At 42.9% G+C, this 288,358-nt stretch overlaps 6 protein-coding genes and 2 long non-coding RNA genes across 19 annotated transcripts in view; 3 read left to right on the forward strand and 5 right to left on the reverse strand.

Annotated features, from left to right (window-relative positions):
• Positions 1–5,907: 5,907 nt before the first annotated feature.
• On the reverse strand, positions 5,908–8,513 carry GPR135 (G protein-coupled receptor 135). The gene has a single exon (XM_055811989.1). The coding sequence runs from the start codon at positions 8,511–8,513 to the stop codon at positions 7,245–7,247; it is 1,269 nt and encodes a 422-aa protein (XP_055667964.1). The 3' UTR covers positions 5,908–7,244.
• A 2,098-nt stretch (positions 8,514–10,611) lies between these two features.
• L3HYPDH (trans-L-3-hydroxyproline dehydratase) lies at positions 10,612–14,351 on the reverse strand. Of its 3 annotated transcripts, none has more exons than XM_005229423.4 (5): positions 13,772–14,351; positions 13,314–13,483; positions 12,863–12,985; positions 11,854–11,991; positions 10,612–11,108 (listed from the first exon to the last, which is right to left on the reverse strand). In XM_005229423.4, exons 1-5 carry the CDS (start codon positions 14,319–14,321, stop codon positions 10,983–10,985), a joined length of 1,107 nt encoding a protein of 368 aa, XP_005229480.3. In that variant the 5' UTR covers positions 14,322–14,351; the 3' UTR covers positions 10,612–10,982. The 3 variants fall into 3 exon arrangements, with proteins under 3 accessions (XP_005229480.3, XP_055649737.1, XP_027640795.2); XM_055793762.1 differs by having other exon boundaries at positions 10,612–11,104; positions 11,850–11,991; XM_027784994.2 differs by lacking the exon at positions 11,854–11,991.
• A 202-nt stretch (positions 14,352–14,553) lies between these two features.
• JKAMP (JNK1/MAPK8 associated membrane protein) lies at positions 14,554–19,116 on the forward strand. Its single transcript, XM_005229418.4, has 7 exons — positions 14,554–14,638; positions 14,848–14,939; positions 15,557–15,711; positions 16,764–16,970; positions 17,415–17,596; positions 18,253–18,329; positions 18,638–19,116. The coding sequence occupies exons 1-7, from the start codon at positions 14,626–14,628 to the stop codon at positions 18,854–18,856; spliced, it is 945 nt and encodes a 314-aa protein (XP_005229475.1). The 5' UTR covers positions 14,554–14,625; the 3' UTR covers positions 18,857–19,116.
• Positions 19,117–26,825: 7,709 nt separating this feature from the next.
• LOC114011835 (uncharacterized) lies at positions 26,826–28,679 on the forward strand. The gene is made up of 3 exons (XR_003553935.2): positions 26,826–27,231; positions 27,363–27,446; positions 27,592–28,679. It is a non-coding gene; the product is annotated as an uncharacterized LOC114011835 (long non-coding RNA).
• A 21,622-nt stretch (positions 28,680–50,301) lies between these two features.
• Positions 50,302–170,805, reverse strand: RTN1 (reticulon 1). Of its 2 annotated transcripts, XM_005229417.2 has the most exons (9): positions 170,255–170,805; positions 103,776–104,513; positions 98,609–99,391; positions 55,344–55,551; positions 54,142–54,280; positions 53,206–53,275; positions 52,774–52,820; positions 52,625–52,683; positions 50,302–51,101 (listed from the first exon to the last, which is right to left on the reverse strand). In XM_005229417.2, the coding sequence occupies exons 1-9, from the start codon at positions 170,442–170,444 to the stop codon at positions 51,059–51,061; spliced, it is 2,277 nt and encodes a 758-aa protein (XP_005229474.2). In that variant the 5' UTR covers positions 170,445–170,805; the 3' UTR covers positions 50,302–51,058. The 2 variants fall into 2 exon arrangements, with proteins under 2 accessions (XP_005229474.2, XP_055647407.1); XM_055791432.1 differs by lacking the exons at positions 98,609–99,391; positions 103,776–104,513; positions 170,255–170,805 and adding an exon at positions 67,123–67,485.
• A 68,685-nt stretch (positions 170,806–239,490) lies between these two features.
• On the reverse strand, positions 239,491–258,027 carry LOC114011825 (uncharacterized). Of its 5 annotated transcripts, none has more exons than XR_008746742.1 (4): positions 250,161–258,027; positions 248,341–250,047; positions 246,745–247,854; positions 239,493–245,615 (listed from the first exon to the last, which is right to left on the reverse strand). It is a non-coding gene; the product is annotated as an uncharacterized LOC114011825 (long non-coding RNA). The 5 variants fall into 5 exon arrangements; XR_008746741.1 differs by having other exon boundaries at positions 239,494–244,997; positions 245,574–247,854; XR_008746740.1 differs by having other exon boundaries at positions 239,491–247,854; positions 248,341–248,493.
• Positions 258,028–260,513: 2,486 nt separating this feature from the next.
• Positions 260,514–276,373, forward strand: PCNX4 (pecanex 4). Of its 5 annotated transcripts, none has more exons than XM_055801173.1 (13): positions 260,514–260,654; positions 263,704–263,754; positions 264,445–265,171; positions 265,886–265,957; positions 266,816–266,995; positions 267,087–267,601; positions 268,440–268,540; positions 268,689–268,811; positions 269,080–269,443; positions 272,094–272,197; positions 272,654–273,690; positions 274,259–274,445; positions 274,812–276,373. In XM_055801173.1, exons 3-13 carry the CDS (start codon positions 264,483–264,485, stop codon positions 275,061–275,063), a joined length of 3,624 nt encoding a protein of 1,207 aa, XP_055657148.1. In that variant the 5' UTR covers positions 260,514–260,654; positions 263,704–263,754; positions 264,445–264,482; the 3' UTR covers positions 275,064–276,373. The 5 variants fall into 5 exon arrangements, with proteins under 5 accessions (XP_055657148.1, XP_055657127.1, XP_055657164.1 ...); XM_055801152.1 differs by lacking the exon at positions 260,514–260,654 and adding an exon at positions 260,724–261,042; XM_027784925.2 differs by lacking the exon at positions 260,514–260,654 and adding an exon at positions 261,114–261,770.
• A 2,211-nt stretch (positions 276,374–278,584) lies between these two features.
• Positions 278,585–288,358, reverse strand: part of DHRS7 (dehydrogenase/reductase 7) — a 20,725-nt gene continuing 10,951 nt past the window's right edge. The window contains exons 3-7 of the mRNA XM_055801197.1: positions 287,988–288,094; positions 286,818–287,057; positions 281,251–281,373; positions 279,551–279,766; positions 278,585–278,797 (exon numbers count right to left, since the gene is read on the reverse strand). Coding sequence (XP_055657172.1) covers positions 278,762–278,797; positions 279,551–279,766; positions 281,251–281,373; positions 286,818–287,057; positions 287,988–288,094 — 722 coding nt within the window. The 3' untranslated portion in view covers positions 278,585–278,761. The remainder of the gene's footprint in view (positions 278,798–279,550; positions 279,767–281,250; positions 281,374–286,817; positions 287,058–287,987; positions 288,095–288,358) is intronic.

Genomic DNA, 288,358 nt, shown 5'->3' on the forward strand with positions numbered 1-288,358 from the left:
CAGCCCCAGCCTAGGGACAATTTCCACCTGCTCTGAGTGTGCACATTTCAGTGAAGCCCTCTGGTCAAGCCTCTGAGTATAAACCCAAGTGTTCAAGCCTGTGCATCAGTACTGCTGGCAGAAGCGGATGGAGAGATTCCTGCTCCCTTCAGCCAGACTTGCTCTGACCCCTGGAAGAAACAAGGATGTTCCTCCAGATGTGGAAGAGCAGGCAGCACTGAGTATTTCCACTCCTGATCTCCCCCACAGGAGCTGAAGAGTGTAATTTTCCCAAGTGACCTCCCCAAAGTCACCCCTGCTGCAACCTTCTGCTTTTCTTTATAGTAGCAAGGAGGAGAGGGTGTCCCCAGGTCTGAAGGGAAGCAGACAAGGTGTGAAGCATTGAGCTTTGCAGACACCTTTAACTCTTCAGTGCACACAACCTCTGAGAAAAGGTGCAATCACATTTTCAGAGCAAAGCTTTAAAAAAAAAGCCCTTTTTTTTCAGTTTAGGAATCCTTTTAGTTGCTCCCTTGTGTATTAGTTTCTGAGCTGACTATTTATGGAAGACATAAGGTTGAAAATAGTTTATAAAGGCAAGAACAATGGATGCATAAAATTAAGGATCCCAAGTATTTGGAAATTGTTCCCCATTTTTGTGGGCTTCTGTCAGTGCTTGCTTTTCTGAAACCAGCTGAACCTGGATGAGCTCAGTGCCAGCAAGCCAGGGAATAGCACAAATAATAAACAGCTCCCCTCCGAGTGAATTTACTTCCTCTGCTGAATCATAGCTGGATCCAGCTCATCTTTCATGATCAACCCAGAAGCCTGCGGGCACACTGCTGTGCTGTTTCACCCAGTACAAACAGCCTGAGCAAGGCTTCAGGGCTTGACCGCTGCCTAAGCAGCAAGCACCAGCACAGCCCCTCCAGTTGGAGTGGCAAGATGAGCACAACGATCCCTGCAGAAAACACACAGATTGTTCTTCAGTTGTTTTACACTATTGCAGATTGAGCTAGAAGAGCCTGGGTTTAAGGCTCAGCCAAAAACACACCCCTGAGGTGTGTGGAGCTGAGCACAGAGCGGCGATGCCCACAGTGATGGGGACAGGAACAGACACACCAGCCTTGTCTGGGAGCCGCTTGGCACAGTGCTGCCAGCTCCCCAGGACAGAGATGCTGGAGGGTGTCACCATCTGCCTTCCTTCTGGCACAGCTGCCTGGCAAGGAGGGGGTTCTTTGGAAGTGAATCCAGTGCAGGATCTGGCCATCAGTGCACATCATGCTGTGTCAGCATTCCCTTGGTCTTTGAGCCCTACTTGCTAAATCTCCTCTAGCTTCAGTCACAAGCCTTCTGGGGTCTTCTTGTCTGAGCAGGTCATCCTTCACTCCCCAGCTAGACTAGTGTAGACCTTGGTGCTGTGCCCTGGGGTTTCTGCTACTTTCACTTTGATTTCCCCAGTGACGCATCCATTTTATGCCACTGAGAGGGATTTCCAGTCTGTGTCTCCATGCCACTTTTCCTCCTGCTTCTTGCAGTGGTGACTTCCTAGGAAAAAATATCTAGAAATGCAGACCCATTCCCCAAGCACTTCATCTGAGGTTACTGTAGATCACCCCAGACTTTCAAGAGTCAAGCAGTACGCTGCCAGCAACATGGCATTAGAAACCCATTGCTCTTTTGCAAATGGGAAAGAGGAAGGGGGCTGGCGATGGTATGGATAGTGCCTCACCCCACTGGTCCTGGTAAACTCATGGCTTGCAGCAGCAAAGCAGTGCAGTAAAACTGGGCATGGAGTCACCCAAGCCTGGATCCCATTGCAGGTTACTCCTCCTGCAGGATTTGGGGCCATTTTATTCTTCCGGAGCTTAGTCACTACCTTGTGGCTGTGCAGTGCTTTGCTAGCAGGTCTATTTATTATTAATAACCAGAGTCACCATGTAAAAATACAAATGCAGCTGGAGTGAAAAGGTAGATCTGCCACTGAACTAACCACCCTGCCAGCATCAGAACTGATCTCATCAGGCATCTGGGCTGCAGTTTTTGCAGTTTTGGAGAGCGTGCAGCACAAACATCAGCCAGCATTGCACAAAATGCCACTTTTCTGATGTGCTTTCCAAATTACTCATTTCAGCCTCTACAACAAATCTTCCAAAGAGCAACGTGTGTTGAGTTTAATGGTGACTACTGAATCCATCTTTGAAACTAGGTTTCAGAGATGTACACTTAGGGCTTGCAGTGCGTCGGTCACAACCCTTACTCTGAATGCTTTTATTTGGGATGCAGCAGTCCTGAAGGCAGAGTGGTTGATCTCATTAACAGAAGGAGGCTTTTCTTAGGATCATTAGTCGAAAAGCTGGGCTGGCTGCTCAGATATCTGCTGACATTTACTGGATACGCAAACCAACACCAGTGCTGAAATAAGGGGGAATGGGGGGTCTGATCCACATGAGCTATTCCAGTTCTGGGCAATTATTGCCAGCTATTACAGCACATCAGGCTGTCACTTATAAATTGCTAATTGTTTGCAGTTCATAAGTTGTGCACAGAGCATTTGCTTTGAACCAAGACTTCATCCAGAGATTAGGAAGGGAGTGGAAAATAACGACAAATTAATCTGATGATTAAATCAACAGCAAAACTACCAGTGACTCCAATTGGAACAGTACCTTCTAAAATGCTTGTCATTCATTGAGACTTAACATTTTCCTTCTAAGATATAATGCATTAGTTGTATCAGCGGCATGCATAGCATTGCCAGATAGTATAGTACTCTTGAACAGAGGAGGTTAAGTATACTGGAAAGTCAACTAGGGACTAAAGAGCCCAAGGACTAATTTTTACTTTGGCCTTAACTAACATTGTCACTGGTATCCAGGGTTGAACTGGTCTTCAAATCACGTGAACTGTTCTCTCTCATGTCAAATATCCTGTACTGAATAACCCATGTGATTTTTGAATTAGGGTGCTAAAAAGTGTCCCAACATCCTTTGCAGAGCCCTTGGGCAAATGAGATTCTGGTTTGCCTGGTGTCCAAGCTCATCTCAAGGATGGAGAAAGAAAAGAAATATTGAACAGCTACAGCTGGAGGGTTGGAGCCTTAAAGCTAGTTTTGCAGTGTCTAAAAGCTCAATGTCTTGCTGCCTTCTGAGCTCACTTTCAGCCCAAAGAAAGGGGATGTCTAAGTGGAGTGACACCCGCATGGTCGTTTAAGAGATGTAGAGTCCTGTCCTTATAGTGGCTTGGCCAGGAGCCACCTCCGGCCATGCCTTCTTACCCAGGAACAAGGAGCTGTGACCATGGCCAGGGTTTTCAGAGCTATAGTAAAACAGTGAGGTAAGCCTCAGGTCTCCTTCTCCTGGATGAACACACGGAGCTATTGTCAGGTACAAGGACAGACTGACATGCTGGCTTGTGTGCTAGCACGGCCAAGACCTTCTCGCCCACTCTGCGCTGTTGGTGAGAGGCAGCAACCTTCAGCACAGCTGGGACACAGCAGCATTTCACGGACCATTTTGGCAGGCAGCCTGCAGCCTTTGGTGTGGTGTGTTTTGTGTGTGTGTGTCTTTCTCTCTCTGCTGTTTGTCATTTATTTAAGACACTTCACCCTTTGGTTATATTTTTTTAAACATGCTTTTAAAAATGTGGCTGTAGAGACCTGTGTACCTGACTGGCTCAACAGTGCTGTGATATGAGGAGCAGCTGAGGGAACTGGGGTGTTGAGCCTGGAGAAAAGGAGGCTGAGGGGAGACCTTAGCGTGCTCTGCAGCTGCCTGAAAGGAGGCCACAGGCAGGGGGGGTCAGTTCTTGTCCCAAGTAACAAGTTATAGGACAAGAGGAAACAGTCTCAGGCTGTGCCAGGGGAGGTTTAGATTGGATATTAGAAAAGATTTCTTCACCAAAAGGGTTGTCAAGCACTGGAAGAGGCTGTCCAGGAGAGAGGTGGAGGCACCATCCCTGGAGGTACTTAAAAGACATGTAGACGTGGTGCTTAGGGACATGGCTTAGTGGTGGGCTTGGCAGTGCTGGGTTTACAGTTGGATTCGATGAAGGTCCAGCCAAAGGTCTTTTCCAACCTAAATGATTCTATGATTATGAGGAGCACAGGACAGGCACAGCTTTAAAACACAGGCTGGCTCTCTATTGGAGCTGCAGCAGGTCCGTGTCAAAAAGGATGTTGTCAAGAGTCAAGCCTTGCTACAGCCCAAGTATGTATGTATGTATGTAACAGAAATGTGCTCATTTGTGACAGGTTGAAGACCACAGCCAGCTGCCCTCCTTCAGCTCTTCTCATACAAGACTAACATATGGGCACCAGCCAGTGCTAGTTAAAGATACGTTGAAATCTGTGTTGTTCCAGCTTCACTACCACCTTCCTAGGAAGCCATGCTAGTTCACTCCTAGTGCAGCTACCGTGATGCTTCGTGGTCTACCCCAGTCCCAGTGTCCCCAACCCTGCCCTTACCAGAAGCAACTGCCACAAAGATGCTTACCAGGCCTGCGGTTACACTGGTCAAGGCATTAAATTAGTAGAGAACTAAACAGCATGCAAAACAGGGAATCAGTGGTTTCCTGTTGTTTAGTGCCTGAGCAGGTTAGCGAGAGTCAGCTAGGGTGGTGGGGACAGAAGGGACTGGAAAGGTGGCCAGAGCCAAACATTGAGGGGAGCAGGACTTCCCAGGGGCTTTTAGCTGTACGATCAATGCAGCCATAGCACTGAACGGCATGCCAAGAGTCAGGCACAGCAGCATTGCACCTTCACCTTCCTCGTTTTCTTAACCCAGTAACCATCCCTTAGTTCATCTACTCTGACCAAGTTTGTTCCAATTGGCAGAGAAACCTCTTCTTGCATGCGAAAAGTGCAAAAAGACCCTGCAAATCTGTGTGGTGCTAAAGACAGGAAGGCTGTAAATGATCACTTCTGGTCAAAGTACAGGCTCTGCTTCAGAGCTGCAGAGGGGCCAGACTAAAAACAGAGACATCCTTTCTCCTACAACATGGACTTCATACCGCAATAAGGATACATGCCAAACATACTAGCTGTGCCGTGGCCAGAGGATCAGAGTTAGGGTGCTGCTCTGCAGGTGATATGTGAACTACAAAGTGATTTGCCTGCTGTCTATACTACACAAGTCTGATGAGCATTGAGCTTGAACAGTTTTCCTCATTTCTGTCCTCCCGGCTTTACAAAGCACTGGAACTTACTCTGAGAACTGTTGCTCCAGCTCATGGAGAAACATCCCTTCTAGGAAGGCAGAACCTCATGGGTTTTCTTTGCTATCTCCTGGATCATAGTTAAAGTTTTCTATAGAAAATACATGAGTCAATGACCAGTGGAACTCAGGCAAAAGCTCTTGAAGCTGTTCAAACACCAGAGTGCTCTGTATGCCGAATTAGCCCACACCAACCTCCTTTTTACCACCTGGCCAGCTACGTAGGTAAGAGTTAAATCTAATCTCATCATTCACAACCACCTCCTTTCCTTTACACTAGCCATACCTTGTTTCAGAAGGGCAGATATGCAAGAAATTCCTGTCCTACCCTTCTAACAAGCTACTAGTGTTCACTTGCTGTCAAACAGCTTCTGTGAAGTTCTTGTGGGTTCTGCACAGCTTCCCTCTGAAACAGTATGAATACACTGCTCAACTTACCAAATCCATGATCTGCAAGGCAAAGTATCAGTGCTGAGAAGTAGTCAAGGGTCACATCTTTTCCTCATGGACTTCAGGACCGTCACAGAAGAAAATTACAATAATGCTCACAGCATGAAAAAGAGCTGCATCAAAATTTCACAGACAATTAGGTCTCTACTACCATTCATCTGGCAATTTTTTACAGAAGTTCCCTCCTCAAGGCTGGGCTGAGAATGATGCCAGGCTGAGACACTTTCATCTTCTGCATAAAAGACAATTTATTTATTGTCTCACTTACAAAATATGTATGTTCACTTTGGTCACAAACAGTTGAAAAATCCAGTAAAACAGCAACATTGTATTTTTAAAGCCTGTACAAGGGAAAACATGGCCTGTCTTTCACATTTAACTCTGACAAAGATGAAGGAAGGCTCAGTCTTAGTTTCTGATTCAAAATACTAATTTAAGGCTTTAAAGCCTTTGGACAAAATAATTATACTGATAAATTCATATGAATTCATATGAATTTATGCCATGCAATTGCATCTCCATTGTGTTGTTTCCTTTTCTTCAGTGGCAAACAGATCTAGTTTTTAAATATTATACTCCAGATGGATTGCTGCCATCAATACAATAATTCTGTTCACTGCATATACACATTTTCACATGCTTAAGAGCATACGCAGAGCGCATGGTGTTGCTTTACCTCTCCTTTCGGATACTCATCTCTCTTGGACAGCTCCTCTAAACACAGTTAAGCTTTTAGAGATAAGACTTGACACTTCTAATGTGCTCAAAAAGAAAACATACACCTTGTGCACAAACTCAGTGATACAATAGTCTACACTCACACCCTTTTCCTCAGTCTGTCTGAAGAACTCCCATTTCTCACATTCATAGTCTTTTAAGATAACTGTACCTGCAAAAAAAAAAAAAAAAAAAGCCTGCTGAAATTCTTACAGCTGAGGTTTCGTCTTCCTTTCCTTGCCTCCTGGTATGATACATCTCCCCTTTCACAACAATTACTGTTCTGTTATATTCGGGAGTATGAAAAAAAAATTAAAATGCATCTTAATAGATTGCTCGTTTAGCCTGTCCTACAGTTTATGATTTTCTAGCTATCAGCACTTCCACACATAATGGGTTAAAGCAACATTTTCCTGCCATGATGTGTTCACAGTGTGGTGTTTTCAGAGTGTCTTCCAGCTGCCAGTGCTCAGCTTTCAGTTGCTTTTTTGGCACTTAACGAACAGCTCACACAGTCAGAAAGTTTGGGCTGTATTTGTGTGTCTGTCTCTTCGCTTCACTGTAGCAATTTCTGCAGGCCTGGAGCAAACACTGTTTCATTCTTGCAGTCAAGCTCTTGTGCTGGCTGGACTCACTGGCTATCACCAGTGTGTCCGGCCTGCTGAAAGGGAAGAGGGACTTCCTTTCCCTGTGGAGCTGTTTGCAGGCTGGTCACCAAACCAGAGCTCATACAATGGAGAAGAAACCACACTGTGGCTCACGCAGTCCCATCGCTCCAATTTCCTGGTAGTCTGGCTGCAAAGGGCTCCAGCTGCCAGGGCTCCCCACATTTTCTCAGGGAGATGGCCCCAGGGCCCAATGCCTCCATCCTGGACCCCTATCCCTTCAGAGGCTGGTGTCAACGGTGTCTGCCTTGGCCTGCAAGGCAGCCTCAGAGATAGTGTCCGGTTGCCCATCCCGACAGAAGAGTACAGCGGGGTTCTTGCAGGCCCACATGGCCACCTCTCCCCCGCTCGCTGGGCTGGAGGAGGATGGGGCACTGCCTGGAGGGCCGCTCTGCCGATTGACATAGCGCTCCCGGACACGATCAGCCTGGCTCCAGGGCTCCGGCTGGCGGCCTGGGACCGAGAGGTAGGCAGCCACGTTGTTCCTAGTCCTGTAGCCACCCTCACGGCTGCGCCGCAGCAGCACGGAAATGTTGGGGTTGCGGGCAGCGTAGATGAGGGGGTTGATGGCACCATTGGCCCAGGCCATCCCGCTGGCTACAGCATCCATGGTGGGCGAGAAAGGCAGGCGGCCAGCAGCAGCAGCCAGCCCCAGGATGCAGTAGGGCCCCCAGCAGCAGATGATGGAGACGATCATGATGAGGACAGTGGTGGCTGTGCGCATCTCCCCATAGGCCCGCAGCAGGTGTCCGTAGGTGGTGAGGGGCCGCACACGGCTCTCGGCCAGCCGCACCGCCCGGCAGATGTTGTAGTGGCAGAAGCACATGAGGGCGAAGGGCAGGAGGTAGCAGAGCACGATGAGGGCCGCACCGTAGGGCGGCCCCAGCCGGGACGAGCCCCAGGGCAGGACGTAGACGCAGCGGTAGGCCCCGGGCCGGGCCTCCCGCCACCCCTCACCCGCCAGCCCGTACCAGGGTCCGGCCAGGCCCAGGGCGGCCAGCCAGACGGCGGCCAGGAGCTGGGCGGCGCGGCGGCGGCCCATCTTGTGTCGGGGCTGGCGGACGATGGCACAGTAGCGGTCGAAGGAAAGGAGGGCCATGGTGAGGGTGGCGGCGATGCCCAGCCCAGCGTGGAGCGCAGCGCTGGCCAGGCAGAGGCGCTGCCCGAAGAGCCAGGCGCCGGGCGGGCGGCTGAGCAGGCTGAGGAAGGCCAGGGGCAGGCAGAGCAGGGCGCCCAACAGCTCCGACAGCGACAGCGACAGCACGAAGGCGTTGGTGACCGTGCGGAGCTGCCGGTGCCGGGCGATCACCAGCACAACCGCCCCGTTGCCCAGCGCCGAGAAGGCGAAGATGAGCAGCAGCGCCAACGCCTGGGAGGCCAGCGCCGCCGCAGACCACCCCGCCGCCGCTCCCGCCGCCGCCCCGCCGCTCTCGTTGCCGCCGCCGCCGCCGCGGGAGAGGTTGCCCGGCCCGACCGCCGCCGCCTCCATGCGCAGCCTCATGCCCCGACCAGCGCCGCGGCTGCAGAGGCGCTGCCCGCCCGCCCGCCGCGTTCCCCGCCCGCGCCGGGCCGCCCCGCCAGCCGCTGACGTCGCCCGGCAGCCGTTGCCCGGAGAAACGGCCCGGGCCGCCCCGGCTCTCCCCGCCGCCCGGGGGCGGGGAACCGGCGTCCTCACAGCCCAACAGCGGGGCCGGGAGACGCCGGCCATTACAGCTGGGATGGGGATGGGGACCCCCTCACCCCACAGAGCCATCATCCCCATCACAGAGTCGGAGGCGGGTCCCCACAGCCCCTCTCCCAACAGGGCCCCTCTCCCCTCAAATTCTGTTCCCCTCATGGCTCCTCTCCCCTCCTAGCCCTCTCTCTTCACCGCTCCTCTCCCCTCAGAGCCCCTCTCCCCTCCCAGCCTCTCTTCTCACCGCTCCTCTCCCCTCATGGCCCCCTTTCCCTCACGGCCCCTCTTCCCTCCCAGCCCCTCTTCCCTCCCAGCCCTCTCTCTTTACCGTCCCTCTCCTCTCAGAGACCTTCTCCTCTCATGGCCCCTCTCCCCTCCCAGCCCTCTCTCTCACTGCTCCTTTCCCACAGGGCCCCTCTCCCCTCCTTTCCCCTCACGGCTCCTCTCCCCCCAAATCCCTCTCCCCTCATGGCCCCTCTCCCCTCCCAGCCCTCTCTCTTCACTGCTCCTCTCCCCTCAGAGCCGCTCTCCCCTCACGGCCCACTTCCCCTCATGGCTCCTTTCCCCCTCCCAGCCCTGCAAAGGGACGGGGCTCGCCTACCCCGGGCACTCTGGCGGAGGCCAGGACCTCCACCACCACCCCTCCACTCTCCAGGCTGGGGTCTCACGAGCTGAGGGGTCGCAGGGTCAGGCTGGGGACCACCACATGGGCAGCAAGACCCTGTCCCCCTGCTCTGAGCCATGCTGGAGCTGCCTATACCTACATAAAAAATGTATTGGGGATGGGGATAGTGAATAGGTAATGAAGACTGCGACCCAATTAATGGCTGAAGAGTTTCCAGCCTTTCTGTGCCCAGCAGCGTTGTGACTTGCTGCCCCAGCTCCTTCCCAGGAGCCAGGCCTGGGGGCCGACTCAAGGGAGATGCCCAGAAGCTAGAAGCACACGGAGGAGTTTGCTCCTGCAAGACGGAGGATGTGTGTGTGTCTTCTTGCTCCCCTGGACCAAGGCTGTATGGGTTTATCTGGGGGTTAAGGAAAGCTGGGAGCAAGAGCTCCAGATGCTAGCCTAAAAAGCCCTGTTGGCAGCACAGCCATTCTCTGAATGAGGGGTTTTTCGTTTCTTCCCATGCCAAAGTTACAATTTTCAAGTTGACAGAAGAAATTCCTCCCAGGCTTTTCTATGCCAACCTTTTCCAATCTCTCCAATATGACTTGTTCCCTTCTGCTGCATGAGCTACTGGGAGATTATCATTCTCATTTTCATGTCTCACTTTAACAAGGCACAATCCCATGAGTGTCTTCAATAAACAAACACCATTTTGTCCAGAGACACAGTGGAAATTCCAGGCCATGAGTGGTCTGGAGCTCTGCTTCTGCCCCTGCAAGTGCTTGGCTTCATTTGGTTTTTCCACAGGCAATCCTCCTCTGAGGGACTCTGGCAAAGCCAGCATTGGCTGCACTCTGCTGCACAAACTGCCCCTCAGGCTGTGGCAAAATCATCATGAAAAAATTAGCAGTCAAAGGTCGTAACGGCTCAGGCATTTGAATACAGCTGCTCCTGTTGAAAGTTAACCATGGGGTCCTTTGCAGCCAATGGTCCAACATACGCAAGAGAGGAAGGTTTAGGGAAGCAGTGTGGCGTGGACACGCAGTGGGGATAGTACAAAGTTCTGAGCAAAACCTGCATCCAGCCCTGGGACGCAGGAGGGCTGTGGCAGGGGTGAAGCAAGTGCAGTGAGGAAGGGGGTGTCTGGACACACCTGAGCAGGGGAGGCCAGGGAAGCTGGGGCATGAGACAGAGCAGCATGGCTGCCTGAGCAGGAGGCATCAAGGAAGAGCAGGCAATTCAAACTAACAGCCATGACAAATCCTGGAAATGAGCTCCGGGACCGAAAACAAGAGAAAGGCAGTGTTCTCAGCTGGCATTTAATAGGAATCTGGCTTTGAAATTAGTAATTTGCTGATGTAGAGAAGGCACATAAATTTGAAGACAGGTCTCCAAGATCATCTCCATTTTCTATGAATAATGATTGAGAAAAAAAAATAATTATGGCTTCTTAGAGCAGCCCATATATGCTAATCACATTGCGCCCAATAAGCTAATCACAACAGGGGAACAGGGCCTGTTATCTTGAAACACAGAAGATGCCGTCATACCACCAAAGGCCATTCCTGTTTCTTAAGCATATTGCTATGAGCTGTGTGAAGAAGCAGAATAGAAGTGTGTGGGCAGGAGAAGCGCAGCACCATCAGTGAGATTTTGCCACCACCCTGTGGCTTGGGTCACTTGAAGAAGAAGCCGTATTTCAGCGGGTCCTCCTCTTCAATGGTGAAGGTGGCTGTACCAGTGTAAAAAGCTTCGCCTGAGACTTCCACAACGACAGCGTTGTAGTCCCCAAACTTGGCTTCCTGCAGAGAGATCAGGATCAGAACAGAGATGGCAAGAGGCTCTTCACCCTCCCAACCCCACCAAATGCCAGTGCTACCTGACACTTACGCAGAGACACTGCTCACGGAGCACTCTGCGCTGCCCAGGTACAGCCCACAGTGTGCAGCAGCCCTTTTACTACCTCACCTTGCCTGCACAAGCTCCACACCTGCACAACTGCTGCTCCGCCTGCTCTGAGCTCACGAGCCCCTGCACTGCCACATCATGGGTGTGCCACAAAGAAGGCCAAAGAGTGGGTGGCTGCTTGCACCCAGAGACCGAGAACTCCCTGGGGCATGTCCAAACTTTCACAGCCATGTGCTGCCAGCTGTCACAGGGCCAGGGCTGGGCGTGGAAACCCAGATGTACAGATCCAGCTTCTAAATCTCTGAACAATGCACTCAGCCTTTGAGCAGGGAAGAGGGGCCTAAACCAGGAATCCACCCTTACAGACCAGACTGATTTATCAACATCAGTATCGGAGATTACTTCCCACCCCAGTCCTTTCCTGATGGCCAAGAGAGGATTTGCAGGGAAGCTACGCAACAGAGCAAGTTCTTACTGATACTTGCTTCTCCAATTAAAAATCTTGAAGCGTGAGGCTTGTAGGAAAGCAAGACACCCTTCCCCAGGCACACAAAGGCTTTTCTGCTTCTCCACTGAGCCAAGATAACAGCACTTTATACCACTCAAGACAGAAGGCAAAGTCCAGCAGAAGCCACTTGCCTTCACTGCCTTGCCAGTGAACAAGGACCCCGTGGTGCTGCTCCGAAAGGTTCTGGTCTGATTCAGCTGAATGAGTCCCTTATGGTACTGCAAGGCGATGCGAGCTGTCACACCCGAACCTGTTGGACTTCGGTCAACCTATATTTAAAATAGTAGATCAGCCAGCTCTAGTATTTTGGGTTTAGAAAACAATATTGCTTCCCTCAGTTACCTTTGCCACCTTTATACTGTGCTTGGGGGAAACCCTTCCAGCTCAGGTTTTGTACAAAATCTGGATACATCACAAATAAGAAGGCAAAATAAGCAGGTCTGGGGTACTTTTGGATTGCGATCAGCTTTGGCAAACTTGTAAGCATGAATGATCTAAAAAATACTGAGGCCATTTAAGTCGCACTTGAAAGCTTCCCAGCATCACAACAGAAGGACTCAGAGAGGCAGAGGCCACCTTTCCCATTCTCATGCGGCAAGGCAGGATCAGCTCTCCTTATGCTGAGCTGCTGGCCGGCTTGGTTTTTAAAATCTCCAAAACCACAGCGCTGGCCAGCTTCCAGGGTAATCTGTCCCAGTGGTCCACACTCCTCACTGCCGGGAAGTCCATCCAAAACTTTCCCTGCTATTTGATATCTTATCCACTGCAGACCCGGACAGAAGTTTATACCCCCTCTTTTTTACTCTGTTCATCCCTAGCAAATGTTCCCTGGGTAAGGATTTTAAGGACAATGCACTATGTTGGGATCCAACCTCAGCCCTTGAACTCCTGGGAAACTCCTACTTATGGGACATGGGCATTAACCTCTAAAACGCCACCAAGACATGCAGAAGTATTTCTGTCATTAGGAACTAAACCAACATGTGTTCAGTGACACTCAGCTCTTCAGACATCACTGTAGCACAAGCAAACATTGCTGCCCAAACCGAGAAGCAGCAGAACCATCTCTCATCTCTACAGTAGATATAAGAAGGGAAAAAGGTGGTGCCTTGTGTGTCTGAGAAGAGCCCATTGCTGTACCTGTTCATCTGCAAACACACAGATGTTGGTGGTGGGCTCCTCACTGAAGGCATCTTTCCCATCCGTCAATATGGTGCCATAGAGGAAAGCCAGGTCTTCACTTTCAGGGTGATGAAGCTTGAACTGGGAACAGTGCAGAGAGGTTCACCAACACGCACAGCAGCTGGGCAGTCAGCAGTGCATGCAGTACAGCTTACTCGAGAGACCAAAGGGGATGAGGCTACACTGCTGCATTTCCATCTCTCCTTCTCCAGTAACAGAGATGGACACAGCAGCAGGAAAGTGAGCTCCTCACGACCTTGTGAGGCTGGAGCAGGGCTCTGAAATTCAACACAGAGCTGGAAGGATGGGACTCCCTCCCACACTGAGCATCTCGGGGGAATAAAAGGCTTCAGTCTGGTGCAGTCACCCCAAAGGGAACATGCTGGGGTACCACAGTGCTCCACCATACCTGTTTCTTCACTGCTTCCGTCACTGCACTTGCTGCATTGACAAGGTCTCTGGTCTTCGAAGAGCACACATCAAGGCCCAGCTGCTCAGCACTGAGGAAGGCATAGAAAGTGCCACCGTAGCTGATGTCAACCACCACCTTCCCATGACCAGGGACATCAATGGCCAAGTCTGGGCAGAGAAAGGGAGGGCAATAAGGAGGGGAAACTGTGCTGAGCTCATATGCTGTGTGAAAGAACCCAGCAGCATGCAAGGAAGGGGATGGGGACAATGACTCAAGTGCTCTCAAGCCAGAGAGCAGCATGTGACACATTATGCCATCCCTGACAGCCTCTGAGGAACATTGGGACTGGGAAGGGAGATCTTCCAGATGCCCCTCAGCCAGCCTGCTGGCCACCAACCCCAGGACAGCCACCACCAACCCCCCGCAAAACCCAGCCCGGTGGGCCCGGTTCCCACCAGTGGCTGCAGCGAAGGCGGGCACGCTGTGGAAGCGGACAGGGTTGCCGCTGCGCCAGCCGTCCCAGGGCACGAAGGCAGTGACAGGCCCGCAGGGGCAGTGCAGGCGGACGGCGGTCTCGGGGCAGCTGGGCGCTGCCACCAGCCCGTAGTCGAGGGCGAAGCGGCCGAGGGCCAGGACGGCGTGGCCGCACATGGCGCTGTAGCCGGCGCCGTGCAGGAAGAGGGCTGCCAGGTGGGCGCCGCCAGCGGCCGCCCCGCCGCGCACCACCACGGCTCCGTACATGCCAGCGTGGCCCCGCGGCTCGTGCACCAGGGCCCGCCGCACGTGGTCCTGCGTGGACGCCACCTCCCGCCGCAGCGACAGGAGCGACAGCCCCCCCGCCGCCGCCGCCTCCGCCGCCTCCAGCCGCGGGATGATGCGCAGCGGCTCGCCGCCCGTGTGCATCTCCACCGTCTGCAGCACCAGGCCCGAGGGCGAGTGCGGCGGCAGCCGCCGCCCCGCACGACCGCCGTCACCTCCGTCGCCGCCGCCGCCCTCCGCCGCCATCGCCCTCGGCCCGGCGGGGCGGGCGCAGGCGGGGCCGGGCGCAGGCGGGGCCGGGCGCAGGCGGGGCCGGGCGCAGGCGGGGCCGGGCGCAGGCGGGGCCGGGCGCAGGCGGGGCCGGGCGCAGGCGGGACACGCCCCCGGGGCGGAGCACCCCGGCCCCGCCTATGGCCGCGCTCACGGGCACTGCGAGCCCGCCCTCGCGCCTGCCCACGCCCGCGCCGCTGGGCGAGTCGCGCCGGAAGCGGAGGTGACGCGTCCGGATGTAGTTCGGGGGAGCCGGAGGGGCTGCGGCTGGGTTAGCGGGATGTTCCGCTCCGGTAGGACGGGGCGGGCCGGGGGCACCGAGCCTGGCGGTACCGGGCTGGGAGTAGGGATGGGGACGGAGATGCGGGGGTTACCAGCGGCTGGAGCGGGCCGGGGGTGGCGACCGGGGCCTCTCGGCTGCGGGGGAGCCGCGGTTGGCGGGGCGGGCCGGCCCGGGGCGTCTCGGAGCGCCACGGTAATGTGGGCTGCGCTCTCTCCGCAGCTGTGGACATCCAGCCCGCCTGCCTCGGGCTGTACTGCGGCAGGACCGTCCTGTCGGTCAACGGCTCCGTGGAGACCTACGGGGACTGCGGGGTAAGTGCGGCGCGGGCAAGGCTCGGCCTGGGGAGGGGGCATGGCCCCGGTCCCTCCCGGTAAGCAGCGCCGCAGCCCAGCTCCGAGATGCCTTGGGGATCACGTGAGGATGAGGGCTCCAAAGGGTGGCCGGAGCTCCCTTACCAAAAGCAGGAGCTGCTCAGTGAAATGAGCTGAGCGGAGGGGCAGTGAAGGCTAGAAGAGAACAGGATGGTGTGGAGAGCTGTGCTGGAATCACTCTGCCCACTGACTTTTTTTGAGTATTAAGGGAGAGCAAGATCCAGGGAGGCTGGGATGTATGGGGAGCAAGATACTCTTGGGGGCAGTGGCAGTGAGCTGCCTGATGGGTGAGGTTAGCGATGAAAGGGAGGAGGTGTGACAGCAGGTGAGGAAAACAAAGTCTTGACTGAAGCCTTTTAAACATATTTTACATTTGTTTATATTAAAAAGCAAGAGCCAGAGGGAGCAAGCTGTACGCTCAGAAGTTGCTGAGGTCAATGTTTCATATCTTAAAAAATCTGATGCGTTTCTTGCCCCAGCACTACTTAAAGCTGTTTTTCCAGGAACTGCAGTGACTTGTTATTGGTACTCAGATGCTTTGTCTCTCCTTTTTGTAGGTATGCCCTAGAGGTCAAAGAACTGATGACAACAAAATTTGCAGGGAATGTATGGGATCTCCGGACCGCTATGACTGGCTGTACCTTGGCTTCATGGCCATGCTTCCCCTGGTTTTACACTGGTTCTTTATTGAATGGTACTCAGGAAAAAAGAGGTGTGTATACCCCTTCTTCAGATAAGTTATTTAAAAATGGAAATCTTGTATCCAGATCTCGTGAGTGATCAATCTGAGATGCTGAATTGAACTGTCCACTTTATGCAGTTGGTTGAGCTGATACAGTAGCACATAAGCTTTGGGCAGCTGGGGTTGGGGGGTGGGGGGGCGTGGTTTAGTTACAAATCTAAGAGTCTTGCAGGTTCTTCTTGCCAGTCACTACTCTCAGGGCATGGTCTGTATCTCTTTAACATGGTGGTGCCCAGCCCATCAGGCAAGTTGGGCTGGATTCAGTTCCCCAGTAGCAGGCAGGAGCAGTGCCTTGTGTCATCCCCTCTCTCCCAGGCCAGACTTAACACCTGCAGAGAGGCCCCAGCCACTAGTGCTACGCACCTGCAATGAGAGAATGGGTTTGAGTTTTCTCTTCAGGAATATGTATATGGGGTTTGGGTCCTGACAGCATAGCTGATGTAACCTTTATGTCAGCATGGTGCATCAAGGAAGTTCTGTAAAAAGGGGTTTGAAACCACAGCTGCATGTAGCCATTAGGTGTTAGACTGGAACTGTTAAGAAGCACTGACTCTGGAGTGTACTAAACACTGAAAACATAGAGGACAGAGAGAGTTTAATATATTAATGTATACTGTCTTTAACAAGGACTTGCAGCTTTGAAAATTTTGTTTATATCATACGTAATATTATCCCTTCTGAGATGTGTGGTGTCTTATCATCACTGCTGCTTTCTTTGAAACTGCAACAGCCTGAGTGGTGTTGTCCCTCACCTGACAGGATGTTTATGCTACAGCAGGCTTTCATTTAAGAAGCTGGGATGTTGTTCAATCAAATTTTACACACTACATCATCTGAGATAGTAAATGAGTTTTCACATTCAGCTTCAAATACTTTTTATTCAAGCAGAGTTGTCATAACCTTGGTCACAGTGATTATTAACTCTGTAAAGGTTCTGTACTGCATGGCTCTCCACTTTTCAGTGGACATTTGGATTTCCTATAGTGTCAGCAAAATAGTAGTAAATCTCTCTCCTTCCACAGTTCCAGCGCGTTGTTGCAGCATGTCACCGCCTTGTTTGAGTGCAGCATTGCAGCAATTGTTACCCTGCTTGTCAGCGACCCTGTCGGCTCTCTGCGTATCCGCTCCTGCAAGGTGAAGAAGCTTTCGGATTGGTACACGATGCTTTACAACCCAAGTCCTGACTACATCACCACAGTGCACTGCACCCATGAAGCGGTCTACCCCCTGTGAGTGTAAAGGCTTTCGTACTCCTGTCTGCCCCTTCCTTTTGCACAAGTGTGTTTCTGGCTGTGCCTCTTCTCAAAGCTGCAAAAACAGTTCAGGTATAACTTGGACCAATGAGTATCAATCCCCTGAAGTCTTTCAGGCATTGAGTTGTTTTATGCATGAAACACTTAGCAACACCTAATCACTTTCTGAGTCGCCAAAGAAGGTGGCATAGTCCAGGCTATTTAGCTGTGAAGCATAAGACCTTTTTTTTTTTTTTTCCTCCCATTGCTTCATCTTGACCATTTCCTCTAGGAAAATTGAGCCCATCATTCTGTGTTTACATCCTTTGTAAATTCTTTAGACTTGATGACTATAACCCCAAATTCCCTGGTTCTGAATTGAGTCTGCAGGGCAAAACTGCAAATTTTAAGGATTTTTTGGTTTTCCTTTTTTTTTTTCAGGTACACCATTGTGTTCATATATTACGCCTTCTGTCTTGTGTTAATGATGCTACTTCGGCCTCTTCTGGTTAAGAAAATTGCCTGTGGTTTAGGAAAGTCTGATCGATTTAAAAGCATTTATGCAGCACTCTACTTCTTCCCTATCCTCACCGTGCTTCAGGCTGTTGGCGGAGGCCTGCTCTGTGAGTTCTAACAATGTTAATAAACATACCTATAAGCACACACTAATATGTGACTTACGGGAGGGAAGGGACATGTTACTCGCTTTGAGAATAAGGACATTGTTTAAGGTTATTGCGAGGGGTCTCATCTGAAAAGGTTGCTCATTCGCAGCCCTGTCCTAACCAGGCTCCTGACTAACACTGCTTTGCCTCTGCCAGTGCTGCTAGAGACTGTCCCTTTCCCAGAAAGGGAACAGAGGCGGGATGAGAGGAAATTACTTCAGAGGGAGTCTGTTCTACTTTCTGCTAAGGTAGAGTTTGCCTGATTTCAGAGATGGATTAAAGTACAGGTTTGGGGAGATCTGCTGGTTTTTGTTTAGTTCCAGCATATTTGTCACATGAAGGGGACAAGTGCCACAAATTCCCACTCAGCCTGACTACTTTCCTCAAGTGATTTAAGTGTACAGTAACTCCACCTAGAAAAAGTTTGAAAACCTAAGACAGAAGTGTTAAATAGCTGTGCGTGGGTGACCCTTACTGCTGTGCATGTTTGGGATGATAAGAGCTGGGCTATAGTAGCTTAGTTTACCTCACACACATGGTTATATGTGGAAAAACTGCTGAAATGTGTATCATGCATTCTTTTTCCTGCTAATGTGTTCGATGTTTGCCTTTAGATTATGCCTTTCCATACATCATACTGGTGTTGTCTTTGGTTACACTGGCTGTGTACATGTCTGCTTCTGAAGTGGAGGTAGGTAAACATGTTCCCTGTGTTCAAACTTGTAATATAAAATACTTGAATGAGCAGAGACCGCTTTGTCTCTTGCCTTTTCTTAGCAGTGTATTCTGTATTTAAGCCCCTTCCTTTACAATTTCTCCTAGCTGGAGGAAGCTCCTGCGAGACTTCTCTCTTGTAGTGCACTGAGAAACTGTTACATGCTGGAAAGGCTTAAACCCAGGAGGCTTCATAGTCTTTGTGTGCTACCTCTAGCATCTCTTAAACATCGGGCACTAGGTAACAGGCTGAATGCTAACAGGGTACTGTGTTTATTTTGCAAGTCTTTCAAGGATCTTCTTGTCAGGAAGAAAAGGCTTGTCGTCCTCTTCAGTCACTGGTTACTTCATGCCTATGGAATCATCTCCATTTCCAAACTGGATAAGCTTGAGCAGGACCTGCCACTGCTTGCCTTGGTACCTGCACCTGCCCTTTTCTACTTACTGACAGCGAAGTACACTGAGCCATCACGCATACTCTCAGAAGGTGGAAATGGACATTAAAAGGAGCCTGTGCCAACAATGCTGTCCTAACGGTCTGGATTAAGCAATTTTAGTGCTTGTTATGCTTTGGAAACTTCTGTTTTAAAAGAAGTTATTTATGTACAAGACTTCTAAGGTGAAACACCTCTAAGTGAGACTGTATAATATTAAAAAGCTGCACTTTGTATTCTTCATAAGTATCTGGAATAGATCAAAGGGAATGTCTTTGTATCTATTTATCACTGTGAATCTGTATAAAAAGCTTGTGCTACATTCTAGTACAGCGGTTTGCTTGTATGTATTTATTTCCTAATACAATATTTTAGGTGTTTGAATAAAACAATAGAGCCTGGTTTTTGATAGACTTTCAAAAAAACAATTAGAGCAGAAATATACCACAGAGGCTGTTTTTTTCATCACATACCCTGTTCTAGCTGCCACAAGTGGAAAAAGACATTTGTCTTCCTTCCATCAAAAAATAAAACATGTTGAGCATGATTTCTCATGATGCTTTAGTCTGAGTGCTAGGTAGAAGGAAAGGAAATGCATTGTAGAGTTCTCTATAAAGTATAGTTTATGCTCTGCTGGCTTCATGTATGGAGACATCTTCCTGGAGATGATTAAACAGTAGTATCTTTCCTACTAAATCAATTTTCTATATATTTCCATCTAAGATCAGACTAAAGATTTTCTTTTCCTGGTAGTTGCCAGCAAACCACTTGCTGTGGGGGTAAGGCTGCGATGAATCGCTTAACTACAGTGGGTGAAGCCATCTCTGCACCTTTCAGCACGTCCTGTGAGGATGCTTTATGCCTGTTTCATTCGTTTATCAGCAGGACCAACAGCTCACGCCTCTCCCTGTGTGGCCATGGCAATACCCATACTACAGCAACAGCAGCAGAGCTGAGAGGAACAGCCCTTTGCAAGGTATCATTGATAGGAACTAGTGGAATGACTGAAGTGCAAAACCATCACAGACTTAATAAAAGAGAACTGGAGATTCTTTATCTCCTTAAAGAGATAGATACTGTTATCTCTGCTCTACATTCATCAACATCTCTATGTGAACACCTTGATAAAAATTGCTAAAAATTCTGAGGCTGTTCACAAGTGAGGTTTTGGCCTTCTTGAAGCCAAATATCCACCGGCGGACTCTAGTCTCTGTATTGTATAGGAAGATACCCAAAGCATGTATCCTGTGTATGCATCACCAGTAACTTAGTGTTACGGAGGGTCTAGAAGAAGCTGCATGCAGAGCAGTGCTGAAGGTCTGGCCACTGAGGGAAGAGTAATAGAAAGATCTCAGCTCAAACTCTTCCTGCGGTATGGATCATTGGCTGTAGCAGTGCAAATAACGGCGTGTATTTCTCCATTTAAGCGGGACAGTAATGCCTTTGTTATTCTGTTACTGCTAAACATTGCCCCTGCCAGCAGCTCGGGGGCTTTGAGGGGTGTCACCTGAATCAGGCTGCCTCGAGATGTCGCTCTCCCCTTTCTCCACAGAAGGTTTGATTTGGTCACATGTGATACGCCTTTCCTGATAACTTTTTTTTTTTTTTTTTTTAACTGTGAAATGCCAGTTGACAGGTTCACTGCTTCTCAAAATCATCTGCTAGGTCTTACATGCAGAATTAAGGTTTTATTTAGGGATTAAGGAAATAATTGATCTTCCTAAGGAAATCAAGTGCTGTCTATACTGCTATGTACAATATGTTATTTGCAGACACAATCTAGAGGGCAGCTCCAAAACTATGGTTTTAAAACTCATGATAAAATACCATTTCCATAACTGACTGTATCATAGGCGTATTTTTTCTTTAAGATGCCCTAAACACAGTTTTGTGTCTACATGTGCCCAGCTGTCACATCAGTACAGGCATGGTGGGCGTGTGAGAAAAAAAAAAAAAAAAGGATTTTCAAAGGCGCAGTACTAAGGGCTGTGCATTTTATGTGCATTTCCATGTATGGAGTATAAGTATTAGGTTTAAATGTTGGGCTATTATCTTGTTTTTAAAACAAAAGTAACAACCACCACCAGGTAACATTAGCTGTAGTAAAGAGTACACCTTTTGCTAAGTCTAGCAAATCCCGTGTTAATTTTGAAGGCTGCAGAATGAGGGACTACTACAAGCAGAGCTTATAGGAAGGCAGTGCACCCCATGGACCTTGCATGGCATACCCAAACACTGACCTTCCTGCTGGGCTCCAGTGCTTTAGCCTTCAGCAAAACCTGGAATGTAAAATACAAATTAATAAAGTATTTTTATCATCCTCTCATTAGCATTAAAAAAAAAAAAAGTAACAGCAGCCGAAGAGTTAGGTAGGTGCAGCTAGATAAAGACATGTGGTTTGGAATGACAAAGCAATGTTTTCATGTGATACCCTTGTGAAGAAACCCACCCTGCATGTCACACAGAAAATAATGACGGGCGCTGGCTTTCCGATGAAGCAGAATTCGCTTCTGCTGTATGTTCACCACCCTTACCCTCTCTGCCTGACTTCTTTCCAGGGACATTCCCTTCCTCTGTAAATTCATTATTCCTCTTCCTGGTTTCTTGTCATGTCACCCAAACCCAATGATTTCCACGTAGCCGTATGCCATAGCTTTTCAGCTTTAATATGTATAAACCCAACATTTTATAACAAGACAATTGTCAAACAGTGAGCAGACCTGTGACTACAAATGAGATCTCTGCAAACCAACAAGTAAAGCAGATACCTATAGGGTTTGAGTTAAAAGGAAGCTTTGAAACAAGTAATCTGTATGTGCCTAGGGCCCCTGTGTAATATCACCCCTCCCCAAGACAAGAGTATAGAATGTTGTTCGTTTGAATGGAAACAGCAGTACAAATTGCCTACATGTAAAATTCTAATTTTACATAAACATTAACTAACCATATCATCCCCACAGCAATAACCATGCAACCACAAGCTGCAGGAGTTGGGGGTCTGTTAGTTTTATTTATCCTTTGTGGAAAAGCACATATTTCTGGAAAGATCAGCAATGCTCAGGCTATTTTACATCTTCCTCGCTGTTATCACAACACTTTAGAAAGTGGAAGTTAAAGATGGTAATATCCTGGCTGTGTTATAAAGCATTCCTAGTTCTTCTAATAAATGTACCACTAGGTCTCGATCTTCAGCAGGGTGATCAGGTACAGCACAGCTGTACTACTTCTGTTTTATCACAAACTGCTAAAGCATTAGCATATTCTGGGATTTAAAAAAAAGAAAATGTTTAGTGTATCTTATCCATTCTAGATTTTTTCGCAAACAGAGAATCCAAACCTTCCAGATTATGTTGTAGCCTGCTATTAATATCCCCAATCTTTTCCTCTCGTTGTCGAATTTTTGTTGTTAGAGCTATCACTGCATTCAGTATTTCCTGCTCATTCTCCAGAAATTCCTGTAAAGACAGAGTAGAATTTTTTTTTCTTAAAAGGAAAACAAAAAACCCTCACGAAATCTTAAGAAACTTGTTTTATCTTGTTTTCCCACAGCTTGACTGGCTGCCAGAGCTGTAGCTCTGCAGGAAGTTTTTCATTAATTGCACAATCATTGCATAAAAAAGGCAAAGTTTGCCTTTCTACTGAAATAACTGGTGTAAAAATTTCTTACACGATAGTTTGGTTTAATTCCTGTTCAAAGTGAAGGCCATCTTCCACTGGAAAAATATTACAAGGCTGATAAGCTCAATTTAGAACAGCAAGAATATTATTAGGTAGAGGTTTAAGAAAGGCTTGAATATAAGACCAGCAAAAGGAACAAGAAAAATTATTTATATAGCCATGACTTTACACAATGCTGGAAAATACATGATTATTACCTTACCCCGTGTGACTTCAAGGATTGTAGTGCCTTATTTGCAAAATGCAATTTTAGTTTTTACATGGTAAGTGAACTATATTTATGCAAACAAGCACAATAGAAAACTAAAATTCACCTTTTGAGGAAAGCTCTCCTCTGACCATCCTTTCAGAAGATCTACAACAGAGTTAACAGTTAAAATGTGGTGGATTGCTGTGCCAAAAAATCATAAGGACTGAAAGATGTTTTTTTAAAAAAGTAACTTTTTTTTGTTTTGGAGTAGTTATTAACATGTTACTATGGAGCTTTGTTAGGTCATTCAGGATTTTGCCTGTTGCTTCTTGTCGTTTTCTGCTTCAGAATTCATTGCAAAAATATCTTCTTTTATCTGCACATTGCACTGTGAAAAAGAATTACAAATTAATACTTGCCACAGTTTTCAAAATGATTTCCAAACAGTTTCACTGTTTCTAAAAGAATAAACTGAGTTTTAGCTTATGGAAATACAAAGGTTAATGAATTTCTCTGGACATGCTGTCTTTCAACAACAGCATCCATTTCATCTTGTTGAACAAATTTTAACAGTTGCCAAAACCAACACAAGCCAGCTATGTCTGTGCTACCAAATGAAATGGATGAGGATGCTGAGAACAGCCAGAGCAGCACACGTCACGCGCAAACAAGGAAACCCTTCCTCACTCGCTCCCCAGAACAGGATGGGCTCATTCCATGGGATCAGCTGTATGAGTACCCAGCTTGTACTGTCCCATGTTTGGCTGAAATGCATGAAGACAGCCCAGGTCAGGCGCCATAAAAAGCATTTGTGCAATACAGGCATCAGCAAAATCAGAGCTTCTTGGCTTCTGCTAGTGCATTGAACATAAGGGGAAGTATCTTTGTAGCCTAATCAAGAGCTTTCTTCCCGAAACAAGCCTTTGTTTCCATAAGGTATAATCGGATAACGCTGCAGAGTAGCTGGTACCTAGCACCTGCGGCGCTAGCGTGGGCAGATTCAGGCAGCTGCCCTTGCAGCAGTAGAGCTCGGTGCTTGCAGGCAGCAAACCGTGCAAAACACTTTTACTTCATGTGTTCTACAGGGAAGGATATTCTACTATGCTGATAGCCTAGGGACCAAAAGGTGTACAAAATATTTTCAAAAGCCTATATTCCAAACTGCACAGGCCTATTCTGCATCGCACGTTCATCTCAGCCCCCTTCACGTGGCAGGAAGGCCTTTTTCTACAACCCCCGACAGAATGGAGCAGATACATGATATCGATTATTCCTCAGGGAGGTGTCTTGCCCTCGGGTATTCCTCTTTGTTTCCTTCCAAATTAAACACAGCCCCGCACATTCATTTAAAAGGCCAGGTTTGCCTTGTGCTGTTTATGTTACATCATGTTCCACAACTAGTTCTCTGTGAGACAAAGAAACGAACAGGGAGAACATCATACTGAAAAGGAACACTGTCAAGCTCCAATATACTCGCTAACTTGAATCTGCAGTTCACTGTGTTCCACAATGGTGGAAACTGCAGAAGGAAGTTCTAAGTTACTTCCATGTCCTCCTTGAGCTTCTCAGTAGTTCTGACTGAGTGCTGAATGGCTCTTTTGACTTTTACCTCTTGATCTTTCTTTTCTACAAAGCAGAGAAAGGGTTTTTAGGTAGCGTAATGACTGAACATTAGAGTTAAGCTGTTATAAATAAAACTAGGTTGTACCAGTAAGTGACCTGTTTAACTGGTTAGGCATTTTTTACAAAATGCTTTATATATGTGTTATGGCCGTGTCTATAGATTACAGTTGTTGCAAAGAGCTTGATTTATACGTGTTTCATAGTTCACCTAAGCCATAGGCAGACAACGGGGTATGGCACGCCATTTTTGGAAACAACAAGAGAAAGCCCCACTATACAGTGGAGCTACTTAATACTTACCCAACAATAATTTCCTCAGTTCTTCATATTTTTTATATTTCTCTTCTGTTTCTCTCTGGGTTTCTTCCAAGGTTAGCCTGCTTATGTTTAATTCTTGTTCTTTTTAAAGTAGATCTTCAGTTGCAGTTTTGATGTTATTCTTGAATGAAACAAAATATTAATCAATAATCTATATGAGAAGCATTTAATGCATTAATAATTCAACATATCCAGAGGGAAGAAAAAAAAAAACCAAAGAGAGAAAAGAATGCTGCAAGTGATCCCAAGAGATCATCTTAGTCCATCTCTCTGCTCTACAGCAGAATCAATTAGACCTAAGTACATGCCAGATGTTTGATTTGTCCTTAAAAACCCTAGTGGTAGAAATACCGTGTCTCAGACAACCGATTCCAGGGTTTTACTCTCTGTGCTGTCAATGCTTTCTTAGGGCCTATTTTTTTCTTAAATCTGTTCTGTTCCCTGTTATTTGTCTCAACAGGTGGGCAAAGAGAAAAACTTATCAGGTTGCTATGAATTCTTATTTATTTGGTAGTTACTGCCTTGTCTTCTCTTAGATTGACCTGTTTTAAATGGAAAAGATGCATATTTCTTTAACCTTTTTTTGGTAATCTTTACTGAACTCCTCTTGGATCTCTAAATAATCTACAGCCTCCTTTAAATGAAGTGATCACAAACTCCAGCTGTGTCCTATCAAAACCAGCTAGAATAAAGAACATGCACCGTAAGCCTTGCCAGACTATCTCCCCAGACTGGTTGAAAAGTTGTCTTCTTCATTACTACTAATCTTTATTGACTTATGTTCACCTTTTCTGCTATAGATCTATTTATCACTGCCTAAATATCTTCCTCATGATGTACAGACAACTGTTTCTACCTAAACACAAAAATGTGGATTTTTTTATTATTATTATGACCTTTCCCCTGCCCCCAAATTACTTCTCCGACTTGCCAAAATAATTCTGAACTCCAGTTCTGCCCCGCACAGGGTGCTCCCATTCTTACCGTGTTGGTCATCTGCAGCTATGATAGGCATTCACTCTATCCTATTACCTGAGTCATTCAGGAAAAAATAGATTAATTCCAGTATGCAGAAGCAGACTTCCTGCAAACTAACAGGGACCATTATTCTATTTTGTCAGTAAAGCACGGGTAACTATTACCTAGGATGATTTTTTCCAACTGTGTTTTTGTACCTGGGATTCTTCAGCCTGGCAAAGAGACAATTGAAGGGACATACAATAAAGGTGTGTAAAAATCACACACCTTTGCTGGAGAAGATGAGAAGACAACAATTATTCACTGTTTCTCATAATGCAAGAGCTGCAGGATGCCAATAAACTTTTGAGACCACGGGTTTAAAACAAAAGAAGATTATTTTCCTTATTAAATAAATAATGTTATAGGTTGTTATGGAGGATAAATGTATATATGTGAGCTAAAAGAATCAATCGGTGATAGAAGAATATTGCACTGAAGATCCAGCATAGCATAAAATTCCATAAAGCTATTAAATGCATATAGCATCTCCATCCAAAGAAGTTCCTGAGATTTCATTTGTCATGGACATTGACTGTTGTCCCATTACTTCTCCAAGCAGGACTATTGATCACTGCAGAAGACAAGATCCTGGTAGGACCACCATTGTGTCTTGCCCTGTACGGCTATTTTGGGAACTGAAGTCGATTTGAGTTTCACTCACCTATTCTTGATGTGCACTTAAATATAATCATGAATAGCTCTGAAATGTCTCCAGGCACTTAAATACCTGAAGGAATTCATTAGACTCAGATGGTCTGAAGGCTTTGAGTTTTCTAGGTATGTTTGCTAACTGGTTCCTTCCCTGTCCTTGCCCAAGGTGTTACTTCTCTGATGGCATTAGTACATTAGGCATTTGATTCTACTGACCCATCAGTGAGGCAAAACAAACATTTCTTTGTCTTACCACAAATATGGAGTGCTTTCACATTATTCCACATGTCCTTTCCTATCAGCATGTCATTCTGTGGCTTGACCCATCTCATATTGTTGCTCCTAAGCATATTTTTTCAACCATACTAGTATTTGTTTAACACAAATGTAACTACAATGCTCCTGGATCCGAGCTGTGCATCCCTCTCTAAAAGGGCTGCACAGACTTACCAGTCTGGGAATCTTTGCACTCTGTAACATCAACACGGGGAAGAGCAACTATTAGCTCTTAAAGACTAAGCAGATCATCACCTAAATACCTTTACTAATCTTTCTCTGTCTCATTCCTTAGCTTTATGAAATCTGACCTTTGGTTTTAGAGCTCAAAAAAAGTCTAATTCTACATGTGTGCATCTCTCAGCATAGTGGAATCTCATCTCGGTTAGCGTCAAAGAAACACAAGGCACGAGTTAAATGACTTTTCAGTGGACAAATACATCTCTGCTCTTTTGCTGCAACAGGTAAAAAACACAGAAAGGGAGAACAGGAACAACCCATGTGGGCTGGGAGACTTGAAGAACAATATTAAGAGAAAGACAAGACGATGCCCAGGAAATAAAGCCAAATAAATGATACTGAGCCCAAGATATGAAGTAACACCAGGACTCTGAACTCACTTATTTACAGGAGATTAACATCAAATGTTGCATTACATGTTTTTGTTCGCTCTGGGACTCTGAAGTCAGGTAAGTCGTATCCACTTCTGTGATTAATGACTAGAAATATCAGAAAACCTCAAAGTATAGATATTTGGGTATGCTCATGAGCTGTAGTCTTTTTTTTTTTTCTTTTTTTTCTTTTTTTTTTTTTTCTTTAGGACTGTAGCAGAAGCTTGAGCAAAAAGAATGAGAAAACTGGAAAATATGGAGAACAGATGAAATGGCTCCCTCGGCAGAAACAGGTACGTGAAGAAGGCAGAGAAAGAAAGGTGATCTGAGTCTCCTTTCTACAGACTCCTTTGATATCATCCATCAACATGATGCTCCAAACAGGGCAGAATGAACCTGATCTGACATGACTCTTAGGAATCTATTCCCCTTACACAGATCACCTCCATGAGACAGCATTCAGACAGAATCATTTTGTAGATGAACGTAGGTGAGAGCAAGTATGAGAAAATGCTGAAAGCTCCAACAGAAAAATGGGAAAGAAAACAAAGCAACTTCAATTGTTTCATCAAAAAGGTAGGAAATGAAAGCAAAGTAGGAAAAAAATTAAAAAAGGAGAAATAGTTAAAGTGTGTCACTGAATGAAAATAAACAGAATAACTTTTTCAACCTGGCTCTGTCCAGGTCAGGCCACAAAGGGCAACCTCTGATAACAGTTTCGTCAGCATTATATCAGATGAGGGAAAAACTCTTCTAGTATGGATCATATTAAAGAAAAAACAGAGAGAGTATAAAGGTATATTTAGCATCTCTTTTGTATATACTGCATAGTTTAGCTGCCAGAAAGAATATGAGAATGAATCCAGCACAACTGGTTACTTAGCAGTCACAGTCTCAGCCCTGATTTTTAGGGAAGCTTGGGCAGTTACATGGCTATAACTCTCTTGCATGATACTGGAGCATAACCTGTCCACCAGCAAAATGAGAAAGATCCTCAATGCCTTCTGTAAATCTGCCTTTCTAAGGTCAGACATACAAAGAGGGTATTTTCTACACTCCTGGCATCTGATTTATCCTACCTCAAATCAGACTGTTGACCAAGGGTCAGACAGTTTCCCTGGGGACAGAGCACATGCTATATACCAAACACTGGAGAAGCACTCAAAATCTTTGAAAGCTCTGCATAGTTCATATTCAGCATTTCATTGTCCTACTTTCTTTGGGAAAGAAAGCTCATCAGTGTTTTAAAGAACACTGACACTATGTAGCCTTGGGTTATGTCTTGCACACCATAAGTCACTTCAATAGATTTAGAACACAGTAATACAGAGGAGACTGACCAGTGTCTAAAATCAAGCTGTCATATCTCCATGAACGTTGGCCTGTTTACCCAAAAATGATGAAACATTCTACATTAACAGGTTAGACACTGGGAGGCTCACTGCAAGGCTAAACAGAACATATCTCAGGACTGAATCTGGTCCTGCACATATTTTTACTTTAAAATGGGAAGCATCCTTTCTGAGAAGCACCTTCGCTGCATTCTTATCACATAGACACTCGTATATACATGGATATGTATATACATGGATATGTATGTACATGTACATATATGGTTGTGTACTGATTCCAGTGTCTCAAACTGAGGGTCTTAAGTCTTTTTGAGCATTAAAAAAACCCCACCCACCAAACCCCCAAAACCCACCAACCTGAAAAGCAGAGAATTTTCTTGAAACGATTACTGACAGATAGATCACATTTAAGCATAGCTCCAATGAGCATAGCCATAATGAGGTACAACAAATATCGCTAATTCAACCGTTAGAAATCTTCCCAAGGTTAATAAAAGAACAACAAAACTTACCTCCAGACATTTTATTTTCTTAGTAAAATACTCATTATATTTCTTGTAATCATTTTCCCCATTACTTGCTTCTTGACTCAGGACTTTTACTTGGTTTTCAGACTGAAAAAGCTCTTTCTCAAGGTTTTCCATCCCTTAATGGAAAGCAAAATGAAAGTCAGTGAGTAATTTCTGAAATATATACTATATGGACCACTCAGAAATAAGCATTTAGAGCAAAATGAGAGCAATCAGCATTCAAAACACATCTTCCAAGATAAATAATTGCTTTAAAATTGTTATTAATAGGAGTTAAGGTCAAATCACAGAATCATAGAATGGTTGAGGTTGGAAGGGGCCTCTAGAGGTCCAGCCCTCCTGCTCAAGTAGGGTCACTTAAAGCCAGTTGCCCAGGACCATGTCTGAATAATTTTTTAATATCTCCAAGAATGGAGATTCAGCTATTTATGAACTTTAGACCTGATAACATGTTTAATAACTTACAAAGAACTGGCCCTTGGAGGTAGGTTACTTAGGTACCAATTTACTCTGGTTATGTACAGCATGAACATATTGTAGCACTGGATATAACGGGTTATAATAATTGCTGTTTAACATACCTCCACAAGTAGTTCAGCATGCCTTTTTTTACCAGCCTCTATTCTTTCATCCACTTTTCTGTTTACATTCTCCTCCGCTGAGAAAAAGAGTTTTCTCTGCTTTGCTAAGTACAGTAATTTCTACTGAAGTATTACTCTGGTGACAGATACAGAAGCAGAAATAAGTTGAAACAGGGAGAAAAACAGATAAGGGAGACACAGCATTCCCAGAGGCACTGGAAGCCTAAGTTAAGAGATTGGAAGACTCAGACCTATCTCCTGTAACTTCAGGATTACAATCAAAGTGGTTCAGGTAGGAGTCTGGGATGCTGACAAAATCTAGGAAATGCAAAAAAAGACATTAAAACCTTTTGAAGTGCTGCTTTGTTTTTACTGAACATGGAGGAGGAGTCTTAAGATGATAGTCTCGTTTAAGTGCCTAAAATTAGTTAGTTTAAGTCTGGACCAAATAGTTAGTTTAATTTAGCTTAGCAAACTGGAAGGCTAAGAGGGACAAGATTTCACATTCATAAAACCCTAGTGTTTGTCAACTATGAAAAGGATAAAAGACAACACGGTTACAAAAGCAAGAAGGCATGCTTGTCTATTAGAAAATGGAGACTGGAACTCAGAAAAAATAATCTTAGTCATCAAAAGAATAAGATTTTAGAATGACATCTTAATGAGTGTAAGAGGGGAAAACAACAGTGGGGTTTTGGACTGGGCAGGGTTGAACTGGAAGCCAGTATCAGATAGGTGGCAGACAGGGAAAGCCTGGTTGTCTTTTACCTTTGACTTTCCAGATTCTGAGCCTCCTTAAAACTGTCACGTTCACCAGCGTGGAGTTACTTAGACTGCTGAATGCATTCCCAGGCAGTGGAGCATAATACAGTCTCCTTTCTGTTTTTAGTTTCTACAACACTTTTCCAGTACAAACACTTTCATAATATCTGAACGGTCTTCTATGTTTCTTCCCTTTATATCACGGTTTGGATATACTAAATATCTATTGATCATCTTTTCTCTTTTTCAACTAGCCCTCCAACTGGTTCCACCAGAAGCATGTGCAGGACTGGGATCCAAGCCCGGTCTCGCTGACCTTTTTTAACATTCCCTACAACAAAGTCCTGATAAATAGATTGACTAGCACAGAGTAGCCAGCTGTTCCATTAAGCTAGTAAAAACAGTCTATATGGGCCTTCTATTTTTTAAAGCGACTTTATAACTGAGGAACTAACAGTTAGTAATGTCAGTCAATTAGACATCATGCAAGCTTATTTTTCTTCTTCAAAGGTAGGGACTGCATTTCTCTGTAAATTGCCCTTACTTTGATCAATTACGAAATTGAATTTTGATCTTTGCACTAATGACCCAAAACAATTTTGTATATAACTTACCATTGAATTCAGACTTATCAAATGCTGTAGGTCCAAAATTTTTGTATGTAAGTTCCCAAATTCATGCTTTTTCTTGGAAGTTTTTGCCTCCTGAGTATCAAGGATTTTTTCCATCTCTGTCTTCTACATTAAAAGTAATACAATTAATTGGGCAATGTACTGTGCATTGTTTAAAAAATAATACTAAAACATCTGAAGCCTTCCAAAATAAAATAAGCACAAAATTTGCACTGGAAGAAAATAAATTTCTGCAAAAGCCTTAGTGATGTACCAAACAACAAAATTCTATAAGAAAAAGAAACAATAATTAATTAATATAACATGCAAATTAGGAACTGATCTGTCAAAATTTCATGTGATTTTATACCAGTGTAGGAACTTGATTAAACCATATTTTCTACTCTAAAGTTTTCTTTTATTCTGATCATCTGTTTTTATGTTATTGCTCAGAAGGGATATCAAATATACACAATGGCTATAAATATAATAGGGCAGAATATAAAAAACAGTAAAACCTTATCCCAGAGCCTGCTGGAAAACATAGGTACCTTTATTTTAAGCAGTTTGCCTGGAGGGGTTGAATTCCCAGTGCATAACTATTTGTCCCACAGTCAGTAAGAAGCACAAATACAGACATGACGTTCTGAGATGTGCTGCCAGAAAACAAATTTCATACACTATGCAATTTTGATGCGTGCATGTTTGTATGTGTGGACATATATGCATACATACCACACACACATAAGCGCAGAAGTCAAAACAGCATGTGTGCATCTATGTCAAGACAGTCACTTTTCTGTTTCTGCTGCCGTGGAGACATATGTTAGCTGCTTATAAGAAAGCAAGATATATCTGGAATAATTTCTAAGGTAATTTCATTTTTGGCACTATATAACTATCTGTAAAACCGTGAAGTACATTTCAAAACCTTTACCTTTTTATCGTATTCTTCTTTCTCTCTCTCGAGTTTACTCATTTTTTCAGCTGTTTTTTCTTCCAATTCTGCTAATGCTGCTTTCGCCCTGATTATGTCTCTTTCTGTATCTTTGTTTTATTACAAGTTTCAATTAAGAGAGCATTTGTGTTAACTTTTGTTGCCATCCTTTCATTCAGCAAGTCTACTCTTTCATGATAGCATCTCTGCAAGTATTCTTGTTCTTCACTGAAAAAAAAAAAGATGGTATTTCCTACTATTCATTCAGATCAAAGACTTGGTTCTGGTGGTCATTGAAATGAATACTTGCCTACCCATACGTTAGCAACTCAGTCTACTACAGCACTATACATACTATAAAGCATGACATGCGCCAGCACCTGTGATGAAGACCATCTAAGGCCTTGCATTCCAATGAAAGGGCTTTCAGTTATTTGTGTTATAACTTTTTCACAAGTTTTACTTTTTCTGATGTGATTATTTTCCACAAGTTTCATTAAAAATGGAAGGGCTGCTTGCAAGCACTGAAAGAACAAAGACAGCAGGCTTTCCCTAAGAAAATGCGTTGTGGTTTATTTTCGAACAACTCTAGCAGCATGGCAGAAGGTGGCAGTAACATGAAATCTGGCAGGGAAAAAACAAATATCTCCCAAGATCCTGTATCCTCTTAGGGTAACTCTTGAAGAGAAAGATGGATCTCTAGCACAGTTACTGAATCAGAGTTCCTTCCACAGTTCTTTTTTTAACTGAAAATTGTGATTTTTGTCTGTAGTAGTTCCTTAACGTGAATTGTTGAAAGAGAAAACTCTCCCTGCCAGTGTGAGAAGCAAAGCTGCAGACAGTTTTCTGTAAGCAATTTTATCAGGACGGCAGAGGGCAGGCAGCAGCAGGCAGGCTCTGGTGTTCAAGAAACAAGATCTTAAAAATCACACTTGCTCCTGCAGAAAAGAGTTGCCTAGGAACATTTGCAGCTAGCTGCAGGGGTGAGGGCCAAGCACTACTCTCCACGTTTTGATAAAATTTCAGTTCTTCTTAAGCATCTTGCCGGTATGGTTTTCCATGTTCAAATGAACACATACCACAGCACAGTGTTCTGTCTTTCACAAAGGGTTTGCTTCTCAGCCAGTAATTCAACTTCATAAGCAATGCTTTTCAATGCAGACAGCAGCTGATTTATCTTTGCACTAGATTCACATGCAGCAGTAATAAGAGCTAAAAAATAAATGCAAAACATACAGAAACCTCTTAGCTACAAAAAGGTATATATGAGATAATGCATAAAGGGATTGATCCATAATCTTTAGTTGACTGCTATTGATACTGTCACCTGGTAAGGGATAGCTGTGTTTCTAAGATACTAACTTCTCAGAAATCACATACTTTATTTCAGTAGCTTAGTCTTAACACATTTCCCCTGATTTACCACCATTTACCAACGAGAAGCAGCCTGCTGTGTACTCACAGAATGCTCTTTTTTGTACTATCTGTCTAAGAAATTCTCTAGACATATAGTGAACCGATAAAAATCACCCCTTTCCCCAGAAAAAGTCTTCTGCGCAACCAGCTCTGGCTGCCAGGGACAAGGAGCAGGATCACCTGGCTTGCAATTCAGTATCATTTCTTCCAGAAGAGCCACCACTGCGTGAAAGCGAAGAGCCTACACGAAGAGGCACTGTGGATAAAGCTCCTCTGTGCAGGGGCGTTGTACTACAGCATCTTTTCAGCTTCTGAGGTAAGTCACATTAGTGCACATCCACCCATGCAAAAACACTTAGTGCAGAATGGGAACAGCTAGTATAAACAACTGGCTGCACAGCAACCACGTGCTATAGGCAGAGAGAAGGTAAAGGCAGAAACTGGCTATAAGAAAGTAATCCACAAACATAGAATGTAGCTGGGGGTGTGTGTGTGGAAACACTATAAAAGCTCTGGTTGCTGTTTCATGATAAACCTAAGCTCACCTAACTCCACAGTACTCCAAAAGGCCACCCTGCCCTATTGCCGTGCTCCCTCCTGTGCCACCACTAACAATCATGCAGCCTCGTAGTTAGCCAGATGAAGAATTCCAACGCCCTTGCTTCTCACAAAAAGAAGAAATCCTAACATTCAGCTAGATAACTGCCTGACCGCTCTGCTTTGCAACTGCAGTGCAAATAGAAGGGCGGTAGCAGAATGCACCTCGGGTATCTTAAAAGTCAAGCCATACCTGAGGAAAAAAGAGAAATAGAGCTCAAACTTTATTTTCATCTAGGTCTACATTTGGGCTAAGGCTTTAGTCTCCCTTCATAGCCAGTGGAGAGAGAGAGGCACTTCCAGCTCATAATGTTTCTGACTTGCTTTAAACATCTGTTCTAGGATGAGACAGATCGTGCCTAGAAGTGCCTCTTCCTCTTCACCATCTAAAAGAGACAGTTGACAAACTTTTGGGTGGGGTTCCTCTGACCAAATGCAATGTCACATCACATAAGCGTTGTTAACACTACTTCACAACAAGGGGACTCGCAGCACAGAGCACTCCAGTGCTCCTTGAAGTATCAGCGAAAGGCTGTGGCATGGCTGGGACCAGAACTAAAAGCTGTAGTTCTCCTGTCATTCCTGTAATGCTTGTGTATGGTCTTCAGTGAAGATATCGCTCATTTACACTCTTACATGAGAGAATAATCCTTCACAGTATCATACATCAGCAAACACATCTTTCATTAATGAGTTGTTACTGAAACTAGTTTACCTTTAGCAGCAAGATTTCTTTTATAGAATACTTCAAATTATTTAAATGCATAGAAAATTCAATTCTCTTGTTTTTTCAGAGCTGATTAAGTCAGTACTACCTGTCATCTCTGCAATAATCTCTCCTGAAAAATTCTGCGTTCTGAAGTAAAGCTTGCTGGTTTTTATAGTCTCCTCTTCTGGGCATCCATGGGTATGCCTTCGAATTTCTTCCTGACAATTAAATACACAAGTGAGAACAAAGTAATAGAACAGATGAAAAAACACTTCTTCCTTGAGAGAACATTCTTTTTTTTTTTTTTTTTAGTTAGTTGATAATGGATATTTCGCATGCCTAGATAGATCATTCCCCTTGCTCATACTTGCTCTCTTTCTTTTACTCTTCAAAATAACAAGTAACTTGTTTTACACAAACCTAGATATCTCCAGGAACTGCTGGTTTCTGACTGTTAAGAATCTTCAGGAAGCTGTTGCCTAAATCTCTGCTGCAAGAGCTGTGCTGGCAGGGAAGATCTTAGCTGTCAGCTTCTGCAGTTGTGTGTGAAGGTGTTACTTAAGCAACATAAGAGCCTCACTTCCTGGTGGCCTGTAGCGATACTGAAGAAGGAAGGGCTCTAGCTGGCCTTGAGGCACAATAGAAAATCACCTGGTTCATGGTTAATGGTATGAGAAGGGTCACTTTTAGAGTGGCGGGGGAGCAAGAGAAAACAGATAGAGAAGCTCTCAAACAACTGAGCCCTCAAATTTGTATGAGAATTGTAGGTGGGTTGATAAAGCTCTGAATATCTGTCAGTTATTAAATGGATGTTGACTTTGGTGTCACAGCTTATGCAGAAAACCAGTCCTATCTTTCTCCTTCAGTTTTGCTAGCAGTTACAATCACCAGCTGAGACACTGTGAGAATAGATACTGTTGAATTTTACTGTCTACAGAGCGAATTCTATATGCACATATATAAATAACTCTCATTTCCTTGTGAAGATGAAATACTTCGAAATGCAAAATAAATGTGTAAAAGGTTTTAATTTCATATGAGTTACATCCTCAATTAGCTGAAGCAGTGAAAAAGAAAACAGCTTTTTACATAAAACACTCATAGACTAATGCAGAGCTGGTCTGAAATCGATGATTTAGAGGCCTGCTGAAGGAGAAATGAAAGTTTTACAGGATTTACACCTACCTAGACAAATGCATTATAGAGATACCTTTAAAATACCTTCTGCTTGAAGCCATTCTGGCTTTAATGGCTTCAGAGGTCTTACAGCAAAAGTTAGCTATATAGCTACATCCTCAGCTCCCAACTGCTGTAAGATCTCTTGCACATGCAATGCAACTGTTTCAAGGAAAGACAGGCTGTTTAAAAAAACCCCTTTGCACCTAGTCGTAGGGCAAACCACCTACCTGCTGAACTCTGTACCACCTGCAGAATGCGCTAATGTTAGTGGCTGTATCCTCACAGCAGCCCTGAGAGGGAAGCGTTATTTTTCTCTCTTGCACCAACAGCATTAAGGCTCTTAGAACATAAAAAGCTCTACATGAGCAGACCTTTGCCTTCAAGTGATTTTTGTGATGCTCCTACTAAATTGCTGTAGGTTCAGAGCTTACACCTCTTGCACAAAAGCAAACCATGACGACACCATAGAGTTATGGTTGAACAAAACTTCAACCCTGAGTCCCAATTTTTTTCTGCTGAGCATAAGACCCTTCCTCTTTTTACTTTAAGACCCTTCCCCTTTTTACTTTGACAGAAGTCTGGGCATGCCTCAAATATCACTAGCCTCTAGTACAAATGGCATCTACTGTTCCCCCATTAAAACACCAGCAGGTGAGCTAGCGCTTGGATCAGCTGTGTGATCTGGATTAGTCAGGTTGGTTTGCTTTATTATAGCCAGACTTCTGCAGGCAGCAAAGTGCCTGCCAGCACCCACCAGCTTCACTCCAAACTGCCTCTCTCTCAAGACAGAATATAACTCACACAAGAGAACAGTTCTAATAGTACAACCATAAAATTATTTCATGGTTACCAAATCTTTTCCAAGTATTTGAAACTAAATATTGGATTTTTCTTACCAATTTCTTAATAGCAGCAATAGTATCTTCAAGACACTGCACAATTTCTCCACTGAATGCAGTCTTCATTTTTAAAGTTTTTCTAAATGAAAAATACAGTGAAATTAGAACATACAGTTTTTAAGCTTCAAATATTGTTCTATTGTTCTGCAAGAATTATTCTGAAGGGAAGGTTCTATTTTTAATTATTTGCTAAATATGTTTTCCATTATTCTAAAGTAGGTTAGCATCTTTCACGCTCCTCCTCCTCTTGGTGCACAGAAAAGGCAGATGCACCAGTGGCAGAGGAAGTCCACAGAACCTGGTAAAATTTACAGTCATAAAATTCTTCCAACTTCAATTCTGTAGAATCAATCTTTTAAAAGAATCATTGAGAGAAATTTACAGAGGTTATTAAACTGAAGTAAAAGCTGTGGATCAAAATAATTTCCCTTTAAGCAGGGTGTAGCTAATCTTTAGAGTTTTTCCAAGCAGTCACAGCTTCATTATGTCTCTTTCCAACCAAAAATACTAATCCGGATTCATCAAAGCCTGAAGTGAGATTTACGCTACTCCAGAAGTTACTCTTTGTATTGTAAAAATTAATTTAGCTTGAGCTGGAATAATAATTGCAAGGATTTGAATTCATCCAAAAGATTATTGTACCTGTTAACAGTGGCATGAAAATTTTTTATACCCTGATTTTGTAACAGAGACTAAATCCTTATAGGAGGGGGAAAAAGAAAATTCGTAATCCAAGCATAAGTAAATTTGTAGTGAAGACAAGGCACTCAGCCAGCTGAGAGCTCTGTTTTTAATTTGACCTGCTAACTTCTTTGAAAACTAGCAGCTGTCCCATTTAACTAGGATCTTTATCCAGAGTTGGTGGGAGCAAAGGCCAGGAGCAGCTACTACTTCTGCCCTACCTGTTCATCTTCAGGCCTGATGATGATGCTCACCTGCCAGTATGGCATTTGCTGTGAACCATCATCAGGAGAGACGTCAGAAAACAAGCCTATGTATGCAGCAACCAGCACAGTGGGTGGCATAAGAGCAGAACTTGCCCCAGCTTCACCAATTAGTAGTAATTTCAGACAGTTCTTTCTAATCATAGCAGTTTGGAATCACAGTCTTTTTACCACCTTAAAATCAACAGAACTATGAGCAATTTTTCTCAGGAACAACAATTTAAGGCATATTGTGCATAAATTAAACCCATGTTAAAATCCAAGTTCTGCTTGTGAAGCCTTTTTTCCAGTCCTTTAGGTCTTCCCTTTTCCAGACCCCCTCTTGATTTCTTTATATTGGTTTGATTTTCTCTCCTCTTTCCTATTTACATTTCCTCTCTCAAAATCTATATTTCTTAGATGAAACATCTCCTTCAGGAAAAAGTTGAGGTAAAACATTCAGATATATTCAATATCCTTCTATGCCTGTTATTAAATGAAAATTAAATGCCAAGTGTAAACTAACATTAGTGAAGTATAGGTTCCCCAAATACAGAGTTTTTATTTAAAAAATGAAAGAAAATCCCTCTGAGAAGTCTTGCCATTTTTTCATACATGCTGCTCTGAAATTCACCTGCTTCACTGCTAAAACTCTTCCAATTAAACCTTTAAGCCTTTTAAAAGTGGCATAAAAATCAAGGTGATACGCAGAGAATGTCAGCTATCCATTTGCCACCCCTCCTACCTCTGTCATTCAGTGCCACGGGCACAAACTTCTGGCTTCAGAACAGCATCAGCTCATCCTCCCTGCACAGCAGAGCATTACTTGCATACGACATTCTCAAAAACTATAGTCACTGCTTTGTCCCACCTGATAGCCCTTCTCAATGCCCCTGGCTCCTTTGGCAGAGGATGAACTGCATCCTGACAGTGGCTGGGAGGGCAGAGTACTGAGACCACAGACATTTACTTGTGAAGTATTTCCACATCATCTTAGATCTCATAATACAGCCTATGTCACCCCAAGCCATTTGTCTCCTCTGTGTATGCCTTTTTCTGATCTCTAGGTTACAAGCTGTTTGAGGGACATTATAATTGTACAGCCTTTGAAACCAAGCTGTTGAGATAATGCCCTGCAACCAACCCGAAAGGCAGCAGGGAAGCTCAGGCTCTCGTCACATACAGTCCTTAGCCTGACAGCTGAGGCCTCCAGAAGCAAATATTTTGTGATATACATCCATAACCACCAGCTGTGCCCAATCCTCACTATTTATAGGAAACCAGTTTTGTTAGACAAGAATAACTTTCCATTACCATTAAACAGATTTGACAGCGATGGAAAGGTTTGAATGTTCTGAAATTGGAAAGTTTGAAATGATAACCAGAGGCAGTGTACCCCAGTGTGGAGTCCATCCCTTGAGACTGGTCAGCTATAATGCATGTCTGCCCCTACCTCTCACAGAGGACTCTTTTAGAGCCAGGTAAAACTTGTTTGAAATATATTTCCTGGTACTTATTTGGTGCTTTTTCTCTGGCTAACTTGATTACTCATAGTGCAATTTCCTTGCTTATGCTTGAACCAATCCTTCCCTTGTATGATGATTAATCTTTCCTTCTAAAGCAAATTTATTCTGTTTTTAGTCATTGCCTCATCTCCTTCACGAAGGCCTTTGCACCAAGCTGCTGATTACTGAATTATTCTAGTTTTGCATCTCTGTAATCCATCCAGGTACCCTGAAAGCAGGCTGTATTTCTTACAAGAGACACCATGATAAATGTGATTCTATAGGTCACATTTATCTTCCAAGAAGGCCCAACAGCTTCATAAGCAGGTTCTTGTCTGATATGGCACAAGACAAAAAATTAACATTCAAGACAATTCAAGGGCTCTTAACCTCTCAAGACTGCAAGGAATGAATTTGTGCTTTGGGCATGCTTGAAATTTCCTTCTGCCTTCAGATGCCATGCCACATGCTCACTTCAGAGGCTGAGGGGGACCATGAGCATCTGTCTCGCACCACCTGCCACAGCACCTGAACCACCATGCAAAGTGCATTTGCTTTCTTAATGTGCCATCAGACTTGTAGCTGAAGAAGGATTTTTCTCAACGTTGCCCTACAATGTCAGCACTGGTGATAGCGAGGAGGTTTGTGTTCCAGGTAGAGACTGCAGGTGTCCATGAAAACTCTTCTTTAAGCAGTGTTTCCAGAAATAAGATGTAGTAGAAAGGGTTGAAGAGGAAAAACCCCAGACATCTTCACATACGTGCTTGCCAAAAAGTCTTGGGAGTCCCACAGAGGAACCAGATGGCCCCATATGTAATAGCAAAACCAAAAAGACACAGAGGAAATACATTAATAACCATGGCAGCCATCTCATTTAGAAACACATGGCCTACAAATGGTCCTTCCCCACCAAATACTTGCAGTGACTCTTCCCTTTGGATTTTATGTCTTCTACATTAACCCCAGGTTAACAGGAAAGGCCAGTCCATGGCCACTGCAGCCACAGGGATAACGTTAGCCATATTTTCTCAGGCAGATATTTAAAAGGGCAAAAAAAGGTAAAACAAAATAATAGCCATTTTCCCTATTAAGCCCTGGCTCTGCACATTCCCACAGCAGAAAATATATGTACAATACAAGGTTTGGATCTTCTCCTGCTTCTGCCTGCCCCGGGCTGAAGGACACTGTCCCTTGGGAGCCCAGCCCTTGCCCCCATGCCCCAGCAGGAGACCCCCCCGCCGCCCCCAGGCAGGTGGCTGAGGGCAGCCAGCACCACCGCAGAGGACAGAAGTGCCATGGCGGATGGACCAGGCCTCAACATGGTGGCCAGACCAGGCTTTGTTGTTTCTGAGCAACGAGGCCCTGAGGGCCCAGGGCTGTGCTCACCCCAGGAGCAGAGGGACAGACCTCCTGGGGGCTCAGGCAGGGTCTGTCCCCAACATACCTCCCAGGGTTATGGGGGTGCAGCCCCCCCCCCCCCGCCCCAAACCAGCCTCCCAGAGGTGCCGATGAGGAGGTTGTGATGTGGACAGGCATCCAGGGGAGGCCTTGGGCAGGAGATGACCTCACCGCCTCCATCACATCCATGGGGACAATGGCCAGGTGGTGGTTCCTTGTGGAAGTTATTTTTGGGGAATGGATTACTGATCAGGAACTTTCCTCGTTGTTGCAAGCTCTGTGCTGCTGGTTTGAGGCTTTCCTCTGTCACGGACTGCGCATCACATCAAGATTAGATCAAAATATCACAATAAACCTAGAAGAGTCTTGGCCAACATGAAATGGTCTTCTCACAAAACACAGTGCATACAGTACTTTTAGGTCCTAGTAGTTAAACTGGGTAATTTCTGGCCTTGGAGACTGTGCTGGCATCCCAACCTTTTGAAACATGCAAGATTTAAAAATATTAATAATGAAGCTTAGATTCTTTTTTTTTTGCTTTTCCAAGCCTGCAGGCGAGTTGTATTTTGAAGCTTTCCCATGGACCTTTTTAAATGCAGCCATCTGTTTACAGTTATCACCGTTAAAACAGGGGCTCTAAGAACAAATATCCTTTATTCAAAATTGAGTATGGTGATCGTATGAGGGAATATCAGGTGGCACTGCTGATTTCTTCCATGTGAACTAAGCTCACAGAGACCAATAGTCAGCAAGATAGTATCACCTCTTTTAATTATCTAAAAAAGTCTAATAAAAAGTGCTGCAACTTTCCTCTGGAGATAACCAGCTTGTTGGGAGATGGCCCCTTTCTTTCCTACATATTTACGGCTGCTGCCACCTTGCCAAGCTATTACTGGAGACCTCCTCCATTCACAATCAACATCAATTTATGGCTCAGCAAGGGACAATCAGCAAAGGTGGTGCCATCCTTCACCTCCAGCACTCCAAGAAATTGCTTTGGAAATTGAACTGCGCCAAGAACAGTCACGTGTTAGATTATCTGCTGTTAATCCTGTATGTTGGGTACTCACACAGGGCCCGATCCCAAGTGAGATGAGCATCCTCCCCTCATCCTGATGCTTGCAGGAGATGGGAGCAATCAGTGACCCTTGCCTTTCAGAGTGTGGTAATGCTCTTCTGCAGTTTGGATACAAAAAGTATCTCCAGTTAATCCCCAAAACAGGTGGATCCATGTCTTCATTTCACTGCAGACAGTATACCATTATCTGGGTGAACATAGTAATCCCTGGACTAGTAGAAGACCTGCTCATAGACCCGGACAAGTAGCAGACCTATCCTATATGGCTTTAAAAAATAAAAAATACTCATCTGTTCTTTGCATGACAGCCTATTTGGTAACCACAAGATAAAGCTTTGCTAGCAAGAACAGAAGGGCCCTTTTTTTTTTCTGAAAATCTTTTAAAGTCTTAAGCAGGAGTCAGACCTCAACGAACTCAGCAGTTGCAGAGCACAGGCAGTTTTGTGCCTGACTGAAATCCAGCCACGTGTGGCCCAAGTAAACAAATTGATTTCTATAATACCAAAGTACTGGGGGCAACTTCTCAATTCTCTTGGTGAGCTTAGCCCCTCAACTGGAAATTATACTTGAGGAAAAACTATAGGTTGTCTCCTTTACAAGCAATTAAGCATTTCTAGGTAGAAAATCTACCCATTCTTCCTGGTTTTTTTTGAAATATTGTGGTCCCACTGTTGTAGTGGAACAGATAGCTTTGTAGAAATGGATCAGTGGAATTACAGATTTTAATGTAAAAATAATAATAATTTTCCTTTTTCCTTAAGAAATATAACCATTTTCCCCCCTGCAAAAACACCCTCAAAATCAGGACTTCTGATGTGAAATTGTAACTTTTTCAATCAGGTATGTCAAGACAGGGCTTCAGTAGGACTTAAAATACTTCTGCAGAGTTGCAAAGGACTTCAAGCTCTTTAACACTTAACAGGAAATTTTTAGTGGCTCTTACACAAAAGGTCCTCTGCAGAGCAACGTCCTCTCCTAGAAATCACCTTTCCAATTGCCATCATGCTGCGTGCGCAAGTCCTGTAAGACCTTATCTCCAGATGTTGCTTTCAAACTCCTGCCAAAGTTGAGGGTGGTAAATATGGTACAGACATCTAGACCATAAAATGGGATGGTTTTATAACTGCTGCAGGATATTTAAGCGAAGAAGTACTTTGATTTCTAGCTCCAGACTTCCAGAAATTTCTTGCTGCCCTGTATCTGAAAAATTTAGCTACTGCATTGATCACCAAACGGGGAAAGTCAAATACCTGCCCAGCTTTCTGTGAGAGTATCTGGGCAATGCAGCACCAGCTTACAAGAGCTACCAGGGTATTAGGTCCGAGTAAGCAGGGGTAATTTTGTGTAGGAGGATCTGCTCCCTCCTTCCTTTTACTACAACTCACAGTCTGAACATGGATAAAGCAAATGCACGTTCAATGTGAATGAAAATTTACATCTCTCATAAATCATCTGCTTCTTGGTATTAGAGTAAAAACTAAGAAGGTGATTCCAGTAGATTTTTTTCTCCTCTATTTACTTATGCCAGAAAAAAACCCAACTTCTTGTTTGTTTGCACTCTTTTTTATTAACTTATCCATCACAGCCTGAATCTAATCTGGTTACCCTTTTCCCTGCCTACAAAACTATGTCACAGCAAACAGGATTCACAGAGGGAGACATGGACCAGTCTTTATAACATCATCCTAACTCCCATGAAACAAGAGGAGGGATGAAGGTCCACCTGCATTCACAAGAATTGACAAGACTTTAAAATTCTGTCACAAGCCTAATGATGGCCTCACTGGTGCCTAGATGTCTTTGCTGAGCCTGGAATACCTTTCTTGGGATCACAAAGATTAATAGCTAATAATCGATGACAAGGGCAATCTTTCCTTCCCAAAGAGAATGAGCCAAATTTTAGTTCATATGATCTGGAGAGCTACTCTGACTTTACTGGCCAGGGGTGGGGGCAGCAGGGAGTGGAATGTATGTGATTACCTTCAACCACCTCTTGTAAACTCACTATCAGCACACAAAAAGAGCCACACGGGGAATTGCCATCTATGTAATTTTATCAACAAGGCAATTAGCATTGTATGTAATCTATTTCCTACCTTGAATGACTCCGAGATTCACAGTGCTTGTTTCCAACTCCTATCTGCAAGCTAGTGCTAATTTCCCTGACCAATAATAAATTTTAATTTCCAAACCAAAACCACGGAATGGATTTTTTTTTCCCCTGTGTCATCATTAAGCAGCTTAATTAAGCACGAGCTTAAACAGCTTTTACCCTTCCTGGTGTTTACCCCCAGCGTACATGTAAGGAGCAACTATATCCCCACTTCCCAGCCTTCATTTAGCCAGAGTAACAAAGCCAAACTCTTCTGGCCAGTCTCCCTTCCTGTAATGGCCCCTACATTCCCTCAGATACTCCTAATAGCACTTCTCTGCCCCACTAAGCACTTTCATATTGTTTGACCAGGGTTTTCTCGTCAAAATTTGTTTCTAACCAGCAACCTTCTAGCCAACAAGAGAATTCTCAGTTATCAGTCGAGAACAGAACTTGCATTTGTAATACAAAATATCATCCAATTTTTATTGCTCATGGGCTTCGAGATTATCCAGTTCCTTCCATATGGCATCCCAATAGTCTCCTCCCAATATTTCACCACTTTGCATCTTTAGCAAAGCTCATTAGCATCCTCTGCATCTGGGGTATTTTATTTATTTTCGGTTTATGTATGAAAAGTTGAAATATGGCTGATATTTAGGAAACTTCAGTATTGACCTCTCCTTAATGCTACCAATTACCATCTGCTCCCGAAGACCTCCTTAGAATCTTCTGCTAATCAAAATTTTATCAGCCTCACTCATAATTTCTCTCATGGCACCGTATCAGAGACTCCAGGTATACAACTCCATAGCAGCAACTTGGTCTGATTTTTTTGCAAAGCTTAAGTTAATAGCTCACCCTGCATAACAGAGAGCCCAGCAGTTCACTGTAGAAGGCAGACTTACTCAAGTCTCTTGTGACTGGAGAGCTGTAGGAGTACCTTTGGCTAAATGGCAGTCGGAAAAATGTTTTCTTTTCATTTGCGCTATTGGTATAGTATGTGAGTCATAGACTTGTGATTGCTGTTGGGAAAGTAGGCGAGATAAAACACTTGAGACTAAGAGAGATTTTTGGTTACATCTCAATGTCAGAATTAAAATTTACACTTATTTCTGAAAGTCTGGTGTCCAAAAGTGACACTAGTAGTATCAGAAGTTTATACTCCCTATGGCTTTTTTAAGCTGATGTGAAAACTTCGAGTATACTTTTTGATAGTTTTGCTCTCTGTAGTTTGTCACATCTCTGTATTTCAGCTGAAAAAGTTGTAAACTCTCTACTTTTTGAGGGGAGAGACAGGTGAGGAAGGTATCCAGGACTTCAAACTTTCCAAGTAGAAGGAATAGAAGAAGTGCTTCCTTAAATGGGTTCTTCTAAGGTTACAGCCCCACCTCTTCCTAATTAAGTGCTGCAGATTTGCTGATAACTGACAAGTTAAGCTGCAGTTCTGCTGGTAGCAGTTCAGTAATTATGTTCAGCCTGTGTGAAAGGCAATACTTTCTCGCGCAGTTAACAAGCTAATAATTGTGTGGATGGTGGTTTCTCCAAGCAAGCATCTGTGGAATCAGGAGAAATGAAATTAGGCCTCATGCCTAACTTGGCAAATGAAGAATATTTTGTGTAAAGACATCTGCTATTCAAGTCACTCCGCTGCCTGGGTGTTACTTCCCCTCCCCTCCCCCACCCCCCCATCTATAAAATGTTACAAGACATTTTTTTGACTGGTCTGGGCTACTTCACATCACTTTAGCTAAATTAGAGGACTGTTCAAAAGAAGTAAAAAGGTAACTAATACCCTCTTTAGAGCTCCCTCAGAAAGGGAAATATATGCAGAGGGGCCCTACTGTGAATGACTATTAGCTTCACTGGACTGAATTGTTTTTTCAACTTAAACAAAAAGAGCCCTGAAGAGGCATAAAATGCAGCGTTATCATTTCAATATTCAATGAACATGAGAAATGAGCCCGACTTTCTAGCTAAGGGGCAGACAGCAAGGAAAAGCAATGAAAGCATGTCACTACAGGACTACTTTGTCTTTTGGTTTTCTTAGACGACTCCTGGAGCTTTATCCCATCCTCTTATTTCGATCCTGGCCTCTTCAGCATTTCCCAGCATCTTGGCTGAGGCAGAGCAGGAGCAAAGGGAAGATGGGAACACTGGCAACACAGAGATGGGTACAGCCCAGTCAACAGGGGCTCGCCAGACAGACAGAGCAGCCTACCTGTATACCTGCCTGCCCATGGAAATTTACTTTGCCTTGCACACACACAGTGGCGTGCCCCAGATTATAAATCTGGCGTACTTGTAGATTTAGCACTTTCTAGGGGAGCTACAGAGGTGGTGAAGATAACTAGGCTTGCCCCAGGTTCAGGAGCGGTCAGGTGCCCTTTCTGGTTCTACAGAGCTCATCCTCCCCCGTTAACAGCTACCCACCCAAAGAAGTAAGTAGATTTGCAGAAGTGGCAAGTCACAGGCATCTGACTTGCTAGCCTGTAGTTACTTAGATTAGATGCTGACCAGAGGTGAGCACCAACAGATGGTGAGCTGACTGTTCACTTATGAGCAAACACCAAAGGAAATAAACAGTTCAGGTAAGAGAGAAGCAGGCCAAGCCCCTGTACCTACTTACAGTCAACTCCCATTTGTGGAGAAGGATTTTCCGCTCTCAGTACCTTTCCCTTACTGTGACAGAAAGCAAGGGTTTGCCACTCTTTCCTTTAAAGGCACCGAGCAGCAAGAAAGCCTGGCAGGAATGAATAGAGACCATTTCTCCTTCCATTTTCAGGCACTGCAGCTATCGACTTTTATCAGTGGACATGTCTCACCCTTATCCAAATACCATATGTCCCACAGCGGCTGCATGTGCCAGCCAGTCTTACCAGGCTCCTTCATGCCAGCAGCCTCACTCCACCGATTCCTGGCATCCCAGGAAGCTTGCGTGCAGGTTCACTGATGGAGCAGCATTAAATTCTGTGCCTGAGAAAAAGAATCTATCAAGAGCCAGGAAGAAATACATCACACTCTGTGTTTCCAAAGCTGCACTGGGCAAACGCGTGGGCTTGCCACGTATTTCCCTGGGCCCATATGGAGAAGGAAAAGCTGCTCTAAGCTTACAGCTGACTGACTTGTAACCCACCAGGACAGGGACGGGAGCCAGCTGCCGTGTGAAAAACGTGCAGGGAGATAACAAAGAGCTATGGGGAAGCAGACAGACCTTCTTTAACTGGATTAGCTGCTCACAGAATATTATATCATTCTTATCTCTTCCCAGTTCCAGGGCTTTCCTAACACTGATGATTTTTATGATTCTGCTCTCACTAGATTAATATTAAAGAGCAGAGGAAGCATAAAAGAGATCAAAAACAGCTCAGAGGCAAATACAGAGGCTAGAAGAAGAATGGAATACTGCTGAGGCACCAAGAAGCAGGGAATCAAAACCAACATTACAGAGTATTCACATCAAACTACCAATGGAGTATTCATTTCAAGGTACATTGACAGACATTCAAGTGACAAAGTACTGACAGAGCTCTTCAGTAACTATTGAACCTGTCCTTAACAGGTAGTAGCTTAGAAGAAGGCTTACAAAGTTTCTGGAAGGTACAGGTGAAACCATGGAGAAGGTATTTTAAAGTCATAAAGCCTAAAAAAAAAAAAAGACACATTTGTAGATGTTCTAACGTTTTTTTTTTTCTCCCATCAGCACACCACTCCTGATTTCATATCCTCAAGTCAGAGTTAAACTGGCTTCAGTTCAAATTAGCACAGTCATCTGGGCTGGCTTTCCAAGGTAAGCTCAGCAAGTAGACCTGTTATCTTCCTCAAAAGCACTATATTGAGCAGATCAAAACACAGCTATCTTCTTTACATCAGCCAGCCAGTTCCCAGCCACGGAAAGGCCTGGTCCAGACCTGTTCTGAGATATCCTCCCAGCTGAGATATCCACCTTAGAAACCTCTCAGCTTCCTCTCCAGAAAGGGAGTACCAGCATCTCAGACTACCTGGAGACTGAGGGTAAGAGATGCTGCTTGGGCAAGGTATTTAGCACACACCTAACTCCAAACACCTGAACAACCTCACTTGGTTAGGTGGGTCTTTAAAACACCCATACATTTGCATATCTTGTTAAATCAGCGTTTGAACCAGAAGGACAAGTTGACTCCTGAAGCACTAGTGATGGGATGGCCAGGTTCCTTTAGCAAGGAACATTTTAAAAAGGAAAGAATGGTTTAATGCCTTGCCCTGCATTTTACCCAGGCAGTGTGAGCTGCTTCCCAGGTTTCACCTGGCTAGAAACACTCACACATTTGCTGTTTTACTATTCAAGCTTGTCTATGGCTGCTTTTCACTTTGAACACAAACATCAGAAACAAAAGCGCTTTACAGCCTGCGTACCTCAGAGCACAGCTCAGCTCGCAAATGTGTGTTATTGGGGTGTCTTCAGCCACCTACTGTGATCACACTAAAATATTCTGAAAAGAATATTGTGGGGGTTTTTTCCATCACTTGTTTGAAAACCAAAAAAGATGAAGTCCCTCCCACAGTGTTGTTTTAGGAATGGGACATCTGGGAGCACTAAAGGTGTCACAAGCTTCTGCAAGCTGTATAGTAGGACCATGAGTTAGCAGAGGTTTGCAAACAAGCCTTATGGGAGCTTTGGGCACAATGGCTTTCTCCAAGCTTCCATCTTCAAAATTATCACGAAAAGCACTGCTGTGATCCCAGTAATAGTGGCCATGGACAGCAGAAGCAATCCAAGCCCGGGCTGAAATCCTCTGTTTCTGGCAAAATTGGTTCCATCCACCACATTAACCCACTCCAGCTGCTCAGCAGCACTTGCCCACTTGCAGGCTGTTACTGCCAAATACATGGAAAGTCAGGGTGGCTGCAAGGAAGTTTTGGAGCTGGGTTATTGGAAAGGTGGGACATGAGAAAAGATAGAAGTAAAAGGTATAGGTTTGGGAGGTGCATGTGCAGGAGGAGTACAGTCAGGGTGATGAGGGCCTGCAGTGGAGGGCTGTGGGTTTTGAGAGAGGGAGTCAAGAATGAGGTTCTTGGTCTCTTACTGATTTAGGCTCTTAATATTTGGAACTCTGCCAGAAGGTTTTGTTTGATTTCCAAACACACAGGCGACGTAGCCTTCAAATTGTGCTCAGATTTTGGCACTGCATGAGGCTAGTCTTGGATCTAACTGCATTGGTGGTGCTAGGAAAGAACACATTTATGGGGCCAGTGGGATGGGCCATTAATTGTGCTCATTTTCAAAATTAGCACGTTGGACCCACGTACTCACCTTACAAGTAATAAGAATTCTGAAGATCAGTCTTCACCCTCAAGGATACTTGTACAGGCTGTACTGTTTTCCTCAGAGATACAGGGCATACACTGGCTATCTGAATGCACTGGTAGGAAGGTCTAAGAGGCAGTTAAAGCTGGGGGCCGAGGTTGAATTTTAACTTCTGGCTGCAAACTACACATGCTAAACCAAACATACTGCATTTGATCAAAAGTAACATTCATCACTTTGAGCCATTCAGTTTTTCATTGGGAAAAAATGTTTGTATCTACCTATAGGACAGTCAGTATTTTTAAATAAGAGCAAAGAATAATATTTAAATATAAACCTTAAATGAAAATAGGGGTGTTTGAGACTCATCACAAGAGTTAACCAGCCCACAGCCATACCAATATTTCTACCAACTCCCCATGTACATTTGAGTTCTACATTTATACACAAACAGAACTGCAGCCTGACCTAGCACAGATGTCACCACATCCATGTGCAACTGAGACAAAGGTAAATTAAATGAATGCATACAAAGGAAGATTTCAATTAAAAAAGTTGGCATAAGTTTTTAAAGTAGAAAAAAATAGTTTCCGCATAAAAACTTTTGTGATAGAAAAGGAGAAAAACCTGCAATTTGGCTGAAAATGTTTCGATGTTCACATTTTTATACCAAAAAAAAAAAAAAGGTATCCCACAGGTATGTCCCACAAATGGGCAAATCATTCAGCACTTAACCAATTGTTAGTTTTGAAGCACTTCAGATAACGTTCAACAGCTGTTTCTCTTGTCAGTTGGTTCTCAAACACCAAATGCCAATTTTTAATAACCTTCACCTTTGAACAAGAGCAAATGTTTATTTCAGTTCCCAGCCTCCGGATTCAGTATTGATCCCACAGTTTAAAGCAAATGGATGAGAGAGTAACATGTTGATAAGGAAACTGATAAGTCCTTTGTGTTGTGCTGACCCCTCACATAGTGTGTTGCTTATGATTTGCACAACATGCAACAAATGGCGGAAGAGACAATTATTCATGTTCCTGTAATTTGCTAACACCCCCACCAAAGAACATCAATCGATGTGCTAAGATCCTTCTTTTACTGCCATACTCACCCAAGATGTGAAACTGATAGATAGGCTACAGATGATCTTGTTGGACTGCACCACTTTGTAAGGGCAAAGTGTGTGAGGATCTCAAGGGGAGAGAGAGAGAGAGAGAAGATGCTTCTTTTTGCATAGTATGTGTCCGGTGTGCAAATGTCAAGATAATCCCAGTGGCAACAAGAGGAAGAACTTTTTACATTTAGTAACATTTATTTCTGCATTCGGTATCAAGTACATAAGTGCAAATATTCAGAGTCTATAATTAAGTCCATTAGGAACTACAGAGAATGTAATACAAATTGTAATAAATTTAACATGCTGGAACTTTCCAGTTACCATACATGTAAGTCAGCCTGTCAATCCTTTACGACAAAAGCACTGGGTTTTGTTTTCATTTTTTTGAGTTATACAAAACTGATTACCATAAGTACCGATTACTGTTCATTTTATTTGTGCTGGAAAACACTAAAACATCAGTCTACAATTCTATATAGTTAATAAAGATGAATCCAACCAGCAACCCAGTGACGTAGAAGCAATTTTAACTATTGCATCAGTGCGCTAAGCAGGAAAGCCCCTAGCCACATGTAACATTAAAAGTTATAGAAGCAATGCCAATAGAAGAAGGAAAAACACTAAAAAAATAAAATAAAAAGGTCAATATTATTTAGGCTCTCACCATCATGCACTTTATAAGCAACACAAAAAAACACATCTAGTACACTTTTCTCTTTACTATACTTTAGTGCTTGACACAAGTGATTGCAAATATTCTAAGTGCAGAAGCAGCAGGGGAAGAGCACTGCTTCCGAGTTTTATGTTTCTAAGATTATGGTGTCGCGAAAAAAAAGAACGATAAATTTGCAGTAAAGTGTAAGAACAGAGCTGTTTCACTCCAGATTCCCCCATTATTCACTACTGTAGTCGTTGAATTCTTGATGTCTGCTTTACTCTGCCTTTCTCTTAGCACCTGGGATTTTAGCTTGAATCCTAGAAATAAAGAAGTGAAAAAATAAGAAAGAAGGATTACATGGTGAGGCAACTATTCCATTCCACTGGATCCCCACTTGAGTCTTACCCAGGGGTAATCTCTAGCTTGCATCCAGTGTGTTGTTGCAACAGATGGACTAAAGTCTAATAAGAAAAAGAGGTGATGCCCATCTATGTGTTCTTAGGGGCCCCCAGGTGTAAATGGCCCTGTTTTCAGTGGTTCATGTAACCGTGGGATACGCTCAGTGATAGTCTCCCCCGCTTCATTATTCCACCATGGTCTGCTGTCTACTGGAAGCCCAGAATGAGGTTTAAACAAAGAATTTTGAGTGTGAACTTTTAGTCCTGCCCAAGGCTAAGGGTTTTGAAGAATCACAGAAACATTGGCTGGAAAGGACCCCTGGAAGTCTTTGAATCAGCTTCCTACGTAAGGCAGGACTATCACCAATGCTAAATCAGGTTGGTCATGACTTTATCTTGCTGCATCTTGAAAACCTGCAAGGAAAAAGGTTCTGGTACCTCCCTGTGTAGCCTGCTCCAGTGCTGTTCTAATCTCCTAGTGAAAGTTTCTCCTCATGTCCAGCATCAGCCTCCTAAACTGGATTTATGTTGTGCTCCTTGTTATAACCCCCACTACTGAGAAGAGTTTGGATCTATCATCTTGTAACTTCCCATCAAGTACTTACAGGCTGCTATGAAATCGCTCCTTAGCTCCCTCCTTGCCAGGCTAAACAAGCCCGGTTTCCTCAGTATCTCTTCGTGGGTCACTTGCTCTCTGTACCTCACCGTTTTGTAACCTTCCATTGGACACCTGATATTCAGCCAACTTTAGCAAAGCCACAGATACAAACTGCTGAGATGTATGGATCTACCTTCCAGACCAGCCATCCTGCTTCAGTAATTCTCAAGTTTCAAGAACTATGCTTAGACCCTCACTGCGTCCTTAGGGATCCCACAGAAGCTTTTGATACAGGCAACACATTAGGAACTAGGGCAGACTGCACCAAAAATTTCATCCAGGTCTTCCGTCCATTTCATGGTGGTTTGAAATACTCAAGATCATGGTGCTTCCAGGTATTTTCTTTCTGTAACAGGGTGGTGTTCTAATTCCCACTTTGTTCATTAATGGTATTATTAACTCTAAAGGACAGAGTCCCTGAATGCAAAAACCCAGGCTTGGAGTGGTCGGTGGGGAAGGGATTTAACACATTCCTTCCTGTCTGTAAACAGATAAAAGTATGGGCATCAGTCCCTGCTCCGGCTGCTCCGTCCACAGCTTCCCCAAACAGCAGGAGAGAGGTGAGAAGGACACAGGGTCACAACTCTGCCTTAGCCTACACTCAGCTGAGAAGGCCTGTCTGTCTCCAGGGATCTGCCCCCTCCCGCAGCCTGTTGCATGCCAGGAGCTGGGAGGGACATCATTCACAGGGCACATTGTCCCCAGGACCATCCAGATCTTAGCCACCCCCAGTGCACCGCAACCTCACGGCAAGACTTCTGGTCAAGCCTGCTGCTGAACTCACTTTGCCACAACAGTGTTTATGTGGGTCCGCACAAGTCCCAAGTATTGATCAATCTGTGCCTGCAAAGAGCAAAAGGAGATCAAGTCAATCAGGCATCAACAAGGCAGAACCACCCAGGCACCTGAACTACACCGTGCAGACAGGCTTACCTGGTACTTGTCATATACAACGGGGAGAGTAAACATAGACACCACAGCTGAGGAGAAAAAGAGCACACTGTTAGATTCCTGCAGATCAGATTCCTCCAGAGAAGAGACCTACTTCAGTGACAAACACATATCATGCCACTTGGTCAGCTGATCCACCAGGGATCTTTGTATTAAAAATGAACTTTGCTCAGACTTCCCAAATATGGAATTTCCCATTGTTCTGGGCCTAGTAGCTGCAAAACCAAAAAACAGAAATTAGCTCTAGCAGGAGGGACAACATAGTAAGAATAATGAATATTCACTGGAAAGGCAAATAAAAGTCGATGGTTTAACTGTGGGGAAGGCACACTAAGGATAGGCTGTTTTCTCCATGTAGAAATCACGAGAGAGTTAAAGTTAAAAGTAGATTTTAAAAGAAATGTTGATTTTTACCCATTATCAGAAGAGTCAGGCCATTGAAGAGGGCTCCCACATAAGTCAGCAGCCACATTAGTACTGCAAACTAAATTAAAGATGGATCATTACATCACTCCCAGTGTCAGCATAAGAAATCAGTTCACTTAACTAGCTAACATAATAGCACATTAGCCTTTTGTAATGTGTAAGGGCAGTTGTTAAGTAAGGCATACCAAAAACTAGGTACTTTTTCTGGGTGTCTAAACCCCATTCTCCACTTCTGCTTCTCACCCTCTTAGCTAAGCTTTCACATATATTTAGGGCTTAATTGCATACATTTAGGATTCTGCATTGAGCATGGCATAGCAGATTTCTGCATCCAGTTTTGCTGATCGTAAGGGTCATCCCACAGTGATAATCCCTGCGACTGAAAACTCTTGAGGCTGGCAGATGGATACATTTTCCTAAATATCTTTAGTAATTTAGGAGCCTAACCCATGCCTGCTCTCTTAATGATCTTCCCTCTGCTCTGAAGAACACCTGCTTGGGTGTAAGGCTGAAAAAAAATAACTGTCTCAGCAGGGAGGGAAAGAAGACCTTCCTCCATAGCAGGAAATGCCACCATTAGAGGAAATCCAGGTTAACAGAGGTATTAGAGGGGAGAGGAGAACAAACCATCTCGTGGCAAAGCAATAGCGTAGCACAGAGATGCTTCTAGAACTGCAGTGGAGCTAAACTGGTCCTGCAACTTTTATAACTGCTGTATTACGTGTCAATAAATTCAAATGCAGATTGCCAAATCTCTAAACTGCTAGAAGGAATTAAGTTTGGAAATCAAAAATGAGAGCAACTTTTGTATTTGGAGCTACGCAAAGCTAGGTTTTATGACAACAGTGTCAACATGGGAAACAGCACTTTGAAATGTAGATTGATCCTCTAGAGAGGGGTTAAAAATATTTAAAGGAATCCTACTTTTAAAGAATCCACAAGGTCCTGAACGAGAAAGAGTCTCCTCAGCTCTTTGACTGTGCTGTTGACGTATAGCTGGAGACAGTCTGTGTATTTCTGAATCTGGTCCTGTGAGAGATTCATTTCCATCTCCAAGTAGGCTCTGCCAGAAACACAGGTCCAGTTACAAACCCAGGCAGGTTCACCTGCTGTTCATACTCCTGCCTGTCTACCCCATCACTCCCTCCTCCCCACACCTCATCCCTTTGCACTGGAGCAAAGTGTCCCCCTTCCTGCAGGCACAGAGCCACCAGCACCAGCACACTGTCTTCATCTTTCATGACCAGTCCCCCTGGACAATTGTGAGCTGCACTGAGGCTGTTTGCCTCCAGCCTTGCTCCCTCCCCACGCAGAACCTGATCTTGATGGGATCTCTCTCTTTACTCCACCCAAGGGGGATGCAAATCCTAGCTGGGAGGGTTTCCTCACAAACTTCTGTGCAATGCTGCTGCCAGAGAAGAGGACATCTCTTCCAGCTGACAGCCTCTGGAGGAAAAAAAGCTGCTGTCTGGCCATGCGTCACCTTTGGCAGCAGTGCCCACTTCTCACTCCCCCATCCTTCTGCCTGTCCTGCACCTTCCTCTGAGCTACACCCACGGCATAAGTTGCATCTCAGAACTGACCCAAGTGAAACAGAAGCAGCACCCCAAAGAGACACAAAGAGAGTGTGTGTGCTCTCCTGGAACAAACCACCCAGACCCTGCGGAGGGTGGGGGAGGGCACCGGCACTGGCACCATCACCTAATGGATTGACACACCACAGCCAAGCAGTGCTGGAGAAAAGATACAGTTTCCCTCTATGCCAAATAGAGTGTGTCCAGAAACAATATTCTTCCTGCTTGCAGAGATACGGTATTATCATTAGCTCTAATTAAACTCTTTTTCTCTGCTTAAATTTTTCTACATCTTTTGAATTTCAGGAAAAAAATTCCCGTGTCTCAGAGGATGATGCATTTTGTCCTGTTTTTTTTCCTACCAGGACCTGAGCCAATACAGCCTTGCAGCTCCTGAGAGACTGGACAACAGAAAAAATTATTTCCCCAGCTATGAGCAAGACAAGAATCTTATTCAGTATCAAGAGCGACAGCTAAAGAAACATCAATTGCCACTGGGATTGCATCCTTTGCAAGATAAGTAGCCCCTGGCCATGACTGCAAAGTACTCACTTGAAGGGGTGGCCCTCGTCCGTCTTCTGCACAGCCTGTAGGACTGATTTGTAGATTCTGAAGCTAATGGTGGCCGAGAGGCCGGCGAGGGCCAGATAGGCCACAACACTGACGACACTGAACTGGGTCAGGGAGAAGAGCAGCAAGAGGAGGCTGCCAAACACAATCCCTGTCTGCTTGATGTCACGCCAGTACAACAGGTCGATAGCTGGGGAGAGAAGACCAACATGTTAAGGGCAGGAGTTGGAAGGGCATTGAGGATGGCCACCATGGCCACTGTGATGCTCAAGAGTCCTTGCAGGAGGGTAAAAGGAGTGAGCTCACGTTAGCATCAACAGGATCAGTGAGGAGGCTGCAGCGATGCGCTGAGGAAGTTACAACTGATGACCTACTTGAAATCCTTGTATTTCAACGAGTCTGTGTCTGGCTTAGATGAGATGGACAAGTATCTCCGACCACAGCACAGTGGGTCTCTTGCAGCAGCAAGGCAAATGCAAGCTGGGGTTTGTGTTGTTGCTAGGGTCATATGGAAGGTTTCAACCTAGCTTGCATTTACTTACTCTGGAAACTGGATCTGTTTTTTGTCACATATCCAAATGCCAAATGCTTGATCAAAGCATTTTCGTTTTGGTTGTTGACAAATGAATGTGAAAGTTTGGAGTTAGCCACAATAAAACCACTTTCTCATTCAAACTTTTGACAATATGACTTTGTTATTTCCTAAGTTTTGAGAAGAGAAAAAACCTCCTGGTTTTATCACTGCTTAATAGTTACATGGGTAGGAAACCATTTTTCACATGGGGCCTTGAAATACAGAATAAATCCCTTCTGCTATTCAAATCCAACTGTCTCAGAAATATTAAAAAAACCAAAAAAACCTTTCTGCTTGTTAGATAGCTCCTTGTCTAGATCCATGGGAGGTTTAGTTAGAACAACACAAGTGCAGAAAACCATTTTCAACCAATATATTTTTACATTTGTAAAGCAGTTAATTTTGACAGTGTTTTTCATTCAGTTTGTATAGTTCGTTCCAACACCTCCACCAAACAATCTTACCATCAGGAACAGCCACCACAAAAGCAAAATCTTATGAAATATCACTGAATATCCAGTCCACAAAGGTGAATTTAATTCCTCTACACCAATAACCTGTTTCTGAGATGACTCTTCATCCACTCAAAGAACGTGCTCATGACAATCTAAACAAAACAGCTTTAATTTCATCCACTGCACAAGGCCACATGAACAGCTTGAACGCACCATCAGCCAAACAGATTTCATAGATGCCACTTGTCAAATCATTCTGAACAAAGAGTAAATTCAGGAAAAGTGCAATCTGTCAAAAAAAAATTTCACAAATACTAAAAGGAACAAAATCAATCCAGCCTAGTAGTTCTTATCATCTAACCTCCAAAAATTGTTTGCCTTGAGTCTATGAGCTATATTACTCATTACTATTACACGTATTAGCATTGCTCCTCGAAGTGATGGGCTTGAACGCAAAAATTGCTATTGTATTACTGAGCTCTTTTCTCTTCATGGAACATTCACACCCTACTGTATTCTCCATCCTATATACAATATAATAACTCTCTCATACTTTTAAGTGCCAGCATTCAGCACTGGACCTGTGATCACGAGCACGCATTAACAGATCTACGGGCTGCACAGAAGCCAAAGGACAGGGGACCTTAGTGGCATGTGCTGGGGTCCTGGGTGCTGATTTTACAAACCAAGGACCAGGCCAGAGTCTTTCAAGATACATGCCCAAGTCTCTTCCTGCAGAAACCAGAGGCATGGACTAAGGAATGCTCCAAAATGCAGTTACAGCACAGTCACAGCATGCACCTATACTGGGGATTTTAGCAGCCGACGCAGTGGTATTGATGCAGGCAGCTGAAGCTCCACAAATTGCTTACAGTGTTAGGTGCTGGAGTATGTGACTTGCAAAACATCCTTACAAGATAGCATTTGGAACACAAGTGTGCAGTTTTTACCATTTTTCATACTCTTTTTCAGTCAAGGCACTGCAAAATTCTGCAGCACAGTACAGCAACTGGGGTCCTTTCAACAGTGAACATTTGGGCAGGAGGTATTCACAGCCCAATCATTTTTGTGCCTAAAAATTCCTCTCTTAGAGGACAGTGTTGGAAATGTATGCAAATCTCACTTTTGAGACACTCAAATTTTATATTGTACAATACCTTCACACTACATGAAATAAGCACAGGTGAGCTTGCTCGGGATGCTGTAAGTGGTACATCATCTGCTGATGAAAGAAAAAGGCCATGTACCAGGGGAAAACACTACTTGAGACACAGGCAGTAGACAGTCAAACAAATGAGATGTGAGCAAAAAAAAAAATACAGAAGCTCACTTCAATAGAGTTTCCTGAGTCAATCCAAATTGATGATAAGACCCAAAATGAGCAATTAAGTCCCCTCTCTTTCGACGATCTGCCACACCTCATATTCCTGCAGACTGGAAGTGGGCTGTATTCTCATGCAGAGAGATGCCAATCTGCATTTTCTCATTCCCCTCAACAAGGAAGATGTTGAATGAATCAAGACAGGCTTGACCAGGTCTGCATATATCCTGAAACTTGCCCCTTTCTGCCATGAAATGACTGGGATATTTACTAAGCTCTATCAAGTAAGGAAAGGCTTGCTACAACTCAAAGCAAGATGGACAGAGGCCAAATGACACAGTTTGGGGGATATGTGCATGCATGAGAGAGGAGATGAAAAGGCATCTGGCCTCTTTCGCCAGCCAAATGAGACCTGGGAGAGAGGGATCCTGTGTCTTTTAGACCTGAAGCAAATATTCCCGTGTGCATGGAAAAAAATATGTGCCAACTGCTCGATGGAAAATCTCAGCACAGAGGCAGGAGATATCAGTTGAATGATTTTTACATGGCTGTCCCGGTGCCCAGGTCCAGCCTAGGAACACAAGCCCCAGCCCACAGCCTGCACTAGGTCAGTTTGGATTTTCAAGGGCAGAAACCAAACCTGTCTTCTCCTCATTTCCCCCACAGGGACAGGGAGCTGCAGCACTGCTGCCATGTCCAGCCGTTCAGGTGGGATTTGGGGCTCCCCTGCCATTCCTACTCCTCTCCCTGCAAAAGGCGGTGCAGGAGGGAGGTGAACCTCACGGCTCCTTGGGCAGGGAAGGGGGAGAATGAGAGTTCAGAGCCAGAAATCAGTGGAGACTTGTGGGGTCCAGCCATGGTCCATGCGCTTCCCTGGAGAAAGCACTGTTTTTGCTGACAGGCCTCAGGGATTTGAGCTGTATCAGTTCTCCTGAAATTTAGAAGCTGCTGAAAACACCTGAGCTACATGTCAGAGCCTTGTTTGCTTCTTCAGTCACTTCAAAGGTTTTTTACGTTATCAGAATAGAATAGAATAGGAATAGACTATTTCAGTTGGAAGGGACCTACAACGATCCCCTAGTCCAGCTCCCTGACCAACTCAGGGCTGACCATAAGTTAAAACACATTATTAAAGACGTTATCCAAATGCCTCTTAAACACCGACAGGCTTGCGGCATCAACCACATCTCTAGGAAGCCTGTTCCAGTGTTTGACCACCCTCTTGGTAAAGAAATGCTTCCTTAGAGAGACAGTGGTCAAACATATTTCTGTCAAACATTTCCCTACCTAAACAAATCTCCCTTAAAAGCAGGCAAAGGTGTGCTGGGTGCAGAATCCCCTAGCTGGGATCCTTTGCCTGGCTTCCTCAGGGCGCCATTTTCTCCTGTAACCATTTAACCAGAGCAAAAATACCTGTTACATCAGTGTCTGGTGGTGTTAATAGATACCAAGGGGCAAAGAAATGAGAAATGTGCTCCTTCACCATCAGGTGAACCCAGAACTGGGTGTATCAACCCCCTCCACGCCCTTTTTAAAATTCTTACCAGGAATGAAAGATGAGGTTGTCCACCACATTTATATGTCTGCTTTGAGTTTCATCTCATCCTATATTCATATAAAACCGATTAAGGTAGCAAACACCTCAAACACTTCTGACCCCACGGGTTTACTGCCCTTCAACAGCTCGCAGAAGGTAAGAGGTGGCCCGAGTCTCAGATGAAGGGTAGCTGCCTGCCCCCGCCTGTGCCCCTTCCTTTGCACACTGAAGCGGCAATCATCCAGGCTTAGACCAGCCTCCCCAGCACATGGGGATGCAGTATGAGGATGGTGGGACCAGGAGCTGAGCTGGAGCTGCGCACCTTCACACACACGCTTCCCTGCAGGGCCACTGCCAGCAGGCGCTGGCCCCATGCTGGGCTGGGCTGGGACAGGCGCTGAGTCTGGCTGTTACCTGGGTACTGCGCTACCCAGAGAAACTAACAGAGAGGGGATCCCCCACACCGGGAGTTAACGACATAACAATTAAGTGCTTTGGTCAATCCCTAGGGTAAGAATAAAAGGTCCTAGTATGGTGAAGAGTCCTGCAAGTGCTGGGTGTGTTGTAGACAGTGTGTGTGTGTGTGTGCATGCATGCACAGCACTGCCCAGACCCAACCACAATGGCACGATTCTGAGCAATGCACGCTGAATATGCATGAAGCCGGAGCCTGGTGCCAATTGAGCCGGTTGATATGTGATGTGCATGCAATTGGACAGTGGGTCAATCTGCCTGGCTAAGCAAGACACGTTTCTGAGAGCCAAAATGCCAACTTCAAACCACCTAAGTCTGCAGCTAGGATTTGCAAACAGGGTTTGGAAAACAGGCACTGAAACCAGCCTCACCTTCAATGAAGTTTGGGTTCCTTCCGTTTTGAAAATCCCAACTGTAAAATCCTGACCATGCCCATTAACATGCAGAAGCTGTTCAGCTGTAGCTTTCCATGATCTCCCTTTTAGCCTTCTGGATGGAGGGAAGCAGCGTCGGTCACTTTGCACTCTTTCCAGTACAACACACCGGAGCTCTGGCTCATTTGTGGAGATATAAAAGGACTCTGGGGTTTGCCAGAACTGCCTCAGACTCAAAAGTATTTGTATTATTAAGTAGCACTTGCCAGCCATCTCTAAGACAGCAGTGCTGCAGGTCCCTGTGACTGCCTTTGAAGAATTTTCTGGAGAAGCATGTCTGATGAGCTATTTATCTGAAAGTATCGCCTGCCCATGTTTTTTAATTGACAGCATTACTCAAGTAGGCTTTTATTTGAAAGAAAAAGTTTTCAAGGGTGTCAAATCAGTGTATCAGCTATACTTTATGGTATAACTTCATCTCGTAAAACTAATGTGTGGCCCATTTGGGGCCAGTCCCCAGACAAACTATACACAAAGGTAAACTCTATGATACAAGCAACAACTTGTTAATATTAGTAGTTGTTAAGCACCCATGTTTGCAAGGCAAGCTAGAAGTAACCTCACAAGTGTAACAGCAGCAAGCATGCGATGCTTGCGCCACAAGGAACTGCTCCCAAGTACAGTGCCTGAGTAGCTCTCCCAGCTCTCATCATGGCTTTCAGCAGAAAATGTTTCTGCTCCTCAATATTTGCATCAGAAAAGCCAGAAAACAGGCCTGGGGGCTGGAAAGGGCAGTGCAGGAGGCAAAAGGTGAAAGACTTGAGATGGCCAAGACGGACTACATAGTGATGCTCCTGAATCCATTCTCTTTGGGACGTGGTGGAAACATGAAGACTGGGTTCAGGTGGTTTATATGGTCTCCAGAAGCACCATGGTGTGGGGCAGCTGCAGCCCAAGGCTCCTGAGCAGGGACACCAAAGGGAGAATAGAGGAATCAAACCAACTTGTAGCTAAAATGTCCTCACTCCTTCAGACTCCTGCGTGGTTATGATTTTGAAAAATACTTTTGTAAGAGAAACAGGGATCTCTGCACTCCATGTCACAAAACAAGTATTTTAAGATGAAAATTAATGATGATCAACTGAGCACAGACTGCAACTTCACATCTTCCACAGCTTCTCCCTCCCTTCCTCTGAAAACCTCTGCTCTCTCCTGACTTTGCAAGTTTTTCCTCTACTGCAACAACTGTATGAAAAATGAACATGCATCAAGCAGCATTTACATGGAAGTTAGCATAAGAAGTGTGTGCAGACCCCTCGTACCCAGCCTTCAAATGAGGCCCATGGGCCTTGATGATTGAATACAAGGTTTTATGCTCTTCAGCATATTAATAACACCACTGGATGTGATCAAGCTGCCCTCCCCACAATGGAGGTCCTATTGGGCCTCCTTAGAAGGTAAAATCAGTGGGGTTTACAGCTTCATTCCCCATGTAATATTAGTATTAATAAGAAGAGAGAAAAGCCTGTCTACACACAGCCTTTAATTCCGTATACAGTGTAATATCATGATTCGTGAATATAAATTATTTCATAAGGCATTTCTCAGACCTACTGAAAGTGAAATGATCAGGAAATGTAATTTAAGAAGAGCAATCCTGTTTATAGCATTGTTGCAACAATACTTTACAACAAATGCACAAAGTTTTTGAATAGAAGTAAATATTGCTCACACTCAAAGAAATTCCAGTTTGCAGCTTTAACCACAGGCTGTAGGACCAGGCTTTCCCTCTTCTCTCCAGTGAAGAATCCAATGTGGTCATTGCTCCCCTCCTCACAACACAGCTGATTCAAATGTAATACAGGTGGTTACACCATTTAATGAGCAGTCTGGTGCTTTCAGGTGACAGCTGTGATTAACAGCAGAGTCAAGACAGAATCTCTGTGCTTTTTTCATGAGGCACCTCTCCTTATTCTTTATCTCCAACCTTGAGGGATCTGCTCCATACTTCTACCTCTTGTAAACTCTTTGCCTATTAACTTCCTGTCCTTAGTTCAGCTTTGTATCTTTATCATCCACCTGCCCCAAGACCCAACTTGAAAGTTCGGATCTTCTTTGTCCCCGAACTCTGATGAGAGGAGACCTGGAGCAGGAACAGGACCAGGGAGAAGGGAAGTCTTGACAGAGGATGCCCTCCATGTTATATCCTGCTCTATCCACGAGATCAAGACTTGAGCAAAAAAAGTATTGACTGACTGCCTTCTGTGAGGCACCAGAGTGGGTCTGGGTAGACTCAGAAGGACTGGCAATAAAAAATCAGACCTGCAGCTGTGCCACACACAAGTCTATTGTAGTATTATTTCACATTATTATCATCATCACCATCATTCATGATGTTTTTGCTGTTATTGTTAACACCGTTTTCACATGAAAGACGCTTTAAGACCAGGATTTAACACAGCAGCAGGAGAAAGCCTCTTCCACACACCTCCTGCTCTTCAAACCATATCACTACCTGCCTTGGCCAGTTTCTGCAGAGGGTGTTATTGCACTCACCTCCAGTGAGCAGAAATCAGGGAGACCAAGCAGAGTCCCTGAAAGCACTTAATGCTATGGAAATGTTAAGATTTTCCCAAGATGCTCCTGCACCTAAATAACAGAAGTGGCCCCTTCCTAACTCTACCCAAACATTTGAAAAGCTGTAGATTTTCAAAATTAATGGGTCAGACCTACGTTATTTGTGAGAATTAAATATGATGTGGAAAGAGTATCCCTTCTGATATCAAAAAAGCCTCATCAAAACTCACTTCCCAGAGACCTCATGAAAGCAAAAGCAGGCCTCCAATGCTGCCTTCAGCTATTGCCCATCATTGCCTACTTGCTAGAGTTTAAATTACTCCTCAGGTAGTATCTTAAAATAACCTTACTTTTGGGGAATTTTCTCCTTGTGCTGGCAATACAAGCATATTGTCCGTTTGTTCTCAAAAAAGGGGGAAAAAACCCCATATAGACACGGCACAGCTGGTGTGCAGAGCACATTTTGGCAGAGCTATTGAAATCTCACTGATTTTTTTGATATAACCTAGATCAAGGTGTGTGTTGGGATGGCTGGCAGTTGAACAGTGTGAAGCTCATCTAAATGAGTTTGTCCTCTGACTTTAAGCTCTTGAACTTGTGGTCGTATTGCCATCAACAGGAAAGTGCTTGAAGAAGGACTGATAAGATTTCTGCAGCACTGACAAAAAAATGAAAGTAAATACGAAAGTAGAAAAAAATCTTGACAAATTTCATTCCAATTTCACAGGAATTCAACTGTAAAATTAGGAAATCAATTCCTCATAAGTTAGTGTAGTTTTGTGAAACTATTAGCTAAATTGTTAGATCAGATGATGACTTGGTTCCAAGATTTTAGCTCTACCAAGGCTCAACGTAAGAACCAACTACTAGGACAGATTTTTAGGTGCTGCAAAGAGGGAGAGCTCATTTAAGAAAGACAAGTGGATCCCAGCTGCGAGTTCAGCGCACAGTATTTTCAGAAAAGCACTGAAGTTACCAAGTGTCTGAAGTAATACTGTAATGCTAATAGCTGTAATTAGACAGACTTCAGAACTGTCAATAAGATTATAGATAAATAGCATGCATCCATATTATTGCCATTGAACTTCTTTACCAGTCCTAAAGTGGGGACCGTTGCCATGAACTGTTGGTGCAGCTTCTCAGCACCCTTTGGAAACCAACTGATGTATCAAGCAAGCAAGAAAGCTGGTTCTCTGGGAACAGCTGCCAGGAAAATGCTACTCAATAATCCAGTCCCAGCAGAATTATGTCAGCTAGATGGATTAGATGAAGTCTGCAGTCCTTTTCCACATTTAGTTTTAATTATAATGTGGATAATATTTAGGACAATTTCTATGAAAGGGTCACAGGCCTTTTTCTTTGGATCTTTCAGATTTTCTTTTTTAATAAGTTTTGCAGGAGGCTGAAGCTGCAGGAACAAGCATGTCACTTATGACCACCCAAGAGCTGGTGTGAAGAAAAACAGTGGAAGAGGGAATATTCATGGAGACCAGTGTACTGACACCAAACAGCTCCGCCAAGCTGTAGTGCAAAGATCTTCCTAATCCAGAGAAACCTCTCCAGCAAGGCACGGGGGTGAGTCCTGCCGAGCTGGGCTGAGTCCCTGGGGAAGGTGTAGAGGCCTGCTTCTGGAGGCACACTTCATCCAGCAGCTTCCCTCTGGGAGCTGAGCACCGTGCTGTGTCACGCGGCTGGCATTGGCTATAGGTTGTTACAGGAAGGCCCACAGCAACCAGCACGCCCAGTCGGAGATGTTTCTCTGAATGCTCATGCATTATGCATGGCTACATCCCAGACTACTTCAAATGCATCACCTTCCAGTGTGAAAGATTACTTGTGTGTGAAAGTGGGCTGCAACTCCTCGAAGCCACCTATGATAACATTTTGAGCGAAGCATATGCCCAGCAGCAGTGGATTCCTCTGCTGCTCCCCCAAGGGGCTGTATCATGATCTACCACTGATACGATTATGCTGGACCTGCACGATGGTCAGGTAAAACATATTGCAATATTTCAAATGTTGCAAGCATCAGTTGCTTCACTGCAAGGAAAACAACAATACACTCATTTAGTGGTGCAAAGCCAAAGCTTCACCAAGCGGCCCTGCACCTTCTCAACATCCCCACCCAATTTTACACCAAGTATAAGTACTGTAAGTGCAAAGCAATGATACAGCTAGTTCAGTCCTGGCTGTTTGTTAATTAAAACTTGGGTTAAACTCAATGTTCTCTCTCCATTATTTCAGTAAAAATATGCTCTGTATTTACTGAGGTTTGTGTCTGCATCTGTTACATTCACAGACATATTCCAGAGTTTTCAGAAAGAAACCATCATTCCATTGATAACGAAGCTGGCAAAATTATACAACTCCAGGTTTTCACAAAACTGATATTCTGGGTTGAGACAGAGACTACATGAATAATAGATACTAAAAGAATCAATGAATCCAGTCTTTAGTTTTCATTCCTCTGAATTTTCAATTTCTTCTATTTTATCTGGGACTGATCAAAGAATTTTGCCGACAGAAATAATATTCTATGACTATTCCATGTTTTTTTCTGCAGGACCATTTCTGAATCATAAAGCACCACCCAAGAAAAAGAAAAAGATATGCAAATGATGTGGAAGTGAGGCAAGTGATTTATTTTAGCTGCGTTGATTTTTTTCAGATCTGTTTTTTTTTTTTTCAAGTCAGCATAGGACACATTGTATCATTTCATTTTCAGTAAATCTACCTCAGTTTCAAAAAGGAAAGCACAGAAGGAGAGAAATCCCGCTATTATTATAAATCATTAATTAAACAATAGAAGCATGTCCTTTGTTATTCCCCTCTTTATAATTTACAAAAGAATATTTTTTCTGATAAAGATGAAAAATATTTAGTTTGCCTTGAAATACAGGTGGTTCACCAATCTGACTCAGCAAATTAATGATTTTTTAAGGATCAGCAGAACATTGAGCCTTTTTGGAAACAAAACAACCAAAAAACCCAAACCCCACCTAACAAGGAAGTTTATCTGCAAAGCTCAGATGAAAAGACCCTGAAGTTTGTCTGTGGCTCTCCCATACAGCCTTTACAAATCGTGCCATCCTATGGAAAACCCTAGCCCTGGATCAAGGCATGGAAAGCCTGAGCTGCTGGAGGCTGGCATTTAACAGGTGCATGTTTACTTTCCAGCTACTCATCTTCCTTAAAAAAGCCCTCAAACCGTAAATGCAGTTAGGTGCTGAATTAAGACTGCAAAAATACAAAGCTCTCTAGAGACAAGTGGCTGTCTGCAAGATCTCCCCCTCCCAAAAAAAAAACCACTTTAGGAAGGTTTTCTGGCTCCTGTTACATAGAGCTGCGTTTATGAAACTAAGTCTGCACGCATCCTGGACTCTTTAATGAGATGATGCTATGGAGTAATCTCTCTCTCAGGGACCCTGTTGTGAGCATTGACATCATGTACTGTCTATTCAGTGTAAACATGCACCTTAAAATTAAAAAATACATTCAAACAAAGCCTGCCCAAAGCAGACAGCAGCCTGCCTGGCAGGATCAGCCGCTAGCTTTTCTCCCTCTAATCTGCCCACCGAGCAGCGTCACAGAGACTGTCTTTTATCAAAACAAAGGCTGGATGCTGGCTGGGAAGTGTGAAGCCGACTAAAAATGGCTGAAAAGCTGTCCAAGGCACCCGGGAAGGTAGCCAGCCCCACCCAGCACAGACACCAACCTGCTCAAAATAAGCTGAAAATAAGCCCAAAAGGGAGAAGCTATTGTTCCCCTCACCTACTCGGCCACAAGACATCATCGCAGTATTTTGCCCCCGAACAGTTCAGCAGAGTGCTTGAAAGCACAACGAAAGGATTCAGTATTTTTTTTAAAGCAATCCTACAGCAAATTACGACGTGTGTGGCAATACCGCGGCCGCCTCGGTGCTATTGCACTTCTTGTCGAAGCTGCGTTTTCTTTGTGTCAACGCTAGGCTAAGCCCTCGCTATGGGTGTGTCCGTGGGCAGGATGCACCCAGCCACCCAACACAACCGCCTCGAACCCTCGCGAGCCCGAGCAGGCACAAATTCACCATCGCCCGGCTTTCCTAAAGCCCCAAAGGTATGAAATCATGCCAGCGGCAGCCCAGCGGAGAGAGTCGGGGATGAGAAATGACACGGCTAACAGCAAGGGTGGATGCTTTGGGAATGAGCTGTAAGGTGGGAAGGAAGGTCCTGTATCCTGGATGCTTTCGGGGTGAGACAGCTGGAGACGGGAGAAATATAGTCAAAGAACAGAATTAAGGGCTTTTTATCTTTCTTTCTTAAATTACCCCCCACGAAAAGCTTCACGGGGAGGGAAAGAAAACAGCATGCAAAGGCTCACAGGTGAACAATGCAAAAATGGATGGATCCTGCCTTTGCCTCCTCTGACATGCAGTCCTTCTAGCATGCAACACTAGAATAGATATAATACCCTGACATTTCCAGTTGCTCCAAAGACAGTCCATCTTGGTGGAATCGGCACTGGCTTGCATCTCGGAGAGCTGAGGAATGGCTGGTCCTTTCGTCGGAGGCACTGCGTTACCAGTCAGGCATTCCCGAGCATGGGTGGGTTAGCGGGTATCGCTCCCGTCTCCCTGCTCGGCTCCGGACTGATGCTGTAAGCAGCACAGGCGGAGGGGGGAGGGCATATTGTACGCGCTGCGGTCTCCACTGCAGCAAATCAGCAGTGTGATGTGGTTGCCCTAGGGAGCAGGCTCCTTTCAAAAGGGGATGCAGTCCCCTTTCAAATCAAAAGCTTGCGCTCGGCGGCTTAGCCTCCTAAGCCATGGAAATGGTTAAGGCAACCTGATGGCAAAGAAATAAAAACAAATTGGGTGTGGGTGGAGGGGGGGTGGGGGGGTGAGCAGTGTTTCCTATGTGGCTGCATGGCTGTGACTATTCACGTTCCAGAAATTTCTTGACAGTGATGAAATCTGGTGTTTTCTTCCCCCCCCCCCCCCTTTTTTTTTTTTTTTTTTTTTTTTTCAAGGGACAAATTTTGCCCAACGCCTCCAGGTTTTGATACCCCCCTCTCCTCTGCCCAGCTGGGTGAGGTTGGGGAGCAGTCAGGAGAAAACCAAAGTCAGGATCCAACCCCAACAGAGCAACCCACATTTTGCTATCTTTTTTCCCAAAACTATTTCAGAAACAGAACAAAATAGCAGAGTACCCACACCACCAGGGACCCCCCTTCTACCCCTGCAAACACAAGCACCCACAGGCATGGGGAGACCTGCATGGCCCCCAGCCCCTCATGCCAAGCCCTGCTACACCAGGATGCCGAGCACCGCAAGCTGCACCCAGGTTAGGGTGTGTGGGTATGAGTGCTGCCTCCTCTCCCTGCTCAAAATGCTGTATAAACCAGGATCCGAGGTGTAAGAGTGCAGGTATGCAGGACTATGTGAAAAAGAGTATGCTCTCTGTAGCAGCTGTAAGCCCACTAATAGCTGACTTTTAACACCACCCTTGACACTCCTCCCCCAGTAAGACACTGCCCCTGCCTCAGTTTCCCCATCAGTAAATTACTATAAGTAGCATCTCAGAGACATCATAACTAAGCAATGGCCATACTTGGCAAATACCAGGAAAGAAAATGCTTTACATCTACCCCATCTGCCTGCCTTTTCAGATTTTGGGGTGGCTATTAATCACAAAGAAACTCCTCCAAAAGTCACCCCATTTCACTGAAGAGTGACTTGAGATACAGCGTATCAGACTTGGTCCAGTCATCGCTGGCAAAATGATCCCAGCTGGGAAATCTCTCAGGTCTGAGGTTGCGTTTAATCTTTTAGATAATGCTAGTTTATGAAACAATTTTACTTTAGCCATGCTATACTGAGTTTCTATATGTACATGTACACGTCAGCATGGGGAACAGAGCTTGAATCTCTCTGTTTTTTTGGCTCCAAAACCAAACGGTCTTTAACACCTGAGTTAACAGAGATCTCCTCCAACCGGCAGCGGCAGGTCATTTATCCTTCCCTCAGGTAACTCATCTCACAGATGAAAGTCAAAATTTAAGGAGAGATTCACCACAGTGTGATCTTAACCTTTACCTAAAAAACTCTGCAGGGATTACGGAGGTCAACAGCTATTGTTCATGTTTCAAAACCATCTTTGAAATTCCCCCAAAGACTTGCTTAGGCTTGAATCCAGCATCTTCAGTCCCCTAACAGGGAAACAATTAATTGGTACGGAACTGGGTTCAATTGTCATTGCATATATTAAGATTAAATAATCTACAAATAACGTTACAAGTCTTGATTTTGTGTTCTTCCTGACTATGTCAAGCAGGAAACTGGTTGGCAAGGGATGATTTCTCATCACGGACTGATTGGTTTAGAACTTTTGCAAGAGCAGAAAATATCCCGATTGATACTTTTTGCCCTGCACGCTGTTTGCAGCTCTGTGATAGGGTTCCCAGCACCAATCCATAATACAAGGTATTTACAAGCAGTGTATATAAAACAGAGCCATCATTCACATGAAACTCATAAATCCTGGAGTCCCTGAAAAAAAGCCAAAGAGACCTTTATCTTAGCGCACCAGTTAAACTCATGGCTATTGGGCATGTACCACCAGCAACACAGCATTGGGAAGACACAAAATCTCTGCTTAGTCTCACTGTAACCCACATTTCTCAGTCAGGTATAAAAGACAAGTTCCCTTTGAACAGAAGAGTTGTCCCTGTACGCTGAACATCTCAACATTGTATGAACAGTGATGGTTTCTCCTTTCTTTCACTGTTGGTAAGGATCTTTCTTGCCCCAGACTTCAGGTCTCCAGCTCCTTCCCCAGGCTACCAAAATGAACCATACCATCAGTTTTTCTGCTTAAACTCTTCCTTCCCTTGGACAGTGTCTCTTCAGGCCTGGCCCATGTGATTGGACTGTCCCATGCTACTTCCAGAGCTATTTTAATTCATGGGCACCAGACCCCATCACTTTACCACCAGTAACAAGAACAATACATTTGTGTCAGAAACAGAACTGAACTGGAACTGTGAGTTGAACATACTTAGAAAATGCAAATAAGCTAAGAAGGTCTTCCAGCGTGCACTCACTTATCCCAGGAACCAAGTCAGGTGATGGACAGAGGCAGTGCTTGGCATTAACACTGTATGTGTGTCTACACAGACATTCACAAAAAGTCTAACAAAATCCCAATCAGCACTGGGTGGATCCATGACTAAAATGGCAATTGATAAAAAATGCACTTCTACAATGAGAATTTTAATTATGTATACAGTAATTACTAAGCCAGAATTAGGATGAAGCAGTGGGTCATCAACAGACTGAGGGTGAGAACTACTTCTCTGGAACAGAACTAAACCAGGACCACCAACTAAACATTTACTGAGCAGGCTGGAAGGCGCAAATAAGCATAGCATTGCCTGGATCTCAAAAGGGTGAGACATGCACAGGTCAGAGATCTTGGCATCAACCGCGGGACACTGCAGCATTGGAAAGTTTTCCTGTGATGATGAATAGAAGCAGGATTAAAAGCAGTAAGTGGAATTTGCTTCCCTTTCCTTCAGAGCAGTGTCCATGAGAAGCCTCCTTCTGCCGCAGAATGTTACTGAAGTTATTATAGATCTTAAGATGTTTTAGTAAGGTCACCTAAAGCTCAGTGTTGATGGCACTGCCACAAGCCAAGTGGGCTCTTCAGTATTTGCCTGTTAAGTAGCTCTGCTGGAGATAATGACCCACGTACATAGGCTGTGTGGGGCAAAGACTCAGTAAAAAAAGTTACCTGCTTGCTTTCAGCCCATCCTAACCTCCCATTGAGGGAAACCTCTGGCCAAGAACATCAGTAGGGTATTGCTGTCTCCCTCATTCCTTTCCACCCCTCCAACCTCAGCAGGGATTGCTGGATGAGGTGCAGGTTACAGCTCAGCAAAGGACACAGGCACCCTGCCATGGTGCGTGGGCCACCAGTGTTGTGCTCCCAGGGACACAACAAGCCCTGCATCAGGACTAACTCCCCAGTCCTGCCTTGCTCCCCTCCAAAAGCCCTCCCACTTCCATGGTGACCCAGCCTGCCTGTGCACCGCTGATGAGCTCTGGTGCCAACAGTTAGCAAGGCTTTTTAGGTAAATAAATTTGAATTGACATAATGGTCCATAAGAGCTCAGCGGTACCCACTGTTCTACCACGGGAAAGACCACACATGGCCCTAAACTTCAGGGATGTACCTGAAGGAGGTTCGTAAGGGCAGGGCTGGAAGGCAGGGTGGAAATCAGCATTGGTTTCAAAGAATATTTAATAACAAATTCAAAGATAGAGCTGAAGCCATCACCAGTTCTGCTCTAAGTGCAGTGACTTTGAAGACACTTTGGACTGAGTATATTTTTCAGAACAGCGCTCTGCATCAGTCCTCGTCAATGCATTGTGGGACACATTGAGGGCAGCGCCAGATCTGCAGCATGGTGCTGTAAGATCCTGACATTTAGCACTTTAGGAGAACAATAGCATTAAGGGAGATCGCTGGGTTTTTCTTCTAAGCTAATTTGTTCTTAGCATTAGCAACAAAAATAGAGGGGATGCTATTTTAAAAGTTGTTTTAATATGTCTCCAAGCTCTAAAGAGCAATGGGGAATTTTTGCCTGAGTACTCCACGCCAAGGGCAGCCAACAATTACATTTTCGTGAGGAGGCTGTCAATAGCAGAGGGATGGGCCAGGTCCTGTCCCTGCTCTCATCCTTCCCACTGTCTTGCACTCATTCTTGCAAATTTTCAGGGCTGCAGAATCACTTAAGAGGCAGCTCAGGTGAAAAGGCTATGAGCTGGGAGATGCTGACGGCGATTTCACATCCATCACTGTTCACAGTATAGGTGGTACATAGACAGCTCTGTCCTTGCTTGCTGTCTTTTGCCCCAGGTCTTTGGTATTTTCTCTTAGGAGATGTAACGCAGTGATTAATTACTTCTTTCCTTAGGTCTTTAGACCACAAAAGGAATCAATAAGCTGGTAAAAAAGACAATACGGTCTTAAACTGGTACAATTTAAGTCTGGAGCTAAATACTCATAACAAAAGAAACCCTGTGTCCCAGCATGCCACATAATGTTCCAGCTTCCCTGTGAGTTCTTGTAGAAGTCTTGAAATGCCTGGATTTATGAGGGATTTTTTAAATAATCAGTCAAAAGATTTGGGTAGTTCAGAAGGACAAGAAGTTGGTTTTAAGATGTGTTTCTAAGCTTCTGCTCTGATACCTCTGTTTCACTTTCTGCTCAGCAGAACTGTTCTTCATGCCCATTCTTGCTCAAAGTCTGAGATTATCATATGGTCTTCAGCAACAACCATGTGACATGAGTCAAATGAGCGGGTGAAAGAATCAGTGGGATACATTTGCTTCCCTCACTGGGAATGAGGTGGCCTTTCCTTGAATCCTAATAAATGAGCCTTTTGAGGGGAAGCCCTTAGATTGTTAAGAATCAGTTTCCCATTTTGGTTTTTGAACTGCCAATGTGCAGTCCCTCAGCAAACCTGTCACTGATCCTCTTCACCAGCCATCCCAGAGGTGGCTGGCACTTCTGCAGAGCCATCTGAGCTCACCAACTACTGCAGGCAACAGCAAGTGTAACACATAAGAATCAGTTTTGATTTACTCCTGGCTGTTCAGCAGTAGATAATTTCTCTTGTTTCTTTAATGTTATTTTTGAACTGTGAGGATCACAGAAATGAAGGCTCTATTCCTGCCATTGACCTAGAAAAGTCTTTTGATTCTCTCCAGTGGGACTACTTTTTTTCAGTTGCTGGGAACCTTAGAATTGGGTGTTTCTCTCCAGTGGGAGAGGTAGTTGGTACATCTTCATTCCACCTTTAAGATTTGATAAGTAAAGCTGATGAGACCCTAAAACTGGCTGACCTACTGCATTCCTCCATTGCAGAGGGCTCTTACAACACTTGCAGCTTATCCCTATTTTCAAGTCTGCACTACTAAATTTTTCTCTCTTACAGCATTGCTGGTGCTGCAGCTGGCATTATTAATTCCATTTCATTAACTGATCTTCCTAATGGACTGGAAGACAAAAGAGAAGACAGTTCTGAGACCACAGCATGGCTGGGCCTCAGGAGATCTGTGTTCAGTCCTCACATCTGCCACAGGCTTCCTATGTGACCTTGGGAATCATCTCTCTTAGAGCTCTGGGTCTGCTTGGTCTATTTAAATTTGGGGCATCATCTGCTTTTTAAGCTTCATTTCTGCAGCACCCAGCACAACATCTGCTGGTCTAGTAAGGGAGCCTTGCTCATTTTTGCAACACAACTTGCAGGCTGGTGCTACTGGCTGTCGTTCTTGGACCAGGAGAGATCAAGTAAGATTGTAAAGATGAATTGGGATTGCATTGCTCTTAGAAATGGTGAAATCCTGCCTCGTGCTGTGCAAGGATGCTGGGGGGCAGAGGAGCCTCCTCTTTAGCCAAGCATGCCCAGAAGAGATGAAGACGACATGTTTTTAGTAAATTCTCAAAGCAAGGTCTGAAGCCCAGTGCCTGAGCTGGGGAAACAAAGCCTGGACTTTGCCACATGGGTGTGCCACAAGGCACCAGGGACCTTGTCTCTGCCAGGGCAAGGTCCTGTGCTGGGAGCAGAGGAGGTGGCCCTGGAGCAGCTCTCACTGGCTCTCCTCCTGCACTGCTGACACCCTGCAGCGTGCAGGGCAGGCACAGCCTCTCTGAGCTGCTTTGCTGGGAGGAGGAGGAGGCAGTAAGAGGCAGAAATAAGAGTGTGAGCTGGGACCATGCCAGCACAAGCACGCAGGTACATGGCACAGTGGTGCAGAGGGAGCCATGCCCCAGGTGGGCAGCCCTGCTGCAAGCCCAGGCAAAGCACCACACCAACGCAGCTCTGCCACACAGCAGGACTGGGCAGGTCCTTCCCGGTCAAGTCCTGCCTTTTGCTCCTCCACACATCCAGGTCCTGGGCTGAGGCAGCTCTGGTGCAGCCCCAGCAAAGATATGCCCACAGAAATACCTAAAGCCTTGCTTCCAGCTTCCAAGGGCCACCCCTCGCTCCTTCTCTGCTGGGATCAGGCCCAAGGCTGGAAGTTCCAGGTGCCAATTCAAGGGCTGGGATGCTCTATCCAAGTGCAAAATGCAACTACAAATTGTGCAAATGTGACTGCAAATTAAACCAACAGCCTGCAGACACAGGCTCAGGAGACCGAGGTTTCATTTGCAGCAGTGCCACAAGCCCTTGATTCAGGTTGGGATTCTCATAAACAGCCAGGGGTGCTGGCAAATGAGCTGTGGTTTGCAGCATTTCTGCTGGCTCCTCTGCTCCTGTACCCTGCACTCCTCCCGCTAGCCCAAACCAGGTGGGTACGAGAAGGTGCAGAATAACTTACCTCAGACCAAGCTCCTCTCCCCAGCCCCTGTTGCCAAAAATCCGTAATTTTGTTTGGGGAAGGGAGTACCCAGCAGGCCCTGAGCTGCTCACCCCTCTGCACCGTGCTGGAGAGCTGCTTCAAGCATCTCAGCACAGACATCTTTGCCTCCCCCACCACTGCCCCCCCCACCACTGCGCAGGGAGGCCGGGAGGATAAACGCATTAGTGGTGGAGGTGTGCGGATACTGTGGCCATGCACGTACTGGCTCGACTGACACACAATTGTCATGGCAACCCCAGCTTTCCCTGGAAAACAGCAACGGATCACTAATACACCACTGGATGCAATAGCCACAACCGCCTGCTCCCTAGATGCAAGACACCTGGGTACCAAAATGCTCTCTGCAAACTTCTTCTGGAGGGCTACTAATTACTTAACCTGTAAAATTCAAGCAGAACACACCTTACACCCGTTAAGTCAGTCACAGTAACTTCTTCTAAGAGTCTGTGCAGTTCTTGAAATCGTATTTAAGTGTATTTAAGGGGGATGATGCTCACCAACTTCTAGATTATACTTGGGCTGGGAAGTCGGCTGCTAATATGGAAAAATCTCGGCTGAGGTTGCAGAGGAAAGGGGGATAGGCTGGACAGGGGCAGGTAAGAAAGCAGCTGCCCCTGTCCTGAGCAAATGCAACCCTACAGCACTTGCAAAAGTGATGGAGCGGGGAAAGACCGTGACTGCTTATTGCAGCAATGCTACCAGTGCTGCATGCAGTGCTGCATGATGAACGAGAAGCGCATTAGTACTGTCCAAGGGAGGAAAAAAAACAACAAAAAGATAAATGAAGGACATAAAATACTGGTGTGGAAGGCAGAAATGTCAGTGCAAGGCTGCAGGAGGGGGAAAGCAAAGAAAAAATATGAGCAGGGCTCTGGTGAGAGCCAGTATGAGCACTGGGTAGAGAAATGCTTTGGACAGTGAAGCAGCACTCTGATTTTTAAATGTTATTATGGGCCTCTAGGGTAATTAGAAGAATTAGATCAGGAAATGATGCGCTAGAAGTGTTGCCTGGAAAGTGGTCAGAGTTGTGTTTGCTGGTGAAATGAGCGGGGAAAATGGTTTTGTGGGGCATTTTAGGACATCAGCTAGATTAGGACATCAGAAGAGCTACACACAAAAGCAGTGATGGCTTGAGTACTGGGGGGGGTGGGGGGGTGGCCCTGCCCCAGCACATCCCCTCACACAGGTCACAGAGGGAAGAGTAAAGGATGAATCACATGTATATATCTTATGGAAGATACCATAAGCAAGGTCAAGCAAGCAAGCTTCCATCCTCAAATCAGCAAAATATGTAATGAAAATCCACACCCTGGAGCCACCTCATTAGGAACTTAACATCAGTCATCCCTAAAACTTGGTATCTCATGCATACAGATGCAAAATGGGGAAAAAGAAGAAAAAAAATACAGAACCCAGATAAAGCCACTGATTTTGTGGAAATGGGTTTCTCTCTGAAAAACAGATTCCAGCTCTCAGTACTTGAATATCATGTATCCTCGCTCCCCCTCTCTGCACACAATGAGAAAGTCCTGATTTGGATGCTGACGTAGAGTGTCTGAGAAAAGACAATTTTATTTCCCATTCTCAAGGCCAAAGGATTAAACATAGATCAGCAAAACTATTTCACATTTAGAAAACCAAACTAAAAAGCCTAAATTCAGATTTTCCTGACAATATCATTAAACTTCATAAGCCACATTTTCCTGGTAGCTTCTGCAAAGGAATGACAGCTCTCCGCTCTGGGAAAAGGATGAATATATAATAGGAGGTATAAAGTGAATTTAAATATATTTATGTAAAATGGAATTATTTTGCCATCTTTATGAATTAATAAGTAGCATGAAAGTTCACTGGACAACAATGAAGAAGGGATAATGTTTTCCTTATGTCACAGTACATTTAAACATTGCTTCAATAATGGATAGCATGTGGATATGGTGGAAGTAGCAATAATTTCAGAGTAACAGTGTAGATTTGCAGAGATACAGAAATAGCTGTTATGCCAGAGCACTGCACATGAACAATGCGAGGTGGAAGGACAGCATGCTACATTCTCTGCATGAATAGTGAATTCCCTTGCAACAGGTTTGGCTTTTGCAGAAACTGGGGAATTCCAAACAGAATAGTAAAATAGGTCTGGGGGAGCATTGCAAAAGGTCTGCTGGGATTTCTGAACTGCTTTCCCTAAGTATTCATTCTCTGCAAACATTTAAGTACATGGGGCTTTGCTGAAACTTCCTGACTGAGACAGGTACCACCAAATAACCCTTTGCCCTTTATCAGACACCTCGTTCTTAATAAAAACATACAGGGACCAAAAGCACAATATTCCTGTGTCCCAAGGCTCTTGCATTTCATATGCCAGATACTTACAAATAATTTCTTGCAAATGAATCAGAGATAAAACATAATGGCATGACATTAATTTTAAATTATGATAAATTCAAGAAAACCACAATCTTTGTATATACCAACAAGATGAACCTAACCCCCAAACCCAAACGCCATTAATTTGTTTTGGATTAACCTTATCTTTCACAGGTACAGTAGACGTGAATGCCAGGCAGGTCCCTGAGTCCTGCTGGTCTGCAGCACCTGCAGGTCCAGGCTTTGGAAACATCAGCCTCTGAGCACCCCCAGCTTGAAGCTGAGAGACATCAGCCCTCTAGATTAGGATGGCTGGTACTGGGGGCCAAAAGAGAAGGGACTGTACTCCATTTTGGAAGCAGCAGCTTTTACCTTTTCCAAAACACTTGCTTTTTAACTGGGGGTGGGTGGGGTGGGGGTGGTGTCCTCCGTTTTTTCCCCAGGTTGCCTAATATTTAAAGTGATCAAAGTTTCCTGTGAACCACAGCTTCTAAGTTTCAGATAAATATAGCCACACTGCCTCAGAATTTGTTTGTTTTCCTCAAGTTGCAAACCTGCAGTCAAGACCTACTTATTTTGGAGCAGAGAGAACTGCTGCTCGTCACCACTTGCTTCAGCGACCTGGGAGGAGCACGGCCCTGCACACAGGGTGCAGCTCCATGGCGACTTGGGGCAAACCGACCAGCAGCCTCTGTGCTGGCTCGAGGGGCCAGAGCAACCCTGCAGCAGGCAGAAAGCAAACAGAGGCGTGATGCACAGAGACAGGCTGCTTATAGGGATGCACGGAGAGGGTGATGGAGGTGGCTGTGGCTGAGCGTTGTGACATGCCCAGCCCACACTGACACACAGAAGGGCAACCTTGAGCCTTTCGAGGCACGCTGAGCTCTGTGGGCTCCAAGGGTACGGCTGAAACCACGTGTAAGGGCAGAAAGGTCCTAGCCCCCCCCTTCCTTGCCCACCCACGCATACCCACTCAGCCCTGTACAATTTATTTTGGCCTCCCCATTAGCTGGGAAGTAAATGTGGCAATTACTTTGCACATCTGAAGTGTCAGAACCCTTCCACACATTTCTCTGAAGCTAAATAATTAATGCAGAGCTCTGATCAGCGTGAATCTCATGGAATCCTCAGACAGTGTGGAGTGACACTCATTTTTACATCTCGATGCCTGAGACAGGGCTTTGTTAAGAGGTCAAGGATGGATAGGCTTCCCAGCCACCCAAATGGGAAAAAGGGCTTGGCTTGGGGTTTATTTTGGAAAAGAAAGTTTCTGCCCTGCTTTGTGCTTAGCATGCCACAAAGAGAAGCAGCCTTTAAAATCTGCATGCTTTGCAAGTGATGGAGGATAAAATATACTTCTTTTCCATGAAAGACATCCTGCATTAAGTAGCACCCAGCAACTTGTTTATCTCAGTGCCTCCTTAGAGGCACCACATCTAAGAGGCTTTTTCCTTCCAACCAACAAACAGGAGGGGTCACGTAGAAGATACCAGGTGTGCGGCTGCCAGGGGTGAGGCTCGGATCCTGCAAACCAGACCACCACAGCAGGACCTAGCTCCTACAGCAGGATCAGGCCCCATGGAGTCATGTCTGCGTAGGTGGGTTTCCAGCTTGGCCTCTGGTGGCAGGGCGAGCTGGTGTCCCTGCAGGGTGAGAGCCTTTCCAGCAAGAGACTGCTGCATGAGAGATGCAGGAAGAGATGGTGGCTGTTGCTTAAGGTCCGTTCTCTCCTGCAAGTTCATTCTTTCTGAATCAATTCCCCATACAAAGCATGTCAGCCACCCAAAAAGCCCTATCGAGCCCTGCCTGTGCCATGCAGGTCTGTGTGAGCTGCCACTCTTTTCCCTGCCCTCCCCTGTTTTGCCCTCAAACTGCAAATAATCTGTTTTTTACCACGAGGAGGGCAGCTGCGCAGCAGACACATGGAGCTATTACATGAGCAAGCTGGGTACCTTTGGAGTCCCAAAGTGCAGAGGAGGGGTAAGATCTTCACCTCTCCAGGGAGGAGATGAAGGAGATGAAGGTAAAACAAAGGGATTACATTAAAGCTGAACTCTTCTGACCCCAAATGCCACAGCCACAATGACACCAGCTCCAAAACCCACTGTCCCTGCCCTGTCTCATGCACTTCCCCTCTGAGCATCAAAGGGCACATTCATGGGCTCAGGGAGGATGCTTTCAACCCCTGCAGCAACACCAGTCAGGGACCTCAAAAAGTTGCCTCTCCCTAAAGGGATTTCCTCCTCAGCCATAGTTCTGTACAACAGGAGGTAAAGGCCTCCTTGCAAGGAAAAGCAAATATTTTGGAAATCATGTACTTTAAGTCTATGCCTGGTTTTGCCTCATCCAACACATGTTTCCATGGAAGCAGAGGAGGGAGGGGGCAGCCTGCGGCTGCAAATCACAGCTATCTCACTGCCTGCTCCCAAGTCTGGAGAGACAAATAGATCATTAAAAACAAAACAAAACTGAAATTAAAAGAATCCCTTTTGATAGTAGACAGCAGATATTTAGTGCTGTAATGTTTTTAGGGACTGGGATCCAAGCACATCCCAGCTGAATGAAACTGAACTTGGGCTCATTCTCAGAGGAAACAGACTATGCGTTGAATAAAATGATTTTTGTTCTTTTGTTGATCACATTGGTGCGGTGATTGTGTGAGCACAGAGAATGGCAGCGCAGCACACAAAGGGAGTTACATAAAAGGATTAAAAAGATGTTCAGCATGGTTTGAAGGAGTGTATTGCAGAGAGTGACCAAAACAAGGATGGTTTAGGAAATACAGACTGTTTAGAAAAATGGAAGGTTTATCTGTTGATCCAAACCTGGTTCTGATCTCATGAGTTGAGTCTCCTGAAATCAGTCTGTCAATCAGTTGCTCTTATCAACATGTCCTTTGAGCATAAACTTATTTTTTACTATAACCAGAAAGTTCTCCTGGCCTTAAACTAGCATCTTGAGGCATCACCACATTCAAACAAAACATGCAGTTCCTTACAGCTTGCGAGCATGTTGCAAATACATCTTCTTGCTGTTGAGCCAGGCGCATTTCACTGGGAGCAATTACCATATATCCTCAGGTAAGAGCTGCCTCTTACCCAAAACGTTGCACTCGGTGACTTGAACATAGCCGCTCCACACAGCTGCTCTCGAGCGACAGAGCTGGATCTACCCAGTCACCTCGTGCCAGCTCCCAGCAAGATAGCAGGGCTGATATATATGTGCAGCCATTACGTGAGCAAATGCAAAATGTACTTCCTGCAGTTACGCCCCTCAGAAAAATATCTGGTTTACAGCAGCCTGCCTTCTCCCAAAAGGCAGCAGAATTTCTTACCAGTAGTTTTTTGGTGGTTTTTTTTTTTTTTTCTTTCTTGACTACCGGGCAAGAAAAATGAGGCACACCTACAAAAACCGCCAATTAGAAAATATAGTTGCAGACTCTACTGAGTTAAAAATCCTGAGTTTTTAGTGCTTCTGAGATTTCCTCCCCACAGCTCTGTGTAATGGATTTGGAGCTGTTCTCTATAGCTGCCTGAACGCTGAATTTCTGAATACTCTGATCAATACTGTATTGAATACCGATACCTATGATCTAATGACAGCTCTGGGTGCATCTATTACTTAAGTTTAGTAGATAGCTTTCAGGGGGAGAAAAGCAAAAATTGAAAGAATAGGTCAAATAAATGAATTTTTTAGATACTACATGGGAACAGGGAAATGTGAGATGAAAATGAATCTACTGGGGAAAATGTAGAGATTTAGCTAGGAGCAGGACTGACCCCATTTCCGGAACTTGCAAAGGTCCCAGGCAACTCTATACCAGCAAATCCTAATGAGCGAGCGGCAGTATCACCAAAGGTATCATTCTTGCCTTTTCTGGCCAGTGAAATTCACTGCTAAAAGGGGGTTCAAGCCAGCAGACCAGATAGGGTAGGGCCCAGCAAACACCTTTATGCACAGGCTGGAGGCAAAGTCTGCGGTGGTGCCAAGTACCAGCATCCTGGCAGGACCTGCAGGGAAGCACTGGTTTGGTTTTCATCTCTGGTTAGTGCTTGGTTTCTTTCTTCATCCCAGCAACAGGAATTGCCTGGCGGTACTGGTTGGTAACATGAACTGTGATAAACCAAGATTTCTTCCTTCTTAAAAAATATGGACATCAAATCGTAATAGTGATTTGTCGCTTGTTTCTACCTATGACATCAATGAGCGAGCCATTGAGTGTCCACTGGGCCCAATGGTCTGAAAGTGAAAGCGTCATGTATCCCATTCCCAACCCTGAGCCCACAAGGACAAGGTTCTGCAAGTTTTACAAACATGTAACTCAACAAAGGAAGAATGGTGCACCTAAATTCTTGGACCAAGCAGGAATGAACTGGAAAGTGAGCAGAAAAGTAGTGCAGTTGAGTCTGGAAGATACCAGAGAAGCATTTGCCTCTAAACAGTGCGGGACAGTGATCCCCAGAGTCACACAGCAGTACAGGCTGGACAGGGAGCATCCGAGGGAGACGGGCTAAGGGAAAGGGGGAAAGCTGTCAATAAAATCAAGCGGTGTGGCAAAGAGAGGAGGAAGGAGGAGGCTAGCAGGGCAGCTAGCACTGGAGCCATGTGTGTTTACCTCGTGCTGTGTACCAGTGACCTTGAGAGTGATGCCATTATCTAATGATGCCAAATTGTAGGAGGCACAGAACAAATTAATTACAAATGGGAGATTAGGCTTACGGTCTGATAAGCAGCTCACGGAGTTCAATGAAGAGAAGTTTTAATGAGATTAAGTGACAAAGCCATCACTTAGAAGGAAGCATTAAACAGACTACAGACAAGGAGAAAGAACTGGGGGCGAAGGCAGAGAACTATTAAAACCATCTGTGTTATTAAAAGAAGAGTAAACAAGGCCTGCGCCTCTCAGGGAGAAATGGAGATGATAGTAAGGCGTGCTGGCACTGCCGGTGGGAACTCTTCCCTTGACCGTATTGTACACAGCATCTGAGTGAGGCTCAGGGGGATAGCCATGGAGTGCAGCAAGGGAAACCCATCACACATTGGGACCAACAAGATGAGCAAAGCACTAGCTAGCTTGGTATGAATTACTGCAAGCAAGAGCTTGAAGAGGAGGTCCAGGAGGCCTGGGTTACTAGGGCATTGCAGCAGGCTTGATGGAGAAGACCTTTATCATGGTCCACTCCCAAGAGCAAATACAGTAAGACACTGGATGGTAGCAATCAAGGAAAGAAACAGGCTAGCATTTCAGGCTAAGAAGGGCAGCTCTTAAATAATAATAGCTACTGCTAATGATGAATAATTAAAGCAGACCATTTGGTCCTCCAGCCCTTACGTAGTTCCGTTCCTCTAATGTACAGCAGAAGCATCATTTATAGTACGTCACGCGCTCACACGGACTGGATGTGCTTCATCTCCTACCAAACCCACTGTCTCCTTCTCCATGAGCTGTGTTTAAAGCTGAGTTCAAATATAATGGGAATGGAAGCAGGTTCGAATCAGACTGATGAGAGACCTAGGGTGTAAAGAGTGTAAAGGCAGCCTCATCTTACCATGCAGCAAACGTGTGCAACAGTAGGGACTGGAGATAACAACCCCTGTTCACATCACCTACAAGGAATGGGCCAAAACAGTTCCTGAAGAGAGTCATGTCATCTTTCAGTGGAGGAGGGAAGACTTCTGTATGTCTGTTTTAAAAGGAAATACTGGACATGTTTCCTTATCTTTCCTTTTCATGATGGGACAGGTGCAGTCGGGGTAAGTGGGGATGACTGACATTGCCGGGCACATGGTGACTCACTGGCACAAGAGTTCACCAATTCTCACTTCTCAAATGGATCCAATTAGGGAAAAGGTTTGGGAACAAAGAGATCAGACCTCAGCCCCCTCACTTGTCTCCTCTCTCCCTTGCCTTTCTACCTACCCCTCCACCTGAAGGGTAATACCATGGCGAGGGGATTGGGTGACCAAAAAAAGGAGTGGGCACCAAGCAAAGCAGGGCTGACCCTCAACCAACACAAAATGGTGGAATTTCTTGGTTTCAGGCATTAAGCAATTCTCCTTAAGACTGAAATTCATCCTTCGCTTTCTGAGGAAAGGACCTTACTGCATGCTGTTATCTCGGCCAGCAAAAGATCCTGATCTTACCGGGTCTCCAGGCACTACAAATAAAATAAGAGCTAAAACCAATGAGCACAGAGCTTGCTTTCTCCTTAAGAAATCAGGGATCAATTTGTGTGTGTTAAGAAACACATCTAGCACTGCAGCCTTTTGAAGTTATCTGCTATTCCCCTAATTTCCCTTGCAATGCAGATTATCCAAATGTAGATCCCTGGGTGCTCTCTAATACACAATTCCAGTAAATATTTACATCCTCTCTCTTCCTATTTTGGTTTGAAAAATGCTAAAAGGATGCACAGAGGGTGCCTCAGCATTTTACACTCTTCAGTTTGGTCTGCCAAAGCAAAACCCTGGAAGAGTGACAGCGGAAAGGTGTTGCGTTCTCACTTTCTGCAAAGAGTCAAACTCCTACAGGTAAATCTTGTTTAAAAAACCTGCACAAAACCAAAGTATGTGGCAGAACCTTCTTCAGTGATTTGGTTTTTCAAATCTCTTCTCCGTTCAGTGGGGATTACCCAAGATACACTAACAGAGGTGGACTCTCCCCATTTCTTAGGGTCTGTTGCTGGGGAAGGGAGAAGCAATCCTGGGAAAACACAAACCTTAGTGGTTTAGGATGCACGTGCTTCATGCATGCTTCCTTGTTTGTACCTCATTTTCCTGAGCCAGCGCTGACAGGGATGAAATGATAACTTGGCTAACAAGCCTGGTCACACCTGGCTTGACCTGGATGTGAGATGCTGAGGAAACCCAAGCACAGGCTGGACGGTGGCTGTGGGTCCTTCTGATGAGTCCTTGTGCTGAGTGATGGAGACCAGGACCTGAAGGCTCACCACAGCACACGCCAGTAGGGACATCCTTAGGAATGGGTCAGCTAAGAACCCCAAAGGTCACAACTGTTTTGTAGCATTTGCTGGAAGTGGTTGGGATGGTCTTATCCCTGGGTGTGGGTGGGGCTCAGCTCTGGTGGGGATGGCATAGCGGCTTGCTTTACTTTCAGCTCTAGAAAAAGGAAGGAGCATTGGACTCTGCAGGAGCCCAAAGAAACCAGGGACGTGGTATCTGGATGCAGCTGAGCACAGCTGGACATGCTGATTTCGGCTTTGCAAAGGCCCAGACAGTTCCTGCTGTGTTTCTGCTGCATGTTTGTCCCCTTGCTTTCTCTGCAAAACCTCCATTTAGCAGCACTGAGAGTCTCTACTGAGCAAGCACAGCGCAGGCAGCAGGAAATGGGAAAGCTTAGGTACAGAATTATACATATAGGTATAATACATATCTGTGCCTGAAATCCATTAATAGAAACTGCAGATCTGAACTCCACCCTTGCCTACAGGGCAAAAGCAAAGCTGCATCTGAATAAATCCTGAAAATTTCAGCTGCCAGCATCTCCAAATCAGAGCAACAACAACAGGAGCTGAAGCCAAGTGCTCTGAATATTTTCTTCCAGAATACCCGCGAGAGCCTGGCTGTATGTAGCAGGGCCATTTACATGGTGTTTGAGGCATCATTTTTAGTCTTAGCAGACAGAGAGGTGCCAGGAAACGATTCTGCTCCCCAGGCAGGACTCCAACCACAGCATAGCCAGGCCTGTGAGTCCATGATTATCACATTGATCTTTTCAGCTCCCTGCCATGCAGCATCAAGCATGTGTTAGTAGGCAGACTTGATGATCTTAAAGGTTTTTTCCAACCTAAATGATTCTATGATTCTATCCCAGGTACTCCTCTTAGCTACTGCTGCTGGTTGCAGTGTGGTGAATACTGCAAAGGCATTGCCTCTGCTCAGGCTGTCCCTGAGACAAGGGTCAGATCCTAACCATGCTAAAGATGAGGCTTCAGTTCACTCACTTCCCTCAAAACACAGTAGCATAATGCAGAACAGTTTGATAAGGCGTTTTCCCCCTGTTTCTATGGGATTTAAAGTGGAGGGAAGACGGAAGGATACCTGCAGACAGCTGCCCAGACTGGTCAGGGAAAGGGGCTCGCACCTGGAGAAGGAGCACGGAGGGAAAACACTGCAAAACTTGTGACTGAGTTTTAACCAGGGGTGCAGGAACAGAACCTTTAAAAGCGATAAGAGGAGATGGCACGCTCTCCAGACAGATACGGCTGACAAGGGTTAATCTTTCAGACTTCGTGGCTCTACCTGCTCTGTCACAGTTGCCCCATCAATGCTTCGGGCCTTAGACAGCTGCTTGCTGGCCATTCCCTGCTCTTTGCAATACCTCCCCTCAAAGGGAAGGTCTCCCATCACAAATGAAGCTAATCTGGGCCCACAGGCGTCACCGAAGTCACACCTGTGTGCAAGGCCCAAAACATTCACTCTTCCCTTTACAAAGGGCTCGCACCCGGCAGCAACTGGCACTTAAGGGGTGGGATCCCAGGCCAGATCCTCTGTGAAATCTGTGACACTGGGACATTTGGCTAACACATCGTTTTGCATTTTCTCTCCAGCACCCTCATTTATTTCCTTTTGCAAAGTCAGTTTGCCCAGCCAGCTCAATGAATAATTCAGCACCATTAAGCACGTGCCAGAGCCGCTTCAGCACTTAGTAGGATCAGTTCTTTGGCCCTTTTCTCCATTTAAACTTCATTCCAACACAATCGCCCCTTCATTGCTGCTGGAGGAGCAAGATCTACAAGTAGAAAGCACATTGCCATAGCTATATGGAAATATAGCTATATATATGGAAATCACCCCTTTGACAGAAATGGCGTGCTGCTCTCCTAACCATTCTGCTCGATGCATGGCGCCTCACTGCTCCTGCTCACTGCCACTCTGAATGATGGAGAAACCTGCTATTTTTTTACAGACATCTATTGGATGTAAGGGTCAATAATTAGGCAATAAGGATTATCTCACAAGCCAGGATTCATAAAAAACAGAGGTCATTTCCCAGTTCTGTTGTGTGTTCCTGGTGTTATTGCAGTGAAATCAATTATCACACTCAACAAATCAATTACTCATGTGATAAATTAGCCAATTTCAGCCCCTTTTTCACCAGCTTTTCTAGACAAAGGGACTTTAAGATAGGTGTGCATGTGCTTCAGCATCCCATCTCTAAGATGACAATACCATCTTGCTTCTCACTTTGCCTGGAGATTTGGACCATTTCACTGTCCCTTGCTGCTAACTGCAGTGCTGAGAAAATGGGCTCTCAGCATGGGCAAAGCCTGTAGGTTCACTGCTTCTAGTAATCCTGTCACTCTGACTGAACCATCTGTACTTCAGTCCCCCAAAATGGCACTACTCAGACCCTGCCTCTGCAAGGACCGAGGGCTGTTTCTCTGGAACATCAGACATAACTGCACACACAATTTCTGACCCAGTTTGCTTGTGCAATTACCCTGTCTGAGAGCACCAGGCAACACAGTCAGCACATAATATCTAGCCGCAATAACTGTCTGTGCAAATAAAGTGTATAGGTGAGTGCTCGTTTCAGAAGGCACAATTGCTACTATGGCTTTTATTAAACCCACTCATTTTATGACTGCCTGGCTGGTGCAATAAACCTTTCACTTTCAGCTAAGGGTATACATGGGGCTGCTGTTTCAGCACTAGCAGCAAAGCTACAGCAGCTCCAGTGCAGGCATCTGAGAATGAACAGCAAACGCAGCCCATTCCCCCACTTCGGGAAGTAACTTCCATCCTTTGGAAAAGCTCTTGCACTTAACATAAGTAAGTAAGCACAGCTGCTCATGTTTCAATGGTACATTAGCTGACAACGTAACCTTCAGAAATCCTGACTATTAATCTCTGCTGGCTTTTCTGTAAGCTCTCCTACCCTTCTCCTTGCTCGTTGCCCAGATACAGACCTTGTTTTGTTGATGCTATCAGCATTTCATTAGGATGTATGCAATAACTCCCCCTTGCCTCTGTAAGGACCTGTCTATATTTCTAAAAAAGAGCAGAAAAACCTGTCTGTACAATGCCTGCCTCTGCCAACAGCACTCACTGAGTGAGCATAGATCCTAGGCGGCTTTTAAATGAGTCGCTGTGAAAACAGCATCTCTGGGATCGTCAGAGGCTGGATTTTGATCTTACACCACTGTGGAACCCAAGTAACATCAAGCAAGGCAGAGGGTTTATACCAGCCAGACCGTGGGTGGTATCGGACCTCGGAAATCTGCATTTGTTTTTTCCCTTAAATTTTGCAGTAACATTGTACTTTCTATTCAAAAGCTAAGAAGTGATTATAAAAAATTACTTTTACTCATTTGTATGAAATGTACTGCTCCAACAGTGTTTACATGTAGCCAGGTGTTGTAGCAACACCAGGAGCTGTTTCCCTGGCAAATTATTCTTTAGGATCCAGTTTGAAAGGGGACAGTCTTCACTAAGCTTCCTACTTTACCTGGTAATCTGGATAGTCTAATGCCAAATCATTAATGCAAGCTACATTTGCTGCCTTGGAAGCCTTGTCTCTCTCTCGAAGTCATGGCTTTTTGCAAAGGTAGAACTGATTATCTCTGTCCTTTTTGTGCCTCTCAGGTTACCCCAGCTCTAGAGGACTCCTGAGGTCACCTCTCATGGTAGTTTGCATTCTAACGAACTGAACTGTGGATTATTTTTGAATGAACTATGAGAAAGTTTGTACATCTTTTCCAGTGATGTTAGAGAACTGCAGGTAAATACCAAAGGACTGGCAGCACCCAGGTGGAGCCCATGTTGCAGAAGACTTCTGTGGGAAGCTGTGATGTGAAGCAAACTCCAACCCCAGCTGAAACCTTTGGGAGAGATCACCAATTCCACTTAAAATCATAAGGCACCAGCTGGGAAAGGGCTTTCAGTGCATAGACCTGCGAGTCAAGTTGAAACTGGAAGGAAGATAAACCCTAAAGTGGGGTTTCTGGTAAAGCAAAGAGCCTTTCACCTAAAAGCAGCCCTACTGGCAGCATTTCTTCCTCAAGAAATATTCACTGCTGCATAATGTGGCTTGCAAATCACTCATGCTTTGTGTCTTCTGAGCCCTGAATATCCAGGAAACAAACAGTCCTCTTGAATGGAGAAACACCTATTTCAGAAACACAAGGATCTTTGTATGCCGCATTTTCATAAACAATGCTCAGCTGGAGCCTCCCAGACTCAGGGCACTTGTGAAATCCACCATCACTACCAAAATGACAAACCTTTGCTTCCATTTCTAGAGCTGATTTGAGCAACCTTGACATCACCAAATGTCCCCACCACAGGCAGGCTAGCGTCTGGCAGACCTGTGGTGGAGGTAGGAGATCCTGCCATCCAAACCAACCTGTCCTCTTATAGCATTAGGTTTTTTCCATGCTTATTTGCATTCTTCACACACAAATGAAATGCTGCAAAAGCAAAACACCAGAATGACTTCTCACTGCTACTGTTCCTATGTAACCACCAAGCCACTGTCAGAGACAGAGGGGGAAGAGAGGATACCTGGGATACCTCGGTGGAAAAAACAGTGGGCAAAATTGCCCAATTTGTCTAAAAGTCAAAAGCATTAAAAAAAAATACTGCTGAGGAATAAACCAAAAGAAAGTAGTAATCAAGGTAATACTAAGAGTTACAGTGACAACAACACTAGACACTTTCTTCAGGGGTGAAATCAAGCCTTTTGAATTGTTGGATCACTACATGTCCCTTATTTTTTATATTGTTCTGAACTGACATGAACACAGCAGCCTCCCAAGGGAAAAAAAATAAAATATATCTCCTTTTCAGTCAATACTGCTATTATGTCCCAATCAGCAGTGTACTCTCAGAAGCTAAAGAAACCCACCAATAAAATCAATACCCACCTCCAGGTTTTATTCCCAATGGAGATCTCCTATCACACGCCCACCCTTCACTACAGTCAGAAACATTAATTTTAACCTCATGCAATCTACCAGATGCAAATAGCCATACTCAGGGAAGTCCTTATTCTGCTTAAGACCTGAATAATTAGAGCCACCCTGAAACAGGCAGACATGTTTGAAAGTTTGTATTTCACCTCTCCTTGAGAACTAGAGATGTATTTTTTATCACCAGACCTTAATCATAAATTTAAATCTGACCTGAAATGAGTCCAAACTCCTCATTTGACTTAATCAATGAAACCTGTGAAAACACGTGATCCCCAGCTCATGGAGCACTACAGAGGTTCAGAAGCAGCATTTCTAGCAGAACAGAAAATAAACTATTCCAGAAATTCCCTGCAAAACACTACATTTATGAGAAGACTGCATTAAGAGGCAAACCATCCTGTGTTAATAAAAGAAAATGTTTTGATTTTTCCTTCACCTAAGTTGTATTATAGTATATAAACTTCCCTAAGGACCTTCCGAGCTAAAAACTTGAATTGGTACAGAGAAAGCTCTTTAATATCATTTATGGAAAAGTCTTGCAGGTGGTATAACTTTGCCCCTTCATTATATATGGGTTGCTTTTTTTTCTTCCCTGTTTCTATACGCTCAGAATAAACATCTCTCCTTACTATATATTGTGTCAGCCACAGAAAAGCTATCAATAGGTGTTAGATTTCTTTGTTAATAACAAATCTCTGAGATCTGCAGGGAGTATCCAAGCAAAACATCCCCGTATCCAGGCATCTGGGAAAAACTGGCTACCGTCAGATTGTCAGTGTCACAGCCTTGCCTGTAAGCTGAGTCATTAATCACTGATGCAAAGAGACACAGAAAGGGACACCATGTCAAGATTTTGGCTTTTAAAATGTGCTTAAACTGTGAGTGATTGTGCAACTGAGGGGTGTCCACATGAACAGAAAAATCACTTGTGAGTAGAGCAGCTCTCTCTGCAGCCCTCTCCAGCAGCAAGACTGAGCTGACCTCGGGTGCTTGGCTTGGCAGGGCATGGATATAGATGCGCACATGGACAGGGAAAGGGGAAGCAGTGGGCTTGTGCAGCCCAGCTCACAGAGATAGCTCTTCCCACATTACACATCTTTGGAGCTCTTCTCAGCAGGTTCCTGTTTGTATACAGATACCCACCAACTCACTCTGCTTGGCTTACAACTTGCCCTTCAGGCTTTGATATTTAAACATTTGACATAACCATCAGGCACCTGTAAGCAGTCAAACAAGTACCTTTTTTTTTTTTTTACTGGTACGATGTAATCTTAAAAATATTTTATAAACACAGTCTTGTGTGATATCTATCAGAAAGGTCTGTAAACATCTGTTTGAGTGCTATGACTTATGACAGCTCTTCAGAGGCAGTCCTTTGCTCTTAAAGGGAAGATATATGAAAACAGAAGGATAAAGCCTATAAATGTTTATAGCTGTGTACTTAACTCACACCCAGGCAGTGGACTGGGTAGCAGTCCCAAGAGAAGATGTATGATCCTCCTACATTAAGCTATGCCCAATTTTAAAAGCACCTCTGAGCATTCAGACACTGTGTTTACAAAGCTTTGATGCTTAAGCCTTAAAAGTTTGACCTTACCCAACACATGGGGAGTAATTTTCACAAGCACAGCCAGAAATCAGGGGAGGAAACAGATGCCAGCGGTGAAATGGGCCAAATGCTCAGGCTACAGACAACACAGGCTGTGATCTGAAGGGCATGAGATCTACTGAGACATTTCAGAAGGTCGTATCACAGTTATGCTCTGGTATATATGCATGGTGCTAATCATGAGAGAGCATCATTGGTTACTGATCCCAGACACTGCCCAAGCAAACCATCATCTGGGGAGAGGAGAGAAAAATCCCTGTTCTTTACTTTTCTCTGATCCTTTCCAGGGCTCAAGCACCTCCTCTAAGGGACTGCTCCTCACTTAGACACTGCTATGTACCCACCAGATGACTTCAGGGAGAACCCCAAGGCCAACATCTGACCATCTATTAGCTCTCCTTGGCTCCTCTGCAGAGAGAACAGGTGACCCTACAGCTACTCCTGAGGTCAGAAAGTGCTAAACTGACTCATCCCTCCCTGAAAAAAAAGGGGTCTGAAGGGGTGGAAAAGCGATCATATACAGCACAAACCTGTCGATGTGCATACTGCTCATTTCCAACACCATGACCTGCACAGCTCCAGGTTTCTCCAGCTCAGCTCTGGTTGAGTTATCACTGCTTGATGGTTATAACAAGCTGTCAAATAGCAGCTGAATTGCATTGACTGGCCAGAAATGGGGAGGCAGGCCACAGCCTGTTGCAAAGGCAGAAACATTTCCAGCTGCTTGGTCCTCAATGAAAAAGCACAGCTGTGAAGTTCCCTCTCCTCCATGGACAGAGGAACATGCCTGTGAGCTGCTGTTGGGGCAGCTCAGCCAGGATGGGAAACTCCTCCAGTCGCAATGGCTGGAGCTGGTGTCTGGGGCCCCACTACCTTGGTCATTCAAAAGTTTCTGGAGTGAGACCCTGAGAAACAAGGCCATCTGAATGTGGCTGCAGAGTCCATGTCATCACAGCTCACTCTTTATGTCCTATCACATGTTCAGAGTCATTTTTTAGATTCTTTGAATGGAGCAGAAGCAGAACAGCAAAGCAGCTGCAAGTCAAGACCTCTTGGTCTACCAATCTACTGCTAAACCTTCCAAATACGAAGAATGTACCACGGAAAGGTCAATCCCTGACATGAAACTATTCTCTGTAAGAAAATCGCCCCTCGCTCCTTGCTGCAGCTCTGCATGCCTCAGATGCTTTCATTTAAAACTGTTTTTTTACTCTTTATTGACCATTTTTGATTGATCTAGCCAATAAATAGCCAATTGGCCATTTTTTGCCATAACTTTGGGTTGCTAGGCCACAAAACCAAGGAAGAACATGCATCAGAGCAGAGAGCTAACAGCAGGCTGAATTATGCCTTAGCTTCATTTTCTCCTGCCCACCACCTTAGTCTCAAATTCATCCCTGATCTTGCATCAGGATGGTCAAGTCGAGGTATGAAAGGAGAAGACTGGCCTGGACAACAGACTAATTACCAGTGCTCCAGGTGTGTCCCTAGCATGGGGTTTAGCAGTGTCATTTCTTTCTCGAAGACCCTCTACACTTAAGCTATTTCACTGGTTTGCAACTGAGAGTGCACACTGTAAGTTCCTAAAGAGGACAGACTGGGGAAGGGCTGTGCATGCAGCAGAGTAAGAGGAGATGTGTGAACCAAAGTGGGCTGTGGGATCAGACAGCCCAGGAGAAAAAGAAACCGTTTTGCTCAGGGGAGGATTCCAGAAGATTTGTGAAAAAGTTGTATGTCACACCTGCCAGACCTCTTGCACTCGGTATCTGCTCATGGTTCTCGGAAAACACCCTTCCTCCTAGATTCATCTGCTCTATATTAACCGAGCAAGCCTCACTTCAGCTGACATTCACCCATCTAAGCAGTAAGTTATTGAAGTTCTCAGTTTCTCTGAAATGGTAGCTTCATCTTTTTTCCACTGGGCTTCCCCAATCCTTCAAAAATTCCTCCACTCCTGTTATGCAGAAAACTTAACAGAGTCAAATGAGTCCAGTTAGGGAAAGATGGGCCAGCAGAGCATGCTACAGAAGCATGAATAGACATTTCCAAGCAATACTGAGAAGATCACTCTTGCAGCCATGGAATTCAATATTGTGCTGCTGCAGTGGGCTCTACAAGCCCAGCCCTAGCCTGTAGGGCAGGCAAGGAACCCATCATTGACATGAGGATGGCCTCCGTTCAAGCACTCTCTCTGGTTTGCTTCAAGTAGGACTCACACAATAGTAGAAAGAATGAAGGGAACAACAAGAGAGTTCAGCAAGCCTGAAAACACAGCCGGAGAGGAAAAATTGAAGAAGCTAGAATTGCCTAGCCTAAAGTAAAGAAGGATGGGAGAATGGCAACTGTTTTTGATAGATGCCTGGGAGCTGGTGGAGGATCTGCCAACAGAGGCCTTTCCAAATGAGTCACAAGCATCTGTCAAAAGTGCTCCACCAGGAATCCTGGCTGTGGGCCAGGAGATGGGCTCTCTGTACCTTGTGAAGTTCATGCCAGCCTACTCTGTATGAAGCTGCACTGAGTGGTATCTCTCTTTTATCCTGCTCTGCAGTGTGCCTGCAGCTAACGGTGCTGAGGCAGCTTCCCAGGACTGACCCAGATTTGCAGACTCCAACTCTCAGCTACCCCCAAACCTCTGCCTTTGCTGAGATGACCAGGTCGACAAGGCCCTAAGCAACCTGATCAAACTGCTTTGAGCAGGGAGCTGGGCAAGAGACCTCCATAGCTCCCTTACCGCCAAAACTACTCCATGTGGGAGGCAAGCGCTCAGAGGTTCACCAATCTATTCCAAGATTCTGTGGCAAGGCCAGGCCTAGATTCACGTCAACTTCTCCCCGCAGGTTTTACCTCACTCCTCCGACAGCATCTCAAGGTGAAGATAGTCCAGCCCCAGGCAGGACATCCCTCCCCCCTGCACCTTTTCCAAGCAGGGATTTCCAAAGGATGGAAAGCTACCGGAGCCCATAAAAAGCAAACTGAAGCACACAAAACAGATGGGCTGGAGTGTGGAGGCACTTACAGCAGATGGCACTAAAATATTAAACTAACATTACCGTATGCTTAAGCCGTGGCCTGGCTTGCTGCTGATTGCAGAGCCAGCCTAGTGAAAACATGCAGATGAGAAATGAGCCTCAGATTGCTAAATCACCCTACCAAACATCCCCTTCCCACAGAAAAATGCCTCACTAGCAGCTCCTCCAACAGCAGGGACACAACACACTAACGTGATGCAGACAATGTTTTGCTAAACAAAAAGCATTCCCAAAAACTTAAGGGCTCTCCCAGGTCTCTGCTGGAAAACAACCTCCTTGAGAAGCCGTGTAAGATCAGTTTTCTGTGGCACCAAATGCGGGGGGGGGGGGGGGGGGGGAGGGGGGGGGGGGGAGGGGGGGCGCGTGGACAGGCACACGGAAACGACAACGGACAATGACACACAATGAGAGTTTAAAGGGTAAAAGACCACATTGCTTTGTGCTTGTCCACTGTGTGACAGCCCAGGACATCATGAGATGGCATGAGAGGTACCAGGGAGGAGGGAAAACATGTTCTTCAACCCAGAGCATTTGCCAGCATCACTCCAAAGCCAGGAAAGATCCCTACTGCAGCTTGTGACACCACCTGAGAGACACCAGGCCACCACATAGAGATGGGGTCTATGAACCCTGGTGTCCCTCATGGGTGCTTAGAGCCACAGCAGCCATAAAGGGTGTGTGGTAAGGACAGGTTCTTGTAGGGGACTAACCAGATTAATGCTGCAAAAGCCTTTCAAATAGGCATAAAAATCAAGATGCCTCAGAGCAGGATGGCATAGGACTATGCTGCAGAATAAAGCGTTTTAAATTATGAATTTTATTTGACCGTGTTTCCAGCAGGACCCTGCCTGGAGCCTGGGTCCTGCCAGTTGTGCCACCTGGCATGTAAGTGACAGCACAAACCCACAGACCTGAACCTGGGTTTTCCTTTTCCTACGTTAGATTTTGCCACAAAATAAAAAGAAAATGAAAGTACACATTGCTATGAATGTCCAAGTCTTTTTCTTTTTTTAAAAATCTGAGCTCAGACATCTGATCTGAAAGGTAAAAAGCTGCTGCACATTTTATTAAACGGAAGGAATCTCCCAATATTGGCATTGAAGGAGAGGCTGGAGGGAGACATGATGCCCCAGCGCAAGGGAAATTTCCACCCAGGACCAGGTCCCCGGGCTGTGGGACAGCAGCATGTGGTAAGCCAGGCTACCCTGGCACAGAGCAACCAACAGGCATGGCAAGAGAAGACAGGAAAGGACTCAGCCAAAATGCTCCTTTCCAACCTGCCTTGGTCCAGGCTTCTTTTGGGCTACTTACAAACTGCCCCAGGCCAAAGGATGCATGTTTCCAGGACAGCAGGTCTTTTCTGAAATTTCCTGCATGCCCCAGCTATGTGCAAGCCCAGCCTGGATGTCACCCGGGCTATACAATGTCACAGCACTGTGCAGGCCACACCAATCACTTGTATTATTTTCCAAAGCTTGTGAAAATCTGTTTCAAGACAGGGTTTTTTAGAATAAACCTAAAAATCTGCATTCCTTGCTCTGGTTACTGGAAAACACAAATGTGTCTGGTCTTCCTCCTCTGTAGCTGAATATATTAAAAAAAAGAAAAAAAGGAAACTGAGCTGGCAACCTCCTTCGCTGCAGAGCCACAGCTTGATGTGCTCTAAGCCCTGTTGTGTAAGGGCTGTGTCCACCTCTGGGAGGAGTGATGTAGGGGCAGTGACAGCTGAACAGCAAATGTCTTGCTACACCTCTGCCTTGCCCTCTTTGCTCTGCAGGAGGCAAAGGAGCTGGTAACACTAACATAGGTAGCAACTGCACAACTCTGGCCAAAACAAAACCTGTGTTGCAGCAAGCAATGCCGTCTTTCTGGCCATGCAGAAAAGCAAGTGAGGCTGCTTAGAAGTTAACGGCACAGGAATAGCTCCACTCTTTCAAATCCAATAAAATGGAGGTAAGAAGTCACTGCCCATTTTTGTTACTGCCACTGGATGGCAACAGACGTTAAGCAGAGACATTGAGTTACCACGCATGCACTTGCTGCGGTCCACCTCGTTATTTAGGGCAATGGCTGTGATTTCAGCATGCCTAGCAGACACACCAGAAAGGTCTCAGAGGGATTAAACCACAGGCTGGCAGCAACACAATCAGCACAGCTGTTCCTGGGGTCAGGCTGAACGCTGGGTTTTTACTTTGCACAGCTTCTTCATGTATTTCCTGGAGCGTGCACTCAGTGTTTGTCTTGCCAGCCCAGGGCAAACTCTTCTGATGAGCCATACAAAGTATATTTAAAGTCATGGATATGAGTAAAAAACTACTTGGTGGAATTACAGTATCACACTGTGAAATAGTTAGCACTTACATGGGAAACTGATGGCTGACTGTTTTTGAATTACATATACCTAGCTACGGGCTGCCCGAGGGCCACAGAAAGATCTACCGCTGGGTGTCAAAAAACCAGCCAGGCGTGTCAAACAGCTTCATTTGATCCATCAGTTTCCTATGAATCTCCAGAAAGGCTGGGCTAGCACTGACCTGAACTCAGGTGGGACTTGCCATGGCCATAGGGAATCAGTTCCCACCTGGACTCTGTGACCGTCACTAAAACCATTCTGTTTTAATAAGGATGTGCAGTGCCAGTGTAGCACTTCGTGGTGATGTGTAACATGGAGGTAACGGGAAACAATGAAGGTTTTTTCTGTTTTCCATCGTTTAACAAGTATATAGTCACACATCTTGTTAGTACTCTCTTGATTATAAATAGCTATAATTAAGATAATTCTTTTAACTGATGAATGGTGACACTGTTCTTGCTTTGAGTAACATCGTTCTGCTGCACGTCCGTTGTGCAGCACTGACCCATCTCCCTCTATTCCCAGCACTTTGGCTGAGCATGGCCCATGCCAAATGCCTGCCAGGTACATCCGAGTGGGCATATGACACATATGATGTGATGTAAAGCTCTGCCAAGAACTCAAGCTGATGCTGTGAAGGCAGTCTCTGACCCCTTGGATGTGCTCTGCCGCATCATCTCCCTGCCAGCCAATGCAGCTCCAGGCTGATGGAGCCTGGGAGGACCCACAGGGGTTGCCAATTAACACATCCCCCAGTTCACCTCTGATAACCGAAAAACCACTGAAGGGTTTCATGTGAACTCTCTGAGGGACAAGCTCTCCTTTCTCAGGTCAGAAGAGCACCACACTCCACCTTCAATATAAAAATGTAACTAGCACCCAGAGACAGCAACCCCTGCAGCAAATACCCATGACTGGAAGGTAGTGTAAACTGGACCCTGCCATCATTCATATTTTACCTTGATGCCACCTTGAAATCAGCTTTAAAAAGTTACACAAGTTTTAGAAATAACCTTCTTGAGAGGTTTTATGTTTTTGTTTTCCTTGCCTTAGGCACTGCAGCATCTCAAGGGAGGAAAGCACGTATTGAAATACTCCTTTACACACCACCAAATAGTAATTAGCTGTCTTGTGTCTGTCCCGGAGGAAAAGCTCATACCACTTCTGTCCTACGGGAATACAGACAGGAAACGTGGACACACTGCAATGCAGGGAGAAAGTCTGCTCACGCGTACAGGGGTTTTCTCTGATTGCTATATAAGAACAAGCCTCTGCTAGCATCAGTTTAGCCAATGACAGAAATTAAATCAGACACAAAAGATAGGCCAAAAAAATCTGAACACAATCGAGAGGGACTGGGAAGTGTAATAGGGCCTGAAATCTCAACATTGAAGGACAGGCAACTAGCTGTCCATGTGATATTCCCCAACTACTTTCCAGAATCCAAGACCAAATTGTTAGTCATCTGCCCAGAACAACACACAGACCACAACATGGTTGCAGAGACCCAATGCCAGACGCTGCAGGAAGGGTGCGGGAGGTAAATTCAATCAGCCCTAGAGCTTCTAGGGTTTGGGCAAGGCTTGGGCCAGTCCTACAAAAGAGGAATCTGGGAAGGGAGAAAGAAATGGTTGGAGCTCATCCTACTTCTGAGGGAGCTAAGAGATGCACATTGTGACATTGCGAGCTCTGAGAATCTGGCAGGAAAATATATCACCAGCAATAATGATGTTTCTTATTCAGCCTATTAATGTCATTAGTTCACTACTGCTAAGAATGTAATCATTAAGATATTTTATTGTACTGCAGATCTTGCTGTCCTCGGCACATCATGTGAGTTTGGACTGGTTCCTGACTAGACTCGCACACTTGGGTTCACTGCACTAGATAAAATCAGTTGTAAAAGTGTGCCACGTAAATGCTTCTGCCATGTCTCCAGGCCATCATGTGGTAAAATGTCTGCACAAACGCGGACAGAGGAAACAGATGCTTTCTAAGAAGCGGGGTTGGGGTTCGCCCCCCCTCCACCTCTATCCAGCTGTTTGCAAGGAAGCAGCAGCTCTATGAACTGTAAAACAACATCCGACAGAAGAGCTGTAGACAGCCGCTGCCCCCAGCCAAGCCGGGGAGATGGCAAAGGGGGAGCAGGGCAGGTGTGGGGCAGCCTAGCGTCCCTCCCTCCCACGCCAGCCTACAAAGCCAGAGGCATGCAAAGGTCCTGGCTACTTAGATCTGGCATCTTGCAAAGAATAAAATGCCTTTTTCTCTTGTGCACCTTGTGAACTAAGCCAGTTACAGGCTGCAGGGACCCCTGGCAGTGTCAGTGTGCAGTGACCGCATGCTGCCCCTTAGTCCTCAGGGTTTAGCTCAGACCAAAAGCTGGTGACAGCTCTAGGGGTCTGGGGGGGGGGGTCCAGTCCGACCTCAGTGCCTGGCACAGCAAGCCTAATCCTGGCTGGATCTACACTGGTGTTGAAGGGATCCCACAGGCAGAAAAGTGCCCTTAAGTTCACCTGAGTACCACAGAAGCGTCCTGCCATTCTCCCTCCCACAGCTGGATTAGGGAAGGGGCTTTCAGAGAGGCACACAGGAGGCCCAGATGAGCACCCCCAAACTGCCCACCTCCCTGCACTAGCCTGGAAGCATACACAAACCCCTCATTATTCAGGATGGCGAGTGTCAGCCACCATGAGAGATTTAAGCTGCACCAGCTTCAGAAACACCCAGACCCAGCAAACTCAACCCCTCTCCTCCTCCGAATATTTTTTTTCCTAAAAGTATCCTCAAAAACATGATCCTCGCATCTCATCACTGGGAGGGGCAGGACCATCTCGCTGATTGCATCCCTTCCCTGGGGCAAGGCAGGTAGTATTTCAAAGGAAAAATGATCATTTGCTGCTCTTTGTCCTCCAGATGCCTGACTTACAAATCAGCCTTACCAGGGTTCCTGCTTGATCCAGCATCTATATGCTTAAGCCTAAAAATCATTGTTGCAGGTATTTTTTTTTTTTCCTAAGAGATAGGAAAAAGAGAAAAAGAAGAAGATGGGAAGATCTGAGATGACGCATGCATTGGCACAGGTGTGTCCAGCTTTGAGCTGAGGTTATCCAGTGCCAGCAGCTCCCCCTGCTCTGCACTATTAACATCTCCCCTGCAAGAAACAGGCACCTCTCCCTTCTCCCTCCTCCCCTTCTCAGCAGCACTGCAAAAACCAACATAAACATCTGCATTTACCTTTCTGCTTATTTAAAAATGGCAGTAGGGGTGAAGCCAAGGTACTTCTTTTGCCAGAGTCCTTGGAAGATACTTTACTTTGGTTAACAACAGTTTCTTCAATGGGTTTCTTCAGGACTATTCTTTCCTCCAGCTCTGCAGTGCTGACAGCGGAGGTTGGGGGCTCAGCACCTACTTTTGGTGCAACAAAGGAGCATTTCAGGTAGGACGTAGATTCTGCCAGGTTTTCCCTGTTCATCCTGCTCTCTGTCATCTTAGTTGCTTCATAGTCTGAGATGTCAGTGCGCAAGCCATTCTCTTCCTTGATAATGTCCATGACCATGGGCTTCATCAGAGGGGAGTCCTGCTCCCTCTTTGGGCTCTCTTCAGAGGCTGATGATGCATCGCAGGACTCGATGATGAGCTCGCTGTCAAGCTCAGCCTCCCTTTCCTCTCGCAGGATGCTATACTGGATGGAGGGGGAGGCAGGTGATGGAGGGGGCCCTCCAATGTGGCTGAAGGTCATGTAGTTGGAGTGCAGCACCTCCTCAGCAGCCAGTGGGTCCTCCGAGACTAGCTCGATCTCAGAGTCCCCCGACTCAGCACTGCTGGCTTCATTATCCAGGGGTGAGGAGACGGCGGGGCGCCCAGGCTTCACCCGCTGGTCTCTCTTCTCAGTGGAAAGGGCTGGTGACTGCTGCATCTCTGGGGTCTCAAAGGAAAAGGTTTTTGCTTCTTTGATGGCACTGATGAGCTCATCCTCTGACAGGCTGCCTTTGCCCTGGGATTCTGAGCCAGACGGTTCTGCCACCCCGAAAGAAAGGGGAGAAAAAGATAGAAAAAAATTGTTAAGAATGAGATTTTCTGGCTGCTTAGGCAACAAACACAATAGATTTCATGCCAGCACAGATCCCTCTAGCAGGGCTGGTAACACAGACAGAAAGCCTCCCTGTCTGGGATGACTAACAGTAATAACAGCTTGTCCTTACAGAGCATTTCCCATGCATGTACTCGTTAAAAAAGCAGTATCATCAGAATCACGTACTGAGGAAAAAACTGAGGCAACAAGACAGTGCTGGTCAGTGCTTGGCCAGTGGCTCAGCAGTACGGTTTTCACCAGGAAAACCACCAGTCACAAGGAATGTGGGCTCAGGCCACATGTGACAGCACCTGACTGTCAGCAGTGGATACAGGTCTCCTCTGGGGACAAACACACACACAGGGCTGGTGGGCTCCTGACCGCTACGTAGTTACTAGTAGTTTTGTCAAACTTTAACTTTCAGGTGTGGCAAGTTCCAGGTCAGAAACTTTTCTCAGGTGTTTGGTTTTTTTGTGTTTGTTTGGTTTTTTTGGTGAGGGGTGGGTGTGGATGGTGAATTCTCTGTTTGTTTTTATCTCAGTCAGGTCTAAGAATGAAATTATTTTTTTTCCGCTCTTAATATCATTGAGAACTACATGAACCAAAATAATGACTGACCAACTTGTCACCAAATATGAAACCAAAAAAATTCTCTGCGTTTTCTGGCTCACGCTGGAAGAAGATACACTCGAAGAGTGAAAATGAGCAGTTGAAAAGGGTGGCTGGTCACCCAGGGCTAGCAAGGAGCCCACATCCCATACTAGAAGGGAACCCAGCACCAGACTTCCCACCTGTTCTGCCTCCCTGTGTATCACTACACCACGTGGGATTTTGTAATGAAATAACAAAGAATGTAAAACTGCATGTGAAGTGTTCACCGTAAGAGGCAACAGAGGCAGGCCGAGGTGCATCAGCAGCTGGTTTGAGTTACCGCATGAGGAACCGGCTTCCCTAGATCAGTCACAGAGCATCAGCCAGCCTCAAACCCAGACTACACCTGGTGCAGCGGCAGCAAGGGCAGCAGGCCACCTGAGTCTGTCTGTGGCAAGGGGGACCACGGCAGCAGCTGGCACCCAGTCCCCTGCTGCTGCCTGGCCATGGCCACCTCCCGGTCACAGGTTTCCACCTTGCCCTTCACTGACCCAGAGATCGTTACCATCCACATGCAAGACCCTCCCTTTTGGGAGGGGGTGGGGTGGGGCGGTGGAGCTGAGTTCCCCCATCACATTGAAAGAGCCATCAAGCACACATGGAAAAGTGTCCTTTGGACTCCTGAGTGCTTGCTCACTGATTTGATATCATTATTAAAATGACAGGGCTCACCCAGTGGTATTGCACGTGGTGAAGGTTCAAGGAAAAGAGACCCCCAAGTTTTCTCCTGCTGCTGGCAGAGGCCCACGGCAGGATACCACCTGCATCCACATGTCTGGGACCGCAGCAGAGCGGGGGAAGGTTTCCAGCCCCTCGGTTGCAGGTGGGGAGCCCCAAGCTGACCTGCACTTGCTCCCAGTGGGTATTTGCCTTCAGCCCAGCCCTGCCTTGGGTGCAGCCACTGGTATTGACTCCCCGAGCCCACCCAGCTGCACTGGCCACCTCTGGAACCTCCTCCACAACAAAGGGTGGGAAAGAGATTGTATCAGACATGACCTGGGATAAAACCACTATTTCTGGATATTTCCTGACTTAATTTCTCATGGTGATAACATAGCTGATTTCTTTTTGATCATATGCCTTCCCTAAGATGAATCAGGTAGAAGGGGAGGCTTTAACAACAGCACACAAGCCATGGCATCCTGCTGGGAAATGGTCAAGAAAAACAACCTCCTCACACCCCTCCAAGCAATTTTGGTTTGTGCATCTGCCAATACACATCATCGCCAATTTTTAGCACATATAGTAGGCATGTCTGCAGCTCCTCTGACAAAACAGCTCTCTTGTAACACATCCCTCTCACATGAGAAAGTCCTCCTGCAACTCAGGCTATGGCCACAGACAGGATTAAGGTGTTTGGGACTGTTATGACACGCTCCTGTCTGGATGCCGGGAAGTTCCTGTTGCATGGGCCATGCTGAGCAGGAACCTGTGCATTCTTTTTCTCCAGCTGCAGGAAGCCTGCGTGAGCTGTGCCACTCTCCTGCATTACCGCATGTGAACATTTTCTCCCCGAGCAATGACTTAATGCGGCACATGTCCAAACAGGCATGTGACCGCCAGCCCTTGTAGCGCAGCAACGCACAGTCCCGCAGCTTCACCCCACTCCTGCCTGCACTGGCACGTTAGTAACTCTCAGCCGTGGCATTTACCTTGTGAACAAAAAGTCCACTGTGGCCACCAGCAGGGTGTCACATTTACTGCTGGCATGGGGCAGCATATAAATACCCACAGCCTTTCAGTGCCAGCACAGCGTATGAACAGACCATGTCTACCTTCCCCAGAACGATGATGGCCAGTAATTAAAAGCAGTTTTCCAAAGTCCTGATCCAAGCAGGAGGGAACTGGGGGCTTCGCCAGAATGGCTGAAGGGTATCTAGGAGCGACAGCTTTGCTGGGTCACTGAGTACAAATACCTAGGGCAGGTTTTATATTTCTTCCTTGCTTATGAACGCGGAGTCCGGGCACAGCGTGTCCTCAGCTGCGGGAAATGGGTGAAATCCAGAGAAAACACCCCGCAGGAGCCAGGCCTCTAAAAGAAGATGCCTGCTTCTTTCCTTAATGCGACAGAAAAGCAGTGCTGCTAGCCTTCCAGCAGCCCAATGCAAGGTGGTGAGACCTCCCAGGGCTGTTTAGGCAGCACTGGGGATCAGCTTTGCCCACGGAAAGGAACATTTCTGTGCTGATAATTACACCAGCCACACCAGTACCTCCCAGTAATGCAGTAGCCATGGGGCTCAGCCGCACACTATTCAGCTGTTTGGATGGGAAACTGTTACCAAGTGTCACGAAGGCAGCCTTGAACAGTCGCCAAAGGCTGAATAAATAATAATTAGTGCCTGAAGTTCTTAATTACCTTGTAGTGCAAAAAGTGTAAATCGATAAAACATGGCATGCCTCAGAAGTAGCGTGTGATGTCACCCAGTCAAATAAAAGAAGAAAAACGGGAGTCTAAAGTCTATTTATTATCTAAAGTTTCTGGCTGATACAGGCAGAATAAACTCACAGCTGCGGTTGATGCTTTCTATGTCTTTCTTTTTTTTTTTTTTTCCGTACAAATGCACACTCTGTTTTGGATAGGAACTATATTTCTGTAAGGGTGGGCATTACTGTGGGTGGAAATCCCAGACTGCCATTTTAAAGAAATTCCAGTTGATTTTTAAATATTTATAGATGCTATCAAAGGAAGGGAAATTTCAGCTTGGGGATGTTCACTTTCAAATCTTAAATGTTCATTGTCAAGGGGGTTTGATCCAGGACACTGAGATTTAATTTCAAGTCTGAAAATTTTGTTTCCTGTTAAAGAGCTCTATTCCTTTTTAAAACACGACGCCACTTTCATATTTTAGCAGTGTATAATAGGGAAAATGAGGAATAGGTATTATGTACTACTGCAGTAATCAGACAGTAAGAAAATGTATAAACATAGGATTTTGGTGGCTCCCCCAACAGAAATCAGGAGCCTTTAAAAGAGACTGGCCCTTTGTCCCTCCAGTCCCCTTTGTAAACGAGGTGACATTTCCCTCCTCAGCACTTTCTAAAAGCAGCACTCTCACTTGAAAACAGCACCTATTTTTAACAATTTAACCTTATTCTCTGCAAGAGCAGAGGTGTTAAAACAGCTATTAAAATTTAAAACGATCAACCCAGTCTTTTGCAGCATCCTGGTCCCACACACCTCATTTCCTCTGGGGAGTGTGGCCAGCCAGGGTGACCAAGAGACCCCAAAGACACCAGGATGCAGTCCAAACTGTTGTCTGGCTGATGATATCCCTAACGACACCTGCCAGCTCACAACTTCCCTTTGAGAAGAGACCCCGGGGGGACCGGGCTCAACAAGCCTGGATCCGACCCCAGTGCTCCTGAGCGGCTCTCAGCAATTTATTTCTGTGGATCCCCAGCCCTGCCTTCCCCTCTGTTAATACGGAAAGGGCAGCCCATCCTGAGCAGGGTGTTAGCGATGGACAGCACAGTTTGCATCCCCCTTTGGTTCAGCAATGCAAAGCGGTGCCCAAGTAGAGCAGAAACATCTCCAGCCATGGAGACCCATTACATTAATGTCTGCTCACATGCCCTTAGACAAAGGCCACAAACCCACTGTAATTCTCCAACGTGCAGGGCTGCAATTGCAGCCACTCTCTGAATACCAAAAAACCCAGTGCCATGCACCAGCATTACCTGTGCCAGAGGATGGTGGTGTGACAGATCCTGGGCTGTCATCTTCTGGCTCTGACACCGTCACGGTTGGTACCACTTCATGACTCGGCTTCAGGCTGCTCTCTGCCGGAGTTGGGCTCGACTCTTTGCTGGCAGCTTCCCAGGTGCTTTCTGTCTCAGTGAGCGTGATCTTTACGGGGACTGTAACCACAGAGGCACTGTGCTGATCTCCAGGCCTTACGTCTTCAAGCAGGTCTTGCTCTTTGGCTGCCTTCATGTTCTGTGAAGCCACCCGCTGAGGTTCAGGAGTGTGGCTGGACCTGGTGGGTATTCCCTGGTACTTATCGATAAGGCCTGGCCTCTCATCTTCTGAGTCAGGGTCATGTTTTTCTTGGTATTTTATCTCTTCTGATCTACTTATGTCCATGTATTTATAAGCTTCTGCTTTCATGGGATCTGCTAAGGTTTTATCAACTTCAGTAGATTCTGCAGGAGTCATCTCTATTCCTGAATCTGAGCTAAGCAAGCCATGGGAATCAAACCCAGTCGCATCTTGCACAGGATGCCCCAGCATGTTAAACCCCTCTGTGCTGCCCGAACAGGGAATGGGGCTGTTTTCCTGCTGATAAATGCCCGTGAAATAGGTGGAGTCCCGTGGGGTGGTGTAGTGGATATCGGAGATCAGAGAGGTGTAGAAGGAGCTGTCACCCCCGTTGGCAGTGGAGCCATAGTCAAAGAGGTGTGATGAGGCTGCAACACCTAAAGCAAAGACACAAAAATGATGCACAGTGAAGACACAAGTGTCTGCATGCATCAATCTGTCTGCAAAGCTGTACTCACTCCCTGCTGATTTTAGATTCGGTTTGTGCACCAGGCTTGGCTTTGCTTGAGAGCTCTTTGGGACTGTCTCTCACTATACCTTCAGGCAACATAGTGGCACATCTGTCAGACAAGGCTTCCAGCTGCTGTTCTATCTTAAAATAGCTATAACCATCATGATAACTGCTAATAGTTCCCTGCCAATGTTTGCCCAGCCTGCGCATAAAAATCTCCAGTGATGACAATCCCACAACCTTCCTCACAATCTGACTCAAGGGGCTCACCATCCCATATCCTTAAAAATAAACTGATTTCCAATACAAGAACAATCCTGAGCAAAAATATGTAATTTTTTTTTTAATACAGAGACATGGAGGAGTTTCACCCTAAGGAAACTTTTCATTAAGGAATAAAAATTCTGCTGGACAGAAATTGAGATGGAAAATTGGTAGGCAGCTTTAGATTTCATTTTCTCTTTTAAGAATAGGCACCTCAAATTTGTGAAATACCAGGGCAGAGACTAAACATCCTCATTTAGCAATTTCCACATGCTCAGAAAGCCTTATCCTGTGTACACCATCTACAAAGCATGCTGGCATGGTAGTGGTTAAACCTCTACCCACGCCCATGCATCATTTTCATACACTACCTCTAATTCCCTCTGTCATGCTTTAAGTTCCTGGGGATGATGCTAATTAAATTACAAACAATGGCCAGTCTCAATTTGCAGCATTCATATAAAGCTCAATGACTGGAACAGCAAGATCCCCCATGAGGGAGGCGGGAAGGGAAATTTTTATAGGGGCTGAGGGAATGGGGATCTAAAGGAACAAAGCTGATGTCTGTAGGAGCTGGTGCCTATAGGGAGGCAGCAGCCTGTTAACTGCTTAAGTGCTGATGCACGCTGCATCTCAGAGGCTGGATGGCTTTCTCCAGCCTCTGCTTATCACCCTGCAAGGGATGTGAGGCTCCTGATGTGCTCCACATGTGCTGTGTCCTGGGCTACCACATGCAATGCAAACTTAAAAGTTAGCATTAAATGGACGTTACTTCAGCTGCAAAGCCAGAAGCCGGACAATGTAGCATGAAAGCTCCTGAGCTACTTGCATTTGGTTATTTTCTTTCTCCTTGCACATACATAATGATACCATCTCTAAATACCATCACAACTGCTTTTTCCCCATGGGCCTCTATGCATTAGGCACGTGCTGCTCATTTAGTAAGCCAGCCCTGAAGCCATATTTTTTTCCCCTTAACACTGCTTAGTGTGTAGCTGCTGGCTTGATTTTACTGCACAACCTTGCTGGCTTGACATGCACAACCCAAGCCCCGCACAAAGGCAGAATGACCATTTCCCTCACCATATTTTTGCATCTCTCAGTGCTATGATGACTTGCAAGCAACTTCTCTTCCCTGGATCACCTTTAGGGTGGAAACAGCATGCTGCTCCTTTTACAAGGGGAAACCTGGTAGCATAGGGAAAAAGCAACGCAACGCAACAGTGCCACAGCTTGCTTTTCAGCATACCTACACTACCAGCTCCTATGCATCCGTCCTCGCTAACTTTGGGTGCTGCTGGTCCCCCGCCAGCCCTCACTGCTAATCTGCTACTGCATGCATGATGCTGACAGCAGCTCCAGCCCCACACCCCAACAGCTCACAGCTAAGGATTTGTGGCAGCTGTCTTTGCCATATGAGAGCACTGAGCAAGGGGTGCTATAGCTAGCAAGCGAAAAATTATCACCATTCCCAGTCATTCCCAGCCTCCAGTTTGCTCTCCTCACAACTACGTAGCACTGCATAGAACTTTTCATAGAAATATTTATGATCAAAGCAAGATCTTGTTTCAGAGCAGACAGGGTCACTGCGGAGACTCTTCCTACACATGTGAATTTGGAATTTTTTTTTTCCCCTCTACATAATACATTTACCTAACTCTAAATTTCACCTTCTATTTTCTTGCCAGCTCACTCAGGGCTGCAAGATCTTTTTGTAACGCTCTGCAGGCAGTTCTCATCCTCACTGCTCCAAACAACTCCAACTCATCAGCAAAGGTACATGAGAACAGAGCCTAAGTGGAAAACCACAGTGAAACCAAAGCAGAATAAGGGCTAAGCAGGGCTGCCCAGAACCCACATCAGGTCCTACCTGATGTTATCCAGTGCCTCAGAAGGCCAGCTCATGCCCAAAAAACATTCCTAAATTATTAGGAAGTAAAAAGGGATAGGTTCTTTTCCTTGCAAGTATTTTTCTTGCTGAACTTGCCTTTTTGAAAATTATCCATAAACAGGCTTGAATTTTTACAAATGTGTTGGTTAGCTGGAATTACCTGATGCATTTTTTATGCCAACATATTTCATGCTGTGAATTGCTGACTATGGACTATTCATGCCTGTTGCTGCCAGTATCTGCTGTTTGTAATTTACAATTTGTGCTGGCTGAGTGGTTGTCTAAATCATGGGGTTTCAGGACTGCTCTTTCATTAGATGATTCCTCAGTGCCTACTGGACCTGATCCAAAGCCCACTGAATTCACTAGAAAAATCCCATCGATTCTGAGTGCTTTGGACCAGCTCAAGATGGCTGTGCAATACTTTCTGCTCTGGGTGCTCATGAAAAATACACAGTCACAACACCATCAGTGAGCAAAAATCCATTTCTACAAATATCACACCATTGCTAGTAAAGAGGGAGCACAAACATAGTCAAAGGAGATTGAAGTTGCTGTCAAGCCAATATTCATAGATGCTGTTTGCAGCTTTCATTTTGGCTTTGTCCACAGAATATGCGAGCCAGATGCACATGCATTTGCAGCACTTAGTAATGCTGATCAATAGAGCAGTGAAAGGGTTTCTAATGCATTTGTGTCAGGTGTTTCATAGCAGGAGTTATAGCTGACCAGGAGAGCTCGCAGGAGAGCCACTGTGATAAAGAAAACCTGGGAAAATATCATCCTATTCTTTATGTTATTCAGCAGCAGAAAGAAAAAAACCCACCCTGAAATAGTCATCAACAGAAACATTGCTTCACATTTTCAAATAGTACAAAACCACTGCTGAAGCAGATGTTAACACAAGAGCTGATTTAAAATGGACTCGTTGTCAATCATAAGCCTTTTTTTTTTTCTGCAGTGATTTTGGAAATAACAATGAAAAAAGAAAATGCATTTCTTACTGGGGTTCAGGAGGAAGACGAAGAGTTAAAGGGGGTGTAAGCAGGTCCATGTGCAAGGGCCAGTAGAGACAGGGTTTGAATTAACAGAACATAGAGGGATCCCAACTCTCAAGGCAACTGCTGAGTCAAAAGCACTGAAGACAGCTGAAATTGCCTAATTACTAGGATTTAACAAAACTCTCAATTTCCACAGGGAATGATTTAAAGCCACTGGTAAAACTGCCTCTTATTGGGGAAGTGTGAATCTATCAGCTATTAGGCTGGCTATTAAAGACATGGAAACCTGTAATAGCTGAGATTTTTGCTGAAGAATAGTTGTATTCAGAGCCTGGTGATTAAGCAATGCTCTCTCTCTGACTTTAAGTTTATTTAGTTCAATATCCGTGGGAAGGAGAAGCCTTGAATAGCACTGGTAACGGATGGCAGTATCAGATCTGAATTTACCCTTGTTACAAAGGGTTGGTTTTTAAAAAAACTGGATTTCCCTCAAATATGCCCAAAATCTCGCCTGCCAATTCAGGTAAAGCAAAGCTATTCAGCGCCTGAGAGCAGCAGTCCTGCTTTCTTGTAACACGAGCCCTCGGGAAATAATTTCACTTCCTGCAACCAGCTAAGAAGTAATGGGTCTAATTCAATCATTTGAACACAGCTGAGATGCTCAGCAAGTTACATGTATTTTCATCAACTGTACAGAAAAAAAAAATTGAAAATGACTGTTTAATTTCCTTGGAATAAGTAAGTGAACGCTCCAGAAATCTGCTCCTACAGCACTGGATTTAGAGCTATTTAGCAACTGACACAGGAAATAATTTAGAAATCATTGGTTCCATGCAGAGTAACTCTTAATTTAAGAAAGGCAGCTGAAGCCCAATTTGGATCAATGCAAGCTGAACTGCTGCAGCACACTGGAAGGGGAAGCAGAAGTTAGCTGAGGATAATACACAAGAAAAAGAATTAAATAAAACTGACTTTAATTTTTCCCCCCAACTACGGTATGCTCAGGCTTCTTAAAATGGATCACTTCAGAATCCTGTGTTGAATTTTCAACACAATAACTAGTTTTCACGTTACTCTGCCTTTCTCAGTCTTCACGTGCAACTCTGATGATCTTCAATGGCACAGCCAGCCAGCCACAGGAGGACGGGAAAGTTCAGTTCTAGAGAACAGCTGACAACCCTGCAATGCGAGGTTTGGTATTTATTGTGTGTCAGTGATTAGGTCAGAATTATTAATTTTTCAGAAGGGGGGTGGGGGGTGTCTAATCTTTAATTAGATTATGCTATTTTTACAGCCTGGAGATGCACTGAGAAGAGGAAGGTTCTTTGGTTGCAATTGGAGGAGTAAAGGTTTCAGCAACCTTTTCAAGACAAAAGCAGAATAGTGTGAGCAAGCTGCTTCCAGCAAATTCCTGTAAGTCTTTTAAATAGTTGGCTCTGATTTTGCTTTGGATATTGAGCCTCAGGAGTCATTACTGGCTATGCCACTGCTGCAAGACTGCTAGCTCCCAGGAGCAGGATCTCCCCAGGTATCTCTCATGTCCATGCAGGTCACAGCCTCCTGGACAAGGTCCACCTTGTCCTGTTCGGAACTGTGGTAATTTATAGACTAAAGATAATAATAATAAGCAAAGTCCCATAAACAAGGGGAGTACTCTTGTTTGACTGGCTCCAAATGATGCTAGAAGGTCTCTGAGACCACATGACACTCCCAGTACTGCAGCCCTTTAGATGTCATCCAGAGATTTGAGGTTTTAGATAAGAGCAATGAGCATTTTCCAGCACAGCAACTTTGCTCTGATGCAAGACTCACAAAGGCACCGCAGAGCTCAGGGATATACAGTGACATTCTTTCAGTACTGAGACTAAAGCCTGGCTCTTAAAAACATATCCTATATTGTCTTAAAGGCTCAAGGAGGTGGTTGAACGCTTTGCCAAGCTTTTTATAATTACCCTTTGACTTAGAAAAGCTGATTTCATAGCAAGGCTGTCTGTCCAAGGAGTCATCATGGCATCCCATTGCACCTGGCAGTGATGCAGGGGAGCCCCATTGCCCAGACCTTGCCACCACCTAAACATCTGTATCTGGAGATCAAACTACAGCTCAAGGTCCTCTCTAGTGACCAGCACAGACCATGTTTCCCAGCCCCACAACAACAGCTCATGTTCCAGTCTCTCCTTCATTTTTATTGTTCATCCATGACCATCAGATAGATGCATCCTCCTGCTTTCTTCCAAACACAAAAGCTGCTGTTAAACAGTCCTGTCTATTCTGTACCAAATCAACAATTTTGTCATCAGCTACTAGGAAAAAGCCTGTGCTTGACCTTGGCTTTTTTTATTCATAACTTATCCTTAAAAAAAAAAAGTAGAAAAAAAGGGAAAGACTTGTTCCTGTTCCTTTGACCCTGATACACGATGTGTCATTGTTTCTCTTTAGTTTCCCAATTCAGTTACCGTCCTTTTTAAAACTCGTATTGCCTTACTATGTTCTCTTCTGTAGTCATATACATATTTCTCCAGGTGTTCAGCATTTTATCACTTTTCCACATCTCTTCACAGTACCCAAATGGACCAGCAGTCCCAAGTCTACCTCCAAATTCAAAGCACACCCTGTCTTCTTAGATCCCAATCAAGCTGCTTCTTCCTCCCTGCTTGATTTCAAGTCCAACTCAAACCACAGAAAAGCTCCCCAGATTTCCAAACATCCTTTACTAGTACCACTCCCAGCAGCAGCAAGGGCAGCTTGCACATGTGGCAGAGGCATGTCTCTGCCCCATCCCAAATCACACAATGCTTCAAATTAGGCTGGCAACCCTCAGGGATGTTTGAGTGTACCACTTGGGAGCCATGCTCTCAATTCTGCAAGAGCCTTCTTCCATGAATTTTCTAACCCAAGGGACTTCAATATCTATGTAAACCTCAAAAGTACTTGAGCATTTGTGTGTCAACTCAAGAAAAGCTTGAAACCCAAATGGCTGAGATCCCTCACGCCAAGTGCAGGCATCACTGTGCTGTGGATAACACCACTGGATCAGCTCTCAGTCTCCTCTGGATTAGCCCATCTCAATGGCCAGAGCCAGCTGTCAGCCCTGAGCTATCCTACCTCCAGATGCTATAGGTTAGATGCAGAGAGCAGCAAGCTGCTTGCAAGAGAACTGCACTAGGCATGCATCCCTCGCAGCAGTGCCAGCTCTTCCCGGCTGCCAGGAGATGGTGCTCTTTGTTTTAGCTCAGGATTTGAAAACTCACTTTACAGGTTAGCAACTTCTTTTCCTCCAGAACTCTCATGATTCCGACTGCAGGAAAGATGTAACTCCACAAGTCATAGCATTTGCAAACATGAATGGCAATACTCCAAAAGTAATTTTGGGATTTATCTGCACGATAGTGGCTATACAAAATCTGGATGTATCAGAAGGATACATGGTCTTACTCTATTATTATGGTTCTCTGCATGAGTCCTGAAGTCAGAGCTTGGGGAAACTCAGAGCAGCACGAAGGCTGCTTTCTGCCACCTCAGAGCAGCTGACAGCTCTGCGCCTTAGCTCCTGGGGACAGGAGTGAGTCAGTGCATCAGCTGCGCAAGTTGTTCATCCTTCCCCTCGAGATCCCGCAGCAGCCAGAGGAAATGCTGCCATGCAGAGAGGCAGGTGCTGTCTCCTGCCCAGGCAGGAGGGCAAAAGGACAAGGTTGAAAAAACGGGCTTAATTCTCTTTACACTCTAGTTACTACATTGACTTCATTGGAGTGACTTCTGCTTCATCCTGCCTGAGATGGAAAGCAAGACCTAAACTCAGACAAGTTAATTATATGCTTTGAGGCATGTAAAACCCCTCCCCCAAGTCAATTCATAGAAGATACGAGTTACTACAGCCTCCAGTCCCAACACTTTTGCTGTCTACTGTAAGCAGGTATTGCAGCTTCCACTTCCTGGGCTCCCCCGTTTCAGTCCTCCATGTGCTAAATGTGTGTGTGTGGGGGGGGGGGGTCAGCTGGGATTCCAGCCTCCAGAAAACCTAGGCTGCTGGTGCTGAGCATCATTTATTCAACCCACTATCTCATCATAAGCACAGAGGCTGCAGCGGGGAACAATTTGCTTTCAGAGTCCAGCCTCTGGAGGCCCTAACGCTTTTGGGAGCTTCAGTTTGGGGGCAGCCTGGTTGAGACGCTCCCCCCAGTAGCTGGTGGCAGGTCACCATCGTGTTAAGCCAAAGCGTGGTCCTTCCACGTGGCTTCCCCAAGACCCTGCCTGGGGGTTTCTCCTGTTGCCCCAGATGACTTGTTTCTTCCCCAAACTGGGCAGGCACAGATCAGGTCTTGGCTCAGCTGCTGAGTGCTACAGCCCCGTCTACAGGAGGGATGTGTAGGGAACACTGATGAGCTTTTAATAAGATTAAGATAGATCTGCTCTGGGGACGGCAGGACACGCTGTGCTGTTGGCACCACCACCCCCCAGCAGGCTATTAACAGCATCTTTTTTTGTTGTTGTGGACTCTGCACCACAACAGCTATCATCTCCCTGCCAGCACCACTCCAAAAAGCTATGAGGGTCCACTTTTTCGTGCTGAGTAGGCACTGTGGATATTGTGGTGCACCCCAGACCAAGCCAAGTGAAACAAAGGAACACAGCTTGATTTGATGATGCTGAATATCCTCAGCTCCCATGGACACCCACAGAGCTCATGGCATCTGACAGAGGATGCTCAGCATCAGCCAGCGTGCAAAGTGAACCCGTAGTAAATGATTCAGCAGTTCCACCCCCACGTACCCTTCAGGTTTCTGCTTCAATAAATGGTCTCAGAGAGCTCTAATGTGACCTGGAAGTAAAACCCTGGTCTGTGACAGCCCTCCCCAGCACTCTAGACGCATGAAAAATCAGGAACACTGGAGGGGATTAAAAAAAAAAAAGAAAAAGAAAAAGCCCTGAGAGGAGCACAAAACTGTTTAAAATGTGCATAAAGTTGCAAATGCTTCTGCTAGAAGTGCAGCTGCAGTAGATTTTCATAATTTTCAGAAAAGGATAAAAATATTATTTAGTAAGTTTTAAAGAAAATTTGGTTCAGGAAAAAAGCAGGTTTTCACTCCTGTGATAGAAGTAACGAGTGATCAGTAGGGTTCAGTAACACTAAGGTACTGCCTAAAATGCTATCAAATGCACTTTGCTAAGGATAATTAAACCATGCTTATGAGAATAATTCATTCATATTTCACTGTAGTCACATTTCCCCTAGAACAATCAAACTCCACTGAGTCCCACGACAAAAATATTAAAAGCATTAAGTGAATTAGCACCTAAACCATGCTTTTCAATGACTTGAAATGGGACCCAGCTCCCTTTAGAGCACTACACACCGAAGTATCTCACAAAATCTAGATGTGGTTGGCTAAGTCTCATTTGCCTTTGAGATATAAAATACCTAAATCCCACTCCAAACATGATTTAGCAACTTCAGCTGATCGCTATTTTTACCTCCCGACCACCACAGAGCAGCAGTTGGTCACTCTCCAACCTCTGACCAGGTTTTCTTTCAACATCCCCTACAGAAACACCCTCTTCCCCTGCCCAGCCTCCACCCCAGGGCCCTGTCACGTTCTGTCCATCCAGCCCTGCCTTTGCTGGGTCTCAGTTACTTACAAATTCAGCTTTTCACAACTGCTGTAAAGCAATCAACAGCCGTGCAGCTGCAGATACAAACTCAGCCTGGAAAAGAGAAAAATGCCAGCACCAGCTGCTTTTGATGCTGCAGTAAACACGGGACAGAAAGCATCACCCTACAGCTTCAGGCTCTTCCACAGGGAGGTAAAAGCCAGTGTCAGAGAAAGGCTTTTGCTGAAATACAAGTCTTTGAGTAAGAACCTGATACACATCTGGAAGACTGCTGAGTCTTCCCTATGCCATTCATACCTGACCACAATATCTCATGGAAATCCAGCTATTTAAAAATGAGAAAAAAAAGGAAGAAAGCCAATCATGCAATTGGCTCCCCATCCCCCAAGGTCAAAGCCCCCCCAGCATCATGAATCTTCCAGGGAGACAGAGCAACAACTGCAATGAAGTTCAGCTGAAATCACTGAGGTCTCTCGAGAGGAAAATTAATTTTGTGACAATGCGTAACACCTACAGCAATGTGTCAGGCACGGTAATTCAGGGAGAAAACTATCTGTCAGGCACCGAGGGCTGAGGTAAATCAGGAGTGACTGCACCAAAGGCAAGAGAGTTACCCTGCATAAAACTATCACCAGGCAAGGAAGTACTCAGCCCTGGGAACCAACAAGTAGAGTCTGAGGACAAGGCATTACTGGCCACAAATCAGGATCAGATCTAATGCCCAAGGGAGAGCAGGGAAATCTAGGTCAGAGAGGATATGGTGGTGTGAGGCTGACACAGGCAAAGAGACAGAGCTCAAAAGTCACCATCTAACTCTCTTTTCACCCAGGGTTTTCCCATCACACCGTGACCTGCACCAGAAAGACCAAAGATCTGGCGTATGCTATGCTGGCTCCTGGTGTCTACCTTTATCGCAGCAATAGAAACATTAGGAGAAAAGACCCTGTACAGCATCAAATAAGATCCAGAATACATAAGAGCATCAAGGAGTGAGGAAATATGAGCAGTTCCAGAAAAGATGGGGAGGGGGCTGGGGGGAAGGTAGGTTCTGCTGAGGCAGGTGGGACAGTGGGCTCTGATCCAAGTGCTAATGTGGTTTCCTTGCATGTTAAGTTATTTCTCTGTTTCTAGAAGGTGGGGGCACCAAGGATGCATCTGAAAGTCAGTCAAAAGTTTTCAAAAGTATATTAAAAGTTAAATCTCTCAAAGTAGTGCAGAATGTGGGGCAGAGCCACTGCAGTCATAAATCAGTATCAACCTGCTGGCTCCAGCCTCTGCTTAAGGAGGATCAGGCCATATGTGCTGTAACTAATGCTATAAATGTCCTTGCCTTCAAGCTCCCTCTTTTATTTACCTGCCACTATGTCTTTTCTCCAGTAAAAGATGAGTTTACTCCAAGCAGAGACAGAAAAAATCCTCCCCAGACATCTCACTTCCCTGAAGGACGTTTTTAGAGATTTAGCCTAGCCTACACTCTAGTGAAGAACTAATACAACTACAAACCCCTCCACCTCCTGTGTATCAACACGTGACACCAGAAATATTCACCCAGCAAGTTTGAAGCCTGTACTCTGAGGAGAGGTGCAATTAAGATTTTGAGGATCACAGGTTAGTTTGACTGTTGCCTTCCCTGAAAGCCCAGGAGAAGCTCCTGCTCCGTCCTTACTCAGCAGCTCTCCATCTCATTTCCAGAGCTTGAAGGCTTGCAGGGGTGACGTGGGATCTCTGTGGTGAGCTGGGGCCTGGTCAACAGGCTGGCTTGTCTTTGAGCACCTTTCACAGACACCCTGGATGTCACCCATGAGCTCCTGGCTCCCGGACACCCCCAAGCTGGGGGGAAAGGAGCAGCTCCAATCCCCTCTATACATGTGCACCATGCAGGCAGCCCCACAAGCAGTGCTGCAGACTCACCCACTGTTTCCTGGGATAAGGAAACCTAGGACATGGGTATCTTTGGCTCTGGCCCTCTTCTGTCCTGCTGCAGGCAGCAGGGCAGGGATAGGGCAATTACTTTGCTCTAGGGCAGGCAGCTGCTGATCATCACTTTTCTGGAAGAGCAGAGGAAAGCCAACGCAAAGTTATGCTTCTGTTGTTTGCAAGGGGACCCAGCTCCCCACAGTCAAGAGTCGGTGGCTAAATCACAGTCTTCTGCAGATTTAAAGACAGTAGAGGCTGCCCTTTGAAGCACTACTGAAAGCTCCTGAGATTGTGGCAGAGCAACCTTGAGTTAAACCGACCATTTGCTGGAATTACTGTGTGTTATTAAAGCAGGAGGGGGGCAGCAGCTTGACAGCAGCACCAGGACCAACCTCTCTGGCAGGCGCTTCTCTCCGCATTCAGCAGCACAGCCTGGTGTTTGGCTTCACAAGTGAAAAGCTGGGGATAATTACCCAGATCATGATGCCTCATGCAGTTTTCCCAGAGTCTCTGCCACACAGGAAGGGTCAGCTGCCAGGTAACCGTGGAAGCTGCAGTGAAAGGCAGAAGCAGGGAGCTCTCCCCTCGCTCTCCCCTGCTTGATCTCCCATACGTGTGCCGACAGTGCTGCTGAAACAGTTCTTGTGGAGCGGTTATTGCACACCACTGCTTCACCCACATCTGCTGGAAGATTTCTATTAAAAGCTGCAATGAAAATTTACCTTTTCAATCGCAGGGAGGTCTTTTTTTCCTCCAAAGAACATCCCCTTCCCTAAGTGAAACATCCAAGACTCCAAACCTGAAAATCTGACTTTGCTGCCATCCTGACCTTAGGAGAGGCAGAAAGCACTGAGTTTCCTATTCAGCCCAGGGAGGTCTCAGATCCTGAATGACTGAAGGTTTTTAAGAGTATCTACACAAGCAACTCTCTAATGCTATCAGTAGAGGTGCTCCTGCTCAGGGAGGCAGGACAAATACAGGACCTCCATGGCAGCTCTCCTGCTTCAGGCTCTAGCATGAGCTACTCTTGTAAGACAGCTCCATGACAGTCAAATTTGCAGCCATCATCACCAACAAGGACCCTTCAATCCCAGCAGGTACACCAGGTACAGCGCGTCAACTGAAACGAAAGCAGCTTCTAGATCAAGTTCTGGACAGGACATCTCTGCAGATACTGCTGATTCACTCACAGGTTTGTGCCCAAATGATAAACATGCCTAAAGAGAAAAAGAAATATGGCAAGCAGGGTTTTTTTGCTGTTTTCAAAGAGATAGAAAGGGACATCCAGAAAACTTTAGGGCAAGTGAAGAAATCTGCCCTCCAGGAAAAGCCCATTTTGTGAGTACCACAGCGAGTGAGCTAGAGGGCATTTGGAAGAGCATGACTTCTAGCTAAGATTAAGCATTAGGTTGTGCTTAAAGAAACCCCACAAACAAAACAGCCCCACAACCTAATAGCCTTCCTGGCTAGAAGCTTGGTTTTAGGAAGCAAAGGAAAAGTAGTGAGTGTGGGGAAACTCCACTCTCGCATTTTTAGCATTCAGTCCTCTGTAGTAATCAACTCAATGTATATACAGGAAATCATGCACATGGATAAAGTGATAACAAGGGAATTAAGACACTAAGATGTCCTGGAATGAGTTCTTCACATGCAGTATCAGATACTGGCTAATCATTCATTGCATTAAAAACCTCAGTCAGGGTAGTGTAAATGCATCAGTGGATGACACTGTGCTCAGGGATGTAGCGTATTCAAGCCCAGAGCTTAAGCAGTGCTGCAGACTGAGCATGACCAAGTACCCAGGCAGGACGCTAAAGGAGGCAAGAGGCAGCCCACAAACAGACAGCAAAAGAAATAAGGGCTCATGATCTAACCCTGCAATGTAAAACAAAGGAGGTCCCATACAGGGACAGGGAGAAGAGACTCACACTATTCATCTGTAGCTTGTCCTCTAGGGCACAGATAAACCAGGAGCCAAGTATTTTTGTGGTTTGTTTTCTTCACTTTGGAAAAGCACAGAAAAACGCAGAGAAGCTACAGAAGACAACAGTGATAGCATAAGTACTGGAGGGCAAGTACTGGGACCGGTCTGGAGGAGGGAATAACAGAGATAAATTTATATTGTACGGGAGGGGGAGAACAGGGTCACAGTCTATAAATACTCTCATGGTACCAATATCAGCAAAGGGAAGGAATTAGTCACAGTCTTAGAGGATGGGAGAAAAGAGCAGTGACTTGAAGTTAAGATATAAGATTAGCCTACATGTTAAGGTGTGTTTCTGGATGGAACAGGGGAGAAAATTGGAAGAGGGAGTACAGGGTGTGCACATGTATCATCTGCCCTTTACAGCACATCTGGAATTAATTCCAGCTCTGCCCTGGGAGGGAGTTCCAGGTGTTTTTCTGGCATCACTGTTGATAGCCCAATTTTGCCTCTTGTAAATTAACACTACAGATGAAATCTGGGCAAATAAGAGAGTTCAGTTTGAGAGAAAGTTAGAGAGAGAAAATTAAAGAGAAGTAATTCAGCTTGGAACTGAGCTGTAACAGATAATTTTTTTTAATGATTTTTTTTTTCAGTGAAACACAAAAACAAACCAATAAAAAAATCATTCTAGGTCAAATCAATTTAATTTGACCTGAAGCTAAATGTCAGATCTGGTTTACAGCAAACTTCAAATATCAAAGGGAAATGCTGTGCATCAGGGTCCCTGCAACATGGTGCATGCAGGGGGATTCTGCAGGGTGGCCTTTATTTTCCCTACCCCAGCCCAGCTGCACCTAACAGGCTGCAGCTCCCTTCAGAGTCAGAGAAGCATCTTTCATCTTCTTCCCTAAGTTCTTCCCAAGTCCAATCACTTCAGCATAGCACCCACATGACCGGAGTTCACAGGCAGTCCTAAATCACACTCAGACCCATCTTAGCTTCCAGGGTGTTGGATTTAAGCCCATGAAATTATTCACCACATATATAGTACAGTTGCTATAGTAACATCCTATTGAGTATTATTAGAAATCACTGTCCCCAAATCCCATATATTGGAAGGAGTTGCGCAGCAGAGGTAAGAGCCATCTTTGCCTGCACAGCTTTCCATTCCCCATAGCTCCCAACAGCTGACAATCTGGGCAGTGGATTAACCATGCCCTATCTTTCCTCAGTGCTATCAGTTGCAGCACTGAGCTGTGAAGTGCAAAAAGCAAACTGCACCCCACTTGCCACTGGCCTAGCTTGTTCAAAGCAGCTGCTTTTTAAAGCCACTTCTTCACAGCAATCTGCTTACATCTTTTCCAGAAGTGAATGAACAAAATATGCGCCAATTTAAATGCAGACAATGGGCATTTTTGTTATCCCAAGAAACAAGGAAAACCTGAGCCCCCTTCCACCTCCGTGATTCACAAGAATTAAAAGTATGACCTGGCAGAGGTTAAATTTTGCATTGGACTTTTCTGAACATCTCCCTTTTACTAAAAAGATCGATTAACATTTTTTTTTTTCTGATGTTGAATGTTAAAACAGTGCACATTCCTTAGCAAGCAAGAAATTAGGCCAGGAGAAGGCTGAGGATGGGCAGAGAGGACTGGATGAAGAACCAGACTGCACCTTGCTCTAAAGCACAAGTCACTACATTCTTCCATTAAACACATCTACCTAGAGGCAAACTGGGTTTCAGAAATTAAATACAAGTAATTTATTAGGTAACGGTCTTCCACAATAAATAAGGAATTTCAGGAAGTTTAAAATAGCATTTGATGTCTTAGCCAAATGCCACATGGCTCCAGTGCTGCAGCTCTTACTGTCCATGAGGCCAGCAGATGTCCACACCAGCCACGGGGCTGTAACACAAAAAGGGCTTCTGAGGTCCACGCTGCTTCCAGCTTGACCCAAAATTGCTCAAAGACAATAACCAATGTTCTCCTCCTTTAAAAAACTGGAAACATGAGAGATACAAGAAGCTGAGGATAGGAGATGGCATTAAGATTATTTCCAACTGGTTATTTATACCCTTAATGGCTTGACTTTTATTTACCCTGAAGCCATCTAACACTGTTTTGCAGCGTGAAAGGGCCTTCATGTGGATAAACATTCAGATCTGTCACTGTAAGACACTCACAATATATGAGCAAACTCTTCACTTTTTAGTGTTTTCATCTAATTAAATACATCAGATAAAGGCTAAAGGATTTTTTGCCAGCTTTTGACCACGATCACAAGTGTAAACAGCCATTCGGGTGAGGTATTTCTGTCTGCACATCCAGGGCGGACCGAGACACCTTCCTTGGCTGCCATCACCATTCCCCAGCCAAAGGCTGTGCTGGCAACCCAGGTCAGGCCCCTGTCTGTGGGGATCAAGAGCCTCCATCTCCTGCCTGGACCTGCCGCAGGGTGTCTCCAGGTGGGTCTTGCCCAAGCTACAGACAAGGTCAGATTCGTCTTCAAGAGGGAGAGCAGAAAAAGCTTTTCCATCTTAACCACAGGTGGTCAGCTTGATGCAACCTCACACGAAGGTTTTGACCATCTCTGTACCAGCTAGCTAAACTGCACCAGAGATCTCTGGCACCTGTCTGCCCCAAGGGCTACATGGGCAGAGCATCCCCGATAGACTTTGTGTTGTGATGATGAGAAGGAACCAGCTGAGAAAGGAAGCACAAAAGGATGCAGAGACAAGAGGATGAACATGGAGAAGAGCTCAGTGCTAAGAACTGCTAAGGGAGAGGTATTGGGAGAGAGGAAAAAGATGGGGCATGCAGGACTGGCGTGGAAAGCAGAGGAGGAAAAGTACACTGATGTGAAGAGACAGAAACAGGCAGAGCAGAACAAGAATTAAAGGTAAGAAGAGCAATGCAGAAGAATTAAAACAAAGTTATGGGGAAAAGGACAAGAGAGCTAGAGAAGAAAGTAGAGACTGAAGTATGAAATGGGTGAAAAGAGAAGAAATTGTAGAAGTGCTAGGATAGACGCACATACCTGTCTGCATGTACAGTGTGAAGGTTACTACATTTGAGCTACACTTCCCTCATTCATGTTTATCCATCATAAATTTCTGGGACACTATTTTTAACCATGTACAAAAACACACTCACTCCATTTTGAAGGAAGGGCCAGGCACAAGGCGAATCTCTTTTTAGAAGAAATTTTGAACGACTATCAGAGCACACCCAATGCCTATGAATAAATAACTCTGCTCCTGCGGAGGAGTCTGTGGCAAAGAGCTGTTCTCAAATGCACACGCAGCCCTGAAGAAGGCGGTGGTCATGAACCCTGCATGGCTCAGGTGTTTTACCACCCCTCCTGCAGGGAAGGAGCTTTTTCAGTCTGGAGCAGCAAAGGGCATGAGGAGCAACATGTACACGACGACAGAGGAACGTGGTCAACACGTGAGCTGTTGTGCAGGTCCTGCTGCCTGGACCAGACAGCTCCTTCTTGCACCACAGCCATGCCGTGCCCTCTGCACCAGTCTGCTGGGCAACAGCCTGGTCCAGGTTCAGCAGCACCAGTCTGATGCTATTTTTATGCCACCTTAGGTGTGAGAACCTTGGGTGGAACAGACGGCTGCTGGAAGAAAAAGGGAGGAAAGATGCTTTGCTCTATGCTGTTGTGCTGCCATCCTCATCACCAGGGCTGGAATATTGCTGGCTAACACGGCTGCAGTGGGAAACACTGGGCAGGGAGCAGATTAGCTTAAGGCAGAAATGTGCTGATTTACAGCTAAACCTTCCCCCCAGTGTCAACTCTGTGCTTGAATCAGTCAAATAAGCTGTTGTGTCCTGTTCTCTGCACATTACAGCTGCTCTGCCCCTCACTATAAGCATGAGCTGAGGTTGATTTAACCAGTTAGAGGAGGAAGAATTAAGCCACTAAGCCTTTCTTGGGTAGGACAACAAGGCAGGCAGGGATTGAGTCTAAGGAAAGATCAGCTCCAGTTTGTTCCCCTTGGAGCTGCTTGAGGCTGACATAACTTAGCCCTGCCTCAAGGCTGCCCTAACTCCATGCTGGGAGAGTGACTCTGCATGGAGGAGCAGCACATGGAGATGCACAAAGACATTTCTACCCACCCTGCCCCCCCCAGCACCACTTCCAGACCACATGCAATTTGACCATACCATTCAGTATATTCAGCCTGCTTTGAAAAGCATCTGTCCTCCCTCCCTGGGAGGCGGCTGGTGACAGCCACAAGCTGAGACAGAGGATCTAAAACAAGGTTTGACAGTACTTGTGCAACAACCTTTCAATTTATCCATTTACCCACACGTTCCTTCCCTTTGGCTGCTATATCTTACTGATTACCTAATTATGCACCCTTATTCACCTGGAAGTGTATGAAGTAGGACATTGATACATTTTATAAGACTGTACTGGAGGCATCACTTTCATGAGAGGTAAAAACAACATAAAGCTTCTGTCCATCTGCTATCTGACTTTACTCAACTGCCTCTTATACCAGCTGAGCTGACAGAGATACATCTTATGAGTCCAGACACTACCAGTATGGGTAATGTGCAGAGTCTGAGTGCCTGCACAGTTTATTCTCGTTAGAGTGATGTGAGGCTCCCAAATCCCTTCACCGCTCTTTCAGAAGACACAAAATCTTGCTTAAAAATTGGTAGGTTTCTCATTTCTGGCCCGTTCCCAAAGTCTCTGGGATCAGAGCCCCAGGGGGCTTGACTGCAGCAGAGATGGCTTTAGCGAAGTTAGCAGGTTGAGCTGTGTCCTGTGCCCAGAGGAGCATGCCAGAGATGCAGGGAGATGTCAGGAGGGTGAAGCTGGGTGGGAAATGCAGCAACAGCAGTGCTGAACTCCAGGCAGGGCTGTGGCTCAGCAGCAAAAGCTGTGAAGACATACAAGTGCTGCTTGAGGGTCAGAAGCACATGTTCCTGGAGAATCCAACAGGTCATGCACGTGCAGAAAGTGAAGGCTACACAAGCATTCAGATGGGAATCAGTTTCTTCTATGGTACAGGGTTTGAGATGTAAGGGAGCCTGCTGCTGCAGACTTTCAAATACAGTCTGCCTTGATGCTACACGTAAAGGAGGAGCTGGATAGCTCTGAGGCTTGCTGCGAACCTTGGAAACGGCTGAAGGTCCCTTCTGCTCACCAGCACTTCAGCCCTCAAAAATAAATCTATTTCCTATCAGCATTTGGCAGGAGTCCAGTTATCCATGTTCAAAGGGGCTAATGCAAGCAGGGTAAAAGCCTCCCAGATGTGCAAAGTGGCAAAATCCTGCCTTCTCCAGCCCCACCATGACTTGCATCTCCATGATCTTGTTTCTCAGCTGCACTTGGAGTCATCAAATGAGACAAGGCCATCCTATTTATCTCCAGCTACAACACCTTTAAACCGTGGAGTCAGATTTTTGGAGGAACCAAGCTGCACACTCACACAGGAGCCTGCTGCATTCCGACACATTTTAAAGACACTTCATGGGCAAAGGAACCAGCTTTCAATAAAATTTAAAGCTTAAGTGAGGCATTTTGTAATTACTAAGTAGACCCATCCCCTTCCCTGATGTTGAACACTGTCACAAGCCCCTTTTCAGGACATCAACCTCTGCTTTAAAAGGCAATTTGACTTTTGACTCCTTACACACATTAGAAAACTGTTCCATGACATGACTGCTCTGATGTTTAGGAGCCTCCTAAATTTCCAGCCTAAATTTATTCATCACCAGCCAATACCCATTAGTTCTTCTGTCAGCATCGGCTTTTGCCCCTTGAAAATATTTATAGGAAGCAATCATTCCCTTGGAGCTCTCACTTTGCTAGACTGAACAAATTACTGTCTCTGGTCTCCTAAGGAAAGCTCTCCACCCCTGACACTAAATCTCATAAAGAGTCTAGGATGTCTGGTGCCACGTTCAGGGAATTTTCTTTTATTTTCTGTCCTAAATTCTTCTTTAGTGCTATGTACTTTAAGCCACTCTTTAATGATGTTTCTACATAGAGAAGCACATTTTAGTGCAGCGCAGACAATTCACACCATTATTTGTTTGGCTGGACTAGCATGAAAATACACGGACAGCAGTAGTTTAGTTTCTGAAGCATTATTCTTCCTGGTTCAACCAACATCATTTCTGCTCTGGTATCATGAGAGGAAGAAAAATACTGATAAGGGTCAGAAATTATGCAGAAATTGGAAGTATACTGCACTGTCAGAGTCAAGCAAGCAGTTTTCCTGGCAAGCATGGCCACACAGTAAACACTGTATCAAAGAATCAAAACCAAGGTACTCCAAAGCACACCCGTAGGTACTCACGCATACGCGCACACACACACATACAGGCATACCCTCTTCTCTCCCAAGCTGAAGTGATTAACTCTCAGCCTCTAAAACTGCTGGAATCACATTCCTGGATGACCATCACACTCACTGCCGTGGCCCAGTCTCTGCAATTGTCATACTTGAAATGGAAAGCTCTGTGCAAGTCCACATGGTCACACGGAATTTTAGCCAGAGCATCCTGGTCCATCTGTTTGAGATTAAGACCACAATGGAGCAGAGCATTAATAAATGATCTGCAGTTCCTACCCTCCTCCATTTTGCAACATTGCGGGGGGTGCGTGCGGATATTCCCAACACCCAAGTGCACTTTTCAGCAATAAACAATGATAATGATTTGGTTCAGCATTAAGCATACACGAAAAAAGTTTAATGCAGAATCTGAGCACATCCTATCTCATGGGGCTATTGTTCCAGCATGAAGAATTACATATAGCTGAGTCTTTTTATTAGATTAATTCAATTCTTCCACTGCTTAGCCTGCTCCTCTATGTCCCTTCTAAATTAAGTTTGGTTTTCTATACCCGCAACTATGGTTATCCTGCGTATTTTCCTGTGTATTCCACTGTGAAAATCGTGATTAAGTTCATTTGTCATAAAACAAACATGATGCCATGAATGATAAATAAGCAAAGCGTACTGCAGAGACTGGCAATGCAGCTCAGCTTTCTCAGTGCTCAGGGGGTGGGGAGGGCTTCTGTGTCGCTTGTGTCTGAGATTAGAAAGGTTCCTAATGAAGAAATCTGCCTAACAAATGATGTCATTTCTGGCAAAACCACAAGCCTAATTTGCAGGGAAGGGCCCAGCAACCCCAGCATCACACCCCCAGGCATGCAGAGGAGAAGGTGCCTTTGCTAGCTCTCAGGCAAGGAGGGTGCAGTGCAGAGGCAGTAGTGGGGGCTGCCTGCCTGGCCCCCAACCCTCCAGCCAAACTGCATGCACCCACACACCTCTGCAGGGTTTAGAGGGGGACATTCAACCCAAGGGGACATCACCTGCTCCCACCTTCACTGCATGCCTGGAGATCCAAGGGAGCCCACCCACTGCTGCACTGAGATTGTAGACACTCCCCCACCCCTGCTCTCTTCTATGCCACTTACATCAGTGGACAAAGGGGATCAGTATAACATTCACAGCTACATTTTGTTAAATACATCTCAGGACAAGCTGTCATACTGGATAGTATTTCACCAGCACCCACAACAAGATCCCCAGCCCATATCCGGCTCCAAACCAACAGCACCTAGCTAGTGTCTCCCACCACCCAGCGCACTACCATAACCAACAAGCTGCAGGCTGTTTCTTGCCAACTTTTATGTCCCAGACTTCAGAAGGTGCTAAAGCAGCCTGGCCCACCTCCAGCAGAGTCCCTTCAGCACCCTGATAAAATCCAGGACATAGGCAATTGGAAATCAGGCCCTCAGCTCTGCTGGGCACCTAAGCTCTGGGACCGCAAGCACCCTACCCTCATCCACTACCCTCATCCTCTGGGTGCTGCCTATTTTATCACCATCCCTGGATTTTAGCACTTCAAACCATAGAACTGAAGCCCATTTTCCCCATCAAGATTATTCAGCTCAGGACCAGTTAAGTGCTAAGCTCAGACCGCAGGAAGCTTCAGTATTTTCTGGCACCCCCAACAGGAAGATCAGGTGGATATGGGCTGCAGTCCTCAGTCTCCGTTGCCCTGCTCTTGCTTCCAACCTTTGTGCTGGAGTTTCTACCTCTGCAGATTTGATCTGCACCAGCTTGCTTACTTCTGCAGAGCCCACAGGTTTTTCTCAGACCTCTTAACTGCATGTTTAACACAGAAGTAGCCAGAATACAAGCCATGCTTTGCTAAGCCATAGCAAACAGAAAAAGTTGTGATGCACAAGCTAAACTGAGGTCTTTACTACCTATAAATCAATCCTACTTGAGCTCTTTCTTCTCCAGTTCCCAGCCCTCCTGAAGAATTTTCTTGCTCTCAGGTTATCTCAGCCCTCTATTTCTACACCTAGCAGGTCTCAAAATACTATTTTTTTTCCATTTTCACTGCCCTCTTGCTCCAGAGATCACCAAGCCCACTGACATAATGTTTTCCACTAACCTCACACTCCAAGGCGTCCACAGGTCTTCATGCTCAACACCACCTCTGGCACTGACAAATCCTAAGCAAAAAGCCTTCAGAAGCAGCCAGCCAAAACCAGACCTGTTAAATGCAGTAGCTGCAAACCAACTAAGCACAGCAACACAGCCATCAGGATGTGAACCCATGAGAACTGCCCCCAGACCACAGCCAGCTCTTCTTTCTCTACAGGATTAAGGACAAGACTGAGGGACTGCCTGCTAAAATTCAGAGCAAGTTTGTGACCTCCCCTGTGGGCTGCCAGAGCGCTCTGTCCATCGAGCTATAGGCTAATCCTGTTTCATTTACCTTATTCACAAGTACCACCACCACGTTTGCTTTATTTCCCAGTCCTTTCTGTCTTCTGTGTTCCAGAGTGGGTTCAAATTCAGCATTCCCCATCCCCAAAAATCTCTTTGGCCAATCCTCTTCCTAACTCTTTCAGGTTAAAAAGCTTCAGTTAATGGAAAGATACTGAATGGCCACTAACGCAGTATTTTCTCTTCCATCCATAATGAAAGCAAGATGCAAATACATCCTGCTTCCCTCTCTGAAAGCATCACCTCCTCTTTCTAGAGACCATCAGACATGTACTGTCTTGCCATTCTGACACATCGGTAGACAAGGTTGTCCTCTCTTTCCCTAACATCAGAACCAATTGCTCTAATTACATGCTGTCTGCTATGCTCTGAGAAGCTGTAAATAAAGAATAGTCACAGTATCATCTCATCTGCACCGTCCTCTGGAAGCGGCAGCCCCCATGGTCTCTGCTTGCAGTGCAGACAAATTGGGGGTATATTTTGTGCAGAGCTACCTAACCAGCAGGTCTCTAACATAAGAGACAGATGCTATAGGTTTGGGGGTCTCTGCAGGGGTATAGCTCAGCACAATATTTAGCTGATCACGGACCACTCCCCATATACTGAAACTGCTCTCCACACCCAGCTGCATGACTGCAGCAAACAGAGCCAAGGTCTTCTATGAACTGTATTTTACCTATAGCGATTTTTAGGAAGGAGATCACACTTTTGCAGGTATTCACATATTTGAGATCTCACTGAAAATTCAATGAAGACAGTCTGAATTGTTTCTACTTAGCTAAAGCTTTTAGTCAGGTCACCTCCATCTCCTATAGGAATAGAACAGGGGAGGAATTAATAAGTTTCTACAGGAATTATCCCAGAAATCGTACAAACCCACATTCTAGCTGCAAGGCCCTTTGGGATGATCCAAACAGTGCACTGGCAGTCAGGAAGCCTCTGTTCAGTGCTGGGAATTTTCCCATAGACGTTATTAAACAAGGAGAGGAATTGCTGCTTGAGAGCAGAGGCACACTGCTCTTTCAATTCAGCCTCAGGAAGACCTGCACTGAATCGATGCTGTGTCTGTGCTAAGCACAGGATGGGAGCTCCCCATTCAGCCAAACCCAGGGTTTGTCAGAACAATTAAATTGGAAAATGCATTTTAAGGTGTCGCCAAGTCACTGGCAACGCTAGCAAGAAAGTCAGTTAAAAAAAAAGCTAACAGCTTGCTCTTCAGTGAAGGAAATATAGACAGCAATGCACTCCATCAGGCTGCACACAAACAGCTCAAGAACTGAACAGTACAGAGAACTGCCGCCAGGTTTGTGGAAAGTAGCAACTCTACGAGGCAGTGCTGCAGGTTTGCTCCCCTTTTTCTAAGACATGACACGCTCCAGGTACAGCAGAGTCTCCAATCCGCTGCCTCACCAGCAATCTGGTGCTGGACTAGCTGGGCAGAACATCCTCGCTGGAGAGAGTGACCCTGCACAGCACCAGCCCATAAAAGTAGTTACTCTTCCCATTCTACAGGTGGGGAAACCATGAGATCGAAAATCTAAATGATATGCCCAAAGCCACACTGAGAGATCAAGGAAACAAACGGCCATCTCAAATCACTGCTCACCCCACAAAATGGGTGCTTTCCACGTGTCCCTTCACTCATGTGTGCAAGTGGCTGTACTTAGCAGAAGGACTCCTTACAGCCACAGAGCAAATGCTGCTGGGGGTTTGCATGTATCTATTGCGGCACTATGTTCAGAACACACCCAAGGTCTTCAAAAAAGCAAGATTTTAAATTTTAAAACTTCTTTCAGGGCATTGCTCTTGCATTTAGACAAAGCAGCAGCAATGGAGAGGGGTTTACTGAGATTGGTCAAAGAGTGGTTGTAATAGGTTTTCCCTCCCAGAAGGAAAGCTCTATCATCACAGCTTAAAAATGGAGGTAAATGGGTTCATGCAAACATCCAAGGCAGCAAGCTCCTCACTGTGGCACAGACTTTGTAACCCACTAACCTGACATATGATGGCAGAATAATATCTAGCTCTTACACAGTCCTTTTCATCAGTAGATCTAAGAAAACTTTCTAAATGCTGCTGTGTCAGTGTTTGTTAACTGCCAGGAGAATAGGAAGAGAGCAGTAGCAGAGATTTCTAAAGAGAGCCTTAGAGCACCAGGTTTTGATCAGTACCATCCTACAATGGGAAACCTGATTCAAAGGCTGCTAAAATTCAATGCAGCCATTATGCAGACTTCAAGGGGCTTTGGAGCAGAACACCAGGGATTACCATAACTTTTACTACAATTGCTTTTACAACAATAAAACCACATGACGGTAATACACTTTATTTGCCTCGTGCACCCTCACATATCTAAGAGCTTAACATGATCTATTGTTGGCTGTTCCCCATGGCACATCTGCAGCACTAGACGTGTATGTCCAGCTGTAAGCGATGCTAAGGAACCTGCAGCAGACTAAGGAGACTTTCAAAGATCAATTTACAAAATGCCTTTTCTAAGGTTCAGAGTTGCTCAGTATTTTGTGCAATACATTTTCCCAGCCTTTCAAACAATGCCTTCTGCCACATTGCTGTATTTCTTAAACTAACATCAAGGACATGATAGTTGAAAGCACCATCAGTCCAACTCAGATGTCGCACCTCAGTATCTGCGCAACAACAGACCTCAGCAAATAAATCAAATTAATCATGATGCCCACTAAGTGGTTGTCTGGGTTTGTGGTTTTGGGTTTTTTGTTTTGTTAAGGTAGCCTTGCTACAATATCATACATTTGGGTAAAATACATTCCTGCCAGAGAACAAGTACTCTCTTTGGATGTGACAGGTCCTCTGTTTACATTTTTCCTTTCAATTGCATTTGCAGACCAATGAAAAATAAGCTAATTTTCAGGATGCCTAAGCAAGCTGGCTGTAAGCAGCAAAATAATTTTAGAGGGGAAAAATATGCATCTAGTGCTGAAATTGCTGCTATTTTGCCATGAAGAGTTGAACCAGAAGTGCACTGAAATAGTGAGTGCCACTCACCCACAAAGCTAGGAGAGGAGACCAAGCCATCACCAGTCAGCATGAAACTACCAGCAGTTTCCATGGAAAGTGTCATGTGAGACACCCTGCACAGAGAAGGTGGTGATTTAACAGGGTGCATTTCCTTGCAGATTCAAAAAACCAAAATATATGTTGTGTTGCTCATTGCTTTAGCTAAACTACACCCTACAAAGGTTCCATGTCAATGGAACAACTACAGTGTCCAACATGGGAGGATCTGACACAAAACAGCATGCAGGAAAGTAAGCAGGAGTCTGTAACCAGTCAGTCAGACCACGCACTTGGAAACAGAGAGACACAGGCTCCACTGCCTGCTCCAAAAATCACTTTATACATCTTTAATAGCTTATAAATAAACCAGCATATGAATAGAGACAGAAACGGCGGTCCTTTGCCTTGGAGGTCTGCCTGAAGCATTAGCGCTTTTCATCTCCGATTGGCAGCATGCAGGCTCACGCGCTTACCCTGCCAGGGTGCAGGTTGCACCCAGCCCTCCTGAACACAAGGGTATGGCACCAGGCAAGGGGAGACACCAATCCCATCCCTTTTCCTTAACCCAAAACAGATGCTTTATCAACTATTTAGGTTTCACAGCATCTGTGCAGGTGGCCTGGGTGCCAAAATCAGACCTGTACCTTCCAGCCAGCAAGTTCAGCACCTACAGACTCACCACTGTCGCACTGACCCAGCTGGAGATGCGAGTGACCCCCAAAGGAAGAGGTGTTTGAGGAACAAAAGGGTGGGACCACAGCTCTAGTCCAAAATGGCTTTGCTCCCCATCACATTCTTAAGACCTTTCTTGTACAACTTTAAGGACAGGGAAATGAACTAAGTGCTTTTACTAGCCCAAAGCCAAGAATAAATTAATGATGTATATTAATAATATACAGCATTCTTACTGAAGCTAAGGCCATGTTCTGATGCATAAGATAGTAAGCTAAAATAACTAATTTTTAAATCAATAAAAAATTCACTCCCCAGTGCTACCGCATAAACTAACTTTTATGCTGCATCTTAAATATTAGATGAAAGTGGATGGCAAACTGAGAAAGTTCTCCTCCTCTTCAGAGGTGAGCTTCAGGTTTGCAAGTGGTGTTGGACCTCCCCAGAGAAGAAAAACAGAAGTATCACTGAACACTGTGGAAGATCATTCAGAGCACTGAGTGTTACCTGGTAATACATCAACAGCACACGCTGGGCAGACACAGGGGTGTTACTTTCTTTAACTCATCACCAGCCTGATGCAGCACAGGACAACGCCAATACAAATATTGGCTGCCTCCCCTTCAAGTCACCTTGCCTGGTCCAAAACTACTTGCAGCACTCCTCTCTAGCCTCTATTCTCTTTACTCACTAAAACAAGCTCACTAAATCCAGTATGAACATTCTGCATTATTTCCAGTGCATTGGCTTAAATCCAGAAAGACAAGTTTGTCCATCAGTGCAGGCACAGAAATTGTTGGGGCCGCCAGATATTAAGGTGAACTAGGAGCAAGGAAAGAGGGGGTGGCATTTTTGACCTCCAAACCTGGCACTGGAGCAGCCATCTCACACTGCAGTTTCTCACAATCAGGTCTGACCCACTGACCATCCAGCTCTTGTTTAACAGAGGAGAAGCACTTCAGAGAAAACCCACCCTGAACCGTGGAACAGCATATACTTATGCCAAGTTTACCAAGTAGCAGCTTATCTTTGAGCTATATGGTCACATTTACGTGCCCTTATCACACTCTGCACCCAGGCCATAGCACTAAAAAAACCAAGCCACCAAGTCCAGAAACACCACACAGCATTTGCCCTGGTATTCCTCTTGACATGTCTCTGGCCATAAAGTTTTTGTTGGTTTTCTGGGGAGTCTTTTTTTCATTGCTATTTGATTGGGTTTTTTTTTTAACATTTTCTGGTTGTATCTGTAAGCACAAGCACCATGCCTACAGCAGAGCAGCATTTGTGAAGCACATCACCTAAGACTGCACCCAGAGCGGCAGCAGGAGAGCACAAAACTTTCTGGGATGGAGACAATGCATGTGTAGGGTGGAGTCACACCCCTGGACTCCCATCTGGAACCAGTTCTGACCCATATTCCTTTTTAAAATGGAATTTAGCTAAAACCATGGAATCAGCCCACCCAAAAAGCCACACATGTGAGAACACAACTAAGCAATCAGGATGATAATGATCCAGTGTTTGAGCCAGACAGCTGTGGGCTAAGATACCCTCACAGGCACGAACTCAAGATGTAGAATGCTAAGAAAGGCATCTGTAAGTATCCCTGCTCCCAGATCTTTGCTCCCACCCAGCTGAAATTCATCCTCATGCTTTTCTGACAGTGGTTCTGTCTGCCTGTTTTAGTTTTGGAGAAAACTGATGTAACCCTCAGCTACTTTAATCTGGACAGACCACTGAAAAAGTTTCTGTCACTAAAGGACTGGGTCTTGCAAGGACTTGGTAAGAGCAGGACTGATTTGCTCTGCATGAGTTCCTACTCACAGCGACCTTTACTGAGTACTTACCTGAACATGGGTATGCAACACCACCATTAAACAACTTCATTTGGTTACACTAGTCAGGAGGACTTGAGCAGTTTCAGTTCTAAGTACGAGCCCCACACAGACTCTTACAATGTGATAAGGGTTAACGTGACTGTACTGCAGGTATTCATCACCTACTGCAACAAACGAGCCCACTTCAGTCTCCCCTTCACACGAAATTGTTGTTTCAAGCCACTGTGAAAAAGGAAACCATACAGATGCATTATCTGCTACACATGAACATAAGCATCCTGCAACATCGCTGCTCTGTTGGGCTCTGCAGACTTCTGCAGAGGCAGAGTCATAAAGAGTACCTAAACCATCTAGAGGGGTAAATCCCAATTCTTTTTCACTCCTCTGCACTAAGCAAACAGAATTTTTCTTATCATTAAGGTAACGTAAATCTCTACTGGCATCCCAAAACACAAGCAAACTGGAACAAAACTAACGTAAAGGAAAAGGATATTCTCCTTAATACAAATACTGAAAACACACTAACTTGCTTTCTAGGTGTACCTCATTCTCCACTGTCTGCAAATAGATCTTATTCAATTAACTTAAACCAGAATGCCAACTTTTAAAATACTAGTCAGGTGAGATGAGTACCATCCCTAAGAGCATAATATTCTAGGTTATAAATATCTATAGGATCCTACAGTTACAGTCTCACTAGAAATATCCAATGTTTTCTCTTATAACATGAAACCATTGCTCCTTCTAGCCATGTCCCCAGCTGGTAGCAGGCAACAGAGGAGAATCTTAAAATAGCTATGGATGTAGGACACACTCTATTTCCCAAGGCAAACCACCAGCAAAATACCATGACCATTACTAAAAAAAAATAATAAAAAACAATCCCAACCCAAACCACACAATAAACTCACAGGAAAGGAAAAGGCTCAATGAGACAGTGACAATTTGGTATTTGGTACAGGTACTACTCAGATTCTGTATCAACCAACTGAGTAACAACAGTGTAAGGACACACTCATGCATCTTCCCCATAGGCAGAGCAGAGGACACACCATGCAAACCCCAGAGAAGAGCTCTCCCCTGCTCCTCTGCATAAATCCTTAGCTCTAGGCTCTCTGCAGGCTCAGGGGCAGCAAAAGGAGGCACATCCATTTGGGTGCTAATTAGGTAAAACTGAGCTAATTAGCAAAAGCTGGTGTTCCAGTCAAAGGGGAGCCCAGAGGGTTACAGGAGAGGAAACACTGGCAATTTGTGTGGATGGATGAGTACTGCTGTCTGTTGAACAGTTATGTCTTTTCTGTGTATGTTTGCATCATGTTAACCCACTGGAGTGGCTACTTCTGATGTAAACTCAGAGGTGGCAGTGGGGAGGATGTGGGATTGAGGGATTCCCTGTGACTATGGCTTCTGCAGCAGCTCACAGAGCTGCACAAACACAGGCAGCAGCCCATGTGCCCAGCTGGCTCCCTCTATATGGCTTTAGAGATGTGAGCAGCGATGCGAAGTCAAGCTGGAGCTGCCCTGGTGGCTGCAGAGGGAGGACCAGGGAGCCACATCCAAGCAAAGGCACCTCTGCTTGCAGCATTGTGAACCCAAACTGCAGTGTCTGTGTTTGTTGCTTATAGAATTGCATGGCGAAACCCTGGTGCTAGTCTTCTGCCAGGCCACAGCCTCCCTGCATTAAAACAAGGCACCTAAAGCTTCCAGAGTGTTTTTGTGTTCAAACAAAAGCTTTTGCTGAGCTTCCTTTAACATACTATTCTGAGCAACACGTACAAACAATGCATTTTCCAGGGTGGCTTCAACATTGCATACACCTCACTGCACAGAGAGCCATCAAGCAGACAGCCATGTCACCTGCATCATAGACACAGCACAGTCATATTAAACAATTGGTTAAAAGTTGGATGTCTTGGAAAATAATCAAGCACAGCATTCTAGTGAAATAAATCGTATGCATGATGTACCATGCCCTGTGAGGTGCACCTTATTTTTTAAAAAAGCACCAATAAATATTATATGTAAGTTACTGAAATCCAAGGATAAGGCTTCTTGCAGAAACAGCATGTGGGAAGCCCTGGCAGAAATGCCTAGCAAACCCTGCAGGTTGGACAACTGTTGTAAATGTCCTTCTGCTTATATCATCTTGAGATCATTTTATTCAAGCATTACACTGCCAGTCTGCATTAATATCGGAATGTTAATATCTAGGGAAGCCAATCTGACTAAATACCATGCTGCTCTAATAAGCAATTTTTCTGTATTCATCAGCAGTAAGGCTCTGTTGTCGAAATGTACTTCTCCATAATTAGCACCCACTCATCACACTGCTGTGAGCTGGTGTCTGAAGGCAAAAAATAAGAAGGGAAGCCCGTAAAGTTGGAAGCGTTTCTTCAGCGATATCTGTATTAGGAATAAAGATGCTCTATGGCCCTTCTTAGCACAGAGAAAGGAGAGGGATGGAGACAGAAGTGACAGTATCATCCAAAAGATAAGGAACATCTCAAAAAGTATATACTGGGCTGAAAAAATGCAGCTATGTTTTGAAAGACCTATCTGTAGATACTTTTAACATCAGGGCACATCCTCTATTTTCAGCTCACAGTTGGGTTTCCCCTCTGAGCCAAGGAATCCCAGTGATTTTTCCTCTCCTTGTGATAAGGGTTTTGGCGGGAAACACTAGTATATAAACAAGCATCTATATTGCACTGTTCACCTGCAGATCTCGAAGCAAAGGTTTTACAAAGCTTGTTAGGAAACAGCAGCTTTAAAAGGCTCTGGCTGACCCAGCTGGAGCAGGTTGTTATATGACTTAGAGGCTGGTGTTAACGACCCGGATGGTTTTGATTTTGGGCACTGAATGAAGGAGATCTCTCATACTCCTCAGCCCTGAGCAACTCTGGAGCCACACCAAGGTTTACAGAAGTGCTTTGTCTGAGACCTGCAGTGAGGGAAAGTACCTGAATTCCTTTGGCTGGGTGGAAGGGGCTCTGCGTAACCTATCGGCACTAGCACTGGTGTCCTCCTTGCTAACCGCATGTTAGGTTCTCATACCCTCCCTACATGTGGTCACTGAATAAAGATACAGAAAATGAAAGCCCAAAATGACATCATGATTTTTCCAATTTTTAAAAGAAAATTTTAGAACAACAGCTACAACAAAACAGAGTACATCTGTGGATCAGTAAGCAAATATTCAACAGTTCAGACATCTTTTCCCTCAAATCTCTGACTAATTAGCTGACAAAAAGCTCCGGCTGAGGGAAATTATTATGTAACCAAATGTAATCCTCAATACCACTTAAGAAGATGCTTTTTTAAAAAGTTTCCAGACTTTAGCTTTGAAACTTCCATGCTCTGTAACTGTTAGGGCGAGTTTTGTAGCCAGTCATTTCAGGCATTAAAGGAGCTGCTCCTCCTGGTTAGTACAGAAGGCAGCACGGCTTTGCATACTTGGACCAGCCCAGAGCCCTGTCCTTGCTACTTGTCATCCCCATGTCCTTCCTGTGGGACGCAGAGTCTGCCCTCCAAACACAGCATGAGTGGGAGTGCTGACGCTCTAGTGCAGGGAAACAGGGTAAATTTCTTCTGCATGGGCCAGTTCAAAGAAAGCTCAGGGTGGTGGATGGGGCCCTGACTCTGGCACTTCAAATGCACTGGCAAAAGCTTTCATATTTTAAGACATGAAGATATGAATCTACACTAAGAAAGAGTATGTCACTAAGGTACAATATGCAATAAGGGGGCATATGTAGGAGAGGGCCATTCACAGCAGGTTAAGTCTCTGCTTTGGCTCACCATGCAATGACAGGACTTAGTGAAAGGCATCAGTGAATCTGCTATTTGGCTGTCAGCAGCTTCATCCACAAGTGATGCATTGAAAACATCAGCTCCCCATTTTTTGGTAGTTTTGGCACTTGTTCTGTTATAAATCTTCACCCAAAGCCACACTGCCTCAACAGCATTCCCACTTGCAAACTAGCAATCTAGTGACAGATCAGACGTGAATCCTCTGTCCAGCTCCAGGCACATGTTTTGGTAAGCTGTGAGCTTACAGAAACCATGTGTAAGAGCTGCCATCTGATACAGCAAGATATGCTAAATGCAGTCCCCATTTAGCCCCTGATCTTCCACATGCATGAGACCAGCTGAGTCACTGCCTATGCAGGATGGAAAACACTGGCCTTCAATGGTGACAATAAATATTTTCCAAATAAAAACTCATAGTATGAATCTAACAATCTAATAATCTAATCTATCAAGTACCACTTGATAAAGGCCCGGTATTGACCATTGTAGTCCTCCCAGTCTCCTCCTACAAGAACTCCTCTCCTGCAGGTCAAGGTTATAAAGTAGACAAAAGGGTGAAAGAACACCAAAAATCCAATCACCTTCCTGTTTCCCCTCTCCACCCATCTCTATAAAAATACAGCAAAATACCTAACTCCAATAGATTATTTCCCACCTGCAAGAAGTTATGGAGAGAGAAGATGGAGGGTCCAAGTCAAGCAGGAGGTGTGCTAGTGGCACGACCAACCCCACAGCCAGCTCGGAGATGTGTGGGAGCCAGGGCCAGGAGAAGCAGCACTGGAGGGGTGAGACATGCTTCTCTGATACTGCTGTGACCAAAGAGCACACAGGACATAGTAGGATGTATCACCAGGCATTTCCATTCACATGGTAGGTTGCTAAAAAGCCTTTTCCTATGCAATGACTGGATCACATATAACCCGAAGGGCTCCACTAAGCTTTCACTGGAGGCTTGTATATAGTTGCATGTAGCAAACAATGTAGTAATAGGGACATATTTTTTTCTCTCTCCCCCTTTCTGCAGTTGTCTCAGGTGAAACTGTCCTTGAGTGCTTCCACTGTGTGGAATCTTTTGGCCTGATCTTCTCCTTACTCATGTCTCTCATTAGTAGGCATTATGCTGGTACATTCATAAACATGTATTTATAACTCTGTTCAAGTATACATCAGATGATGCACAATACCACGACTCAGCTGGGTTTTTTTATAATGCTGTTGATTTTACTACTTTTCTAGACCTTCCACTGTTCTGTGGTAACTCCAGACCTCCATGAAGACTAAGCAGGACTAAGGAAGATACGGTCCCAACACCTCTCTCCTGGAAGGATTTATGTCATCATCCCTGGAGGTATTTAAAAGACATGTAGATGTGGCACTTATGGACATGGTTTAGTGGTGGTCTTGACAGTGTTAGGTTAACAGTTGGACTCAATAATCTTAAAGGTCTTTTCCAACCTAAACGAATCTATGATTCTATGATCAGGAGAAGCCTACTGATTGCTAAAAATCCCTCTGTTTTCATTTAGTACAGCAAAACAGGGGAAAGAGAGGCTGCTTGTGGGTCTGCTCCCAATAGCTATCTGAACCTGATTAGGGTCCTGATTTGAGAAACCATGTGAAAAAAACAAAGGTTTCTCCCCAGGAACACAACAGAATTGTTCACTTACAACAATCACTCTCTGTCTTAGCTGAACCTTAGGAGCTGGTCCTTTATCCTGGCCAGCAGGAACTTTGTGCCCTGAAGATGCAAATCCTTGTTCTGAATGCCCATGCTGCTGGAGATGGGCCCCTGGCAAGCAGGAGACACGAGGAAACACTTGTGGCTGACAGCGAGTGTCTGTTTTCCCTACCAATATTAGCTGGTCCCTTAGAAGTTGTTATCTCTCCTTAACAGTTCTGCCTGGGGTACCCTCAGGCCATCATGGGTGCAACACCGTTAACACTGTGTCAAACAGCTCTGATGGTATTAATAATGACACAAAGACTGGGCTGAAGGGGAATGAAGAGTAAACACAGTAACTAATCCATGCACCCTTTTCCAGATCTCACTGAACTTGCAGTAAAAGTTCACAGAATGATACTCTGACCATTGCACTTGCTGGGAACTCCTCCATTGCTCAGTGTGATCAGGATTCACTCATCACTTCTTTCCCAGCAAGAGGGGTTTGACCCCTTCTTTCATCCAGACTGTTCCTTCCTTTGCTAAAAAAAAAATAATAAGCTGAAAGTCTTATCTCTTTTCTTTTTTCATTTCGGCTACTGAACAAATAATTTTTTTTCTTATTCAGCTTCCAAAGGCCAGCAAATACCTGCATATACCATGTGTAATCAAAGAGCACATGGCTGACAGAGGCAGTTAGCTGTATGGGAAAAGTGCTCACAGCACAGACCTGTCTGTGGGAACCTAATGGAATCAGGAGAATGAAAATAAAAGTTGTTTTTTGGAAGACAAATGTCTTTCACTCCCCATCACAGCTGCACCCCAAAATGCAATGTCTGTGATGAGTACCAAGGGTTATACACAAAAGCAAAGATCATCCAACGTATGCAGGGCAGAAAAATAAAAAAATAAATGCACCATCCTGAAAGACAGACAGCTGGATCCTCTTAGGAGAAAGGCATGAGCAGTGTTTACTGCAAAGCAATAGTGGCGCTTGCAAATGCAAATGTGTGTGAATCTGAAAAAGCAACAGACTGCAGGAGCAACATGAGTGCGTGGGATGAGACAGAGCATTTAGCTATATCTGCTTGGGTGTTTTTTTAAGGATAGAGAAAGAAAAATCAAGTTAGTAATGCCAAGGGAATTTAGCACACTAAACCTTGTCACTATAAGGATTGATTCTGGTTTGGGTGTTTAAAAGAAAGAAACCAATCACCCAATTAATTAATTTATCCTTCTACTTTAAGTCAATGGCTATCGTTCCCATCAAGTGTGTGCAACATCCTTTGATCTCTGTGCTGAGAGGTCAATGAAACTCACCCCTAATGATCTAGATGTAACAGACAATTACAATGGGATACCCATTAAAAAAGTCATCCTGGAAAGCCTTGCCTGTCTCCTAAAAAGCAACATGGGAATTTCAAGAGCTCTTCAAAGGCTCCTTTGTGCTCACTAAAAGGAGAGGTGCTGCTGCTGATGATCCAGGTAAGGAGATACAACTGCTCCCCACTCGTGCTCAGCCACTGTGGATTACAGGTGGATTTATTGTCTCATGCAGTGCCAACAGCATGTAAAAGCTTCACCTATCTCCCCACAATACTGTTCTTAGGATACATAAGTGTAGGGTACTCAAAACAGGTTCAAAATGGGTTTTGTCAAATGGACAAACCTGACTTTCAAGCCATAGCTTCCAAAGAGAAACACTCCTAAAAACGTAATCTGCCACTCTGGTGCACATCTGGTGCAATGGTACCTGAAGTCTATAAAAACATCCATTTGCACACAAGTACACAAGCCATTAACTCTAGGATACATACAATTGTTACTAATTATTTGAATTTCAGTAAACCCGAGGAGTCCCAATGGTGCCCTACACTCTTATATGCTGAAAGCTGAACAAAGAAGATAGTTTTATTCTAAATGGCTACCATCTGAAAAGACAGAGGCAGAAAGTGAAGGAGAAACACAGAACACAAAAGAAGCTGTGTCAGTGTAACTGGGACCATTTACTATTTCCGTTACATGCACCTCAGAGGAAGGATCTCTCTTACTACATGTCCGTCGAGTACCAATCTCAATAGTGCCGTGACCTTGATTGATGTTATAAGCTTGATATGATAATAATAAGACAGACATTTTTCTGAGCATGCTCACAAGATCCATGGTTTTCTGAGGGCTGGACACAAGAATCAAGCACTGCCTTGTTGAAAACATGTTACCAAGAAATCTGCTTAGAAGGGAACAGTATCACCAGTGCCAGACAAAAAGGCTGGATCACTTTTAACCAGACACTGAACAGCCACATCTTTCACGATCTCCTCCCACTGTTTTCAATAGGACCTGCAAAAGGCTTGAGCTTTTGAAAAGCTGGGAATTGAGTTTCCAAATGGCATACGAAGGTTTTTAATCTGGATCTCCTTTACTACCATACTGTTAGTTCTGAATAAATTATCCAGAAACCTGGGCTTTTTTATTGTCCCTCAGTTCTGCTTTCTAGAAACATGTTCATTATTTGCATGTTGTCAGTAAACACTTAATACTCTCTCCTGTGGAGCTATGGCAAATTGATAGTTTGGAATATATACACTTCTCATTAGCCACTGTGGAACTAAACAATTAACTCACATTATGTCGTCTCCTTCAGCTGATGATGAGAATAACCAGCAGCAGATTATGAATAACAAATATCCCTATTATCAAGGAACAGCCCTGTGCAAATGAAGAGAAGCATCGCTTTCATATTGGTGCACTGTGGTCTGGATGATCCACCTAGCACTTGATCAGAACTTAGGCAAACATGGGAGAGTGCTGCTTTATCCCACTGCCCTAATCACTTCACTTTTAAACAAAGAAGTTGTTAAAGAAGATTAAAAGAAGGACTGTGAAATCATTTCCAGGTTTGAGCTGCAGAACAGAAGAGAACTCTATAAAGAAAAGTCTCCACGTGTTTTCACTCTCGTGCAATGTATAGAGAGGGATGGGGTCAGGCAAGCCTGCACACAATGCAGGGCGGCAAACTCTCATGCTGTGCCTGGTTTTGGGAGAGGTGTGTGGCTTTGGGCGTCCTACTTAATTTCTCCATCTGTTTATTCAGTTGGCCCTGATACTTCCACACCTGCTATGGGAAAAGGCAGCGTGTGTGAATTACAATTCATATGAAAATGTTGAAGAACCATAAAAAACAGGGGGAGTTGCTTATTTCAAATATACCAAATGCTAGGAAGAAATGAAAAGGCTTCTTCTATTTCCCATCCCTTTTAAACGTGGACATTCACAGAAACGCACACTAACTTCCAAGGTAATTACTTGCAGAGTGAGTTTGACCTTGCATAGCACCATAAGATGAAATCTTTAAGCATGAGTTCTGCAGGATGTCAGATTAAATGATGTAATGTTTTCTTCTGATTTAAATCCATGCAGGACCATTTCCTTCCACCAGTAACCCTCCATCCATAAAATGCAACTGATGCTTACCTTTCTCTCTTCACATTAAGCTGTGAGTGGAGGCCACGTGCTCATCTCCCTGCACCTCCACCTCAACTGTGCTGTATCCCAAGTGCCTGTGGACATGCACAGCAATTCCCAATGCATTTTCAGCCATCCTGGATACCTTAACTCACCAGGAAGATAACTATGAGTTTGAGTTGTGTAACCTCCCAAGCCAAAGAGCAATGCACTAATGCATGAGGGTGTCTCTGCGCAGCATATTGCTTATTGCGTTTTCAATAATAGATGGATTCCAATCTGTTCACTTGGTTCTTAAGAAAGAACATTTTTTTAATTTGGTATTTTACTTTATCATAAAATCAGCAGCCGTTAAGACTACAGACTTTAGTATGTCATTGTCCATCTGTAACACAGCACAGGGCATCTGATCTTCAGCAGATTATTCCCACTTACGGTGTCAAGTCCCAGCCCAAGAGCCTCAAGTAAACTGCATCCCTGTGGATATCACCTTTGTATCTTGCTGCTCTGTGGCACCTGGCTCAGTCCTTGGCTCGCAGCAGATGCAGCAGTGAAAGAGCAGGGACAGGAGCGCCCCACGAAGGACGTCTAAAAGTGCACTGGGAAACTGCAGAGCATGTGTGACTCACACAGTTCATGTCAGCAGAACCACATGCTAAAGATGCATCAAAAGCCTCAGGCATCAAATGACTATTTTTTAGTTTTCACCTTGACCTTTAAGTTACAGATGTTTATGGCTTACAGGATTTGCCTGTGTTCCTTTGACCCCACAGGAGGGACAGGCCACTACTGTGTTCCAGGGCAGTATTTGGATGCCACATTGCAGGAAGATGGATGGAAGACACAGTACTAATGCACAATGTATCTAGCAAAGGGAATAGCTGCTCTGGGCAGGGCAGTCAGGCATGTTTTGATGACAAAAGAAAGGAAAATTCCACCTAGATATCCTATTAAAACTCCCTTCACAGGTTTAATCTGCTCACATATCCCAATTCAGATTTACAATCTCAGTGCTGATCCCCCTAAAAACCAAAAAGGATACTGGTCTGACTTAACGGGGACTAAATTCTGACCCACCCCTTGAAAATTGTGCTGGGGTACATACATACGAAAAACCAGTCTGTGAAACAGCCCTTAACTAGCTATGCATGAGCAGTGCCGTGCCATTTTGCACAAGGGGAGAAGCATCCTGGGTGGTTTCCATGGCAGGTCACTACATTTTGGTCTGTTTAAGAGGTCTCCTACTGTTTGAATGAAATACATTAATCATCTTATGTGTGCAGTCAGCACCATAGCCACATTGTATTGTTCTGCAGGCAACTAACACTGCACGCCATAGGCAGTGGCAGTAGAGAAATAATCTCTTTTTGGTTTCCTATTTGCTTTGTTCTTGAAGCCTCTCTGGGTGGAAGCTTTGGCTACCCTGTGTTTATCTGAATATGCACTATAGACACATCTGATATTTCTAGATATCCAGGGCAATGACAGAGCTGTTGCTGTAACCTGCTTGGATGCCAGGCCTGCACAAGTGTATCAAATCCCCTAATTCTCTTTGGACAAAATTTCCAGGTGGGAAAGGAGGCTCAGCTCAATATATAGATGAGCTCTGCCCTCTGTGCAAGCCCTGCTCTGGCAGCCTCTGTCCCCAGGGATCTTGCCCTAATTCTGCCCTAATTACTGAACGCTGAATGGTGTCTGGGGTCAGGCAGAAAGGATGGCTGGAGGGATCCAGCTGAATTGCTCTGCCCTACATGGCAAAGGGCTCCTGGGAATAAGGAACGCTGGTTTCTATTTCTGGCTCTAGAAAGCAGTATAACGTCTCGGTGACGAACAGCATTAATCCCTAGCAGGAATGGGACGATGTCATCTGCTCACTTAACTGGCCAGCTCACATGCAATTTTATTCTTTATTGGTTTTTAAACAAGGTACTTTGTTGGAAGGACAACTTAAGCCATGATTTTCTCATTCTTTCTCAGGCATAAATCTTACACTTAAAATAATGAGTTCATCTTTAAAAGAGCTACAGTAGGAGGCTTTAAAATGACTCAATGCTGTATTCTGAAAAGAACTCGTGAATCGCTTGTGCCTCAGAGCTATTTATACGCTACCTGCCAGGGAAATTCACAGATGAACAAACTAGCAAGACATACTATTCCAGAGAGAATTTCTTAGGATCTCAAGTCAAAAAACCCCACATAATTACGTAAGAGTTCTGGTTCGGAGGGCTCTGCTCGCTGGACAGAAACTCTCCAACATCATTTCTCTTTGCGCTGCTGACAAGGGGCTCTTCCCTCTGCCAGAGAAAGTCACTACCAAGCAGGTTTGGAATCCAATACATTCTAAGAAATTGTTATTGCAGCAACATTGCCTGCACTATAGCTGTCACGTGGAACCGGGTTGCAAAAAATGGGAAAATGCACACGCAGGTAACTGGTTCATGGCCTGTAGCTGCTTTTTTCCATGGGTGAAGAGTAATAAACACAAGTGAAAGTCCAGCACGCTTCCTTGCACTTCCCTTAAGTGCACCATTAAAGCCATCACTGGGAGGAGCATGGTGTCTGTGTGTCAGTTTGCTCACCACCAAATAACCTCAAGAGTTTCTCCATGGATGAAAGCTGGCTTTAAATGTGCTTGGCGCAGCCTGCAAGACGCTAGAGCGGCACAGAGGGAAATCTCAGGAGAGGTGGAGAGGCAAGACTAAGACACCCAACTCCAAGATTAAGGTGCAGACAGGTGTCTTGTGTCAGGTATTTACTTCCACCAGTTTTAACAGCACCAGAATTAATGCAAGGCATGTCTCCAAATCCCCCTTCAGGGTGGTCCGACAGCCTCAGCCTGGATTCCTAATTAGCAGTTCAGTCCCCGCCCAGTGAGTGAAGGCTGGGGCTCTCCCACACATACACAGTTGGCACAGGGCAGACATTAATTTCCTGCTAACGCCGACGCAGAAAGAAGGCTGTGACTGAGCATTAGCATGTAACTGAGGTTTCTGTGCGGCACAGTAAAGGGGAAGCACAAGAGGCACGTTGCATTGGTGAAGGAGACCTTTTGGGGACATCCCCTTGAAGAAGGGGCTCCCCACACCTTCCACTCCATTGCAGGGAAGTCCCCGGAGATTTCTTCCTCCTCCTCCTCCGCCCTGCAGGAAACCCCAGTCTTGAGCCCATGCTGCGCTGCTGCAGATCATGGCTTGGAGGCAAAGGCCTCAGGTTCTGTCCTCATTGCCATACTTCCCTCTTTTCTCAGGTATTTCCTCTGCTTTAAGGAAGGACTGTAGCTCTTCACCGCAGATCCCTCCTTCCTCGGTAGTTAAACAAGCTTGCTGCACAGTTCCAGCTAACACTTGTATCTCTTTGCCTCCACAGGTTTTGTCAAGCTGCCACATAGCTAACCTGTGTGTTCCCAAACCAGCGCTTACTTGTCTATGAACTCTCTGCAAGCCACTTAGTATGCACAGGGCTAAGGAAATTATGCTTCATAATGTCTCTTTAGGCAGCCACAGAGCTCTCTGGAGGGACTGGGCTGGAACAGCTGAGGGACTGAGGGGCACTCATCCACCCAACAAAGAATAAAACCCATGCCATTTACCAGATCATCTGCATAAATATTGCAGGAGCTGCAGATGCAGAGGTCATCCCTGCGTCTCACTGAGGCAAGCAAGCCTGCTGGGCTGATCTCTCCTGATGGGCAAATGGATGCTTCACTTCCCCTCACTCTTGACCATGCAGGATGCTCTCCTGACAACAGAAAGTGTCCTGTTTGACATAGACTGCCCAAAAACCTTCATGCTTATGTCTGCCACTCACTGGCTGTGAGAAGTTCAGGAAATTTCCTGTCCTCTCAGACCTGGGCTAGGGTGGTGGGTTGTCAGATTTGACCCACCGAGCCTTCCCTTCCTGGTCCCCAGGAGAGCAGTTGAGGGTGTTTGCCACTAGGGAGGTGAGCAAAGTGCTTGGCATCCTCAGTGGTCTAGAAAAGCTGCTAGTTAAACATCTCAGGCTTCTCTGCAAACCCCCAGCCCACACGAAGTCAGCAGCTGGGGTCTGCCACCTGCACATATGCAGCATGCAATGAAGTGGGTGGAGGAGGAAAGCAGTGCCCACACCGTAAAGCCTGGCCCTGCTGTGCAGTCCCCTGAGCCGCAATGAAACTCCCACCACAGGAATGGTAGTCAAAAGGCATAATGAGAGCAAAACCACAACAAAAGTATAAGACTTATTTCCACTGTTCTTTTTTTTATTACAGCTGTTCAGCTCCTTGCAAGTTCCAGAAGCAGAACTGCTGCTGGAAAATAAACTTTTTCAATTGAAGAGTGGAAAAATCCTCTTCCCTCTGTTTCATAATCAGCTGTTCTGATTTTGTGTTTGATGGGGTCCTTGTCTCATGTAACTCCCACCTCTCCTGGAAAACTCTACAATGGGCATGTTTTAAAGTCAGAAGGATTATAACCCCATGGGACAAGTCCCTTCCTATCTACATCCCTTTACACTGAATGGCAGGAAACCAGCCTGAAAGACAATGAAAAACAGTTGATTTAAAATTGGCTCCCTTAAAAAGGTATTTTAAAAAATTCCTTAAGAACAGTTTCCCATTAACCTTAACAGGCACAGTACATGGAATAAATGTTAGTGGCCAACACTGCAGGCTCATTTACACAGGCAGGTACCTATGCCCACATCTGGGCTCTGCAAGGGGACCAGGTCCGTTTGCACAGAGAACAGCAGGCCTGGACCACGTTACTCCTTCGTGCCAGATTTTCATGATCAACACCAGACAGGGCTCCTGAGGATCACCAAGGGCCAGCTTTACTTCAGGCTTATCAGCATTTTTGTCCTATAAAAGGTGAACTGCAAAGCAAATGCTTCAGATCCAGAGGACTGCAAAAATAGCAGCATCCTGGCAGGGTTTCCCTGTCTGCCTTAAAGATGCCTGGCTATTTATAGAGAGAGATACAAAACTGAAGGCTGAGGGGTTTCTGTAGGCTGCTATAACCCTTTGGCTCCAGATCAGGTCAGGACAATGAGACCTGAACCCCAGCAGACCTTCGAGGTCTGCTTGCAGTATCCTGCTTGTGCATTGCAGTGATGGAGAGGCAGTCAGACATGTCAGGGGCAGTCAGACACATAATGGTCGTTATCAGGTGCTCACAGTCTAACAGGGATGGAGACAAGCACCTAATAACATTTAAAAAAGCCCTTTCAGGCTGAATTTTGGAGTTTTTACTGGGTCAAAGCCTTTTGGTTTTCCTTCCAAATATGAAGAAATTGCATTTACATGACATGGAAATTGTTCTGGGAAGACTGTCACCCTTCCCGACAGGGGTTTCTAATCCCCTTTCCTCTCCCTGTCCTGCACTGTGTCTCTGTGTGCTTTCAACATCCCTAGATCAAAGGATTTCCACTTTCTGAGCAACAAATACCTGGAGATTTGGGCTTCTGGGAGCAAACAACATGAAAAATGTTGTGGAAAATGTCAACACAAAGTTATGGCAAATATAATGTGGTTTTCAAACACCTCCAGGAGCTTTCCCCATTACAGACAGGGAAAATATTTCCTTACTGCATTTTGATGCCTGTGGAGACTGCCACGGCAGTGACCCTGTGCATGCTACAAGGCACTGCCATGTATCAACCTGGGACTCTCCCTGGCTTTGTGTAAGAGCAGGGACAGAGGAGAGGGTCAGGAAAATCACCTTTTTCCAGGAGTGCGGCTCTGCCTGCTGGAGTGGGGTTTGCCCTCAGTTTCAGCATCCCAGCATGAGCCCTCCTTGCACAGTTCAGTATCTTCTGGGGGGGGGCACCTTCCACAACTTATTTCCAAATACAGAAACAGCAGCCAATTCCTCTTTTGAACAGACCAGTGTAAGCAGCAGAAATATTTCTGAAACTTGCTTGCAGGCCTCAAGGACCATTTATTTTCCCTAGTTTATCTTGCAGATCTATTATTTCTTGAGCCCCAGGTACCTGCCCAGATGGGCCAGAGAAGCCACACAAACTGTGTTCACATTCGCAGAGGAAATCCTGACATCCTACTCAACAGCACATGTATTCAGCCGAAGCCACTCCCATAGGGGAAATGGCATTGTGCAGGACAATCTGGGGGTTTCTTTATCATTCAGTAGAGATAGCAGTAAATACGAAGTATACAGTAATGTCCCTAAGTTCCCAGACCTGCACAGGAGCTTTAACCGGTTTGTAACACCTGAAAATCGGGCCTGTGGATGGTGGTTACCTTTCAGTCCTCGGCACATGTGTCCTCCCTATCACCTGCTCAATGAACTGGCCAGTCCAGATTTTTTTAGAGCATATTCCCGTCCACTCTCAATTTGTCCCATCTGCTTTCAAGGAGGAGCTCTCCTCTGCATAACCCTGCCTGTCACAGCAGATAATGATGCTCTTTTGTGCTTTTCCCCAAGAGACAGATGGAAAGGAGAGAAGAGGGAGGCATTTCAGACATGCTGTCATGGTGTCAGAAGGGGCTGGCTGTGATGGGCTGGTGGAGTAGAGGGCTGTCTGACACTGGGGCTTCACCAGCCGGCAGGAAGGCACCGGTGGGGACCCTGCAACTCGTTTCCTATGCGGGGAGTTACAGAAGCACATGAAGGGATCTCCAGCGGATGCTCAGGAGAGAAAAGGAGGAAAAAATGAGCCTGATGAAATGACAGTCCCCAGCAGAAGCAGAGTTGCAAGGTTGCTTGCAAGTAGGACAAGCTCAGATGCTAGGAATGACCTGCAAACATCACATCTCCTTGGAAATGGCCTGGATACAAAACCACGTATTAACTCCTACAGTAAACAGAGAATGGTGCCAGGGGCTTTATTTTCCTTCTCAGAACATAAACAAAGAACATCCTGGCCTTAAGCATGGCATTTAAAAGGGATGGTGAACATTCTCCCACAATGCACCCAGCTAATTTTACAGTAGGGAGAAATGTATTCCTGCTCCCAGCTGGTGAGGAGCTCAGCCAGAGCAGTTGATGGCCTTCAGAGTTTATCCTTGCTGGAATAACCAGAGTTTCATAACTAAGAGATATAGCCAACAAATTTCTCAATTTGCAGATTAGACAAAGGTCAACCCCAGCCTAATCAGCTGCTGTGACAGGTCAGGAGACGGAGTAACTTGTAAAGAGTGTGAAATTAATAAAAGTATTTAGCATATTGTGCACACAGTTTTCCATTACTGCAATCCAAAGAAAACTGAAAGAGGGGACCAAAAGCCTTCCAAGCAATTGCCAAATATCTTCTTGGGAAAACAGATAGGAATGTGTCGCAGCACTCTCCAAACTAGCCAGCTGCAACAAGTTCTTCTACCATCACATACCATGATACTCTTCACACCAGTTCCTCTGCTGCCTTCTCCTAGTCTCTCCTCATCCAGGGCACGCTCACTCGCTCTGCTTCTTCCTCCTCTCTCTTCCTTGGCTGCTCTCTCTTCAGGAATGTAGTAGGGAAAAGACAACAGTGTGCCAGCTATGAGGGATCAGATTTAACCTTCCTAAGGACAGGCTAGGGTCAGAGAAGGCTTTTGGAATAGCCCGTTGTAAATCCAAGGCCCGCTTGTACTCGAAGAACCAGAGAAGAGACCTCAGTGAAACTCTTCTGGCTTACAGTGACCAAAGATCTGGGTCTGCCACCCCACACATCACCCTTGGTACTTACTGCAAGGCACAGCCCGTGTTATGGGTGTCAATGGTCTTAGTGGAGAAACTCCAGCAGCGATTTTTAGTGGAAACAACAGAGATGCAGTCTTGTGCAAAAAGCGGTGGTAAGTATCTGTGGTAAGTATCTCTGCTTTATTTAAACCTCCTTTCAAAACACATTTAGGGCTTAACAATAGGCTTCATATTTTGTTCAGGATTCAAACACATGTTTTCTTCCACTCCACCCAATTTTTGGTTGCTGGAGTTTCTGTCACTAGGAAATACTCTATTTTATGCAGATAAATGACACAGCAGATTATTTTTGGGGCAGACTGTATTAGTTACTTAGAAAATTAAGGCTCAGAAGCACAGCTTGACTTCTGGAAAACTGTACTCAAGAATGAAATGTTATACAGAAGGGCTGCACACCTCATAGCTTCTCTAAACCAACAGCAAAGCACAGTAGAGGTTTCAAGAATACCTCCATCCCCTGTCCTACAAACCCTTGTGTGCCAATCCCATCCTGCACTTAATCTCCATGCAGTCCTCCACACCAGGACCTCCTGATGAATGCCCTCTTATTTCCCAAGCCTTCTGTAGACCAGTTACCATCACAAGCTGGAGGCTGACTGTCTTCTGAAACCCATTCACCTTTTGCAAACTGGATGGTGGAAAATGTCCAGCTTGTCCTTGGGCACATCTGCATTGCCCAAGAACACACTGCATCACCACAGCAGTGCAGCACTGAGCCTCAGCTACTCAGTCCTGCTGAGAGGCTTATTTTGTCCAGACAGGCAGAGCACTGCAGAAGCTCAGCTCACAAGGCCAACACAGCATCATCACAGCGTGGCACTGTCCAGGACAGACGGACAGATGGCTCATCCGCTGCTTGCTACTGCCTGGTCTCAACTGCTTCTACATCTCAGTAACATCTCTCTTACCACTTCCCTATTCACTCTCTAACTGGAGACCCTGCTTGTGTCACCACACCACACTTGCATCCCCACTGCAGTGTTTCTGTTGGGGCCACGCTCCCTGCGAATACTCATCCCATGTCACACTCTGCACCTTGTCGTCATATCACAGCATTTGCCAGAAGGAGTTTCTCCTGAGCTATTCAAGGCCAAAGGAATGCAAGTCAGTACTTGATGGTGAAAGGACTGTCTGCATCACACCATCTCACACACAGCACCTTCGGGGTCCAGCACATCCACTTGGCTCCCCTCATGCAAGCCGCTACTAGCCGAGATAGATAATGGTGCTTCTTTTTTTCTTTCCTGCCTTGCTAAAATGTTTTAACCGCCCCACAGCGAGCAGAACAGCAGGAGAACTGCACATGGCTCACGGAAATTAAACCAGACAGTAAACACACTAACCCACAGCAGGAGACTTGTTCTCCTCCCTTTGCTTTGGTCCAAACCAGCCAGTCTGAGCTGGGTCCCACCACTTTGCAACTGGAGTAACACTCAGTGAGGGCAGATTTGTGGCCAAACACCTTTTCCTCTAGAGAAATCAAGATTTCTCAAGTGTTAATCGAGTTTTCCACCCATGACCTGATAACACAGCAGTTGAGCAAACATCAGCACTTTTGTCAATACCTTGCTCTTACTCTGTTATCACCACCAATTTGCACAAAACGCTGCTGGCAAAGAATGCGGCTTCTAAGAGGCAACTGTTACTCATCTCTGAGGATGGGGAAAAGAGGGAGAAAGACAGAAAAAAAGACATGTGCACAGGCCTTGAACACGTTAGCACTTGGAGCATCTGGCAGCTGTCCCCATTTCAGTTGCCCGGTCAAATTGCCTCACAGAAAACTCATCACTGTACCGTGAAATTTCTCCCTAGCTTCAGTCCAACTTTTCACTCCTATATAACAAAAAAACCCACTCCAGGCCAGCTTATTCCTCCTTGAAACCAGAAACAGCTTCACCAGTGCAAATCTCTGCTTCACCCTGCTAAAAAATGGAGTCTGTAGCACATATATGGGATACAGGACCTCCCTGCAGCATTGCCAGAATTGAAAATGGGTGAGATTTTGGGGCTTGACAGCTCATTTGGTGTAAAGCTCAGCCTTGATCGACCCCAATGTTTGGTAGTTTCTGCCAAATTCAGCCACAAATTTTAGCTAAAAGATTTTGTTGAAAAGGCTTGCATTTACTGCACAGTGGTTGTGGCAAACTGCACTGCAATTTGTTTATGTTCTAACAGTGTCTCTTGCCAAAGCTGACTTTTCATTAAAATAGTAAATAGTTTCCAAAGTGAAGTGAAAGGAATTGGCATGGAGAGAACCGAACACCTGGAATTTAATAAAAACAACTTTTTGTTTGTTTTTTATTTTCCTGAGGAAAGGGATAATTCCTTGTCTCAGGCTGACCTGCAGAAATACATAGATTTTTATTTCATTAATTCAGTCTGTGAACCAAAAAGAGAGAAGTGACTGACTTAGAGCAACAGGACACCCAGCTGGGCCTGAGAAACAACCCAAGCCCTTTGCTGGTGCAGAAGTGCTTTGGGGGCCAGCAGCCAACTTTTACAATAGCTCTAATTACCTTTATATTTATAATGCAAAAACAGGTGGAAGCGGTCAGGGAAGTGGTAGAAGCACAGCAGAGAAAAAGGTGAAGCACAGCAGAGAAAAAGGTGACATAGCCAATCTTAAAAGTCAGACAATCACTGAAAAAAACAGGCTGGACAGGACCTCTGGAGGTCTCCAGTCCAACCTCTGCTCAGAGCGGGGGTATTTCAAAGCTAGCTCAGGTTGCTCAGTTTTTTCCTTCTGTCCACCCTTGGCTGAATAAAGGGAATAATCACTTCTCTGGACTCGCTGGCTTTGTTCTTGCTAGTACAGCCCACACAGCTCACTCCAGTTCAACTTACTGACCAGCAGAACACCACAACCTTTGCACATCATTCTGACAAAACAACTGCACCATGTGTTTGCAATGTACACATGTATGCTTGTGTGAATAAATGCATTATTCAGATTATGCTAGCAAAATGCTAATGAATTTTAAATTAATAAAGTCCAATAAAATTCTAAGACTGGCTCTAAAAAATTCTAATACTATTCACTCCCTGTATAGGAAGTGATTTGCTTTCAGTACCCTGTAACATAGATTTTTGCCCTTCTTTCAGTGATACATGGGTACACCTGGATACATGCACCATGGACATGCCATAGGGCTGACCCGGGTGTGTGATGGGGAGGGTGACTCAGGGCTAGAACAAGACAGCAGAGCCTGGAACCCTCCTGGGTGTCATGCACCCATAATTGTGCCACATACCCCCCCCCAGTTCGCCGAAATATGAGTCTCTTGGTGAGTGGCATTGTACCTGGGGGTCCCTGAAATGTGGCAGCATCTTGTGTTGCAAAGATGATGTCCAGCTGGATGGGAGCATCACCTGGTGATTCTGAATCGGAATATCCTCCAGAGATCGCCAGGGAAAGGCCCCAGGTAGAAAATGGCAGAACTCTTCCTCCAAACTCCTCAGAAACTGTGCTTTTGCACCATGAGATTATGACATTAACTGTTAATCCCACTCAAAACCCAGCATTTGAATTTCAAACTGGATGGACATTCTTCTCAATCTTGCACACAATGAAATGAAAAAATACCCACAGTTCAACACCACTTCAACAGCATGTCTTATAAACCTAAGTTTTAAGACCATTAATTTGTGAAAGAAAACCCAAATACCTGGTAGAAAACATATTCACTGCTTATTGTAGCTATTCAAGGTTATGTAAAATGGATATGATCCCTTGTAAGTATGGAAAACAGTGTTACCCCAAAGCCATATAACAAAATTCTAGGGAGCTGTTAAAAAAATTGATTTTGTCCTCAGCTTATCATAGTGGTTGCTGGGGGAAAGTATGTTTGCAGTTGAAAATGTTTAATAATGAAATATTCAGCACAGGCCAATTTTCATATACTCTTTCTCTTCTTTACCTCCTTTTATTTCTTTGAGCTTCTCCCTGCTCTGCAATACTAGACAGGGACACAAATCACTCTCAAGCAGCAACTGCACAATCAACAACAAGCAGAAACTAAGAAAGCTGGTTCGAGTCAATGCCACTCTGCTACCAGCTCAGCATGATTTTGCTGTGGCGGGAACAAAAGCTAAAATTTTCTAATCATGGATGCCTGGAGTTTGCTCCCCTAAATAAAATCTTTTCTGTAATAGGGGTGTAGCATTCTCAGATGCTAGCAACTGGAAAAGGAGTTAGGCATTTCCAGCACTCCAAGACATCAGGCCATTTAGGTTGAGTCAGCAAAGCAGAGAATATCAAACTTATTTTAAGCAGGCACAGAGCTCTATCTGAGACCTTATTTTCCTCCTTACATAGAGATCTGTAAATATTGACAAACACCAAAATTGGGTCTTCATATTTTATGAGAAAAATACTAGTCCGATCAAAAAGGAAACAACCATCTGGCACCACTTCTTCCAGATGTTTTCCTAAATATTCTCCCATTTTTTTTCTTCCCAAATGTGTGTTTTCTGTATACTCAAAGGACTGCCATGGTCCCTTCTTGTTTATCCATGCCCATCTTCAGATTTCCAAACCTGTTATTTTTTCCCTTATTTCTTAGTTAATCTGTCATTCCTTCGGTCAGTGACTGGAATCTATTCAACAAAGAGTATTGTGTTTTTGGAAAGAATTTGCCTTTTATTATGTTGTGCTTTAAGGGGTTGTGGCTAGCTTGGCAGTGGTATTTGAAAGGACAGCTTGTTAATAATTTGAACCAACACACAGACTAAGGAATTCTGGAAATATCCATGCCACCAAGATGAATTTACAACATTCACTTGAACTGTGAAATACTCATCAATATTTGGTGGAATCTCTGCTGGGACAGAAAATGAGTGTGTTGTACCTGTGGAGTCACTTTCCAAACACATGAACTCTTTGTACCATATGAAAAATATCTGCAATCTCAGGGATCAAGTAGGTCTGGTATCCTAAACTGTTGCAGCTGTACTGACCTTTACAGCGTGAAAAATTGAGATTATTTTTCAATCCAGGCAGCTCACTGACTGTCATACATCAGCAGCAGCCTTTGCTGCTGAGCAGAAGGAAGATCACATATGTCGTGTTTTATATTCATGAAACAGCTTTAAATCTAATTAAAAGATACTTCAGAGAAGGCTCTTCTGAACTCTGTTGAAGCTGAATGCTTTAATGAGATCTTCAGGAAAGATAAATTATTTTTTCCTCAAGCTTAATAAACAAACTTTTATGAAAAATTGTTGCAACAAGAAGTGTACCACAAACGGTAAAACTGCCAGTCTCCTTGCACAGTGATCTTTTGAGGACCTTGTGATTCCCCATAGATGCTGCATGCAGTATGAGACCCAGAGACCAGCAGCAGATGTGGCGTTGGAGTAGCTATATTGGAGCTGCAACACCCACTCTTGTTCTGAGGTGAGAATTACAGCCACCCTAATGCCAAGGAGAAACCTAAATGTACAAGAAATGCAAAAAAACCCTCCAGGCCTCCAACTTATAGCAGAGCTAAGAAAGCAACTGAACCAGCCTTTCCTGAAGCTGGTTCTGACTTCACCTGGTAAAATTTCCACAGCTAGGACACATGCAATGCTGCCACCCAAATGTATCTCACAAGTGAATCTTAATGTTATTTTCTTAATTTTGGTACAGAGGGGACAATTCAAACATTTTTTCTGTGGCTATTACACATGTAAATGATTTTATATTAGCTAAATCCATGTATCATTTTCTGTCAGTGCTTGAGAAATTATTTTTTTGGCAAAGTAATGTTTGCCAACGCCAATGACAAATGTGTATGTATCAGCATCAAGAGAAAATAAGCACTGAAATTGGCACAATGAAGTATGTATAAAAGATGTGTTTGCTCATTCCTCCAGTCAAGGATCCTTGTTAAATGATCATGTGACTCATCTAAGAGGCTACAATTAAGCAGTACAGCTCACATTTCAAATACTCATGGATCAGTTCATAGAGCCCAAATATAAAGGGAATCATTTCCAAATTCGGCTCATGAGTTGGTCTGAGGACATGCTGTTTGCTCACTGATACTAACACAGCTGGGAAGAAGTGCTACATTTCTCAAAACTACTTTCATGGATTATTTCCTCATCCTTTCAGGATGGCAAATCTTAATTAAAAGAACTGGCTGGGAAAAAGTCATTTCAGTAAAACTGGACTTCTTTTCTTTCATGTTGGTTGGGTTTTTTTAGTTTGGTTTGGGGTTTTTTGTCAAATTAAAACTGTTTCCAAGCCACTGGATTTTAGTTTTGGAAAATGTCAAAACCAAGTGTCACGTATTTAACATTTCATTTTTTTCTTTGATGTCATTCTTACTGGTTTCACCATTTTGTCAGAGGGCAGCAGTGACTCTGTACATAACCTGTCCAGTTAAGCATGGCACTGAATGACAGTGGCGATCCCAGGGTCAAAGTAGAAGCTGAACCAGCACTTGTACAAAGGCATTACAGCCTCATTCTAAAGAGGATACACTTCAACAAACACATCTCTTTTCACCCTTGCAGGGTGTTGGGGTGTATTTCTACAGCTTACAACTGTCCATCTCAACCAGTTTCCCCAGTAAGATGCTTCAGCCGCTTCTCTCCCCAACTCCCAGCATGCTCCCACAATCCACTCTGGCTTTTGATACCAAACATTTTCCAAAGGCATTTAATAAGACAGGCCCCAAGACTGACTGAGAAGCCCCTGCAGCAGCTCCCATGCTGCCTGAGTGTTTTCCTTTCAGCACGAGTTGTCTGCTCTTTAGGTAACACGTGGCATGCTACAGTTGTAGTGCCCTCCACCTTCTCCGGCTCAACCAGAAATCTTCCACGTAGTACGTGGTTTTATACCTCACTGAAACCCATTCAGAAAACAACTGGTATCTTACTGAAGTAAACTATCAAGTTTGTCTTCACACTCCACATTTATAAATCAGTGATGCATTTTTCCCATTTTCCTTGTACCTTAATGTTAACAATACTAATTAGATCAAATTAAAAAGCCTGTACTTGCTGTATCTTTTTCCCTTTCCTACTTCCTTGGATGCAGGCACTATGCTGTTAATCTCCAACTATCACTGCACTCTTCATCTTCTATAATTTCTCCCTGCCAAGCCTGCATTTGTTAAAAATCCTTGTTGTTACTCTTTTATGATGAAGATTGCTGTTTGTCCAACTTAAGCCATTGAATGCTATGTTTGCATTTGTCTGCAGAAATCAATTCATCTTCTGAAAGGAAAGCAAGGCTTTCCTGCGAAACAAAAAACTATTTTTCTTTAAAAAAATAAATCAAAAGATGCTGAAACACAAAAATATCAACCATTCTTACTTTTCTGTGACTCATGGTTGGTGTGCACTTTCAAAGGCTAACAGAAGAAGCTGCTTGTTTGAACAGCACACGGACCAAAACTAACATGGAAAAGAAGAAATTTGTGCATTTCCTGCTGCCATCCCTCACCCCAGCTTACAGACTCTTCAAAAATAGGGCCAGAAAGGCCCGAAGACTTCACCTAGTTCCACTGCTGGCCCCAGGCAGCAGTGCCACTTCCTACGTCATCCAGGCAATGTCCCTCTTCACTGCCCATACACTCCTCCAGCAATGGAGCTGCAGCCACCAATCCCCTCCTGAAACCTGGGTTTCTGTATCCTATATGTCTACGTTCTCCAAAAGGTTTTTTCCAAATGACTAATCTGAATCTCTTATGTTGCAACTGAAGCCACATCCATTCCTGCCCACCATGGACCTGCAGATCAGATGAACTCAGGCTCTTTGCTTGGGCTTTTATGTACTTAAAGACTGCTCTTATTCTGTCCCCCGGCAATTCTCTCCCTCAGATTATAAACAGACCTACGTCTTTCAATCTTCCCTCCTAGATCATGTTTCCCAGAGATGTGATCACCCTGGTTACTCTCCTCAGGACTTTCTGCATTGCTCCTTAAGTGCTGTGCTCCAGACCAGACGCCACACTCTTCCCCAGGCCATTTGCTGCATCATGCACACAAAACCCACATTGCCAAATCTCAGCATGGCATCCGCTGTCCAGCAACAGTAAAACAGCACAAGCTTTGCAGCCTGCATTTGACTTGTGACCCTCAACACCCCAATGCTACTCTGATGGACTCATCTGTGGTTTCCCATCCTGTGTTTATGAAGCTGGCTCTTCCTGCTGAGATGCCCTGCCCTTGCTGAACCCATTCCTATTTATTCAGACCATTTAGATGGATGGCCAAGATCATTCCGAGTTTTCATGGTCTTCCTTGTAGTTTCCCAGTGTGAGATGTAGCAGCTAGGAGAGGTCAGACAGTCTCCAAGGGTCTAGAGAGCAAAGCCAGTGCATCAGGGCCTGCTGTGGCACAGCACTCCTCCAGGTAGAACTTGCATGGTGAAAGGTTGAACAAATTTGTCTCTGCCTCAAAGAATGGGGATTTTATGCCCTTCCAGTTGAGTAAAAGAAATAACTGAAAAAGTAAAATGCATTCAAAAGCTTTTTTAAAGAGAAATTATGTTAACAGCTTCAACTAAACAAAGGGTGGAGGGAGATGGTTTTGCTAGGAAAGTCCATCTCCAAAGCTCATGAATGCAGAAGTGGACCAGAAGGCACCTGCTGAGTTTCTAAGCTTAACCCCCTACCACTACAAGCATCACACTACCTAATTCACATCATAAACTGTTGAGAAATCCACCACTTGAGAAAGTAGCTTGGATTTCTTTTTCTTACCATTTGTTTTTCCCTCCATCCTGACTTCCTCTCCTCTCCTCTCCAGCCTGAACACTACACTGGCTTTTAGTGTAGCTCGTTTCTCCTGGTTGTTTGTCCCAAGCACCAGGAGCAAACACCCATTTCCCTCTCAACTTTCTGTCTAACCAGGTTAGAAACCAGCTTCTCTAACTCTTCTCAGAAACTGGCTTGCACCTAGCACAGCAGAGCAGTTGTGACCAGAAACCTGAGTGAACAACACTGCAGGCAACATAGTGTTTTGCTCACATCCAGCTGCTTCATTTCTAAAAGCTACAAAAGCCGGGGGCACCTGGTGCTGGGTGCAGGCAGGAGCTGAGGACTCCTGGGAAGCCTTTGATCCTACCTGCTCTGGCAGTTACCACCATCCAGCTAAATGAGTCTGAAACTGGTTGAAAACTTCTGGAACACCCTGAGTTTTTTCTAAAATGCTCGTTAAGATATACAGTACAGCAAGGTTGAGGAAGCAGTTGTCACTGAAGCTCAAAGTGCAGGGTTTGGAAAGGGAATATGATGGCTTCTGAAGACTTCACTTTTTGCTCATGGAGGAGCCTGCATTGCTTTCCTGCTCACATAAAGTGAGAAGGGAAGGGCTGTTAGAAAATAAGTTATCTTGTATAGAACCCAAGAAGAAAGAGGCAGATCTGCTGTCTTCACTGGCTTTCCTTCCCTTGCTCAGCACCGATAGGCAAGTCACACTATGTAATTATTTGAATCCAAGGATGCTGGGAAGCTGCTAGGTTGGGGAATGCTGTTGGCTTCATGCCTTCTTCACCACAGTGATAGCAAAGTTATTTGCCATGAAGAGAGAAGAACCTGCTTGGTATTATAGTTTAGCAGTAATCAGATGGGCTGGGCCAGGAGGCAACTTCATTTTCACCAGTGACAGAGAACCAAGGTCATGCTCCTGTTGACTGTATTAAATAGGTGCTAACAAATCCTACTTGTTAGTGTACTAGCTCTCGGATTTAATGGGTATTTTCAAGCACACAGCAATGGCAAAGAGTAAGTCGTAAACTCAGGGTTGAAATTAAGCATACTGACTGTAGTTGTTTGTGTTTTTCCTGACATTAGCTGGAAGTGGAGCTATTGCAAAAGAAATTCTGTCCTGTGGGAAAATTTCATATTATTTTCAATTTTCTTTTCATCTCAAATCAAGGGGAAACAGAAAACCTTTCTATGGAAGAGAAAGCTCCACAGGAAAAATGTTTGGAAATGTTGAAACACATCACTTCAGCAAATTTAGCAATGTCAGTAAAGACAGCAAATAATGCATAGTATTCCCTCTGTGTTGTTCAGCTGTAAGGGTGAATGCCTTTGTAAAACATAACTAAGGATCCTTAATATGAATTTAAAAGTGAAAAACAGGCAGAAAAAAACCCCAAACCTATCTTCACGCACCTAAGTAAAAATAGCTGCCCTACATTCTTTAGGAGAGAGGAATGACTTTTTGGAGTCTCAGCCCGAGAGGCCCCACAACCTGAGTCACTGATGATGAAGCCGAGTCCCCTTTGGAGCAGCTTGGCACGACCTGGGCCTCCACAGACCCAGACCTAGTTCAAATGCAAGTGCTGGGGACTATCTTTAAGATCCTTCATGCCACTGTGCATCAGCTGTCACATCAGCAAAATAGTAGTAAAGGTGTCTACTTCCTTATGCCTCCCCAAAACGCAACCTGAGGACCAACAGTTTAGTCTTGCATTCTGCGCTTTTCACCATCTCTTTGGAAAGCAAAGGATAATGTTGGCAGGGAGCTGGCCAAGAGAGCAGATAGAAACACAGACTCTATGAAGCAAGGCTCCAAGTACTACAGTCTTGCTAAACTCCTAGTTCCAGTAAATACCAAAGTCCCAAGTGGGTTATGGACAGGGGAAGGGGAAAACTGACTCCTTAAGAAAGTGCTGGAGGATGTGGCATTTCCATTTCTAAGATGTTGCTGATACGCTGAAAAATCCCTTTTCTGCTCATTTAGCACAGCTGGAACTTTGCTAAAATCAAACCCTCCCTGTGATTATTTTTGCAAATCAGCACATTCTGCAGCACATTTTTCTTCCCTTGGCAGGGAGGGAGGCATCAGGAGTTACCACCCGGCTGTGATGACACCTTGTAGGAACAGTCAGAAGAAATTCCTGAAATCCTTACTGCTGAAGCTCAAGCTTTGACCAATATAGCAGAGGGACCATGTCCACTCACTGCTAACAGCTGCAGGCAATTATCTACAGGCTGACATGGGAAAACATGTAACATATTTTATGCAGATGTCAGACTAAAAGAACAAGTAGTAGAAAAGGGAGTGACTGAAGCTGCACTTCTGGGATCAGTTCACAGAACTGTGTAAAAACAGTTTGAGATTCATCCTGTGCAGATCACATTAGAATTTATCTTGATGACAAAGGAAAAAGAAATTAAGTGATTCTGTGCTTCTTCCTACTCTTTTTACGGTGCAATCAGAGCACATCTTCAGCACTTCTATTAGCATTCCTCTACCAAAGAAATCTCAGCAAAGCACTGAGCTCACATTTTCAAAGATGATGCTGGAAGGCTTCCCAGATTATATATTTTCCTCTTTAATTTATACCTCTGAGGATAATGCTAATCAAGGAGGCAGTGAGAGTGGTGAGACATCCTCTGACTTAGGTTGATTTATTAACAGTGGTTGCATTATTCTCACTTGGAGAACAATGCTAGTACCCCAAGCTTCCAGAAAAAAAATCTTGTTTGCTGATAGGTTATCAAATACAAGCTGACAATGTACTTGCACAGCAGATATGCATAAGTACATTGCACAGTATGATTCATCTGCAAAATATCTAGCATTCTACATGCTTGATTTAAAGTAGGTTAGAAGAACGACTCATTAGAAAGCAACAGCAGGGTGGGCTGGGGTGGGTGTAGGGGGAGATGCCCAAACTATTGGGAATGATATATTTTCTTCTCACTCTTTCTTCAGTCCTCTCTCCTCAGGTTGCTTTTGAATACAGTTGGGATGGCATAGGGATGGACAACTATGTAAAAATACATGTAGCTAAACAAATATTACAAATGCCGTCTTCATGGCTTGGCAGATCTACCAAATATTCCAGGGATTATACATGGTCTGTTTACCACGTTCAAAGTGAGAAGAGATTGCATATATTTCACACAACATAAAGCCCCAAGCCTTTCTCTTTAGCTCCCTGAACTTCTACCACACAGCAACTGAATTACAAAGGCTAATGTCAGAAAGACTTTGAAGAAAAAAAATAATCCCAAAATGGCAACTTGTTTTTACTATGATAGCTGCTCGGATGATCCACTGTAATCTCCGGTGGTATTGTTTAGGGTTGAGGGGAAAAAAAAAACCAAAAACAAAAACAGAAAAAATGTGGGTGACATGGCAATTCTAAAACAAAATAGAGAATTAATTTTGCAGACCAGAATTAGTACTTTTAAAATGGAATGTATGTGTATTTGGAATAAATGTCCTACTATAAAACCAAATGTAGACAAGGAACATTTCTAAACACTGCTGCTAGACAAATCAGGTGAAATGCATGAATTGATATGGAAATCATTTGAAAATATATACATTGATTTCTAAGATTTCACTATTTTTTAAGTATTATATTAATCCATGTATCTCTTGCGAAAAGATGTTTTTGTCTGATGGCAAGTTTCTCAAAAATTTTAATTTCAGGAAATTCGGTCCTTTTTCCTGGCATCAGCAGAGATAGGTATGCATTTTCAAAGGCAGAGTTCCTAATTCACTCACATAAAAGTAATGCAGTTCTTACTTAGTAACTCCACATCTGCATGTGACCAGTTATTTGCTTGCTTGACTTTTCAATCCTATATGAAACATATCCACATTAAACATACATGAAACTTTTTAAGTAGAGAATTAGATACCACCTACTGAAGTTCTAACTCCAAATTGCTCAGTGATGTACAAATCCTATCTCGCCTGTAATCAAGATGCCACTTACCAGCCATTTTGGTATAAGGATTTCTGCTTAGTCAAAGTGATAAACAGAGCTACTGCATAGAGGATGCGAACCCCTATTTTCTTTCATAAACAATGTGTTCAGAGGAGGTTGACTCCTCTGGGACTTCTGGAGTCTCACACATCATCCTGGAGCTGCGCCTTTGGGCCCAACACAATTTCCTACAAACTAATTACTGTCTGAGAATCACAGATTATACACACGGACTTTCAGGACAACCAGGAGGTTCTCAGAAATCAATTCTATATTCAACCATAGCGATACTTTTGCTACAGCAGTGGAGAAAACAGTAACAACATGAATGCTGCATTATGACTTTTTAAAGAACTGCAAAAACTGCAAAAGGGAGCAGTCAGCCTCAGCTTTAGGTCAGCCCCACATCAAAGGCAACTGTCTCAATTAAAGTTTAGTGCACAGCAATACTGCAGTTTAGAGCAACCTATTTGGTCAATGATCTTTACCAAAGATACAAAACTTTGTAATAAAAAAGGAAAAAAACACAGCAAACTGGCAGACAGTACACCCTAAGACAGAGATGAGCACTAACCAGAAGATGAAAAAATGGTGAGCAAAATTGGGATACACATTTTTATAACTTTTATAAGAGGCAGAAGAAGGCATTTCCCTTTTCACTTCAATCAGTCTGCAAACACTGTATGATTACTGTTTATATCATGCAGTTACACCTGCACACAGTGCAGTTAAGCCTCAAGTTCAGCTGAAGTACACATTTAATTTCCAGCGTGTTGCATTGCGCTTCATTGCTGAAGTCAACAGGAATTAAAATACCCTGAAATGCGAAACATTTCCTACGCACATGAGCAGCAAGTGAAACTCTTTTGCCTCTAAATTAAGGACATCAAGGGAAAGACCTAATTAAGACTTACTGGAATTCAGACCCCTCCATACATCACTAGACAGTGGAGATGGTACCTGTGAAACCTCATTGCACTCTTGTACAAAGCCCATGGGTATGCTGCTCCGTAGATCAGAGATGACACACTGTACTCCCGAGGTCTGCCTGCTGCTGTGGGCTTTTACCTCCTGCCCCAGCTGTGGCCTCGGTGCATATTCCTCGCACACGGAGGGGGATGCAGCTGACCCAAATACCGGTGAACGCTTGTGCAGCGGTGCAGACTTAAAGCAACTTTTAGGCTTTTCTCAGAATCTAGCCCGTTGGCCTGCCAGTGAGTTTGGGATTGGAAGTATTTCCAAACAGAGCTGTTCTGCTGGCTATGTGTGTCTGTCAGACCTATATGGGGTGAGGGACTCCCCACCTCCTTGGCATGCAAAATGTTGTCTTTTGTGGGTGTAGGCATCCTCCCTGCACCAGGCTTACTACCTCCAAGTTGTGGGACAGGATTAGGCCTATAAATAGTAAAACTCCCTTGCTGATGGCAAGCCATAAACACAGCCTGTCTCTCCAGCAATTCCTTTACAGGTGCCCCCAAGTGCTTTTGGGAGCAGTGTGTAAGGGGCCAGGCTCAGCAGAAGAAAATCAGTACAAACTCTTGACAGCTTGGGCTGTCTGCAGCCCCCCTCTGCACTGCTGTGCTGCAGAGCCTGCCCAGGGTGAGGATTTTTAGGCTGTTTGGTCATACAGCCAGTGACTAATGCAGTGCAGGCAGGGAAAGGCTGGGGATATCATCCAGATCTGTAACTTCTACATTTGGAGCTTTGCAATGCGCCTAATGAAGTGTGTTTCGCTGGGGTAAGGGACAGTCACCCTGGGCTGTATTTGGGTGACAGAGCACTGCCAGCACTGGCAGCAAGAGGCTCCTGGCTGGTCCCATGGCCAGAGGCTGAGCCCTGGTGCCACAGTTCCCCCTCCCTGGGCAAGGGGCTCACCCAGGGATGCCCACATGTGTGTCCGAGACAAACACTGGTATTTGCACAGAAAAACCCCTGAAAGACAAGAGAAGCACAATGATCCCCAGGGACTGGGAGCATGGACAAGGCTGCCCCATACATTCACTTTTTACTGGCTGCAGTTAACAAGCCCTTCAATGTCTTTAAAACTACCAACAATAAATCAGCTGCAGTTAATAAATTCAGCACTGTGAAGAATAAGACATAATTCATGTCCTGAATGGCACAGTAAAGCCTCGAGCTGACATAACTGTGCAGGTCTGCAGCCACCCTGATGCAGAAAGCATCCTTCAGTGAGCATCCTCCAGTGCTCCATCCTCACCTGTACCCAAGCAAACACCCTGCTGCAGCACCACATCCAGTAAGGGAGTCACTGCTACGCAAAAGAGATGTTGGGAATGCTGCAGCTGTTAATGGCAGTTGTGTCAAAGTAATCTCTAAAGAACTGGCTACCTTTTCTGATACTAGATCTTGTGATAATTAGAGGCTGTATCAAGAGCAGACATCTCATTACAGCAGTGAAAGAAATACTCTCAAAGAACTCTTTTAACAGCTACTATTTAAATAACGATGGAAAAACTCAATTTTGAGGAATATTAAAGTATAAAGCCAATGTTTATGAGATAACACCTTAATAGCTGAAAGAGACAGGCTTATAAAGGCTGTAGTCATTTCCATTTTAGTCTCACCTGGACACACACAATAGATCAAAATAAACAACAACATTATAATGATTTTCATGCCAAGTTTTCAATGTCTTTAAATGTTGATTTTCACAGTGCTATAACGAGAGAAGTAAGTGCTAGTGCCTCCATTTTACACACAAGTGACCTGAAGCACTTTGGTCTAATGGGTAATAAAGCCAGTTTATCCATGATGTATCTTCTACTTCATTTATCCCTAAATTCAGCAAAACATATGATCATTTTTATGCATATGCTTAAGAACATCCTAATTTTTTTAAGCAGTTAAGAATGCGCTCATCTTCCATGTAATTAGGATCTTAAATACTTTATTGAAACAAGGAGGACTGAAACAGGTGATTAAGGTACCCTCTATTTTGAGTGTTGTCTTGCAGATGAGTACCAAGAATTTATTCTCACTCTTGAAGATACAGGGTTTCTTAAAGGAAGGAACAGGCTGACCATAAATCAGACGTGTCTTAAAAAACAAGAATACTAAATGTAGGGTGTGTTCCCGAGTGCTGAATCATGCCAAGTCTACAGCAGCACATATATTTACTTTCCTTAAATTAGAAAACTAATTACAAATAATGGTTTTTTTTTATTTGAAACATGGTTTGTAATGTGATGGCCTTCTTTTCTTTTGAAAAAAGCAACAAACAACCCAAGAAAAACAAGAACTCAGAATTTTCTAAGTAGCCATGATCTGGCAGTAGGAGAATACAAGAAAAGCAGACACAAGGACATAAACGCTACATTAGAAAGTAAAAAGGCTTAGTGTATACTTGGCCCATTTTAGAGGTACTGACTACTCAGGAGGGAAAATGAGGCAAATTCCCAAGAACGCATCCATTTAAAAACCTCCATTCCCTGTTGATGATGTGGACCTGCAGCACCAACTTGGGTATTTCAGGAACTTTGAGCCAAAACACACATGCACAAAATAATTAGGTCTTCAGGCCAAACCAGGTCTCAGGGCCTAAAGCAGAGCCAAACATTAGTCCTGAGCATTGCGGGTCGATCCAGGCCACACAGCTGGGCCGGCATCCTTTTGTGGGACAGTCTGCCAAGACATGATAAACAGACCTGTGGGATCTGCCCAAACGTTTCCAGGAGAACTGAGCCAGAGGCAGCACCCAGGCATTTGCTGGGGTCACTGTCACCAGGCAGACTGAGACCACGCACTGAGTGTGCATGTACTGCACACAACAGTTTTTTGGGGAAAAATAAGATGTAAATCATGTCGCTAAATGACATTTCCAGAGCTGCAGAAAAAAAGGAGGCAAATGTACCTCTCAGGACCCTTACACCAGTAGTGACTCACAGCCCAGGAAATACTGTAACAGGCAAAACCCAATGCCTGCTTCAACTGGGACATCCAAAGCCTCTCCCCATCCTTGTTGTTCTCCTCCTTCCTAACCTCTCCTCCTCAGTTCCTCGCCTATAAATAAAACATTTCATTACAGAGTGATGAAGATTTAAAGAAGGCAGGTGAGTCACTCTCCCTGGTACTGCTCCACTCTTTCATCTGCCTCATTCTCTTCCCCAGCCCATTTGCTGCCCTGAAGGCTGAAGAAAATTCACCAGCATGGAAGTCAAAGCAGGGATGGAGCCACTTGCATCCCTGTGGGGAAAAGGGCAAAGACAGCTGCATTTTAATCTGTAATAGAGTTGAGAACTACACTGCCACACAGATTTTAAACCAGGAGATTTTATGTACCTCCAATAATACTTTTCATCCTGAGGTGCAGACAACTTCCTGGAGAAGCCCAATAGGAGCTGTTGCTCCTACTTTACCCAAGTGGGAATCAAAGATGGTATTTCAACAGGAATTTTATTTAGGTGACTGATTGTGGGCTGTGATGAAATGGCCACTTCGTCAAGCTTCACGAGAATTACAGGAACAGGATACAAGGAGAAATCTACTGTGTTTCTGTCCCTGTCTGCAAAATCTGCTTGCACTCACAGAACCCCAGGGAATGGGAATAGCCTCCACCAAATGACCTCTATTACCTTCATTCAAACCAGTATGTGAGAGGTTTTGAGGGACTAATCCAGGGAGCAGAGAGAAAAAAAATAATGCAATTATCTAAATCAGGAAGGACTAAAATGTCAATAAGAGAACTGGCATGAATATATACTCTTCCAAAGTGAGATTAAATCTGGCCTCAGCTAAATCTGAGCAAGATTGCCTGGCAGTTGAGGACGTATTTCCAAACAGCTGCTTAGGCTCCCCTGTGGTATATGCTTAGGTCAGTGAATCCACACTAGCAAGACTCTTTCTACAGCAACTTGAAAAAACAGGTTTTGGATCTTGGCCTTTACAGTGCACATGGCCTTGAGCAGTACATTGCCATGGATGCTTAGGGAGGGGGAGAGCTTGCTAAAGCAATACTTGGAAAGGGGTAGGAAGGCCACAAAGGGCAGCTGAGCTGTTTGCCTTGAGGAACCTGCTGCATTTGGCTGTGCTCTGACATCCCCAAAAAGCATCAGTGCCAAACCCAAGCAGTGCAGACGTTCATACTAAGACCCACTTCTCTGCACCCAGATGAACCACAGGGCCCTCAAGCTGCCTGAAATTCATCAGAAACCTCTTTCATGTTGAGGTGTAAAGCTGCGAGTAACTTACTCTCTCCAGTAACCGGAGAGAAACAACAAACTGAGATTTACAGGTGAAGTGTTAGCAGTACAAACACAGGTTTATATGCTAGAAGCCCTCACTGCAGTCCCTTGCTGGCAAGCGGCTGGTAGGTTAGTTCATGGTGAGAGCATGTGGGTACACAGCACATGTTTTCAAACTCGACCTTTACAAATCATGTGAATTAAAAAAATCTTTACTAAAAGCACTGAGCCTAGGGAGTTTGTCCTCATCACAGAGCAGCCCGAGCCAGGACTACTCATGGTCTTCTACACTACACCTACACCCATCAGAGTATGAAACACTCCTGGGATTTGGTATCTCACGGCTCCTTGGCAGGCACAGGCTGCTCCTCAACTCATCTGCCTCATCCAAGCAGCTTCTAGTCCCTCCTTCCCACCTTGCCTCGCTGCCACATACCACAGGAGTGCTGCTCAGTCCCATATTTGTAGGACTTTGGTGCCACTGAGGCACTGCAGGGGATCCCAACCAGCTCCTGGCTGCTGTTCCAGAAGGTTCCCATAGGCCATATCTGCCATCCCATTCTGTCCCCATAGATATGTACCAGTTATTAATGCCACCTCATGTGGCACTGGCCACCTCTCCTTTGGGCAGCTGCACCCCACGAGCAATCTGCCTTTTGGAGGCAGCTGGAAACAGGCCAGGATTGCCACGGATGTCCTGACTGCTGTGGCCAGTCTGAAGGCAAAGAGCATCCTGGTATGAGCATCAGCAGGCAGGGCTCACTGGCAGCTCTCTCAATCTCAGCTACATGGACACAGGGGTGTACCACTGCTGGCTGTAAATCACCCCACAGACACCCATTGGTGCACAAGGCTGCATAAAACTTCCCAGACCTTGGCGCAGGAATCACCATTTGTATGAGCTCCTGCCCTCTTCCCCCTCTTTTTCCCCAAGCACACCTGCATCGTGGAGGTACAGCCCACTCTCACATTTTGCCATTTCTCTGAAGGAAACCATGTGATTTATGCTGGGGAAGGCCTGGTAGCCTGTGTAATATTTTTAGTAAAAATTATTTTCAAATAATTTTAATCACTGTTGATGTATGAAAATAAATAACAGAATCTGTAACCAGATGGTGTGTTGGGTGACATGGGGCTCTCTTCACTAACATGCAACTGCTCACCAGCCTTTCAGGACTGCTTCAGTCTCTAGTCCTTGCAAGAGCTGCCTGCAAGCTCATCTCACCCTGAACCAAATTTATCTTTGGGAAGGAGGGAACTCCCCAGTAGAGGGAGAAACATTTTTGCTAAAATCCAGGGCCCAAGTATAAAAGCAAAAGAAACTGCTTTGTCCCTGCCCAGAAGCTACTGGAGTTGATCTTGTAGCTCTGCAGAAGAAGCAGATGTGGGATCTTTGCTTAAGAAATCTCTGAGCTCTCCACTCCTTGTGGGAATTTTTTTCTGCAGTCCTGATCATTGCTAATTTTGGTTGATCCAAAGAACGGAGAGTGAAACCCATTGCTTTTCATCATTCAGAAACCACTCACAAGGTTTTGACACAAAGCCAGTTTGGCTCACAGCTGGGCCCATGGCCAGCTTGAAAATATTCCTGAACCTTTCAACAATCCCTGGCTGGCTTTCAAACTTAAAACAAAAGCCGAGATCAGGGAAAGTTTGCAAATTTTTAGGTTGTATAAGAGAACTTCTGTACAACTTGTAATAAATTCCCACCATTTACTTTCAGTTATTTTCATGCTGGGCGAATCTCAGTCTCCAAATGCTGCTCTTGCCTCAGAGAGCATAACCATATTTTTGACAAAAAGAGACTGCTCTGAAAGGTGTGGAGAAAGATACGGGATGTGTTGGGAAACTATTGGAGAACGTACAGTTCACTCTTGTCTGGATGCATTGTTCCTTGTCTAAAGTGTCCCCTGGTTCCCCATTGTACAGGGAGTATTGAACGTTTATGGCAGTGTTCTAAGTTACTGAAGTCTCCCACTGGGTCCATTCCTACAGCTTAGGAACACACAGGAATCCCCCTCTAAGCAGGAGAATTAAAAGAGTATTCTGAAATATTTGACAGTTTTAGATATTCAGCTACTTAATAATATTTAGTCACACAGAGAGAACAGGGAAATTATTTACTTCACCTAGTGAATAGAGTGGGAACTGTAGCTGCCTCGGTAACGTGGAACAGAAATACAGGTGCTGCAGCCACAAACAGAAAAGGAGACTGCGTGTGCAGGGCTGCACTGGTTGGGAAGCTGCTCTGTCTGCCATGGTCGGCTAGACACACACACAACCACACAACAGTGACTTTACTGTTACAGGGAGAACAAAATGGGAAATGTTTAAAACACATTACTACTCTTATGATACTGCAAATTTGACAGTCTAAATCCACAGCTAGCGAACACCAAGAAAGGTTTGTATTGCTTACTTTGCCTCCACCTCACCACAGTTTGACACATGCAAACAAACATGTTAAAGCCCCTTTGCGGAGGAATCCAAAAGCCAAAAACTATTTCTTTGCTTCTCTTTTTCCTTTTCTTTCTCCTTTTCCTTTTCCTTCTTTCATTCTTTCTATTCTTCATTCTATAAGCCTGAATCTACAGATCAGGTTAAGCCTGAGCCTTCATTAAATGTAAGCAGTATCACAATCATTCAACTTAATGGAGATTTACACAATTTAAGAGACCACCCCTCTTTGTTCTGTATGCTAAGATTCAGCATGGCCATATTTTTATCCATCAGTGAGCAACAAAAGCTCAATACAATCTTTCTCCCTTCTTCATGTCATTATACTGTTGAGGCAACCCTTACCTGGAGACCCCAATCCTACCGCTCTTCACAAACACACACGCCACACCTAGAACAGCCTTAAATTACAAGCCATCAGCCTCTCTCTCTCCAGTAAAAAGTCACGTTTCACAACCTACCACTCAGATCAGCGAATGAGCAGCACATCAGCAGATTAGCTGCCTGCCCAAAGCTGCAAAACAGCAAAACATTTCCCACATCAGCCGATGGCATTAGATCCCATTTTACTACTGAACTCCGTAGCATCAAGCAGTCAGAAAAGCACCAGGGAAACATCCATGTTGAGAGCATACACATGCACAGATTCACACTCAGACCCCGAAAAAACCATACAGATGGGTATCAGTGGAATAATACACGCAGTTATGCAGACTGTGTTTTTTCTGCCCAGCTACTCTTTGTGCTGATTGACTGGAGGGGATTAGAAAGGACTCAGCCCAAAAACGCAGCTCCTAATGCTCCTGCAGCTATTGCATAACGGAGACCGATTCCCATCCCAAGCCCTGACCCTCAACTTCCTCAAGACAAGTTTAATGCTGTCAGGCTGTATAATGGAAACATTACTTCCCAGTGAAGAGAAATCTAGATGGGATCCACCAGCTCCCCCAGGCTGGGTTCTTTGGTTATTTGGGTTCTCTGATGGGCAGCAATGGGAAAGTACGGAAGTGTCACCAAGAAGGAAACAGAGTAATTTTTTCCAAAATATTTCTACCAGGAGCTACTGCAAGCTGAAGCCTTCTGGGGTTCATTAATAGATAGACACCTGCTATTAAAACATCCACTAAAGAAAGGATCCCTAAACCAAGGAAAATCAAATACATCCCAAAAGTAAACTGAAAATCAATGAACCTGCAGACCTTAGCTAAACTAAATGTACCTTAAGTTAAATACACCTAAAAAGGCAAAAGGGGGGGAAAACTGCAACCAGAAAGTCCACAATTAAATGGACATATCTCAAAAGCATGCAGAAAATATACAAACACTTCAGAATAGGCACACCATTAAAAGCTCCATGTTGAAATAACATGAGACCATGCAGGAATTCCAGGTGCATGGGGAATAGCTGAAGTAACTCCTTTGAGATCTGTCACTCTAGATGTGTACAGGTGTACAACAAATGAGGACAGAGCCCCATCAAGTCAGGTGAAATCAAATGCCCTCCAACATTTGACTGAAATCTGGATGTCCTGTGTCTAGCAAACTGCAAAGGGCTTTAGGGAACTTGGCTGGGTCCTGCATCCCCCCTCCCCCACATCAGCAAAAATTATTATTTGCAAAGGCCGCAATTGCTCGTTATTTTCTGTTTTCCTACATGCGCTCACTAACTCATTAGTAATGTTCCCAAGCAGTCAGGCTGGGAGAAGAACCGGGGAAGGGACAGGAACGAGACAACCAGGAGATGCTGCGGCCAGGGCCCCTTTGTTGAGCATCCCTGGGTACCCCTCGCCTTTTACCTGGGGATGCAGTCGCCATGGCAACGGGCGGGTGTTCCCTGGCGGAGCCAAAAACCAGCTGTTCCCGCTGCTGAGCCCCATCTCCATCCCGCAGCGGAGCCCCAGCTGCATACTGGTCTGCCCCGTCCGCAGCCCAGTGCACCCCAGCGCCCGCCAGCAGCAGGTTCTGGGGGTCCGGCGGGGCTGACATGCTGCCTGCAAGGCGGCCGCTGGTCTCCGGCTCTCAGGCTGCAGCGGGAGCCACCGAAAAAGCTGCGGTGGCCGCAGAGGGCTGGACGGTGCTGCGGCCGTGCTGGAGTCTGGCCGGCTGCGGGGACTCGGAGCCGCTGCTGCTGCTGTTGCTGTATCTCCACTAGCGCTTATTACGCAGGTGAAAATGGCTTGTTAGTTGGAGCCTTCCAGCCCTTGCGTCACCCTGTGGCTGGCATATCACAGGGCAGGAATCTGCCAGCCTGGCTGCTGCTCTCCCCCATTTAACTGCTTCAGCAGGGTAGGCATCAGCTTGTGTGTATAGGGGAAGAAATGCCCCTTCCAGGCAGGCACACGCCTCCCTCCCCTCTCCTGCGGCCCCCCACGCAGCGCGCATCCCCCTCCTCTGCATCCCCTCCCCTCTGGAGGATCCCACAGCGCGCCGCAACCGGGCACTATGCGCGCCACTGGTTCCTCCTGCACCTCCAGGCTTGATGGAGAGGAGAAAGACAGCCCCCAGCGAAGCGCATCCTAAAAGCTCCCCATTCCTCCCCCTCTCTGCTAGCCCCCTAACCCAGCGAAAGAAGCCACACTCTGCTCCGCAGCACTTGGGTTTGTTTATCCAGTTGGCTCCTTTCTGTTCGCAGCCATGCCAGAGAGATGATCACAGCTTATTGCATCTAAATGACACTTGTCAAAATAAACTCACAGCAGGTGTCTGTGTGCCTTTTTTTTTCTTTCTTTCTTTCCTGTTTTTTTGGTGTGCCATTGTTATTTGCTTGCTCACTGTCTCATGGAGGTAATGCATGCTTACAAAGGCGATGTGAACTGCCAGGGATCCTTGCTGTTAGTGAGAGCAGAGGTGGCATGAGATACAGCAAAGGTGAAAGTACAGGCAGGATCTGTGACACTTCTCAGGTGCACTGGCAACCAGTACCCTTGCCATCCTTTTAGATGAGGAAACAGAGTCAGGTGGTATGGGATCATTCCTGCATTGCACAGAGCTCTGACACTGACAGGTCAAAGTGAGGAATCTACTGTCTTGCAGAAGGACCTTTATTTTGTGATGTGACAAGTCAAGCTACAAAGTAGAGAGCAATTTCCCCAGCTGGAAGACTTTACCCTCATTTGGCTCTTTGCCTTTTGCAGCAAAAGATCTCCAGCTGTGATCTTTTGATCACAGCACCCCTGGGCATGGCTCGGACACTCTAGCTCCAGCACGCTTATGGCTTGGCTTTGAAAACTTAACATGTTCCTACTCTCTCCAGGCAAGTGGAGAAGAAATTCAGGGTAAGCCCTCAATGCAAGATGAAAAGCCTCAGAAGTAGCTTCCAGCATTTCCATGTGTGTTATCTTCTCATGGAATCACCACCCTTATCCTTGCTCCAGTCCAGGCTCAATTTCTGGGAGCCATCCTGCTGCTGCTGAAGTCCATGCTGTTCAGTTCCAGCTCCCCACAGCCCTTCAAAGATGGGCTTCTCAGCACGGTGGGGTGCAGCAGGGACAGGGGGTGTCCTTTTAGAGGTCTGCAGTCAAAGGTGCCAGTGTGATCAACATGCTCAAGATTCACCAAATCACACTGGAAGTGAAGTGACTGCTGTGAATTCAGATAAACTCTGCTATTTCAAGCTCTAAGTAGTAAGGGTGATTTTAAAGAATAAGACATTATCCTGGCTGGGGTTGCATGGTACAGTTCTATTGTGGAAATACTGTAGGCTAAGACCAGCAAGATTTGGCTTTAAAAAGAAAAATCACATGACTGTTTCTATATTGTCATGAAAAAACACTTCAGAAGTAGCTATAAACCAAGTGTACAGTCTTCTGTCTGCACTGTAAGCTCTGCTGTCTTGCGGGACAGCTTCTGCAAACATGATTCATGACATACCATCATCTACTGCACTTTTAAACACAAGGTCCCATGGACTCTTGAGGCTCTGCCTGCCCTGACAGCTACGCTTGAAAACCTATGGTATAGGTTGGTGAGTTAGTACTTGAGGCAGGTCTCAACAGATAGTATGGACTTCACCAACAATAACTTCCTTCTTGTTTTGAGCTTCCTAGTATGATTAATTACTGAAAAACAATGACCTAAACCCCACTTCTCCCTTTTCTATGCTTCACACCCCATTTCAAGATCAACATTACTATATAGGTCATTTTACTTTCAGGGCAACATATGCTTTAACACAGCATGCAAGACCATCTGGGCTAGAACAAGAAAACTGCTCCAAATGACTTGGCTGAAATATGGCTATCCAGAGGGTAAAGACTATCAGGGCATCTCCTATTTAGCTGCTTTGTTAAAACAATTACAGAGTTAAGTGTCACACAACAAAGTCTATCAAATTCAGCTTTACTTGTGAGTTACTTCTAGATAATCCATACTCCAAAGACACCTGAGATAGAAAATGTATCAGCTTCCATTTTTTTCTTGAGGGTAGCACTATGGAAAAAGCTCCTGAACCATGCAGCTCCGCTGAACCCCTCTTTGTGAATTCTGACTCTCCTGTAACCCCTACATAAAGCATTTATTAATTAAGCATTATCCATGTTCTTCATGGAACAATGGTGAAAACATGCCTCTCCAGTGTGCTCAACCTGCCTTATATACACAGGCTCACTGGATTTTCTTTATTTGTTTACATCAAGGTAGGATGGCGTTTGCTGCAGTTCAGTCGCATACGATTTTAGTCATCATCAGTTTTTGCCAAATCCCACACCTAAAGCTCACTTTATGAGCACTGGAGATGAATTTACCTAACTCATGTTCTCCCCTACGAGATATACCAAGTCATACCTAGGAATGATGCATTTCTACAGACCTAAAAGGTTACCATGCTCTGAGGGCTACTGGCACGAACTCAGACAGACTTATTATAGTAGAAGACTTAGAGGGAACAGTGTGGACTGCGTGCTCTGCTTATTGAAGAGAAATGAGGACAAGCAGAGGTAAGTATATAAATAAAGCAAAAAAAAGTGGGTTTTGCTTCAGGGATCCCAATTGTAGTGCAACCCAGTGCTTTATTTCATCAGTTCCTGTACAGTCCCCAGGTGACCTGGAACAGTCTCATGCAATACAATCAGCCCCGCTCATCACCATGTAATATCAGGTGGGAAACTAGAGGTCTGATTTCAAAACTTGGATCCAAATACTGGGCCTCTACTGACCATCACAGGTGTGGTATATATGTTTCTGATAGCAAAGCTCTGGTTTGCCTGGATGAATGAAAAAAAAAAAAAATTAATAGCACCAATACTCAGAAAGCTTGATCGATCCATTTTGCATGCTTGTACAGAAAACTTTGCACTTGGCACAACATGGCCTTTCATGTATAAGGTTAAGTCACTAGAGATTTGACAGGCTTTTTTAAGATCCCCACAGGAAGATCAGGCTGGATGAAGACTTAATCAAATGTGTGCTTAAGAGAGGTGTGAGTTTAGTACTCGGCACAAAGGCACAAAGATGATTTCTTTCTGTTTTCAATGAATTTACAAAAACTCCCAGTAGTTTGTATTATATTGTGTTGAAAACTGACTTGTGCAGGGCTCATCTATCTCTGCTCATTGGTATTTAATTCTCTCACTCTTCCCTTTGGAAATCATAAGTCTCTGAATGCATGAAGTCTGAAAACTTATATACACAAATTGCTTCTCTTTCCATTATAGCCCTTTGTGTTCTGGGGCTGATGTATGCTGCTGGGCCAAAGTGACTTGGAACCTTGAGGGGAATTGTGGTCTCAGATGTAACATTACCAGAAAAAGCATAGGACCTGGAAGGGTATATCAACTGATTCAGCAATAGAAAAAATCATCTCCTCTTCCTTGAGCATTTTTGAGGTTTTAGAATAAATGAAATGCAATAGGAAAAAGAAAAGCAAAAAAAGAAAAGAAGCTTCTGACATAAATAGGAAAATGAATATAAGTAACCTCACCCCACCCCACAGAAAACACTACGGCACTGTAGCAGCTACAGTCTGGTTTTCAGTTCACCACATCTGCACTGCAGATCACCCCATTTCTGCATGTCTCACATCTTCTCCCCTAAAACAGGCAAACCTCTGGGAGTGTATGACAGCACTGGCCTGGTCAGCATGCATGAATTTCCTTCCACAGCATGCAATCAGAACTTGTTCAGACACAGAAAGGTGGAAACCCCTGGAGTGATGCTGTGGGGTAAATCAGGCACATGCCTGCCCTAAAAAGCATGGAGACTCTAATGGACTTGCTGGGGAGCTATGCAAGTGCACAGAGCACTCTGTGCTTAAATACTGCTGAAGTAATGCAAGGGAATGAGAGTTCATAGAAAACCAGCTGCGTAGGGTGTGCTCTCCTTTGTAATGAACAGCTGCAGAGATGAGACAGGTACTCAGTCCAAAACTACAGCTCTGAAAATGATCTCCTGGAAAGGACCATCTCTTACCACATGCTGTAAAATGGGGAGACTGAGTTCAACTGGGGTGCCTAGTAAGGGCAATTTCAAAAATACCAGAGTTCAAATAGTAGCATTTTTACTGCATATTGTGCAATTTAACCTTCCTTCACTTTCAAAGCTCCAGCCATTCTTTAGTGGACAGTTCACTGCTCTGAGGTCTGCCTGGCTATAGCTGTACCACAGCAGCATATAAAGTCCCTGCCTAGCCCTTTAATTCCTACATCATGCAAAAGCTTTCAGCATCTCTAGCCCTCCAGTTGTAATGAAATGTGATTAAAGGTGGTGCCTTCCCTGGGTAAGCCTGACTGACTGCTCTGTCCTTCATCCCCTCCACATCAACAGCCGCTCTAGAAGCAGTGAGGATTACCTCTGTTTCTCTGCAAAGGGAGTTTTACAAGGAAATCCAGTGACAGGGGCTTAAACAGTGAAACTGTTGACCACGTCAGCAGGCAAAGCCATGGTATGTCTGTGTATCAGATGTCAGAGAGGAGAATACCCACCAGGCCTCTGACTAACACTGTCTGTTTCCCCCTTCTTCCCTGCTTCAATACCTTTGTAGAGAAGGACAGCCGAGCAGAGCAGACAGGTGAGTAGGTGGGAGCTCTGCACATGCAAGATACATTCAGTAGTGGCCTAGTTTCAGCAGTACTTGGTAGCTGAACTGCCATCCAAGTGCTATGTCCAAAAGGCTCTGCACTCACCTCTAGAATCTATGTCTACTGAAATGACTCCCTATCCTGGAGGACACTGGACCAGGAGTCTGAACCTGAACCCATGATCTTAGCTGGTGGTATTATTTGCAAGTACATCCTCCATGCGGCAGCAGGATCTCTGTGTGCTATTGCAAGTGTTGTTCACAAGCATCTTCAGAACAGTAATCTTTTTCTCTTTTTACAGTGCTCATCCTGGGAGCCCAGCCCAGAGTTATTAAAAGAAGAAGCATTAGAATTTGTCCTGTCAGAGATTCCCAGCTGCATGGAACAGGACTTCCTTCTTTAAGCCCTGGCAGAGCAGTTTCAGAGGCCAGTCATCACTGAGAAAAATGTTCTGACTGACACCAATGGGTCTGCTGCTATTTAATTTCACTGTTAATGATCCAGCTGAAAAGAAAGTATCAGACAAGACAGTCTATGTGAGCCCTGAACAGATCATACAGTGGCCAGAAGTTTATATGGGCAATGGTTCTGATACTGGTAAAACAGCAAAGGCAAACCAAAAAATAACTATAATTAAAATATCCGCAAATTTGCTTTTGGGAGAAGCAGAAGAAAGTGAGATAAAGGTCTAACCAGAATCTTTTCCATCATAGGATAGTTAGGTTGGTACCCAAAAGGTACAGCCAGCTGCCAGAGAAGCAGAAACAGGTTTTCTATGAACTCTCATTCCCTTGCATTACTTCAGCAGTATTTAAGCACAGAGTGCTCTGTGCACTTGCATAGCTCCCCAGCAAGTCCATTAGAGGTTAGCATCTGAGTTCTCTGATTTATGCTGATACAGTACATGCATTTATCAGACTGTCAATTATGTACCATTTGCACATCTCTGGAAACTTATAGATGCTAAAGATTACAGCTTGCATGCTGAAAGAAACAGAAATGGGCTGACGAACTTTCATTTAGCATTTGGCATGGCACAGAGGTTATTGAACAATCAGCCTGTGTGGAGAAAAGACCTGCAATCACTTCTAAAACACACAAGAGATTACACCTTTTAGTGTAACTGAGAGGAACATCCACCTTAAGATCCAGAACTCCTGCAATATGCAAATATTGGCAAAACTACAGTGAAAGTGAACACATTTGTGATACACACAATGCTTTGCACCCAGAGATGCCTCTAAGCAATTGTCACCTGGAGGTAATCAGCAATGCTTCAATTTTTGCTATGAGGTTGCTATGAGGATATCTACTTGCATGCCGCTGGCTCATCTAAAGATACAGTGCTAATAGGTAACCTGAGAGGTCAAGTTTAATGTAAAAGGTCTGAGGCCAGGTAAGTCTGCATATGACAAAACTGAATATTCCAATAGCTGCCTCAGTGTAACCTTGATAGCTGGGACTTATATTCCCCTAACGAGCAACATACTTGCCTTTTCCATTTTTTATAGCACAGACCTAATTTTCTTGCTTTGTATACAAATGAGAACCAAAATAATCTTTACAGCAGTCACTTGGGCCAATCCATAAATCAAAATCAGGCTCATAACTCCCCATTTCTAATTATTCATTTAAATATTTCTTAGGAGAATAAGTTATCTGAGCAAGAGGCTGTTGCCTGTTGCCCAGTCAACCCTGAGCACAGCTACTCTCTCAAAACAGACAACAAATAACAGATGTGTCTAGTTGCCCTTTTGAGCTGGCTCTACCTGCCTAAATACTGGGTGTTATACTACTGAATAGTTCAGCTATAATACTGAATATCACCCTTTGCCATTAGGTGCCCACACACTTCATCTATGATATAAGAACTGCAATGCTCTGCAGTGCAAAGTTAAACATAACTCAGGTGTTTGGCTGCTAGAAGAGACCCACAGATGGCGGAGACAGGCAGGGTTTGCATTTTGCCTGTGTGAAGCCAAGCTAGAGTTGTTCTGAGACCTTTAAACTATTTTTTATTAAATTCATGAAATTAAACTCCAGCTAACAGAAATGCTGTAGAACCAGGCTCTATTTTATATTTGTAATTAGTCCCATTGACTTCAAAGAACTATTTTTTGTATAATATTTGCAGGGTTGGGATTTGTTTTTGCATTTAATTGATATATCATTTAGCACTTGATATCAACTCTTCAAAGGGAACATTATTGCTTTACATTTCAAAATCACTTTGTAGTGCATTCTGTATATCGCATTATTCAAATTGGAGAGAACAACCTGCAAATTCTTACCAGCTCTGCTCATCTGTGGCTTTATTTTGTGAATTAGATGTCTGCAATGAACACAAGCCTACATTCCCCAAACTCTAGCTGATGTCAGTGCTGAAAAAGCAAAACCAGGCAGGATTAATCCCTGATATAAATAACCCCTAAAATCATCATTTTTATTCGCTGCATTTTGCAGTAGAGTGGCTAGATAAGTAAATAAGGCTGATTACTTGTTTTTATAGCTTGTGGCATGTCTTTCTCTTAATGTAACCTAAAACTTCTGCAAAAATCAAAACCTGAACTGAATACAGGGCTCTGCTGGTTTTCCGGGAACAGCCCCATTGTACAAAGTAATCTGCCAAAAAAAAGGCAACATCAGATCCAGGGCCCTCTGCTGGAAAGTGAAGAAAAACGCTGTTCCTCAAAGTTCCTCAAAACGCTGAGATGAATTGCTGCATTGTAAAGTTCATAATATACATCAACATATAACTTTTGCCCATCAACATTATCTTTATGAAAACAGAACTACAGGTTACAACTCATACCAGTAACAACAAAGTGGGTTTTCCCACTCAAGCAACGTTACAGCCAAGGTTTCCCAGAGTAAGGCATACAGGAATCTGCCCTTGTGCCTAAGAAGAAAAAAAAGGTCCCATTCATTGTAAATTCCTTATCTGAATTCTTATCAACTCATTACAGCTGAACGTGGTGGAGAAATAGATAAGAAAACAGAAGTAGATTAGAGCCAATGAAAGATGCTGTAAGAGGAAATGAGCTCTTGCCCTTTTTACAGCTTGGGGGGGTTATGAGGAAAAATTCAAGCAAGTGGAACTGAGTTGAGTATTTTCTGTGCTTTACACTTGGATATCTTATCAACCCTTCCTAACGATCGGCCTGCCTTCAAGTGGTGGAAAGACCATATGTTCATGTAATGCTATCAGCTACCCCGGGGCAGGAAGAGCTTTGTGAGCTGTGTAGGACCTCAATCAACAAAGCAAACTGGAGATAGGTGCTGGGGTGGGTAACCGGGCTCCCAGGACAACATGAGAAAGGCTAATTCCAAATGGAAGGAGGATTGTGATGCCAATAGAAAGCATCTGAGGTCAGCAATGTTTCCGTTCAGCTGCTAGTAGAACAGGCTTCACAAGACCGTTCTGGACAAAATTAACGTGGAAGTGAGGATTGATTACTTCCTCCCTGTCACATACACAATTTTTGCCACACTCCTAAGGTGGCTTCTGAAAAAGGGAGGAATCTTGGCAAGTCTGACTCTCCAGCTAGTGGTGAGACATCAAAATGAGCTAAACACATAGTAAGTGACCATGACTCAATATGGAGTTGAAAACCTAGAAAACGTGATAAGGCTGCTTGAGGTTTACCTTGTGGGAACAGGGAGGAATAATTTGTGATTCTGTTTCTTTCTGACTTCTCAGAACCTTCTTAGCATCTCCTACTTGCAGCAGTACTAAGCTACTAGATTAATTGCCTTTGTGTTCATTAATGGTGGATACATGTGTTTGTTTCCTGTATCTTTAAATGTTCGCTATTCTAGGTAAGTTTTGAAAGAGTTCTGGTTAACATGATAACTTCTGTGAAAGTTAAATGTTTTAAATGACACTATTTCAAAATAGTGGTTTGGATTCAGGATTTGCATTTCTATCTTCCAGCTGAAGCAGTTCAGCAGAATGAATAGGAGATAATTCCTGATTCTGAACCTGTATTTTTAATGGTGAAAGTATTGCCGAAAGGGTTTTGTCCAGCTCTGGTATTCTCAGTATTGAAAGTTACATCAAGTGAGTTCATGAAAAAGAAATGTGAGAACTTCAAGTCTTTTTTACTTCAATTATTCATCCATCGGTCTTGGACGCTGCCCAAAATGTCCATGCTTTTAGAAATTTGATTGTGTATTAAGAAAAAAGGGCTGCTTGACATCTGTTGTGTAAGTGGGCATGGTCAGATACTAAATGCTCCCAGTGCATATTTATTTAATCAAGGAATCAAATGTCAAGGGGGCAGATTAAAAGATCTCTGAGGACAATGAAATGACATACTGATATGCGTGGGAACAAGTCTTAAAATGTAAAGAATCAAAACTTTAGTTTGAAGTAAAATCAGAAAACTCATTCAGAGAGCTTAATTTCCCAAATAAGTCTGCTTTTACTATGGCTTATTTTCCATTAAAACAGACAATCAGTGAAGTTAGAATTTGTATCTTACTCCTGTTAGATGTCTGTTCTAGTTCACTAAAAACACTACTGTGAAGCCATTACCTGTTGGTGTAATAATGACACTCTCTAAAACATGCATTGTGCCTAGTGCCACAGTGATACACTACAAAGGATCCAGTCTATTATTTCAAAGATGCACTAAAGCTAAGCACCAATGCCTGCTGTAAGAGGAAAATGTTCTGACCTGTTTTTCCATCCTACTGTATCTTCCACATTCCAGTCTGCATACCATCACCTTCACCACTGATCTGGAAAACAATGTTCCAGCAGCTCTGAACAGAAAACCCACTGCTGTCTGTCATCTAGATGACAGAAGTCCCTCCTGTGTGCCTGAGGAAGAGGAGAGGGGATTGTTGAGCATTTCCAACATCATCTTTCCCTGAAGTGAAACACAAGATTAGATGGCAGCTTAATATTAAAAAAAAAAAAAAAAAAAAAGAAAAAAAAAAAAGAAAGAAAAGGCATTTTCAGAGAGATGTGGTAAGCTGTTTGATAAAACTGAAATTAGAAGCTAATTTTGTAGTCTGTGCTGGACAATCCTTGTACCTGAGGTCTGATCTTTTAGATACTGACTTCCATGGTTATTCCCTTAGTTAATGTGAACTTCCTGAAGCCACGTGCACTCAGAACGTGAGGTTCTTTCATGACATTTTGAACCATGTAGCTGGAAATGTTGGTCTGGAAGCTCCTCTTTGAAATCCATACCTCCCTGCAGGCTTGTCTCTAGGATGCAGAGGCGAGCAGGTAGGGGCCTGCAGCCCAACAACCATGACTTTAAGTCACTATTTCCTCCTTTTCAGCAATTTCAGAGAAGCCATCTTCCTGTGTATCCTGTCTTTGTCAGTGGGTTCCAGGGTTTGAACCTTCAATGCCCTGCAACATGACTCACGATGCAGACAGGCCAATTAAGATTGCCTTGTTCATTACACTGGCCACCACAGGGCACATCTTGAAAGTACCTGGATTACTGCTTTATTCAGTCCTATTTTAGGCAACCCAAATGATGAGTCACCCATGAGTTCCTTTGAGTAAATATTACATAACCACTTCACTCTCAAGAAGTTTCCCAAGAAAGTACTTCTCCCTCTGCCCTTCAAATATTTATGTTCTCATATCTACCTTCATCTTATAATACAGAATTGCTAAAAATACACAAATATAAGGGACTTTCTGGCTTGCCAGACACAGTCCTTTTCCATTTCAGGGAAGAAAACCATATCAACTGTTCACTGTCATTTTAAAATAAGGTAGAGTGTTCTGTCCCTTGCATTTCTACTGGAAAGCTGTTCCAAAAGTTCACTCTTCTTAGGGCTTGACAAATTCTGCTAATTTCCAGCCTAAATTTATTCATGGCCAGTTTACAGCCATTTGTTCTTGTGCCAACAGTGTACTTTAGCTTAAACAACTTTTCCCCCTCCCTGGTGTTTTCTTTGCTGATGTATTCATAGCTTCCCAAAAGTCACTCCCTGTTTTCGTTTTGCTGCAGGTTTTAAATTTTGTGCAATTTGTTCTGGTTTCATTATTAACAGTCCTTCTGAAATTAGCTGCAGTGTTGTAGACATGCTTTTACTATGGTTAAATCAAAAGAGACTTCATGACATAATGCATCTGTATATGCAGATCAAATTGAACATGCCCATTTCTGTTTCAATATCCCACCATAATTTCATTTTCCTGTTGCTGTTCACTTAACCTCTGCTTTTCTATGTACCCACTAACATTTTTACTTCCCATTGAGAATAGGAATACGAGGAGGAGGAAGGGCAGAGTGATTCCCAGAGGTATCGGTTTACAAAAGAGAGGTCATTTTTTAAAACTAATTTCCAGATTCCATTTCCTAGTTGCTCTTTTTTTTCCCCCAGTTGGTGTCTGCATCCTGCTCCAGAGCTGGATCAATTGTGCCTTTAAGTGCTCTTTTAGGTAACAGAAATTCATTCAAGAAGAGTAGCTCTAATACAGATTTTTTTCAGCCTAGCAAAACTCACTAACTTTTGTCACTGTGCACTATCACAGCCATTCCAAAGCACACTACCACCCATTAGAACTGTAACTCTGGTTTGTTGTGTGCCTCAGACAACTGCCCACACTTGCCAAGCAGCGTCTTCAAAAACTTTTCCAGGATGCATCAAGGAAACCAAACTCTATGGCTCATGTACCCAGGAGCTAATTAAAAATCCTCCCCATTTTGCCAGGTGCTGAGCATTAAGACAAGACATGGGCAAACTGTCCCACACTCCCATTAGTCAAAAAGGGTTGTAAAGTCTGGTCAGCCAGGAGCTATGCTACTAAGAGTATTAGCTAATCCAATGGTTTGGCTATAAAAACTGAAGACAGGTTATAAAAACTGAAGGGAAAGGAAATAAGGTAAGATTTATAAAAAGCCATAACGAGTCAAGCCGAAGTATTGCACAGGATCCTGTCTCTGACAGGGTCCAGTTGCAGCTGATTTGAGAATGTGCACCAGGAAACCAGGAGTGACAATCCTCTGCTCTCCTTCCCCAACATATCCTTGCAGATTTCCTGCAATCTTTGCTGAAAGATTTCCCAAGCCAGATACTGAAACTGCATCCTTCTGTTTAACAGCCTTTGATAGAGGTATATCCATAAATTTGTCTAATCTCATTTTTAACTCATTTATGCTTTCAGCTTCCATGGCATCCTGTAGCAATGAGTTCCACAATTTGATTATATGCTGCTTGAAGAAATAGTTCCTTTTGTTTGTTCTGAACCTGCCTGACAATTTCATGATATGCTTGTATAGTAAGAAATAATGGCTATTGTTCTCTATTTACATCTTCATGCCACTTATGTGGCATACTTTATATGTATTTTTTTAATGTAAAAAAATATATATATATATTATGTACATCTGCGATTTAGTCATCTGCCTTCCAAGGGGAGCACTTCTATGTAGGCTCTCCTCACATGGATATTATTCCATACTGCTGGTCATCTTAAGTACTCTTCCCTGAGCATTCTCTAGGAATATTTTTTTTAAAATTTCAGAAGGAGGAACTGTGAAGAGGCCAGGCTGTTTGTATGATGTAAGTAAGGTATGAGTACACTGGCGATTTACTGCTGCAGTGATGCTTTACTGTCTTCCCCTTCAGTGCTTTCTAACTTTCCATCTGCTTTTTTCACTGCTCCCAAACATGGAACTGATATTTTCATTTAATTATCCACAATGACTCTGAGATCTTTTTTCCTGAGATGTGACAGCTAATTTAGAGCTCACTGGTGCATATCTGTAGTCATGGCCGTTTCTCCTCACATGCAGCGGTTGGTAGTTCTCGCCATGGAGTTTCATCTACTGTTTCACCATCCGGTTGCTCAAATTTTATGAGGTCCCTTTTGCAACTCTTTGCAGACAGCTTTCATTTTTACTACCCTGACTAATTCCATATCATTTATAATCCTTGTCACATCACTGTTCTCTGTTTTCCACATCATTTGTGAGTATGACAAGCAGCACATTTCCAGCACATCCCTCCTGAATATTACCAGGAGGATCTATCCATTGAACACTATGCCCCCCGTGCCTCCTTTCCCCAGTCTTCTGCCCCTCAGCTCACAAAGGCTCCCCCCCACCCCCCTCCCTCGTGGCCAGCTTGCTAATTCTTCTCACAGCACTAAATCTGTGTCCAGCACTTTGCTGCAACAGAGAGAATTTTAGCTATTTGTGTCCTCTGGTTTTGGAGACACTGCCCTTTAGGGATCATGACGGAATCAGGCTCCTTCAGACCCTGACTTCCCAGCAGTGGAAACACCCCTCTGGATACACATCAGCCATTGCTCCTGCATAGTAAGGAATGGCATGTCATGGACTGCACACTGTGCAGAGAGACCATACTGCACATGTACAGCAAATGTGGCTACACATCACATGAGCACTAAATCCAGGCATGCATGAAGCAGCTCCATGTCTGCTAAGCTGAGCCTCACTGCATTAATCTTTTCCCTGGTGGCACGGTGAGTGACCAAACTCCTTTTGCACAAAAGGGTGAAGATCACCTCTCACTGATTCTGCCTAGTCATAATTTGGTCCTGTGGGAGAGGCTGGAGCATAGGGTTTGCAACTTTGCAGGCACATCCCAACAGCTGGAGAGGCTGCCTGTATTTGATACAACTGTCTTAACAGAAGTTTGGCCCATCTCCTCCTCTTCTCGTGAAACAGTAGGCAGAGGGGCAACAGGATCTAACCCACATAACCCTCTTTTGAGTCCAGCTGCAACCCCAGAAGACTAGAAACTAAGAACAGTATGTAAACTAATGCTAAAAGAAGCTAAAAGTTGCTTTCTGCCTGGCTTCCACCCAACTTGGACCTCTGGTATCTCCTTTGGTGACTGAAACTCTAGAGGCATTAGAAAGGGACAGAAAGAAGAAACTGGTTTTGCCAAGAGTACTGCCAGTGCCAAACCTCACTGCAGTCAGTGAGTAGTGAATGTTTTAACCGTTGATCCAGAATTTAGGAGCATGTTGCACAGTTTGCTGCTTCCCCATCCACACATCACCGGTTTCTGATTTGTCACACCATAATCTCAAAAATAATCCTCAAAGACATGTCATCCAGGCAGATTAATTTTGCCATATCTTTAAGTGGAACTGATCAAGACACTGTGGACTGCATTTCATGTTTCCCCTCACAGGATGTATCTGGGTATGAAAATCAGCATGGCCATTCCTTCCCCTGCAGTAGAAGCAGCATTTGTCTGCATAGTCCTGTACTCTCTGTAACTGATTTGATTGAGGCAGCGCTGCATTATACTTTCAGTAGTACTTCAAAACAGTAAGCTGAGATTTCTTTGATTTATTGGAAAGCCAGTTTGATTATAAGATCCTGTACAGGTGTTACCACTCTTACAGTGACAGCCTCCTCACTTAAATTCCCTCTATCCATTACATTTTCCATTTCTGTTAAAAAAGCAATCAAATCTGCTTGGCAAGAGAGAATCAGTCCAACCTGATGCTAGTTCAGTATGCAGAGTTTCATTATCATCGCCAAATTTAACATCTTTCTCATCCTTTCCTCTGTATTTTGTTCGGTATTTCCCTGGAAATGTGAGCTAGTTTTGGAAGAGGAAAGCTGCTGCTTGAGCCTGTCTTTATTACCTCTGTGGCAGCACAGTCCAAGATCTGTCACACTGAGAGAAGCTGCTGGGGTGTTGGGTGGGCTTTTTAACGCATCCTTTGTGGTTGACCAGTACCAAAGCCAAGTAGCAGTAACAAATTAATTAACCTCTGTCCTCTGCTTTTGTGGTCTTGAGGCTCAGAGCTTGCCTTCCAATCATACCAAGACAGTCTTTAAGGTTTTATTTACTACATGCTACTACCATTACAGTACAGTATCATACACTTCCTCTGTGGCTTTATTAATTGATGTCATGAGTCAGTGAACATTTTAACATCCCATTATCTCTAAATATCTGAGTATTTCTAAAGTCAGGCTTGATGCAAAATTTAGTACAAGTCTGGCCCTGAACTAGCATTTCAGCCTTCTTCATGGTTTTCCTAATTGTTTTCAAACATCTTAATTGATCACAAACTGCAGCATAAAAATTGGGAAGATATTATTTGCCAGCATGGCTTTGAATTTTTTTAAGCACACACGCCATGACAGTAAATTCAGTGTATTGAGCTGTGAACAGAAGAGTATTAGGTCTCAAGCACAACTATTTATCATACGTATCTTTTTCCCAAAAATTTACAGAGCTGGGATACAAACAACTACTCACATACATTTCCCAGGAAATTATCTTATCTTCATAGACAATTTAATCTAACTAGCTAAGTTCTTTTTTGTATTTCTCTAGATTCCTCTTTTCCTTCCATCCTTGTTTTCCATTAAATATTTTTTCTTTTCTTCCTTCAACATATAAACTGCAGACAAAGCAATAAGATCTTGCCTATTTTTCTTGAGTTTTCTCCTCTTACTGTGATTCCCCCCAGAATCTCCCCCTGTTCTGTTCTCCCTCTGTTTATTGTCTCACAACCATGACTGCTCTCCACCACTCTGGTATAATGCTCTTACCCATATTTTTAACCCTTTGTGCTCCCTTCACCTTCTCTGCCTTTGTAGAATCTATTGTGCTGCGTAATTCCCCAGAGGTGTAGTGAAAGAGGGCTCTCATCGTCTAGAGGGCATATATGGACTACAGAAGTAAATATTCGTCAGTCTGAAGCAGTTCTCTGCAGGCATTGGAAATGCACGAACATAACCCTCATACCAGAGAAACAGAAACTTTGCCACCTTTGCCTCAGAAAACAGACAACATAAGCATTATCTAGAAAGCTGATTAGATCCTGAAGTACAGAACTGGTTCGTAAAAAAAGCTGCTGATTAGCATGTCTTTCCATCTTTTACTCATCTGTTGGAATTTGGTCTGTGGGAAGCACAACCAAGAAACAAGTCTCATCAGCTGTCTTCATTACGTCTGCTCTCCCTCTGAATTCCAGAAGGCACTTTTTCTGCTCCCATGCATATGTTTGCTGTAGATAGCAAACCAGCCTTTGCTACTGTTGCTGTAGTGGGCTTTCTATAAGGACTTTAGTTTAGTGACAGAAATAATCTGAATCACAACCGGCCCATGATGTGGTCAAGAATACGATGCTGTACTACCATCAACATTCTGGGGAGCCACATTCCCTCTTTTCTGCAAGAAGCAAAGCATCTGATGTTATCGGGGTTTGTTTCCTCCCCTAACAGAAATTCTTTCAGTTGTATGGCTTGCAATTCCCTGAGACCCACACCCAAGATTTACCTTGCTCTGGGAAATAATGTTGACTGACACTAGACCACGTGGCCCTCATGTGTGGTTTTTGCTTTTTCAGTGGGCTTTTTTCTTTGTTTTGCTTTTTGTTGGGGTAGGGGGGTGGTGCTTTACTTCCTGTTCTATTTCCAGTTGCATTTAAAAGAGCAAGGAGATCCAGCTCCAAGTGCGACTCTTACGGATGATCAGAGAGGTGGTAAAATGAATGTGTACATGAAATTTTCAACATCAGAACTAACAGAAGCATCAGAGAAAGACACATTCCTCACTCCAAAAATGAAACAATAGAATGTCCTGAGCCCTAATACCTAGTTTCTATATTACATTCAGAAAGACTGGTGTATTATACTGCTAAAATAATTTTCCAGCAATGTGACTGCAAGCTGCATTTTTGAAACCGTAATTTCCCTCTCAGAGCAACTGAAGCCAGTTGTCAGGAGTGTTGATACTCAGGGGCTCCACATGCCTGGCATGTCTATTGACAGAGTCATTCAACATTTCAGATGGACTCAAGTCACTTGGGCTTCTCGAAATTCTCCTTTGCTTTGGCAATATCAGTATCTCAACCTGTCAGAGCGCAGTCACTTCCATAACAGAAACTCATACGTAATGTTCTTGCCCTAGAACATTTTTACCTATGGCAATACAAGAAGAATTAAAGACACATTTTTGCTGCATCTTTTCAAAATAAATACATGAATTGTTCTTCACTTCTTTTAAAAAAATTAACTATAATACAAAGAGCCTTAAATCCTTCTTTGAAAAGCAGAAATGTTTTATAGTAATTAAGTCGATAATTACTTAGTCTTCCTTTGCACAAAATATAACAATGTTTAGCAGCCTTTAGGATGTTTCATTAACTTATTTATTCAGAATATTAACTTGGAATGTTAACTTTAGTCCTTTAGACTGTGTTATAACATTTTTACAGTGGACACCTAGTAACAGCTAAATATGATTCCCTGTTAGATGATTTTTAAAATGGCTTTATGTTTTGGAGGGTTTTGATACATTAACCTGTTCAAAACTATATATTAGGGGGTTTCTGCTCTATAACAGTAATAAGTCAAGAGCATATTCATTCCATTTCTGCTATTAACCTTCAGTTCAGGAATTGGAACAAGAAATTTATTCCTTATGCAACATAAAGGAATACAAACTTGTACAAATAGTTCAGAGACATGACGGAAGCTCCTGACATAGGTGAGCCTTTGACACTTCCAAGTTCTTGCTCTCCTGCAGCAAAATCTAAAAGGTAATGTAGCATCAAAGTGCCATTGAGCATACCACTATTTTCTCTTGAACTCACTAACCTTCTCTTCTCATTGGATTAACATTTGACATTAGTCCTTGGTTTTGGAATTTCCATTACTTTTAAAAACAGGTTATATACACACTACACAGGGAAGGTTTGGAAAAAGTCCATTCTACCTTGGAGAAAAGGGGCGAATTAGGTGACTTCTCCAGGTGCTTACTAGTCTTGTTTCTGCAATTCAGGGAAAAAAAGTTTGATGAAAAAAAAGAAAGGCAAGAGAAAAAAAACCCCAAAACTTTTTAAGGTTTCCTTAAGGCGATTATGTAAGAAGTCCATTACATGTTCAAAGCAATGTTTTGATACATAAGTCTTACAGCATTCTTTTTCCATGAATTATGTTACCAGATCTCTTCATCAAAAGATACAAACAGCCCAAGGAAGACTTGCTAGTATCAGATCTAGGATGCTTTTCTCATTATATCTCTCAAATGGGGATGATAGGGCTTGGCTCTTTTTCAGCCACGCAGACAGACCAATTAAGGTATCATTTCATCCTCGAAAGCTGACTGTACTTGTTCCAGTCCAGCAGGTTTTCAATTTCCATTGTGCCTCAGAGACAGAGAGATGTGCTAGTCACCATGGAAAAAGGCAAGAAAAGCAAAGCAGGTGAAATTTCCTCACTGTGTTTCACTGTTGCTTTCAAGTGCAAGTCTTTTGCCCCAGATATCAGACAAAATGTTCCAATGCTACTTCTGTGGTGCTTTTTGAGGTTCATGTTTCAGAGGCCTCTGATAACTGACATTACAGTGGGACTGCAACATATGCTCAAGAAGTTTATTGAATATTTTTATTTGCTCCTTCCTACCACTTTGTAACTAGTGGTCTTGATCTCAGTGTAACTAGGCTCTGAGAAAAGATGATTCATGATGATGCTTTACTAGACTGAAATGATTCTTCCACGTCTACTCTGGTGGTTGGGTTTAATGCCCTGTGTGTAGAATAAAGCCAACAGCAGACAAGAATATGACTATAAAACAGTTCTGGCCTTCAGCCAGCACAAAAGTAGCATCATTCCATAGGATTCAGCAGAGCTACAGGAGTACACAGAGACTGCAGACTACAGCCAAAATTACTTTCCTTGTGACTTCATGAGCCTGTAAGGACATCACATCCCATAGAAGATTTACTTTGTTTAGTGGAGCTTGCTCAGGCCCTTGATGCATAGAGAGAAAAGAAAAAGATGGAGACAAATAAAAGGGATTTTTTTCAAAGTACTGGTAGAAGCAGAGTCTGTTCTCTTACAAAAATTGGAAGTATTCACCACTAAAACAAGAAGCATATTCAGATTCCTGTATCTGCAGATCCTCTTCAGAAAGCATGAAGAATTTGATCCTCCTCTTGGAGAAATTATTTACTTTACCATGCATAAGCATTGAAAAATATAGATTATAAACTTCCAAGAGCTTAATGGGTTGGGTATTACCAATAGATTACAAGGAGGGATAAAACTGAAATTAATAAAAAGCAAGTCTTGCAACTTCTTTTTCAAGATTTTCCATGAAAATACCAGGATGAAGTTTCACAGGTGCTGATTTCTAACCTAACCCGGATCCCATCGAGAATGGTACAGAATAATTCAGTATTGACACAACACTACCCCACTAATGCTGGCAACACAGTAGATGCATGTTACAATACACTGTTCAACTTAAAACTTCAGTGGCTGGATATGGTGGCACCTTTCCCTGTCAGACTCAACAGCCCTCTGCTATCAACTGTAGCTTTTCATAGCTATCCATATACCACTATTCAGTTCAGCCTCAACCTTCCTTTGATCAGTGAGGATCTGTTAGCAGTGTATGATCAGGCTTCATTCCCAGTCCATGGCTAAGTGTGTTGCCTCATTCTCTGGACTGAAAGCATATTAAATGAACACATCATTACAGGAGCTGTTTTATCAGTGCTGCATATAAAAAAAAAAACAACCAACCTTCTCTGTCTTATTCTCTGTGTTCATCTACTTGATAAATCCTTAGATCATCTTGGTTAATTTAACTGGGGCACTACAGTGCCCCAGTTAAATTAACTCAGACTGAAGTAGTTTGCTATGGATGATCCTATATCCCTTTCCTGAGTCAAATCATTTGAAGATGAGGTTTTCTTATCGTTTAGTTGTAGCCCATATAGCCCCAGCGTATCAGCTTGACTTTAGCTGTATTGAAGTGCATATTGCTGGTCTGTCACCATTTAATTAGGCAATTCAAATAATTTTGTAGGTGTAACTTCATTACTTACTACTCAACAAGCCTGTGCCATCTGCAGATTTAATTGGCAGAGACCTATGTTACCATTTGGATGGCCAATAAAGTGATTACATATCATTAAAATGATTTTCCCCCATTTTGAGATCTGCTTTTAAGCCAATTTCTAATCCATTTAGTATGTGCCCTGCAAATTCTATTTTATACTACATTGCTTATTTTCATATATTTCAGGCCATTTTGTGTGCGTGGCTTTTTTCCCTTGCAGTGTATTTATAGTAACATTCCTTTGTAGGCACCTAGCTGATTGTTTCTGAGCAGTTGTCTGCTTTCACTGACATTTTCTACTTTCAAGTTACTCTCCCTGTCAAAATTTGTCAAAAATTGCTGTAAGCTCTGGGACAGTGACCCTAACAAAAAATTGGCATATAACCATTACTGCATAGTGCTATTTTTTGTTTGCATAAAGCCAGCGTGCCAAGATCATGAGTCACTAGGCAACAGCTAATTTATAGATCAATGCTGAGCTCATTTTTGTCTGTTAGCATGACATCCGGTCCAAAGCTGGCTGAAGAAGTTACTGCAATAATAAAAAATTCTGTAAGTAATGTCTCCTATTGTTTTTAGAAGCACTAATGACATTTTACTGGTTTGGTTTGAGTCTTTTTATCTCTTTACAAGAGACTTTCAGCAGCTATCCCCATGACAGTCATATAAGGTATCAGTCTTCCTTCCCACATGTTATTGACAGATAGGTAAGAAGCAGCTTGCCCTGTTCCACAGTGAATTTCATGTAGTTGCCCAGTGCCCATCTGAGTTCACTCCCCAGTTTTTTATGGCCTGTCATCCAAAGCAATGAGAAAATACTGCATACATACTCATCTATATCTTTCTGTTCAGTTTACTTACTCATGTATCTTACCTGATACTTAAAGCCAGCTAAAGTGCTTTCAGTTTTACTAATGCTAAAGCATAAAGCACCTAGTTTCTAAAATGTATTCCCTCTTAAACATTTACACAAGGTCTATTATGACTGCTTCTTGCCACTTGATCTGACATTTCATCTAAACATGCAGTGATTTGCAGAGATGATACCAGAAGCACTTAAGATTAATAAATGCTACCATGGAAGTCAGAAATATTCCAGTGATAACAAAGCAGATGCAGACAACAAGCTGCACATAGATTACATACAGTATTTTTTTAAGGATGGAGACCCTTCAACAAAGAAATACAATGACAACTGTTTAGCAATGCCAGTGAAACCAAATCATCTACTAGACTATAAAAATACCAACATCAGTAGAAAGCAGAGGCAGAAACACACAGCTATGATGCACAGTGATCCATGAGAATCTGATGAACATTAGTTTCAGAAGTTTCTACAGCATTCAGCAAAACGGCAAGGACAATTCCAAAAGTAAATCATACAGCATGCAAAGCACCATCAGCACTTGAACAGTTGCTTTAACTACGCTATGAAATGATTGCAAATTATACTAAAAGGCTTTAGCAGAATTAGAGCAGAATGTGCCACAGCAGAAGGTGAAAGATAACACTGGGAATGGTTAATTCAGTCTCAAATAGGTTTGAAAATCCTTTACACTAAAAGAGAAACTTGGCAACTGCTGCCAGACATTTTTTAAATACTGTACATGCAAATATACATTTTAATGGCTTTATAAACCAACACAAGATTATCTAGCAGTAGCATTAGCTAGCTCTTAATGAGCTGAGTTCATGACTAATATTGTAATGCTGCCCTGCATGTTTGCTGCAGTTTAAGAGATTAGGAATATTACGCACACAGATTTTAGGCTGCCAGAGTTGGTCGCTCTGAGAGATATCAATCACCCAGAAAGGACCAAAAGTGTTGTACAGTAATGCTGATTTTTTACAATAATGCCCTTCTGGTACGAGAGGAGTGCTTTCCAGTCGAACAGAAAACCCTATGCCCAAACTAGATCATTTGGCTTTCCTCATGGCCAATGAGTCAGTCAGTCAGTCTGTTAGATGCTCAGAAACAAAAGCAGTGGCATTTTGCTAGTGATAGTTCCAACGAATAACTGAATTTGGATGCAATGTCCAGTTTTAATGCTTATTGATTCAATTACTGTTCAAAAAATATTAAACAGATCACAAAAGGGTATCAGCTGGCATAGCTGCCTAAACTAATTTACTGAGAAGGTTGCTCCTAAGGTTGTCAATGAAAAAGGAAAAAGAAGGACTGATCTACTAAACCAGACCCTCTTTCTTGCAGGATCTGGTATAAAGAGAACAGAAACACGCCCCTTGAGCAAAAATGCATAAAAATTTCTCTGGAGAAGGCTCAGAGTATATGATTGCTTTGGTTTTTTTCCTTGAATTAGAAAGTGTGCACAGTTTTCAGAGAACTAATATGCCTTTTTAAATTTCAAATTGTTCCATTATGTACTTGATATAATATGCAAATTCAGGAAGGCATATTTGGACTCATACATTTACCTTGTTACAAACATCTCCTAAAAAAAGCAGTGGGGTTTTTGGTGGTTCTTTTTGGTTTTGGGGTGGTTCTTTTTTTTGTCTTTGGGTAAGTGAAATGTAGCATCCATGCGTATGGACGTCTAAGACCAAGCCAGAACATCTTTTACAGAATAGAAATAAACGGAAGGTGTCTGCTTTATGTGGACTTGGAGTGACATCTGGTGACATGAAAAAGCAGCGCAAGTAATGAGGAACAGACAGGTTGATGTGCCTTGGTAGAACTGCAGAAGCTGCTTAAGCACTTCTCCCTCTCCATTAAAAAAGTTAAGAAACATTAATACAAAAACTTTAACAGATATTTTTTCTATTTTCAATAAAAATAACCTCGTTACTCACAAATCAGACACCCTTGATGACCTTTGTTTCAGTGGGGATCCAACTTTCTGCTGAGCAATCCTACCATTGGAAAACATTCATTGCATAAAAAAAATTAATAGTGATTTATTCATAATTGTTATTAAACTGTAAAACTAATCCACTGCAAATAGCTCAGTGAACATGGTCTTTTTGGTTTAAGAATGGCCTATTTTATCTCACATTTCTAAGTTAGGCCACAATAAGCCTCTCTGCTGCAGTTTGGCAGAGTTCACATTGCCCCCTGAAGATAAAACTGCTGCGCAGACGTGACACCCTCCCTGATCGAGGGGACACACAAACCAGAACCAAATGCTCTAACTCTCTTTTTTTGACGTTTCACAAACCCGCTTATCAGCAACACTCCACCACCCCACACACTACCAAAGAGGAAAAGTAATTTGCAGCCTAAATTAATCACCAGCAGTGGCTCAGGTGCCCAGCAAATGGATGGGGAAGGTCTCCAGTGCGTTGCTGCCAGACCGCCGGCCTAGCAGGGCTGAGGGGCGCCAGAGCCCAGTTTCTACAGGCCCGTTACACCAGTCCCGTTTCACCAGGCCCAGCCGCGCCGAGCCCGCCGGGCCGCGCCACTCGCCCCCGCCCCTCAGCCGCCCCTCACTGAAGTGACGGCCACGCCCGCAGCCGCTGCCCCACCAGAGCCCTGTCGTCCCACCCCCCGCCGCCTCCGATTGGCTGCTGCTCTGCCCCACCTGGCCCGTGAGAGGTCACCGCCTCAAGCATTTGTCCCTGGTTGGCTCTGAGCCTGTCGGTGGGCGGAGCGAGGCGGTCTTCCCCGCCGCGGCCGTGGTGTAGCTCGTGCTTTAGTAAGACACTGTGGTGATCTGAACGTTTCAAAACCGGGGGAAACATGTTGGTAGTTAAGATGTAGAAATGAGGATCTCTGAAGAGAGTACCTGCAGAGTAGTTTACTTCTAAGGTAAAATTCCCTGCTTTGTCTCTGTTTCTTGTGAAGTGCTTTGCAGAAATATTTGTATGTAGAAACAAATCAGCTTGTTATAGAAATTTGATCAAAATCAATTTTGTAGTTTTGACTCGGTCCGGCATTTTTGTAGACAATGGATATCTGTGAGCAGAATTGGTCAATTAGCTAAGATGGTGAAAGTTTTGTCTATTATGAGCTGGTTAGAACTTTAAAATGGGATTCCACTTCAGTTTAAGACACCTTCATTAGGTGTCTACAGGTAGCTGTGTACATACGCATTTCATTTCTTGGCTCTCATTACAGTCAGTGGAAATCAAGGATAGGATTCAGCTGCACAGATACAGCTATCCAATGGCATTTTACTTGCCTCAGGTTATCTAAGGCATCGCACGTATCTAGGAGGGTGTACAGAAAACTGCACCACACTGGGACAACAGCTGCAGCATCTTTAAGGTCTCTGAAATTGCAACAGATAGTCTGCATCCCATCCTTAGTCAGTATAGTCAAGGGAACCTATGGAATAAGTCAATAAAGTGTAATGTAAACATCTCCTGTATGGTCATCTGAATGACTTTCCAAGATCCTTTGGCTATATTGGTTAAATCTCTTGACTAATACGAGGGCTTAGGGAAGAGGCACACGTGGGTACCTATTGCTTTGTGTCTTAATCTCAAACTGAATCTCACCGTTAACGGAATTCCATGTAAACTTTTTTTTTTTTCCTAGCCAAAAGCTTTTATTACTGTATTTACTTGATACAACCATTCCAGAAGTGGAAAACTACACAACTGATAAAGCACACCATCTATCCTCATACATATATATATGTATATAGATAGAGTTATGGATTTCTAGGTTTTAATTTTAATTAAAATTAGCATCGTTGAAAACTATTCTGTTTTAAACTGAAGGTGCATTCTGAGGTGTGATACGAAGCACTCTTGTAATACTTTGCAAATGTGCTTTGCAAGCAGAAGAAAGCTACTTAACTGCTGTATGCTGAACATGGCCAAAACTGCAAACACATTTTATGCAGAGGAAGTTTTAAAAGACATAACTGATGTTAAGCAGCTATCTCTAATTGACTGTAATGGCAGTAAGACATTCTACTGCATAATGTATTTTTTACAGCATGGGCATAAAGAGAATAATAGTTGTATTTCATTTCCAGTACATATGTAATGGATTGTCTTAGAGAACATTGATCAAGAGGGACTAAAAACAACAGCACTGGAGGTGTTTTTCTCAGGTTATCCCAGAATTGTTGGCATGAAATATTTCCCAAATAGAACTACTCTCATTCCTGTTGGACGAAGTATTCAAAAGATTTTAGACCAAGGGTACTGCCTCTTGCTCAGAGGGTTGTGGATTGCTGAATGCTGTGTAGTGGTAAGTTAACTATGAGTTTTCTTTCTAGGCAACTTTACACAATTTCCAGTCCCTTACAATGGTGAGTATATTCTTCCACAAACACTCCTTTTGTCTGTTCAAGGAAGAAGGCACTATTCAAAGTCAGGATCTGGCATTTCTTTACTTAAGTATCCAAAAATCCCATTTTAGATATGGATCAAATTACATCTGTCACTTATTACAGATTTTTGTAATTTGGAACCTGTTGTTGGATTTTTTCCTCTCTCATTGGAAACAGTATTTTTAAACCCAGAATAATTACATTGAAACCTTTCCCAGGAAACTGGTTAGAAAGAAGGCATAATCATTTATCATGAACCTTGTACTAGCTACTACTTTGTTGGCTTAATTGAAAAGCTTCCTAAATCAGCAGTATTCTGTACAGAGGGTTTGGTCTCAAATTGTTTGGAACTATCTAACAATTTTCTGTGCAATTAATGGCATCTTGACAAAAAAGAGTTTGTTGTTCAGTGCTGCAAAGTAAACTTCTGAGAAAATAGAAAATAGATGGTCTACAAGAATGTGTAAATTTGCAAAAGCTTTATCATTATTGCAATGAAATTTCCAGGACTGAAAATCTGAAATCCCTAACAAAGCTGAATCTACTTTAGTTGAATAATAACCTGATCAAGAATATAGAGGTGCCGTCTGGTGTCATTATGATTTCTTTTCTCTTTTTTGCTTAATGTATGGTATTTTAATAGTGTGGTATATAAATGTGTCTAAAAAGTAGGGCTCACTTGTAGAATTATTAAATAACAGAAAGGAAAACTTCAATTTCTAAGAATTAAGGCTGAGACGTTATTTGGAATGGATTAGCTGTCAAGGTTTTCTGCATATGCAGAATTAAGTAAATCACTTATTTTCAAAGAGCTCTGAGATTCTTGATGAAAAAAGAGATGTTTACAGTTTTCTTACAACTGCAGATTTTTGCCTGTGCTTTGATATTATGTAAAAGACTTGCCATGTAATTGTTATTACAATGTTTGGAATTTTTATTTGTTTATAACTTGGAGAGATTGACTGCTGTTCAGGAGAAGCTTTATGTTGGCTTTTTCTTATGCTGTCATATATCCTGTGACCAATTAGTTTCTCCCTGTGCTAACCTTTGCGTTAGGGGTTAGCCCAGAGCCAGTGAGAGCCCTGTAATTAGCAATTTGGCATGTAAAGGGAGAAGAAATATGTAAATGTCCATTTCTAGCAAAAGACCGTGTAGCTTTCTGAATTACTTGACTCTTTATGCCCTAGCAGGGAGACTAGTTGCTGCAGTTCACTCCCTTTTCCCTTGGGAGAGTACTTGAAAAAAAGGCACAGGGAGATACTGATACCAAGATAAGAAGTAGTTAGAGCAGAATGAGATGCTCATAGGGATGAATGAGACCAAATCATTGTGAACCTTCAAAGCTATAAAAAAGAGGAGAAAGAAATTGAAACTGGGCATAATGACAGGAAAGACAGAAATTACAGCTGACAAAGTACAAGTGTAAAGGCAGTATAGTGTTTCCAGAAATGATTATTTATTAGCAAGGACACTACGCACACTAGCGGTATCTCACTGCAAAGAACTGCAGTGTCATCATGGAGAGAGATGATTGACATCAGTGACTTAGTTCTCATGATATCCCAAGGCCAAGACATGGGCTGCAGCCAAAAGCTAATGAGTACTCATGACATGAGGCATGATCTGTTAGGTTTCTCATGCACAGCTGTGAAACTAAGGCTGGGATACTAAGTTTATTTTCATTGCAGTATCATTTACAGAGGCTTTCCAAGCTAATTCGCTTTTGGCAAAATGCATTCTCTCTTTCCATGTCAAAAGAAAGCTATAGTTTACCACAGAGGCCAACATTGTTTAGACTCCAGTCAAATTTGGTTTTACATGTGAATGATCTGCCTCTTAGCCTACAGGCTCTTCAGCATTTGCAGTGCTATATTAGATTAAAACTGTATTGTTTAAAACATTCACAGGGCTTACATACTCTGCAGAATTTGCAAGAGGTCAACCTCAATGGGAACTTAGTAGAAAAAATAGGGGGATGGTATCGGTCTGGCATTTCTAGCGTGACTATTCTGATTACTACCAAGGATTTATGTACATGGTTTAATCTTTCATTCTAATAAAGATTTCCTAACATCTTGCATGGTTCAGAGTCATATCCAATATCCACAGCCCCGGTCATCCCAAAGTCTGTGTCAAAACTCCCTAGGGCTCATTTTTGTTTACTCCAAACTCCTTCCCATTGATGTAGTCATGTCAAAGAAGACAGGAAATAGATATCAGTAGGATTTCTGCATATATTTAATTTTCACTGCCTTTAGTATAAAGGGCTTTTAGATTAAATCTAAATCAAACCTCTTCAGTTATAAAAGGAAATGTAAACAATGACTGCATTTCTAAGCAGATACTACAGAATCTATTATTTTTTCTTATTTATCTTTACCTGTAATAAAAATATCTTCCAACTGCTATCCCTGCACTTTCAGTGGAAATAGAAAATAATACATTACATATGTCACTGTTTGTGGTAATTATTCTTCAGAATAGTCAACAGCCAAGTTTCTGGGACACTTGATGTGTTGCAGGGGATCCATTTCCAGTTTCAGTTCTGCCAGTTTCATACTTATTTGAACCTGGTGTCTCAAGCCTTAGGTGGGTGCTTTGACCAACAAGCTCTTAAATGCAACTGCACCAGGAAGGAAGCCTTAGATACCCAGTCCAGAACAGTGGACTAGGTAAGACGCTCACCTGATGTGGTAAACCCAGTTTAAGTTGTTGCTTTTAGTCATCTAGTACAGGTGTTTGCAGAGGACCTTCCTGCTGAGTTTCCAGATTGTTACGATTATTGCCTGTTCTAGTTGGTACTCTAAACATTTCTGAAAGGTCCGTGTTTTGGAGATTAGAAAGCTCTTTCTCACTGAAATCTCAAGTTACTATGTGGTTTTTTTTTCTGATTTCCAACTGATTTGTTTGTTCCTCTTCCTTTAAGAACAGTATAAGCAACATAATGGATCAGAGTCAGGCTGTAGTTGCATCGGTGCCACAGCAGTTATTCTAAAATGAAAAGACCTGTGTCCCAGATTTTCTGTACAGCAGTTTGTAAACATTCCTGGTAGGTCTTTAAAGTACTTTGTGCGAGCTCTGCACATATGTCTGTACAAATATAACTGAAAAAATATTGCTGATTACATAAATAGGACCCCTTAAAAGTCAACAGATTCTTTTGATCAAAGGTGTTCAGACCAAGGACTCTACCAGTGCAGACTTGTGCCTTTATGATCGTATCTTCCTCCTTTGCTTGCTGTATATAGGTCAGGTAGTGTCTAGGAAGCAGACATACACTTCAGTCACCTCACCTCTTTGTCAGAAGTACCTATAGTTAGTGCATATATGAATATCTTAAATAATGTTCACATTGGGCTGTGTAGGCAGAGTGAGCTAAGTTGCTTTCTTTAAGAAGAGTTTTATGGAATTTTTATACTTGGGAGCCAAATCCTTGCTTGTTACTCCAAAGGAATGAGTAGTTCATTCTCTTGCTTTACCTAATGTCAGCTGTGCAGTGACTTGATTGATCCTAAAGATTAACCACTTCAAAAAATGCGAAGAGTTTTGCTTCCACAGAGAGTAATTACTATGCCACACAGTGATCAAAAATGGGAAGAGAAAGGATCCCTGCCCTTAGGTGTCTGAAGAAAAGCTGCACTTGCATTTTGACTGTACCCTCTAACTCTTTTCATTGCTGAGACTTGCATCATAATGAAGTCACATTGAGGCATTGGTCCTGCCTGAGTGAAACAATGGTCTAATTTATATGAATAGGACTGGGATATGAGCCAGTATACAACAGAAGAGTATGTGCAGTTGCTCAGAGCAGAGCTGTCCCTTTGGACAAGTAATTCAGCTTTTTCTATTGGCATCAAGAGTTTGAATTTATTCAAATAATACTCTGGTTTGATTTTTTTTTTCAGTTATGCTTTTTAGTACACATCTAGAGCGATTATCTTTTGAGGAAAAACAAGTATGATTATTTTCCTGCCATACATTAACATAACTGCTTCCTTCTGAATCCTAATGGGGTCTTTTTATGAGCTGGAATGTGAATTGTCAAGCTGAAAAGGTTGGGTAAAATATCAAGAAATAAATCTCTTAAAGAGTAAGAATCTGGAAGCTTAAAATTCAGTTCACGGTAATGAAGATCAGAGAAGACGTGTCTTGAAAAGGCATTCTTACAAAAAGTAAATGCCCTGCAGGAAAGAATAACATTCTGGAACAGAAAACTGAATGAGTGTATCTAGTGGATTGTATAAGAACAGCGTGCTGATATTTTCAGACATTAATAATTGGTTATAGTGGTGGCTGGTGGTTGGGAGATTAATGACAGGACTTGAAGTCTGTCTCATACCTGTTTTTTATAAGGTCCAAACTAGAAGTATTCCAAATATCAATAAAGTGGCAGCTCTTATGTGGTCTGAATTATTGGATCCAGGCCAGCTTCTAGTAGACAGATGATGTCATTCCCATTACTAGTGATCTCAGTAAATAGGAAAAGGATTGAACAAAAATAGCTGGGATGAGTAGTTATATTGGACCAATGCTTAGAAAAGTTTTCTGGGTCCTTAAACAGTAGAGATCCAGCAAAGTGCTGTGCTGTGGTTTTTTTGCTTCTGGGTTGTCATCCGTTTCTCTCCCCTCCCCATCCCGTAATTTTAATGGCTTCTTTTTCTTGCCATTCTTGATTCTGGCTTAGGACTTAATGAGTAAAATTCACTCTGAAATCAATGGCTAGCACAAAGTCTACATACAGAGAATCATTCAAAATAGAGCACGTGGAGGATGTCAGTGATGCCATAGACTTAGTGTTGGATGCAAGCATGGGTCTGAAGCTCGTTCTACAGAATTTTTATGGTGGAGGAATTTGACGGCTCTTTTCTGATGAGTAGAAAGCTGTCTGTTCTCTGTTTTTCTGTAGGACAACTAAGACATAACATTCATCTGGCTAGTTATTGCTCTGTTTTTGTGTCTAAGACCAAGAATAAAGACTGTTGGTTGTTGTTTTTTTTTTGGGGGGGGGGTTGTTGGTTGGTAGGGTTGGTTTTTTTTTGGGGGGGAGGGTGGGTGTTAAGCCATCAAGCCCCAGAAGAATCAAATCATTTAGATTCTGCATTTGAGTGGAACTGTTTTCAAGCCCGTTAATAGAGGGAAAGACTGTTCATCAAGGATGAAACAACTGATGGATGTGTGGGAGAATTTAATCATATTGTGAAATTTGTTGCTGTTACTTGCCACTGGTTTCATGGCAGTGCCTCATACTGCACCCAAGTCCAGCATGGTTTCATTAGTGCTGCAATTTGAACTGACATCATCAGGATTACTACACAGCAAACTAAGACTTTCTTTTACTTGAGGAGGTGATTCATTGTTAACTCAAGTTAATCATTGCAGAACAATGCTGAGGGTGAAGTGGATGAAGCTTGGTGTTATGGATCAGTATAGGACCAGTATATCCATATATTAAGATCAGTGTATCCACAGCTGTAGTCTGACATCTATCACTTTCAGATGGAAAAAAAAATAATAATATTTTGTAATCATTCATTTGTCTAAATTTGTAGTTTAAAAAAAGAATCAAAGTTATGTTAATTTGTCCTGATATGTTGTTCCAGGCAGAATTTTAAAAGATTTCCAAGTGAAAATGAAGACAAGTTTTGATTTAGTAGTGCAATTCTTGTTGATGTTTTTGGAAACAGTGGGAAACTTCACTTTTAAGAAGGTTTATCAAATAATCCATGGTAAACTTTTAAAGATACTTCGAACTAGAGCCTACCAGTTTATTATGATTCCAGGTTAATAACTTCTAACAAAACAAATTGATTACAAGGCTCTGGAGTGTTTTAAAGTATCAGTGCTCCACAGACTCCTTGTGCATATAGCTGACAAGAAAGGAAACACTCTCTACCCCCTCCTTCTCTTGGTGGTGTACTAAGCTGAAGCTTTGAGCCCCCGAAGCCTGGGGATTTTTTCTGCCTTTATTTTTTCATTGCCTATTTATGAAGGCCTTGATTTAAAAAAAGGAAGATAAAAGAATAAGCAAGTTGTCCAGTTGCTTTTTGACGACAATGATAATGATTATTCTAAGTTCCTACACAGCTTTACTTGTAAAGAAACATTAGAAGTTGCTTACATAATCTCTGTATGAATAACCTTGATGCTCAGTTGAGGGGAGATTCAAATTTAGACTGGCAGTATTTCAAGGACTGTTTTCTGCTTGAGTACTCTAAGCTTGTCCACCTCAGGTATGCCTTCTTTTTGTGTTCAGGGATGTTTGTTAGAGCTGCAGGTAGTCCTGTACTTACAGTTTCCATTTGAGGTTGTTTATAAATAGCATTCTGCTTACTTTTAATACCACTTTCTCAAGCCAAGGATCTTTCTGTTTTGTCAAGGAGAAATTACTAAATTACTCTTGTAGGGAACCAAAGGGTTTTGGATAAGTAATCTTAGCACAGAATCTTTTTGAGAAGGAGCAATATTTTTATTAGTTGTATTTATGATTTGCACTGTTATCTTCTTTTTTAAGAAAACTTTCCATTGACTGAAAAACTGGGGAACCTACTGCATTTCTAGGTTGGTTCCCTTTCTAAGGTATATGGTTACCCAGTAATCTTTAAGGAATCTTACAGTACCAGGTGGAAGTATGGGAGTTTGTTGTCTTCTTAGTCAGACACAAAGAAAATGGCCACATATTTTAAAGTTATTTGACTCCTGTACCACAGGGAACAGGTGAACTTCTGCCCCCAGGTTTCTGGCTGGCCAGTGGACTGTCTCCTCTTTTTCACATTTGACTTTATATGGTCAGAATGTCTATTCTTGTCTTTTGCCTGCTTTTGCAACAGCGTAATGAAAACCTGGAGTCTTTCCCTATTTCTTTATAGTTTCTTATGAATTTTTCTCTTATATATGCAACCCTGAATTGCCAGTTGAGGAGAAGCAGATGCTACAAATGCTGGAGGATAGTTTCCAGGGTCTGGAAGTGTATACGATGTGCTGCATTGTGGACAGAAGAATGCTGTTGTTTAGTAAAGGATAGCACAGAAGAGAGCAAGTGGAAAAGTGCTGCTGTCTTTTCCTCCCTCCTTTCATCATTTTTCTATTCATCTTTTTCCTGTTTTCTTCCTCTGTTCTCATACTTTGGTATCTGGCAAAGGCATGACTAGTGCTTTCCAGTTTTTCTCATGATCTTCTTGTCCTTTCCTTGCCCTTTCTCTTTGTTGAAAATTTTCTCTTCTCACTCACCACACCTCATTAGTGCCCGCCACTAGAGTTTGTGGGGACTGCTGCAGTACCGGTTTGGAAGCCTCCACAGAAACAGCATCTGTATTTACTGCCTGTGGAACAGATTGGCTCAGTGGTTTCTTCAGCCATCTATTTTATAATTTTCATTTGTATTTGTTTGAACATAATATTTTGCTATTATTTTATTCTTCCTGTAAGTGCTAGCACAAAGCATAGCATGGGGTTTCAGTTCTTTCAGTCTCTGTTCTAGTAATATAGCATCCAATGTCCTGGCTTGCAAGCCTCATCATAACTCTAAATCATTGCCTTCTTTCTCTTTAATCTTAAATTTAATCCTAGCCCATTTATCTCTGGTATATCCTAAAATGTAGGGTCCCTCTGGCATGGATCCTAGGCATCAGACCAGTCATAACCCTAGAAAGGTTATGTCCCAGTGACCCCTTTCATCTCTGGATTGTAAAACAGCCAGGCAGATGGAATATATTATTTCATGCTGAGTAAGAAATTATGAATAGAAGAAGTATTTTCACAGACCCACAGATCGTTGAGGTTGGAAGGGGCTTCTGGAGGTCACTTTGCCCAGCCCACCTGATCAAGCAGGGTCACCTAACCGCAGGCTGCGCAGGACCACGTCCAGACAGCTTTTGCATATCTCCAAGAATGGAGTTACTTCAGGTAAGGGACTTTTCATTCTGACTTATGAAGGAAAAGGATAGAAAGTAGGAAAATTAATTCAGGGCAACTCTTCTCTAGTCCCCATTGCTTTCCTTTTCTTCTTTCCAACCTTTTGCACACCTGCCTTTCTCTTTTTACTCTGAGAAGAGATCAGATTTTTGAGTGGCAAGATTGTATCTTCAAATGCAGTACTGTCCTGGTTTGCCTTTTTTACTGTTTATATAATGCTAGTTTGGAGAGGCCTCACTGAGGTTCCTTTTCGTGGTGTTAAATGCTTTATAAACATACAGGACAATGGGCCCTGTTCCACAGAGCTAACAGTCTGATTTTCTTCTCTCATTCTGTTGGAATAATGACACCATAAACTATTTTCTTATTAATTATTCTTTGCTTTCCTTGCCTGACATCCCTTATCATAATTCATAGCTATATTTTACTACCGCTTAAATTTGTTTACATTTTTAAGGGATAATCTTGGCCAAATAAAGATACTTGGCCTTTGCTTTAATCTTTGCAGCAGTCGAAGGGAATAAAAAAAAAAGCTTTTCTTCTCTGTAACAGTCTAAGCATATGTGAATTTCCCAGAACAAGGTGCCTGAAACAGTAAGCTAAGGCAGAAGGCAAAGTGAGCAGTGATCCTGAGAAGTCACTCAAGCATGGAAATTCAAAGTTTGGAAAGGTCTTGTAAAGTATGTGCTGTATGGCGTGTATAATTGCTGTTACAGAAAGGACATCTTGCAAGTACTGTAGATAGCCATGAGGTGGCATATGCAGCCTTGAAAGAGCTCTGAAACTGCTGAAATCTGTCCCAGCGGCATTTCTGTATATTAGGAAGCTCCACAAAGGGCTTCGGCTACTGGGAATAATTCCCAGACAGGAGTTTAAAGAGTCTATGAGAGTTGTCCTCATGGGAGAAATAATTTTGCATGTCTGGTCTCTTCTTGAGGAAAGACACAAATACATTGAGTCAATTGATCCCAGTCCAGGACAGGGCATGGAAGGGAAAAACACCAGTCATGTTCTGCGACTGTCATTGCAGTGGCATAGGAATTATAATTCCAACCAAATTTGAAAAACATACAGAAGTCTTAAAGGTAATTAAGTATTTATGATTTTTATAGAAATGTGGCATAACATAAATTTAAGACATCTCCCTCTTCTCCTCCCTACAAAGAAAAAAGGTATTTCTCAGCTTTTCTAGGGTTCACTCTATCCACCAGGGCAGTCAGCATGGACTTCTGGCAAGTTTGTCAGCATATGCATAGATTGAGCCTAGGCACTGCACATACTACCTCTTACTGGCCCTTGGTGTCATAAGGAGTTTGGGGAAGCTGAGTTTACTGCAGTGTAGAAGAGGTTGAAAGACACAAAGGTCAAAGGATACCTGGCCTCACAGGTTCCACTGCTTATGAATTTAATTGTATTAATTATATATTAATTGTCATTATGAAATTACTTGTATTTAGGATTTCACTGGCTTTAAATATTAGCCAGCTCTAAATGTTAGATTTTATAGTGTAATCTTTTTTGGCAAAGTAGACTTGTTTCATAAACCCCATAGAAACAGAATCATAATATTTTAAAATACATATTTTTATTAATAATATTAAATACATATTCGAGCATTCATTTGCCAGCCCATGATGTAGTCTGCCTGTTGTTACATTAAGCATCACTGCTGTATTACCCTGTCTGCACCCCCAAGCTAGAATTAGAAGCATTAATTGTCTTTTCTCCCTCACTTAGGGAAAGTGATAATTGCAAAAGTTTTCCTTGGCCACAGTGCTCCAGCTTGCGCAATGAATCCTATCTATCAGGTCAACTATCCAGAATCTAATTCAGTATTCAGGCCATGGAAATGCCTAGAAAGTGATGCATCTACCTCTGGCAATGGTATGTATTTTTAGGCACTTGTTAGCATAAAGTTAAATTAATATTTTTATTCTAAACTCATCTTTGACTGTGGGTTATGTCAAGAGCTTTCATTCCTCAGAACACAGTCTCTGCTCAGCTGAAGTGCATTTTTTCAAAGACAATAACAAGCAAGAAGATTCCTCTTTGAATAAATATTTGTGCTTGTTTAGGTCACAGAGTGAAAGTTATCTGTGCCACACTGCTATTTAGCCATTAGTCCACACTAAAAATAGCTTGTTTCATGCAGTTTCACACCTACTCTTTGTACAGTGGGATTGAGTGAGTGTTGCAAAGGGCAATATGCATATACCACAGAGGAAATCTTCACCCTTAAAATCCACAAACTTCATCTTTAAGCAAAATAAAAATCAGTACTGCTGAGAAATACACTGTTATAAGTAACCACATTAAATCTCTGTATGATAGATTCTGCTTTACCCCATTTTTTGCAAAAGAACAGAATGGGAATTGAGTAATAGTTTTACCTGTTAGCTCTGATACACCCTCCAAACTTTCAAATGCTAGCTGGGAGCAACATCTGTCTCTTTGTAAAGGAACTGGGATTGTTTCTGGTTTCTTAGAAGGGAAGAAATGACAGCTAATTTGGAAGGTGATCACACTATAATATGATGGAGAACTTTTGGGCATTGCAGCAATGAAAGCACTGCAGGAGAGCTGTCCAGGCTTCAAGGAACTAGACTAGTCTTTGACAGGCTATGATCTTCATGCTGGAATCTGACAGTTGCTTGTTCTACATAGGCTATTAGAGAGCCAAGTTAAACTCCTTTACTAGCCTGTGTGGGTCTGTAGGGCAAAGAAAGTCTAATGGTAGAAAGGAATAAAACTGATGCATCTTCATGGAAGGAGATACCTTTGACATTAATATTCTGAGATTGTTAGCAAACTTAGCTAAAAACCCAATAATATATTTACCTTGTTTTGTCCACTTTAGAAATGTGAGCTTCCTTGGAATGGAGGAATTGTGACTGCAGCCATTGGCCATTGCAAGTGGTTTGTGTTTGACCATGAACTAGTCCTGACAGAATACGTTGCTGAGTTTGAGTACATGACACTGTTGTGAACTTTGTTTTTCCTACTACAATACTAGAAGACAAGCTTTGGATTTCACATATCAAGAGAAGTAATAAATGTAGGTAAAACTAAATTCTGTTCTGCTAACATGACCTAACAAGCTCAGGTTTAAGGTTGATTCTCTTTCTGTCCATTCTGTCAGAGCCAGATAAAACTTCCGTGGAAGTCAGTAAGAAACTTCCCACTCATTGTAGTGAGATTTGGCTGAGGCTCTTACTTTGTGCTTGTGAAAGCATAACAATGAAAGCAAAGGTCCTCTTAAATTTCAACAGATTAAGTGAACTGCAGCTGAAAACTAGGTCCTCTCTCACTAAGAACTACTTTCTCTGAGGTACCATGCAAGGTAAAACTTACAGTATTGCCTATGCAAAGGATCTTTTTTTCATGGGGTCTTAGAGGAATAAATGTTCTTTAGTTGTTTAACTTAAATTGTGAGATGTGCAGTTTTGAAAAAAAGAAAATTATTTTATTCTCAGCTGGTATTCTGAACAAGTTTTTTCCTTGTTTTGTTCTGTTAATTTTTACAAGCATGCGGCTGTTTCACTCATCTAACTTCATAACTTGCTGCCAGGGTAGAAGGACTCATTTCAGACTCGAAGTTACTCTGTTAGAAACAAGAAAGTATGGGGAAGTGGGGTGTTCAGCTCTGAGGAAAGGAGGGAGCCAGTCGAATAAATTGATGAGTCAGGTCTGCCTGGTCCCATGGTCCAGTGTTAGGCTGCTCTACTGTGATTCTTGGACTTTGGGAATTTCAGTGCACAGGTGTATTCTTCTGACTCTAGCCAGAGTTCTGCATGGTACACAACAACCCATACAAGCAAAAATGTTATGCAGTGCTTTGATTATGAGGCAATTAAACCCAGTTTCTAGTAGATCTGCATTACAGAAAGATTATTTCCTGACTTGATTGCTATTAATTTCCTAATCAAACTTCTCTCAAATTTTACACTCATTAATTAAAAATTAGAAAGTTTATGATTTTCAAATGCCTTTTATTTTATATAGCTCAAAGACCAGTGTCTGTTTTCTATATGCAATATAATTGTTGAAGAGGGAAAGAGAGCCACAGAAAGATTTATTCTGTCTCATGATTTGCAACATGATGATGAAGTTCTGAACATGGAACTGACAGTAAAGGTCAGGCCTCATATTACTTGCTTAAATGAAAAAACCTCAGTATTTTCAGTAGCTAAGGCCCATATTTATTCAGGTACAGGTGAAGTATTGCTGTCAAATTTTCAGTAAAATAAATGTATTGTGTAATTGTTACTTTGTTATTCAGGTTGACTCATGACCTAAACCAAACACAAAAGTTGAAAACTAAGGTTGCCATTTGGGCTTGATTCTGAAATGTTGATCACATTACTTAACATCACTGGAACTTGTGTTCCTCTTCCTATCAGTTATTATGCAATGTGAATTACAATAATTGGGCTGAATCCTAATTGCATTTCCTATTGTTTAAAAGACACTGCTTCAATGAAAAACAGTTTAAGAAGAATGCATCTGAGAACAGGACATGACCTAAACTATCAGCCTTTCCTTTGAATTTTATGAAATACATGACTCCATGCCATTATGCCAGTTGTTCTTGAAAAGATGTTTTATTTGTCAGATTTGACATCACAAGAATGTAGCCTGGGGGAAAAAAAAACCACATCAAAACTGTAGCAGGCTACAGATTTTAGCTTTAGAAATACATGTTATAATAGCTGCACAGAAAAAACACTTCTTCAGGTGGACATTAATATGCGTAATTCTGGCATTGCATTCATATGGATAACTACTGTGTGACACCTTCACTAGCCCCATTTTCTGATGAAGTAGCTCTGCTAAATATCTGATACATGAAACTGATTCTGAACTGTCCTGTTTTTAACTCTAGTTTGTGAGATGCTGTTACTTCTTCTACTTGATGGTATACATTAGAGTTTCAAATAAACTTTTTTTTCCTCAAGCTTATTTAGAGGCAATGTTAAGAAAGGGGACAATAACAGTTCTCTTATTTTACCACAGCACCACCTTCCCAGTGATCTGTGTTCTTGTGGTTTAACCCCAGCTGGCAGCCAAGACCCACGCAGCCGCTTGCTCACTCCCCTCTCACCCAGATGGACTGACAGGAGAATCAGAAAGGAATGTAAAACCCGAGGGTTGAGGTAAGAACAATTGTTAAAGCAAAAGCCACGCACACAAGTAAAGCAAAACAAGGAATTCATTCACTCTGTCCATCAGCAGGCAGGTGTTCAGTTATCCCCAGGAGCGCAGGGCTCCATCACACATAACGGTTACTCGGGAAGACAAACGCCATAATGCCAGATGTCCCCACCTTCCTCGTTCTTCCCCCAGTTTATACACTGGGCATGACGCCATATGTTATGGAATACCTCTATGGCTAGCTTGGGTCAGCTGTCCCAGCTGTGTCCCCTCCCAATGTCCTGTGCCCCCCCCAGCCCTCTCGCTTGGCAGGGCCCAAAAATACAAAAAGTCCTTGACTTAGTATAAACATTACACATCAATAGCTAAAAACATCAGTGTCTTATCAACATTGATCTCATACCAAATCCAAAACACAGCACTACACCAGCTACTAAGAAATTTATCCCAGCTGAAACCAGGACATGTGTTTGCAATGAGATACTAGCAATTCTCGTCTCACTTTGCCTTTTTCTGAGGATTTGTTGCCTGTCTTTGCTTGGCTCCACTCTTCCCATACTGCTCTTTCATAATGGAAGAGTTGCCAGTTCCTTAGCATCAGCAGCATCTGTTCCCTTCTCTGTGGATTGACTGTCTCACTCGCCATCTCACACACTTTTTCATTTTAAAGGCAGCTATGGAGTACTACAGATTTTGGCTGCAAGTCCCCTAAAATTGTTATTTCTGATCTACGTTTGACCTAGGTTTTGAAATTGAATGGGAACAGCCTGAACACACTGCAGGACATCTCTAGACTTAAAAACCCTTCAAAAGCTTATCATCAGCTTTAATAAATATACTTCCTTAAATATTTATAACCTGGTGAGAAATTAAGTTCCAATTCTTTTTTTTCAAGGAACATTTACTAGCATGAATGTTCTTGCATTTTGAGGTGTGCTCACAAGACAGGATTGGGCCAGGATGCACACAGGGGAACAGAATGGGGGACTAAACTAGGATCACGAATACTGTGAGTATTATTAGCAGCCCACAGTTTTGGTGCCTGTTGATATTATCTCCAGTTTGAATCACAGTATTACAGTGGTATCACTTTAATCACCCATCTGACCTTTATAATGGTCTTTTCATTTTAACAAATAGAGTAAATTATCTTGAGCACACTAGCTCTCCCTCAATAAACCAAATGATTGAGCAAGTGGAGTCCCAGCCACTGGATGCAATTAAATCTGTTTAAATATTAAATGTGTCTCGTTAACCAGTTTCTTTTGGAACACTTTTGGCCATACAACTATTTTCAAACCTGCATTGTGTTGCTGACCAGCCGAGAATATTTTGATGTGAGCCGTAGCGATGTGATTTTGAGGGCATTAGAGGCTTAAGCAAACTGCAGTTCAATCTGAGCTGGAATCTGCTGAAAAAGTCCAGGTAAGATACAAACATCTTACATAAACACAGTCCCAGTATAGTCAGTCTTGTCATTACACACAACCATAAAGTACGTATCAGCACTTGAAATTCCTGTAAAAGCACCCTAACCATGACCACAGTTATAAAGGCTTAAAATCTGGTCCTGCACTTTATTAATTTTAAGGGCCTTGCAATGTAGGAAGCCTTATGGTCTTGTTACGGCATCTTTGTTCTCATAGGGCCTTCACTTCTTTTTGTAGTCACAGCCTAACCAAGTGAATAAGCTCTGTGGCATTTTTGCTTAGAGACATCTCTGAGGCATAATTCCTTTCTTTTTTGCTTCCCATAAGAATCAAATTTATTGATGGCTTGTGCCAGATATCAGAAACCAAGCCCTGGCTTTAATTTTGGTGTCTCAGCTGCACTGAACAAGGGGTGGGAGCAGAGGCAGTTCCTAGCCTTGGTGATGTGCATATACACTGTTAGTCTGCATGTATCCGTCTGCAGCAGCACAGCTGCACTGGCTGCAGCTTTGGTGAGAGAGCCAATACTCAGCCCTTTTACTGCCTCTCATTCATTCCTATTGCCCAAACAGCTTCTGGAACAAATGTTTCTCTCTCTTCTTTATTCCCTTTGAATCAGCACATTTTAACATTATTTAAAGAGCTCAGTCAGAATCAGCAGAGTTAAACCTTACAAATTTGAGGCATTGAAAGACTCTCGAAAAAGCTTTTTTAATGATCATTTAACACTAAATGTAATATTTGGTACAAGTCAAAGTCAGGCAAACGGATATTATCTCAACAGAATATCTCTCTTAAATAATGTGAACAACAAGCCAACATGGGAAACCTTGTTTATTTGGCCTATCAATTAAGCTTCAATGAATCTTCTCAGTACATGCTAAGATATAAAAAGAAATAGTAAGAGCTACCAGTTCCAGTCTCTGGTTCTTTGTTGTTGTTACTTGGGGTTTTATCAGATTACATTTTTAATTTTGCTGTGTTCTTTGCCATCAGCTCTGTGTGTCAACATGCTGACTCTTGGGTATTACACACCACTAAACCTGTGCCTCCTCAGAGTTTCTTAGGCATCCAGCTACGATGTCTAGTTAGTTCAGTTCAGAGCAAAGCAGAAAATCCTTGCTGCCTCTCAGAGGGTATTCTGCCATCTGTGTAAGTGATGGCATTTGCCATGTTTGGCTGTCAAAATATATCTATATTCTGTTCACAAAGATGTTAGTGTTCGTCATGTGAGAAGTGTGTATTTCATATATTATATTTTAAACTATTAGGCAGTCTAATATATTCTGTATGTACAGGATAGGTCTGTGGTGTTGTCTTGAGGTTTTGGTGACACCTCTTTAAATCCTTTAAACATTTCTCACATGTTCTATGAAGCTTTCTTTGTTTTTTGTAGTATTTCTAGGTCAAATGAAACTCCTAGATGTAAAAGCAAATGCTAATACACCTTATATATTAGTGAGCTTTGTAAGATTAGTGAAGTTCTGAGTTAGCCCATGTGACTCCAGAGCAGTTTATTACCATCAATGTCACATAAAATCAGGACAATCAAAACTGGCCCAAAGGTACCTTGTCTCATGCATTTCTGGCAAACTGTAAGCAGGGATGACACAGTGGCTCTGTTGATGATCATAGCAGAGCTCTAGCTCTTGACATCCATGAGATGACAGTACACTAAACAGAAAGGAAATGCAAGCCTCTTTCTTGTATGTAAACTATGTTGGCAATTTTTTTAAAAAAATCTTTCTTCAAGCCAACCTCACTTCAGCTCTGTCATTGGCCAGTTGAAGGCTCTCACTAACCCAGATGGAGTTCTGATTTCTAATTAAGACCTTGCAGAAACATTACAATATATTGCAGGATCAAAGATGACCCAGGTTTGATGTTGTGTTTTGTTGTAGCTTACAGCAAGTGCTATGGAAAAGGAAAGCTTTAGGAATAGTTCTGTACCTGTTTTTTTTTAAAACATTTCATTTTCTCTTTTTTTTTTTTTTTGTGAAGACAGAAGTTATGTCCTTGTAACTGTTTACTGTGTTGTGTATCAGCCATTCTGTGATACCTAAAGATGATACCGAGCTAATTGACCTATCCTGGTCATCCTGTTTATCCTCAATACTATTATAACTTCAATTTGTTGATAACCTTCCAGAACTTCCCAAGCATAATATCATTTGTATAAAATTAATTGATGGGTGGCTCAGAAAGTTCTTCAGCTGGTTCATTTATGTCCTTGATTGAAAAATGCCTGCTTTAAAAATGTTAACATGAATAGTTCCAGGTTTAGATTATTTTTAGTTATTAACAAAATACAAAGTATTTTTTAATCCATGTAAATTATGAACATCTTCTCATGGTTCTTCCAAAAGGCAAAGAAAAATAACCTTGAAACTATCTTTCTCTTCTGTATTCTGATTGACTATTCTAAAATCCTTAGATAGGATCAAGCCTATAGCATTGCTTGAATTTCATTAGGTCCTGATCATGATCTCTGATTGTATTAGCCATCAAATTTTCATTAACATTTTTAGCTTCATTTTCAGTAATCCATGTTTCTAACATTTGTTTTATTCTTACTGCTATTATTTTTCCTATTTTTCAATCATTTCTGCTGTAGTGGAATAAAAGGGCCATGGCCTGGTTCAGTAGGGCTCATGAATATTTGATTTAGTCCTTAAACTTAAAAGGGTAAAGATTTATTTATCTGTAAATGAAAAAGTGCGTAATGATGAAGTGTTTTAACCTTCTGCATCTTTAAACCTCTCCTAACTAGCCTTCATATTTTTTAGCTTAAGTTTTTGTGTCACTAGTTTTGCTCGTAAGTGCTTTCAGCATATGAAAATTGCCCTTGTTAAAACACCGAAAACTATATAAAGCACGTGCTTATGAGATACATTTGCTTGTGTTTTTTGAAGAATTGCCTCCTAAGTCCTTAATCTACTTGCTTCATTTAAGGATTCCAGGGATTCCGAGTGGTCTGGAACTATTTCAAAGGAGAGTGTCAGTGAAGTGTCAGTGAAGAATGCTGAGCAATCTTTTAAAGAGCAAGGACACTGGTGGCAAGGATAATGACAGAACCAGACTGATCTAGGAGGTTGCAGCCAGCCTCTTTGCATTTTCTCCCTTATCAGTAGAGATTGGCCCTGAGAATTTTTCATTAGAAAATTCAGTAGCTATGCTTATTTATTCTACCAATTTTGAACCCAACCTTTTTCAGATGTCACAAAAGCATAATGTTGAAACATTAGTTCTCCTAGCAAATTCTGTAACATAAATTCTCTAATGCATATAGCAACAGAATTTTCTAATACTGACCCTTCAAATATGCCCTGTTCTGGAATTTAGAGATTTAGGCATATTTCGTGTCTAATGTCAAATGAGCTTTGCCACGTGCATATTGAACTCTCTATACTAATCCATTTCTTGTGATCAGGCAGGATTAAAATTTCAGAGTTCCACTAAATACCAATAGGAAAAACAGATTGCAAGAAAAGAGATCGTAGGGCTAATTTCAAACCAGCAAACATTGAGAATAACCCTATGAACGTTATCTCTCACCTTGAAAGACTAGCTAAAATTACAAACTAATTAAGCAGTCACTTGATGAGCAGCAAAACTGAAGGAAATTAGTTTGCCTTAAGAAGGAGCCTTGTCTTTGTGTTATCGAGGTCTTAATCAGGTGTGAGTCTCAGAATTTCTCAGATCATTCAGAACAGGTCTCTCCTGGATTCTCTAGTGTTGGACATTGTAGCTGAGTGAATGTTGCAGCCTTTTCTTCACTGAGATCATCAGTTTATAACTCTTAATTCAACTACTCATTTTCATGGAATTTGTAGGAAGTTTAGTAGTGCTTGTCTGACAAATTGGACCTAAAGTCACCAATACCCTTAAAAATTAGTGGTAAGACTGGCAGATGGATGTACAGATAGCACAATCACATTAGCCTTGTTTCCTTAGGAAACTGAATGAGCAAAAAGCCACAAGAGTCAGCAGAGGAAGATCCAAGGTCATCCTAACCTGTTCTGATCCATCAGCTGAAATCGTGTTCATCTACCCAGTATGAAAGGTTAAAAGCTCCTCTGTCAGTTCAATTTGTTATTAGAACACAGAATAGCTAGAGGAAAACACATTTCTGCTGATAAGCATAGCGTTTCATTCTGTGTGCATTAGGGAATTTGTGTTTAGAAAAATAGCCAGGAAAATTAATGATTTAGCATATGTCATATATGTTTTGTGACACCAGAGAGAAAGGATTCATAAAGAGTATGATAAATACTTGGGAAAATAAAATAATACAGCCCAAAAATGTTCTTTAGTCATCACCAAAGTCAATCCAATGGTACCGAATATTTAAGTGATATATTTGTCTTAGTTACAACCTAGATACAGTACTGGATATTTTGGGCCCCTACAATGCATTTTGAATTTTTTTATTGGGACTTTGATCTTTTATTTTCTCCACTGTATAATGATTGGCTAACATAGTGTAGTATTCTGGGAAAGGGGGAGTCATAGCCATAGAAACAGATTATAGATAGGATCACTGACAATTTTGTTTTTACAGGAAGCTTGCTGCCAGGTGTCTAAAGTCAGATCCTGTGTAAGAAAGCCATTTCACAACCTGAGGAACAAAATACGTTTGCTAACAACATTTATTTGGTTCTGTCCAAGAATATTTCAAACAAGAAAATTACTAATTTTTTTATTTATGATATAGAAAAAAAGAGTACTTAGTTTGTATATAAAAAGCATGAAGAACTATCGAGTCAGAATAAATTCTGCTCTGACTTTGCACTCAGCCTCTTCTAGACTAAATATCCAGCCTTGGTGTTAGGCTGAAATCCTGTTTCCATTGAAGTCCTGTTGCAGAATGAGGATGTGTAAAGCAGACTAGTCAATCAAATAATCATGCGTTGCAAAAGGATTTAAATTGCACAGAACTATCTAAGATCTAATGCAGACAAGAAAGAAATGTCTATGTTCAGATAGCTTCAACTGCAAAGGTATATTTGGGTGCTGGCATACTTACGTTGCAGAGCTCTTGCTTTTGGAGGAGAAGCTGAATATTTGTGAAATTTATTAAAAATGAGTAGCTCTGTTGCATAATAGGGAAATACCACATCCTGCATCCAAGGAGTCATCATTGGTATTAGTAGGAAATGTACACATAGAAACTGAGCACAGAGTAAATAGGTGGAATTAGTTTACAGATTAATTTACTAGTTGGTTTCTTTCAGTTCTAGTACTGAGTTTTATTACAGATCATGGTCTTAAATCTGGATGACTAACACTCTTCAAATCCAACTTAGAAAAATCGAAACATTTAAGATGTGCATCATTTAGCAAATATCTCACACAAATAGAAGGGATGGTCTTGTCTTAACCTGAAAGAACTCACTTTAGATGAAGACTACATTTCAACACTAGATGGTACTGTCTTTATTATAGTAGTGATAATACAGGCTGTTACGCTGGAACACAGTACAAATGTTTCTTTATAATGAAATATTATGGAGGGTGATTTTTTAATCACTACTAACAGAGTAAGTTTTCAAATGTTAAAAAAATGTGAGTGTATCTTTAGCAGAACTGAAGAAAGGGAGTGAGGCAGAACAGTTATGTTCCAGCAAAATAAGTATTTCTTATTAAAATGTGCATATTTATCTATGCTTAATGATCTAATTGATCTAATAATCACCGATCTAGTTACAGTTGAACCCAGTAACACAAAGTGTGGCACTTGTTACTTGTTTTATCTTCTGTATCAGCCATCTTTTTCTATTACAGTTCACTTTATACTAAGTGCATCTCATTTATTTTTCCAGAAATTTCAAGGCTTACCAAACTTCCAAGAAGTAGTCTAAATAATAACCATCTTATCAGCCTCCAAAGACATGTGTTTAAAAATCTGTCTTATCCTCATTATGTTTTCATTGAGAACAGCAGAATCACATCTTTTGTTGGTTTAAAGAAAACTTACTTCCTAATAGAGCTATACATAAGTAATAACTTTGTTTATAACAACCAAGAGATACATCATTTAAAGGTAAATATTTACTATTTCAAAAGCAATTTGTTTTTCATTACATTAGAAATACAGCGTTTCCCCACTTGTTCAAGTATAGAGGAAGCTATTACTTAAACATAACTGGAGGTTCAGCCTGTGGGTGATGCTTTCATCCAGCATTACAGTGGAATCTGAGCTGATGAGAACGCCAGTCTAACATTTTTGGATTGATACTCACTCCTGAGAAAAGGACATATTGAACTCTCCAGGTGGATTGGGCTCAAAATGTTCTGCAGAGATAAACATCACATATACCAGGTAGGCTAAATCAAAGTTTACAATCCATGGAATAATTCTGCAACTCATGTCAAATAACAAACAACTATAACCTGCAGTCATTCTATTTCTTTTTAGCTTACCTGGCATGCTAATGTATATATTATAACTTTGCTGGCTGGATTCACACACTAATTGGAGGCTGAGGTCCTGATTCTTATTTATGTTCAGACTGTAAAACTGTGTGAGAGCACAAATGCTTTTAAGGCACTCACTGTAAGGGCTTTCTTTGTGGCTTGAGTGTTGAAAAGTACTGTTAATCTAAATGAAGATATCTGGACTTCAAGTGATTTCTCAGTTTTCAGTCATGCAGATGAAGGCTGAAGAAGGAGCTGAAAACAAAGTAATCTGAATGCACCTATATGTGGTTGTTTAAAAGTTATATTAATAAATCCGTGCTTTTTTCTACTTAGGGTTTAACTAATCTGATAGTTTTGGACATGAGTAAAAAATGAGTAGTCTGGAAACAAGATCACTACTGACTATATACCTAGCACAATAGTGTCCTGGCCATTGCTAGGGTTCCTGAGGCTTTAACTATAATTTTGGAGCTTAATAATTTCCAACACTTATATAATTAGTGGACATTGCTGAAAAATCTATAGTGTAATCTAACTGAGAGTACACAGACTATCTCCACTAATCTGTTCCATAAGAAAACAGTATCCAGGTCTGCTCTTATAAAGACAAAATAACACTTCTTAAGTCACTTTGATTTAAAACATTTTTAGTTCATTGAATTGTAAAATGTTTCTTGCCTGTATTACTATGATAGTTCTAGATCTGCATTTATATAGCTAACATCGTTTCAAATGTATTTAACAGGAACCAATAGAAGGAGAAAGTGCAAAAGGTTCATTTGGAGGCAAACTCACCTCTGACATGATTGCAGATAGACACACAGAATTCATAGAAATGCAAGCATTAAATTGGACAGCTTCTAGTATCAGGTGCAGTGATTTTCAGAATTGTGTTATTTATTAAAAATAACATCTAATACTGTGGGATAGAATGTGAAAATCTAAAGCTAGAATCTGTATTTAGCAAATATGCCTGCTAATTCCCTAGCATTTGTAGGACACATTCCCTTGGCTGATCCATAAAATAAGTGTAACTTTTCATCCCAAAGGATTATTTTCCACAGTTTCATTGAGGAAATACTCTTTCTCTAGATGCTTCCATTTTTCATTTAGGGAGTGGTGCATGCACACAGTTGGACAAAAAATGTCTAGGAGAGATAGCGTACTGGCTCCAGACCAAGTATATCTAGAAGAGAGATTTTATTTGATCAAAACCCTTTCAGAACAAGTTCAGTCAAAGTGAGAACAGATATGTATGTATGTTCAGTGCTGCTTCTGAAATCTTCTGATTTCTGAAAAAGCTGCCTTGTCCATTGTAGATCTACCGGAATTTAGAGCAAGAATGAGCAACCTGCAATTGGTTGCGTTAAATGCATCCTTAACTGAATACTAGTATGTGCACCCAGCGGGACAGTCACTGTTCTGCAACAAATGTATTTTAGCAGCATTTAGCATATTTAGCAGCACTACTCATGCTTTTTTGCAAACATCACCCCTAATATTAATCTATGTATTTCTATGGGTTGTATGCATGTATTTGTCTTCTTAGAGACATATTTCTATTTTATTATTTCCCAGTATCCCGCATCTGTCAGTGAAAGTCTCTACCTGATGTAACATCTGAAGACAATTTTCATGGCACAGTCCATGATCTACATCTCTTGATCTAAAATAGCCTAGAAGGCCTTCAGCAACGGTATGCCAGGAATATTTGTGTCAGTGCTCTCGTAGGATTGAGTAGATCTGGCTTATAAAGAAATCATAACTCCTTTTAGTTTGACTGTTGGTTTCAAGAAACTGTTTTAAGATGTGAGGACAGGTACAAGTATTTAAACATTCTCGTCAGGAATATTTTCTGCAAGGGTATTCATTCCTTGTAGGCTTTGTTGTAAAAGGTTGTAGAGCAATACTGTAATGCTATGTGCCTTTTAAGGTATTACAATTGCAAGCCTAGAATTTCTTGAAGATATATCAATAGCAGTTACAAATTCCTAAAAATTACTTGAGGAATGTCTCTCTGACCAATGGAGTATCCTACTTCTACTATTAAGTAATAAGAACTACCTTGCAAGCAGACTTTGATGGAGCTGAGGTACGCTATCACAGTCTGTGTGGTGTTTTGGCAGACCCCAGGGTAAGTGGAGAATGGAATACTCCATTGTGAGCAATTCTGGAACCTGAGCAATTGCAGTTCTAGTGCTGGTGGAAAGCAATGAAAACAGCCTAAGAGCTGGGGAACCGGAATTTCAGCAATGGGATATAGAAGTAAACAGAGCAGATTGTTGAAAGCCCTTGCCTTTGGTGTCAGAATCAAATAAATTGTTTACTACTGAAAAAAGAACTGCAAATTTGTTGTGAGATTTTCATTAGGGTGCTCCTTTCATAGAAGCATGTTGCATTTTTTTGCCCCAAGCCAGCATGCTATGGATCTGCGCATGCTACATACTTCATTTCCATCTTATTTTTCCATGTTGCTTGTATTCTCAATCCATATTTGTCTTTTTTTACTTAATTTAGAGTTGTAGAGCTGGTGCTAGCAGACTAGTTTAGAAATGTCTGCAGCATGAATTTACAAAACAACGATCTCATGTCTTTCAGTGGTTTAATCTTCATTCCTAATGATAAGGTGGGTTCATGACACAGTCTTTTCTGTTTTCCATAATAATATTAATGATAAACTGATTTCCTTTGATTGAAAATGGTCTTTAATCTCCTTTAATACCCTGTTGCTTGTAGATTTTTTTGATAACAGTATCAATCATCACAAAGCTGATTGCAACCACTGTTTCAATTTTACAGTATTATTGCAGTAATCTGATCCAAAATCAATGAATTGCCCTGAACTTTTTTAAGCACTTTAAACTGCCCAATCATCTTTCTAAAAATCAAATTTCTGAATCAGAAAAATGTAGTTGGCAGTTTTGCTAATGTGTTAGCAGAGGAACATTCTGTTTGGTTATTTACGTTTCCTTTATACATATATTGTGCCTAAACTACAGTCACATTGAATCAATACTGCCTGGGCAAAAGCTTCTGAGTCAGGTAACAAATAGGCAGCAGCTGTACTGAAGGGTGGCCTTTTGTGGCGATGGAGCAAGGACTTGCTGAAGGAAACAAGGGCCATCAGCTTTCAAAAAACATTTTTATCTTCCCTTTACTCCACTGAGGAGGAAGAGGACCCTTTGGTGTCAGTAGCTCTGGATCTCCCTGGTTTTTTTCTCCTCCTAGCTTGAAGAAACCCAGTACATCAGTTTTGTTTGTTTGTTCATTTTGCACACTATATAGTATGTTTGGCATGATCTGTTGGCTTTTCTTTCCTAAATTCTTTGTGAACAACTTGTAGGCCACTTCTTCATCAAACTAACCATACCAGGCTGCTGTTGTCTGCTCTTTGGATCCTGTTGCATAAGTACTTAGGCATACATTGAAGTTTTTTCACCTTCCTACAAAGGATTTCATTTTGAGTAAGGTTAAGTAAACCTGCCTCTCTCTGGCTGCCTGTTTAATCTCTGAGAGTGTGTACGTGTATCTCTGATCAGATTGATCATTGATGCTCTGTTTGCCTTCTTTACTTAGATTTGTACATTACACTACAAAATTTCAGGAATATATTCATATAGTGAGGAATATATTGAGATAGTATTTCAATCCCTCCTGTGACAATTCGGCTGCCTAACACTGTATGATTTTCTGATGGCAATCACAACCCCTTGTTAGAATCAATGAGTTCAGCCAGTTCAGACTACAGTACCTTTGATGAGTGTAAAGAAGGCTTTTGTGTATACATCCAAAGTTCTTCTGCAGTGTTGTGTGTAGTCTAAGCAGTCATTTATCCTGCCATTAAATCTCCTCTCCTTTGCTCATCTCGTAAGTGATACTCTTTTCAGCATCCTCTGAAGGAGACTGTCATACTTCCTTCTTCCTTTTGCCGTCAACATTAGATCAGCCTGTGTCCTAAAGAGCATCTTCAAATTACCTTTCAGTATGCATTTCTCATCTGTGCACTCTTTCAGGACTGAAACTTCCATGACCTGTCAGGATTAATTTGCTTATTCCTGCACATATGAGGCAGCATTTATAGTCAAATTAAGTTTTATCATATCAGACAAGTCTTGCAAAGTCACTGTGCAGAATTCCCACTATACATTAGTCAAGTTTTATAAAAGTAACGGTGACAGAGCATCAGAGAATCCTGCAAAACCTAGTTGCGTGCCTACTTCTCAAGACTTCACCCAGCTCTTCTTGTCTTCATTCTTTGCATACGCTCAGCATCTGGCGTGTGGGAAAAATATGAATTTGTTTTCAGATTTTCTGGGGGAAAGGGACATTGTCAGAAGCACACATGGATATGAGCTGTCTGGGCTTCCATTTCTGTGCTCATTTTGGTTATCTACTTCCTCATGAGAGATAGACATTCTTTACACAGACTAGGGGCTCAAAAAGGACTTGAAATAATTGTTCAGTAGCTGTAGGAATGGCCCTCTTGTTGATGGGAGGGATTTTTATTTTTTTTTACACTAATGCCTTCGAGCTTCCTCCTCTTTCCCTTTTTAAATAATGACAAATTTTAGCTTTCTTGCAGGCCAGTGAAACTTGGCTGATGTTTCCAAAGTTAGTGCAAATCAACATAAAAATTCCATGATGTTTCTCAGCCAGCTCTTAATGTGACTTACTTAGAGTCACTGACTTAAACATGTCAGATTCTAGCTCAGTAGCTGCTACTTAACAACCTTTAAGTCAACACTGGAATGGAAATTATTATTACTGTATGATGTGAATAACATTGACCCTTTTTTCCCCCCACAAGTGCAGTGCAAAAGTATTTAATAAACAACTATGCTTCATTTCAGTTTTATTGATAATTCTACCATTTTCAGTTAGTAATGATCCAGTACCATTGTCAAGATTACTTTTGCTATTGATATACTTTCAAACTGTTTCTCACTGTCCCCTTACATGCATGTGCTCTTTTAATCAGTTTTTTGGAAGTTTTTACTTCTAACTGTCAGTTTCATTATTTTTCCATTTATTACAGCTGCTTTTAATTTCCCACTAAATAGATACTGTCTTCTCAATGACTGCTGCCTTCTTTTTCAATTGTGAGATATTTTAGGAACAAAAATGGTCTTAAACCTTCCCCAGATCCTCTTAGCACTTTCTCCGGAAGTTGAATTAGCTCTTAATTTTTGTAGCCTGGTGAAGTAAGCTTGTGTAAAGAATAAGATATACATAGTACACATTTACACCTCTTAACAAATTAATAGTACATATTAACATACAGTTTGGATATTGTTTTGTTTGTGATGTATGAGTGTAATCAAGTCCACTACCTGCTCAGCAATCACCAATATTCAGTGGGTTTTTGGAAATTGAGGTTGCTAAGCATGTTGTTTCATTAGCTGGGTCATAAGGAAGAGGCAAAGCTAAAATTAGAACTCATTTTTCCCTTCTCTTTCTTAATCTGTTAGTTCATGCTACCAAATTACAGGTCAGATGTAACAAAAATGAAGCTTTGAGAAGCAAATTAGTAGAACAGTACATGTTGTTTTATTTTGCCTGTTTGTCATTCAGCTGTTGTGGGAATACACACAAAGGTTGCCATAAGTATTTTACTTAATTAAACAACTGTTTATAGCTGTTTTCATGTCCTCAGACTTCTGTGAGCAGAGGAGGGGGTTTATTTATTTGTTTGATTTTCCTGGTCTGGATCCAGAAAACTTGACCTAGCTTCCACATAGTGGAAGTGTATATATGTAGTATTACCACATCCAAGTAGATTTGTTTCATTTTTCATCAGGTTTTTTTTTTATCATATACAGATCTAATTCCTATGAAACCTGTACCAGTGATTAGTGAGATTGCAGTCATCTGCATATACTCTTCATAATTATATTTTTTGGGGGAGTGGGAAGTGCTGAAGTTCTTTTGTCCAAGGAAGATAGTGGCATCATCTTGTGTGCTTTATTGGTTTAGGGATGCAGAATTTGGAGAAAACCTGCCCCTCATAATGCAGAGTTTGGAAGATTTTCATCTGGGCTATAATGGACTTAGTAACATGGCCCATATATAGCTTAGCAGGACAGAAAACTTGAAACTTCTAGTTTTGCAGGGTAGGTGGTAGCAGCTTTTCTGTACATGCACTCAAGCATTTTACAGTTACTTTCATTATGTTCAGTCTTCACTATGTTTTGGATTTGTGGGGGACAGTCTTCTCTGGTCTTGACCCAAATAAGAATGATACCTTAGCTTTAATTCTTGCCCTGGGTCCAAGATCCTTCAGGTATTGAACAGTGAAATTCTGTGCCTCACTCGTCTCTTCAAGGGGCAGAGCAGGGTATCCAGCATGTGGAAGATGCATTTTTCAGCTGATGGCCAGCAGCAGGTTCCACACTGAGGAAATTTCCTCCTAACTATACCAACAATAATTGGTTATTGCTTATAGTTAGCAATAACCTACATTTGACCTACATCTTGCTCTTCAAGATGCCCTGATTTTGTTTAGGAAGATAATTGCCTTTAGAGACAGTGGATAGATAGATGAAATCAAACATGCTGTCTTCCACTATGACTGAAGTGGCCCAAACCAGCACACAGGTAATTCAGAAAGTTTATGAACTGCTTTTGCTTAAGATAATTTTTTGCTGGAAAGGAATCCAAATCCATTAAAGATGATTCCATGTACTTTTGCTGTATTAGGAAAGTACATGAGCCAAAATGAAGGACTTGAAGGTCTCCAGTTTCTGCAGGAGTTGGTATTGGACCATAACCGCATTAAAATGATTTCACAAGGTTTCCTTGCTAGACAGACTGGTCTTCTGATTCTTCATCTGGAGCAAAACCAATTATGAGGGCTGAACAGTTTACAGTCTTTGCTAAAATTAGACTCTTTCTGGACTTCAACAGGATTCAAGTACAGTGTATTTTTGTTAATTCTGTGTAGATTCTGTGGGCTAAATGAGGCGGACTGTTTTCAGACAAAATTCCCATTTTCTTCTATGGATTGGACTGTGTAAAATTACCAGTATTTTCCCCAAAATATATATAACAGTTGCAAGGTTTTTGAGAACTCCTGACATATGGCACATTTTTTAACTTTCGGACAGGAATCATCTGAACTAGAAAAACTTGAAGTTATTCCCAGTCTAAAGGTGCTCTCAAACATGGAAATCCAGTCAGTATATTCGTTTGCATTGTCAAACAAACTAGATGTGTATTTCATTTTATACACTGAATATTTACTTTTTTAAATCATTAAACCTATTAATAATTTCTCCATAACCAGGTCATTCCTAAGTATCTGCTATTATTGTTTCAAGGCTGAAAGCTCCATACTATGCGTGATGATCACATTGCCTCACTGTGCCTGTCTCAGTGCCGTACTGTGATCAGCAGGCACTCATTCTTCAGCATACTGTTCTTCATAGTGATGCAAGATAAATTTAAAATGTAGATGTTTGCGTGACTATGTTGCAGTGATGGGCTGTCCTTTCAATATTCCAAAGCAGGTCAGATCTGTGAAGAAAGATCAAAGAATGTTAAAAGATTTCTGAAATACTGGATTTCATTTTTAAAATGGCTCAGTAGCGATTTTTTTGTTGTTCTGCTCATCACTCCTTGAAAAAGTCCCAAAGGGAAATTTCAGATTTCTTTTTTTCCAGACATGCTTCTGTTTTTCAGCATAGTACTGTTGGTTTACCTTTTTTATCCCTGGGAGCAGAGTCTTAGAACACGGTAAAGAAGACTCTAGCCTTTCTGATTTTACGAATACATAGCTACGGGGCAGAAGACAGCTAACTCTTTCACACAGTAGAAAAGGCTTTCCTGGTAACTATAAAAGGACAAGTTGAACTCAGTGGGGCCCAGTGTTTGAACGAAGTTTGTAGGATCTCAGCTTCGTGTATTTAAGTATCTTAGCATTGGTGAGCTTCAAAGTAGCATCAAACGTAAATGAAAACAAACATTTTTTTTGTTGTTAGTTTTTTTAAAAAAATGTGGCTTTCTAAATTTCAGTTGAAAACAGAGTACATACAGTATGTTTTCATAAATATTCCCTTGACGATTAGGTGGAAAGTGTAAGTTCTAAATGCTCCTTAACTTCCTTTTGCCATAAACTAGCAGTTTCTGGTCTAAAGCAAGAGCTGGAAACACAGCAAAGAAGCAGCCAGGGGCATGTTGGAGCCCTAGTACATATGGTGCAGTCATGCACTCTGTTTTCAGTGGTTGACAGAAAAGAGTATTTTTGCACTTACGACATTTTTTACACCAGCTTTCAAGGGGTTATACAGAGTGGGAAACGAAATGGGGCTGATGAAATGGATGATGAAATGGCAGGAGAATGTCAAGCAAACTGAATTTACCCAGTAATGGCAAGAACAGTCGTATTCTTTACGAGGAAAAAAGACAGATTTCCACTTGGGAAATTTCTATTCCAGCGTTTCCTTCTTCAGAATGTCAGGCCTAGACTTTCTCCTGAAAGGGCTGAAGGTGGTGCATCTCACAGTCCCACCCATTATGGTCCACCCTTCAGATAACTTAGCACCTGTCATTTTCAATAACATTGTATATTAAAATAGGGAAATATTGCTAGCCTTTCCTGTCTGCAGCACAACCTGCAACACTTGGCCTTTGGTAAGGCTGTTTCCCAGTCACATCTCTGCAGGGTGCACAGTGCACTCAAATCTTCATATGTGCTGAGGGCTATGAGAAGCTGCTGTGGTCCGGGCTAACTCAAGGAATGTATGAATTTGCCCAACACACGCCATTTTGTCAATACAAAGTGTCAGTTATTCATAGGCACTTAAAGCTGAAAAATTTTGCTCCAAGTTATATAGTCATTTATGCACAGTTTGGATTCTGTTTCTAAGAGAGTAGCAGTGGTGTAATGTTTGTTTCAGACATTTATTGGTGTAGCTGAGATACTGTCAGACGACTTCTTGGTCAAGGATCCCATTTCCAGGTTAATTTGTATTTTCTTTGCACATGGTTCTCTCCAGAAGAACTAGTATTCATTGGTTGTGTTTTGACTGCCAGTAAATGCAGAAGAAAGGATGAGAGCTGACTACCAGACCCTGAAACAAGTAAAGTAAATGTTATTCAGATTCCAGGGATGATATTCATGTCACCTGTGATGGGTGCCTAATGTGGTTATCATAGCATTAAACCAGATGTTTTTTCCTTCCAGGTAGACTCTCTAAAGCAATCTCAGATTTTGTAAAGTCAGGAAAAATAGAAGACATATACCATCTGTTCCTTTTCTTCATCACAGAATTTAATGAGTGTGAGAACCTATAACAGGTTCTTTGTATCATCCTGCCAGGAAGATGACTACTATTTGGCTGTTGTGATGCCTTCATTGAGGTGCCTGTGATAGGCAATTTTAATACAAACCAAACACTTTAAAACTAATAAAGACCCGTTAGAGTCTCAGGCTCACCTATCTGTAGATATAGATGACGCCATCGATTTTATTGTTCAGAAATGTGAAATTTATCCCTAGTAGTAACTTACACTTACCTTGAAGTGCCATGCTGCAGCAAATCCACTCATTTTTTCCAGCAAGGTCTACCCTCAGTTCATACTTCTGTGCACTTACACAGCTTTTGGCCATCCTAGACTACAGGTAGAATGAGTTCATGGGGAGGAATTAAATTTGCAGGTGCACATTCAAAACACCAAATCCTCATGTGTAGCTTAGGCAGATGCACTACCAGTGTCATGAAAGTGTGTCCATGCCGACAAGAACAGAAGGAACAGAAGTAACTGTACTTCCACAGGGTATCTGTGTCTGATAATTTTTCATAAAAGTTTCAGAGGAACCTAATTCTCTTACTTTCATAATGTTACTACATAATGCAGTATCACAGCAATGCTGCATCGCTGTTTTAAACTGTAATTTCAAAGTGCAGTATTCACCATTGTAACTTCTGTCCATCTTTTCTCAGTAAATGGGATTCTTGGCACACCTGATTCCAATTTCTCTTCTTGCTGATAGTTACCTACATAATATTTTCAACTATAATTTGGCAATGCAATATCATATTGTCTTGTCTTAAAAGATACTTATCTTGCCCCATCTGTATCCATTGGAAATACTTTAACACAGATAATAGTCTTCATTTATTGCTTTGCCCGTAAGCCTGTTGCTTTGTGTTAGCTCTCACTGTCCGTCCTCATTGAAGTACTTGTCTCCATCGCCTGTGGTTCAGTCTTGCCTGTCCCCATGCTTCTTGTTGAGTGAGGTCATCTCCTAATGTCTTGAGATGCAATTGCATACCATGAGCTGACTACTGTTACTGGTCATCAGCACCCCCTTTTCACTGCCATATTTCTACCTTTGCTACTCCTTCTGTTGTCAAGGGGCTTCCTGGACAAGCAATGTTGTTGTTTTCCTCCAGACCTTGCCCTGAAATTCTCACTGACTATAAAACCAAAAGAAAGCTTCACAACAGTTGGGCATCTGCTGTGACCATTGTTTGTCACACTGACCAATTTTATTGCTCATTATTTTCTTGTGCTCACCCATCTGTCAGTCTGTCTGCATTCATTGGGTGTGCGTCATCTCATTTGACAGTATAAATTCACTGGAACAGAGATTTTTAGTAGGATTCACTGTTAGGTTTCCTAAATACAAGAATAACAGTAACAACAACAAGGAGTCAGAGAGGAGGCTAGCCCAGCACGTGTCTCCTACAAACAGAAGTTTCATTGTCTCTGTACTTCTGTTTATCACTAAGACCCCACTCACTGAAAGAGTTTGTTGTCCCACAGCAGACCTGTGTTTTCTGTATCACAGCATGAAACTTCTCTGGAGATTTGTTTGATGAACAGAGTTCTTTCCTTCCAGCTCAGAAGGCTACAGTATGCATTTTAACCATCAGTTTCCCAGGAATGATCAATAGAGTAATAAGGAGATCTAGAGTCTGTTCCCATTCCGTGTTGTGCAAGACAGTTCTCTCTTCATGTCTCAGTTTCATAGTTGTGGGGCACAGAAACACTTCTTTTACACATCTGAAACATAAGTACGAAGGATGATGAGAAGCAATTGGTTTTATTCTCCCATCAACAACTTGTCCAGCTTTTCCTCAAACCTCTTTGCTTTACAGATACAAAGCACTAACAGTAGACTGGTAGACAAGGTTACTCTACTCCAGTTCTCCTTAATTCTTTACTGCCATGATGCTGTCACCATGCCCAACCACATCTAAACCTGCGCTGGGCTGCAAATACTACTTGATGTGCTGAATCTAGTCCCTTTGCTGTTATACTTCCCATACTTATGGCCTTACTGTATCTTTGTAGAAATTTCTTGGCATAAATATTCTCTTGTATAAATAAAGCCCTTTAGCAGGATATTAGCTTCTAGGTGCTACAAAATAAGTGCTGTTATTTGATAGTGTTATTAGGGTTATCTTCACTGTTTTGCCAAATCTCGGTCTTTACATTGATAGAAGGTCACAGGTCACTGCTGAAACCAGGTAGGTTAAAATCCATGTACACTTGGGTTCTGTCTCAGAACTTCATCTGTCAAAAATGCGTTATCACAGATCTCTGTCTAACTACATTAATATCTCTGTTTGCAGACTCAGGACCTTCGTAAGTTACTGAAACACATTTTCCCACTTGAAGCCACAATACTTGTATACAGAGTTCAAAGTACTTTTGGATTGAGTAATTTCATGTGTAAATGTTCTATTTCAAAACTGACCTGTGCTTTTATTCATTGGACATCACTTAAATAAAAACATGGCAGAATGAGTGAAGCAATAGAAGCATGTTAAGACTGTATCTTTAGAGAAATTTCTGGTTTATATTCAGGTTCAGTGAAGATGTTATACTTCATTAGCTACAACAGAACTGAGCCATTTTCTCATTAGATCATTCAAGTGGAACAACACAAAAGATTTTTCAAGTTTGTCAGTTGCATTTTAGTTGTGCTTTTTAAAGCGCTTGTTAGAAAGCAAGAATTGAAACCTTATGGTGTTGTTTAAGCTTAAAAAGTGCTTTTGATCCCAAGCTTCAAAAGAGATTTTCCCAGCAGAAAGGCTAGCACTTTATTTAGTACTGGTTTAGGTAAACACCAGAACACTCTGTACATGATAATATTTTCTTTTTCATGCTTTTGATGAAATCTCTTCTAATGTCACTGCTGAAATAGAGATGATTTGCAGGAGACAATCAGTCATTGTTGTCATTGTACTGTAGCCAGTTCCAACAAAATTAACAAATCTGGACAGACTGGCACACAGCTTTAAATCAGTCGCTACAACAAGTGGTGGGCACAAAGTGAGACTGATGAACTACTGAGTTTCAAATAATATTATAAAGATCTTTCCAAAGCTGAATTTTTATCAGTCCCCTGCCAGCCATCTGCTGTAATGGGTTTACATTTCTAACGTTTATTGGGTTTCATCTTTCGCAGTAAAAACAGCTTCAGTGCATTATAATAGCTTTGTTCTTGAAGTGATTAAAAGTTTGTTTCAAGCATTTGAGTTTTGTAGCTACTGGTGCTATTTAATGTACACAACTTGTGCAGCTTCTGTGTTTGACAGCTTATCTAGAAAGTGTAATAGTAAAATCTTAAGCTCACAGCAGTAATCTGAAGAACTGATCCTACGTCTCTTTACTCACAAAAAGTTTATCATTACTGTTTATATCGCTGCAAAACCAAAATGACATTTCTGTCATAAAGACCAAGATCTGTTACGTTTGGTTTTGTCTTTCCTTTTCTTGTGAAGGGTTTTCTGGTTGCAAACTCTCCAGAGGACTCTGGATTTCCTGCACTGCCAGCAAACTTTACAGAGACATAATCCTCTCAGAATTACAAACAGGAATCTGAATGAAAACATTAACCATTTATTTGGCTCTGGTCTTATATTGCGTCATGAACTTGAAGAGCCTCTACTGAATGCATCAAATGAAAGTTAGCATGAACAAACAGGATTATTACTCCTGAGTATTTAACATAGTTATACTCCTTCATGCTACATATTATATGGCCATATAAAGCATTTTTAACAAGGCCTTTTTTTTCTTTCCTGAATATCTTGCAAGTTTATAAGTTTCTCACAACCCTTCCATAGATGGGAAATGTGTTTTCTGGAGGAATATGTATCTTTGTCAGTTCCTCACCCTAGGATGGATCTTCAGATTCAGTCTGAATCATTAATGAAGAATTAGCCTTTCAGTGCTTTTGAAAGCTCTGTTTGTTTATTTTAATTTATTAATGAATTTCAGCCTGTAAACTAAAGTTTTAAACTGTGCTAGAAACTGAAGGGAAATGATGTAACATTGTTCTGGTGAGGAAAATTAAGGAGTACAGTACTTGATGATTGGCTGCGGGTGTGAGGCTGTGCAGGGAGAATATCTGTGTGCATTTTGTGTTGCAGATAAGTCTTAAGAACCCAAGAATTACAACAAAAAATCTTTGAAGCATCCATGCAGAAAGAGCTCTTAGGCAAGTCAAAGGAGCACCAACTAATCTGCTAAACCATTTGGTGCATCACAGTGCTACATCTCAAACCAGCCAACTGCATCAGGGCAACACAGAAAATGTAGGCAGGTGAGGCTCTTACCAGCCTTAAACACTGCTGCTGCTTTTTTCCTTTTTTAGGGACAGGGAGGGGGAGAATACAGCCTTAAAGCACTTTTCAGACATTACTTTTCTTTCTCTAAATGCTGCCATATTTTCTTTACTTCAGTTTCCAGATCCACCAAAAATGTGTTTATTCTCTTTCCTCTGATAAGACTTGCAATGCATCTAAGAAAATACCTAGAAAACAATTTAAAATTTTACAGTCAGAACAATGACTATACTGTAAAATGGAGCCAGCTGTTTAACAGAAGCTGCTACCTCCCAAATCCATGCTTAATCCTGTACTGTCACTAACTCAAGACTTTCTGGTTGGTTGGTTGGTTGGTTTTCTGTTGCATAAAGTCTATTTTTGCTTAGTAATTAAAGATATTAAGTATGGAAGCAGAAATGCAAGGGTAGAGCTGTTACTGTGGTTAAATAATAATTGTGATACAAACAGCAGCACCTTGCTATTACTGACTGCCGGCAGCTGGAACAAGCCAGCATGTGATTGAATGTTACACCAACATTTCTTAATGTATCAAACATTTCTCCACTACAAGCGAGTGAACAACAGGTCTGGCACTGGGACTTTTCCATTTCCATCTTGATTAATAATACTTACTACCTAAAGAGATTCCTTCAAAATCAGTTGTGTAAGTCAGTGAAGCGATTCTGGAATTATTGTGCATAGTTGCTTTTCATGTAGGATTAGTCCCAAATAAGCATTTTTCTTAGGCGTATTTTGTATATTATCATACCTATATACCATGGTATAAGCTATAATTTTTCTTCGCTAGAAAGATGTGTTTAAAAGCTGTAGGCTATATTTGTCAATGAATAGAGAGCTAATTAAGGGTTTGTTCCCAAAGATGTTTCTCCACAGCCATCTTCAGTTGGTCTATACTAATGCACAGAGGTGATAGGAGTAGTTTCCAAAGGAGCATGTATTTTTGGTGGCTGGTATCACCAAACCTGTAGAGGGGAAACATTTTAAACCTTATTTAAACCAAGTAGTGCCCTGCTGATTCAGATGTTACAGATGAGAAAGCAGAGGTCAAAGGAGGTGACATTACTCAGCATGACTGCTTTACACAGAACTAAATTTCCCCTAGCCTTGATCTAAGCTGGCCTCCTCACAGGACTGGATTCGACCTTAACTGCATACTGCCCAGGATCTTTTTACAGGTACTTCTCTTTTACTTCAAAAGTGGGCTTTTCTGGCTTAAAGCAGCATGTATGACTTCTTCCCCGTGTTGTAGATTGATCCTCACACATTAAAAGACCAACACATGGACACCACTTATTTTTAAATAATGTAGATGAGATGCTGTAGAAAGCATCCTCTACCAGTAGCTATGTTTGCAGTTCCTCTATCAGTAGCTGTATTTGCAGTTCCTCACATGCCACTTGTTCTTTGATCTTTCCAGTTTCAGCCTGTTGTAATAGTGCAAAACTATGCGTATTGTCTGTGTTTCCAGTTTAGTCTTACTTTTTATTAAATCCAACATGCTAAAATTAGAACACTGCAAAGGCACCCAGATAGTAAAAAAATAAAAAAAAGGTTTGCCTCTGATTAAGCAATGCTAATTTTATCATCCCAGATTAGATGAAGTGATGTTTTAGGACACATCAGGCTTTTTTTAACCTTTTCCCTCATGGCATCTCTTCAGGCAGAGTTAAAGCTATTCAGGTGTCTTAAGAGCCCAATTCTTGCCTTACTGTGGTCAGATTTCTTTGAAGTATTCTCTTCCCTAAGCTTCTTAATTTAGATAATATTTGTAGCATCTCTTAGCATTTTGCCATTGTTACTTATGTTTACTTACTAATTTCTATTTTAATGTTATGTATAACAATAAATTCTGCACACAACCTTAAAGTAAAGAAAAGAATTATGTTATGCGATACTTTTCATTATTTCTGCTTACAGGATCTGTACTTATTTTTTGAACTTTAAGGAAGATTCACTTCCTTAATCAGGATCAAATCAGGAAGACTACAGTAATCATTTAAGTTAAATTTATAGCTGCATTCCATCACCAGAAAATGTGTGAACCCTAATCTTTGGTACTCAAGGAATTAGTTTGTATGGTAACATAAATTCAAGTTTAACTGTGTATTTATGTAGGAAGGAAGATCCTACTTTCTTGAGTCCAAAAAGTTGTAAGGTTTTAAGGTTGCTTCAGATCTTTTGACAATGCTTTTTCAACGCCCAGAGTCAGCCCACTGTCCTTTTCTCCACTGATATTCAAGGTAGCATACAGCCATGACATTTCTTAGGACAACTAACATTCACTTCACAATTCTATGTTAGTGAGCCACTACAACATGTGGAAGTGTACGAAAATTAGCAGTGGAGGCCACAGGGTGCATGGTTGGTAGGCGCATATTAAGACAATTACCCTTTGGAGTTAACTGAACTTTTATCCTAGGTTTCTGTGTGACATGGTTAATCGTAACACTTGTGTATGATTTTTATTAATAACGTAAATTTACTGCCAACTAATTTTTCAGGTGCGGTGCATATGTAATCACAGAATAGTTGAGGTTGGAAGGGACCTCTGGAGGCCATCTGGTCCAACCCTCCTGCTACCACAGGGCCACCTAGAGCCAGTTGCCCAAGACCATGTCTAGACAGCTTTTGAATATCTCTAAAGAAGGAGACTCCATAACCTTCCTGGGCAGCAAAAGTTTAAAGCATATGTATTTTTCCTTTGTTATGATCAGGGGGAGAAACAACTCACCCAAGAAGGCAAAGCTCCTAAAAGGTAGTGTTTCACCTCTTTTTTTTTCAAAAAGTAACAAATGGATTTGCTTTGATTTTCCCATTCTATTTAGAGAGCTGGTAATGTGCTGTTTAATATACAAGAGGAGGAGTTTGGATACTTGTTTAACGTGCAGAACAACTTTCCTTTACCACTGGAGTCTCCACTACAGTTCCCTGCTTAAAACAGAACATCACATTTGTTTGCCTTTCTGAATATTGAGATGTTCCAGGCTTCATCTTGTTCAGCTTTAAATACTAGTTATAAATCGTATTTTGATAGAAGGCAAATTCTACCAAAATAGTTGATTAAAAAAAGGTAATTTGGACTCAAAAGGAAATACCCATGTTTTAAGAGTGTTGGCTCTTCATCCTTTGATGGCACAAAGCAGTAGGTGGTCACTCCACCCATCAGCTGCTTGTAGATGAGAGTGATAATAAGATAATACATTATTATCTTACAGGTTCTTTCAGGTCACATTCTGGGATGCATGCTCCCTAGTATAAGGTCGATAGTGTTTTCATGTTACAATTGGAACGGGGCTAACAGCTTTTTCCTTATCCAGGGAAATCAACAAGTTAGATCAGAGTTAAAAGATGCAACAGGATGTTTATGAACCATTAATGGCATATTCCTCTGCTTGTCATTTGTGAATCACCTGTTCGTATGGGGAATATGATAGGTGATTTTCAGTAGGATTAAAACTAGTACGGTATTTAGGTTTCATGGGGTTAACAGAGCAATACTGAGGTATGTTTACAAATCTGATCCTACGGGAATTCAGTATTTCATCTTCTTTGTAAATAATCTCTTCTTCATAAAACAAAAAAAGTTCTAAAAATGCTTGTAGACGGATGTCCTGAAGTACATGGTAAAATCTTGGCTTGTCTGTATTAGCAGTAGATCTCTGAGTTAATTAAGCAAAGTGGTGATTTCATCTGTGAAGGGTACATAATAAAGTTATTGTCATGAGAGTGCATGATAGGACTGAATATCATGTTATTAATGTATTAAATATGTATTGTTATTACTTCTATAAATTAAATGGATAGCTTTTAAAACAAAGTCTCTGTCATTTGATGCGGAATTGTTTCTAGGTTCCCCACACTAAATCAACCATAAAACTCAAAAGAACTGTGAAAATGAGAGAAATCCTGGGGGAAGAAATCTTCCTGAGGATTGCTCCGCAGATTTAAGCGGTGTTACCAAAGGAAGATTTTGGCCACTTATACTTTCATTTTAATATGCTGACTGTGATTGTATAATGAATATGAAATATCAGTTATGTAACGGACTTATTTAATTCAGCGGAGCAACCATTTATGCACATGCAGAGCATCTGGATCCTGTAGCACTCAAACGAGATCCCTTTGATTTTTTTCGTTTTCACTGGATAAATCAGCAATACAATCTCAGAATTTAGTTGACAGTAAGCCTGAATTCAGTATGATTTCTTCAGATTTGCACTGGGAAACTGGAGGGCAGAGTCTGCTCTCTCCACCTTTACTACAGAGTGGGTTGGTCTTTTTTCCAAGACCTTCATGATCTGACTTAATTACTCTTCATTTTTACTCAGCTGGAAAAATGTCATGGTTTATGGTATAATAAATTCTCATCCAAAGGTGAGGAAGGAAGAAGAACACTAGTATGTATCAGATCAAGGTTTTAATGCTGGTAAATTTTCTGTGCAAGATTTTATTTTGCTGTTCAAAAATACAGTTTAGATAATCACAAAAATTGCTGCTTTGCTATAATGTGCTTACTGTATCTATAGAGCCTTTCTCACATACATGTGTGTATGAACTGATGCGAGGAATACCAATGAAACTACATCTGAATGTAATTATTGACTTTATTATTCTGTCTAGTTTTAAAAAAATACATTTCACTTTTCATATTTTTTTTAAAAATATAGGCCTTGGGGTATACTGTATAAGATTATATATGGTTTAAAAAAATATACCAATATTAAAAACTATATAAACATATTATCTATCTGCTGCTTTATATATTAGCATATTACTTTGAAATTAAAGTTCTTAGAAGACTTTAGAGTACTATCTCTAATATAAGATCTTGCTCGCAGGCTTGATAAATTTTTCATAGCATTTAATTCATGTATCAGGTCAAATTAAATTACTACTAGAATTATTGAGGGCTTTTTAATTTAATAATTTGAGTTTCTGTGTTTAATTTGGAAGCCATCAGTAAATGTCTATGAATGACATGATTTTATTTTTACAGTTAAGATATTCTTCTACTCATACGTATTATTTTTTGTTTCTCCTAGGCGATTTGAAAGAGGGGTTAGTATTAATTATACTTACAAGTAGACAGCAGGTAGCAAGTGCAAAGATTGTTACCACACCACAGACGTTCATGTCGTGGCCAGATCCCCTTTCTGTCTGGTAAGTTCTCTTTGTTTCACTTGCGGTTTGCAGGACAGCCACGAGATGTCTTTGTTGTACTGCTGATTTTCTACATCAGGGCTACTAAGACATGCTAAGAGTGCATTGGGTAACAGGGACTCTCCCCTTGCTTCAGCCGGGTTATGGCAGATTGGCACCAGAATAAATCACAATTTTAGATCCCATTCTTGAAATTTCAAGGCAAGGAAAGACCACTTGCAGAGCTGAGCAGGGTCTGTGAGAGCAGCACTGCCTTTGTGTCAGATTCTTTTTGTTTCTGATTAACTTGGAGCCCTGACGTCTTTGGGAAATGAGTCTGAGTGTGACTGGTGTGGTTTTTGTACAGATGAGTTGGATCACATTGTATCTAAAGGTCGCTGCCTGGCTGTCCCCTGCTAGCAGTCAGGTTTGTTCATTCAGGAGCGATAGAGGGACCTGAACAAGGACATAGTAGTGTCAGGGAAAACAGTTTATACCTCTAAGGTGAGCCTGAAGGAGAGAAAAGCACATGTGTAACTGACGTAAGCAGAGGAACAACACAAAACAGAAGATAGACCCTTATGAGCGAACCGGTTGTAAAAGTACTGTGTGGAGGAAAAAGAAGAGCGGAACTGCTCATGTGGTATCATGGCCTTGTGTTATTCATCTCTATACAAGGTCAGTCCCAGCCCCCCTCCCAGGTAACAACAGAAATTTAAGGCAAGACTTAACAATTGGCCCTAACTGGGAATAAGGAGAGAGGAAAGAGATGAGAGTGAGCTCAGATAGTCCTCTGCAGAGATTGCTCACTGCAGCGTTTTGCTCTTGTGCTCTCCATGTAATTTTGAGCACTACAGAAAGCCCCTTATATAATCCTGAGGAGAAATACTCTGTGCCCTATAGCAGCCAGTTTCCTAAAGGTCTTGGTGTTTCTGTGGCATGCTACCTCCATCTGAGATGCAAAGCGTTGTTGTGCCAGCCTGTTACAGGTAAACAGCTTTAATTTCTGTAGGCTGTGAAAGCACAATGTGGTGAACCTGAAATCAGAAATACGTGTGCACCCCCTATAGCTTTGCTTCTTTTTAATTTTCTGGACTTACCTATGCTTGTGCATAATACTCTTTCAAGGGTTTTAAATTCCACCTTTGCCTATTGCCAGGGCGTTTTTCAGTGTAGAAATTTATAATAGAAATGTATTTCTGTTTGGGGGGCTAGCTGCACTCCATTTAAACACACTTTCAGTCTCTCCTGATTTAGCAAAAAACTTCCTTTGCAAATAACAGTATACTTAAAGATAGTTAAATGCAGAAGCACCATAAATATACAGGGCACTCACATTACAAAGCTATTAGAAGAGATGTCTTCATGTCTAGAAGACATAGTTGCAAAACTGGAGCGTATGTGAGTTCCAGGAAATACAGATTCAAACATGGGAAGTTTCCTAGCATTTAGGTGTTGTCTCCCAAAATTAAGCTGAAAGACTGAAAGAAAGGGACATGGTTTAGTCGTGGACTCGACAGCACTAGGATAATGGTTGATTCAATGATCTTAAAAGTCTTTTCCAGCCAAAATGATTCCAGGATTCTATGCTTTAATAACATTTTGTTTACTTTTGATTGTTCGTGTGCTTGCACACAGAGTCACACAAGCAAAGTGTAGTGAAGGAGCTGCAGCAGGACAGAGGCAGAAGCCGTGAGGTTGTGGTCCTGTTTCTATGCTTCTGCCTTCTTAAACACTGGCTTTCTGATATGAAATTCAAGGTTATTATGAGGTTCTCTAATTGATGTTGGAGTGCACAGGATGGTGCGCGTCTTCTTACCCACGCTGATCTGTTTCCTTTCATGACAGGCAGCTCCACCACAGCCTTGGCAGAGGAGAGGCATTAGCGGGGTATCGCCACGCCCAAAGTTGCTGGTGCAAACCCAGACATAAGTGGTCAAACAGCCCACAGACAGTTCAGCAGGAAGACTATAATGAGTTTACTAACAAGAAAAGGGATAAACCTTCAAGTAAAATCCCAGACAAGGATTTAAAGGCTCGCAACAGAGACATGATCAGTTCTTTGCCTGGATGCACCCAGGATTGTCTGCATGTACTTACCCAACTCTTCTGTGGGGAGAAGCCTTCCTGGAGCGTCTTCACTGACTCTCACTCAGCAGGCTTACTTCCACTGACAGGAATGGAGTTGCCTCTGCATACACCATTATTGAATTTGGCCCAGTGACCTGTCCTGGTACTGCAGCAGAGTAGTTTTGATCCCATACATGCATTGAGATCAATGGGATGTTTTGCCTGATAAAAGGATGCAGGAGTGGCCCTTAGTTTCTTTGTAACTCCTGACTCTAAAGAACAGTGAGGCCTCTGTTTAGCATAAACACCATTTGTATCCAGGCTTGTTGCATACATCCCCTGTAAAATACAAAACGAAAGCTTAGAGCCTGAAGAACACAGATCTGCTACACAGGCCTCACTTCTGCAACTGTCCCCTGGGCTGAACTGTGAATGCAGGAGTCTTTGTCTATTGCCTTCTTATTTAATTTTGTATAAAGTTGATCATCAAAAAAAAATCAAACAAAACTTTGAATCTCCCCGTCTGTGCATGCATGCAGACATTTTAAAAGTACTAGTACCACACCATTTCAATAGCTTTTGCCTGCAAAGTGTCACACTTTCCATCTACCATTTAATTCCTCTAAATGGATGTTACTCTTCTTCCCATTATGGATCTCCATTGCTTCTTTGAAAGGTTATTTGCATAAAAGGAGCTGAATAATTGATAGAGGATGTGAGCAAGAGCTAGCACACAGCTTGGAAGGGGTTTGCTGGTAATCCCAGTGAGTCCAACACATAGCTCATAGCTCGTTTAATGGGATGGAAACTGACAGGGTTTCCTTGTACCTCTGCTACAGAACTCATCGCTGCTGCATGACCTCCTTGTACTTAGCTACTTTTCTTGTTGATCTCGCTGCTCTTTTCCTCCATTAACGGGAGAATTCTTAAAGGAAGTGATACAGTATGCTACAATTTGTGTTCATCACGTACACCATCAAATACTACCGCAGTTGAGGTCTGACAGGCTTATTCTATGGCTTTTCTAAAATAAAAAGGAACAAAAATCTTAAATGGATCACATTATTAAAGGCAAAGTCTGGGAACAGCTTTCATTTACAGGTTTGATCTCGAATTCAAACGTGAGTTTGATCTTGGGGTTAGGTAGGGTTGGGGTTTTTCCATATTAAGATTTTTTGTTGTTGGAAAAAGTCTGTTAAAACTGTAAAATTCACAGTATGCAGATTTTTTGCAACTGTTCTGTAACAGAAGTCTTACAGTGGAAGTCTCCTGCGTTTAAGATGTCTCCACTTAGTGAGATGACTGTCAGAATAGATATCTGTATTTCTGAAAAGAGAAAAAGCCATATCTTGTAAATAAAATATGTTTGGTTGTCTGAAAAATCATCTAAAAAGAAGAAAAACTATTTTATTTTGGTTTTATAGAGCTTTCCACATTTCTTAAGTATATATTTTTTAATAAGCAGCAGTATTAGGAGTGCCTGGAAACAGCTGGAACAATTAGTATTTTGTTCGGTGAGGAGCTGTCTCAGCTGCTCTGACAAGGAAGCTGCCATTTTCAATGTAATCACTTTTGATTCTAAAGCACTTGCTTTGCTTTTAACTTTGTGCAAATCCCTCTTGATATTTCTCTTTTTAAAGCAGATGCATTTCCATATGTCCATAGAAGTTTCCCTGACAATTCAGCATGCTGTTCAGATGACTTCCCTTGTTCCTGTTGGGTGATTTGTGAAATGAGGCTGCTTTGTTTATTAAGTATACATGTACATAATGTAAAACATACTTAATATCCTCAACCACTGCACAGATGTTTTTGTGCTGAAAGGACACTCAAAGTTTCACTGATTTAATTAACCTTTCTTTTTCTCCCATTTGTAAAGCATCTTTCCTTTGTAAAGCAATTTATTAAGAACTTCTCCTATTCCTGATAAATATGTTATTCCATAGTTCAAGTGTTACTCTTAAAAAGAAGTAGTTTTCAGTATTCGTTGAAGAGAGACATTTGAGAATAAAAAAATATTTTTTAAAAAACAAAATCATGAAAATAACTGATCCAGATACTTCTGTTCATTCTGTCATTTTCTCTCTTCAAAGCTGTGCTTGATGTTTTCTGGGGAAAAGGCTTTCTGCAGCAAAAAGCTACTGCATGGCATATTTTGTTAATGTCGCAGTATTTTATTCCTAGACATGTTTTACATATGCTTTTTCTAGTCTTATTAAAATAGGGAGCAAACAAATATATATCAGTAGCATTTTTAAATTTCAGTTCTTATTCCTTCCCATCAATTTGGCTGAAAACAGGTATTTGCAAACACTGGTAGCCTAATTTCTTATGGCCTTTCATTTTTTATGAAGTGTTTTCAAAAGACTTCAATCAACCTTAATGGTGCGGTTTTAGTTAAGGAAACAGAATAGAGAGAAGTCAATTTAAGCTCCCCAATGAACAAGTGTGTACAGAAAAAAAGCCATAAATGGGTTTAGAAAACAGAGCCAGTACAAGCAAAATGCAGTGAGCAGAGCGCTCAGGGAAGCCAAGATATAATGGAAAGAGTAAAATACTGCAGAGCTTTTTAAACTATATACAATTGGAACAATGGACTGGACCCAGACATCTATGTTAAACTGTTAGAAGATAGGTGAAAAGCAAGCTGCAATTCTGTAACTGGGGCTAGAGAATACTAGAATGGAAGGGCTTAAAGCTGAAGCAAATGAATGTGGGGTAGTTTAGCAGCATAGAAATCAAGTCAAAATTGGCATATTTCACTGTTTAATGTACCATGTGAAGAACCATCTCCTGGCTTTCTGTATGAAAGGACTATCAGTACCAGCCTCCTTAATGAAGCTGCTTTTATGCCACCTGTGAAATAATAATACCTTTTTTTTGCACACCTATTTTTACCAAAATACTTTAAAAGCATTGGGTAATTAAGTAACGTAGCCTTTGTGAGAATACATTATATATCTGCAAAATACATAAACCAGAAATACACCTGGGAAACTAGTACCCAGTGATTGTTTAATTGTCTCCCATTATTTAAACATGGCATTAATAATACATATAACATATTTTTCCAAAGCATCACAACCTCACTGGTAAAAGGGGAACTACATAAATATTAAAAATCCAAAGGCTAAAATAATTCAGTCTTGCTAAACCAGATTGATGCATGCTCTCGGTTGTCTGGACCCCACTACTTCTTTGAAACAAACTACTATACAGGTTACCAGCGATTAATATCACTTGTATCTTAGCATATCAGTTTATACTTTGCTTTTATGCATGCTTACAGTTGAGTGCAATTGTTTGTAATGTCTGCCTTACAGTATCATTCAATCCATTTGGGTAGCTTAATGCAAAGATTTCGTAATGTACACAGGGATGAGTAGCACTAAGGCAACGAATCTAGTACTCATTATTCTTTTAACGGGAATGTCAACAAGAAGAATTAGAGAGGAAATCGTTGTAACTCTAAAAGAACATCTGACTAACCACTACAGATGACATGTTTTTTCCCTTTTTATCCTCTTCATGATCCATAAAGCAGGATTTTTCCAAAACAATTAATTTGGTTGCCAAACCCTTCTTAATTCTAAGGAGATTTAAAACTCATCTACTTGGAGTCTGTCTCATGGAGCTAGACCCACAACCGGATTACAAGCTATTCCATCATATGGCTGTTGTTAGCCCAGTTGCTGCTATGTGGTACATAATTGGACTGTTAAAGAAAAAAAAAAAAAAGAAGGAAGACATAGAAACCTCCAAGTATTTGTAACAATAAGCCCACTGGCACCTCTGCATTTTATTATTTGTTACTTTCTCTTCAAACTATGGGCTCAGCAGCCTGAGAGAAAAAGTTTCCCAAAACAACTTATTCCGAGTCACCTTGATATACAGTCTCCAAAATAAACATTAGTGCTCTAAATGAAACAAGCCAATCGACAGCAATGGGCATTCCAATCCTTCAGCAAAACTGTAGGAGGTTTAAGTTAGTAAAATGGCTCTTCTTTGTGTCTAGTGTTGGAGAGCATATGGCAAATTTCCACTTAACAAGAACCTTGGTTTGCAACACAAACTTAAGTCCCCTGTTAATTCTTTTAATTATTGTATGTGTGTGTGTTTGTGTGCACACAAGTCTGTGTGTTGTTTTGTTTCTTTAGAGAGAATCGGTGACCTTAAAAATGCCGATGCAGATTTAAATCCAGAATCACCCCTTTGTAACATCACTGAGTTAGAGCTGGGGTCATGGTAATGGTTTTATTTGCTCCGCTGGTGGTGCACAACGTTCTGTGCTTGACCTTTGCAAGCCAAGATAGGGCCAACAGTGAGATAATGTCTACACTGACAGTTGTGGTCTTGGGCCTCTGATGGTGCAAATCAGAGCCCTCCTGAATATAACACAACCACCATCTAGCCTTTGTGGGTATTACCTTCATGTGGGAAGTACAGTGGCTGTGGAAAATGGAGTAGTGTTCCAAAGTCTTGTCCTGAGATGGCACTAGAAGCCTTCATGGATCAGCTGGTTTTGATATACATCCCATTAGAAGTCCTCAGATTAGGATTTCACCCTAAAGTATAAACAATTCAATTGTTCTGCTGGCATACTCATACCCTTCATGTTCCCTTAATGTATTTCTTTTATTTCATGTACTGTAGGCATAAAATTATTACTAAGCTTGTAAATGTAATCTGTAGAAGCCCAAAAAGTGCAGCTGCATGCCCATCTCAATGCCAAATTAATGGGAACTGGTTGTCTCTGATAGAAGAACAAAGGTCTTAGGCAAGTGCATTAATGGAAAGGTGTTTCTTCTTCCATGAACTTTAAAAAGTTATGTAATATACTAGTATCCATTAAAGGTGCTGCTTTAAAGTTTTTCTTTGACATCAAAATACACTCCCAGTATGTTATTTTGTAATTGCCACATGTGCAGCCCCACTCAGATCCCACAACATTAGTCACATGCATGCATGAGAACAAAAGTTTCAGATAAATAATATACTCCTTTCTTCTGCAAAGAGCAACAATGGGGGTGTCTGTTGGTGTGACTTCTGTTATCATCGCAGTGCACCCAAAGAGATGAGCCCAGCAATAAACCGGTGCTCTCACTTTGTAATAGTTTTCTGATTTAGCAAATCTAAAGCAGTTCAAAAAACTAGAAACTTGTGCCCTTTATCGGTCCCTTCACTCATCCTGTCCCTTTCTAACCCAGTTTGTGACTGGACATGATATTGACTGCACTGGATATTGTCTCCTCTTTTTGTGTGTGTGTTGGCCTTTTATGACTCATATTCCCAGGTTGAATATAAACTGAGTTCACAACAAGAGTAACACAAACAAGAGCAGCCCGGAATGACTCTAGACCTGACTGCCCAATAGGCGTCAACACCGGCAAAATACATGGCGCAACCCAGGAATCTGAAAGAAGTAATGAATGAATTACAGAAAATGGAGTAGAAGTGGCATTTGAAATGCAGTTTGGACTGATTATTAGAAGACAGAATATATTACAGTCTAGATAGAGTATCCGCCCAGGAAAACCCTGTCCATTTTGCAAATGGAAGGGGTGATATATTGTAAGGGTATCAAAGGGATGCTGATGCACACGAGGACCAATCATTCAAATTCCTATATAGCAGCCCCGTTTTTACTTAAGAGTTGAATCATTTAATTTAACCATTTAAAGTTTGGTGTGCTAGGAAATAAACTGCTTGAAGATAAATATTTAAATTCACATAGATTCTTCTAAACTATTTTCTTCAAAAACAAAATGCACTGGCATCAGATTTCCACCTTTGGGTTTCAGTTTTCCAGCTTAATAGTAAAAGTCCAATTTTATCCTGTCTAGTAAATGCTACCCTTGTCCCAGGAAAGGAGTCGTCCCGTAGTGTCCCTACCCTGATGCTGATTCTCTCTGAAGAGGAAGGCTGAAGTGTGAGTTTGTGATTCATTCCAGCTTCCGAATCCAAGGTGAGATTTCTCCTCCCCATCTCTAACGAGCAGCTTTGGCAATTCCTCCGCTGCGCTGCTTAGCAGTGTATGACTGTTTTGCCCTGCTGCAGAGAAACACGGGGAAACTCTTTCACCAGTTCTCATCTTCACTCTTTCTGGGGCTCAGAGGGAACATCCCTTATTCAATTTCTCCTTTCTGCGCAGCTCAAGCCAACTTTACCAACATTACAATACCCCTTCCTACTGATTTGTTCAGTATGTCAGGTCTTCTAGAACAAAATTGTGGCATTTCCTAAACCAGAAACTGTTTTTAAAACTCAGGCTGGCCAGCTCTTTGGAACCTTCCAGTTGGGAATGCTGCCTTCAGAATCCACACTTGATGCTCCTGCACAGTCTATGTGTTGCTCCCCAATCTGTCCATCTGTCTGCATGGCATGTCGCCAGCTCTTAAGTTGGCCTGATCTTTATCCGGGGTACCAAAGCAACACGGATTTGGACTGACAGTCTCAGTAACTGCAAGTGTCACTGCTTCTGCTAGAAGTCCCTCTGCAGTGACAGCATTGCTTTCCTTGCTAGACTGCTTTCTCAGGTTGGTATTTCACTCCCATTGGCCTTTTGGCTCTTTCAGAAAACAACAGAGTGATATTAATGCAGAGCCATAGAGTTACTAGTGAACACAAAATAATAAACATTGTGGGTTTATATACATCATTTTTCTGTACATAAATATGTTCCTTCCAGTTAGGAGTTACATATTTGAGGTACAAGAAAACATAAGGAAAATTTAACTGTTGTATAATACAGAAACGAAGTCACAAAGCTCCCATTGGGCTTCTCGTGACAAGAATTTGCCCCCAAATGTAAATTTGCTAGAACTGTTTTAAAACAAGCAGGTTAGGACCCAGCTTTGCAATCATTAGTAGAGTAGTGCCATGCGCCAAGGAAGTCCCACTGAAATTTTAAGATTTCTGCTGGAGACGTTGTCCGTCACAATTCTGGGTACTGGGTTAAGGTTCTGAGAGCAGTGAGTGTAGTCTTGCAGCATTTTTCTCTCTTGTGTTGTTCCATATGTGAATGACCTCACCGAACTTGCTTTCTGACACCACACTAGGAAAGGCTTCTTGTTCAGGTCATCACATTTATAAATAACTTCTACAGTCCATGGCTCAGAAGCTGCCCATTTCCATTACAAATTCCTCTTCATTTCAGTGGGCATATTTGCTCTCACAAATCAACAAGCATTGCCTTTTTTTTTTCCCCAGAGATCTGGGTAGCTTGTGTACTGGGTTGAAGACAGCAAGTACAAGGTCGTTATTGTAACTGTAATTTATCTGTCAATTGTTATATAGCAAAACATAAAAGTTTAAATCTTTAATCTAGAGATAATTGATTTAGACTCTTGTTTTCTCAAATGACCCGGTTTATGCAGAACTGATTATATCTGGGCAGAGATCTTATACTAACTTTCTATTAATTAGCATTATAATTGAACATTTACATTTAGAGCCTTTTTCATTAAAAAACCACCAAACAAGCCTCTTTAAAAGAAAAAACAGTGCCTTATGCAAAGACGACAGGAAGATGAAATTGATACTTCCTTGGGAAAACTGCTGCCAGGCAAAGCTTGCATCTTGCATCACTTCTATGTATGCAGCACAGCCCCTCCATCTTCCCGGTTTTCAGAGCAGTGAGCAGAGCAGTCAGGGCTGGCTGAGGGAAGGGTCGCTGGGCACCTCGCGGGCAGGCAGCTGAAGCCCCCGGTCTCCGTGTCGCTCAGCACTCCGATGCTGAGCCGCCGCTCTCTCCCTGGCAGGCAGCCGGAGGTGAAGGCTGGGCAGCGAGTGGCGCTGGGCTTCCTCAGGGTTCAGAGGAAACACAGCCACAGGCATCCAGCTGAGCATGGCACAACCTGGCAGCACCTCTAGCACTTGTCCCTGCTCTCAACACCTCATCCCACCCCTCTGGTTTGTGCTTGGGATTTTTTTTTTTTTTTTTTTTTTTTTTTGAAGTAAACTGTCTTGCTTATGCATAAAAAAGCACTGATATTCCAGTAAGGGACTTAATTTGTTTTCTTCATCTTAACTTCCCCATTACTTTTTATCTATAACCAAGAGGATGAACACCAGCAAAAGTTACTGTATTACACAAATGACATGTAGATAAGCATTTGCACCAGGGGAAATTTAGTTACTTAAATCAGTATTCAAGCAAATTTAAAAACTAAGGTGCTTGTTTCTAGGCATATTATGCCAAACCAAAACAGCTACAAGAGCTCTGAAAGCTCATTGTATTCCTGTCTTTGCGAAGGTGGCCACAAAACTGAGACCCCTTCAGCATGTCAGGAAATTTCTGAATCGCATACTGAAACATTTCCATACTTACCAGAAAGTTCTTGAAAGAAGTATCACCCAGGGGCTGTGCATTCTGTATAGGGATAGGGTTATAATTAGACATGGATAATTATTTCCAAATTTTCCTGTTTTGATTCTTTCCATTTTGATGGGGTTTGGGATTTTTTTAGCTTGCTTGTATTTTCTGTTCTTTTATTACTATAGAGGCTCTCTGAGATTCTTCATCAGATTAAGCTTTAAATGAAAACATATGCATAGTATAGTGCACAGTTTCTCTACTGTGCAGAGAAACAACATGAAATCTGCAGCAGAGTGCCATCCTAAACTAGCCTCATACTTAAGCTGTTGTTCAGGCTCTGTCAGTCTTCTTCAGGGGCAGTAATAACATTATAATGGGACTGCAAAACAAAACTGTCAAATTCTTTTCAAGACAATCTTCCAGGCTCATCAGCATAGACAATCATTCCTTTCACTCTGGAGTAATAGAAAGATTTTAAGCAATATCTTTTGATTTGAGTTGGACTTGAAAAATGACATAGCTGGGGGCCTTATTTGAAATGCAACATGACTGAAATGTAAAGCGCAATTTCCCATGCAGTCTGCAGAGAGAATGAGGCACTTGTCCCAGTTCTCTTAATTGTCTCTGATTGCTGTTTGTGTAGCACAGTCACTTCCTCGTCTTCAAAATCACCTTCAAGGGCTCCAACATTTTTCACTTCACTGTCTTAAATCAAGAAGGGCCAAACACCCACCCATTCAACCATTATGGCTCTTATGTTATTTATGTGGTTTATGCTATTAGGCTTTAAAATTTTGTTTATTTAATTGGCCTTAACAAGTACTTAAGTAACAGGTTTGAGGACACATCAGTGGGACTTGGCACATGTTGATTAAGGTGTGCTTAACCTGACAGTTAATATTTTGTACCATTTTCCCAGCAGCCATTACTGTTTTGGAAGAAGTGCTAATTTTCAAAAAATGGTTAGAGCTTGATTGTTAGGTTGGTTCTTTATTCACATGGCTTCATTATTTTGTTGGCGCTGCTCTGTGAGAGATGAAGTAGTGCTATTATTTCTACTTCCAATTCCTTTCAGTCTCTTGCAATCATTTAGGGACATGTGTGACATTACTCAGATAGGCAATTCCATTTGTCTTCAGTGAGACTGGGCAGATGAATGCACCCTGTAAAACAAGCTGCTCACCTTCAGGAGTGACCACCGTATTTTCTGACATAGACCTGGGCAATTAAACAAGAAACAGTAAAAAACATGGTCTTATGTCCCACCAAATCTTCTTGTTTAAGGAAACAGCTGTCATTCACAAGAGAAGGTCTGCCAGCTGGAAGCCATAGAGCCTCTCTCATTTTTTGGGATGCCTGAAGCAGCCAGGTAGTTAAAGCAGGGAATGGTAAGGTACTGGAAATTTCCAAGAAAGGTTGTGGGTGAGTGGAAGCCAGAAAGGCCACTTGGACCTCTAAAACTAAAAAGTGTTTTGTTCTGTGGCTGGAATATTAGAAGCTGGTACTCCCAAGTTATCCAACACAGCAGAAGTCCAACTTAGGTTTTTACATCAAATTATTAATGAAAGTCAGCGGGAGCTGGAGATAAACTATTCATTCTGTGCGTATCTGTGAAAGGACCTCTCGGGAGAGATCCTCAAGGTCCTGCCAAGAAAACAAGTGGAAACATTTTAAGAATGGGAGGAAACATTCATAATTGAAGTCACCAACAGCATATTTTGATTAGTTAATTCTACCAGAATAAAGATGCCACCTTTCCTTAGATGAGTGGGTGGCACAAAGGGGAGCAGAGGAGGGTATGAGGGCTGGAAGAAATGTGATTATCACCCCAGCATATTCCACCAGCCTGCTTTTAAACATGACACTACTGGACCTCTGTGGCCCCAATGCTCTCGACACCTTGACCGGACCAGAAAGTACCCAGATATACCTGCCTCCTTTCTCCTTCATTTCTTCCCTAGTTATCAAGATATAGTACTTGTCATCACAAGTATCTGCTTCTCACGGAGATGCACCTAAACCAACACCTCCTACAACTTCATGCTCATCCAGAGAGCAGTCTCATCCACGACCATGTATTGAGCAGACTCAGATTCCCTAACAGCACAGTCTCAAATGAAAGGCGGGACTGTAGACAAAAGCTGACTTTCTTCACTGAAGAAATAGAAAGTTGAAATACTGATTGAATGTTGTCTTACTTTCCATGACTTTTTGTTGTTATTACTCAATTATCATAGCGATTTTGTCCGGTCATGGATCTGAATGTGCTGCGTATGGTTCCTGCCCCAAGGAGCTAACAACAGAGCAAGAGACCACAGATGGGCAGAGCCCCACAGACCACAGGGAAGGAAACAATCAAATAAGCCATGTTAGCATGTGTTCAGGGGGACTCAGAACACCTGCACTTTCATCTTAAAGAAAATAAGACTCCAGTAATATTAAAGGCAGTGCCAGTTTTGGACCATTTAAGCTAACTTTTTTCCCCACAAAAAGAAAGTTAATGCCACATAAAATGTGAATTCTCTTTAAAGCTCCTAGTCTAGCAACAGGGAAAGGGAATAAAGATTGTTTTTAAAATGAAAGCTTTTCCTTTAAATACAGCATTCAAAATGAAAAGTATTAACTGTTTTTCATTCTTTATCTTTAATAACATGTTAAGGGGTTTCTTAGCAGTACTTGTGACAATGGCAATAAGTCAGGGTTAACTTGGCAGAAACCCCAAACTACACTTAGCTGTTCCCTATTGTAACCGTGAACAAAGGTTTTATTAACATCTTACCCCTTGTTGGGCCCAAGAGTCCCTCTTTTCAACACAACAGGAGCTTTGAGTCTTCAATTTGCAGCTCTGTGGAAGGGATTTATGCCTTCAGATTCAGCATGTTGTTCTGCATTTGTTTACATTTACTTTCCAACTGCCCCCATCAAAAGTTATCTATGAGAAGCAGAGATGTTATTTTTTAAAAAAAAATTTACCCATTACATGCACAAAATCAACACATGAAGAGCCTTCTGAAATCCAAAACTGAGCTGCCCATAAAAGACAGGGTGGAGGAGGGGCTGTAGTTCACAAAGTCTGCCATCTATAATAGCAGCAGAGGAAAGTCAGAGCAAAAAAACCCTTCACTGAAAAAATCTTGCTCCCCAGGTGCCTCCTGGTTCAGATGCCTCAGAAAATCACAGCTGCCGTGCTATCAGCTATCAGGAGGAGAAAAGGTGTCATACCACTTGCTAAGACAACCAAGTAGAGTTGCATTCATCAGCCTACTGTGTTGGTGAGCCTCATGGGCGCACAGGCTCTGGGTGCAATACCTCTGCAGGGTGCCACAGCCTCCGCTTGCCTTCAGAACAAGTCCAGATCAAGCACTCTGTGCTCACTTAGTTTGAGGAGTATATTGTAAAAGAAACAGAGGTTTTGGTCAAATGGATGCAACAGACTTCTCGGTGACCCTTGCTGTCGGGGCACCGGGTCTGAAAGGACTCAGGCTTCAACAAAATAAAACCAGAAGTTTCCTTCTGTGTCTATTCTTCTGAAAACCCCATACCAGCATTGAATGGGATCAGATAGAAACAGCCTGGATGACTCAGCAGGATCTTGTGAGAAGGTGACCATGGAGGCTGCAGTTAAATATATCCTACGCAGCAGTAAGGGAAACTGCAAATAAACCAGCACACACCCATAGCACGCTCATCTCTTGAGCAGGATGTCCTCACCCCAAATAGTCAGCATCAACCCTACCCCAGTCCTAAACAGAAGTGATTAACTCACTGACTCTTGAGGACCCACCATATTACCAATCCTTGCTCCTTGTTGGATTTTAAATGAGGCATTTTTTGAATGACAATCTGCTGTCACCTGGCAAGAGGTATTTCAAGACTAAACATCTAAAGTCCCTTTTAAAGGGAAACCTACAGTCTGCAGTCTTCCACAGTGAGGTGGTGATCACATCCAAGGCATTTGGCTTCTTCCAAGCAGGAGGCACAGGCACCGCACTCACAGACCCTCCCCACAAGCACAAGACCCTCTATCTGACCTGAGCACAAAGGTTAGCCTTCCTGATACAGCAAGGTTTCCTAATCCACTTCAGCATCCAAACATCAGCATTTCCTGATGCATTTTGTGCTCAGCTTCAAGGACACAAGAGCATGTTGTGGGAAACATTTTCCATTCCTTCATGTAAACAGAGCAATGATCCCTTGGTTCACACTTTGGGCAAACGTGCCTCTGTGGCTTCAGAGCACTGCAAAGAAGGATCCCCTGTGCTTTGTGTCCTTTGGAGTACTTGATCTCATGGAAAAGCTGGAGACAAAGAGATTTTGGATTGCCATTTAAAAATGCACACCAAGAAAAGCCATAGTAAATTTGATTTGTTTTCAAAGCAAACAGCAGCTTCTTCACCAGGGTCTGTTTCCAGTTTGTGTTCCTGCTGCCATAAAATAGCAAATGAACCGGGCAGCTCTCCTACCTCGAGAGGGCACCACAAGACAGCTGAAAAAAGTAATGGACACAAGCTTTACCTCAGGCACCAAATATTCCTGTCATGAGGATGTTCAGTTACAGTAATTAGCAATAATCACATAAGCAACTGGAGCTTTCCTTACCTTCCTTCACCCCTCTGAAGAATAGAATCTGCTTCATTAAAACCTCTACTTCCTTCTTAATCCCAGGGACCCTTTCATGGGTGCTTCCTTGAGAGACCTGGGGACCTGGATTCACCGCCGTGGCTTCCCAGTGCTGCTGCCAAGGCACCAGGTCAGTGTGTTACACACTGAAGGAAAAAACATATTGTCATGAGTCATCTGACTTCAAAATGTAAATTTTGAAACAGGGAAAAAAAGTCTTACATGTTAACAGGACCTATTAAACATACCAGAGCCTATCATTAGTATGACTGCCACTACATTTTCTGTAACAACTCTGACCTACTTACACAAGATGAGCTCTGTCTATGAAGCAGGATTTGGATTTTTTTTTTAAATAATTATGTTTTCCTTCCTACCACCTGGTATCCAACAAACTTAGCCTAACTGTCCCAGCACAAGCAAGCTATCAGGCTGCAACAAGGCTTTACCATTTGTCAGAATCTACTGTCCATGCTGTTTCTCCTCCAGCCACCCCTTCTCTCCCACCTCCAGGGCTCTCTTGGGCTCTCTGCCTCCTTTACTCAGAGTTCTTTCTCTTCAGTGCTATTTAACTACTTAGCAATAATAAGCCACAGCTGCTATTATCCAAATCAGCCAACCCACCACCCTTGAAGCCAGCCCACAGCTGTATTTTATCAATGTTAATTAACCTGCCTTCATTCCTCTATAATTCCTCTCCAACTAACAGTACCTGATTTGTAGGGGGAAAGCTGAAGTTAGCAGATTTACTGGAGGTCAGATGAAACCACATTTAAAAACAATTTTCCACTTTTTTAGTCTGGAGGCATCTCAATCCAGTAATTTAAACACCAGGCCATTCTTCACCCTCTGAATAGAAGCGTCCAAGCAGGGAGGTATGGGGCACCGTACTTGCAGGGCGTGCAGGCAGCAAGGCAGCCCCAGGCAAGGCACGGTGCTATGTCTGGCCATGCAAGGAATGGAGCTGAGGGGTTAATACCTGCAGCCCAGATTTCTGGGAACCCAAAGAGATTCATACTACCATGCCAAAAAGACCCTACACCCTGACCTGTTCCAACAGTGAAGTTAGGAGTGAGCAGATTAATTGTAAATATAAAAAAATAATTTTAGCAATATTTCTACTTCCTTTCTTTGCGGCATCCACTTTATAATGTTGTTATTTTGGCTGCACGCCTTCTTGAAAAATCTAAGTTTTAGTGCTATTGATAAATTTGCATCATAAAAGCTGAAGGAAACCAAAGACATTTCAAACCAAAGAAGTAAATTTAAAAAACAAGTGAACTATGTTTATCTGTTTAAAATTACTCAGTGAGTTTGGGGTAAAGAAAGGTAGCTAGAAGGTTTTGAATGTGCTTAAATTTCTCAGTGGGGATGAAAAAACAGGCCTGGGTACTCCTGACCTCCAAATGGGTTGAAAATACAGGCTGCCTCCAACACAAAGGCATATGCATTATTGGCTCCCCAGAAACCAAGATTATGCTCTGAATGCCTTAATGCACTGTCTGAGCCATCCATTGTAGACCAGAAAGTCTGGATTCAAGGTAGGGCCCAAAGTAACAAATCTTCACAGTTGGGTGTAAATCCATGTTGTGAATCAGTGACCATCTAGTGGGAACAGCAAAAGCAAAGGAAGAAACCTGGAGCTCTGTCAGACTGCTCCATGAGGCTCTAGGTCCTTTCTATGCCCAAAATAACAGGCAACATCATAAAGGTAAACAAAAAATTGGACATATTCAGGACATTTGGTAATCTGGTGGTGATTCCAGTTGGTGACATTTCACAGCCAGCATTTTGCTGTACTTTGTGTACTTGGGAAACAACATGGACACTCTACTTCCTCACTATAGGTGAGCTGAGGGCAGAGGTGGTGTGGCCTTGTTGTTGGAAAGAACAACCTTACAGAAAAAACATAGTACACAGAGGAAACCATGAATTTCAGTTATATAAATATACAGAAAATAAGTTGTTCATTCATAACCAAGACGATTACATTTACACACGTGTATTTTTGGGCAGAGTTACTGTCATTAAAACAGAAAAGCTATAAATACATGATTTTAGGACTCAAATTACAACCCAGAGAATTAAATAACTGCAGCGCTTCTTTTCTGTGTAGACTTAAAAAGCTAATCATTGTATGCATTGCTTTTGTCTTTGTTTCAGATTTCTGACAGCCTCCAGAGCTCAGACATGGTCTTATAAATGTGAGGGCCATGAGTTAAAAAATTAGACAACTAACAATGTGTGGATTTTGTGGGAACTTCAGATACTTGAATCTCCATCCCTCCAGCTCTATCCCATGTGGTTCTTTATAAAGACTTAGAACAAACAGCAATCTCATCAAGTTCAACCAAGAGAATTGCGAAGTCCTGCACCCAGAGATGAACAGCCCTAAGTACCAGTACAGGCTGAGGTCAGCCAGTTGGAAAGCAGACTTGCAAGAAAGGCCTTGGGCATCCTGGTGGACAACAATCTGACCATAAGCCAGCAAGGTGACCTTGCAGCAAAGAAGGCCAACAGCCTCCAGGGCTGCATTAGGAAAAGCATCTCCAGCAGGCCAAGGGAAGTGATCCTTCTCCTCTCTTCAGCACCAGTGAGGTCACATCTGCAGTGCTGGGTCCAGTCCTGGGCTCAGTAGTACAAAAGAGACAGAGACATCCTGGAATGAGTCGAACAAAGGGCCACAGTGATGGTTAAGGGACTGGAGAACGTGTCATATGAGGAGAGATTGAAGGAGCTGGGTCTGTTTAGTCTGGAGAAGCTCAGAATAATCTTATCTATGTATATAAACACCTGATGTGAAGAGGTAAGAAGACAGAGCCAGACTCTTCTTGGTGAGAAGACAAGAGGCAATGGACATGCATTGAAATACAAGAAATTCCATTTAAACATAACTTTTTACTGGGAGGGAGGTCAAACACTGGAACAGGTTGCCCAGAGAGGTTGTACAGTCTCTGACCTTGGAGATACTAAAAGTCTGACAGGACACAGCCCTGAGCAACCAGCTCTTGGTTGGCCCTGCTCTGAGCAGGGCTTGGACTAGACAGCCTCCAGCGGTCCCTTCCAACCTCGGCGCTTCTGTGACTCTGTGACTTGCCTAGGCAGTTTTTTTCCATGTTATTGATGTGTTTTGCGACAGGAAGAGCAACAAGCTGTATCAACAAACTCTTGCCACTGGAAAAGCTGAATTAATTGCTAGAATCACACCAGCCAGCTGGAGTGAATGTGAGTTTCTGTTCAAAGGCCTGCCAATGTAAACATTATTGTTGCAGAATCTGAGCTCTAGCCGCGGGCTATATGCCAGATTTCTTAATGTGCCTCAAGAACACAGAAATCGTTAGCCACAGTATTAGCACCCTGATAAAAGCTGTATGTGATAGCGATGGGAGGGGCTGGCTGGAATGGTGGTTGAGCCTGTGCCTCAGGCTCTGCTGTACCGAAAGGGGCACGAATGACTTAGCCCAGACAGAAAGTCATGCTGTGACAAACACATGCCAGATAAAGGAAAGAACTATGAAGATGTTACAGAGCACCCAACAGAGAGGCCTGGGAGAGCTGACCTTTTTTGTACTCTGCGGGAAAACTGTCAGCAATCCCCAGATCCTCCTGCCCATTTCTAGTCTTCCACCCAGCCCCTGCATGCGAAGCATTTAATGAACATTCACTTAAGTATCGTGCTATTCCATGACTGTAGGTGTAGTAGGAGTAATGGCCAGGCACCAGAGCAGAAAGAGGTATGGGATAAGCAAGACTGAGTACTACTGGGGAGGGTGGGCTGGCAGTCTGTGTACTTACTGTGGCAGGAGAGGGAGAGGACAAAAAGGGCAGTTAACTCAACTCTGCGTGGCATAAAGGGCATGGAGGCCTTTGTGGTGAGGGACAGCCAGATCGCTGTGCAGCCATTCCCCACCACTATTCCACCCGCCGTGTCCAGCCTCACAGCCTGGTATGGGACATTGTCTGAGCACGAGTGCTGTAGTTACCTGAGCCTCGGGGTGGAATCATCCAAACCTCTTTGTGAATGGAAAACAGGAATGGAGAGAGAACGGTCCTTCCCTTCCATTTCCTGGTAAAAGGATGAGCTGCTTGGTTGAGATAAGGGAGAATGCATTGCAAACCTTGCCTGTTTGGCAGAGGGCTTCGTTAACCTCAAGTTCCTGGGTTTCAGGCATAATGATTTCAGAAAAAGCAATGTAAATAGAAGTCCTGAAGACAGAAAACTGAGAAGCAATACTTCTCCAATCTCAATTCTTCAGCCTAGTTTTTAAGTCCATCACATAAGTCGGGGTAGGAGGTCTGCCTAATTATTTTTGGAGCATTTGCAAATGAAAATGGCGTTCTAAAGTGTTGCCAGCAAGTGTTATCCCAAAGTAATAGGGGTAGTAATTAAATGTAAAATAAATGTAAAAACAAAAGTAATAAAATGTAATTTTAGGCCAGTAGTGTGGTTTGTTACAGCAATAACTGGAAGTTATTTTAATGTGGATATAGTTGTAGGTTTTATAGATTTAATTGCAATGCTTGTCTGCCTCCTTCTATATCGATGACATGATATGAAACAAACTGAAGCTAGAGATAAGGAATGACTTGTTTTGAAAAATTATTGCACATTTTTAATCAAGTTTGACATGGTTATTTAAGTAACCACGTTCAGAAACAAAGTTAATCATCAGGCTGGCTTTATTTTTCATTTTGTAATATATTATGCCTCTAAATGTTGAACTACAATTTATTTCTAACCATACCAGTGTTTTTGTTGTACACTCAAAAAATTAACATCTGAGAAAGGACATCCTCTCCATTTTTTTACTGCTCAAGCAATTCTCGCTTTCAGCCATGTTATTCTTTACTCTGTGCTTTCTTGTCCTTTTTTGCACATCAGATGTTTGTCATTGCCATCCTCCAAATTGCAAATACAGCCTGTTTATTTCTCATATCCAAAACAGGAGCACAAGAATAAGAATAAAGGTTGACTAAGACAAGCATAATTGTTATTCAGTAGAAAATCCCCCAAGATCCAAACCTAGGGAAGTTTGGAAGTATATATTTAATCTAAAATATGCTAGTATTTCCATTGCCTTTGAAAGAATATGTTTTATGTTAAGGCTTATACAGAAATTCTCATATTTCAATTATGCACAGGCTAAAGAACATCACGGGATAGAGGTCTGACCACTCTGCAAGCTGATCAGACCTACTACACTAAATGCAACCCTCTTTGTCTTTCAGAAACTAAATTCCTTTATTGTCTTTACACTGTATTAGACTCAAACTTCAATTTAAGATTCAAAATGGATACTAGAAATATGACATACATATTAAATGAAATTTCAGATATAAGGTTTTCTAATTTGCAAAAACAGCTTTGCTGGAAGTGATTCATTCTTAGCAGATTACCTGTGACAAGTCAAAATTTCACTGATAAGCCTCACAAATACTCCAGCTTCTGTTCAGAGGAGTATCTAAAAACTCATCATGCCCAGTCCTTGATGAAGAACAAGAATTCAATACAAACTGAAAAGAGGCAGTGCTGGGAGAGGTTCTGACATTCAGAAAGGGTAGGAGGATAAAAGAGAGAGAAAAATGACAGACTCAGTCTGCACCATTACTAAAATTAGATCATTTCTTTTGTTCTCCTGAACCTTCTGCTCTATTTGCCAGGAATCATATTAGCAACAGAAACTGTGAGAATCTGTCCAACCTTATTAGAGAAGCCGGACACAAAGAAATTATGAAAATCTTTTTAAAATGTACTTGCACATAAAAAGAAAAAAGACAAGAGTTTTAGAATTCTGCAAGATTAGATCAAAACCCATGTCAGAAAAACTGGACATCAAACTAACAAAGCTTAATTAACAGTATTGTGGTGTGCTGAGCACCAACACGGAACAGTACTTTACCATCTGTGTCTCTGTATATATTGTTTTACTATTTAGGACAGACCTGGACAGGCTTAAGCGGAGGCATGCTCACAAGCTCTTCTCAAGAGCAACCAGTCCACCCAACGCGTTCCTCTATTGTCTAAGCATACGATTCAGTCCTGCTGCCCAAAGAGCTCTGGAGGGCCAGCTCTGCTCCTGGGGAGTGTTTGGATGGCTAGCAGTGACTCTTATCTGCATGGGACATTCAGCAGCAGACCTAATAGTCTGTAATGCTGCAAGGAGCAAGCAATGATTCTGGTGTATACCAAGACACCATAGCTGAACTCCTCATTATTGTGGGAATTTCACGTGAGAATCTTCACACTGAGATCTTCCCTCCTTGCTGGTCTGCTTTTTGGAAGACATAATTAGAAGGAACAGGTAAGGACTAATTAATACTTTAGGTCAGGCACACAAGGGAGATGCTTGTCCTTGGATGATGGGATCAGGCTCCCTCTCTAGTCTGATTTTACAACGATAGCAGATAATGGCTCTTCCATAGCCTTGCTGTAGCTTCATGGTGAGGACTTCTTTTACGGAGTGGCACAGTAAACTGGACTCTGTCAGGCTAAGAAGGTCCTTGGCCTCCCTCCTCTTGGGCTGGGCAGCCACTGGCCTACTTCACAAAAGTCAGCTCCTGGCACTGTATCCCTGTTTTTTAGTCCTTCTTAAGCAGGTACCAGCCCTGCCGGGGCATCACTACTCCAAGTGGATCGAGACACTTTATGCACAACCACAAATCAGATGCACTGAGACAGCAGCTCTGACCTGCTCCTGGAGTGATGTTCCCTAATGACTAATGTTGGCAGCTCTCCACTCACTGAGCATTGAACTGTCCTCCAGAGACACCTACTTGGCTCTGTTCCCAATCTTGCACAAAGCCCAGATGTCTCACTTAGATCTCTGAATTAATTTTTGGAGTCAAGAATATGTTTTTAAGTCATTGCAAATGTGGATGCTGGGTGGCAGTGATCTGAACCTAGTCTTCAACAACGAGCACGTGTGAATAGAACCATTCTTAACTGGGTGAAGTGCTCAAGGACATAGGATATGCTGCCTTGCATGCAGATGATACAAACTAATACTGCTATGGCAGCTACAAATTGTCCTTAAGCTCTACCACTAAAAGGCTGCGTGTCACTGGAGTGGAGTGTCTTGCACACGATCTGTCTCCATTTATAACCACAATATCTGTGTGGCCACAAACTATGGTATAAATGACAACTGTGAAGTCTGCATGGCCACAGGACTGTTGCACACGGTCAACGTAAAGATGCAGAATATCCCATAGTCAATCCTGGGTTGTCACTTATGCTTCTAGTAGTACACAAATCGGGAATTTGTAATTTTTTCTCTGTCCCTTTCTCCTCCAATCAGTGGTAGATTCTCAAAACACAGCAATTGAAAGAGACTTCCAAGGCAAATGAGTCTTACCAAAATATGAAATATTTAACTAGTTTGCTGCCATAATGAAGACATTTTCAGCATTAAATGCAAGGACAAAAAAAGGAAAACTTTGCTTTAAACAATAATAAGTATTCAGCTCACAGCTCCTGATTTTAAGAATACCCTACACAAACTAAAAGGAAAACAGCAAACTGGGAACAATACTGGAAGAATACGGTTCTCATAAAATCCAAACCACATTATACACAAAACTAAAGTGATAAGAAATACTTTCATATTGCCTTAATGTCATAATAAATAGCTAGATACCAATTCTGAAATAACTTGAAGCATATGCTTGGCTGCCATACAGAAGGGTAGCTGCATGGGCGGTGATACTTCAGCTGATGAAACTCATTACATGGATGACTGTTACCCTTGAACTCTTAATGGTAGCTCTGAAATGTCATCAAAAGCCTTTGCCTTCAGGAAAACATAGCTGCATTTCACATGTAGGAATGGAGTACATTTTCATAAAGTTTATTTTAAAGGGATAGTGTCATCCAGAAAAAGAAGCAAGCTCCTTAGTATGTTTTTCTGCCAGCCTAAGTCTTGTTGAAAGGCATTACTTCCAAGGGAGCCATGGGAAAGTAGTCATGGATAACATACATCTGGCATACGCAGCTTTCCATAAAGCTACGCAGATAAACACAGGATGGGTCCCCTATGGGATGCAGAACAAAAAGACTGAGTACAACAAGGAGTCAGATTTGACTCTCACATCTTCTGTTTGGGAATGCCAGCCCACAGATCTCCATATAACAATAATTAACTTTGGGCATCAGGAAAAGAGAATAACTAACTTCCATTATCTGATTTGAAAGTAACCATTCTTTTCACCTAGCACTAATTCTCTTTAAAAGAATAAATTCCTACAAGCTCTGTCTTCCTTAATAATTAGTAAATGCAAGAAAGCGTTTCCCCTACCTAGTATTATAGCTGTATACAAAGATGCATTCCAAAGCAGAAATCACTTTTTCAGCTTATCTTTAAAGAAGAGAAAGGTAAGAAAAGTATTTGCTTGTGCATGCATCATTCTAAACAAAGTAAACATTAAAAATATGGAAATATGGAATTTTTATTTGGGGAGTCAGGACTAATAGCCCTTCCACAAACTAAAAAGAAGCAAGCCAAAACCCACGTCCCAAGTCTGCAAAAAGTTTACGTGTATTATCATTTTGAGCAGATGAGGAGTCCTGTTAATGTCAGTGGGATAGTTCACATGCTTGCAGTTACACATTGTGTGATAATCCGCAAAAGAGAGCTGGAGGTGGGCAGAGTTTACCAACAACAGTTCCCTCTGTTAGCAGGCTTTATTTTATTTTATATGACCAAGAAAATTCTTAGAACTCTTAAGAGGAGTAAGTTAGCATGCCCCCTTCTCCAGTAAACAGCTTGGAGTTTGCACTGACTAAAATTTTGATTTATTCTTCCGAGCAAGAGTGAAACCATAGGAAATGAGGACAGGCAAGAAGCCTTCTGCGTTTTGAAACACAAGTGGTGCAGCTTGCAAAGAAATAAATCTAACGTTTTCTGCTTCCCCCCCTTAAAATTGTTATTTAGGGTTTACATATTCCACAAAATAATCATCATTTTCATGAAATTATAACTGAATTGATAAACTGAGACAGGATGAAACTTGTCAACAAAAAGCAAATACCTGCTACCAACCTTTAGTGAATTGTACAGAGATTATATTTACCTTGGAATATATACGAGACATACAAATATTGATTTTAATAGGATTGCAACAGATACAACAGATTGAAGAACAGGGTGAATAAATCTTAAATCAAGGATCCTGAAAAAAAAACGGATTGATTTTTTAGATACTTGCATTTGTCTTCCAGGAGGCTGGACTCTAGTTGTACCACTGAACTTCATTTAAAAGAAATTCAGCAAAGGTAAATGGGCATTTTTCTAGTGTTTCCAAGGTTTTACACTGAATACCCCAAGCTGCCTTTTTATTACCTCTGAAGAATAAAGATTAACAAACCCACAGAAAGGTTAAAATGCTTCTGATAAGAATTGATTACTGTGAATCCTTTAGTTTATCTAAAATTCTAAGCGTATGTCTGTGTGTTACATTAGGGATTCAGATTAAATTGGATATAACTAAGAATGTACATGGTGATTGTTGTAACATGGATATTAAGGTAGACATGCGTGCCCTGGTGTTCTAATGAATAGTGAATTACACATTTTAGTATTATTAGATACAAATTATATTAAGCATGCTCACTCTTATTAAATAATCTCAATGTTTAATGGGTGCGATTTGAAGTGGTATGTAGTATTGCAGTATTTGGATTTATATTTCAATTTGCCAACGAGTGCTTAACGTTTATTTAACCTAGAAGAAAACTGAGAATGCATTTTCTTCTACCTGAGGCTAGAACCAGTGTTCTCTTGAATTATACATATACTGACCAGTCAAGATTATGGAAACTTTTAAAGAGTATTTTACTATCACGTCAGAATGTTGAGGATTGTGTATTTGTGGTAAATGTTTTAATGTAATACTAGAATGTTGTGTACTGAATGTTAAATGTTATAATAATGAAACAGACCAATCTGGTCAGTCGTGCACTTTTGTTAATGTGGGTAATTATGATGACTACTAAAGAAGTCATGAAAAAACAGCCTCTGCCATTTCCATGCCCGCTCTGAGGGACGAAAAGAAGCTCGAGGAGACCGAAGCTGTCCGGGTGCCAAACTCCGCAGCCGAGGAGGCCCCGCGCCGCCGGGGGCACGGCCTGCCCGCGCAGCGTGCCGCGGCTCCTCTGCCCGCTCAGGGGGTTTCTTTTCTTTTTCTGCACTCCGGGACGCTGCTGGCAGGCCCCGGCTAGAGAGGTGCCTCACGCCCGGTCTTACCGGAGGAGGACGATGGCTGCGCTGGAAAGCGGGGCCGCCAGCAGCCGCGCGGCTGAGCGAAGCGCGGGCGGCCAGGGCGGCGGCTGAGCGGCCGGGCGCGGGGCACCAGCCGGCAGCGGGAAGGCGGGCGGCCCCTCGCCTTCGCCGCCGCTCGCAGCTCTTGTGCCGACCCCACCGAGAAGACAAGCCGCGAAACCCAGCACCACCCCGCTGCCGAGGCCATTTCCCGCAGGTAGCGCAGACTCCCGCGGCGCCCAGCCGCCACCGGCTGCCTCAGGCGGGCAAAATGGCGGCAGTGGCCGAGGGGAGGGAAGAGAGGGCGGGGAAGGGAGGGGGCCACGGCGGCGACACCGGGCCTCACCGCCGCCGTTAGCTGCCGTCTCCGCTTTCCTTCTCCCCGCCGACCTCGGCAGCAGCTGGGTGCGAAGGTCAGCGCTGGCGGGGAGGAGCGCCCGGCGGCCTCCTGCGCCGTTCCCACTCCCCCAGGACAGCCCTGGGGCGGGGGGGGGGGGGGAGAGCGCTCGGCAATCCTCCGGCCTCCTCCCGCCGCAGGCTCAGCCCCGTTCCCCTTCTCCCCCCGCCCCGCAAAGCCCCTGACCTGCAGTGGGTCCGGGCCAGAGGTAGGTGCCCGCCTCGCAGAGGCGCTTCACCGCGCAGGGGTGCGGGGGCGCACCTGCCCGGCGCTTCCCGGGGGCGGCCGGCGCCGCGGGGCCCTGCGCTGGAGCAGGCGGGGGCGCCAGGGCCTCCCCGGGGCGCGGCGGCGGCGGTGCGGGGGCGGCCGGGGAAGCCGCCGGGCTCTGCCTGGCCGGCGCTGTCCTCTCCTGGGTTTGCCCATCGGCCGTGCCCCGCCGGGCCCGGTGGCTGCCTGGCTCCCCTTCGTCTCCGCCGGAGCTGAAAGCAGCAGAGGCTCTATTTTTGCTCGCTCGGTTGATTATTTTAATTTCCGTTAGTGCAGAAGGCCTGAGGGAGAGGCGGCTGGCTGGGAAGCGCGGTGGCTCCGGCAGGAGCCGCTCTGGTCAGGCGCAGAGGTGTCTCGGGAAGGGGCTGGTCTGCAGCCCTTCCCAACGGTGGTCCCGGGATGCGCTTCCCTGAACTGGATGGAGCGTGTTGGGGCCTAAACCGCTGCATCCCCGGTCTCGCTGGGGACGGCGTGGGCGCTGTTCAGGAGAGACCCCAGCCTGCTGGCCGCACAGCCCGGGCTGCAGCCGTGGTGGGGGGCACCCGGCCTTGGGCTGCCCACGGCCTTCCCCGCGCCTTTGCCGTGGTGTTCCGCTGGCCTGTGCCGGCAGGTGGTTTATAACCCTGACCACATGGTCTCGCATGAAAATTCGCCTGGCAGACCAGCGAGGTAGGTATTTTTAAGGCTGAGGTGCTTCAGGACGTAGATGGCTGGGAGCTGTACACGTGTTCTGTAATCCGCTTGAAGTAAAGCCGAACCACGAGCAGATCCGCCATCAGTGGGCACGAAGGATGGTGTTCGTTAGACAAAAAGTCATGCCTTTTTGTGGATTCCTGAATTTGAGCAAGATTTGCTTTGTTTCCTTTTGTAATAAGGACAGAGGATATTGTAGGGGAGGAACTTGTCAAGTTGCTTTATGGTGTTAAAGGCCTTTTACTATCCTTGTTAAGGTACTACCTAAGTTGCAGGGATCCCTGCTGGTGGTGACAGACTGTTGTGGTGCAAATTGTTTGGGTAACCAGGCAAGTTGTCGGAGTCAGGCCAGGCCTGTATGTTAGGAATGTATATTGAAGCCAGATCCTGTAAACACTCGCTAATGTGTGGAGTCTTGTTGCTAGGGCTCTGCACAGAAATAAGGAGACACACACGCACAAGTGCCTCTTTGAAGTCCTGATGTGCTACCTGACTGTTTGGAAGCCAGGAGGATAAGTCGAGAGTATTGTTTCCATAGTTCATGAGCTTCAGTCTTGGGATTTTAATTTATAAATAAATTCAGATCTTTTTATGGCTCATTTTGGAGTATAGCCAAGTAGAACTGTATTGTTTTATGTATGTAGATTTTTGTCTCGCACAGAGATGTCTGTTGTTTACACAGAAACTGTAAGAGGAGTGTTTTGTTAACATTTTGTTAGCAATATAAACTGACAAACACAAATGCAGACTAGAACTTGAAACAAAAATAGCCCTTCTTAGTGCAGAAAAACACAGATGCCCAAAACCCGTTTTTCAAGCAAGACCATGCATGTGTTGGTTCTGTGTTTCTTTTAAAACTCAGGTTCTGTCACTTGCATGCTTATAAATCTACTGCATGTAACTTCCACAGCAACCTCTAAACAGTGTTTCTTTTTCTAGACAAGATTGGCTGAATTTTGATTTATTTTTGTTTTAATTATATTTGAAATTTGTTTTTGGTTGGGTGTGTCCTTGTTACATTTTCAAATTCCTGAGCTGACTGCAATGAATTCCCCTCTCCATTGTCAACGTGTCTTTTTCATTAAGACTGACTGCTGCCTTATCCTTCGCTTAAGAAACTTTCAATGGCTTTAAATAATATGACCAAAAACCCTCTTATGTTTTCAATATTCTATGTGTACAAATTCCAAATTGAAATTAAAAAAACTCTAAAAAAAATAATAAATTCCACAGCCTACACGGCATGTGTCTAGAGAGCTCGTGGGGTCCTTCTTTTCATTGTGAACTTAGTGGACCCTGAATGCAAATTTCCAGTTGTGATAATGCATATGACTGGGCTTTTATCTCTCTCATTTGCACTGTTTCTAATTTATCCCATGTTGACCTGGTACATACATGTACCTACAGGCAGATGATTAATACCTGTTTAAAAGTAAGGAGTAAATTGTTCTCAGAAGTGCCTAAAAGCATTTGGTATTGTAGAAAGAAGGAATCACGGTAGCTTGGAAACTCCACGGGAGCAGAGTGTTTAATTTTTGAAATATCTGCAATGATGGCTAATTCATCAACTTATATGGGTCCAGTAGAAGAAAGTCAGAATTTCTGTGCTTGCACATCTACTAATGCAAACTATCATCTTTTTTTTTTTAGAATCATCATTGATGAAGTGCTTTAGCATTGTGGTTTTGTGCTGATTTTTCGTCCTGTTTCTTAGCTTGAGAGTTTCTACCGGTCATTCATGGATTCTTGCCTTTGTGACTAGTAGCATAACATTAAATTTGAATATCATAGTTACCATCTTACATTCATTATTTCTACATTGCCTGATCATCTCTAAATGAGTATTCGTATCTGATTTCTGTTTGATTAATTGCAAATGTTTACAGGTATCTCTTTTCCTTTTTTTCAGCTTTCTTCGTTGACATATAGAAGAATATATGCTGATTCTGCTACAACTCAAGTACTGTTTTTTATTTTATTTTATATGTTTTAGGAAGGAGAAAGTGAACTGCTTTATGTCTTGTGTAGCACTTGTTACAGAACAGGATCTCACTGTACTTACGTGTAGGGAGGACAGTAAAAATGCTGGTGTGGAAAACAATTTTTAATGCTTCTACTAGTTTTTTGTTTTGTTTTTTTTTTGCTGTTAGTGTATTTCAAAGGCTTTGATTTTTACAGGGACCTCAGTGTGACTGTATGCTTGCACTTATGTGGCTATTCACTGAAATCACTGACTCTTCAGCTTGTGTATGGAGATCCTTAACAGGATTAACTGGATTTAGAGGTCTGTGGCAAGATGTGACAGGAATCAGAGTGGATGGAGAAAAAATAAAGTTCTCAGAAAGTGTTCTGCTGTGGACATGTGTTGGTTTTATTATCTCCCAAGAACAGATTGTATGTTTCATTTGCTGCGTAAGGCTTCAGATTAAAGAATATGTTCACATTTTAAAATAGTCTTTTTCCATTTTAGGTGTTTGCTTAGTAGTTGTATTCTGGCAGATTCTGTGGGTGCTTTAGGATGATGTCTGCTAACACTGTCAGAATTCCACTATAACTTGTTAAACAAAAATAGGACAGAAGAATTCCCTGGTTAAGTTCTGAGTTCCAGATTCAGTAATGTTTCCTTCTTTTTCTTTCTGTTCTCTTACAGGAAAGATGATAGTCATCCAGCATTCCTGAGTAATAAGAATGGGTCCAGATGTACCTCTACTAAATGATTACAAGCAGGAGTTCTTCTTGAAGCGCTTTCCACAGACTGTGCTGGGAGGTCCCCGGTTTAAATTAGGCTATTGTGCCCCTCTGTACATATACGTGAATCAGATTATTCTTTTCTTGGTGCCATGGGTTTTGGGAGGAGTAGGTACACTTTTGTTCCAATTAGGTATTATGAAAGACTACTGTACCGCGGCACTTTCAGGAGGACTGATGTTTGTTACTGCACTTGCTCTTCAGATGGCGAATCTATATGCAAAGCAGAAAACAGTAACAGTAGAAAGAATGCAAATTCAGAATACCCTAACAGATGAAGATGAGTTTGAATTTTCCAGCTGTCTAGGTTCAGAGACAGTAAAATTTATTATTCCTGGCAAGAAGTATATAATCAACACTGTATTTCATTCCCTTCTGGCAGGGGTATTGTGTGGGTTGGGAACTTGGTATTTGCTGCCAAACAGAATAACCTTGCTGTATAGCAACATTGGAGGAACAGTTATGATCTTTGTATTTGGATGGGTGACTATATGTATAGGAGCGTATTCGTTAATCATAAATACAGCTACAGAAACAGCTACTTTCCAAGCACTGGATACTTATGAAATCACTGCTCTGATGAGACCTTTCTACATTTTTGTCTTTATTGCAGTGGATCTTGCACACAGGTAAACTTAATACAGCATTTAGCTAATTCAAGTAATGGTTATTCTATATATTTTTGATGAAACAGATGAAATTACTCTTCTGAGGAAAATTTATTTTGGGATTTTAATCAGCTGTACGAATGTAAAAGAAAGAACCTAGAAGAGTATATGGTAAAAATTGAGGCTCTACACTGCATAAAAGGTTGTTCTTAAATTTTTACAGCATTCAGCATAAATTAGGAAGAGCAGTTGGAGCAGTTTCTAAGTAAGGGATAGCTAAAATTATCTTCAACAGTGTCAATTTCGGTATTTTTATACAAGAACATTTGCATCAGCATCTTTCTAAAGGATGTGTTTTGAAAACATGTTCCTGACCTGGAATCAGATCTAAACACTACGTACTTCAGGAGTGCTGGGTTTGTATTTAGAATTTGTCCTGGAGTATTTTCCAATTAAATCTCTGCAAAGTGATGGCAGAGTGTTTTAAACTGTGGGCAAAAAAAGGACTATGAATTTGGTTTTCATGGATAAGCAGATGTGAACATTGCACTATTTTTGTTATATGAATTTTGAACTTGGATTTTTAAACGTTGTTGTAATACAAAGAACTATGTCAGCCTACAAATAGGAGACTTATAAATTTCCACGTTTCAGATGAGTGTCTTAGCTGAAGTATTTAGCATCTCTTAAAGCAAGATGCTTTTAGGTTTACTCTGCATTCTTTCTCCCTGTCAGGTGGTATTTGTATCACTTTGTCACATGTACATATTTTATAGTTGGGGTACTTCAAATGCATTTGAAAAAAAGGTATGTTTTAATTTTACTAGTTTTGCACTTGGAGATGTCTTTGTTAATGATTTACGCTAGTTGCCTCTTCATTTATGATATGAGAATTACACATGTGGTTTTGGACCCCAAATTCTTCTATCTAATTTCCTGAGGAGAAAATTCAGACATTCTTTAAATTGCTGGGGGAAAAAAATCCTTTGAGGTTTATTTATTTATTAAAAGGTAGAAAGAAACCAAATACCTTAGCAGTCCACCTTTAATTAGCTAGCTGGTGAACTACATGTGACTTTGAATTTACGCAGATTTCTAACACTGATTTTTGTATTTTTACAGGAAGATTTTAATGCTTTTATGTAGACAATAACATTTTGTATTCCTAAAGAAATTTTTTCTCTTGGTGTACAGGCAACATGCCAGTTTTTTCAGTATTAAGGCTTATGTCTTGGGTCTTGAATTTGCACAAAAATTGAATTTTGTAATTCTGAAAAAATACTTTGCATTTTTTTGTTAAACAGTTGAGGTCTTCGAGCCTGTGGACCATTCTTTTTGCACAAGTATTTCTTCAGTATATTATCACAACAGTATCAAAATGATTAGGATACTTACATCACTTGACTGATCTGTGTAATCTAAAGGCTTCAGATCTTTTCAGTGAAAAATAAGCCCGTGTTCTGATGTTCTAATTAGTGTATTACTGCCCCAAGCATAAATGTATGTCCCTCTTTTTGTTTTTTAAAGATACTGGTTGAGGTTTTGTAGATTTAATATGTAATGTTTATTCTTCTGGATTAGCTGTAGTAATTAAACAGAAAGTCTTCCTGCACATCAGGTATCATTTCCTTCACAGAAGTCAAATACATTTCTTCTTTTATCCAGGTTTGCTGTCAACACACCCATTCTAGAACAGACAAACCAGATTTTGCACATCGTATTTATTTTTCTGCCATTCTTGTGGGCAATGGGAATTCTGCCCCCGCTTGACGCACTTTTTCTGTGGGGGATGGAACAACTGTTGGAGTTTGGACTAGGAGGTTCACCTATGTCAAGTAACCCAAAGTAAATGTTGTTTATATAATTGTAAAATATATTAGTATTGTTGATAACCTTTTTCTTTTCAAGCAAATCTTCTTTATTTTCTCCTTCACAGGTTATTAGTAATGTTTCTCATTTCTGCTGGAACAGCAATAGCATCGTATTTCATTCCCAGCACTCTTGGTGTGATCCTCTTCATGACTGGATTTGGGTTCATACTGAGTCTTAACCTAAGCGAGATTGGTTTTGCCTTCAAACACACCATGATCGGCCATTTAGCCTCCAGCAAATCTAAAACTATGCAGAGAGGTCTTAGAATACAATTTGGGTGGAGGGAATTTGTTTTTTATTTGACTGTGTTGGCATTTGCTCTCATAGAAGCTAGCCTGCTGCATCAATTTGCAGGCTTTTCATCATTTTCCAAAGCCAGTCCTCAGGCTATAGCAAGTTACGTTCTGATCGTATTACTTATAACTATGTGGATTCTTAGAGAGATTCAGAGAGTGTACTTGTTTGGAGTCTTCCGAAACCCCTTTTATCCCAAGGATGTCAGGACTGTGACTGTGTTCATGGAGAAGCAAAGAAGGCTAATGAAAGTTGGTGTTGTCAGGAGGATTTTACTGACACTAGGTAGGAATATGCACTGTCTGTTGTTTGTTAGATGATGCTTGTAGGAAGATTGAAACAATGCTAGAATTACTGTATGTACAAGCTTCTGTGAATGAGCTGAGAAAAACGAAGTAGCCGGAAATACTTGTTGATGTTTTACTAAATTGTGCATTGAGGTCAAAACTACTGGTTCAGAATACTTGAAAGTGATGAGTGATTTTATTTTTTTTAGGAGTAAACCTAAAAAATTGAGTTTTTTAAAAGTCCAACTCCGAAAGCAAGGCATTTTAAAGAATTTTAGTTGTAACATCAGTACTCACTTTTGAAAAAATGGCTCTTGTAGATTTTTTTTAAAGGTACTCGGGGTGTGGGGGGGGAAGTGAGTTGAGAGAGTGTTCAGGGTGATTAAATATTTGGTTCTTGCAACTTGCTAGTAAAGGGAATGGTCTCCTTTCTGGTAGGTTAGGGACAATGTATCTACTTTTGGGGGAACCAAAATTTGATCTAAATTATTTCATAAAGAAGCATCAGTTCAGGGAAGCGGATTGACGAATGCTGTTCCCATGTTTATTTTTACTTATTTGAGTGTTCGCATGTTCTTGGGGAAACAGACAAACCAACGACAAGAAAAGCAATAGCAAGTAATAACTAAGCATCGACGTATGTGCTGTCTTGGGCCGTCAGTCCAAATCTGTTGTTTGATATCCTGGAGGTGTAATACAAAGAAGAGTTTGTAATAATGCAGGGAAGAGTTCTCTTGTTATGCTAATATTTCCATTCTGCAATAAGACTGCTTACTTCTGTAGACTTTAATTATGTTCTTGAAAGGAAATCAATGATTCTTTTATTTCAATTACAGTGTCTCCGTTTGCTATGATAGCATTCCTGTCACTAGACCATTCGCTACAGAATCTTCATTCTGTGTCTGTTTGCATTGGATTCACAAGAATATTTAGGATGGTAATTTGAATTTTAAATATGTTAGCCTAAGAAATTCTCTTCTACATGATTTAAGTATTAAGGTGACTTGGAAGAAATATTCCAGGTCATGAAAACAGAGAGAGAGAAATAAATTTTTAAACGTATGTGTAACATATCTCTATTTTAGGTCTGGCAGAATACAGAAAATGCCCTACTGGACATAGTGGTTGTGTCCGTAGCACAAATGTTGGTGTTTAATCCAGACCTCTGGTGGAACAGGAGCCTTGATACAGGAATCAGACTTTTACTGGTAATTTTCATAATGTAAATTTAAGCAGATGCTTGTCGCTGAAAGTCTTTGTTTCCTTGCCCTCCCCCATTAGAGAATTAGAGTCTAGGACCTAGCAAGTAGAAGCTAAAAAACTGTACTAAGATACACACGTTAATACCAGCCAGTGATAATCACGCTTCATTTTCTTAAAATTATTGTAGATAAGGCAGCTTTGGCAGTGCTGAATATTATATGATGCAGGCTACAAATAAATGTGATAAATGTGCGTGTTGTATGTATCTTGCAGGTTGGTATTCTGCGGGATCGACTGCTTCAGTTTGTCTCCAAGTTGCAGTTTGCCGTAGCTATTCTTTTGACATCGTGGACAGAGAAGAAGCAGCGTCGTAAATCTACCGCCACCTTAATCACACTCAACATTGTTTTCTTCCCAATCCTGCTGACCTTCATTGCCATCTCTGCGCTGCTTTCTTCTCCCTTGCTGCCCCTCTTCACGCTACCGGTATTTTTGATTGGGTTTCCTAGGCCTATCCGAAGCTGGCCGGGCCCTGTGGGTGCTGCAGCGGGTGTTTGCTCCGATACAGTGTACTACCAGCAGATGGTTCCGAGTCTGGCTGTTGCTCTGCAGTCTGCACTCGCAGCCGGTAGCCTAGGTAGGTACGCTAGCCACACTGCAAGGAAATGTAGCTAAATATTTTGGGAAACACAATTTTGCTGGAGAACAGGAGAATCATAGCATCTGGTTTAAAGCATGTTTCACAGCAGAGTTTAAATCTGGTATTTGGAGATTGTTCAGTTGAGGGAAGTGATTATTTCTATCCTCATACATCTCTAGTCGTTACATTCTTGTAAAAAAAACGGTCTGGTTTGTTATCTTTAAAATAGGGAGAAATTAAGTGGTGGTGAAACAGTATCACTCCTAACGTTTTTATACTGAACAAAAAGGATGGTATGCACTCATTCCATGTCATCAGAGGCAATAAACTGACTTCTCTTGACAGCAGGGAGAAAGAGGTGTGTCAGACTGTTCTTTGTGTATCTATGTGTCTCTCTGCATCACTCAGGATCCAGAAGGTAACTTTGCTAATTTGGCTGTGTTAATTAGGTACAGTAAATATGGACTGGATGTACATAAAACACGTGATGTAGCCTAACTAGCAGTAATTTGTTAAGAACAGAACCAGCTGATAAGACTTAATGTCACATCTTGCGCACACAGGGTAGGACTGTAACAGTGCTTGTTATCTTAAAGCCTGTGAAAGACATCATGATGGGTGTTCCACAGAATTGTATAAACAGGTGAAGAAATGCCAACTCTTTTGTCAGGTGTAGGCAGGATAACTGTTAAAATCGCAAGCTCGTTTTCTTGAGAAACAGTCTTTGTATAACCTAAATAATCAAAAGATCATTGCCCTTAGAGAAGAGGCAAATATTTACATAAGCCTTTTAGAAAATGGCTTAGGACTAGAAAAAGTAGACTAATATTTGAAGACGATGAACATAAACTTTAATTGCATTTCTGAAGACTGTATGCAAGTGCTTTACTAGGAAACATTTACTGCACTTTTAGTACTGGTGTAGAGAGAGGTATTAAAAAAATAAAGCTAGGAAGCTTTTTTCCTCTAAAGAAGAGAGACGCTTCCGTTTGTCTACTGCATCAGCCTATGTGTTTTATATATAATATGTTTATCTCTGTCTGTTCTGTATTTGTTATCTATTTTTTATCTATACATGTATTTAATATCTATATAGCTATCATGACTCTGGTGGCATGTATGCCTCAGATTAAATAATTTAAAACACTAGTCTTGAGGCGGAAAAAATCCTCTCTTTAATGGGAAAGCCTGTGAATGAATGTCTCCAAGCAAGAAAAAATGTGGGCTTCTCAGATGAGTTCAAAATGAAGAGGTACCGTTTTGTGTGTCTCTAATTTAAAACCATACTTTTTTCTGTGTAAAGGAGTTTTAGTAGCTTTAACAGCTGGCAAGGAAAGAATTAAAATCTTTGCGAAATGTTAGCAAGAAAATGCACTTCATTAGCTCAGTGGGATAGAAAAGGTTACTTAAATTTTAACCACAGCTTAATGGTTGATTTCACTGATTTCATTTTACAACATTATAAAACTGTGTGTGAGTGGTCACTTGGATGTGAGTGACAGCAGAAGCAGGTCATAAACTCGCAGCAAATGTCAGCCTTAAGAGCAGCATCATTGTATTGGAGAAGTTGACAGCAGGCTATAACTTAAAAGAAATACGGTATAACCACCAGCTGCTAGGAAGTTTGGCATTGCACTTTTTATTGAAATAGGTAGAAGATACAGAAAGTACCTTTTTTTTTTTACATAAGCATTTTTTTAATTTTTATTTTTAATTTTTATGATGAGAGCCAGATCGTGGAATTTTTGAGTACAGATCATTTGGTATGATCTGAAGTTGTTCAGGACTTGGTTTTCAAATGCCAGTTCATTTTGTGTGGCTCTTTTTGGTGATGTCAGCCTTAATACAGTGGGATTGGATATACTTTCCCTCACACTCCAGACACAGGCACACAAAGGTATTTCAGAAAGACTACAGATGATTTCCACTTTATCTACTTAGTGTTCAATGTGTATGATACCAATTCACAAATCTTTCAAGATGAGCAGGTGCTCTTGCTCTGCCTCTATTTATGATCTGTAAAATGGGTGTGATATTATGCCATTGGTAAACTGGCACTTGAGCAGAATAATTTGCACTTGGGATTTTGCATCCTAAGGGATATTTTCTAATCTTTCTGAAATACAGACAAGTCCTGTTGAGTTATGGTTTTTTTTTTTTTATGGGAGAAATAAACTTCATACTCCACAGGAAATAGGACCATTAATATACCTATGTGCTAGATGATGATTCCTTAATGCGTTCAGCAGTCATAGGAATTTTAGATCTCCAGGTGACGTCAGTGGGAACTGTGCAGTTGGAAATTCAGCAAAAATTATCTTTAATCGTGAAAGTTGTCTCTACAAAGGGAATTGAGGGTGGGGTTGCTTAACCCTCGTCCAGTATGAATATTGTAGTCCTGAAGCTGTATGAGGGTTTCCCAGTTTTCCACAGCTTTTTCAGAGGGGACTACAATTTCAGGATCTAGCTTTGCAGGTAGTTTCTTAAGTGGGTGTACTAGCTAGCCAGTTTTAACTGGTTTTGATGTTGAAGCAGAAATATTTTGTTTGCAGTTCAATTCCTCAGTTGACATGTAGAAAAGGTTTTTGTTAATATAATGCCACAGTAATACATAGGTTTTGGGTTGTTCTGTTTTTTTCTTGACTAGGTCTCTTTCTGCCTGGATCACATTATTTGTGCCGCTTTCAGGATAGACTGATGTGGATGTTGGTGTTAGAAAAAGGCTTCACTTACTGTGGTGTGAACATTAAGGTAACTGCATGCTGGGGACTGGCATGTTAATGTTTTGAAATCATGCAAACATTTTGCTGTATAGCATTTCAGCAATGTAACTAATTTACCTGATAATACAGTCAATTTTTTAAGATGAGTTATTGCTGTGTTAACTAGTCCTGCAACTGACATGCTGAGCAGATGTGATATTTTTTATCATACAGCTTGTGACACATCATCTTGAATAAGCTGGCTAATAAAATCTGTATGAGGCAAAGATTTGTTTAATACATTGATCTGTGTCTAATACTGTAGCGAGTGCTTTGCTATTACTGTTATCTCTAATTAGATTTGTGGTTTCAGTTGTGGAAATACTGACAATGGAATGTATCTTTATTTGTTCAGAAAAATTTTGTTGCAAGAAAACAGCTTGCTAGCATTTAGGGTTGTGTACTGGTGAAGGCTAAAACCAAATTGTTTTCGTTTATGCCTTAGGGGCTAGAATTGCAGGAAACGTCCTGTCATGCCGCTGAAGCTCACAGAGTTGATGAAATTTTTGAAATGGCCTTCGAACATCAGGAGCACACCAAGATATTCTCTCCTAATCACCATTTTGGACACATTTTGACTCCTTGTACTGTTCTACCTGTGCGGCTGTATTCTGATGCCAGAAATGTGTTATCTGGAATAATTGACTGTCATGAGAATTTAAAGCATCTGAAAGATGATTTCATTAAAGTGCTTGTATGGATGCTAGTCCAGTATTGTTATAAAAAATCAAAAACATGGGAAAGCTCAGGCGACGCCAACAAGAGCAAGAAAGGATCGTTTCCAGATAACCAGCATAGCGGTTCAGTAGAAAGATCCAGGCCTCTGAGGGAAGAAGACAGCTTTAGTGTTGATACAATTGAGGACTGGACTGATGATAGTGTCATTTTTCATCTTGAACCCAGTGGCAGAATGAAAGACAGAAAAGAACTTGGGCAGTTGGGAATTACACCAAAAGTACATCTGTCTATTCCGGGATCTGTAGAAACACAGAGCCAAGATGTCCCACCAGAAATGTCACCGGAAGATAAATTATACAGGGCTGTTGTCCTTGGGCTTCCTGCTGTAGACAAAGGGAAACAGCAAGAAGTTTTACCTCAGGTTGAATTTAGTTGCTCTTACTCGGAGCTATTGAGCATTCCTGAAGAATGGAGAACAGCCCCAGTGCCTTCTTCCAAAGTCAATGAAATGAGGCGGAGGTTTCCAGAAGAATGGTACCACTTCATTTTGAGTCAGCTGGACTTTTTTCACCTGAAAGAAAAGCCTTCTAATTTACTTGAAGACCTTATGAAAGATAAAGCTTTGAAAGACTTATACATCCATGGAGTATTGTCATGTTGTTTTGGTCTGTTTGGCCTGGATAACACCGTGCCTGCCCCGAGCCATGTGTTCAGAGCCTATACTGGTGGTATCCCGTGGTCTGTTGGTTTGGACTGGCTAACAGGCAAACCAGAGCTTTTCCAACTTGCATTAAAAGCATTCAGGTAAAAGAAAAACATTCCCTCCGATTATAAAAAAATATATAAAGAGTCTTGTAATTTGAAGTAAGTATCACTTCCCTAGGAGTAGTTCATGTTAAAACTGTATCATTTAAATGTATCTGTAGCTTCTTCCTACATAAATATTGCCCGTAACCGCAGGCAGTGAACACTGTGATAAGGAGATTCCTTCCTTATTCCCTTCCCCCCAGCAGCTGCCTCTAGCACTGGAAATCTGCTGTGTTAAGTGGGGAAAAAACAACCCCTTTTCATTGTCCCCATAATCTAAGAGAATTGTGGTGGAGTTAGAGGTTTGACACTTTCCATTATCAGGCAGCAAGAACAGTATTTGAGGTGAATGAAAGATGTTTAAGCTAATGTGTTTTTACATCTGGGTGAGCTAAAAGCATACCCGTACTAACTGCCGGTGACTCGGCTGACAAGCAAGAACTTAGAAAGTTGTTCGTGCTTGGTAGCATGTGGTGGTGCCTCTCCACCTTCTGTAGCCTGAGGAGGCTTTCTTCCTCCTGCCTTGTGCTGCACTGCTTGCTGTATGACTTTCTGTGCCTTTCAGATACACTTTTAAACTTATGGTTGACAAAGCGAGCCTGGGTCCAGTGGAGAACTTCAAAGAGCTGGTTAACTACCTGGAAGAATATGAAAATGATTGGTACATTGGACTGGTATCAGATCTTGAGTGGCAGCAGGCAGTTCTTCAGGAAAAGCCATACCTTTTTTCACTGGGGCATGACCCAAACATGGTAAGAAGAAAAATTACTAGTATGCAAGGGTAAAGTTTGGTTTCCTTTTCCACTGTTACTTTTTTTTTTTAAATTGTGTTCCAAAACATGAAGGCTGTACGAACAAATTTGTGTTTGTACTAGAGAGGAGCTGACATCACTGTTTTGAAAATCACACCGCGTCGTTCCTCAGGTGCAGCAATATTTCCTGATTGTCTTTCTACACAGAAAAATTGAACCAAGGAGACTGGTTTATACATTGCCACTTGTAAAGGAACAATATTCATAGTATGTAGCCCCAGAGCTTCGTTTAGTGCTTTGTATGCAAAATGCTTGTGTATCTTCTTGGGGAGTGTACTGAACGTATTGATGTGTTTGTTCTTAAAGGGAATTTACACTGGGCGAGTCCTTACTCTTCAGGAATTGTTAGTACAAGTGGGAAAACTTAATGATGAAGCTGTCCGAGGTCAGTGGGCAAACCTGTCCTGGGAGCTGCTGTATGCTACAAATGATGATGAAGAACGCTACAGCATCCAGGCACACCCAGTTCTTCTGCGCAACCTAACGGTGCAAGCTGCGGACCCACCTCTGGGCTACCCTGTGTATTCATCTGAACTTCTGCATCTGCCTTTGTTCTAGAATGTTGGTAGCACTTTTTTTTTAATTACTATTACGATTGTTTTGTATTTTTCATTGCATGTTGGGAATCAAATGCTCATGCTACGTTTATACACTACAAACGCGATTTTACTCTTAAAACGGCGTTGGATGGCAGTGCCGAGCCAGCGTACATGAGTTGCACAGAGATGGTGCTACCAGAGCCTTCAGCAGGCAGGAAGTCCTGAACTGTTTTCTTGCTGCTGGAACACGTGAGGCACCGTTGCCTGTGTGGCTGACGAGCCATGAGATGCTGAAATTCTCTTCTCCAGTTTAGAGAAGAGCAGCACAATTCTGATCATTAACTATTTTTGATGCATTCTGGTTTATTTTTATTTCTTTTTCTTGGACAGGTGACTTGCACTGACAGTCAGGTTACAGCTCACTGTAGTACCGTCAGCCACAGAGTTAGTAACCAAAGTGTACATATGAATATTTATATGAATTTTTTTTATTCTGGCCAATTTGTATTGGAGGGAGTTCAGTTTTAGCATTTGTTATATGACTTTTGCTGATTTTTCCTTAGTTGTAGTAAGTTATCAGCTGTGCTCTAACAAAGTAAGTTGTAAGGGACAATTTTTACCAAAGCATTTGTTTTGGGGACAGTGAGAATTTATATAAAACAGTGTGCATCCTGACGCATTAATAACCCGTGTGACCTACTGATGAAAGAAGTAAATATGTCATTAGGGGAGAGAAGAAATGTAAGTCCAAATGGATTAATTTTATCTCTTTCTTCCAATATCCATAGTTTTATATATACATTGTTGTTTGCAACCGGTGTCCACATCACTACCCAGTCTTCCACAAATACAGTGAGAGCTTGATGATGAAGGGGGGGCAGAAATCTAGCTGTCTGTGCCAGAAGTAATTTTATTTTTTTAACCTTACCACAGGTTAGAACAGAATTTGGCAGTTGGTTTGTAATAGCACAGGTCTGGGTCATCTCTCCAGTGGCTTACCCTGTTTGTTCCAGTTATTAGCACATAAATGTGTTCATGTGCTAATAACAATAAATGTGTTTTCTCTGTAGATCTGTAGTAACTGCTGGCATATGCTGAGCAGGGTGTAGGTAATTGTCTGTCTTTAACCTGTAGCATCAATTTAAATCAGATCTGCTCCCTTCCGGAGTTCGTACTGGTTTGGAACACCCAGTGTTGTAATTTGGAGCACATTTATTACTTTACTCCTCGCCTTCAAGACCTTTTTGTATCGGGTAAAATTTGTTACAGGACTGTGTACTCCATACTTGGCTATTTGCTGTTTCTTTTGATCAGTGACCATAAAAACGATTTTAAAAAAATAATCTGCAAACTGTGTAGTGGGTTTCAGGAGTGGTAAGGGAACACCCGTCACACTCCATGGTGTAACACTCTGAGGTACAGGATGAAATGCACACAGAACATCAACAGCAGCTTTTAGTAGTTGGCTGGTGTGCAGGAGTGAAGGCCCTGATAACCTAAAATTACCTTGCTTGGCCACGAACGGTCTGGAGATAGTCATGGAATCTGGTCTGGAAGGGGCTTTTAGAGAGTACCTATTGTGGCTCCCTCCCAAAAGGAACTACTCCTAGAAAATGTTTAATCTGATTCAAAACTTCCAATACCAGGAGTATCACAAAGTCAAGTAGTTTGCTCCAGTTCTTTGCTGTTCTTGCAGCAGTTGGGAAGTTCATGGTTTTTCCTAAATCAAATTAAACCTCCTTGCCTCATTGTTAGCTTCTTATTACTTGTCTTCTGTATGGTCACAGAAAATTCAGTTAACTTTTTTTTTTTGCAGCAGCAGCAGCAGTTTTTACTTAAAGATGGCTCTAACTTCTGCCCTCATTCTTTGTCTTCTGTAAACTGAATAAACTAGTTGAGAAAAAAAACTGAAGAGAACTGTGATCCTTCTCTTGCTTTCCTCGGGTGCTGTCCATCGGGTACCCAGCCTTCTTGAAAAGTTTTGCTGGTAAGTGGCCCTGGTGTTCTAGCAGAGATCCCAATTGGTACCAGATGGAGGAGCAGAATCGGTGTTATGCAGAATTCCTGTTTGTGCGCAGGAACGTGGGGCTGGGCTCTGATGCACTGGAACGTCCCGTCCCCTGCTATCGCAGGCAGCGTGTCCTCCGGCCCTTATTCAATACACAGAGCCAGTTCACGCATTCCAGCATGTTTTGCAATAGTATGACCCTGACTCATGTCATGGCTTTCTGTAACCCTCTTTCAAGTCTTTTTTTTTTCTTTGGCAGAAACATGAGTTACAGCTCTTGGTCCATAGCACAGATTTGTGCAGCTGAGTGCCCCGGTTAAGCGTGTTTTGTTTGTGTGCTCTTGGACTGTGTCCTGCTTGTTTTGGAGCATTCCTTTATCAGGAATTTAGAGCACCTTCGAGCCTCATCTTGTCTGCAGCTCTCATGAGCACATACATTGCTCTTTGGATTACTGATGGAATGCTAGTACTGGGCTTAGGATCTAGGACTGAATTTATGACAGGCCACCCACCGCTGTCCCGTGTGACCGTGAGAATGGCTGTGTTTTCTAACCAGGTGTGTGCATGGGCTTTACTTGCTTCACAGACCGCAGCGTTCATCACACAAAGGTAAGCAAGCATAAGACCTTCACCATGGCTTTGGAGAACCTTTATTTAACGCGATCAGTTTTAAGTCCTTACCTAGAGGATTTTCACCCCCTTTTTTGGGCCTCTACCAAAAACTTCTGAAGTCCTGGAGACCACCTCTGTCCCATTCCTGTCCCATAAAGCAACAGGAATCCATTTAATGGAATAAAGTGTTGGGGCAGTGAATGTTTCAAATGGCAAATGCTTTGTCCTTTCTGGGAAGTTTCTGCTTTTGGCATTTTCCTTTAATTTTGGCTTCCTCTCTGAAACAGGTAATCCCATTGCCACCCTGTCCCCATCACTGGTACTGTTGCTCCTTCCACACTGTTCTCTCATGCTGCTGCTGGCAATGGCAGAGTTCACAAAGGTGGGTCTGTGCTTGCTCATGTAGCAGCAACTGTCCTTGGCTCAGGCAAGGCAAGCAAAATATGTGAGCACAAACACCACCCCGCTGCTGCTCTGTACACTGCCCAATCCTCAGCCTTTACAGAGCCACCAGAAGACAAAGGACACCGCGGTGCTGCTAGGAGACCTAGAGATGAAATAATTCACTTCTGGCACAACATTAAGGGATTTAGCCCTAAATATACATTTTGTTCTCAGACCACTTGTACAGCAAAGATGAAACACCCTCTCCTTTTCCCAAAGGAACACCTCACACACAGACCGTACATCCTCACCTTTCATACCACAAGCTTCTGCTTGTGGGGGGTTTTTTTGCTCAATATCCATTAGGAACAGAAGTGAGAGAAAGAGGATCCTGGGGGTATATAATTTCTGCCCTGCTCACCTAGTACTTGCCAATGTCATAGCAGTAGAAAAACAAAGTAATACTGCCTGGCCTTTTCTGTCTCCGTTCTTGTAAGCGTAAAAATTCAGCCTATGGGAGTTTGACATCAAACAGGTATGTTTAGAAAGAGATTTTTATTGAGTCAAGCGTGTATACGCCTTGATAGGTTTGTCAAGGTAAATGATAACAAAGATAAAACAGAGGAAAAAAAGCTTTTCCATATTGCATGACTGCAAACAAAAGGTTTCTTAGCCTTAGCACGAGAACAGCAGGATTTTGTAGGTACTCATCCTTACTTCTTCTTTCTTGAATAAGAGGCATCAGCATCCTGGAGAGAGAGAGAGGGGAAATACTGATTTAGTGTACTGCTTCCTGCTGGATTTAAGTCCTTCACCCACAGTGTTATTTCACCTGAAAGAGCTTGCGGCAGTGGGTAGTTGCAGTGCAGAAGGAGAAAGTTTTAAGCTGCGTGTGCCATCTTTATTTTTGCTTTGTGCATTTCCTGGTTTTGGAGTACTTTTAACATGCTTTTTTGTAGCAAGTTCAACAGAAACACAGAATAAATATCATCTACTGAGTAATATTGCAAGAACAGAACACTGCAGTACAGATCTGTCTTCAGGGACGTAAATATGAGTGAGGAGCCCTGACCGGCAGCAGTATGGTTTAATGTGCTTCTGGGGGGTGCTCAGATTACGTGCCTGATCTAAAAACTAGACACAACCAAGGGAGATGTTTTCAACAGTCTTAATTCCAAGTTGCATTAAATCATTTATGCTAGTGACTTATAACTCAGCTCTGCATTAATGGCGAGTTCTCAAGTTGTAGCCCATGTGATGAAGATCAGAGGCAAGACCTTTGGCACTGCAAGATGTGCTGATTTCACTGTGCTGTGACCACACTGCAGTAATTCTAGACTACCAGGCATGCAGCACTGGAGCCTGGCCTGCCACCAGCTGCTAGGAAGTGAAGAGGAAAACAAGAACCGGATCCAAAATGCAATCCCTACATTCCCGTGGCTAAAGAGTCTGTCAGCAGAGTAAAAAAAGAAAGCAAGCAGAGAAGAGAGGAATAAACTTACCACTCCGCTCTTAAAGTTCTGTATCCTCCTCTTGCCCATTCTGTTCATCAGCCACCAAGCCCACGTGGGCGCATACTGCCAGAGGTAGCAAACGGCCAGGTAGGGGTTGTCACTGATCCAGGCCTCCTTCAGGTCGTTGGCTGTGCTCACCAGGGTGAGCCGGACACACCGGTCAGTTGGCATCTTGTGGGACTGATCACCGCTGTTCTCTATGGACTGGAGGGGAGAGAGAGTGAGGAGGGATTGGAACTGGATCTCTGTTTGTGTGCAACAAGGGAGAGAAAGGGCCAGGCTCAGTGTAGCTGATGTAGCCCCACCAGTTTCTCCATTGTGTACCAGTAGAATAATCCAGCCGGTACAGCAGAGCCTGGGGCTGGGGAACCCATGGCTCACTAGCCTCTAGTTTTCAGCTTGGGAACACCAACCACCTTGCTGTAGCACACGTGCTTTTAAATAAAGCACCTTTTCAGGTAATGCCTTGATTGATGGGTCAAAGGTTAAAAAAAAACATGGATCTCCAAACTGTCCTGCTGCAGCATGGCTTCTAATTTATTGTGAAATGGAGCTGTCATTAACAGGTCACCCATTCTGCAGCTGAGGGCTCTGAGAAATGGGAACTTTCCTGCTCCCGGGTGCCTACCCCCTTGTATGCTACAAGTTACACAGTAACCAAGTTAATAGATGAAGCCACATTCCCCATTAACTTAAATATTCCTACCAGCCCTGCTCCATGGGCAGTCATCTCAAGCAAGAGAAAAGTAACCGGCTGCTTCAGTGCCGGGGTGTCTTACTTGAAATCTTGTCCACAGGTATCACTTAGTGACAGTGACCGTAAGCCACAGCCCTGTGAATTGATTTACATTTCATTCCAGCAATAAGAGGCTGCTCTAACAATCTGTTTTTCTGTTTTCCAGTGCAAAAGCAATTTGGCCTAGATTAGGTCTTCCTCCTAGGTCTTCTGCCACGCTGAAATCTGAGGAATTTGTTTTGCAAGCTTTTGAGATTGCTCGGAAAGTACATCTTTCACAGAAGTATGAAGTTTTGCAAGCCAAAAATCCTTTCAGAACTTGATTCAATGATGGGAGATATTCCTCCCCCCTGCTCCCCTCACTGGTGGATTATCCTAAGCTTTGAATTGACTGAATTTAGGACAGATGATGTTTTAATGTATCACAGCAGCAAATTCTGCCAGCTACTTTGTTAGACAGCCTTTATTAAAAAGTTTTGCTTTTCTCCTTGAACAATCACTAACAGGAGAAGAATGCATGCCTTGTATCAGCTAAATATAGCAGCTTTGCCAATAACAGCATCAACCAAACGGGACATCGTGACTAGCACAAACAAAAAGCTACCTGTGCAGAAAGGATAGTATACTGCACGCAGAACCGTCCAGAAAATCCTGGCTTTTCCCCAGAAACTGTGGCAGAATGGCTATACAGTATATTTTACTAGACTTGAATTGTATGTGTTTGAAGAGAGGAGGCATAACAATTCTAGCTTTATATTTTCATTTAATATGGACTCAATTGATACCACAAAGAATTACAAGCTTATACATAGTTCTGCACCAATTAACGCATTTCTTGCTAAGAAGGCAAGGTTAGCGCTGGCTAAGCAGGGAAAAAGAAAAGAAAACCACAAAAGGATCACTGGTCCTGCTACAAAAGTTGGATTTAATCACCACAGAATTGAGTCCTTACCTTTGCAAGATCCTCCGTAAAGACATTTTGTATAATCTTAGACTGTACAGGCCCTGGGCATATGTTGATAATACTTATCTCGGGGTAGTCAGTCAGCTCAGTCCGAAGAGAATTAAAAAATCCCTAGAAGAAGAGACTGTAATGTAATCTTCCTTCACCATGTTTCTGCATGTACCAAGATTGAACTGACCACACGTTTTTATACTAGTTCTACGCTGTGAAGGCAACTGTATTCCACTAAAAGCAATTCCTACTACTTTCTTTGACTTTTCACACTCAGTGGCTAATTTAAAATTTTATCTGCAATTATAGACATTGCTATGTAAATCACTGAGGAATCTAGCCTTGACTTCTCAAATACATAATAGTTCCTCTAAAGTACAGCCGGACTCTGCTGGCCCTGTGTTGAGGACGAGCCTCACTGTTTTGGTGGTGGAAGTGCCACCAATCGTAAGAACTGCAATATAATGGAAATTATCTTTTGCTCTTTGTGGCAAGATTAAAGACTTAAAGTTGTTTCTTTTGAGTAAGTGGCACTGGTTTTATGTAAGAGGAGGAGGAAAGCTTTTCAGCATATTAAGTCAAAGGTGCACCCTGAGATTTTAGGGGGGTAATTCTGCACCACTGAATTCACTGCAGAATTTGAAATTTGCATCCACATCGATATAAATCATATTTTGGCTCAGCAATATGCTAGCCATGTATCTAAGTTAAACTACAATTATCAAAAGCTGGAAGTATTTCTTTTAAGTGAACAGGATAAAGTTTTCTTAACCTCTGTAGCCATTCACACTTAGACAGCAACTATTAGGGGGAACATGACCAGTGCAGGAAGGTGCTTCCTACTGAAGTTGCTGGTCAAACACTGTAGAGCCATGATTTAGCAAATACCACATCATGTCTTGTCTTTGACCTGGTTGATAACAGTTCCTTGTATTTATTCTAACACATCATGTTGTGTCACAACAGAGAGAGAGCAAGCACAGGCTAGTAAACTTCTCCAACTGCAGCAAGTTTATCATTCGTGCTCCCATCAGCTTGGGAAGAGGGCTCGGCTGACCCAGAGCCCTTCACTAAATTGCAACACAGGGCTAAAACCAGTCAGATGTCCTGGCGTGACACAGAGGCAGTTGGCTGGGGCAATCCACTAAAGCCAGGCAATGAGTTGCGCACCGGCACAAGTTGCACACCTATGACCAAGAACATGGGCTCTAATTTCCCATATACACTTTGCAGTTAGGTTCTGCAAAAACACTAACCATGTATTTAAAGTCCCAAGTACCTGCAGGCCCCATATCTAGTACCAGATCTTCACAGCATGTTATCAAAGCCTGGAGATGTGTAACTTCTTGAGGGCTAAGCTGTAACATTAAAGACACTTACATGCCTAGAAGTCTGCTTCTGGACACATGGGGAAGCACCTCAGATCTGCCAGCCACCTGGCTGTCCTAGATTAAAAGCCCAGGACCTCCCCTGGATTGCCTCCTGCCCCAGGAGGAGCCTCCTCCACCCCAGCGCACACCAGATGTGGCACCAATACAGCTGTGCTTTACCTACCCCTCCAGGCTAACACGACAGCCCCGACCTGCACTCCCCACATCCCCTTCTTTCCCTGAGGGGTCCTGAGCCCACTTATCTCAGAGAAGCGCCATAACCCCCAAGCTGTGCAGTCCTGTCACAAAAGATGTGCCATCGGTCCAGCTGAGGAAAAAGTAACAAGTAAAAAGACACCAGACCCCAACGGTAAGAAGCAGCAGCGTGTGTCATGAGCATGGCTGCTCGGGTGAGGGCAAGACATGCTACTGCTGCTTGTTCACATGAGTACTTTGCATCCTGCTCACCACAGCGGGAAGCCCAGACTCTCCAGGACACAGCCTGAACAGCAGCCCACGCAGCTACCTTCCCTCCTCTGGGCAACCCTCAGTTATTTCGTCAACGCTGAACTACATGAGCAGGACTAAGCAAGAGCTCTGCCAGCCTACACTCCCTCATCACTCCCTGTTGATTTGGGATGCTGAGGAACAGAATTGACTCCCATTTTGGCTGAAGGAGGTGTACTTCCAGAAGCTGAGGAGGTGGAAGGGGGTATGTGTGTGTCTGGGAATGCTTTGATAAAAAGGAAGCCAGAAACATTGCTCGGTCACTTGTAACAAAGCACCTACGCCTGCTCAAATGCTGGGAGGCTACTGGGATCCAAATTCTACCTAAGAATAGGCACCTGCCCACAGTCCTGAGCAGCCATACAAAGGCACGCAGCAGTAGCAGGCTCTGGAGGTGATTTCAGACACCTTCCTGCAGAGGACACTGGCTCTGGCACGCTCAGATTGCTGCTTTTCTCCAGCTCTCACAAAGGGAGCCTGGCTGACCCGAGCAAGCTGCAAGACACCAAAAGCTGAGCGTTGGTCCAGTGATGTTACGTTATCTTTGGGAGATCCTGTCCACACAGCAGCTGAGCACAGGGCTGCTGAGGCTTTTCTCAGAGTGCTGCTTGAGTAGCACCGTCAAAGTCAGCACTATTTCATTAGAGGCTTGCACAGCCTGTAAACACAAAACGCACATAGCTAGAGATCACGGCATGGTCCCGTTTCTTCTCTGTAGCTGTTCTGTTACCCCCTCCATTTCAAGGGGTTTGTGTGCCCCCTCCTTCCCTTGGGCTGCAATTCCAAGTTTCTACACCATCCAGGAAGTACAATCTCCACCAGCAACACAGGATGGCCGAAGCACTCGCTCAGCTGACATCCTAGCTCATTCATGCTGAGAAGAGCCAGAATCTTACATGCCCTCTCCTCTGGAGGCTCTACCCACAGTATATAATAAGGCTTCTCTAATTCCAGCACTTATCTTAGATATCCAAAGATAGCTGGTATGGGATTCCTCCACTTCATCCCAGAAAAGAAGCTTAAAATTCCTAAGAAAGAAAAGAAAGTGCTCTCTTTTTCCAAATTCAGGCAAGGGGCAGGCCCAGTTTTAGGAGCAGTAAAGGAACTCAAGTGCAAAAGGCAGCATCTGAGTGTTGCCACCAAGCCCAGACTGAAGCCAGACTAACATACAGACACAGGGTACGTGGAACAGGAACTGCTTGAAGCCATCTCTGGGCCTTTCCAGCTTAGTGCCCAAATCCTAGCAGATGCTGAAGAAAGTGAAGCTGAACTGACTTCTGCTAGGCCAGAAACATTTAGAAATTGCCCTAATGACCAGTAACTATACAGAGAGTAGTGGTTGCTGCTCAGTACAGTCCATATGTTTGTTAGACAAATTCTTGATTAAGGAACATTTTCTTTTTTCAGATCAGATCTGCCACCATTTCTGATCCACTCCACATGCCACCAATTATGTGAACTGCAACTAGATAAATGGCACATGATCGTCATGAGCATCAGCACGATAGGAGAGGAACTGCATCAGTCAGATGCAGACTCCTGTGGACTTACAGCACTCGGAACTGAGATAAAGGGTACTCTCATAACATTGTTATGAAGAATTCCAGTTGGCATGAATCAAAGCGTGATTGTTTCAAGAACAAATCTTAATTCTTAACAGAATTCCTTCCTTCCTTCCTCCTCCAACTGCCATTTAAAAGAAATTTAAAAAAGAAAAAAACCCAAACCCCCAAACAAAAGGAGGGACTTTTTGAAAAAGGGCATGATTAAGATGGCAGCATTAACTTTGTCAGCTGTGGTAGACTCCAAGGCATGAATTAAAAAAACCCAAAACCTTAATAAACGAATTCATGTCAGACAGGCTCACATATGTACTAGCTGGTGACCAAAATGCAATCTTCATTTCAAGAAGACCTTAGAATACAGGTTGACACATGCTGGGAAAACACAACAGGAAAAGTATCACTTTATACTTCGTATTATTTCCCCCCTTACCCTCTCTATAGCCATTTCTTCTTGGTCATCATCAGAGATGGGCTACCTGAAGAAGAATGCCATTCCTACAGACTTCCTTTACCTGAACTGTACTGGTAAAGTTTGATATTTCAAAAAAAGCTTTTCTAGCTTTTTGGGATTTTCATGCCCACACCTAGCCATAACTCCAGGCTGATAAAGACACTCTCAGACAGTCTTTTTGAAATCTATATTGCAAATCATGTTTTAAACACCTGCAATTAGTATTTGCAGAATTACTGTCAAAGAAACAAGAAAGGTGGTTTGGAGCCTGGCCTGGTTATTGAGCAGAGGTATAAGCTAACAAAGATATAAGCAGTTCAGTTTGCTTATTTTAATTAATCCCGAATTTTTAGTAAACTATCTCTTTAAAGCTTCGCCCATGTTCTTGATTTTAACGTTCCAAGCATTTTTAAAGCAAGAGGAGTTCCTCGTGCTCTGCAACTAATTAGCCATGCTTTGACCAACTGCACCACACCCAAAAGATAATTCAACTGAAAGAACACTTAATGAAGGAGCATAAAGGGAATTCATGCTTCTGCTCCTTGAATTCTTCTAATTTGAACCTAGTAGACTTAAACCAAGAGGGGGCCTCTAATGGGCAATTTCATCGCTGCCACTCAAGTGAAGAGCACTCTCCCTGTCACTAACTGAAAACTTTTTATTAGCAGAGGTCGGTCACTGTCTTCTACATCTTCATTCTTTCAAGTGTCTAGTGGCTTGCTGTGTCAGCCACTTGTTACATTTTTGTTATTGTTAGCCAAATTGTCAAAAAAATACTGATCCCATAGCTTAAGCAGAGTTACTCTGTTTATATGTTTAAATCCAGCAGAGAATAAGAAGGTGCCAGTTTTTTTAAACCATCACTGAGCACAGCTGAAGTTTATTTTACCGAGATCAAAGAGTACATTAGCAGGAAGTCAAACACTGGTGAAAGACAAATATGTCTAAACAAATTTACCAGTTAAACAAATGATTCCTCAATGATACAGGCAGGTTTTTTTTCTCCCCGCTACTTCTCTGAGCTCTTCTTCTATGGTTTTTTATGCAAGTGCAACTACTTTCAAAAACTTTTTCCAAGCAATACTGAAAGTTGAGTGTTTATGCAGAAAATAGCTTCTAAGACAGTATGAGCTGCCAGTTCTTCACACCACAGCACCATTCAGAACTGCTGGGAAGATGCATTCAGATGTTCCCAGCTACGTCAGGAATTCTCATTTCTCTTAGTAGTCTGCTTTACCACTCACTGTCCTAAAGATTTCCTGTAGGCCTAAAACTCTCACCAGTGACTGTTCCTCCCTAAATGCATTAAGATGAGAATATTAGGGCTTCTGTATGCAAAAGCATAATCCTCTGATTTAGGTATTCCTTCATCTGAAGGCCAGAGGCAAAGGTCTTGTGTTTCACATTGGAATTTAACTACACGGCCATTAGGCCCAACTAGGACAGCATTTCAATTTTGGTCAGGAAAATAAATCTACACTGGAAGCTGAGATACTTTGCATTTCAGAGCAAATTAGTTTTAAAGGACTTTCAACACCTGAGGGAGTTACATATGCTGTGTGCAATTTCAAGCAATACTTGCATTTTCTGCAGAGAATAGTCCTCTGCTACAGCACTAACTGATGCTGGTCTATTACACAGGGTTTAATTAACCTCAGAAATGTAACTTACCTGCAGAGCATGCTTGCTGGCACAGTACCCAGAAGCAAGAGGAGCTCCCATGATACCCATCACACTGCTCACAGTAACAATTTTTCCTTTTTTCCTTTGGATCATGTGATTCAGCACATGTTTTGTTAACGAGATTGTACCTAGGTAGTTAAGTCCCATTATGGCTTCGTAGACATCCAGGTTTGTATCCACAAACAAGGAGCGTTGGGAGCGTCCACCATTGTTGATCAAAACATCAATCTCGGGGAAAATACAATGATAGATTAATAGAACACATTTCCTTTACCACTAAAAGGTGCTTCCTCAGGCAGTTGTTAAGTGACTGTTCTCTTCCTTCTGGTGTCACCTCTGCCATGCACAAGCTGCTGCACAAGTGTCAGCAGTGCTCTCCCCCCACCAGCCCCCCCTTCGAACAGCAGGCTGGCAAATTTTGAACCGAGTCAACCGAACAGGAATACAGCGTTTGATGCCAAACAAGGTAAACTCCTAGTACAGGAACCCTGGCAGCTGGAAAGTTGCTTTCCACACAACACGTTTTAAACTTGCTGCACTGTAGCAAGTAACACCTAACACTCAGGTCCTGCAAGGTGATCTCGGAAAATATGTTTTGTCCAAACCCAGAAACTAACTACAGTAAAGAACAGAAGAAAAAAAATATGGTGCCAGTAATTTCACTGCAAAAATCAAAGTATCAGTGGATTAAAGGCCTAGTTTGAAGTTTTGCATGTTGTATTTAATATTGATCAGGTCTGACTGCTATTTTCTTAACTCCATACTCTGGACTAGCAATCAAGAAAACTATGCACCAAACAACGTAAACAATTGTGCCAGATGTTCAGTTTTGGTCCACATGGTTCTGAACCCAAATTACACACATTGCTGAAACTACCAAATAAAGGTTCTGACTTTCACATGCAATTTTAAGCCCTAAATATACAGCTGAGGATTGCTCCAGTTGGTCCAGAAATTCAGCGACATCAAGCAAGTGAGTTTTTAGTTCTTGGTAATGACCAGATGACCAGTGGTTATCTGTTCATTGCTGCATCTCTGCAAACACTGAAACTTAAGAAAGATGTAGACACTAGTGAATTTACCATACAATAGAATAAAAGTGAAATACAAGTATAGGAGATAAAGAAGAAAAAGTTTAACCCCAGAAGCACACCTTACCTTGCCAAAATGCTGAATTACACGGTTGGTTGCAGCTTCATGAGAGCTTCTGTCAGTCAAGTCAAGACGCAGAACGTGGATCTCTCTTTCACTCAAGTCGCTAATCTCTAAAATTAACCGTAAAGTCAACGGGAACCAATAAGATTACAAACATAACAATTGTGGGAAATTTAATGTGCTTTACACCACATTTTCATTAGAAAGACACCAAGAAACCATAACACTAAGTTGGAAATAAAATCCCTGGTTTCTTTTCATTTTAATTTCCACATGTAATCCATTTTTAATCTGTTCCTACCAAGTCTTTCTTTTCTCATCATTATGGTTTTGCTTGTGAAAAGCTTGACTTTTTTGAACAGGCTTGTGTAGCA

This window comes from Falco peregrinus, chromosome 1, assembly GCF_023634155.1.
Source record: "Falco peregrinus isolate bFalPer1 chromosome 1, bFalPer1.pri, whole genome shotgun sequence".
Lineage (NCBI taxonomy): Eukaryota > Metazoa > Chordata > Aves > Falconiformes > Falconidae > Falco > Falco peregrinus.

Excerpts from the sequence above, each read along its gene's own strand:
- GPR135 (XM_055811989.1), bottom strand. The coding sequence starts at position 8,513 with ATGGAGGCGGCGGCGGTCGGGCCGGGCAACCTCTCCCGCGGCGGCGGC.
- L3HYPDH (XM_005229423.4), bottom strand. The coding sequence starts at position 14,321 with ATGGCGGCGGAGGGCGGCGGCGGCGACGGAGGTGACGGCGGTCGTGCG. Across the intron at positions 12,986-13,313 it reads CGGAAGCAGTGAAGAAACAG|TTCAAGCTTCATCACCCTGA; the intron begins GTATGGTGGAGC and ends CACTGTTCCCAG. Across the intron at positions 11,992-12,862 it reads GTGTGTTTGCAGATGAACAG|GTTGACCGAAGTCCAACAGG; the intron begins GTACAGCAATGG and ends TTTTAAATATAG.
- JKAMP (XM_005229418.4), top strand. Across the intron at positions 14,940-15,556 it reads AGACCTACGGGGACTGCGGG|GTATGCCCTAGAGGTCAAAG; the intron begins GTAAGTGCGGCG and ends TCCTTTTTGTAG. Across the intron at positions 17,597-18,252 it reads TGTTGGCGGAGGCCTGCTCT|ATTATGCCTTTCCATACATC; the intron begins GTGAGTTCTAAC and ends GTTTGCCTTTAG.
- RTN1 (XM_005229417.2), bottom strand. The coding sequence starts at position 170,444 with ATGTCAGCCCCGCCGGACCCCCAGAACCTGCTGCTGGCGGGCGCTGGG. Across the intron at positions 52,821-53,205 it reads CCTGACTCTTCTGATAATGG|CTGTGGTGTCTATGTTTACT; the intron begins GTAAAAATCAAC and ends TTTTCTCCTCAG. Across the intron at positions 51,102-52,624 it reads ATAAACACTGTTGTGGCAAA|GATTCAAGCTAAAATCCCAG; the intron begins GTGAGTTCAGCA and ends CTTTATTTCTAG.
- PCNX4 (XM_055801173.1), top strand. The coding sequence starts at position 264,483 with ATGGGTCCAGATGTACCTCTACTAAATGATTACAAGCAGGAGTTCTTC. Across the intron at positions 265,172-265,885 it reads GCAGTGGATCTTGCACACAG|GTGGTATTTGTATCACTTTG; the intron begins GTAAACTTAATA and ends TCTCCCTGTCAG. Across the intron at positions 265,958-266,815 it reads CAAATGCATTTGAAAAAAAG|GTTTGCTGTCAACACACCCA; the intron begins GTATGTTTTAAT and ends TCTTTTATCCAG.